Consider the following 215,525-nt stretch of genomic DNA (forward strand, 5'->3'; position numbering starts at 1 on the left):
CGCCTTCCAAGCAGAGTCTGAGTATTCTGAGGGCTCTCCTATCTTTGGGGTTGAGGTCATCGAGGTGGTTAAAAAGCTCCTTGGTGGAAAGGCCCCGGGGATGGATGATGTTCGCCTGGAGTTTCTAAAAGCTCTGGATGTTGTGGGGCTGTCCTGGTTGACACGCCTCTGCAACATCGCATGGACATCGGGGACAATGCATCTTGATTGGCAGACTGGGGTGGTGGTCCCCCTTTTTAAGAAAGGGGACCGGAGGGTGTGTTCCAACTACGGGGGGATCACACTCCTCAGCCTCCCTGGTAAGGTCTATTCGGGGGTGCTGGAGAGGAGGGTTCGTCGTGAAGTCGAATCTCAGATTCAGGAGGAGCAGTGTGGTTTCCGTCCTGGCCGTGGAACAGTGGACCAGCTCTTCACCCTCGGGAGGGTCCTCGAGGGTGCATAGGAGTTTGCCCAACCAGTCTACATGTGTTTTGTGGACCTGGAAAAGGCGTTCGACCGTGTACCTCGGGAAGTCCTGTGGGGGGTGCTTCGGGAGGATGGGGTACCGAATCCCCTGATACGGGCTGTTCGATCCCTGTACGACCGGTGTCAGAGTTTGTTCCGCATTGCCGGCAGTAAATCAGACTCATTTCCGGTGAGGGTTGGACTCCGCCAAGGCTGCTCTTTGTCACCGATTCTGTTCATAACTTTCATGGACAGAATTTCAAGGCGCAGCCAAGGCGTAGAGGGGGTCCGGTTTGGTGGCCTCAGTATTGCATCTCTGCTTTTTGCAGAGCATGTGGTTCTCTTGGCTTCATCAAGCCATGATCTCCAACTCTCGCTGGAGCAGTTCGCAACCAAGTGTGAAGCTGCTGGGATGAGAATCAGCACCTTCAAATCTGAGACCATGGTCCTCAGTCGGAAAAGGGTGGTGTGCCCTCTCCAGGTCGGGGATGAGAATCCTGCCCCAAGTGGAGGAGTTCAAGTATCTTGGGGTCTTGTTCACGAGTGAGGGAAGAATGGAACGGGAGATCGACAGGCGGATCGGTGCAGCGTCTGCAGTGATGCGGACTTTGTATCGGTCCGTTATGGTAAAGAAGGAGCTAAGCCAAAAGGCAAAGCTCTCAATTTACCGGTCAATCTACGTTCCGTTCCGTCACCTATGGTCACGAGCTGTGGGTCGTGACCAAAAGAACGAGATCCTGGATGCAAGCGGCCGAAATGAGTTTCCTCCACAGGGTATCCAGGCTCTCCCTTAGAGATGGGGTGAGAAGCTCAGTCATCTGGGAGGATCTCAGAGTAGAGTCGCTGCTCCTCCACATCGAGAGGAGCCAGATGAGGTGGTTGGGGCATCTGATTCGGATGCCTCTCGGACGCCTCCCTGGTGAGGTATTCAAGGAACATCCCACCGGAAGGAGACCCCAGGGACGACCCAGGACACGGTGGAAAGACTACGTCTCTCGGCTGGCCTGGGAACGCATCGGGATCCCCCCGGAAGAGCTGGATGAAGTGGCTGGGGAGAGGGAAGTCTGGGCGTCCCTGCTAAAGCTACTGCCCCCGCGACCCGACCTTGGATAAGCGGTAGAAAATGGATGGATGGATGGACATCAGATTTGGGTGGGACCACTTTTGTTGGATACCTGGGGTGGTGTACTGTCCCACAGAACTGGACTAGGTGTTGTAATATCTCACAGATTTTTTAAATGAATATTTTAAATCAGTGGTAGTGACAGTGAAATATACCAATTTCACAGGGACTTTTATTTTGAAATTCCACATCAGATTTGGATGGGACCTCTTTTGTTGGAGACCCGGGGTGGTGTTGTGTCCCCCAGTACTGGACTGGTGTTGCGATAGCTCATAGATTTTTTTTTAAACAGATTTTTTTCAGTCAGGGGTAATGACAGCAAAATATGCAGTTTTCAGAGACTTTTATTTTGAAATACAATATCAGATCTTCATCAAACCTCTTTTAGTGGAGTCCTTGGTGGTCTGTCAAACAGATCTGGACTTGTCTTGCAATACCAATGGGGTTTACCTTAGGGTGGCTTTGGCTCAGTAGGTAGAACAGGTTCGAATCCCTGCTACATGACAGCAGTCGCCCATTGGTTCATGAATGTGGTGTGTCAATGTGTGGCTTTGTAAAGCGCTTTGGGTACTATGATAGTGTAGATAAAGCGCTATATAAGTTCAGTCCATTTACCATTTATTTTTCATAAGATATCAAATAAACTACATTTTTTAATGCATCTCAAGATTAAAAAATAATTTTGATGGTTGCATTCCGTAACCGAAGAGAATTGACGTCCGTATTATTAGTTGGCTTTTATTTTGGAGGTGGCTGTCGCCGCTAGTTGGCGATTTATTACCGTAATGCCTAGTATAAACAAAATTAGGGGCGGCTGGTTTGACTGCTACTTTACGAGTGGAGGCTGGCTTGACCGCAATCTTCATCCGTCTCTCTCTGCCATTCCTCCTCCCATTCACCCCACTCCCCCCGTGAAGACCAGATACCCTAGCGCGCTGAAGGAGCCCGGCTTTCTGACGTGTTTACGTGGCGGCCATGTTGGGGAGGTCGACGTTCCCATCAAAGCCAATATATGGACATTGAAATTAAGTCGTAACTTGGTTTTCATGAAGTTTACTATTTTTTTTTTTCTGTGAAAGGTTACTCCCAGTTTCCTTATTGTAAGGAAACTTCCTTATTGTAATTGTACGGAGTGGTACGCAACCGTATGTAGTACTATTTACCGGCATCCTTGTTTTGGGGGATTTTGGGGCAACGTGTTGCCAAGGGATGAATGTTTGGTGGTGGTCGCAGGGGCCGTAGGCGCAGAATGGCAGCCACGCTTCCCTCAAACTGCCCAAAGGCAGCTGTGGCTACAGGTTGCGGGTTCGAATCCAGGCTGTGGCCAACCTGTGTGAAGTTTGCATGTTCTCCCCATGTTTGCGTGGGTTTTCGTTGGGTACTCCACAGTTTCCTACTCCATTCCAAAAACATGCTTTTTTATATTGTTATACTCCTTATACTCATTATAATCCCACAAGGAATATCTAGGGGGTTAAATGGAAAAAATATTTTCACAGACAGTTCAGTTAAACTATTCTTCATGCAATCCTTGATTTCCAACACATAAGCAATAACTGTATGCATAGATTTGTGGTAGTTGATGAAACTGTAACTGTCCCAAAGATCTCAGATTTTGCCTTCAAAAGCCAGCACCTCAAGGCTTTATGACACATTTAGTATTTTCAACAATCACTTAAATGTCACTAACCAGGCCAAATCAGTTTTGTCTCTGTAAAAAAAAGGTTGAACCCCTTGAATGTCATTTTGTTGATGAGAAAACTGTCCTAAATGCTTAGATAACTTGTTTATTTGTCCGTCTTTCAACAACAGCGTTTCCTGCTTATGTTACTGTGAATTTCCTGTGAGCAGATCCCCCACACCCTTTGCAGAAAGCTACATCTAACCGAAAGGTGCTATATACAGTAAATCCAAGCTACATTATGATTATTACATCTATTGCAGCTGAGAATCAATGGTATCAAAATAAGCGCACAAGAGACATAATTATTAGAATAGCACTAGTCAATTTGTCAGCAGTGTACATACAGTGTATATAAAATACAATACAGTTCAAACACCTGCTGACCTTTTCTTCATATTTAATGTTAGACCTAGTCCAATACTGTCATGGGCAGACATGTTCAGAGAGTTGTGCCAATGCAGTTAATTACAGTGGGGAAAAAAGTATTTGGACAGCCAGCGATTGTGCAAGTTCCATCCATCCATCCATTTTCTAACAGTTATCCGAGGTCGGGTCGCTGGGGCAGTAGCTTTTGCAGGGACGCCCAGACTTCCATCTCCCCAGCCACTTCATCCAGCTCTTCCCGGGGGATCCCGAGGCGTTCCCAGGCCAGCCGAAAGACGTAGTCTCTTCAGTGCGTCCAGGGTCGTCCCTGGGACGTGCCCGGAACACCTCATCAGGGAGGCCTCCGGGAGGCATCCTGAATCAGATGCCCCACCCACCTCATCTGGCTCCTCTCAATGTGGAGGAGCAGCAGCTCTATTCTGAGATCCTCCCGGATGCCCGAGCTTCTCACCCTATCTCTAAGATTGTGCAAGTTGTCCCACTTAAAAAGACAAGAGAGGTCTGTAATTTTCATCATGGGTACACTTCAACTGTGTGAGACAGAATGTGAAAGAAAATCAAGGAAATCACATTGTATGATTTTTAAACAATTTATTACTATATTCTTGCGGAAAATAAATATTTGGACAATTAAAAAGTTTAACTCAGTACTTGGTAATGAAACCTTTCCAAAAACAGAGGTCAAACGTTTCCTGCAGTTCTTGACCAGGTTTGGTCACACTGTAGCAGGTACTGTATTTTGGCCTAGCTTCTCATGCAGATCTGTCATGCTACGGGTCTGTCGCTGGCCAACACCGACTTACAACTCCCTCCACAAACTTTCTATTGGGTTGAGGTCTGGAGACTTACAGGCCACTCCAGGACCTTGAAATGCTTCTTCTGGGGGCACTCATTAGTATCACAGGCTGTGTGTTTGGAGTCATTGTCATGCTGTAAGACCCAGCCACATTCCACCTTCAATGCTCTTGCAGAGGGAAGGCAGTTTTTTCCCAAAATATCACTATATATGGCCCCATTCATCCTCTCCTTAATACGGATCAGTTGTCCGGTCCGCTTTATAGAAAAGCAGCCCCTAAGCACGATGTTTCCATCCCGATGCGTCACAGTGGAAAAGGTGTTCCTGGGATGCCACTCATCATTCTTCTTCCTCCAAACACGGTGAGTTGAGTTTATACCAAAAAGTTGTATTTTGGTCTCATCTGACCACATGACATTCTCCCAATCCTACTCTGAATAATCCAGACGGTCACTGGCAAACTTTAGACGGGCCTCAACATGTGCTGGTTTAAGCATGGGGACCTTTCGGGCTCTGCATGATTTTAATCCATGATGACGTAATGTGTTACTAATGGTAGCCTCTGTGATTGTGGTCCCAGCTCTCGTCAGGTCATTGATCAGTTTTCCCCATGTAGTTTTGGTTGGATCACTCACCATTCTCAAGATCATTGCTATCATCTATTTTGTCTCTGGTGTCCTTAGACAGCTCTCTGGTCTTGGCCATGGTGGAGAAGTTGGATTGGATTGGGGCGGCTGTGACGCAGTTGGTGGAGCGGGTTGTCAAGTGACCAAAGGGTTGCCGGTTCGAATCGTGGCTCCGACTGTCTGTATGTCGAAGTGTCTTGGGCAAGACAATGAACCCTAATTTGCTCCCAGTGGGCCTGAACGGGTGAATGTGAAGCTTTGTGAAGCGCTTTGGGGCACTGTGATGGTGTAGCTAAAGCACTATATAAATGCAGTCCATTTACCATTTACCATTTTCTGACTGTTTGAGGGTGTGGACAGGTGTCTTTTATACAGACATGGAGTTCAACTAGGTGCCATGAATACAGGTAAAGTGTGTAGGATAGAAGAGCTTCTTAAAGATGAAATAACAGGTCTGCGAAAGCCAGAATTACAGCTGGTTGATAGGTGTCCAAATATTTATTTTCCGCAGGAATATACAAATAAATTATAAATAAATCATAAAATCATTTCATTTCCTGGATTTTTTTCCCACATTCTGTCTCTCACAATTGAAGTGTGCCTATGATGAAAATTACAGACTTCTCAACTTGAACTTGCACAATTACTGGCTGTCCAAATGCTCCCTCCCCCCTCCCCCACTGTATGTACTGCGAGTGCCAAAGGATGCAATGCAAGATTTAAAAAAAGACTTCCTTCATAAACAACAATCCCCCATGGAGAGCCCGCCCTGCAGTTATCGAGAGTATTTAACTCCTCTTTATCTGCAATCCTCAAGCTCGTCATACTGTATCACTCCATCAGCACCCTGCCCTTTTGCTAGCAATCATTTCCCATCCTGATGTCCGCTGCTCATTCCCTCCCTATTTAACTGCATCGACACACCCTTCAGTAAATTGCTTATTTTTATTAAAAATATATATCCAGACGTTAGAAGCAATTTCCCTGAGATTAAAGGCAGAGAGAGGTTCCGTAACCTAACAATGGCAAATATCCTGGCAGGAATTTATGTTTTAGATAGTCCACCAAAAACACTGAAAGTGAAAAATAACATTGAAGAGATTAAAGGAACTTTATGTAAAATGTAACTTAAACAAGAGCTTCAGTATAATTTATGAATTGAGAAAATCCAAATATTTGGCCCTGACACCTTCCTGATGTGAGGAGAGAGGGTTACATATTGGACCAACCAGGAGCCATTTAAATAATTTTGACATACGGAGTGGGTAGTCAAAAAGCCCAATTTTTCAATTGACTAATAATTGAAATTTGTTTCAGAATGTTCACAGTTTGTAGCTTAAATACATGTTTTTGTTGTTCTTAGCAATTTATTTTAAACATAAAAACAGAAAAGAAAATAAGTACAATATTGGACAAACGTAGGTATATTTGCAAAGAACCACGTGAAAATTGAAAACAGTTTGTTTCTACATATTGGAAAAGGAGCGGAAATAATAGAACCTACATATTTACTGGCACCCCTTAGTCATAAGTTAATTATCTCGTCTCCTTAATATGATGAGCTATACAATAATTTACTGGACATTTTCTAATATCCATCCATCCATTTTCCGTAGCACTTATCCTCACAAGGGTCGCGGCCGTGCTGGACCCTATCCCAGCTATCTTTGGGGGAAAGGTGGGGTACACCCTGAACTGGTCGCCAGCCAATCGCAGTATAATACCAAAAATATTTTACCAACCAGGTAAAATATTTATAAATAACCAGGTAACTGAATAACCTCCTTTATTTAAAAACCACTAAACATTTGAAAAGGTTGACAGAATGTGTATGGGGTTAAGGTTATCTCATCAATGATGACACATGATACTGATATCATCAATGGTGACTCTACAATCTTCTCTGATCAGTGCCTAGACCTGAGCACTATTCCAAGGATAAACCGCTCGTTTGCTTGTCACAGAGGCCACTCATAGCAAGTTCTTGTTCTTTGCCTTTAAGCCTGGACACCCACTTTTTGACTGTGCTATAGCCTATTGCAGCTTCACGAGACATATTTTGCGACCTTTTGAAAATGTTTAGTGGTGGTTCCCCTTCCAAAGCAAGAAATTCAATCACAGCACTCTACTTCTGACGGGCATCCAACAATGACATCGTTTGCAAAATGGCTGACAGGAAGAGGACAGGTTTAAACTTATTGGGGGGTGTGGTGTCTGGGCGGGCAGTTATTAGTAGGTTAAATTAAATTGGGCACATTATTTTTGACTTCCCCTTATAAAATGAGATTAGTTTATGGATAATTGACAGGTGTTCCCAACAAAGAAATGATTACAGTTTGTTAATGATTGAAACACTAATGCGTGCATATACTGTGTGGGAAGGAGTGTTCACAAATGGCCGAAACTAATTTCAACCAAATTTTTAAAATACACCTCTTCTTAAACCATTTAGTAGTGAATGTTTCTCATATATCCATCATCTTACACACTTCAAATAGACAGACAGTAGTAGCAGACAGATCTAATAGTCGTTCAACAATATGCACATGGCTTGAGCAATGTCAGTGTTAAATGTCCGTGTTGACCTTTTCCTGACCTCTAAGCGCTATTCAGAGTCATCAAACATCTGCATCTCTTTATCTCCATCTCTCATTACCTCCACCAACCCCCCCCCCCCCCCCCCCCTCCCCCCCCATGGTCTCTGGGTGTTTGTTGTTAGCTTCCTGTCACAGAGGAAGGGCCTCACCCTGTCGCCTTGCTTGCTATTGGTCCCTTCTCTGATCAACTGTGATTTTGACCCAGTGAGGGGGGTTAGAAGAGGATAGAAAAGGGTTTGGGACGAGAACAGTGGAGAAAGGCAGACGGAGGCTGCACTGAACATTTCTGTGCTATACTACATAAGAGGAAAGAGCTTTGTGTTGCAGAAGGTAAGAAGGCCGCTTGTAACTTTACACAGTTGGAAACCCGCTGCGATTTCTTTCTTTTTGATGCTTAATGTAGACAGGATGAGCTCAAACATACTGCGGTTGTGAAATTGTATCACACCATCTGCTGCAAATGTTGTTTAATGTATGTTTTCCAAACTGTATTCTGTCTAGAATGTGTCACAAACCTGTATTTGTCATATATACTTTCTACTTTTTGCACGTAAATAATGTGTAAACATTATGTCATTTATTTTTGTATGGACATTTTAATGGGTCCCCTTTTTTCTCTTTGCTTTTACAATGGAGTTTAACCACTGATTTACCTCCCATTTGGAATTAATCATCCTATTAAACAGTATAGTATTTGTAACTATATACAGTATATACACACACGCACACACATATACACATAAATAATTGCAATGCCTTACTAGATGTGTGCTAGAAGTCTTGTGATTTCTTGGTGTGGCTACTCCCAATCCTTGTACCAGTGTCTTGATTCCACACAGACGCTGGACGGGTTTGGGGGGAGTTGTTCCAAGTAATAACCGCTGGAAATTCATTCCTCCACCGATGATGATCCTTTTGATTATCTTACATTGTAAGAAACTAGGTACACATATGTTTTGCATGGCCAAACATAATTTTCTACTTTTGATTTTATATGTGATCGCTGGAAGGAGTCGTCAACATAGTATGGTTCAGTTTAAGCAAGTAAACAAAAGAGGAAGGTGAAGACAACAGCGTGTTCCTTTCGCAAGGTGGATGTCTCACTTCTGTCATACATACTGTACCTGTATTGTGGAAAAATGTGAATCAAAATGTGAACAATGCAAAATACAGGAAGCATATTCTGAGATCCAACTGTAATGCAAGTGCATTTTGATGGCAAATGTGAGCAATAAAAATACAACAAATTGTTCTTGTTTTTTTGGGGGGGATCCGAGCCTCTTGGGGCTTAGAGTTAGAGGCAGGGGCGGGGTGGCAAGTGGGAATTTCGGGACAACTCCCGAACCGCCTAAGGCTACCCTTATGTCAACAAGGCCAAGCCGATAGTGCCGGCCGGAGTACCGGTCTATATTATAGCCTGCAGGCTGCAGCGTGTGTTTATGATTCGTGACTTTGTTGGATCCTTGCTGTTGTGCCGTGCGCTGTGCGACCGACAATTGTTGTTAAGCAGCAGACAAGCCCAAAGCGGGTCGTCTCCGCCCACCTAGCCCCAGACCAGACGTGAACCAAAATGTCCCAAACTGACAAATCTTTTCAGTGGAGGAAGGATCCAGCAATACGACTGGCTACAGGTGGGCACAGTGGCAAAATATTAGACCGAGAAAACCATGCATTTGTTATGCAAATGTTTTGGTACAAAACATTGTTCAGTATTTTAGTCCTTATGTATTGTAAGCAACATTGATTCTTGTTGTTGCTCACCACCAGAAAAGGATCAAGTCTCTGTGACCCGACTTTGTGATTGACACTTTAAAGCAATGAAGGGATACTTAGATACAGTATTATTTGATATGTGAACAAATGAGCGGGATTACTCTGATGTAAGAAAACGTAAACCCTCCAATAGGGCGTGCGTGATTGTGTGCGTGCGTGTGTGTGCGCGCGTGTGATTTATGACATTTTCTTACATGGATTGCCTTTGTGTTTTAAGAACAGTATTAGTATTAAAATAATTATCTTAGAAGACAGCGTTGTTTGCTAAAAACAATAATTGTAGACAAATTGTAGACAATTGTACACAAATAATTACCTTGTTATGATAATTATTATTATTAGCAGCAGCAGCATCTGGGTGGAAGGTCACTAGCAGAGGGGTTATTAAGGGACTGGGTGACCCCATGGTGGCAGTGAGGAGGTGGTGCTGGTCTTAGAGAACGAGGAGGAGGAAGAAGATGTGGTGGTCTTATTGGGAGAGAAGGAAGACAATGGAAAAGGAAGCAGCACTAACCAGACCGGTAGAGATGCCGTGTGTAAGGCTGCCGTACTGGGTAGGCAATTGTATTATGCATACAGTGTATACAGCAAAAATTATGAGACCTAAAATCACAGTCACTGCTCATTGGTTAGTATTCTGGGCTTCGTTGCAAGGCAGGGGGAACAACAACAACAAAATAATCGGTCTTCGGTTGTGCACACCAGGGACCTCTCCATCTAAATTCCCGGGCTGAATTTCGGGCCCAGTATGTCCCTGGTTAGGGGTTGCTGGCCTCAGTGCTGGTCCCAAGCCAAGATAAATAGCAGGGTTTGGAGTCAGGAAGGGAATCTGTCTGTAAAAAAAATTAACAAACATCAAAATGCCAAAATTTATAAGCATATGAGCCTTAATCAAATAGAGTGAGAGCATTTGAAGAAGGCTCATCCAAAACAATAACCCCAAATAGAGAAAAGTTGGGAAGGTCAGTTAAAAAAAACAATCGTAGAGCGTTACCACGTTTTTATATAAAAAAATATTTTACAATAATGTCGGTTCAAGGTTCCTGAATCTGGCCATATTTAAGTTAAATGGGTACATTTTCATGTGGCGACCAGTTCAGGGTGTAGTCCGCCTTTCGCCCAAATTCAACTGGGATAGGCTCCAGTGCCCAGCGACCCTAACCAGGATGAGCGGTGTTATAAATGGATGAGTAACATTTTCATTCTTTTGCATTTTATAGTTCTGCGGGTGAGTAAATGTAGAACCCCAATTCCAATGAAGTTGGGACGTTGTGTTAAACAAATAAAAACAGAATACAATAATTTGGAAATCATGTTCAACCTATGCGGCACAGTGGCGACTGGTTAGAGCGTCAGCCTCACAGTTCTGAGGACCTGGGTTCAATCCCCGGCCCCGACTATGTGGAGTTTGCATGTTCTCCCTGTGCCTGCGTGGGTTTTCTCTGGGCACTCCGGTTTCCTCCCACATCCCAAAAACATGCATAAATTGGAGACTCTAAATTGCCCGTAGGTGTGACTGTGAGTGCGAATGGTTGTCTGTTTGTATGTGTCCTGCGATTGGCTGGCAACCAGTTCAGGGTGTACCCCGCCTCCTGCCCGATGACAGCTGAGATAGGCCTCCAGCACGCCCGCGACCCTAGTGAGGATAAGCGGCTCAGAAAATGGATGGATGGATGTTCAACCTATATTGAATTGAATACACGACAAAGAAAACATATTTAATGTTCAAACTGATAGACGTTATTTTTAGCAAATAATCATTAACTTAGAATTTTACGGCTGGAACACGTTCCAAAAAAGCTGGGACAGATGGCAAAAAGGAACACTTCAGAAAACCAATGTCAGTAAATACAGTTTGGCGCTACATCCGTAAGTGCAACTTGAAACTCTACTATGCAAAGCAAAAGCCATTTATCAACAACACCCAGAAACGCTGCCGGCTTCTCTGGAGCCGAGCTAATCTAAGATGGACTGATGCAAAGTGGAAAAGTGTTCTGTGGTCCGACGAGTCCACATTTCAAATTGTTTTCGGAAATTGTGGACGTCGTGTCCTCCGGGCCAAAGAGGAAAATAACCATCCGGACTGTTATGGACGCAAAGTTCAAAAGCCAGCATCTGTGATGGTATGGGGCTGTATTACTGCGAATGGCATGGGTAACTTACACATCTGTGAAGGTACCATTAATGCTGAAAGGTACATACAGGTTTTGGAGAAACATATGCTGCCATCCAAGCAACGTCTTTTTCATGGACGTCCCTGCTTATTTCAGCAAGAAAATGCCAAACCACATTCTGTGTTACAACAGTGTGGCTTCTTAGTAAAAGAGTGCGGGTATTAGATTGGCCTGCCTGCAGTCCAGACCTGCCTCCCATTGAAAATGTGTGGCGCATTATGAAGCGTAAAATACGACAACGGCAACCCCGGACTGTTGAACAGATGAAGCTGTACATCAAGCAAGAACGGAAAAGAATTCCACTTACAAAGCTTCAACAATTAGTGTCCTCAGTTCCCAAAGGTTTATTGAATGTTGTTAAAAGAAAAGGTGATGTAACACAGTGGTAAACATGACCCTGCCCCAGCTTTTTTGGAACGTGTTGCAGCCATAAAATTCTAAGTTAATGATTAAAAACTATAAAGTTTATCAGTTTGAACATTACATATCTCTTCTTTGTAGTTTGTTCAATTAAATATAGGTCGAACATGTTTTGCAAATCATTGTAGTCTGTTTTTATTTATGTTTAACACAATGTCCCAACTTCATTGAAATTGGGGTTGAACAAGTGTGTGTGCGTGTGTTTGTGTGTGTTGAGTGGGTGTTTTGTGTGCGTGTTTGTGTGTATATGTGCATGTATGCTTAGAAAATATGTTCTATTTTGTTCCTTTTTTGTGTACAGCCCTTTTGCACGGCATTACAAATGCATATACAGTGCTATATAAATAAAGTTTTTATTGATTTGATTGAAAACAAACTCAATCAGCACTTCCACGGACTACTTTTATTCACTGGTTGGTGGCCACAACCCAGTCCAGAATCACTGAATGAGATGTTATCCAAGAATTTATCCAAAATATCCTAGAATTTATCCAAAATATCCTAGAATTGGAGGACATTTTTTGTACTGTAAAGTTGTGTCTCTCACATACACGCAACCCTGTTACTAAAACATTTTTAACCATCTTGAGGAAAAGAAAAAGGTGTGCGACGTGACTCAGCAGAAATGACATCATCGAGCTAATTACTCGAAGCCTCGGCCCAAAGGTAGACCCAAGCTAAGCCCTCGATTAAATTTTTTAATATCTTTTTTCTGTTTTCAGTCATAATGGTACGGAAGCATATCACCCAAATCAATGCAACCGTCATAGTCTGTGCCCTGCAGTTCCCCTTTTGGAGCTCGGTTGGCGCTTTGTGCCACAGCCTTCCCTCTCGCTCCTCTCCCTAGCAATCAGAACCACCTTGACCGCGCAACTGTTATCAATCAGCACTCATCACTGCCGGCATATAAACCTGCCAGAGTCAGGAAATCCACCGGAGTATTGACGTAATCTGTGGTGCACAGGCTAACGTTGATGGCTCCTTGTAAGTTACCTTGCCCACTCGCAACCCTACTAACCCCCTTGTGTTCTTCGTCATCTCCAGTGCTCCTTCTGTGTCTCCCTAACCCTAACCCTTTTCTTTTGTTATTATATAGCTATGTTTGTTCTTGAAAACTTAGCATAATAGCAGCTAACATAGCTAGGATGTTCTCTTGAGTAAAAACTCCAACATGAAGATGAATTTTTAACTGTGTTACTTGCAACCCTATTGCTGTAACTGGACTACTACTAAAATTTGATTAATATTGAAAGAAAATGCAACTTTCTTTGTATAATTGCAAAGGATTTATTCTGCAATATTCTTGAAATACATACAGTGTGTTTGAGTATCTGTTATTAGACTTGTGCCCAAAATATATGACATGACATAGGTAGAAAATCTTATAAAAAGTGTACCGTTGATGAACTAGATGAATCAAATTATATGACAGTTTATTCCTGTTCATCTTGAAAGCATTGCAACAAAAGGTCAGTTTAAAAAAAATAAAAAAATAAATGTTGGTGCCTAAATTATCCTCCAGTTGAGTATGTTAGTAAATCCAGAAAAATGATCACCATTTTTTCGTACCCGGAAATAGGGTATGTGAATTTAGCGGAGGTCCACCAAAATCGCATTTTTTTTTTCATGTAATACTTATTTTCAAATTATGTTGTTGGGAAATCCCTTTACCACCTCGTTTTTTCATTTTTCAATTTGTTTGGGATTTTCTGCTGTTCTAACAAAGGGGAAAATGTACCTCGTTTTCGGCATCGAAAATCACACGTTCATAGGAGATGATAGAAAACTATATTGGGGTGATTCACTCTTATTAGGGCCTGAGCAGGTAAACCTGCGAGGTCCCTATTGTTTCTATTGAAATTATTAGTGCCTGATCAAGTAGACCCCGACACCAGCAAAATTGTAATTACAACCTATATCCTAAACTCAACAGAAACTGACCTAGGACCCTTTAAGGTACACTTTTGGACAATTTACAGGTTCACACTTTTGCGACAGATTTCATCCGATTGACTTCTAACTTGGTCAGTACCATTGCAACACCTGCGACATTAAAAGTTATCAAAAGCTTTTTCCCCCCGACATACTATATATGCCAGAGGCGACTCTTCAACCGTAGCTTTTCTGAGGTCGCCGAAAACAGAATATGGTGACAGTTCATCAAAGACCTCTTTGCGCTCCATCGCACCTACGCCTACGGAAATTCCTACACGCGTATATAACTTGCGCTTCAGACAGCACTGGTGTTCAATCTATGGCCCAGGGGTCATTTGCAGCCGGTCCTCCCATTTTGTGCGGCCGGACCTTTTTGCAACATTTGCATGGGTCATGCTTTTCTGAAAGCATTAGTGTCAACCTCTGGCCTGGGGGCTATTTGCAAGTCATCCTCCATTTTTGTGTGAGCCACATTTACTCAATATGGGCCATCAGTTTGCATATGTCCTACAGATTTTGCTACTACCAACCGGGACAATCATCGGAAGTGCTCCGGTCCTGAGCCAATCTTATGTCACATTTCATCGCCACTCACGATTTGTTTAAAAATCATGAACAGTGTTGCGCCATGTTTGTACAGATTTATGATGAATTATGTAATATACAAAGATCTGCTTTCAGATTTTAAAATCTTATAACGTTTTGAACATTTTAAACAATTTTTCAATATTTAAATTTAATTTTGCCATGACACTGCCATGTTGCCACTGAGAACATCTGTATCTGCTTCGTTGTTGGTGTGTGGGAAACCTGGCATTACATGCTGTGCACCAGTGCTGTTTTTCACTTAAGAGTACTTTTCTACAACTACGTTAAAAGTCTCAGACTTGAAGTCTGAGCATTGAAGTCTCAGGATTATCTTTCAGCACCATCTCCACCGAAGTAAAGTGCAGCACCTTTTTTCTCTGAAAGGCACCGAGCAAATGTTCATCATGCATTTAAAGCTCAAATGCATTTAGAGAACTTCTCAAATCAGCAACGGTCTTATCTTTGCCTTGTAGCTCACAGTTCAAATTGTTCAGTTTAAATGCCAAATCCCCTGTCCAGCTGATTGGCAAAGTTCCCAGACAGAGCCGACACTCTTCTAACCGTTGTAGTTGCCCCCAATTGGACAGAGTGGAGATTACAATTCTCGTCTTTAAGGACTTTTTTTTTTCTCTTTCTATTATCATCATTACTTTTTTGAAAACCTCTCTGTGTGAAAATGCCTTCTTTTCTTCATCAAGAAGTGTGTAGCGCTAAATGAAGCTTCCTTTACTCTTTGGGCGTGTTTCACAGGTCGTGAAAAAAGGCTGCTGTTTGCACAAAGCTGCCGTCAAATAAGACTTTTTCAGCTCCTAATTAGCACGGAAGGTAGTGTGGCATGGACTAAAATGTCTCACCACATTGTGCCTCTTTGATGTCGCCACAGTCGCTCCATGAATGAGACACACGCAGTGTTTTTTCACAGTGGTAAAAAAATCATTTCACTGTGAAAGTGATATTGTCGTTCTTTTGTTTGCTATGTTTTTGGTGGGTTAAATCATCTCAATGGCGTTGTGCCTGTTAGCTTCTCTCAACGTACGCTACGGTTTGGTCACGTGCTACAATACTTTAATTGATCATTTGGAGGGCGGCACGGTGGACGACTGGTCAGTGCGTCTACCTCACAATTCTGAGGAGCGGGGTTCAATCCCCGGCCCCGCCTGTGTGGAGTTTGCATGTTCTCCCAGTGCCTGCGTGGGTTTTCTCCGGGCACTCCGGTTTCCTCCCACACCCCAAAAACATGCATGGTAGTTTAATTGACGACTCTAAATTGCCCATAGGTGTGAATGTGAGTGCAAATGGTTGTTTTTTTATATGTACTCTGCGATTGGCTGGCAACCAGTTCAGGGTGTACCCCGCCTCCTGCCCGATGATAGCTGGGATAGGCTCCAGCACGCCCGCAACCCTAGTGAGGAGAAGCGGCTCAGAAAATGGATGGATGGATGATAATTCAGATTTTAACAAATAAATAAATAAATAAATAAATGTTGATTTTTCCATCCCTTTATTCAAAAACATTATTTCAAATTGACAATGCAAAAATGCACAAACATACATTGATTATGATTCTGGTTACTGGTTCGGTCTGTAACATGTCAGAAAATAGGCAAACATTTTGATCGTACTTTTTCAATGTAAAAGCAGATGTTTGCAAATGTGTTCCACCAAAACACCTTCCTATGAGGAAACAGAGTCTATGAACTTCGAGACTGGCTGTCCTATCTCTGAGGTTCAAGTCACTGAGGTAGTTATAAAGCTACTCAGTGGAAGAGCCCCAGGTGTGGATGAGATTCATCCGGAATTCCTTAAGGCTCGGCATGTTGTGTGGCTATCCTGATTCACACGGTTCTAGAACATCGTGTTGACGGGAACAGTTCCTCTTGATTGGCAGACCGAGGTGGTGGTCCCCCCTGTAAGAAGTTCCAACTATAGGAGGATTACACTCATCAGCCTCTTTTTTTTTAAATTGTTAATTATTTGTTTGTTTATGTATTTATTTATTTTTAAACTTGTCCTGTTCAGATGCATGGTCTTTCAGAATGGTGGCTCTGTAAGCGTTTGTGCTGGAACAGTTTTGCTGTGCACCAGGGGAGTTTGAAATACTCCCTCTGCTTATTTAAAAAAAAAAATTTATTATGATGTTTATTGAAAATGCAGGTGGACAGAAAAGCGTTTTAGGGGACAGACAGAGGGATAAAGTAGACAAGGGGACTAAGGGTGAGAACCACAGCAGAACAATAGTGAGACAGTCTAGATATTTGAACACAAGTAACATAACAGTCATTTGTAGATGGGTGGGGGGGAACTTGGTGAAGACATGCAACAACTAACCAAGAGAACAAGATAAGAGAGGACAGAAAAGGGCAGGGCAGGACAGGATGTGGGGAAAATGAGCAAGGCAGTGCATTGACGAGTGGTGCGGTGGGATCGTTTTTTAGTGTCTAAACACCTGTAAGAACCTGTGAGTTGATATGTGAGTATAACCCGTGTTGTGATCCCAGCACAAGTAATTCAAGCCTATATATAATAGTATTTTCCAGTAATCAGAAATCATAAAATTTTATGTAATTGCTCCAAAAAATATTTACAAGTAGTAATGTATCTTTGTTCATCTATTTATGCCAGTGAGGCATAGTGACAGTGAGGCATAGTGACAGACTCCATAAAGATTGGAAATAACTGGATTAGATAGAGACGGTATGGTGTGCGACTGGTTAGCCCATTTGCTTCACAGTTCTGAGGACCGGGGTTCAATCCCCGGCCCCGCCTGTGTGGAGTTTGCATGTTCTCCCCGTGCTTGCGTGGGTTTTCTCCGGGCACTCCGGTTTCCTCCCACATGCCAAAAACATGCATGGTATCTTACTTGACACCTCTAAATTGCCCATCGGTGTGAATGTGAGTGCAAATGGTTGTTTGTTTATATGTGCTCTGCGATTGGCTGGCAACCAGTTTAGGGTGTACCCCGCCTCCTGCCCGATGATAGCTGGGATAGGCTCCAGCACTCCCGCGACCCTATTGAGGAGGCCATAGGGGTCAAGTGCAGTGCGAGCTGGGTGGTGGCCGAAGGCAGGGAACTTGACGATCCGATCCCCGGCTACAGAAACTGGCTCAAGGGACGTGGAATGTCACCTCTTTGGCAGGGAAGGAGCCCGAGCTGATGTGTAAGGTCGAGAAGTTCCGACTAGATCTATTCAGACTCTCCTCCACACACATGCTTGGGCTCTGGTACCAGTCCTCTCGAGAGGGGTTGGACTCTCTTCCACTCTGGAGTTGCCCACGGTGAGAGGCGCCGAGCAGGTGGGGGTATATTTATTGCTCCCCGGCTCGGCGCCTGTACGTTGGGGTTCACCCCGGTGGACGAGAGGGTAGCCTCCCTCCGCCTTCGGGTAGGGGAGACGGGTCCTGACTGTTGTTTGTGCCTACTGCACCAAACAGCACTTCAGAGTACCCACCCTTTTTGGAGTCCTTGGAGGGGGTGCTGGAAAGCGCCCCCGCTGGGGACTCCATCGTTCTGCTGGGTGGACTTCAATGCTCACGTGGGCAATGACAGTGACACCTGGAAGGGCGTGATTGGGAGGAATGCCCGCCCCCACCCCCAATCAAAACCCGAGCGGTGTTCTGTTATTGGACTTCTGTGCTCATCACGGATTGTCCATAACGAACACCATGTTCAAGCATAAGGGTGTCCACACGTGCAGTTGGCACCAGGACACCCAAGGTTGCAGTTCGATGATCGACTTTGTGGTCGTGTCATCGGACTTGCGGCCGCATGTCTTGGACACTCGGGTGAAGAGAGGGGCAGAGCTGTCAACTGATCACCAACTGGTGGTGAGTTGGCCCCGATGGTAGGGAAAGATGCCGGTCCGACGTGACTGGCCCAAACGTATTGTGAGGGTCTGCTGGGAACGTCTTGCAGAATCCCCTGTCAGAAGGAGTTTCAACTCCCACCTCCAACAGAACATTGCTCATGTTCCGGGGGAGGCGAGGGACATCAAGTCCGAGTGGACCATGTTTCGCGCCTCCATTTCTGAGGTGGCCGACCGGAGCTGTGGCCGTAAGGTGGTCGGTGCCTGTCGTGGCGGCAATCCCCGAACCCGTTGGTGGACCCCTGACCCTTCCTCCAGTTCGTCTGAAGGTAACACAGTTATTCTCACAATCGTCGATCGTTTTTCCAAGTGTGTGCATTATGTGCCCCTCCCCAAACTCCCGTCCACCCTGGAAACTGCTAACCTCCTTGTCTTACATGTCTTCAAACTCCATGGTATCCCCATCAACATAGTCTCCGATCAAGGTCCCCAGTTTTCCTCTTAGGTCCGGAAGGAATTATGCAAGGCGGTGGATGCAGCAGTCTGCTTATCCTCGGGGTATCACCCGCAGACCAACGGCCAGACGGAGCGGGCCAACCAAACCCTGGAATCGGCACTCCGCTGTCCGGCCGCCTGCAACCTCTCCTCATGAAGTTCCTTCCTCCCATGGATTGAATACGCTCATAATTCCCTCACCAGCTCCGCTACCGGTATGTCCCGATTCATGGCTTGCTACGGTTTCCAACCTCCACTGTTCGACCTACAGGAGCAGGCGGTGGCAGTCCCCTCCGTACAAGATCACCTCCAGAGAGTCCAGGCGGTTTAGAAGGACGTCCGGGCAGCGCTGAACCGGTCCGCGGCACATAACAAGCAGCTCGCGGACCGTCATCGCTCCCCGACGCCCAAATATAAGGTGGGTCAATCCGTCTGGCTCTCTTCCCACGACCTTCCTCTTCAAACAGAGTCCCGTAAGCTCGCTCCACGCTTCATTGGTCCTTTTCCCATCACCAAAATCATTAATCCCACTTCCGTCCAGTTAAAACTGCCACAGTCCCTAAAGATTCACCCCACATTCCACGTCTCATTGCTCAACCCTGTCTCCACCTGCACCCTGAACCCTCTGGCCGAACCCCCTCCACCCCCCCGGATTATTGACGACCATCCGGCCTTCACGGTGTCGCGCATCCTAGACATAAGGCCTCGGAGGAGGGGGTTCCAGTACCTGGTCGACTGGGAAGGGTACGGGCCAGAGGAGCGGTCTTGGATTTCCCGGAACTTATACTCGATCATACCCTTTTGGACAACTTCTACGCGGCTCAACCGGGGAAGCCTGGCAGGACACCAGGAGGCGTCCATTGAAAGGGGGGGGGGGTACTGTCATATACTGCCCTGCAGTTCCATTATAGTAGCCTGGAGGGCTCTTTGCTTCCTCTCTCTCTCCCCCCTCCCCTCTCTCTTTTCAGCATCTGTCTCCAATCAGCCTCATCACCACCAGTATTTAAGCCTGCCTGTTCCAGGAAATCCTCGCCAAAGTATTGCAGCCTCTCCTAGCGGTACCACAGCCCACCGTACTCAAGTAAGCCACTTAACTCCTTGTTCCCTTGTTAACTCTTGTCTTACTTTTTTCTTTACTTGTTATTGTGATGCACTCGACTATAATACATTCATCTTTGTCATACATATTTTATCTGTACTGCATTGTATTGTAAGTCGTAACTGCATACACTAATGTACACACAACAATGTGTCATTTCTTCTTTCTATTCTTATTCACTTATACAGTCTGACCCTAAATTAATGTATGCCTTTGCTTAGCTAAAGTTAACTTTTTTATGTACCTTTTAGTTGTCATGGAAGGACACTTCCCCCAGGCAGCATACTCCCAACATCAGTCGCAAAATCAGTTGGGCCACCGAAGCTGAGATTCAAGCAGTGGCAGATTGTTTAGGAATAAATATTTTGACATAGAATGACACGTGGCTACAATGTAGTTCCAAATCTACTTACGGAATTTACCTGGACAATTGGCACTGGTAATCATTACGAAACTGTCATTTGTGTACATCAGTCATCAACATGTACACAAACATGTTATGTTAAATCATAACATGTTTGTGTACATGTTATGATTTCTGTAAAGTCAATCATTCGCACTATAAGCCATACAATATTCGCAGCCAACGTACTGTCCAAGCCTCATGTACACCTGTGCAGCCTAAGACAGTGACAACGGCTGCGTGTACTGCCAATTTGACACCTGTTCAAACGTTACCAATTGACTACACAGAACAACTGTACATTGACAACTATGTCACAGACCAACAGTCACATTCCAATAGTACTTGTTTGTCTAAATATTTGATACTGAAACACATATCTGACAACAAGACGAAATGTAAGACATGTTGCACAGGAATAAAGTCCATACAATGCGTGTTCTAAAATATCGCCAAAACAACATTCTTCTGGACAATGTCAACTGCATAAATACTAACACATATCACTGAAACCAGTTATATAGGAACATGGTTAAAGAAAGGAGTAAAAAGCACTATAACCTAAACCCTTTACATAGGGAACTAGTGAGTAGAGACAAATATCGCCTCGACCCATTGCATAGGGAACAATTTAAAGAAATGAGTACTAATAAATATCACCACAATGCATTGCATAGGCAAACCGTTAAAGAAATTAGTAAAACAGCATACTGTGAAAATTATTTGCACAGGCAACAAGTAAAAATCAAAAGTACTCAGAAGTACCATAATAATCCTGAACAAAGTTAAAGCTGCAAACAAATTAAGGATGCAAACATTTACAGACAACTCTCCAAACTTTGGTTTTGTTATGGAGAATTTTCTTGCTAAAGAACAAAACAGCCCTGATTTTGTGTGTAGCGTCTGCCATAGATTGTTGTTTAGACATCAGGTTTCACAGTGTAACAAAGCTAATTATAAGAAGAGTACAACAACAGCTTGCATTCAGCGAGAGGCCAGCTGTTGATTTGTTTTACGTGTAATAAGATTAATAAAGGTCAAATGCCTCCTGAATGCGCACTTAACAATTTGACTGTACAACCCATTCCACCCGAATTGGCTTGTTTGATTGCTTTACATATACCCTTCATGAAAATGGCCAAAACGGAGTACATGGACCAGTGACGTGTGTGTGTTCCTGCTAATATAGTACAAACAAACAATTTGCCTGCTCGTTCTAATATGGAAGGCTCTTTGTTGCGTGTTAAACTGAAGTGTCAGCTAACATATAAAGGCCATTATGAATATCAGTTTGTTGACACTTTGCACATACAACAAGCATTACAATATTTACAACATACAAATGTACACTATAAAGACATAGCTTTTAATAAAGCATCGATAAATGACTTTTGTAGGGAACAAACTCAGGTCGTAGAAAATACTCATCTTGATAGTGCCGAACACCCTACAGATGTTGACGATGGACTTTTGCATGATAGACAGCAACATTGTATGAGCTATGACACTTGTCTCATGGCTGTTGATATTGGCCAAGAAGCCTTAGATCAGTACTTTGGTGGTGTACTTAATGCGGCACCAACAGAAGGGAGTAATCCTGTTAAACTGCTTTCTGATTGTACAAATGAAGCGAAATGCTTCCCAGTGTTGTTTCCACAGGGACATTATACATACCATGACAGTAGACCACATTGCTTGACATTGTCACGTTATTTCAACAATGCTGATGACGATGATGTTCTGACCAATGAACAATCCTTGAAGACGTTATTAGACTTTAATGAAGGGTATCGATTCCTTAAACCTATCAGAGGTACCCCAGCTTCTTGGCAGGGAGTACAACGAGACCTTGTAGCCTGTCTCTGTCAGCTTGGTGTTCTTACCTGGTTTTGCTCTTCTTCCGCTGATCTGTGGTGGCAAAACCTTCTGTGGACTATTTTGAAACATGAAGGTAGAACACAGACTCTTGAAGACTTAGATTGGGCAGACAAGTGTGAGCTGCTGCGTCACAATCCTGTTGCAGCACCCAGATTGTTTGATTATTGTCACCAAAATTTACGTATCACATTTGGCATTGTGTGCGTCGCTGTTACAGAAACATGGCTACCTGCTCCTTCCTCATTGGAAACAGCCAATATTGATGGCTACACTTTTCATAGTTCTCCACGCTGTTCCACATTTTGCCACAAAACCGAAAATGCCTAAACTCCATCAAAGTCTCATTCGTTGTACGTTTCACTGAGAGCTGCAAAAATCGGCTGACACCTGCATCGACCCCAGACGTACAAAAACCTCAAAGACTGGCATACCTTAAACCCAACAGGAAGTGACATGCGACTTCGTAATCGTAAGGTTCGCCCTTTTTCGCAGAGGACAGGACAAAGGAGCATTTAAGCTTGAACGTAAGCTCAAGTCAGGGAATCTGTGTGTGGAGCGCCTGGCTGTGAGTTGTAGTCGATAGCAGCTCCTTGAATGAATGTGCATTCTGTTTCCGCTCGTGGAAAGTATTGTGAAAATGTGTGCAAGAAGGGCAGCAGAGTACGAGGATCAACTTTGGGGAACAAAAGAGGAGAACGAGCCACAACGTCAACAACTGTCTGTTTTCATTTTACAGCCTCTCATCATGCTACGCAGCGCTGGTTGGGTCACTTCTCTCTCGCTTGTTTAGGAAATACTCTCCATTTTGAACAGTGTTACTCAGTTTATTTACGGGCACTGTGTGACGTTAGATTCAACAGTATTCAGTGAAATAACTACTCAAGTACTGAGGAACGTCTTTGCTTTGCTAACTTCAGATTATTATTATTTTTTTTTATCTGAGCATGAACATCAACTACGATAAAAATAACTAAATAAAATACGTGCAAGTTCAGATATCGCTGAGCAATTATCATTTAGTCTAAAACATAAATAAAATATATGTAGAATAATAAATATAATAATAAATAATATATGGTTGCACCTGTTAAATAGCACAAGGCTGGAGGCTCATCAAGCAGATTAGAAATGCAGTGAATATAAAAAGTATACACACCCCTGTTCAAATGCCTGTTTTTTGTGAATTTTGACCAATATAAATCATTTTAAAACTTGTTCCACCATTAATGTGACCGAGAATGTGTACAGCTCTACTGTTTTACTTTTGTATCTATTTGAGAGAGGAGGTGAAAATAAACTGAAAAATATTCTTGCATGTGATTGACTTGGACTTGGGGTTTAAACTTGCTGCCTTCTTGGCCAACTTTGCCCCCCCCCCCCCCCCCCCCCCCCCCCTACATACTATTTGCTCTTCAACCGTCACTTTTCTGAGGTGGCCCAAGGGGTCATTTGCAGCCTCCAATTTTGCAACATTTGCATGGGTCATACTTTTGCACTTGTCCTGCAGCAGTGGGGGCCATTTGGGGGTCATACTCTATTTTTGTGTGGCCCACATTTACTCAATATGGGCCATAACTTTGCATATGTCCTACAGCGTGGTGTCCTACCTACCGCCCGGGGGCAATTTTCGGCCCTTCACGGTGCCAATACCCCAAACTGCAAGTACCCCAACGTGGCCGGGGTGCGAGGGCCCGATTATAGCTCGTGGCAGCTCTAGTTATTCTTGTTTTGTGTCAAGTTTGAAGTCATTCTAACAATCATGATGCTCTCAGTTTGATCATCAAAGTGAAATGTTCCGAAGGATCAAGCTGCCTGCTTCAACTCACATTCCCGTCTCAACTAGGAAGGAACATCCGGTTCTACCAAAGGTTTCGGTCACAAGTTTCTTTTTTCTTGACGTTGTTTTGTGGGCAGAAAATCTTTTCGACATAAAAAGTGGCGTAAAATCCTTAATCCTTATCCGATACTTACAAACCAGGGCTCATTTTATTTGTGAAACGCTCCTCTATCCATTGATAGGTATTGGATATTTTGATATAAAGGTATTTTGAACATTTCTTTTCTACTTTTACGTGTTCAATAGTTTAATCACTGCTTCTCATTTGATCAGTTTTTTTTGTTGTTGTTATTGTTTTTACACAAGTACGATATCTGTTCTCCTGTACTTACTGTATGTACAGTGTGAGTGTACTTTAGGCACCTGTGTGTGTGTGTGTGTGTGTGTGTGTGTGTATATATATATATATATATATATATATATATATATATATATATATATATATATATAAGTGCCATGCCAACGAAATGTCAAGTGAGCCAAGGAGGACATCTAGCGGCACACAGCGGAAACTGCAAGCACTATGCAGCGTGAACCTTTTGGGACGCTCCGCCCATTCGATCAACACTTTAAATGCTTGCTCGTGTGTGGAGGCCGAAGCAAATCTCCGACCCCACTGGAAGACACCGATTCACGAAGGTACAAACGCAAAAACTGTTTCCTTCATGTTTATTGCGCCCATCCCTTTCACAGTAACGTAGACATTTAGCCAAATTCGCATGGACTTTAAAGTTTGACACCCAAGTATCACCCCGGTCGCTTGTACTCAGCACACCTTCTCGCGTGGTGCGATATAGTGCTTTAATCTAAATGAAAGGATGTCGTACACAACGTTGTATTTTAAAATCGTGTATTCGTGGAACCGCCGAGTTCGTTTAACTTCGGGTCGTTCTGAGTTCTATGTTTCGGTGGAACGTGTCAATGAAATGTGTACAGTGTTACGTTTTAAAAAAAAAAAAAAAAATTGAAAAAAAATCACGGTGACGTCATTGTGTTTTTCAATCGCTCCATGATCGAAATGGTGAACTACCGCCAAGCGTTTCACGTCTTCATTCGATTGGGATTTAGTCGATAAATATACAGCGTTTGTCAATTTAAAGCCGAAGGCAAAAATACTTACGCCTGCATGGACAAGCTCAATCAGGTTGGGAAACTCTGTGACACACAAAAGTTTGGGTTGGACAGTAATTATTGTACTCTGTATTCTAGAACAATGTCGTAGTATTACGGAATGATGAGCAATAATAATTAAGAGTGCTTATAGTCATTTACTACTATTATTACTCTACTGCTAAATTCAGTAACGCTGCTGTTTACAACTCTGGAGTTGCGTGAGACAAGTTAGTAACACAGGTACAAATGTAAACAACGAAGGAGGGGGCTGATGCATCCTGGGAATTCCCCCACGAGTCTATTTTGGCCAATTTTGACCAACCTTTCATCATGACAAAGCACATATTTTACTTTTGAAAAATCGTATGGCACACCACCAAATCATCCATTTCATCCATCCATTTTCAACACCGCTTATCCTGGTTAGGGTCGCGGGACGCTGGAGCCTATCCCAGCTGAATTCGGGCGAAAAGCGGGCTACACCCTGAACTGGTCGCCAGTCAGTCGCAGGGCACATATAGACACGGACAACCATTCGCACTCACATTCACACCGTCACTGAGTGGGAACTGAACCCACGCTGCCTGCACCAAAGTCAGGCGAGTGTGCCACTACACCATCAGCGACTACCACCAAATCAAATTGGGATAAATAATATAAAAAGTATAATCATGATGATCTCGTCGCCATTTACTCGTTAATTTTACTGACTCTTGTGTAAAACCTGGGCTTTTTTAATTGAACACAAAGTTAGTTTGCCCTAGAGGAGTGTGACATAATTGCGAACTGTAAACGGGTTGGTGAAACCCTGAACACGTCTGTAACAGTGGATGAGACAGATGCATCATCACATAGTTTTGTGTGCGTCTGTTTGTGTGTGTGTGTATGTGTATATATATTTGTATATATAGAGAGAGAGAGTGAGAGAGAGAGAGAGAGAGAGTGTATGAACGTTTGTGCTAGCTGATGCCAAGCAAATATATGCAAATATATAACAGTTTTACCTGATCAGTCCACAGTTACCGACAAATGGGATCCAAATCCATCCAGCGGGCTTGACCTGATATCCCATTGACATGATTGACAACTTTTCATCGAGGCCTACAGCCTACAGCCCGACACAAAAGATTTCATGAAAGCCTAACAGTCTCTTGACGCCTACAAGTACTGTACGTGTTAATCATTCCGTTGTTGATTGGAAAATGTTCAGATGGCGAGACGTCTCAGTATGTGATGCGTATTTGCATATTTGTTTCAAGCTTTAGGCTCATATAACATTTGTAATTTTTGTACGATAGTAGACCTATTATAAAGATAAACGATTACCAAAGGTAACAAAGCCACAAAAAAACTTGAGCAGTAAGTTGAGCACTCTCAAGTCAAGGTACCACTGTATTCTGTTGTATGAATGGCAACAGGTGAATCCATCCATTTTCTGTACCGCTTATCCTCACTAGGGTTGCGGGCGTGCTGGAGCTGATCCGAGCTATCTTCGGGCGAGAAGCAAAGTACACCTCTGAACTGGTTGCCAGCCAATCGCAGGGCACATAGAAACAAACAAACATTCGCACTCACATTCACACCTATGGGCAATTTAGAGTCTTCAATTAACCTACCACACATGTTTTTGGGATGTGGGAGGAAACAAGAGGACCCGCAGAAAACCCACACAGCCATGGGGGAGAACATGCTGGTGACCGGGATGTGGAGGGTCCGAGAGGATTTTGCACGCTATTGTCTTAGTTCTGGCAGCGTGCAAGTCCTCAAGGGTGGGTAGGGGGGACCGACAATCCTTTCAGCAGTTTTGATTGTCCGTTGCAGTTGGAGTTTGTCCTTTTTTGTAGCAGCACCAAACCAGACTGTGATGGAAGAACACAGGACTGATTCGATGACCGCTGTGTAGAACTGTCTCAGCAGCTCCCGTGGCAGGCCGTGCTTTCTCAGAAGCCACAGGAAGTACATCCTCTGCTGGGCCTTTTTGAGGACGGAGTCGGTGTTGATCGAGAGATTGTAATTCTCAGGAACTTGAAGGTCTCGACGGTTGACACAAGGCAGCTGGACAGCGTGAGGGGCAGCTGTGGCGAAGGATGCCTCCTGAAGTCCACGATCATCTCTACCGTCTTGAGCGTGTTCAGCTCCAGGTTGTGTCGCCCGCACCACAGCTCCAGCCGCTCCACTTCCTGTCGATATGCAGACTCTTCACCGTCCTTGATGAGGCCGATGACAGTGGTGTCATCTGAAAACTTCAGGAGTTTGACAGTCTGGTGCGCTGAGGTGCAGTCGTTCGTGTAGAGAGAGAAGAGCAGCGGAGAGAGGACACAACCTTGGGGCGGCCCTGTGCTGATGCTGCGTGTGGATGAGGTGGCCTCCCCCAGCCTCACCTGCTGTGTCCTGCCTGTCAGGAAGCTGTAAATCCACTGGCAGATGGCAGGTGGGACGCTGAGCTGGAGAAGCTTGGAGGAAAGGAGTTCAGGGATGATGGTGTTGAACGCTGAGCTGAAGTCCACGAACAGGATCCTCTCATAGGTCCCTGCACTGTCGAGGTGTTCTCGGATGAAGTGCAGTCCTATGTTGACTGCATCATCCGCAGACCTGTTTGCTCGGTAGGCAAACTGCACAGCTTGGGGGAGATCGTCGCTTGTAATTTGTCAGCGATTGGAATGCATGCCAGACTGATTTAAGTCGTTAGCGCTAAACTGTTTTTTCAAGTTTGCTGCATAGTTCCTCTTTGTAATGTTAATTTCTTTAGTCAGCAGGTTTCTAGCTCGATTATATAGGGCCATGTCCCCGCTTTGACATGCGTCCTCTTAGCTTGGCAAAGCTGCTTAAGTTTAGCAGTGAACCACGGCTTGTTGTTGTTGAATGTGCGAAATGACTTTGTCGGTACACACACATCTTCACAGAAACTGATATAGGATGTGACAGTGTCCGTATATTCATCCAGGCTGCCAGCTGAATTTTAAAAGACACTCCAGTCCTGTGCAGTCTAAACAGCTTTGAAGTTCCGTCTTTGCTTCATTGGTCCACTTTTTCACTGTTTTCACTGTAGGCTTCGTGCATTTAAGTTCTTGCCTGTATGTCGGTATAAAGTGAATTAAGCAGTGATCAGACGAGCCCAGTGGCGCATGAAGTTTGGCACGGTATGCGTTTTTTAGCGTAGTATAGCAGTGGTCCAAAATGTTATTTTCCCTGGTAGGACAGTCAATGTGCTACTTGTATTTAGGGAGTTCGTGGTTGAGTTTAGCTTTGTTAAAGTCCCCGAGAATAATGAGGGGTGAGTCCGGGTGTTTTTTTTTTTTCAATTTCGTGAACTTGTTCGGCGAGCATTAGCAGTGCGCCGTTCGTGTTAGCTTGAGGCGGAATATAGACGCCAGCGAGAATGAATGATGCAAACTCACGAGGCGAGTAGAATAGCTTACAGTTCAAAAACAGAAACTCCAAATGCGGGCTGCAGTGTGTGCTGAGCTCCGTGACGTTCGTACACCATTTTTCGTTGATATAGATATAGCATATTCCGCCGCCTTGTGTTTTTTTCCCCGATGATTCCATGTCGCGGTCTGCTCGGTGAAGATGGAAGCCGGGAAGCCTGGCATCTCCAACGCCTACAGTGGCAACCGCATGCCCGCTTTGAGTGGAAAGGATGGTGTATTGTCGTAGAGTTTTCAGTTCCCCTTGAAGAATGGTGTATTGCCTGAGAGTTTCAGTTCTAAGTAAGATTAACTCTGGCTTTTGAACGCCACGAGGGAATAAAGCTCTCAGAACGCAACTTTACTGTATTCCAGCATTTTGTTCTGGACAAACAAATATTTTCAGCACTATTCGAAAAACTCTAGCTAAAATTCTAGTGCAAAGATGTTAGATGATCAGAGAGTGCAGGACTCAGTTTCACGCTGGCCCATCCCTGGGTTTCACTTATCAGAGTTTGATAGGCATCAAAGGTTGTACGTGATCTGTTCCAGGACATGGGCTACCTCCATTTTGTTTAGATTTTGAAGCAATTTATTGTAAATCGGAAGTTCTATGCAAATTCAGTTATATTTTCCACTTTTCCCTAAAAAAATCTGGTCAAACTCAGTACAATACAATATCAGGTTCCAGTATGTGTTTTTGTCTTGATTCAAAATACTACCAAACCATTATTTTTATAGTTTTATTTTAATCTTGTCTTTACCTTGTCTTGTGCTTCTCGTTCAAGTATCACAGAAAGAATGTACAGTACATTTTATAATCTCCCTTTCTGTGTTAATTCAGATTGGTGATGTCTATGCCTCGCTCTTCCTCCGTGTCCTCCATCTCTCTGCTTGAGATTAAATCTGAGAGCCGTCTTGTCCTCCAAGCCTTCCTCCATCAAACTCTGTCTGTCCCGTTTGTCGAGCGGATGGGCAGAGTCGGGGGTGCCTACAGGGATCACAACAAGTACAGGTAATGTGCTTGTCACTCAGGGCTACTGATTGTACAAAGTTTGTGTTTTTCATTTGTGTCATCATAAGTGACAAAATAAAAAATGGCCACAGAATGGACGGTAATACAGTATACAAGTGCAGTGGTACCTTGATTTACAAGAGTTTTTCAAGTTGCAATCTGTCATTTGATTGATTTGTAGATTTATGGCTGTAATGGCTACATCAATCAGAGTACAACCCACGAGAAATTTTGAAAATCAGATGATGGGTTCCAGACAATCTTTTTTAGGGAACATTTATGGGTGATATTGCCGATAGAAAATCTGGTCAAAAAACGCCTTACTATCATAAAACAATATTACTTCATTCATTTTCATCATATTTCCTCAACCCTTTTGTTTCGTCTTCTACTCAGGGAACCCCTTCTCCAATTGGCTGACAAGTTTCCGTCAAAAATACCCACCACCAATAAGCTCGGACGGTCCAAAATTCAGAGGGGTTCTCCGAGTTGACGTGTCTAAATTACTGTGACGTTTCAAACAGCGTCACTTGTCTTATAAACTCAACTTAAATTACACAAATGGAACATTATTCGTAAGAAGAGCATTATTGGAAGAATAGGTCATGTACTTGAGATTTTGTTTGTTATTGAGGAATTTAGACTCATCTGAAGTGCTAATTCCCTGTTTTATTTTTGTTTTGTTTTTAGCGAATTCCACAAAGATGGTGGTGACTTGTGATCTTGCTACTCACCGAAACTAATTGGCCATGTGCCTAATATCACTCACTGGGTCATGCCCCCTTTAAAGGAACACAGTTCAGGCATGCAGCTTTTGTTGTAACTGGTTTGTCCCAACGTACAGTAGTTATGCTTTATACGTCAGGTCTTTTCTTCCCATTCTTTTTTTTTACTATATTTTATTATGTTTTGTATACAGTACAGTGTATTATGTTTTCATTTAATAAAAATGTGACATAAGATAACCTTTATGACAGTAGTAGTTTCAGCAGCAAAAGTGGATAGAGGAAAATTAGCATGCAAGGAGGACACAGAATATGTACCTATTGTCTGCATTCAAGCACATTAATATAACATACTGTACATTGCCTTATACACAGGGAAGAGAGGTTCACGCAGTGATTTTCTCATAACGAAGCCATAAATATGAAGGTTAAATTTCCAGATGACAGAAAGGAGAGAAGAAAAAAACAAATAATAATCATAAAAAAAAAATAAAAATAAAACTCAAGTCCGTTAATAAACTATCCAATGTTCCGGTTGTACAGTATGTGATTATTCTCCTATATTGCTGAAAGATTGCTATTTGTTTTGAATAAAATCTAAATTTTGCCAGATTTCCATTGAATTTAAATTTTTTACAAATTATGGTTGTATTTCTGTCATGAACGGAACAGAGGCTAGGACCCAAAAATGCAAGACTCCAAAACAAATGGACAGTTTCCAAAAAGAGAGGTTTAATAGACGGGCATAGGTCGGTGCACGGGCAGGCAATCCAAGAAGGGCAACAGTATCCAAGAACATGAGGCAAAGAGGCAAGGTCGATAATCGGAACAGGGTCAAAGTCTTACTGTGAGTCTGTGACAAGGAATGCTGGAACGTGACGACAAGGTACAACGAACTGGCAACGAGAGGGAATGAGACACAAGGTTAAATACAATAGGTAATTAGGGTGAACGAGGCACAGGTGGTGAAGATGCTCACAGGAGCAGGTGTGTGAGAAACGAGAGAGGAAGACAAAACCTGGCACACACGCACACACACACACACACACACACATGACAATTTCAAGAGAAAAAAATCTATATCTTTGACAATACCGGGTGCAAAATGGCTGCGATAACAAAAATTAAAATGATAAAAAGATATGGGCAGATCATTTCACAGATTATATCGCCTGGTAGACACTTTTTGTCACCACTCTGTGAGTTGGTATTTTCTAAAAATACTCCTCAAACTTTCAGGGATCATTTATTTTCAACAATCTGTTGAAAGTCTTAATAGGTTCTGTAAATATTTGAACAGACACAGTTAGTTTTATTTTTTTTTACAATACATCATATTTCCACAGGACTGCCCCCCATGAATCATAATGTTAGTTTATCTAGTCAAAAATATTATCGTAGCCTGCTAATAATGAACAGATGCATAAACAAACACAAATCGTACATTCCACATTTTTTTCCACTTTTGCTAACAGTTTTGCCCTTGGGGGGAGTTCTATCCTTGAGTGACAAAATATATATGGGCATCAGGTTTTGCACCATGTATAGAAATTATGGAAAGGTTTTATGGGATGTGTGTGCCATCCCAGTCATGCTGTCAATACTGTTTACACTGTTCCTCATTCACAGTGCTACGGCAGAAACGAAAGTAAAAGATGGGTGGGATTCTCAGGCCGAAGATGAAAGCTCAGCAGACGAGAAGAAGATGGGATTTAAGGACTTCCTAAAGCACCTGCCACGGCGAAATACTGCGCGCTCTTCTGTGAAAGATGGGAAAGGTTCTTTAGAAAAGGACAGCAAGCCCAGACCACCAAACCTCAGAGAGCTATCAGAGGTAAGCAAGTAATGCAAAGCCTCCAAACATCAGATGACACGCAAACAGAATGCAGAAAAAAAAAAATCTTATCAGAATCAGAATCATCTTTATTTGCCAAGTATGTCCAAAACACACAAGGAATTTGTCTCCGGTAGTTGGAGCCGCTCTAGTACAACAGACAGTCAATTTACAGAACACTTTGGAGACATAAAGACATTGACAAAAACAATTGTGCAAAAAGATGCAGAGTCCTCTAGCACTTAGAGCAGTTTGAATGACTAATATTGCAATAGTCCGGTGCAATGACCATTGTGCAAAGGGCGCCGAGACTTCAAGGAGTGTATGCGGTTTAAAGTGACGAGTAGTGCGATCATCTGGGACAATGTTTGTTGTGCAAATGTTACAGATACTCCTCAATCAGTGTGCAAATGGAGCAGATGCTACTCTGGCATGAGTGGCCAGTATATGCAAATAGTGCAGCATGGCGAGACAACTACAGTGAGTGCACGAGTAATACATAATTGGCCCCACAGAAATGTGACAACGAACTCAAGTAAAAAAAAATCCAAAATTCCAATTCTTTCGGCTTCTCCCATCTCGGGTTGCCACATTAAGTTGTTTTTCCATTTGTATGGTTCACTTTTTATGCTTGATGCCTTTCCTGAGGCAAGTGTACCATCTGTACTTGGACCCGTACTGGCTCACCCGTCGTCACGTGACCAAACCCGGAAAAGAGATTAGCTGCCGGACTCCCCGTGTATGCTGCAATAACTAGCAGAACTATGGGTTGATGACATGGTTTGAACAAAATTTAACTAAGTTCGGGTTCAAACCATCATGTCAATAGATGAGAGCGTTGTTCGGATGATATCAAACAGCATTGTTTTTAATCGAAATAGAGTTTGTATTTTTTTTAAAAATGATCTTTATGTAATGCAAGAAATATGACAGAAGTTTTTCATACTTCTTTACAACTTATTTTTTAAACTGGTATGATACTGGTAATTATGAGCAAAACTGTATTTTTAGTAATTTTGCAAATCATGGTGGGCTTGTTCACTGAAATTCCCCATTACATGGGATCCTTGGTTATAAAAGGAGTTCCGTTCCTTCACTGGTGACGTAACCTGCATTTGTATTTAAATCGGAACGTTACGCTACGCTTGCGCAGTAGTTGAATCAAACTGAAATTAAATATTTGTGTGATAAACACTTTATAAATATTTAAAACAGACAAATGAACAACAGTAAGTAAAGTGATAACTGAGCATGTCTTCTTGTGCTGTGTGATGACATTCTTATGCTGCTGCGCTAAATAGTTTGTGTGTCGTTCATAACCTCGAAACGTTGTATGTCATACCGTCATAAACTGAGGAACCTCTGTATTATAGATGCTAATATAATTGTTGATGATCAGAAATGTTTTTCACTGTAAATAGCATTGACTATTTAAGAAAATAAAGAAAAACAGCTGTAGCTTGGTGGGTTATCTTCCTCCCCAAAAAAGCATGTTGGTGTCACGATATGTAATCGTATAGTATTGGAATGGACCCAAAAGCAGACTGAGTAGAGGGAGTTGGGGAAGAATGTTTTATTAAGAAGTAGATCCAAGTTAGTATTTCCAATGTGTGAGGGTGGTCCTAAGGAGCAAGGAACTGGTAGGAGGCGGAACCGTGAGCAGGTGGAAGGGCTTGACGGCGTGGTTGAAGCGGGCAGTGAAGCGGGAGACACGGAAGCAGAGAAGAACACGAGAGGATAAGTACAAGTGCGGATGGATGGAGTGAGCTAACGGGATTCGGTTTGTAGAGGGTGGTCACTGGAGGAAAGCCAAACCATCTGACGCACCTTATATACTGGCGTGGGAGAGCGATGAAGATCCGCCAGCCACTTATTTCTTTCGGCAAACGAGCTAGGGCAGCCCAGACGTCCTTCCAAACTTGTTGGACTCTTGCTCCCTCACTGCGGGAACTGCCACCGTGTGCTCCTATTCCTTAAAAAGAGGAGGTTGGAAACCATCGCATGCCATGAAGGGGGAGATACCTGTGGCGGAGCTGGTGAGGGAGTTGAAGTAGTATTCCACCCATGGGAGAAAGGGGCTCCAGGAGGCGGGATTGCGTGCAGCCACACAGCGAAGAGCGGCCTCCAGATTTTGATTGGCCGTTGGATTATGGGTGGTATCCTGAAGACAGACTGGCTGCTGCGCCCACCACTTTACAGAACTACTTCCACACCTGGGAGGAGAACTGAGGACCTCTGTCCGATACGATGTCAATAGGGATGCCATGGAGTCTGAATACGTGGAGGACTAGCAGGTTCGTGATTTCGAAAGCAGAGAGTAATTTGGGAAGGTGTACGTAATGGACATACTTGGAGAAACGATCAATGATAGTAAGAATGATGGTGTTACCTTCAGAGTGGGGTAGGCAGGTAACAATGTCCAAGGCAATATGGGACCAAGGGCGGCTCGGGATGGGTAAGGGGCGCAGCAGAAGCTTTACCTCTGGCACAGACGGAGCAGGCTAGGGTGAACTCTCGGGTGTCTTTTACCAGGCTGGGCCACCAGAAGTGTTGTTGGATAAATTGGATGGTACGGGTGATTCCAGGATGACAGTAAGTTTGGAGTTGTGGGCCCACTGAAGTACTTCGGCGCATACAGATTTGGGCACGAAGAGCCGGTCTGGTCTTGGGATCCGGTTGATTTCTTTGAGCCGTTTTCACCACTTGTTCTATCTCCCACGTGGCAGCCCCAACAAAGCAGCAGGAGGAAGGAAGTATGGGTTCCGGTTCTACCGTTCAGACGGAGAAAGGCGACGGGAAAAGAAGGCACAGGGATGTAATTTTAGCGATTTGGGGTCCTTCTGGCAGAGAGCACCAGTGTCAGAGGCATCAACCTCCACAACAAACTGGAGGGATGGGTCAGGGTGTCGTAGGATGGGGGCACTGGTGAATAGTTCCTTCAGGCGTTCCTTGGGATGCGGCAGGGGTCCACTGGAATGGGGAGCTGTTGGAAGTGAGACTGGTGAGAGGAACGGTCACTTTGCACTTAGCTCTTTACGGGTGGGGGGAATGGGCCAGTCAATAACTGCTTGATTTTTTTGCTGGGTCCGGTTGTAATTGTCCTTTGCTTATGATGTATCCCAGGAAGTGTACAGAGGAGAGGTGGAATTCACATTTCTCAGGTTTCACAAAAAGGCGGTTCTCAAGGAGACGCTGAAGTGTATATGTTGATGGTGTTCTTCGGGAGAGCGAGAGAAGATAAGGATATCGTCTAGATAGACAAAGACGAACCGGGTCAGCATATCACAGAGGACGTCGTTCATGAAGGTTTGAAATACTGCGGGGGCGTTGGTTAACCAGAAGGGCATGACAAGATATTCAAAGTGTCCAAGGGGGGTATTGAAGGCAGTTTTCCATTCGTCCCCCTCTTTAATGCGGATGAGAAGGTAAGTGTTGCGCAGGTCCAACTTGGTAAATATCTGGTGGTGGAATGACTGGAGACGCAGTGCCCGTGGAAGGTGCTATTCTGAGTGCCGTAATCCCTTTTGCTCTAGCTGTTTCTCGGTGACGATTGTCCACCTGGATCACTAAGGAGAATAATTCTTCAAGTGAGGTGGGATCCTACCTGGCTGGAAGATCGTCCTTGTGCTGCAGTCCTTTCAAAAAAATCCCCATTAACGCTGCGTGATCCCACCCGCATTCACCCGCTAGAATCCTAAACTCAATACAATAGGAAGCCACGGAGCTAGAGACCTGAGTGAGGGCTAGGAGGCGCCGATTGGCTTCCTGCCCTTAACGGGGTGGTCAAAGACTTTAAGTTCTGCCAGAAATGATTCAAATGATGCTAGTACTAGTGACGAATTGTGCCACAGTGCGGTAGCCCATTTAGCAGCCCTTCTGCGGTTAATTATGAGAGCAGTTTTGGATTTATCAGTGGGGTAACTTAGCCGTTGAAGATCAAATACTAGTGAGCAGTTTAACAAGTATTGACCACAGGAACCTAGGTCCCCAGAGTAGGGTTTGGGAGGAGGAACGGGAAGTCCTTTGTACGGGAGGCGGGCTTGATCGGAGGCTGCGGACTCAGAAGAAATACTCACGAGAGGGTTGCTGGACAGGAAAGATACTTGTTGTGTGAGGGAGCTTAATGAGTCCATGATTTCGCGGAGAGCCTATCTTGTCTGGGGGGAGAGAGAGAGAGAGAGAGAGAGAGTGAAAGAGAGAGAGGGGAATGCGATGCACAAAGCGCTATTCAAGCTCCAGAAAAGAAACTCCAGCGCACAGATCATGACAGTTGGGTTCTTTGAAGACTAATTTGCCCATTGGTGGGAATGTGAATGATAATATGCCTAATAATTAGGAAGGGTGTGTATTTCACACAGCTTTTGATCCATGGTCAGTCAATAGTCAGTCATGTCCAAGGATATGATGAATTATTTTTTAGGGGCAGATCATTTTGTTGAGGTTTTTGTCGTCGTTTGTCATAGTTAACCGGAGATAAGAAAATACACTTAGATATATCACACCACGTAGGCCAAAACCACTTAACCCTGATTTGATTGATCAGCTCATTATTTCCATGTGGACTTTGACAACAAATTAGATGGAGCTGTCGAGAAAATTATTTATACAGTCAGAAAACCCTAAGCTTCTGTACGAGGGAATAGTTATTTGTTATTTGTTAATTATTTGTTTCACTTCGTAGTCAAAATTGTTTGTCTTCCTTTTACTTTTGTGTGACATTTTGAGCCGGAGACGATAATTAAAGGAGCATTACATTTAATATAATTTGGGAGCATGGATAATGTCATGAAAAAAGTATGATATTTTGATTATGCAATGATAAATGTGCTATTCTCATGAAATGCATGGATCAGCATTCTTACAACCTAAATGTTGACCACAAAAATATTTTCCCGCAGGAAGATATTTTGTCCCCCTCCTCTACATCCGAAGAGGATGACGGTGAAAAGAAACAGACCAAGAGACTGAACAAAAAGAAGATAAAAAAAAGGCTTTCCAAGTTTTTCAAGATAAAGGTAGAGAAGGACAAAGAAAAACAGAAAGAGAAGGAAATACTGAAGGAGAAGGAAAAGGAGAAAGAGGGACCTGGCTCTCAACCTCAGAGGCCTTCCACATTGCTATTCGACAAAACAGCTGAGCTCATACCAATCATTGTTTCCCCAAGTAAGCTCTGTAATTGCAAAAGAGAACTTAACAAACCAGCTTTGCAAACCACAACAAAATAATGAAAAGGTTGGGTGCACTGTAATGTCAGTGCCTTTATAATTTTTGGTATCGATGATCTTTTAATGCAAATGTAGATAGATATAGGTTCAATTTAAGAAGTAACAAAAAAAAGTGCACCAGCCCATTTAAATACTATTAACTACAATGGCAATTTCAACTAAATCTAAAGCTTTGAGCCAGGTTGTCTGTAAAATGACATGTAGCATACTTGTGTCGTTTCCCGGGCATATAGATCACCCTCCGGCATTCTATCAAGAAGTTGCGCAGAAGCTGGAAAAGATTGCCCATAGGTCTACCAGTACAAAGAGGCCGAGTCCCACACTCCCACAAGCTCCCTCAGGTAAGACACTTGTACACACCCATGCATATGAACCCTACAAGGAAATAACCAGCTGATTCCAATCGACTACTCAAGTCATCGAGTATGCAAGTCATCGAGTTAAAACCTGTTCCTCAGGCTTGGTCCACATTATAACACACGAGTATGTAAAGTACTGCATTTGGTCTGGCCAACTTATTAGGTTCATTATTGTTAACTGGTTACCCAGGCCTGTGTTAGGGAAGTCTTAGACCTTTTCACCATGACGTTCGGGTGGCAAAGGCTCAGGCGATCTCCTTACATGTCATTTGACCAAGGCAGAGCAATTGAGAAAACAGGCTAAATGGCGTGAATGATGATTTTTAGCCTTGTTCTTTACCGCCGTAGTTTGAATGTGTGACGTGTCAATAGAAAATAAGGTGTACGTGAGATGAAATTGCCAGGGAGACGTAACGGTGGCCGCAATTTACATTTCAATAAGTACGGTGATTCGAAAATAGACTTGGTGGAAATTCAGACGTTTAACATGATCATTGAGAGATTGGCTAATTAATACACTATTTTGTTGCTCGGATTAATTGCATTGATGTGCTCTTTTGACGGTGAAATGGTTAGCGTGCTAAATTACACAAAGACAACCCAATTCATACCTGTGAGAAAATGTTGTCCAGAAACCCATTAATGGAGGCTCGGTTCTCTGCCTCTCCCTTTAGAAGTGGCTAATCCACCTCCAGGCAGTCTTGCGATCTTCTCTTTACGAGATCCACTTGATGTAACCTCCTCACCCACTGATTCCGATGGATAATATTTCGTTCTTCTGAAGGACATCAAAAATACCTTAACCTTTTGGAGAATATCTGGCCACGCAGCCCTCAAACACAACAAGTCATCGTTTTTAATTCAGGTCAGTGGTAGTCCGGAGTCAGAACGCAACTGCCTATTGTTGAATGTTGTGGAAGTGATCATATTGATGCCTGTGAATATTCTCATTCATCCAGGTCATTTCATTCTCAGGGCATTGAATTGATTGCAATTGGACTGTTCTGGTTGTCTTAGAAGACTTTTCACCTCTCATCCGAGTAGTCGTCATCAGTTCATGCAACGCTGCTAAATTAGGAGCCTAAAACGGTGTGGAAAAACTTAAAAAGTAAATAGTAAATCAAGTTTTTTCAATCTTGTCGGTGAAAAAACACGTCGTCGGTGTGGGACTATTTTGCGGTGTCTCAGACAAACAAGACGTAAGTTATTTGCAGTCTGTGCACAACTGACGTACGTCGTGGGGAACGTCATCTAAATGCTTCAGCACAACTAATTTGATGTACACGAGGCGCATGCCGCGTTCAAGCACAGCAGCGTGTGTGGGGGGGAACACAAAAAAACCAAAAAGTCAAACGACCTGTCCATATAGCTGCGAAAGTGAGACCGTTAGAGTAAGCATGTCAATAACAGTATTTATTAAAGTAATTTAATTGCAATAAAGTAATTTAATTACAGTAAGTTAGCACCCATTATTTCTGTCATGTAATGTTGATTTGACCTAAATTTATATCAGTGGCCAATCCTTGAATGCCCCCTAGAGGTCATTGGTGTTTTAACTTTTGTCTAAAATGCCGGAGAATAATTAGACTGGCAACCAGTTCAGGGTGTACCCCGCCTCCTGCCCGAAGATGGCTGGGATGGGCTCCAGCACTCCCGCAACCCTTGTGAGGATAAGCCGTACAGAAAATGGATGGAAACAGTATACAGTACACAAGTTCATTCATTCATCTTCCGTTCCGCTTCTCCTCACTAGGGTCGCGGGAGTGCTGGAGCCCATCCCAGCCATCTTCGGGCAGGAGGCGGGGCACACCCTGAACTGGTTGCCAGTCTAATTATTCTCTCTGCAAACATGATCAAAAGTCTGGTCTCTGACCAGATGTTTAACTTAAGAAATGATGCATTGCAAAAGTGTTTAAGTGGGCCTTAACAATGAATTTATTGTTGGCGATATCTTTTGCCACTTGTGTCCTTTGTCTCCAGACATAAGGTACCTGTATTCATCAAGTCAAAGTACACATAATTTCAAACTTTAGCCAGGGTATGGATAATTTTGGACTTGCTCTGTACATGACTCTCATTGAACCTAAATTCCTTCCCTTTTTCCTCAAGTTGTGGATGACAAAGAGTTAGTGGTGCAACAGCTTGTTCAAGTGCTGTCTGCCGAGGCAGATTCTATCAACAATAAGGTAGGTAGAAATTGTATTATAATAATGTAATGTGGATTTTGGGAAAGCTGCATTTTCTGTAATTCAGCACCACATAATTCAAAATTCGGTCGATATCGGGACACAATTGATTCTTGCTGATGTGTTTCTCAGTCATGTGACTTGAGTCTCCATCTCTGCTCATCATTCTGATCTACTGGAATTTTCTCAGGATCAATCAATTTTCCCTCCGATCTTGTACAGATCCAGTTGGACCCATTTCTGCGCTCGAGTTTGTCTCGCCTGTCGTATCCGTCCTTTGCCAGGCTTCTCGACACAGTCAGTAGAACTCAGGTATCAGACGTCCCTCTCCACCTGCCGACGGCGAGCCCAACTTTACGCCGCATGGCCGTCTCCATGGAGGTGTCAAGGCGGATAGTGACAGCTACTGGTGTCCATCGCATGCAAGGGTATGCAGAGTGCTACATGGAGACATTTTCCCCCTGGTTAAAGAGTCAAGGAGGATGGGTAAGTCCTTGTTATGTCAATCATAGTATGATATATTCCATTAACAAGCCAGTGAGTATATAATCCTCCACTGTTTGCGACGGATAGTGACCGACCGAGGCTTCCTGCAAATCACCCAAAAAAAAAAACATTGAACTATTTTGAAGAGCCCTGAACTCAGCCCTATGGAACATCTGAAGGAGCTGAAACACGCAGTCTGGAAAAGTCACAATTAGTGTGCCAAAATACCTAGTGACAGGTCCGCCGTCTCATTGACATACAGAAATCATTTGATTGCCCCAAAAGATGGTACAATAAATTATAAAGTTAAAGGTACTATCAGTTAGGTCTTTCATTAGTCCATTTTTTTTAATTTGCAGTACATTTTTATTTATGATTACTTTTTTACAGTTTCAAGTCAGTGACCATTGTGGCTTTTCCTTTCTTTAACTGGGGTAGCTACAATTTTGTCTATGTGTACGGTGTACACATACACTATGTGCCATCCTCAATGGAAATCGGTTGAGTAGTTTTTACGTAATCATGTTAGTATAACGTCTGTGGTTTTGTGGTTTACTTACAATTTATATTCCGTTTCATTCTCAGGAGAATGTGGTCGATATGAAGGATCCTGTGGAATACGACTGAAGATCATTTTGTATTTATTTTTTTACCGTCAGCTGTGCCATGGAGTGTCTTGAAGACATTGTTATGATCAAGGTTATTGCTGTGAACGCGTATTTACTCATACATTGGATTGTTGCTCTGTCAAAGCAAGAATCCGATCAAGTTTGAATGAGACTGTAGATGGTTGAGGATTTATTACATATGCTCCTGCTGACAACTTAGCACACAGACTCGCAAGTTTAAAATTAAACAAACTGTTGGGAAAGTTTTTGGGGTGAGATCAAAGGTTGAGGGAATTTTCTCCTTATGATGCACACAAACTCTTTGGAACTGCATCATTTGGGCATAACACCTTCATCAAGAGCAAAATACTTAATACTACCTCCATTGAGTGTGTGGCTTTTTAAAGAGGATAGTTTCAGTTTTAGGTTCACCCTGTTGTGATTTCTACAAACACTACCAAAATTTTCATTATTTTGTTTTTTGTGTTGCTTAATGGAGGTTAGCAAAAAGGCAAATCCTTGAAATCATGCATTACTGTCCACCAAAGTTTTTGTTGTTTTCTTATTATGTTGAACTAGTCTTGAAAATGTTAAAGATATGTGTAATAAGTTATTCAATGTGTATATGTTTCTCTTCTAGGATACAATTTTATTATTACGTTGTTGCTTTGAATGGTGGTAGAACTTTCAAACTAGTGCAACAAATTCTGTTGTCCATTACAAATGGAAACCTTTTTTTAATGAATATGCTGTTTTTACAGAGTATGTATTTATAATTACAATATTGCAAAGCAGAGGGATAAGAGAAAAAGAAGCAAAATAAAATACACATACAGTATATTTATTTACAGCCTGAAGAAACAACCATCTCTTAGAACATGCAAGGGATAATAATGGAATCAGCATCAGCACTGTTGGAGGGGTACATTAGCGGAAGATTATGATGCAAGGACAGTTTACACATCAGTCCCAAAATATTTGATGGCTTGATGAACTTTTTTTTTTTTTTTTTTTATCAACTTTGTTTTTTGCACTGAATTTTGTTTTTGGAGAGGACAGGTTATGAAACATTTTTTCACTTGATTATATGAAAACACGATCTTGATCTGTAAAAAAAAAATAAAACTGTCCACTGGAAGGTATCATGTTACTGTATAATGCTTTTTGTTGCATTTCAGCTCAGATGGGGAATATCCAGGAGAGCTGATTCAGTGCAGTCAAATATGAATCACACACACACACGAAAAGAGGGAGACGCAAAATATGACACATGAGGCACGGTAACAAATTGAAAACCATCACAAAAATATAAGGCTTCATCAAATCAAACTCGGATAATTGTTTAAACAAAGCAGCCTGGAAACAGTGCAGACATCATTTCATTTCACAAATATGCCACATCTGCAACAAGGCTTATATTATGCAAATCCTTATTGTAATGACACATACAAGTTGGATAAGCAACCTTCAGGAATATAGAGATCCTTTTTTTTTTTTTTAACCTGTTACATGACAAGATAGAACTTGATGAAGAAAGCTGTCACTCAAAATGGTGAGTATTGTAAATATTTCATTGGGAGTAAAAATATTTCTCCTCCAAGCAAAAATATAGTAATTTTAGTTTGCAACAAAATAATTGCGATGTTAACGGCGAAATACACTGCATCAAATACTGAAGTGGTCTATAATACTGGTGGCCTAATCTTACAGAGGAGAAATAGCCGCACCGAAAAGAAATATATATATAATTTTACACAGGGAAAAAATTTTTCACAAGTAAACAAACATTTCCTCACAAAACAAAATGTACCAGTCTTCAGATGAGCAGTTGCTGTTGTCTCTCTCTCGAGACCAAAGTACAGCTGATCCGCGCATTTCCGCCCCCCCCCCCCTTAAAACTCTACACACAACAAAAAAAGTTAACACAAAAAAAGTTTGGGAATTATGTTAAGAATAAAAATAAACAAGAAAAACCTTTGTTCATAATTTATTCCATTTTATAATAAGGCTGGGCCATAAAATGTGGAAAAGCGAAGCACACTTTATACTTCCCAGACGCACTCTGTGTGATATTTTCCCCAAACAATGTGGAAGGTAATACAGGTATACATTTCAGAAGGCGTTCTCCCGAGACCTTTTTTTATGTGTGGAAAATTGCATTTTCTCAAAAATCATGACGTTTTGTCATAAAATTCAAACTTTATTCTCAGTGTAATAATTTTTTTCTTCACTGTAGCCCAGACACTGCGACACACGTAATAAACCTCAGTCAGCTGGCAACAAATGCCCATTCACTGCTGTTAATATGTATTTACAATTATGTTAAAGTAGATTACTCGTGGGGACACCCGGAGCAAAGCAAAAACAAAAACTATTCAAGGAATAATGAGATTGACTATTTTAGTAAAACAGCTAATTAGAAAATTAATGGCACACAATCAGTATAGTATATTTTTTTTGCATTTAAAATTTATCAGTTAAAGAGCTTCTACAAATGATTAAATGGTATCCATCCCTGTTCAAATAGAAAGAAAATAGAGACCAAGCTAAACCATTTCAAAACATTTTCCACCATCAACGTGACTTGGAAACTGTCAAACTCAATTGAGAATTATGAAATATTTTAGTGGGGGAAAGTAAAAATTAACGTAACTGAGATCATGTGGTTGCACAAGTCTGAACACCCTCTTATAAGTGGGGATGTGGCTGTGTTCCAAATTAAGCTATCAAACTCACACTAGAACTCGTTAAATGGGAGTCAGCCTACACCTGCCACCATTCAACGTGCCACTGATTAGATCAATAAAATAAAGCTCAGATGTTCTAGTCGGCTTTTCCTGATAATCTTTTTTGTCACATCTAAAAGCACGAGCCAGAGCCAGCAGAGAGCTTCCACAGCATCAGTCAGGTGAAGGGTACAAAATAATTTCCAAGACATTTAATATATCATTATGGAGCACTGTGAAGTCAGCCATCATCAAGTGGAGAAAATATGGTACAACAGTAACATTACCAAGAACTGGACCTTCCTCCAAAATCGAGGAAAAGACGAGAAGAAAAGTGATCAGGGATGCTGCCGAGAGGCCGACAGCAAAACTGAAGGAGCTGCAAGAATTTCTGGCTGTTTAGTACATGCGAAAATCTTATATTTTCTTCATATGTCTAGGCTATGAGGTAGTGTGGCAAGATGGAAGCCTTATAAAGACAAAAAAAAAAAAAAAAAAAAAGCACACCCTTGCAATGTCCCATATGCATCTGGTCTGATAAAACCAAGGTAGAGCTTTTTGGTCATATTTCCAAGAGGTAACGCTTGGCGCAACCAAAACACACATCACCAAAAGAACACCGTGTCTACAGTGAAGCATGGTGGTGGCAGTATCACGCTTTGGAGCTGTTTTTTTTTTTTTTTTTAAATTATGAATAGTTCCAAATACCAGTCAGTGTTAGCGCAAAACATTCAGGCTTTTCTGCAAGAAAGCAAAACATGTCAGGAAAACCCAAGTAGAACACCTGAACTTGATTTGGGGTTAATCAGAGGCACTAGAAATCAAATTGGCGGCAGGTTTGTGACTTGCAAAAATAGCAAATAGAAATAGAAAATTAAAAAAAATTAATACATCCATGAATAGGTGAATCTAAGAGTAGAATAAGAAGAACCAGTACTGTTACTTTAGGGTAACTGCTGCATAAACCTCATATTGGTTTGGTGGTCTCATAAATGTGTTAAGCACTGTATATACCTCTGATCATGTCTGGGTGGTAAGCATTTTTAAATTTCTTCATATAATCAGCATCTGGCAACATGGTGGAGTTGTTGTTTTACATGTCTGCCTCTCGGTCAAGAGGTCCAATCTTGACTTGGACCCTCATTGTGGCGTGTGGCATGTTTCCCCGTGCTCACATAGGCTTTTTTTCCCCCCCAGGTACTCCTTCCTCCCACATTCTAAAAACATGCAAACGTCCGCTGGGATAGGCTCCACTTCACCTGTGATCCTAATGATGACAATGATACAGAAAATGGATGGCTGAATCTCATGGCTTTGCTAAGCCTCTTGTTAAATAGCTATAAATAATTACAATTGGCATTGGTCTTCAAATTGTATTGATCAGATTTAATGTATCGATTTATGACACGTAGAAAGAGGACATAAGGTGCCCATGAGTTTTTATTTGTTTGTTTTTGCTTCACCTGCTCAGATTGCTTCAATGGCTTTATTATGCCCCCCCCCCCCCCCAAAAAAAAAAAAAAAGTCAAAACAATTTTTAATGTTTGATTAACAATTGAAAGCTTTTTTTAAGATTCGATTTTCCAAAAGGTTCCCGCTGAAGCCACGTGTCAGTTTGGCTGTGTAACTCCAGAATGGCATTTTTAGCAGCGCCCCTGCCTTAATGAGCTTGTCAGCAGGTCCACAGTCAGTCCAAATACTTTTCAGCACACATGATTTGGCAGTACATCAGCATGGAGAACACCAGGGCCAAGATCTGATGGGAGGTAAGAGTAGAGTCATAAAAATGTGAACAAGGATTTGTATAATAATAATATAGAATGACATGTACACAAATGAGCTATATGAAGAAATAACTACCAGCAACAATAGTAAAAGTATTAGCTAATAACATTGATGAGTAACAGCAGTTCCAGGTAATACACTAATACCAGGGTAACACTATATACACTTTCAGCTATTGTTTTGTGAATGATTATGTGAAATTTGATAGAAGGTGCATGTATAAAGTAATGAGTAATGTGTCTTTAATACATATATACAGGTCCAGTGTTTTGAATGAGAGAAATGTTGTCCAAAGTTCACTGATAAGGAAAACCTTGTTGGAGACAACTACCTGCACCACACCGATGCACACGCCAAACACCAGAACTGATGGAATGTTATCCAGAAGCCACTGCCTGGCCTTTTGGTAACAAGGCTGCAGGAAAGACACATGCATGGGATGAGGAGAGAATAGACTTTACATATCTGGAGAGGTAAAAAAAACAAAAAAAAAAAAAAAAAAAAAAAAAAACCTCTTGCTTTCCTTAACATGTTGTATGGTTTTTGTGTTTTTGGAATTGCTGAATGTGTGAATAAAACAATCTGTTATAAGTTGGAAATCAAATTTAAAAAATTATTATTATTTTTAAATAAAATCATTATGCAGTACTGCATTGTAGTTTTGTTGTATATTTACTGTATTTGTGCCATTATGTCTATCATGTCCTCATAAACATTACAATAAGTGTACTCTATGTAGATTTACAATAAAATAATGTCGCTTTTTTTTTTTGTCACTTAATTGTTTGAGTTGCAATTTGTCTGACCTCCTGCGGTTTCCCTACAGTTGTTAATAATGTCACTTGTGTTTACATTATATGGCAAATCTTTTCAGGAAACTGCATGACTGTTAGTACTGGTCAAGACTCATCACTGTGTATGTGGATTTTTTGAGGTCGATAACGATTCCGATATTTGGCAAAATAAAATTCAGATAATTGATTAATAAATTACAAATATATAAGCACTAAAACTTACCAAAAACACGTTACTGTTATTTGTTTGTATGTCATTCGATTTGTCTTATGTTTTATAGCTATAATCCACAACTATTTGTTTAAAAAAAAAAAAAAAAAAAAAAGTTCATTTTCACCCAAGCCACTACGAGAAGAGAGGACACAATGCTGATTAAGCTATTCAGCTCCTCTAACATCTTGCTGTACCTGTCAGAATATTTGTATATTTAGTGAATGCCCCATTAATTTCCTGTGCCGGCCCGGTTGGTGGCGCACTGCAAATGAGGCCACAGAATTGACGCATGTTCTTTAAAGCATACTAAAAATGTTTTAGAATCACATATACAGTACAGTAAGTGGCATAACATGCATTGCCTTCGTCATATTGAAGCGACGGTTCTCTTGTTTTTGTTGTAATGCAGTATTCCAGCTTCGGGCACCAAAACTTACATACCAAAACTTTAATGTACAAAAAAAACAACATTTTTTAAATTAAACAATTGGCCTTTTTCTTTTTTTTTTTTTTTTGCCATTTTTGGAGCAGTAATGTTTATGTCTTAAGTTGTAATGTAAAGGGTGTAATGTAAAGGGTTAATATTGCCCAATTAATTTGGCCGGCCGATTAATCGGTTGGGCCCTAATCATTGTTAACTGTTTAACTGTGTCTCTATTGTTGCACTAAAATTAACTAGAAACAGCTTTCAAATGCCTAAGGGGTTTATTTATCTTCTGGTTAAAAAAATTAATTGACAAACAAATGTATGAGTTATTTGTGTTTTTTAAGCTCAGAAAGAACCTTTACTCATTTACTGAACAGAAAATGAGGAAACAAGCCTGTTAAATTGTGATCTGCTAAAAACAGGAATGCAGCAAACTGATCAAGAAACATTCTTACACTTTCTCTACATTCTCCACACTAAATGTGTAGAATGACATCATTCACTGCTCCACACAAACATAGGACAGGAAATGACATCACTGCACAAAGAAAATTCTAGCTCCATTAGTGTTGCCTCCAAATGACACCGCTGCTGATTTTTGTGGGTTCTTTTTTTCCCCTGGTGGGAATCGTTGAAATGTTGGAGAATGTCATGACAAGCTTCTACAAAACACATCTGGGTGGTATTACAAAACAATGCAAGCCGGTATAGACCTCTTGGGGAATTCATGCGGTTCACAACAATCATGCATGCAATATGTTGTTAATTTGTCCCACATGGGATCCTTTCACAGAAAAAAAAAATCTACATCATGCATACAATGCCCAATAGCATGTCTGCTTGATACATACAGGTGCTGACTATTTTTGCTATGGTTTACATTCACTTCTGTATATATTTATTTGTGTAATGTTTGGCCGATACATAATGAATAATAGTATAATATTTATTATTCATTTAAAGTAGACATACATTCTGCTCAGTCTTATTCCCTGATGTTGTACAGTACATATTTTCGATTCGATTTAGATTTTTTTTATATACAGTATTTTTATTTTTCCAGGATGTTACAATTCACTTTGCTGCTTTAAAGTGAAGAAAGACAAAATTTACTTTTGGATTGTTTGTATACAAATAGTAGGGTCTCTGGTGCGCCTGCCCACAACTTGGTAAATATTTGTTAGTTGCCTATTTCTAAAAATGTGTCTGTGAGAGAGCCGTTCTGAATTTTGTCAGATTGAGATGCAACAGTGCAGCTCATTGACATACCAAAGACCCCACACAAAGTTACTCCACACATGACTTGGCAGCGTGGCTGGGCGAAGATCCACCGTTCTCAAATGATGGCAGGAGTACCACTCGCTGATGACACAGAAGCACTATTATGTCAAAGCCAAAAGAGAAGCAGAACTTCAGTGTTGGCACTGATTAGCAGGGCTGTGCAGAGATTGACCCGTACTGGTGCTTAGGCATTGGCCCTTTTGCCCTGGATGTGAAAAGTGCCCTTTTGCATGGAGCCCTTTTTTATATATATATATATAAATTAATTAATATTTTAAAATATTTATCTTATTTAGCACATCGCCTTTTCATGAAACCTATCCCTAATGAAATCTGGGATTTTGAATTGTCTTGCTGGTTACTGATGTCAAATTGTCATGTTGTCATGTTAGTGACTGGACAACCCGCTCTACCAACTGAGCCACAGCGGCCTCAAAATGTACATGTACAAGTAGTTTTATACACTATATTGCCCTATATAGTCAGCGGCATACAAAAGAATAATTCAAAAACAGGAAAAGCTATACATTTGATTTTGACAATAGGCCCATTGCCAAGTGAAGTTTATTTGTATTAAAGGGCTTCGCAGACCAACAGTTGACAAAGATCGGCGACATCCTGATTTCTGACTTCTTGTTTCATATATTATTAGCCCCCTGTTCACTTTTTACCACAATAGCAACAGTCCAATGGTATGAAAGTATGGAGCCTGACTAACTTGTTGTGGTCCTATTAACATGAACATTCTACCTCCTTTTGTGCTGTTAATGTGCAGTACCCCGTATTTAAGCATCTGGAGCAAATTTAGCTCTAATATGCGAGGATCAGACTTGTCATTTTGAAACCAGATCCCCCCCCATACACCCAATTGTAGATGAACAAGCATGAAACTTACCTCACTCCATCCGTCAGTACATTGGTCAATCCCGACGGAGCAGCAGGACGATGGCAGTGTTCCATTGAGCACTTCATACCAGTCGGTTTTGTTTGTAACGCCGCAACATTTGAACTGGGAGAGGAGTGTGAAAAAACTCAAATACATGACTCATGTGTATTGTATACAGTGGTAGCCTTGAAATTCAAATGCTCTAAAAGTTTTACAACTTGAAGTTCCACACTAATGGCAGTGAAAAATATAGCATTTGAATCATCATCATATTATTATTAGTATATTATTAGTGGTACTCATTAGACTGGGCTGTGTATTTCACTGTCTTATAATTTGAGTGTGTTTTCAAGAGTGTTTTATTGTTTTAAGTGATTGTTGTTAGAATGGTTGACTTGACTTTAATGTTAAAATTTTACCTAAATTATGGCCTGTACAGAATTATAAGTTTGCACTCTGGAATGAATAATTTAAAATATATTTGATCTCAATGGTAAATTTTGTTTTGAAAGATAACTTAGTCATAGCTCAACCAGAATTCTGGTCAAACTTCGAGGTACCACTGAGAAAAACGTTGTTTTGCAAGAATTACTATAACTCATAATATTTCCAACATTAACTTACATGCATGAACCTGCCGACTGTTGAGGCATTTATCAAGTTACACTTTATGATAATGTTCTTACCATAAACTTGTCCAGCATAATCATGAATATGAGCTGTTTAATGTGACGGGGAAGAAAACTCATATTGACTAAATAGACTTCGACAGCAGTGTATCAACATCCATCCATCCATCCATTTTCTGAGCCGCTTCTCCTCACTAGGGTCGCGGCCGTACTGGAGTCTATCCCAGCTGTCATCGGGCAGGAGGCGGGGTACACCCTGAACTGGTTGCCAGCCAATCGCAGGGCACATAGAAACAAACAACCATTCGCACTCACAGTCATGCCTACGGGCAATTTAGAGTCTCCAATTAATGCATGCTTTTTGGGATGCGGAGTGCCCGGAGAAAACCCACGCAGGCACGGGGAGAACATGCAAACTCCACACAGGCGGGGCCAGGGATTGAACCCGGGTCCTGAGAACTGTGAGGCTGACGCTCTAACCAGTCGTCCACCGTGCCGCCGTGTATCAACATATTTCATGATATGTTTAAAATTCAACTTTTATGAGAAAACCTTGTCTTGGTTTTCATCATACCTTATGAATTGTTAACAATGCGCCATCATCAATAATAATAATAATAATCCCAAAAATATTTTCCAAAATGTAAAACAGGAATCCCTCAGGGGTAAATGTTTGGACCATTACTCTTTAACCTGTATAGAAAGGACTTCCAGAAACATACAAAGTGGCTTGTCTCCAAATGTACTGTATGTGTTTGTGTCCTTTTTCTCTTAAATATGTATACCTGGACTTTTAATGTGACTATGTTTCAGATGTGTTGTATATGACCGTTTAAAAGCCCCTCCTTGAGCCATCACCTTATCGTGGTGGAGGGGTTTGCGTATCCCATTGATCCTAGGAGCTAAGTTGTTTGGTGTTTTATGCCCCTGGCACGGTCACCCATGACAAACAGGTCCGTAGGTGAAGGACCAGACAAAGCACGGCTCCAAAAACCCCATGAGATGAGAAAAATTATTGGATTGCATTTCCCTTGCCCGAACGTGGGTCACCGGGGCCCCCTTCTCGAGCCAAGCCTGGAGGTGGGGCTCAAAGGCGAGCGCCTGGTGGCCGGCCCTGCGCCCATGGAGCCCGGCCGGGCACTACCCGAAAAAGTAAAATGGGTCCCCCGTCCCATCCCACCTGTGGGAGGGGCCATAGGGGTCGTGTGCATTGTGAGCTAGGCGGTGACCGAAGGCAGGGACCTTTGCGATCCTATCCCCGGCTACAGAAGCAGGCTCTAGGGACGTGGAACGTCACCTCTCTGGCAGGGAAGGAGCCTGAGCTGGTGTGGGAGGTCGCTCGGCTCCACACACAGCCTGGGCTCTGATACCAGTCCTCTCGAGAGGGGTTGGACTCTCTTCCACTCTGGAGTTGCCCACGGTGAGAGGCGCTGAGCAGGTGTGCGTGTACTTATTGCCCCCCGGCTCCACGCCTGTACATTGGGGTTCAACCCAGTAGACGACAGGGTAGCCTCCCTCCGCCTTCGGGAGGGGGGATGGGTCCTGACGGTTGTTTGTGCCTATGCACCAAACAGCAGTTCAGAGTACCCACCCTTTTTTGAGTCCTTGGAGGGGGTGCTGGAGAGAGGTCCTGCTGGGGACTCCATTGTTGTGTTGGGGGACTTCAATGCTCACGTGGCCAATGAGAGTGAGACCTGGAGGGGCGTGATTGGGAGGAATGGTCAGAACCCAAGTTATTATTCTGTTATTGTACTTCTGTGCTCATCACGGATTGTCCATAATGCACGCCATGTTCAAACATAAGGGTGTCCACACATGCACTTGGCACCAGGACACCCTAGGTTCGATGATGGACTTTGTGGTCATGTCATCAGACTTGGGGCCGCATATCTTGGACACTCGGGTGAAGAGAGGGGCGAAGCTGTCAACGGATCACTACCTGGTGGTGAGTTGGCTCCGATGGTGGGGGAAGATGCCAGTCCGACCTGGCAGGGCCAAACCTATTGTGAGGGTCTGCTGGGAATGTCTGGCAGAATCTGGGGTTCTCTGAGGCGGGCTCTCCTATCTCTGGGTTTGAGGTCACCGAGGTGGTTAAAAAGCTCCTTGGTAGCAAGGCCCCGGGGGTGGATGAGATTTGCCCGGACTTCCTTAAGGCTCTGGATGTTGTGGAGCTGTTCTGGTTGGCACGCCTCTGCAACATCGCGTGGATATTGGGGACAGTGCCTCTGGATTGGCAGACTGGGGTGGTGGTCCCCCTTTTTAAGAAGGGGGACCGGAGGGTGTGTTTCAACTACAGGGAGATCACACTCCACAGCCTTCCTGGTAAGGTCTATTCAGGGGTGCTGGAGAGGAGCGTCTGTCGGGAAGTCGAATCTCAGATTCATGAGCAATGTGGTTTTCGTCCTGACCGTGGAACAGTGGACCAGCTCTACACCCTCGACAGGGTCCTCGAGGCTGCATGGGAGTTTGCCCAACCAGTCTTTATGTGTTTTGTGGACTTGGAGAAGGCGTTTGACCGTGTCCCTCGGGGAGCTCTGTGGTGGGTGCTTTGGGAGTATGGGATGCCGAACCCCTGATACGGGCTGTTCGGTTCCTGTACAACCGGTGACAGAGTTTGGTCCGACTTGCCGGCAGTAAGTCGGACCCGTTTCCAGAGAGGGTTGGAGAAGGCTGCCCTTTGTCACCGATTCTGTTCATAACTTTTACGGACAGAATAGACATAGAGGGGGTCCAGTTTGGTGACCTCAGTATTGCACCTCTGCTTTTTACAGATGATGTGGTTCTGTTGGCTTCATCAAGCCGTGATCTCCAACTCTCACTGGAGTGGTTCGCAGCCGAGTGTGAAGCAGCTGGGATGAGAATCAGCACCTCCAAATCTGAGTCCATGGTCCTCAGTTGAAAAGGGTGGAGTGCCCTCTCCGGGTCGGGGTTGAGATCCTGCCCCAAGTGGAGGAGGAGATTGACAGGTGAATCGGTGCAGCGTCTGCAGTGATGCTGACTTTGTATCGGTCCGTTGTGGTGAAGAAGGAGCTAAGCCGAAAGGCGAAGCTCTCAATTTACCGGTCGATTGACGTTCCTACCCTCATCTATGGTCACGAGCTTTCGGTCGTGACCGAAAGAACAAGATCCCAGATACAAGCGGCCGAAATGAGTTTCCTCCGCAGGGTGGCTCTCCCTTAAAGATACGGTGAGAAGCTCGGTCATCAGGGAGGAGCTCAGAGTAGAGCTGCTGCTCCTCCGCATTAAGAGGAGCCAGATGAGGTGGCTTGGGCATCTGATTTGGAGGCGTCCTGGACGCCTCCCTGGTGAGGTGTTCCGGGCATGTCCCATTGGGAGGAGACCCCAAGGACGACCCAGGACCCACTGGAGTGACTTTGTCTCCCAGCTGGCCTGGGAACACCTCGGCTGGCCTGGGAACACCTCAGGATCCCCCCAGAAGAGCTGGACGAAGTGGTTGGGGAGAGGGAAGTCTGGGCTTCCCTGCTGAGGCTGCTGCCCCCGCGACCCGACCTCGGATAAGCATAGGAAAATAGATTGATGCATGGATATGTTTCAGATGTGTTTTATATGACTGTTTAAAAGCCTCTACAATTGCTGGCGACCAGTCCAGGGTGTACACCACTTCTCGCCCAAAGTCAGATAGGATAGGCACCAGCTCACCCGTGACTCTAGTTGAGATAATCGTTTGAGAAAATGGATGCATGTTTAAAAGCCCTTCTTGACACGGACATTGGAAATTAGCATTAGCTTTAAATGATGTAAAGTTGTACAGTCCAGATTCGTTCCTCAGTTTTAATGTTGTAGCATCTGTGCCCATTCAAATAAACATGGAATGAAATGATATTAGGCAAGGATTATGGAGCAGGACCTAAAGTAAAACAGTTGCTGCTGGTCTCAGATGACAACTTTCCAAGTTCCTTCTTGTAAAATTACTTTATATATTATTGTTCTCTTCTTTTTAATGTGGTCTTAATACTGCTTCATTTGTGTTTGTAGAAGTCTTTTTTTATGCTCACCATTTTTTGGACATTATCCCAAGATTTTTTCAGCCCAGGTTGTGATTCATAATTTGTCATTCCCTCCTTTAATTGACCTTGTGCTTTGGAATCCAGCTGGGAAGAAAAGGGGAAAAGTCTATCAGATCATTCAAATCACAAAAGAGTAGGCAAAAAAACTGTATGCATACTATTTAGGAATATTAACACCAATCCATACGCTAATTCCCTTGAGTATCACCGTATGGATGGAGCATATTCAAGGTGATTCAGAAGGTGGACTACACCCTGCGCTTGTTGACTGTTAATCCCAAACCAAAGCAATCCCAAACCAACTCCACTTAACTACTGCATTATAAATGGCTGTACATATAGACAAAAAATCTTTTTTTTTTTTTTTTATCTGATCAACTTTTCCAAGTAAATTTGGGGGAATTTTTTTATTGTCTATTGAAAATGTTTTAGTCATTAGCTGTATTTGTTTTGCTGAGATTTAAAGACCCTAACACTTCCTTTGTGGAATTTTGGGTGTCTTTAGAAAAATAATCTTTTCACTCATAAAATGCATGTATTCTATTCTATTAATTATAACACCAGCTAAACTCTTCTCTGGTAAGAAGACAGAAAATGGTCATCATCCTCCTGTCTCCTTGTGTCGCTCTGAAACCATAGTATTACAAAACAGATAAAACATGATAAGTTTGGTGGTGCCAGTTGCGTCAAGACAGAAGATAACTGTTCATGTTTCTATAAGTAACTTGACTTGAGAGAAACAGGAACTTCCGAACAGCCACAAATCTGGTTGTATTTGAACTGTCTCCTTACATGTAAGTATTAAATTGCCTCTCATCTTCTCTCAAAGTGTTTGTCCTGTCTCGTCTATTAAGCGATAACATTTCCCCCCCCTGACAGTATTCTTACATGTGCTATCAATTCCTCAAAATCAAATGATGCCCCACAAAATACACATTTCATGTTTATTCAATCATTTGGCACTGCATTTTATTGTTGTAAAATATGTGCACTGTAGACAGAATGTACGTAACATAATAAGTTGGTATATTATGTGGCTGTTTGATAGCGCAGAAGAGAATGTAAGCAATATTTGTGTCCTAAAAATACAACCCCAATTCCAATGAAGTTTGGACGTTGTGTTAAACAAATAAAAGCAGAATACAATGATTTGCAAATCATGTTCAACCTATATTTAATTGAATACACTACAAAGACAAGTTCTTTCATGTTCAAACTGATAAACTTGATTGTTTTTAGCAAATAATCATTAATTTAGAATTTTATGGCTGCAACACATTCCAAAAAAGCTGGGACAGGTGGCAAAAAAGACTGAGAAAGTTGAGGACTGCTCATCAGACACCTGTTTGGAACATCCCACAGGTGAACAGACTAATTGGGAACAGGTGGGTGCCATGATTGGGTGTAAAAGGAGCTTCCCTGAATTGCTCAGTCATTCACAAGCAAAGATGGGCCGAGGTTCACCTTTTTGTGAACAAGAAAATAGTCGAACAGTTTAAGGACAATGTTCCTCAACGTACAATTGCAAGGAATTTAGGGATTTAATCATCTACGGTCCATAATATCATCAAAAGGTTCCGATAATCTGGAGAAATCACTGCATGTAAGCGGCAAGGCCGAAAACCAACATTGAATGCCCGTGACCCTCGATCCATCAGGCGGCACTGCATTCAAAACCGACATCAATGTGTAAAGGATATCACCACATGGGCTCAGGAACACTTCAGAAAACCAATGTCTGTAAATACAATTCAGCGCTACATCCGTAACTGCAACTTGAAACTTTACTCTGCAAAGCTAAAGCCATTTATCAACAACACCCAGAAACGCCGCCGGCTTCTCTGGGCCCGAGCTCGTCTAAGATGGACTGATGCAAAGTGGAAAAGTGTTCTGTGGTCCGACGAGTCCAGATTTCAAATTATTTTTGAAAATTGTGGACGTCGTGTCCTCCGGGCCAAAGAGGAAAAGAACCATCCGGACTGTTATGGACGCAAAGTTCAAAAGCCATCATCTGTGATGGTATGGGGCTGTGTTACTGTCAATGGCATGGGTAACTTACACATCTGTGAAGGCACCATTAACGCTGAAAGGTACATACATACTCAGCCACAGTGATCTTTGGGTTGTTCTTTACCTCTCGCCAAGGCTCTTCTAAAACTTAATTAAATATGAATGAATAAATCAGGCCGGCACGGTGGACGACTGGTTAGAGCGTCAGCCTCACAGTTCTGAGGACCCGGGTTCAATCCCCGGCCCCGCCTGTGTGGAGTTTGCATGTTCTCCCCGTGCCTGCGTGGGTTTTCGCCAGGCACTCCGGTTTCCTCCCACATCCCAAAAACATGCATTAATTGGGGACTCTCAATTCCCCGTAGGTGTGACTGTGAGTGCGAATGGTTGTTTGTTTCTATGTGCCCTGCGATTGGCTGGCAACCAGTTCAGGGTGTACCCCGCCTCCTGCCCGATGACAGCTGGGATTGGCTCCAGCACGCCCGCGACCCTAGTGAGGAGAAGCGGCTCAGAAAATGGATGGATGGATGAATAAATCATCCATCAATTCTCAATACCGCTTTTCCTGTTCAGGGTCACGGGGCGCTGCAGTCTGAACTGGCCGCCAGTCAGACATAGGGCAATTATAGACACAGACAACCATTCGCATTCACATTCACATTCACATCATCACTGAGTGAGAGCTGAACCCACACGACCCGCATCAAAGTCAGGTGAATGTACGACTACGCCATCAGTGACTTGAACAAATCAATACGACCAAACAATTTCCAATCCCGGAGTGAATAGTCATTTCTCATTTGCTCAATAACTGTTTTAATGTTCAACCCCTGCCTTTTAAAAAGAACCCTTTTACTCACTACCAATGCAAAGTGCCAGTTTCTCAGCCTACTGCACTGTGACAGTAAAAACGTGTGGAGGTGGTGAGCTCACCCGATCTCGAAAGATGTGTATAACCAGTGCTAGAGCGACTTCTGTCAGGACAAGGAGCAACAGGATCACAAAGAACTGCACAGAGGGAGAGGGGAGCAGTTTAAACCCTTTTCATGACAATCAATAACATTTCCACACTGACATCTTCATCATAACTTCCAAATAATTTGGGGGAAGAGTACTTATACTGTATATGTGGTCCTACCATGAACAACAGGCAGCGTTGCTCCTTAAGGGCTCCGAGGCAGCCAAGGAAGCCCGTTACCATGGTGATCCCGCCAGCAATAAGCAGCAGATTGGCTGCCGAGAGCGATGGGAAGGATAGAGGAAGAGATGAAAACTCGGACTGTGTGAAGGACAGCCAGACTCCAACGCCAAACAATCCACATCCTCCCAGCTGTTTAGGAGACAGTATCAGCATCAACCAAGCAATGCATGTACAGTATATTGCATTGAAATGTTACTGTATGGGATTCACTCACCCAGAAGATGAGGTTAAAGACAAACATCACATATTTGACGCAGCACAAGCATTTGCGAGACACTGACATCCTGGAATGAAAGTATGAGTCAAAAAGAAGAACCATAATCCTTTAATCGTAAGCACCACTTAATTTGTTACTGGCTAGATGTTCCAAATGACTGGAGAAACAAATGGAATGTTCTATCGCTCTAAATGCGCCGCAGGCCAATACATCGATGGGACGGACAGTGTCTTTTATAGCGTTGTTGTGGCTTTATTGGTTTCTTGCCTGTGAAGATAAGTAACTGTGCGCTGAAACACAGGAAAATGTAACACTTAGAATCATCAAAATACAGCACAGAAAGATTAGAACAAGGGTACTCTTACCTTGTATTTACAATGTATCAGTACATTGACATCACTTAAAAATAAATAAAAATAAATAAAAGCTTATTATAACTGTTAGTACCTCATTAATAATGTTTCAGTTTATATATATATATATATATATATATATATATATATTCATCCATTTTCTGAGCCGCTTCTCCTCACTAGGGTCGTGGGCGTGCTGGAGCATATCCCAGCTATCATCGGGCAGGAGGCGTGGTAGACCCTGAACTGGTTGCCAGCCAATCGCGAAACAACCTTTCGCACTCACATTCACACCTACGGGCAATTTAGAGTTTTCAATTAACGTGCAGGTTTTTGGCATGTGGGAGGAAACCGGAGTGCCCGGAGAAAACCCACCCAGGCACGGGGAGAACAAGCAAACTCAACACAGGCTCCTCAGAACTGTGTGTGTGTGTTTATATATATATATATATATATATATATATATATATATATATATATATATATATATATATATATATATATATCCAGACCATTTCCAAAAAAATTTGAATATCATGGAAAAGTTTATTTATTTCCATAATTCCATTCAAAATGTGAAACTTTCATATATTATAGATTCAGGGCCCACAATTTAAACAATTACAAGTATTTATTTGTTTATTTTTACATCCATTATACTTCCAGCTCAAAAAACCCACGAAATCAGGAATTAAAAAAATTAGATACTGTGAAGAAATCACCATTCTCAGTTTTTGTAGAAATGAGGGTCACATTAAATCAATCAAAATATGGTACTTTCAAAATGATATGTTAATCTTCAATACTTGTTTGGGAATACCTTTTCTTTAATCACTGCCTCGATGTGCCGTAGCATTGAACCAATCAGCATGTGGCATTGCCTGGGATTTCTTCTTTGTTTTTGGGTCTGGTGACCCTTATTTTACTCTTGATAATATCTGTAGCGGACATACACCACACAAACGGAGGTGACACAATGGCTCCCCATGGTTTGATAAACTGAAGCCTGCTGGGAGACTCCCACAACAAGAAATCTGGGTTTACAGTCATCAAAGAGTCCTTTCTTCGTTTGAACTCACAACAGGCCAAAACGGATCGATCGACGATGGGATGCAAATACAGCAACAAACTATTTGCGTAATATTCAAACGTGTGCGCATGGCGCCACCCGCATGCGTCGAGAGGAACAGCAAAGTCGATCCGGGCGGACTCTTATTTGATGTTTAACCAAGGAAAAATGTCTGTTTTGATATTTCACGAACTGCAGAATTATTCCAAAATTATGCCTTGATGTCTGTGTCATTGTGTCTACTTTAGAAACGCAGCTGTGAAATTTTGAGAATTGTTTGTCTTGATTTGACTCCCAGCAGCATGAAATGTGATTTGCATCATGAGCAGTTGATTTGCCAAAACTAAAGTATAAATATTCCATGTGCTTGACCTGTGAGTAAAGAGAGTACCAAACTGAAATAATTTTTATATTAATGTATGATTTTAAACCCATTTTATCAAATTTGTAGACAAGGTTCAGGCTGATGGGTCTGGTCTTCTCCGTCCCTCTTCGACACGCTCCTGGGGTACTTAACCCTGGCACTCGTGTGTTTTCTGGCTCTTTTATTTTTTCCTCTTGTGTTTTTGGCTGGCTTCTTAGCTTCCCAGCCACGGGGCGGCCACGGGCCTTTTGCTGGTGCATCTTTGACACATTTTGTTATTCCACTAGACTTTCCATTGATATGCTTGGACGTAACACTCAATGATGGTCTTCTGGCCAGTTGTCAAATCTGCAGTCTTCCCTATATTGCCATAACGCACACCACGTTTGGAGGAGAAATGGCACTGCATCACCCGAAAAACATCATACCAACAACAGTGAAGTTCGGAGGTGACAACATGATGGTGTGGGGTTGCTTTACAGCAAATGGTACTGATAAACTTCACATAATTGCAGGAAGGATGAATGGGCAAATGTTCAGAGACTATCTTGACAAAAATATGCTGCCATCTAGGAAGAGGTTGAAAATGAAACAAGTGTGGACATTTCAGCAGGGTAATGATCCAAAACATACTGCCAAAGAAACTCTCAACTGGTTTCAAAGAAAAAAAAAAATCAAGCTGCTAGAATGGCCCTGCCAATCACCTGACTTGAATCCAGTCGAAAATCTTTGGAAAGAACTGAAACTCAAGGTCCATAAAAGAAGTCCACGGAACCGTCAAGATTTGAAGACTGCTCGTGTGGAGGAATGGGCCAAAATCCCACCCGAGCAATGCATGCAACTATTTTCTCCACGCAGGAGGCATCTTCAAGCTGTCATTGCAAACAAAGGCACAAAGTATTAAATAAATACCAGTTGCCGTGTTCAAAACTTTTTTTCCCTGTGTCATTTCACAGTATTACACACAACTTGATTTCTGACCTTATGTGGTCTACTTTCTTGGTATGTATGGATTACGTGGGTTGTTTCCAACATCTGGTGAAATTTTCAAATAAATTTACTGAGACAAATGGTGACGTGTTAAATACTTATTTCAGCCGTGTGTGTGTGTGTGTGTCTATGTATATTTTATATGTATATATAAATATATATATATATATATATGTCTTGTTTCCTTTGACCCATGTTAATGTCTTATGCTCGTTAGGTTTTTGTTTCCACCTGTTCTCATCAGCCCTCTACCTTGTGTTGACCAATCAGCTCCCTCCAGTCACTCGTGTCTTGTCCAGGTGTTCCTCATTAGCTCGTCAATTTGTTTGTATTTAGTTCCCTGGTTTCTGTTCGTCCCTGTTGCTGCATTGTCATCAGTTGCAACATATGGTTTCCCTGTTACTTTGAATTAAGATTTTTTGGGGACTTTGTTAATTTACCGTTTGCTCCATGATCCTTGTTTGCATTCTATTGTTTTTTAAATTAAAATACATTTTTTGAGATTCCTGCACTCCCGCCTTGCCTCCCTTTATTTCCCTGCACTTGGACCCTCCATGTTTTGCCTTGCCTCCAACACCACCAACACCTGACCAAGCTCAAAAGTAATAAAAAAATTCATTTAAATACTGTCTGCAGCACAACTCCAAACAAAAGAACATATCTAGAAAAGGAAGGAAAAGGAGTGTCAGGAAACGACAAAGCGTAGAAAATGAATGAATTACAAGAGGTACCCTTTTTCCTCACTTGAGCCCCTGCCCCACAAAATGTCTGTGCACGTCCCTGTTGCACAGTATAGTTTTATCAGTCAGCATGCTCTGGTTGTGTTTCCTTTGTCATTCCTGCTTAGTGTGGAGACATTTCTTGGTTGTCACTAGTTGGTTTGAATAGCCCCAACTTGGCCAACAGCGCTATAACTGTGTGACTTTTGTCCATACATCTGTCTGTGTATGTGAGCCCGAGTGGTCTTCTCTCTGACGAGTGACCTCAAACAAGAAATCAAACTGCTGACAGGAAGGAAGCTCCCTTCCCTCCCCAATAGACCTAATTATACTACTGAAGGCATTTCCCATGGACGCAGGAAACTTGTCACCCACAAAGGAGCGCCCATCAGCTAACTACTAGTAGAGTGTAGTAAACACTGACATTTTGTTTTGTCTATTTGGTTTAACAGCGATTACTGTGTTCACAATCACTCATCACATCCCAATTTACATTTTGAAATGTGTACTCCAGCTTCCTCCCACATCCCCAAAAAACATGCGTGGTAGGTTAATTGAAGACTCTAAATTGCCAGTAGGATTTGAATGTGTGTGTGAATTGTTGTTTGTTTATATGTGCCCTGCGATTGGCTGCCGACCAGTTCAGGGTGGACCCTTCCTCTCGCCCCGAAGATAGCTGGGATAGGCTCCAGCACGCCCGCGACCCTAGTGAGGATAAGTGGTATAGAAAATGGATGGATGGCTTCAGATGAGTGATTATCTGCCACACTGGAACATATACGTTATATGCTGCGTGAACAATTACCTTCTAAACTGTCAAGGTATGTCAATAGCACTTCCAATCGTATTCATGCGTTTCATATGTTTTAGTAGTGGTAAGATGTCAATTTAGACCATGAATTGCAATATATTATATTGGAAGTCTTATTTTTCTTTTCTTTTTGTAAAGTGTATTTAAAACCCTTACTTTTTCCTTCAGATGCCCGAGAAAGTTGTTGCAGGTCTGACAAGGTAAATAGCGACTAAATATCCATCCATCCATTTTCAACACAGCTTATCCTGGTTAGGGTTGCGAGGCACTGGAGCCTATCCCAGCTGACTTCGGGCGAAAGGCGGACTACACTCTGAACTGGTCGCCAGTCAGTCGCAGGACACATATACACATGGACAACCGTTCGCACTCACATTCACACCGTCATTGAGTGGGAACTGAACCCACGCTGCCTGCACCAAAGTCAGACGAGTGTACCACTGCACCATCGGTGACCTACTAAATATCATTTAATTAAAAAAAAAATTGAGTGCTTTTAATTCAGGTTTTAGCATTCAGCATTGATCACTGAAGTAGATTTGAAAAACAGTATCCGGTAAATGGGCTTGTTTTCGTAAAGTGTTTGTGCAATTTCTATCTTTTTAAGATAAAAAGATAAAAAAATTTGTGCCTAATTTAGTTGATATTTGACCAGTTTATAACTGCGCAAACAACTTTGGGTGCCATCATAGTTCATCTTAATTCATATTTGTATCACAGACGTAGGGGAAACTGATCACATAACAAAGTTTGTTATGCAGATTATGAACATATATGCAAAGATGTAGTATGGCATATACAGTACAGGCAAGATCAATGCCATGTAACTGAAATGGTTGGGAATTCAAAATAAATCACAGTATATCCACGAAAAATTGCCACATTCCAAGATTTTTCTTCCTTTACTAACTTTTTCAAAACTTTTAATCACTTAATCATTTGATTTTCAAAAATGATGCTACTATAATTACTTTTTTTGGTAATTGTTTAATACTAATTTAAATCCCAAGGCAGAGCCACTGCTATTATTGCTATTATTATGGTTATATCTTCATAACACTAATGTTTTACAGGGAGGTGTTTGGGGGTTCGTACCCTTATCAAGGGCTAAATAAATCTTAATGTTCTTATTCTGGACCATAGTAACACCTCTGCTTGTGCTTTCCAAAGGGTGTCAGTGCAATGTACTTTATTTAAAATTTGGATGTTTTTGTCATGTTATTAGATATATATTGATTGTGAGCTGCTATATTGTGGTTTATACACTACAATGATTATAGAGGTTTGGAGGTGTTTGGAGGTGATGTATTGGAAGATAAAGGTAAGTGTGTTTCTTCCTTTAGTAATAATGGCCATCATCCTTAAATATGGAATATCTCTTTTTTAATACCACACATAGTTATACATGGGCAACGTTTTCGTACATTATTTTTGGGACGTGATGGTGTTATTAAGAGGTGGATTAGGTCACTGAAGGCCGAGTATTGTATATGTTGCCCCACCTGCCCCCCTTTGACGTTATTGTAAACAAAACTAACATGTATATTAGTGATGCTCGGATAGATGGCTGGCCACACTTTCCCCAAGGATATTGAGGAATTTTTGGATTAAGTATTTGATGAATGTTCCTCCCCTCTGCGATTCAAAATGATTTATTGCACCGCAGGAGGGAGAGCTGGTGCAGATATTCATCATTGAGTGGTTGGAGGGGTCTCAGGACTGATGTTTTACTGTAATACATTGTAAGACAATTTAACAAAACAGAAATTGATGAAAATGTCTTAACGTACTTACATACATGCAACATGCGTTGATTGCATCATTTAAAAGGCACCCTTTATCAATTTACATGAGAGTTTATGTAACTTATGTGACCATAGTTTTGGTGCACATGGAATTTGTTGTATTTTAATTGATAATTTTCCAAAGAAACATACATATGAATTGCAGTTTGTCTTTGTTAGGTAGGCAGTGCAATTATTTTCTCTGTTGGTTTAGAAAATGATAATACTTTGACAGCCACATGTATCTAAGGAGATCTTCAAATAAAAGGGAATCATTAGAGAGTCTCATTTTATTTGGAATGATGAAATCAATCTGTGCAAATACTATTTTTCCATTACAAAAGATTTTACCTGAGCATGCGTTTCAGTTCTGTCTAATGTTGTTGCTGGTAGGTTCCGTTTTGTATTCCCAAACTTGTTAATCCCTTCGTTTTCCTCTTCCTGTCCAGGTCCTCTTCAGGAGGAGAATCCCTGAAGCAGAACGTTTCGATAAGCTTTCTTTGCTGTTCTCTACTATGATCTTCTTCCACTGTGGTCGCCTCCTTCCCCCAATTAGTTTGTCGTCTTTCCTGATTCCCAACCTTTTGACTTCACATATTTTTCCATCTGGGAAGCTTTAACCTAGTTTCAAAAGTTTCCAGATGTCTGACTCTGGTCCGTCCCTCTCTATGCCCCTCCCTATTCTTTCCATGTAGCCCCCCCTTCAACCCACTACCTCCACATTCAGACTGCCCCATTGTTGCTAGGTTTTCTCTTTGTTCCAAAACTTTGTAGAGATCACTCAGAGAAGGCTTTTACCTGTATTAATACAGCTGCAATTGAAACTAAATTACATTCTATTTGTAATATGTACAAACTTTTAATAGATGGCCACTTGTACAGTAGTAACAGTTGTGTTGATCTATTTAGATCAGGGGTGTCCAAACATTTTGCAAAGATGGCCAGATTTGGTCAGATGAAAATGTATGGGGGCCGACCATTCGGCCTGACATTCCTCGAAGCATTACCATTGTAAACTAACATGTAAATATGTAACTATATCACTTTGCTGTCTGCAGCTAGGTCGATATTGCAAATGAGAATCTGTTTTCAATTGCATTATCAGGATAGCTAAAGGTTATAATAATAATACATTAAATACAAATGAACTATTTTATAAAAGTTGACATACATTTTTTAGAAACATCTATTTATTGATTTTGTTTTAACAAATCACATCCCAATGCATTTTGACAAAGAATAGTATAGTGACTATACTATTCTGTCATCTGATTTGACTATACTATACTCAAATCAGATGAGAGAAATTTGATAAACCTCTGGTTTGATCATCACAAAAAAAAACAATTCACTGAGACTCGTAGCTCGCCTTTGTAGAATTTTCATTTGCGTCACGGGCTCTTGTGAAAAAGCGCAGCTGTGCTATCAAAACAGCTTCCAGTGGCCTCAGTTTTTCGGCGCGTTCGTTCACCGTTAGCTTGTCATAGTTAGCATGTTTCGTCTGGTAGTGCCTCTTAATATTAAATTCTTTGAAAACAGCTACAGTCTCTTGGCAAATTAGGCAGACACAGTTGTTTCGTATGTCAGTGAAAAAAATCCACTTGTCCTGGACATGGCAGCACTCGTCAACTTTCCTCTTTTTAGTTTCAGTTGCCATTTTAGAAATGGGCTTAAAACATACCCCAGGGGTAAAAGTTCACAGAGGGATCACCCGACGAGAGTGCGGCCACAGGTCTACTGCCACTCTCTGGTGAAATATAAAATGGCTTTTTTTTTGTATGTGTGTATTGTTTACTGTGGTAAACTGTGCTGGCGGGCCATGTATTATTGATTTTATGGTGCTTCGGGCCGGAGGAAATTTGGACTCGGGCCGAATTTGGCCCGCGGGCCGGACTTTGGGCATGCCTGATTTAGATTGTCTTTTTTTTTTTTGTATGTTGGGCATTGCAAACAACTGTATATTTGTTTGTAAATTTGCAATGGGCTCTGAACAGTTTTGAGTACGTGAATATTTTCACATACAATCTACTTTACATAGTGCCCCATGAGGAAAAAAAATGCTATCATTTATTTATGGGAAATATTGTACTGTATTTACATTAAATCAGATTATAGGTCATTCAGAAATTGATCAATTAGATTAGTACATGAACAAGATTAAGATTATAGTGGACAACTGCAAACCAATACAGTAAGCATCCAGACACATCATATTATAGAAATATGACAACAAATCAATAATCTATCAATATCATTTGCCATCAAAAGAGTAGCAATATACTTGTCATATACTGCCCTGCAGTTCCATTATTGGAGCCTGGATGGCTCAATTTGATATGTGGGACACTCCTTTATCCATTGATATTGTCTATTTCGATATAAACGTATTTATGCCGGTGTGCCGTCGATACATGCTCTAAACTTTTGGTAAACCTTGGTTTGTGCATGCAAATAAATGTTGATAACGGCGACCAAGGGAGGCAAGGTGCCATTGCAAGATGCAATTCTATTAGTGTCAAGGTGCTATGTTTGAAGGTTCTCGCCGATATGTCACACAACACGGAAGATATCCCCCCAAAAAATCAAACAAGCTAGACTTTTCATTTTGGCATCGTAGTGCTTCTCTGACGCCAAATCATTGATGGTGGATTATATCTCATTATAACAAATTTGTTGTTCCCAACACACTGTGTTGGGCTCGATCTGGAAAGTCAGCCGCGATGGCAAATCGAGCCAATAACAGGGCTGAAATCTAGTCTGAGCCAGGGATAAATTCAGATAGGATGGCTGCAGAGAGACTTTACAGAAAAGAACTATACCTGTCATATAAACAAGAAGAAGATATCCAGCATCACATGAAGTGCAGACTCTTTAAATTTTAGTGAACATTTTACCAATTTGAACAGGAATGAGGAATTTTAAAGTTCATTTACCTTTTTATATCCAAACTTTAGAATCACTGAGCTTCAGAAATTAATCAAGCATGACATTCAACCACAAAAAATGATTTTTTTCTGTTCTGTTAACATAAGTAAATAACTATAATTTGACATCTGTATCGATAAAAAATAATGTGCTTTCATTCAATCCTCAAACCCAGCCAGTTGGCGTACATGTTGGCCACGTATCGTTCATTTATAGTTGATTTGTGTTGTATTGAATTCTCCATCATGTAATCAAGTTGTCAGACAGTGAACAAATGTTTGCTTATGTCTGTAGAGTTGAGGGTGTACCCCGCCTCCTGCCCGTTGACAGCTGGGATAGGCTCCAGCACGCCCGTGACCCTAGTGAGGAGAAGCGGCTCAGAAAATGGATGGATGGATGGATAATGAAATGTTTGCATGTTTTTACATCAAGTGCATTACTAACAGCTGATTAAATAATCATTTAGTTCATGTGTTTGTCTTGTTGCCTCTCCTCTGGAGAACCATTTTAAGGATGATCAGAAGAAATGGACAGCACCCGAGTTAAATATATGAGTGTCCAAGCAAAGGGTCTGAATACTTATGGATGTGTGATATTTGAGTTTTTCCTTTTTAATAAATCAGCAAAAATGTCAGCAATTACCTTTTTTTCTGTCAATATGGGGTGCTGTGTGTACATTAATGAGGAAAAACATTAACTTAAATGATTTTAGCAAATGGCTGCAATATAACAAAGAGTGAAATATTTAAGGGGGTCTGAATACTTTTCGTACCCACTGTATTCAAGTCACCGGTGGTTATTCATTCATTGATTCATTTTCTGTACCGTTTATCCTCACTAGGGTCACGGACGTGCTGGAGCCCACCCCAGCTATCTTTGGGCGAGAGGCGGGTTACAACCTGAACTGGTCGCCAGCCAATCGCAGGGCACATATAAACAAACAACCATTCGCACTCACATTCACATCTACGGGAATTTAGAGCCGTCAATTAACCTACCATGCGCGTTTTTGGGATGTGGGAGGAAACCGGAGTACCCGGAGAAAACCCACGTAGGCATGGGGAGAACATGCAAACTCCACACAGGCGAGGGCGGATTTGAACCTGGGTCCTCAGAACTGTGAGGCGGATGTCGCTAACCAATCGTCCACCATTCCACCTCACCGGCAGTTATCACCAGCTAATTCTGTATTTAATAAGGGTACCCTCTCATGTCTGTTGCCATACCGGCCAAGAGCAGTGACAATGCACGGATTGCTGCAATTACACACCATTCACTTCCGCACAGAGATAAGTGTGCCCCATTTAAAAGGAATCAGAGGAGCCACTTTGATTGGACAGGATTGAAGTTGGCTGGGATCACACCCACAACAGTGCAAAACTTACAATCAACTTTGATGAGCAAAATCCATAGCAATCTACACAAATTAATGCATTTAATAATCAGCATCTCTGGTGAGGATGATCCCTCACACTATCATGGTTCACTTTTGCAGATAGGTCAGTGTAGTGCAGCTATACTCACCAGGACATCTCTGGCACAGTTAGCTTTATTGGCTATATGATTTTAACATGGTAGCAATGACTCACAGAAGCTCAGTTGGGCTCTTTTTCTTAACAGAAAAATATATCTTCAAGGGTAATTGCCATTCATGCATCTAGCACGTTACCAAATTGCCTGAAGATACGAAGAACATGACCAGAAAGTCAGTGTTTAAAACACAAGCCACCGTCAGAGTTTTATGAAATAAATTCACAAATACCAACCTGAGCCCGACGAATAGCTAATGGACACACTCATCACAATATCGGCAGGAATAAATGCAAGTAAAGAGCAACATTTAGCTTGATTTTCTATAACTACAGTACAGTAGTTAAAAACATCACTGCAATGAATTCTGGGCACCCATAATGCTCTTAGCTGACTACATTGCCAGGACCGGCAGTGTGAGCAACGGTGCCAATATTTAAGGCAGGAAATTGCCTGTTCACATCATGTTCACATAGGCTCATCACGTCGCTGAAGCAGAGCACAAAGATATTTGCTGGTGTAGAGTGTGTGGATGGTGACCTCAAGTGGATGAGTAAAATAACTAAACCTCAATAAAGTATCACATATTGGCATTGGGTTGCAAATATAAAACTTCTGAATTTATATAATGTAATAAATACTTGTCCGCTAGTTCCCTGGAATGTAAAACGAGGGTTCACTCTATTTTATTTACATTCTTTATGTTTTTGTCATGTTGTGATCAATATTGATTGAACTGCTTAAGATGATGTAGGTGGCACAGTGTTCATGCTGTTATATTGTATTTTGTTGTTGTTTTGTGTTGTATAGTATTGATGGTTTTTAAAATTACGTCATGATAGTGGTGGCATTAAAAGGTGGATTAAGTCAGGTAAATCTCTACTGAAGACCCAGGTAGTCATGCACGGCACACCAGTACGTCCACCTAATGTTGTGGCCAGAGAGTTTACTGTGTATCTCAAGTTGGAATACAGTAGAGTAGCTTTATACTGCTGACCACATATGTTCCTTTACTGCAGTTAGGACAGTACTGTACCATTATCCTCGCAGAGCACAAACAGAAGCTCAGCGGCACAGTGCTTCACATCTGTGACAACATGGGTCATCAGGCGGACCAGCTGCCCTCTCAGTGTGGGATCCTGTTCTGGACAGATGGATAGCAACAGCCGTCAGGGGAGGTAAGATTTGGGGTCGGTTGAAAGAAAGCATTGTCAGCACTGTCCACGGGATGTCTAAAGACATGGAGTCACAGACAAGGGTAAATTTCCAAGATTTTGTGACCATGTGTCACAAAATTCTAAGAGGACCCCTTTCAGGAATACCTATCTGCTCTATTTATTATCAAATTAATGTTGGTTAAAAAAAGAAAAGCAAAGAAAATGTACCTGTTGTCGCAAATAGTGACGTGTCTCCCTATGCACCCGAGAGCTCTCAGTCAGCAGATTAAGTACAGGAATTCGTTTCTCCTTCAGCTTCTCACTTTGAGTGACATGAGATCAGAGATTCTTACGATCTAGACCAGGGGTGTCAAACTCTTTTTTGTCTCGGGCCGCATTGTAGTTATGATTTCCCTCAGAGGGCCGTTGAAACATTGAAACATATAAATGTTTAATCATCACCAAAACATATTATTACCATTACACAACAAATTGAGGGATAACTAGTTTTGAAATCAGAAGACAAGGATAATAGTTTGTTCAAGTATTGTTTAAGTTCCTGTAGAAGAAGGGTTTGGTAACAGAAAAATGCAATATCTCAACATTATTGTTTATTATTATGACAATTTGGAATTTGAGTACAGATTTTAGCAAAAATCACGGAAGTTGACGACCATGATTTGCTTTCGCGGGCCACATAAAATTATGTGGCGGGCCGCATCTGACCCCCAGGCCTTGAGTTTGACACCTATAGTCTAGATGAAACAGCTTTGAAGTTAGAAATTGTAAGTCTTCCTTCTGTCTACATCTGTCCATCTTACTGTATAACTGTCTATACACACACAGTTAAGTCAAAACTCATGGATAACCTGACCATATTTTAAATTGAAGTGGATTTTTATTTTGTGAGATAAAGTTAGAGAAGCCTGGAGGTGGGGCTCGAAGGCGAGTGCCTGGTGGCTGGGCCTGCACCCATGGGGCCCGGCCGAGCACAGCCCGAAAGGGTAACGTGGGTCCCCCTTCCCATGGGCTCACCACCTGTGGGAGGGGCCATAGGGGTGCAGTGCAAGCTGGGCGGTTGGCGAAGGCAGGGACCTTGGCGATCTGCTCCCCGGCTACAGAAGTTGGCTCTAGGGACGTGAAATGCCACCTCTATGGCAGGAAGGAGAAGGGTTGGTGTGTGAGGTCGAGGTCGCCTCCACACACAGCTTGGACTCTGGTACCAGTCCTCTCGAGAGGGGTTGGATTCTCTTCCACTCGGGAGTTGACCACGGTGAGAGGCGCCGAGCTGGTGTGGGTAAACTTATGGCCGCCCGGCACGGCGCATGTACGTTGGGGTTTACCCCGGTGGATGAGAGGGTAGCCTCCCTCCGCCTTCGGGTGGGGGGTGGGTCCTGACTGTTGTTTGCGCCTATGCACCAAAGAGCAGTTCAGCGTACCCACCCTTTTTGAAGTCGTTGGAGGGCGTTCTGGAGATCGCTCCCACTTGGGGACTCCATCGTTCTGCTGGGGGATTTCAAAGCTCACATGGGCAATGACAGTGAGACCTGGAGGGGCGTGATTGGGAGGAACGGGCCCCCCCCCCCCCCCCCGTTCGGAACCCGAGCGGTGCTCTGTTATTGGACTTCTATGCTCATCACGGAGTGTCCATAATGAACATGTTCAAGCATAAGGGTGTCCATACGTGTAGGATCCTGTTCGTGGACTTCAGCTCAGCATTCAACACCATCATCCCTGAACTCCTTTCCTCCAAGCTTCTCCAGCTCAGCGTCTCACCAGCCATCTGCCAGTGGATTTACAGCTTCCTGACGGGCAGGACACAGCAGGTGAGGCTGGGGGAGGCCACCTCATCCACACGCAGCAACAGCACTGGGGCGCCCCAAGGTTGTGTCCTCTCTCCGCTGCTCTTCTCTCTCTACACGAACGACTGCACCTCAACGCACCCGGCTGTCAAACTCCTGAAGTTTGCAGATGACACCACTGTCATCGGCCTCATCAAGGACAGTGACGAGTCTGCATATTGACAGGAAGTGGAGCGGCTGGAGCTCTGGTGCGGCCAACACAACCTGGAGCTGAACACACTCAAGACTGTAGAGATGATTGTGGACTTCAGGAGGCATCCTTCGCCACAGCTGCCCCTCACGCTGTCCAGCTGCCTTGTGTCAACCGTCGAGACCTTCAAATTCCTGGGAATTACAGTCTCTCAGGACCTGTAGTGGGCGATCAACATCTACTCAGTCCTCAAAAAGGCCCCTGCGGCTTCTGAGAAAGCCACAGGAGCTGCAGAGGCAGTTCTACACAGCGGTCATCGAATCAATCCTGTATTCTTCCATCACAGTCTGGTTTGGTGCTGCTACAAAAAAGGACAAACTCCGACTGCAACGGACAATCAAAACTGCTGAAAGGATTGTCGGTACCCCCCTACCCACCCTTGAGGATTTGCACGCTGCCAGAACTTAGACAAGAGCCTGCAAAATCCTCTCGGACCCTCCACATCCCGGTCACCAGCTCTTCCAGCTCCTCCCCTCAGGTAGGCGCTACCGATCAATGCAAACTAGAACTAGCATACATTCCAACAGCTTCTTCCCTCTTGAAGCTTCTTCTTAAACACCTAACCTACAATTCCATTGTTGGCAATTTTTTTTTTGTCTTGGGTTTGTTGTCACATTTCTGTGGGGCCAATTATACATTACGCGTGCACTCACTGTATTAGTCTCGCCACGCTGCACTATTTGCATATCTGTTGTTGACCAATACTGGGCACTCACGCCAGAGTAGAATCTGCTCCATTTGTACACTGATTGAGGAGTATCTGCAACATTTGCACAATCAACATTGTCCCAAATTATCGCACTACTCGTCACTTTAAACCGCATACACTCCTTGAAGTCTCGGTACCCTTTGGACAATGGTCATTGCACCGGACTATTGCAATATTAGTCATTCGAACTGCTCTAAGTGCGAGAGGACTCTGCATCTTTTTGCACAATTGTCAAAAGAAAAAGAAAAAATGTACCGCCATTACCAGATAACTAGCAACCCTTTATTGCTCAGTGACTGTTTTTTTGTGTCAATGTCTTTATGTCTCAAAAGTGTTCTCTGTTAATTGACTCTCTGTTGTCGTACTTGAGCGGCTCCAACTACCGGAGACAAATACCTTGTGTGTTTTTTGGATATACTTGGCAAATAAAGATGATTCTGATTCTGATTCTGATTGAAGTCTCGGCGCCCTTTGCACAATGGTCATTGCACCGGACTGTTGTAATATTAGTCATTCGAACTGCTCTAAGTGCTAGAGGACTCTGCATCTTTTGCAGTTGTCAAAAAAAAATATTTTTTTTTATTTACCGGATAACTAGCAACCCTTTATTGCTCAGTGACATGTTTTTCTCAATGTCTTTATGTCTCAAAAGTGAGAGATATTGTGTCTATGTTTTTATTTATTTTACCAGAAAGGTTAAACAAGAAAATATTTTCTTTCAGGGTGTCCTGGTCAAGATGGTTGAAAATGTTTAGATGTAATGACAGTTGACTAGGCGGCACGGTGAACGACTGGTTAGTACATGTGCCTCACAGTTCTGAGGACTGGGGATCTCCCCGTGCCTAGTTTTGTCTGGGCACTCCGGTTTCCTCCCATATCCCAAAAACATGCATGGTAGGTTGATTGAAGACTCTAAATTGCCCCGAGGTGTGAATGTGTGCGCGAATGGTTGTTTGTTTATATGTGCCCTGCGATTGGCTAGTGACCAGTTCAGGGTGTCCCCGCCTCTCACCCGAAGATGGCTGGGATAGGCTCCAGCACGCCCACGACCCTTGTGAGGATAAAGCGGTATGAAAAATGGATGGATGGACTGTTGACTATAGCCTATTGACTATTGCAGTCATCTGGTGGATTGCTTGCCCCACTTGGCCCCAATGCAAGCAGAGTGTAATAGCAAAACATGAGAAAATATTTCTCTAGCTACACATATGCCCTGAAAAAATATGATTTTTTACATTTTGACATCATTGTTAAGGCGGCTCACATCTTGCGAGAGCTCCACACTAACCGTTTAAGAAATTTGAAATTAGAGAAAGAAGAAATTAGTTGTCATGTTTGGTGTTGCATGTTTAATGACCTCCTATATTAGTTTCTCATCTCAGTGCACTGGCTCTCTCCTGTGCCCTGGGGTGTAGAATCACTGTGACTGTGTCTTTGACTGTGTTTTCTATCTGAGCCATCTGCAGCTATTTCCTAATTCCTGCTGCTGTAGACATGCCTGTAAGCGGATGCCAGACTTTGAATATCAGTATAAACATCTTGAAGCATGGACAATCAGTGTTCATGTTCCTACTGGCTCTCTGTCCAACCCCAATTCCAATGAAGTTGGGACATTGTGTAACACATAAATAAAAACAGATTACAATGATTTTCAAATCATGTTCAACCTATATTTAATTGAGTACACTACAAAGGCAAGATATTTAATGTTCAAACTGATCAACTTTATTGTTTTTAGCAAATAATCATTAACTTGGAATTTTATGGCTGCAACACGTTCCAAAAAAGCTGGGACAGGGTCATGTTTACCACTGTGTTACAACACCTTTTCTTTTAACAACATTCAATAAACGTTTGGGAACTGAGGACACTAATTGTTGAAGCTTTGAAGGTGGAATTCTTTCCCATTCTTGCTTGATTTACAACTTCAGCTGTTCAACAGTCCGGGGTCTCCGTTGTCGTATTTTTTACGCTTCATAATGCGCCACACATTTTCAATGGGAGACAGGTCTGGACTGCAGGCAGGCCGGTCTAGTACCCGCACTCTTTTACTACGAAGCCACGCTGTTGTAACACGTGCAGAATGTTGTTTGGCATTGTCTTGCTGAAATAAGCATGAAAAAGACGTTGCTTGGATGGCAGCGTATGTTTCTCCAAAACTTGTATGTACCGTTCAGCATTAATGGTGCCTTCACATATGTGTAAGTTACCCATGTCATTGGCACTAACATAGCCCCGTACCATCACAGATGCTGGCTTTTGAACTTTGCGTCCATAACAGTCCGGATGGTTCTTTTCTTCTTTGGCCTGGAGGACACAAGGTCCACAATTTCCCAAAACAATTTGAAATGTGGACTCGTCGGACCACTGAACACTTTTCCACTTTGCGTCACTCCATCTAAGATGAGCTCGGGCCCAGAGAAGCCAGCGGAGTTTCTGGGTGTCGTTGATAAATGGCTTTTGCTTTGCATAGTAGAGTTTCAAGTTGCACTTACGGATGTAGCACCAAACTCTATTTACTGACATTGGATTTCTGAAGTGTTTCTGAGCCCATGTGGTGATATGCTTTACACATTGTTTTTTTTTATGCAGTGCCACCTGAGGGATCGAAGGTCACGGGCATTCAATGTTGGTTTTCGGCCTTGCCGCTTACATGCAGTGATTTCTCCAGATTCTCTGAACATTTTGATGATATTGCCAGCTCACGAAAGTAGTAAACAGCTAACTTTCCCTTAAGTCTCCCAGTTGTGTTCAAAACATGCAAATCAAGTTTGCATGTTCTCCCTGTGCCTGCGTGGGTTTTCTCCGAGTACTCCAGTTTCCTCTCACATCCCAAATACATGCAGGGTACGTTAATTGGAGACTCTAAATTGCCCGTTGGTATGCATGTGAGTGTGAACAGTTGTTTGTTTTTATATGTCCTGCGATCGGCTGGTGACCAGTTCAGGGTGTAACCCGCCTCTCGGCCGGAGATAGGTGGGATAGACTCCTGCACTCCCGCGACCCTATCGAGGATAAGCGGAACGGAAGATGAATGAACAAACAAATAGAGTGGTGATTTGAGATAGGAGTTTAATTCATTCAGTGACATCCTCGTCACAAAAAATACTCGTATCTCAAATCAGCTTTCCTCATTGAAATGAACGGAAATGCCATTTATACATCTCAGCTTCCCACACCCAAAAAAAAAAATTTCAAAACATATTTTTGTAATGTGTCATGTGTTGTACTCTATAATTGCACCTTACAAAAACATGAGCTGTAAGGTCTTATATAGACACGTGTGTGGCTTTTCTAATCAATTCCAATCAGTATAATCAAACACAGCTGGACTCCAATAAAGGTGTAGAACGATCTCAAGGAATCTCAGAAGCAATGGACTGGACTTAAATATATGAGTGTCACAGCAAAGGGTCTGAATACTTATGGCTGTGGGATATTTCAGTTTTTCTTTTTTCATAAATCTGCAAAAATTTCAACAATTCCGCTGTTTTCTGTCAATATGGGGTGCTGTGTGTACATTAATGGGGGTGTGGGGGGTGAACTTAAATGATTTTAGCAAATGGCTGCAATATAACAAAGACTGAAAAGTTTTAGGGGGTCTGAATACTTTCCCTACCTACTGTGTATATATACATATATATATATATATATATATATATATATATATATATATATATATATATGTCTGTGTATGTGTGTATATATATGTCTACTTGTGTTACTCCACTGTTTGTGTTCAAACATCCATCCATCCATTTTCTACCGCTTATCCGGGTCGGGTCGCGGGGGCAGTAGCTTTAGCAGGGACGCCCAGACTTCCCTCTCCCCAGCCACTTCATCCAGGTCTTCCGGGGGGATCCCGAGGCGTTCCCAGGCCAGCCGAAGGACGTAGTCTCTCCAGCGTGTCCTGGGTCGTCCCCGGGGTCTCCTCCCGGTGGACGTGCCCGGAACACCTCACCAAGGAGGCGTCCGGGAGGCATCCGAATCAGATGCCCCAGCCACCTCATCTGGCTCCTCTCAATGCGGAGGAGCAGCGGCTCCACTCTGAAATCCTCCCGGATGACCGAGCTTCTCACCCTATCTCTAAGGCAGAGCCCGGACACCCTGCGGAGGAAACTCATTTCGGCCGCTTGTATCCGGGATCTCGTTCTTTCGGTCACGACCCACAGCTCATGACCATAGGTGAGGGTAGGAACGAAGATCGACCGGTAAATTGAGAGCTTCGCCTTTCGGCTTAGCTCCTTCTTTACCACAACGGACCGATACAAAGTCCGCATCACTGCAGACGCTGCACCCGATCCGCCTGTCGATCTCCTGTTCCATTCTTCCCTCACTCGTGAACAAGACCCCAAGATACTTGAACTCCTCCACTTGGGGCAGGATCTCATCCCCGACCTGGAGAGGGCATGCCACCCTTTTCCGACTGAGGACCACGGTCTCAGATTTGGAGGTGCTGGTTCTCATCCCAGCCGCTTCACACTCGGCTGAGAACTGCTCCAGTGAGAGTTGGAGCTCATGGCTTGATGAAGCCAACAGAACCACATCATCAGCAAAAAGCAGAGATTCAATACTGAGGCCACCAAACCGGACCCCCTCTACGCCTTGGCTGCGCCTAGAAATTCTGTCCATAAAAGTTATGAACAGAATTGGCAACAAAGGGCAGCCTTGTCGGAGTCCAACCCTCACCGGGAACGAGTCCGACTTACTGCCGGATATGCGGACCAAACTGTGACTCCGGTCGTACAGGGACCGAACAGCCCGCATCAGGGGGTTCGGTACCCCATACTCCTGAAGCACCCTCCACAGGACTCCCCGAGGGACACGGTCGAACGAATTCTCCAAGTCCACAAAACACATGTAGCGAACTCCCATGCACCCTCGAGGATCCTGTCGAGGGTGTAGAGCTGGTCCACTGTTCCACGGCCAGGACGAAAACCACACTGCTGCTCCTGAATCTGAGATTCGACTTCCCGACGGACCCTCCTCTCCAGCACCCCTGAATAGACCTTACCAGGGAGGCTAAGCAGTGTGATCCCCCTGTAGTTGGAACACACCCTCCGGTCCCCCTTCTTAAAAAGGGGGACCACCACCCCAGTTTGCCAATCCAGAGGCACTGTCCCCGATGTCCATGCGATGTTGCAAGAGGCGTGTCAACCAGGACAGCCCCACAACATCCAGACTCACAACGTCCCGATTCGAGGTCAGCAGCGCCCCATCCCCACTATACACCCACTTGGTGGTGCACTGCTTTCCTCTCCTGAGACGTCGGATGGTGGACCAGAATTTCCTCGAAGCCGTCCGGAAGTCTTTCTCCATGGCCTCACCGAACTCCTCCCATAGCAGAGTTTTTGCTTCAGCGACCACCAGAGCTGCATTCTGCTTGGCCAGCCGGTACCCATCAGCTGCCTCAGGAGTCCCACAGGCCAAAAAGGCCCAATAGGACTCCTTCCTCAGCTTGACAGCATCCCTCACCGTTGATGTCCACCAACGGGTTCGGGGATTGCCGCCACGAAAGGCACCGACCACCTTACGGCCACAGCTCTGGTCGGCCGCCTCAGCAATGGAGGCGTGGAACATGGTCCACTCGGACTCGATGTCCCCAGCCTCCCCCGGAACATGAACAAAGTTCTGTCGGCGGTGGGAGTTGAAACTCCTTCTGACAGGGGATTCTGCCAGACGTTCCCAGCAGACCCTCATAATACGTTTGGGCCTGCCGCGTCGGACCGGCATCTTCCCCCACCATCGGAGCCAACTCAACACCAGGTGGTGATCAGTTGACAGCTCCGCCCCTCTCTTCACCCGAGTGTCCAAGACATGTGGCCGCAAGTCCGATGGCACGACCACAAAGTCGATCATCGAACTGCGACCTAGGGTGTCCTGGTGCCAAGTGCACGTGTGGACACCCTTATGCTTGAACATGGTGTTCGTTATGGACAATCCATGACGAGCACATAAGTCCAATAACAGAACACCACTCGGGTTCTGATCGGGGGGGCCGTTCCTCCCAATCACGCCCTTCCAGGTCTCACTGTCGTTGCCCACGTGAGCATTGAAGTCCCCCAACAGAACAATGGAGTCCCCAGCGGGAGCGCTCTCCAGCACCCCTTCCAAGGACTCCAAAAAGGGTGGGTACTCTGAACTGCTGTTTGGTGCATAGGCACAAACAACAGTCAGGACCCGTCCCCCCACCCGGAGGCGAAGGGAGGCTACCCTTTCGTCCACCGGGGTGAACCCCAATGTAAAGGGGCCGAGCCGGGGGGCAATAAGTATACCCACACCTGCTCGGCGCCTCTCACCGTGGGCAACTCCAGAGTGGAAGAGAGTCCAACCCCTCTCGAGAGGACTGGTAATAGAGCCCAAGCTGTGTGTGGAGGCGAGTCCGACTATATCTAGTCGGAACGTCTCGACCTCACACACCAGCTCGGGCTCCTTCCCTGCCAGAGAGATGACATTCCACGTCCCTAGAGCCAGGTTCTGTAGCCGGGGATCGGATCGCCAAGGTCCCCGCCTTCGGCCACCGCCCAGCTCACACTGCACCCGACCCCTATGGCCCCTCCCACAGGTGGTGAGCCCATGGGAAGGGGGACCCACGTTACCCTTTCGGGCTGTGCCCGGCCGGGTCCCATGGGTGCAGGCCCGGCCACCAGGCGCTTGCCTTCGAGCCCCACCACCAGGCCTGGCTCCAGTGGGGGGCCCCGGTGACCCGCGTCCGGGCAAGGGAAAACAAAGTCCATTGTTTGTCGTCATCATTAGGGGTCTTTGAGCCATGCTTTGTCTAGTCCCTCACCTAGGACCTGTTTGTCATGGGTGACCCTGCCAGGGGACATAAAGCCCCAGACAACTTAGCTCCTAGGATCACTGGGACATTGATTATTTGCATTACCTAAACAGACTTTCCTAAGATAAAGCTATGTGGTTTGGTTAAATACACAATGTGTAATTCTCTTAGTTCTTCTCTTTAGTTTGACAGTTAACTTCAACTGCGAGTGGCAATAAACAGCTTGAAGCACCCTTTTAAAGAATAGTTTACTATCTGCCAAACTGCTGCTTGTTCTAACGCGAGTGGAGTTGAGTTCACTGCAACAATACAGTGCTCGTATATCAAATTTTTGCACGCAAGTCAAAGTAAAAAAAAAACTTTGTGGCTCATAACTTAAAAACTTCGTGGCTCATACTTCATAACTTCGTGGCTCATAACTTCAAAAACTGAAGTTAGGGGACTCGTACTGTATCTCAAAGCATCACTGTCCTATATTTTTCTCCTGTAAGATGACATACAGTGAGGTACAGAGAAAATTAACCATCATCACGTCATCCGAACTGTTTTATTTACTTTTTTCAAATACAGGAATTTCATGTACAGAAGAGGAACTTGTAAGTGGAGAATGGAGAAGCTGTACACTATTTACACATCATAACAACAAATATGCTCTGCAAGAATATCCTCCGAGAGGTCAAATGATGGCAAATATCAATCAACAACAGACAGATAAAAAGGACACACATTAAACACGGACATTTAGGAATTTGGATCTTTTCATGTCACACTTCCTTTAAGAAAGTTTTTTTTATTATTATTATTGTTTTTAAAGGAATAAAATCTTCTTTGTGGTTGTCTTTTGAAGAAAAAAAAACACAAAATAATACAGTTTATTTCAAATGCATTACCCGTGAATCTCAACCGCTTTCAAACTGAGGCAGGTAGAAACAAGGAGACTATTACATAGTCACTTTTAAACCTAGTTTCACCTGTGTAGGTCTGAGAGGAGCAAACACTGCAGGTGGGCCATTTTTTGTATACCCCTTTAAAACATATTCAAAAAATTATTTACAGCCATTAATCCCTTTAGGATGATAATTCTTTAAAAATGTCATAGTATAAATTATACAAACCATAGTTATCAATACCAACTACTTATTGACACAGTGTGTGTTTGTCTGTGTGTGCACATACTGAGTAGGCCTTCATGATTTTTTTGTGGTGAGAGAGACCAAATGATCTTTGCTCCCCTAACATCCTTCACATTCACATCAAAATTTTCAACTTGTCAAATCTTCCTCAAACAAAATGGATTCCTTCTTCAAACCATAGTGAGATTCCTCAGGAAGCCTCCATCTTGTCCTCGATGCACATATTGTAAATTCACTGGTCGGACTGGGTTTCCTTGTTCAGGCTTTGCCACTGAGGCTGAGCAGCTCCATGAAGGAATTAAAGAGGCTCTCCAGCCAGCTTTGGTTGGCCATGCACTGCTGCACCACCTCCTCCTGGCCGGGATCATCTGCTGCCTGCTCGATGCTGTCTGTCTGCACACAACACATGTTGTTTTCAAACTACTGTGGTATCTATCTATCTATCTATATACATTTAAACATACACTGAACAATAATATACATGCGATGCTTGTTTTTTCTCCATTTTCCAAGAACTGAACTCCAAGACTTTCTGCATAAACAAAAGGCCTATTTTTCGCAAATATCATTCCCAAATCTGTCTAAATCTGTGTTACTAAACACACTACTGAACTTTGCCAAAATAATACATCCACCTCTCAGGTGTGGCATAAGATAAGGATTAGACAGGATGGATATTGCACAGGTGTGCCAAATTCTCCGAAATACCTTTGGAGATGGCTTATGATAGAGAAACAAACATTAAATTTACGGACAACTGATCTTGTGGATATTCCTGCAGTCGATAATTCAATTGGACACTCCCAAAACTCTCAAAATATGTGGTATTGTGCAAATAGTTAAAATTTGGCGAGTAATTGAACCCCCCCCAAAAAAAGGTTGGTAATTGCCTGCAGATTGTTCAAGAGGGCATCAAAGTACTAATTTTGTCAAAATGAAACTCCTCAACTCAATTCAACCTAGTTCCTTGGCCCAAGTTGGCGGCAAAGTACTGCTTTTGTCGAAATAAGGATCCTTCATTCACCTCAACATAGTTCATTGCACAAAAATGCCACGCAATGGTGCCAAATTAATACTTTCATTGGTTTGGTACGGTTGCCTGGAAATGCAAAATGATATAATAAATTGTAAAACACTTTTAGATTTCAGAAAACACATTAACAAAAGCAGAAACACTTTTACATTTCAGAAAACAAATGAACAAAAACTGAAACATTTTTACATTTCAGAAAACACATTAACAAAAGCAGAAACACTTTTACAAAGACGAAACAAATTACAATTGAGACAACGCGGAAAGGGAACGTCCAACATTTGTAGGAATCCAGCGCATTTTCCTGGAAGGACATGCCCTGCTCCAATATTACTGGCTCCAGGACACGTGCCACTGCACAATGATTGGCTGCTGTATCCCTGTAGAACATACTTTACTCGTTCCAGACGGTAAAAGCAGTATGTGACTTATTGAGTGTGACGGCGTTAATATAAATGCTATTAAACCTAAAGCCTGTCGAACACTGTGCAACGTGGTCAAACCCCCGCACATTGAGCTGTTGTTCACATGGACGGCCTGAACAGCCAGCCTGTATAGGCGTTTGATGCTGTATATACAATATATTGTACTTGATCACATTTCTTAGACCTTAAAAAGATAGATGAAGAGTTAAGGAAGAAGTAGGTTGTTGAATAGAGACGATGCTGGTGAGAATTAAAGATAAAGTGTGTATATTTGAAAGGAAGCTCCCAGCTCCATTCATTTGAACGTACATTCTGGTCACAAACTTTGCTTTTTCGTGCACAGGCACATTATACATTATGTATATAGGTTAGTATTGATGGAAAACAACATTTGATGCTTTACATACTATTTATGTCTTGAGCTCGCAAACGCAGAAATGTATTTTCACCAGTAGAGGAAAGCTTCTGTGCATTTGATTGAATGTAAGATGGGACGTTAAAACGCCGTGCAACGGAGATTATAATTTTTAATCGGCACCATAATCCTATAATATAATATAATATAATATAATATAATATAATATAATATAATATAATATAATATAATATAATATAATATAATATAATATAATATATCCATCCATCCATCCATTTTCTGAGCCGCTGTTCCTCACTAGGGTCGTGGGAGTGCTGGAGCCTATCCCAGCTGTCATCGGGCAGGAGGCGGAGTACACCCTGAACTGGTTGCCAGCCAATCGCAGGGCACATAGACACAAACAACCATTCGCACTCACAGTCATGCCTACGGGCAATTTAGAGTCTCCAATTAATGCATGTTTTTGGGATGTGGGAGGAAACCGGAGTGCCCGGAGAAAACCCACGCAGGCACTGGGGAGAACATGCAAACTCCACACAGGCGGGGACGGGGATTGAACCCTGCACCTCAGAACTGTGAGGCTGACGCTCGAACCAGTCTTCCACCGTGCCTAATATAATATAATATAATATAATATAACATAATATAATATAATATACCCCTCCTTGAGCCGTCACCTTGTCGTGGTGGACGGGTTTGTGTGTCCCAGTGATCCTAGGAGCTAAATTGTCTGGGGCTTTATGCCCCGGGCAGGGTCACCCATGACAAAGAGGTCCTAGGTGAGGGACCAGACAAAGCACGGCTCAAAGACCCCTAATGATGATGACAAACAATGGACTTCGTTTTCCCTTGCCCAGACGCGGGTCACCGGGGCCCCCCACTGGAGCCAGGCCTGGTGGTGGGGCTCGAAGGCAAGCGCCTGGTGGCCGGGCTTGCACCCATGGGGCCCGGCCGGGCACAGCCCGAAAGGGTAACGTGGGCCCCCCTTCCCATGGGCTCACCACCTGTGGGAGGGGCCATAGGGGTTGGGTGCAGTGTGAGCTGGGTGGTGGCCGAAGGCGGGGACCTTGGCGATCCGATCCCCGGCTACAGAAGCTGGCTCTAGGGACGTGGAATGTCACCTCTCTGGCAGGGAAGGAACAAAACAGGGAAGGAACCAAACAGCAGTTCAGAGTACCCACCCTTTTTGGAGTCATTGGAGGAGGTGCTGGAGAGCGCTCCCACTGGGGACTCCAGTGTTCTGTTGGGTGACTTCAATGCTCACGTGGGCAATGACAGTGAGACCTGGAAGGGCGTGATTGGGAGGAACGGCCCCCCCGATCAGAACCCGAGCGGTGTTCTGTTATTGGACTTCTGTGCTCGTCATGGACGGGCTCTCCTATCTCTGGGTTTGAGGTCACCGAGGTAGTTAAAAAGCTCCTCGGTGGCAGGGAGATTCGCCCGGAGTTCCTAAAGGCTCTGGATATTGTGGGGCTGTCCTGGTTGACACGCCTCTGCAACATTGCGTAGGACATCGGGGACAGTGTCTCTGGATTGGCAGACTGGGGTGGTGGTCCCCCTTTTTAAGAAGGGGGACCGGAGGGTGTGTTCCAACTATAGGGGGATCACACTGCTCAGCCTCCCTGGTAAGGTCTATTCAGGGGTGCTGGAGAGGAGGGTCTGTTGGGAAGTCGAATCTCAGATTCAGCAGGAGCAGTGTGGTTTTCGTCCTGGCCGTGGAACAGTGGACCAGCTCTACACCCTCGGCAGGGTCCTCGAGGGTGCATGGGAGTTCGCCCAACCAGACTACATGTGTTTTGTGGACTTGGAGAAGGCGTTCGACCGTGTCCCTCGGGGAGTCCTGTGGAGGGTGCTTCGGGAGTATGGGGTACCGAACCCCCTGATATGGGCTGTTCGGTCCCTGTACGACCGGAGTCAGAGTTTGGTCCGCATATCCGGCAGTAAGTCGAACTCGTTCCCGGTGAGGGTTGGACTCCGCCAAGGCTGCCCTTTGTCGCCGATTCTGTTCATAACTTTTATAGACAGAATTTCTAGGTGCAGCCAAGGCATAGAGTGGGTCCGGTTTGGTGGCCTCAGTATTGCATCTCTGCTTTTTGCTGATGATGTGGTTCTGTTGGCTTCATCAAGCCGTGAGCTACAACTCTCACTGGAGCAGTTTGCAGCCGAGTGTGAAGCGACTGGAATGAGAATCAGTACCTCCAAATCTGAGACCATGGTCCCGAGTCAGAAAAGGGTGGCATGCCCTCTCCAGGTCGGGGATGAGATCCTGCCCCAAGTGGAGGAGCTCAAGTATCTTGGGGTCTTGTTCACGAGTGAGGGAAGAATGGAACGGGAGATCGACAGGCGGATTGGTACAGCGTCTGCAGTGATGCAGACTTTGTATCGGTCCGTTGTGGTAAAGAAGGAACTAAATCGAAAGACGAAGCTCTCAATTTACCGGTCGATCTTCGTTCCTACCCTCACCTACGGTCATGAGCTGTGGGTCGTGACCGAAAGATCCCGGATACAAGCAGCCGAAATGAGTTTCCTCCGCAGGGTGTCCGGGCTCTCCCTTAGAGAGAGGGTGAGAAGCTCGGTCATCCGGGAGGATCTCAAAGTAGAGGCCGCTAGTCCTCCGCATGCTGAGGAGCCAGATGAGGTGGCTGGGGCATCTAGATTCGGATGCCTCCCTGGACGCCTCCCTGGTGAGGTGTTCCGGGCACGTCCCACTGGGAGGAGATCCGGGGACGACCCAGGACACGCTGGAGAGACTACGTCCTTCGGCTGGCCTGGGAACGCCTCGGGATCCCCCTGGAAGAGCTGGATGAAGTGGCTGGGGAGAGGGAAGTCTGGGCGTCCCTGCTAAAGCTACTGCTCCCGCGACCCGACCCGGATAAGCGGTAGAAAATGGATGGAAAATGGATGGATGGATGGATGAATAATACAATATAATATAATATAATATAATATAATATAATATTTGGGATGGACATCTTGTTACATGTGCGTAGCCTACCCTTCCTGCGATGCACGAGCCAATCATGTTGAACCGGGGCAGGTCTTGCCGAGAAAGGGCGTGGGATTTCTAAGAATGTCTGTGAAATGGGACGTTCCCTTTCCGGGTCGTCTTTTGTCATTAGTTTCATCTTTTGTAAAAGTGTTTCTGCTTTTGTTAATGTGTTTTCTGAAATGTATAAGTGCTTTGGCTTTTGTTAATTTGTTATCTGAAATGTAAAAGTGTTTCACAATTGTTATTGTTTTGCACTTCCAGGCCACCGTACTTGGGCATAAGCGCAAAACAACAAACACTTGAGGTTTTAATCAACTAACCCAGAATAAATTCTGGGGGGAAAAAATGCGGCTCAGGTTTTAGGCAAAATGCCGACCAGTCCCATTAAAACGCCCACTTGAACAATCAAATCACTTTCAAGAATGGTATCCAAAACTCTTATAAAGATAACATTGTTTAGATTTTATTGTTGCACTACAGTTCTACACCACTGCAAACTACAATCAGAACAATATGCATGTTGTTAGATGAATACCTATCTAACAGTGTTGATTAGATGAAGGCCAAACTTTTGACACAACTTTTGTATGGGATCTTATTATGCTAAGCATTTTTAATACATATAGTATTACTTAAATGTGAAACTTTCACTATACAGTATAGTGATTCCCTAATTTCCTCCAACAAGATTGACAGGATATCCGTTTCAGTTTAAACTTGCGAAAAATAGGACGCGATTGGATCAGAATCAACTAAAAAGATTAATCTATTTGAGCACAAAGCAGTAGTCTTACCTCCTTCTTGCAATGCAGGAAGGTGTGATACTTATAGTGGTGAAGGGAATGATACAGACTGTAGATACGGCATGTTTCAATAGAGAGCTTCAGATCCTGCAAAGGAATTTGAAAGAGATCGATTTTTTTAAGGGAATTTTTTCACCATAAAAAAAATAAATCAATAAATAAAATGAAAAATGGTTATCATGTAAAAAAAAATATTATGTATTGTTCTTACAATTAGCTTGGAATGCTTTAATGAAATAGCTCATAAACCTTCCTTGAACCTTAACCTCTTAAAGACACTAAAAACATATTCTAAAGTCAACACCGGTACTGTATTTGACACTTGTCATTGTTACCAAGAATTCTAAGTACTCTCACTTGACTACAATTTGTGGCTACTCTACCCACCTCTTAATGTTAATGCACTGAGAATATAATGTATATGTAGGAATCTTCTAAATCTCTTCCATATTATATATGTTTACCTTGGCTTGTGAGGGACAATTTGAATGACTAGCAGATTTGACCATATGTTTTACAATGCATATACTGTATCTGTGACATAAAGAAAGTCATTCTCAGTGTATTAATATTACTAGAAATCTGCTGGTGGACCAACCTCAAGCCTTCACGGAGCCAACAAGAAAAAGGTTTTTTAACAGCAGTAGTATTTACTTGTTGCTTAGGAATACTCCTCTTGCCGCGGTTGAGAGTTTTGCGGTTGTAACCCTCGCCACCAAGTCGAACTTTGACAGTTCCAGATTCCAGCGGGTCTGCTGTCATTTTAGGGAATATATGAAGAGCCTCCTAGCAAGAAAGAGAGGAACATAAAGCAGGAAAAAAGTGTAACTTCTCCTTCACCATCTCTTGCTGTTTCTTATTGTATTATTTACCTGGTGCTGAGCACTCATAGTGACTCTCCTCAACAACCTTTTCTTCTGCTCATTAAGCAGACTGTCAATCTTCCTCATGGGCGGCAGGTATAACTCATCTAAGTAATAAAAAGAATTCATTTATATTTTAAAATTACATTTCAGCAATTGTCTTATTCGCTCATTGATTGCACTATTAGACCATTGCGCTGGTAGTCCTGATCTACTCCTCATTGCTTTCCCTTGCAAAGTCCACAGTCATAATTGTACCTATGATATTCACTGTTTATCCTTTTGAAATGATTATTCCACTTGCATTGCACAACATTTTTAAGCAATGATGTTGCCGAGTGTTTGATAACTTATCCATCCATCCATCCATCCATTCTCTACACCACTTATCCTATTTAGGGTCACGGGGCGCTGGAGCCTATCCAAGCTTACTTCGGGCAAAAGGCGGACTACACCCGAACTGGTCGCCAGTCAGTCGCAGATAACCATTCAGACTCACATTCACACCGTCACTGAATGGGAACTGAACCCACGCTGCCTACATCAAAGTCAGGCGAATGTACCACCACACCCTCAGTGACTCGTTTGATGATTTATCACCTGTAAATATGATTATATATCCTACAGTTATGAGCATGCAGAATCCCTTAGAGGAGGGGACAAATTGTCTTATTTTATGTCATTATTGATCCTTGGGGTATTTTGGTTAAAACATTTATGCAATAAGACACCTGGAAAGCATTTTAAATTGTGAAAAAAAGTATACTATATGTGACTGTTGTAATCAAGCACTGTGCATGGCGTAACACTGCAAGGAGGTGGGTTAGACCTGGTGTTGGTATATTCGTGGACCAGTGTACATCAGCGCATGTAAAGGTGGGAAGTCTGCGCTGGTGTGGGTGTGCTCACAGCGACTTCAATCTTGCTCAATCAAAGCGGCTCCTTTCATTCCCTTTAAATACAGCGCAATTGTTTCGCAGTCTCGTCTCTATATGCAGAAGAGGAGGTAGCGATCCCTGCATGACTGGGAATACAGAATCGCATTAGACCACCTGCGCGAAAGCATAGAAATGGTCCTAGTGTGCGTAAGATGAGACGGAATTCCTAACACGAAATTCGCACTCTGCCAAATTGCCACCTTGCGCTTGCACAAATATTAAGATGTGCCAGTTTTTACGCTCTACAGCAGCTACGCTGTGTACAAAAATAGAGTCTGTAATGTTTTCTGAGCAATCATTCCAGTAAGCTGAATGACCTTAATAAGTCCTAAAGGCAACAAACGGAGTCACTGATGGTGTAGTGGTACACTCGCCTGACTTTGGTGCGGGCAGCGTGGGTTCAGTTCCCACTCAGTGACAGTGTGAATGTGAGTACGAACGGTTGTCCGTGTCTGTATGTGCCCTGCGACTGACTGGCGACCAGTTCAGGGTGTAGTCTACCTTTCAGCCGAAGTCAGCTGGGATAGGCTCCAGCGCCCCATGACCCTAACCAGGATAAGCGGTGTTGAAAATGGATGGATGGAGGCATAATAGTTTTGCTCAGTTGCATGATAAGTCGCTTTCTCTGAAGCCTTTTGCTGCATTGGTCAATGAGAGTTCTCACCATCTGTGTCCTCCAGGGCTTGGATCATGTCAGGGTCGAGCGCTGTGCTGACCAACATCTCCACATAGCTCCTAAACATCTCTCTCATGGCCCGGCTATTCATTCCAACCCGCAATGGTCCTGAAAACAAAAAGAACTTACACTGAAGCTCAGACGTGATGACGTTGGATGTTTGGCCAATGAATTGCTGACCTTCATCTTCACTGGGGAGTGAGGAATCAGATTCAGAAGAGGAGGATGGCAACTCCTTCATCCACTGCTTCCTCTTTTTTGGAGGAGGCTCTGTCTTGTCCATTGTCATCTTGCCTCTGGAGTGACGCACCACCTTCTTCTCAACTCCTCTTTTTTCCTCCTTCACACATTGCCCTGTTCCTCTTCTGACCTCAAGGACATCTCTTGCTCCTGTATCTTTCCCCGACTCCTTTTGTTTCTCCTTGTGTCTGCCCCTTTCTGTGACTCCTGTTTCTGGACCCAGTCTCTCTTTCTCTTTAACCCTATCCTTCCCCAGCTTCTCGTTTTCCTTGCGTTCACTCTCCTGCTGCTCCCTTTCTTTGCACACCCTGTCCTGTTCCTCCCTCTCTTTTAGTTCCCTACACCTCTTCTCTCTCTCTTTTTGTTCTCTCTCAGATTCTCTCATCTCCTTGTTTCTTCTTTCACTCTCCGATTTGAGGAGCACTGTCTTTTCTTTAATTTTCCTCTCTCTCTGGTCCATATCCCATCTCTCATTTTTCTCTTCTTTTTCTGCATTCTCCTTTTCTTTCCTGTCCCTTGCTCTCTGCTCCCTCTCATGTTCCTCTTCTTTTTTATCTCTCTCCACCTTTTCCTTCCGCTCTCTTTCTTTTTGCTCCTTTTCCGCTTTTTCTCTTTGCTCCCTCTCCTTCTTCTCCTTCAGCTCCTTCTCTTTCGGTCGCTCCTTGTCCCTGTCATCTCTCTCCAGGCGAGGTGGAGTTTGATTGTGAAGGGTGGGTAGTTGTTTTGGTAGCGACTGGCGCCTATCAGGAACACATTGAACAAGCCAGCTGAGAGCAGCCCACAGTATTTGTACATAGTACTTAGTGCATTTGATTCTATCAATCTCTCTCTGTATTATTAATTAAGGGCAATATTTTCCTGTTCATGCCTACGTCGTTTTTACGTGGCTGTCTTGTGCACCTTCAAGCTACGTGCATTCCCCCGTCATGACTTGTGGCCCACCCATTGTGCCTAACCGGCTCAAGTGTCCACAGCCACCAAAGAGGCACAACTCACTGAAAACTGAGGCTGGCTGTAAATCATGGAGCTTGGAGTTTTTCTGAGACTAGTGAATGCCATTGAAATCCATTTGGAAAATATAGCACATTTTAAATCTGAAATTAACCTCCGCAATGATTATGTCGTCATCAGTGAGACATGCACACCGCTGACATGTGCATTGCGTCTGACACGCTGCTTTTTGAAGGAGCATGTGTTTTTTTATTCTGTATGAAATAAAAGTAATTTAGCGGCACGGTGAACGACTGGTTAGAACATCTGCCTCCCAGTTCCGAGGACCTGGGTTCAAAATCTGGCCTTCCCTGTGTGGAGTTTGCATGTTCTCGCCATGCCTGCGTGGGTTTCCCCCAGGTACTCCGGTTTCCTCCCATATCCCAAAAAACATGCATGGTAGGTTAATTGAAAACTCTAAATTTCCCATAGGTGTGAATGTGAGTGTGAATGGTTGTTTGTTTTTATATGCCCTGCAATTGGCTGGCAACCAGTTCAGGGTGTACACCACCTCTCCAGCACGCCCGCGACCCGAGTGAGGAAAATGGATGGATGTTAAAGTACCGTAATTTCTCGTGTATAATGCACATTTCCCCCCCCAAAAAATAGTCAAAGGTCAATGGTGCGCATTATACATAGGTATGGGGGCAATTGGAAAAAACTTTCACATTTTATAAATGTATGCCGACATCTAGTGGTTAGGAAAAAGCTGTACACTTTCATTCAAAAATGCCACCGCCACCTAGTGGTTATAAATAAGGTGTAGCCTACACTTTCATTCCAATATGACAGGGTTATGTATGACTGCATATATGTACAGTTGTGCTCATAAATTTACATACCCTGGCAGAATTTGAAATATTTAAATGTATAATTTAAATATGACTGATGAATGAACAACAACCATCATTAATTATATTTTTTTGGTTATGTTTTGTTTAATGATAAGGCTTTTTCTGAAATGCCTAACTGTTTAATTTGAATCCCATTAAAATAAAATTAAATGTGTTTCGCCTGGTCCTTCATGTTTTCTTTAAAGAATTGTACCCATTTTACAAATTCTGCCTGGGTAATCAAATATATGCACACAACTGTGTGCTTTCTCATTTACTAAATAAAAGTAGGGCTGTGAATTTCAAAATAAGAGCAAATAAATAAAAAAAAAAAGGAGGAAAAGTGTTCAAACAAAGTGCTTAACCTCAGAATATTTTTTGGAAAAAACCCTAAGAAAATACAGATAATACTGTTTTGATCATATGGGTAGAAACAAAATCATGCATTGTAAAAATGCATTATACATAGGTAGAAGGGTTTTCCAGAATTTTGAGGTCAACTTTGGGGGTGCGTATTATACATGGCTGTGCATGAGACACGAGAAATTACAGTAATTTAATCTAAATAAGGTGCTTATGACTGACTTGAAAAGCGGGTGTACCTGTCGTTCTATAGTTTAGCGGTTCCGACCCCCAGTTAAGAGCCACGGACAGCGGGTGAGTCACTTCAACATATTTTACGATGACATAGATAAAATAAAATGTGATAATTAAATTATTCAAATGCTAATTTACATATTCCGCCATTATGATGACTGTAGTTGTAATAAGCGTCGGTTTAAAAACAAAAAACAAAAACAAAGACGTGACAGAATGTTGGAAGCGAAAAAGCTCCTCACAGGTAAAAGAGCTCGCTGAGGCAGATATTTTTAGCCAATTGATATGATATAAAATATCAATATTCGGGTGTTGGCATAATGTTGTAGAGATACATTACGGCCGTTGGCCATCTTTTGATCATAGGTGAGCATATGTGGGTCAGTTGTGTCCAACACCATAAGCATGAGACAGCTGTTGCCTGTCGGTGTAGTTAACTTCATCAAAATGTGCAATATAATGTTTCACCACAAGACTTTCCACAGCCTCTTAAAGTGCGGAAGAAGACAAGTGGTTAAGACCAGGAGTGAATGCACACACCATGCACCCCTGGCCAGATTTGACCTAGAGCAGCCACCTATTGGGTTGCTCCACCCAGAGTGTTTACCTGGATACGAGGGTGTGTCAATGATAGATTTGAGTTGACGGGAGATTGCGCGCAGCTGCGCGACTTTTCTGACTTACACACAATATGGCCCTAAGTGATTTTTAATTCAATCACAACACCAATTCTGTTTCTACTGTATTTAGGAAACTGAAATTTCACAATGTAAAAATATATGAGACAATGGTTCCATATTTGGCCTTTAATACATAAACAAATTTTCAAGTATGGTGAAAATCTTTGATATGATACTATCACATGTACAAACATTGATTCAGGTGAAAAGATGGTGGAAATCCCACTGTTTTTAGAACAAAGAAAAGTACCTGAAGAGTACCGTGTTCTCAAATATTTATTTATTTATTTCACTTAAACCTTGATTTATCCAGGTAAGGCAATTGAAAACAGACTTTCATTTGCAATGCTGACTTGGCAGCAGAAAAGAGAGTAAAAAAGTATATAAAAAAATTGCATCATATAATAGTTTTAAAGCATTTTTATTATTTTTTTTATACTATACGGTATAAATAAAATAACTAACCACCTGACTTACCTCAGAGTCAGACCAGTTCTGTGCCATGGCTTTCTGGAACACACTCTGACATAATCCTTCTTGTTGACATTCTCTAGGAACTTCACATACAAACGCTGGTATCGCATTTTAGCATCTCCAAAATAACCCAGATACTGGGGAAGAGACATTCACAATAAGAACAAACATTCAGTAAATTTTGTGTATATAAACAAGGGAATGATGAGAGATGTTGTCATATGGCACATATGCCATGACAGCAACCCGAATAGACACTTAAAGGGTCAGGTAATATTGAAAGAATTCAATATTTTGTAACGGAAAACAATTTGCAGTCTGGTACGCACAAGTTCGTATCTCATGAGCATGGGTTAGTATTGCATGCTCACGAAATACTAAGATAATTTTTTTTCTTTCAAGTCCTTTTAAGGGCGCTGGACAAGCCAACATGATTCAGTATGAATTAGGACTGGGCAAAAACTCTGCAAAGCCAACTTAAAAAATAGGTCAACGCAAAACTTTCTGCCTCGAAGCTCTGCCAGGACCTTTTTTTTTTTTATTTTTTTTTTTTTTTTCCGGAACCCTGTTTACGCTGCTGGAACCCATGTTTCGCACTGACATTTATTGCAGACGGACGCGGTGTCGGGACCCTGCAAACATTGTCAAAAAACGACAGATGGTAGCGTCCGTAAGTGATTTTTAAGACACTGTTAGATGTGTAATGTACATGTAACATGATGTATGAGTGAGCTGAATGGTAGCTAGCATTTTTGGTATGGTAATCACTACCGCTGGTGCTAATCACGATTGCTAACTGTTGAACATTTAGCATTTTGCTAAATATTTATATTCTGTACACCAAATTTATCCCATACACTTAGTACCAACATATGTAGTTTAAGGATCGAAGTCCATCCCTCATAAATGAGAATAAAATGCATGTTAGTAGTAGTAAATATATATATATATATATATATATTTTTTTTTTTTTTTTTTTTTTTTATATATAAATAGTGGGGGGATTTTTTTATTATTATTTGATCCATAGTCAGTCGGCGAATCGATTATAGAAAGATTTGATGGTAAGGGCTTGAGTATGTATTTCCACCCCAGACCCTCAGGAGAAACAAAGTCCAAGGGAAAACTCACATTACTGGTTGCACAGAACTGCCTTTGACCATCTTTAATCTCGGGGCTGAATTTCTGGAGCAAGGCTTTCTGCACTCTCCAGATTGGTGGCGGCTCCCGACCTGTCTGCAAAGCCATCTAATGATACAAACAAATGATGTGAGATATTTATGGCTTTTCCATCCATACTTCTATGAGCTGTGGAGGAACTTACCTTGAGTGTCCTTATGTCTTCGGTTCGGATAACAAACTCATCGCGTTCACGGAAGATTCCCTCGCCTCCACTCTCACTGTCTTCCTCTTCGCTCTCCCCTGCAATTGCAGCATCAGCCTGTTTCTTGGCCAGGTGCAGGGCGGTGAGTCTCTGGGATGCTGGGGCCTCCTCTGGAGTGGGAGGGGACGGAGGCGGGGAGGAAGAGGCTGATGGTGAAGAAGATGACAGGGAGGAGGGGGAAACCTGCCCGGCTTCGGGTTCCTGGTCCTGGTCAGAGCATGACGGAGGAGGTGTGGTGGATGGTGGGGGTATGGAGTGGCTCTGGGGAAGGTTGGAAAGGGGGGGTGAGGGGATGGCTGGAGGTGAGGTGGAGGGGGGTGGGGAGGTGCCTGCAGTTGGAGCTGCTTGGTAGGAGGCCTGCTGCTGTTTGCAGGGAGGATAAGGGGGATCCACCTCTTCCTCCCGCTGGATCGACTGTAGGGAGTTTACAGAGACAGAATGACACACAGGAGGGAGCGGCGAGGGTGAAGAGTAGGTGGGTGGTGAAGGGGAAACGGAGGGTGATGCAGACAGCGGAGCTGGAGCGAGCACAGGGCTTGATGGGGAATCTGGAACAAAGGGAGGGGGAGGAAATCAGCTTCACCTTCAGCTCGTGAATGCTAAATGAAAGTCATTGCGCTGGTTTGGTAGGTTTTAGTTTGATGGGTTAGACTACAGTTTGATATAAAGTACAGGAAATATTTTTCAATATCTCAGCTTTGCTTATGGTTTTCAGTTTGGCATCGGTATTCACCAAAAGATAAAAAGAAATGATCTTAGTCATAAATTGACTTTAATCTGTATTTTTACTGCTTGATACACTGACTTATGGCAAGTTAACTTAAATCAATGAGTAAATGCTATGATGTAGAAGTCTAATAGCTATAAGGAGGAAATGTTTAATCAAGATCAAGATTGCTTGTGTATTCAATGTAGCCTATGTAGGCACAACAATAAAGGTGTTTGATGACAGACTGACAGAAATAAGAATCTTGTTACATTGGATTTAAAATGGATGCCAAAAACATATTTGGCGTCTGAGCTCTATTCAATTTGATTTGATAATATATGATTTTTAGGCAACCCAGAAAATATATCCATCCATCCATTTTCCACACCGCTTAACCTTCACCGGGCATGCTGGAACTTATCCTTGATATCTGCGGCGAGATCATTCACACTCACATTCACACCTATGGGAAATTTAAAGACAACAACCTACTATGCATGTTTTTGGGATGTGAGAGGAAACAGGATTACCCAGAGAAAACCCATGCAAACTCCAGACTAAATCTAGATGTGTGAAACAACTCAGGACAGAGCACCTTGTTTTAAGCCACCCAATTCTCAAGTGAGCAAAAGTATTAGAACATGACTGATGGGTGTGTTTTTTTTCTCAGGTGTTATCTTTTAGATTGATTGCTGAAACATTAGATCATGCTTGTTTTTGGCTTTGGGTTTCACCTATGAAAACTGCATTTGCTGTTAAGCAAACATGAAGACCAGAGAGCTGTCTATGGGAGAAAAGCAACCCATTTTGAAGCTGATAGAAGAATAAAAATCCATCAGAGCTATTGCACAAATATTGGGCATTGCCAATATAACAATTTGGAATGTCCTAAAAAAAGAAAGAAAGCATTGGTGTGTACTGAGCAGCAGACATTAAACAGGTCGGCCAAGTGTACCAACAGCATTTGATGACAGAAACATTGTGAGAGCTGTGAAGAAACACCCAAAGACAACCATCAGTGACATGACTGCCAATCTCCACAGGGCAGGGGTGAAGGTATCACAGTCCACGGTTCGAAGAAGACTTAGAAGACATATACAGGCCATAGTGCAAGATGCAAACCACTCATCAGCAAAAAGAATTGGAAGGCCAGATTGGATTTTGCAAAGAAGTACAGAGATGAGCCACAAAACCTTTGGAGCAAAGTTTTATGTACTGATGAGACCAAGATTAACCTCTACCAGCATGATGGAAAGGCCAAAGTATGGAGAAAGAAAGGATCTGCTTCTGAACCAAAATACAGAAGCCCCTCTGTGAAGTTTGGTGGAGGTAATGTCATGGCTTGGGCTTTCATGGCTGCTTCGGGAACGGGCACACTAGTCTTTATTGATGATCTAACTTGTGATGGTAGCAGCAGAATGAATTCTGAAGTCTACAAAACCATTTTGTCTGGACATTTACAGAAAAACGCATCCAAACTACTCAGGAGAAGGGTTATCATGTAAAAAGACAATGACCGAAAACACACTGCCAACACAGCAAAGGACTTCATCAGGGGGAAAAAGTGGAAGGTCTTAGACTGGCCAAGTCAATCACCGGACCTTAACCCAATAGAGCAGGGGTGTCAAACTCAAAATTCACAGTGGGCCAAAATAAAAAATTGGGACGTCGTGGGCCAAACTCGATATTTAATGAAAAATCACTGCGATGTGCATGTTTGCCTTCTCTCCAGAAATGTAGCGTTAAAGTTTATCATATGACAAGAAACTTAAATTTTCCTTAAACACTTAATCAGGAATAAGAAAAACTTTGAGAAATCAAATTTGCGATAAAAGACATCAGTGGTATTTGTTTGTTGTTTTGTATTTAAATAGATAACGTGAATTATTCTGTGTCTCCATCTTCTATTTATCTATCTCCAACTACCTTTCTTTTTTATGTAAATCTGTTTCCAAAGGCCAACAACAAAACAACCCAAAAAAATAAGAATGTCCTTCAATAAAAATCCAAACTTCAAACTATTAACAGTCCCTGCCGAGGAGTTGATAAACATTAATTCAATTATGTTATATACTTTGTTTCAGCCACGTTGCTGCGCACACGATAAACAGGTCTGTCTTTTACTTTAGGGAACAAACAATCTGCCTCCCACCTGTCTTGAAAGTTAACCGTTTTCCATCTTTCGTTTGGCCACTTTTGGGAAGGAGAAGTGTAAATTTGCTCGAGGAGACTAGTGGCATAGTTGCTAACGACTGCAACAAAAAGGGAAGGTGCACTCGCCGGTGTAGACTGATGGGCCAACACAAGAGCAAAGCATTCTGGGATTTGTAATATTAGTGGCGCATGTGCTATATACGGGCGGGCCAGCTCTAATACACATTTGATATGGTCTTGCGGGCCAAATATATTTACATCATGGGCCAAATTTGGCCCCCGGCCCTGAGTTTGACATATGTGCAATAGAGCATGCATTTTAGCTCCTGAAGAGGAGACTGAATGAAGAACCCCCCAGAAACACACAATAACTGAAAGAGGCTGCAGTAAAGGCCTGGAAAAGCATTTCAAATGAAGAATACATCAGTCTGGGAAAGTCAATGGGTCGCAGGCTTGATGCAGTTATTGCAAGTAAGGGTTATGCGACCAAATAGTCAATGTTATTCACTTTAGGTTAATTTAATCATCTCTGTTCCAATACTTTTGCTCACTTGCAAAGTGGGTGGCTTCAAACAAAAGGCGCTCTGTCCTGAGTTGTTTAACACTTCTACATGTCAATACCATGAAATAAAAGCTGGAATTCAGAACTCGTCGCTAGCCAATCGCAGGCCACATGTAAACAAACAAACATTCGCACTGACATTCACACCATAAAAAAGCAAAATAAAATTTCACAATCTTTTTGCAGACAAAAATAATGGTTAACTGTTGTCATACTGTATGTGTCCTCCTTTCTTTCTTATTGTGCCAATACTGTGTAAATAAGTTATTCCATCCATCCATCCATCCATTTTCTGAGCCGCTTCTCCTCACTAGGGTCGCAGGGGAGCTGGAGCCTATGCCAGCTGTCATCGGGCAGGAGGCGGGGTACACCCTGAACTGGTTGCCAGCCAATCGCAGGGCACATAGGAACAAACAACCATTCACACTCACAGTCATGCCTACGGGCAATTTAGAGTCTCCAATTCATGCATGTTTTTGGGATGTGGGAGGAAACCGGAGTGCCCGGAGAAAACCCACGCAGGCACGGGGAGAACATGGAAACTCCACACAGGCGGGGCCGGGGATTGAACCCGGGTCCTCAGAACTGTGAGGCTGACGCTCTAACCAGTCGGCCACGTGTCGCCATAAGTTACTCCATTGAACGCAATTTACAACTCCCTTTGTGCAACAGCATAGAGACATGGTCAATACCAACTGATTTGGCACATGATCTTAATGGTCTACTTGTGAGGGTTGTCCTCATCAGTGATGAAAGTTTTTGGCAAAGCTGACAGAGCGTCACATGACCTAGTTTCAGAACACTCCTGAATGTTACACCACCTGCTAAGCCAAAATGCTTTGAGACCAGATGTCCAGGTCATATTTGAACAAATTAGAACCAATTACCCTCTAAATAGAAGTAGACCCACTCCAAACGCAGTTCGACAAAAGTCAGTCCAAAATCACATAAGGGTTGACATTTTAGGGCAAAACAATTGTAAAAAAGGCAAGGCGATTCTATTACCTTCAGCTTTGGAAACCTCCGACCTCTGTCTTTCAGACATTCTATCCTCTTTCTTCACCTCCAGCTCGTCCAGCGCTCTCTGCTGTGAATCATGCGGATCTCTCTTCATTTCTTCCTCAGGCGCAGTTTCCCCTTCTCCTCCTTCTTCCTCCTCTTTGTGTTCTCCTCTTGACTCACTTTGGCTCTGCTCTTCCTGTTCTCCGTTGGTCTGTGAGGAGACAAAGTTGTTCTCATCTGGAGCATGAAGCTGATTGTACGTGAGCGTCCCAACTTTGCCATTAGCCATCGTGGTAGAGGGCACGAGGGGAGGCATTGCAGGAGGCAAGGGGCTGAGTGGTGGCTCTTGTGGGGTTGGTGGAGAGAGACTCGATGGTACGTTGACCATAGCAGAGGCCATCGCAACAGCCAGAGAGTGTGGAGTGTCATAGAGGGCAGAGATAGCAGATGAGATGCTTTTCTGCAAGTCCTGGTTTTTACTGACCGAATCTTCCTCATCAGAGGAGAAGGACGGCAGCGCCTCCAGGTTCCCTTTCAGTTCGTCATCGAGAGGTTTACAAGGACTTGGGCAGCTACTGAGAGTCCCCTCGCCTTCCCTCTCCTGGCTGAATGTCCCCGGAAGCTGCTGTGGCTGAGTTGGGGATAGCGGCGGTGTAGGGGTGATGGGTCTGATCCCACCTTTCAGAGAGGAACAGGTGTCCATGGCTTCCTGCTCACTACCGTCATCTACCAGTTCAAGGCCTGATTGTTTTTTGCCTGTCTTCAGGAAGTCCAGAAAAGAGGACATGAAGCCTGGTTTGAAGTCAAATGCTTTCTCATCAACCTGTAGAAGAGTAGAGTTTAAATTACTGAAGGAGACAGATTAATGTTTCTTTGATGACTATACTTGTACTATGCTATACTATACAGCACAGTACAGTACAATGCTGTCTTGGGCTTCCATTAGAGTTGGTGTTTTATCAATACTCTAATGATCAAACCTGTATATATCTAGAATGTCACTCGGAACAGCCCAGGCCAATGCCATGCTAAACTGCTAAGAAAAGTGTAAAAATAAAATGTAGTGTTGTACGAGGGGCAGTCAAAAAGTAATGAGCCCGATTTTATTTAACCAACTAATAATTGAAAAATGTTTCAGAAATGTACAGTTTGTCCATTTATCCATCCATCCATTTTCTTTACCACTTTTTACTCACAAGGGTCGCGGGCGTGCTGGAGCCTATCCCAGCTATCTTCGGACAAGAGGCGGGGTACACCCTGGACTGGTCGCCAGCCAATCGCAGTGCAGTCCATTTACCATTTATCATTTCGGTTAAGCCTGAACATTTCCTGTCAGCCATTTTGGAAACGACACAATTTGTTGAAAGCCCATCAGAAGGACAGAGTTTAATATTTTCAAAAGGTTGACAAAATGTCTGTGGTGTTAGGATTATGTCATTAATGATGACACATGATTGTGATGTCATCAATGGTGACGCTCCAATCTTTTCCGATCAGTGCCTTGACCCTAGCACTAGTCCCAGGTTAAACTGCTGAAGGTGGTCTGCTGCTCCTTTGCTTGTCGCGGAGGTCACTCACAGCAGGCTCTTGTTCTTCGCCTTCGATCCTGGACCGCCACTTTTGGACTGTGCTGCAGCCTATTGCAGCTTCCCCATACTAATTTTGCAACCTTTTTAAAATGTTTCCAAAGCAAGAAATTCAAACACAGTTCTCTGCTCCTGATAGGCATTCAACAATGACCTCATTTCCAAAATGGCTGACAGAAAGAGGACAGAATTTAAAAAATAATTATTATATAAACCTTGAAACGCTGCACTTTAACTACAAACTGTTATAATTTCTGGGGGGGGGGGGGGGGAAATCATGTATTAGTAGGTATAATTAAATTGGGATCATTACTTTTTTACTGCCCCTTATATTTGTTTTTGTTTGACCATCTGTGTGTTGGATAGCAGGCTTCTTCCTAGTTCATGAAGATGTTAAACAGACAGGTGGTGCTGTTATGATTTGGTGGGTGGATGGTTATATTGATGCCATAATGAATAAAATGGTGAAAACAAATTCCTGTATTCTCACATTTCAGTGGCCCATGTGTCATCTCTCTACAGTTTTATGGAAATCCTACTATTTACCATTTTATTCTGTTAAATGATGACTGTGAAAAAGGTTATTAAAACAGTTGGCATAGGATGTTTGCATACTACTGTAAATATTCAGACATCGTTCTTATTGCATAGAAAGCAGAAAAATCAATGAGCAAAAGAAGTGGCTCGAGCATATTCAGCAATTATCCTCTCTCAACATAGACTGACAGCAATTATCAGCATATTAACAATGCACATGCACAGTGCCACCTCCACCTCTGTACATCTTTTTTTCCAGTTGTTTTTTTTTCTTCTCTATACTGCACCTGCCATTCAAAGGTGGGGGAGGGGGGGGGGGATGCAGTCTTGTATTCACCCCCAAATAACACAAGACCTACCTTTGGATGCAGCAGTAACATATATAACAGTGGAGCATGCTCTTAGATGCTTAGGAATGTTTATTTGTCAAAAATGGTCATAGAGTAATTGATCAAAATCATGCGGGGGGGAAAACGCAGTATTAGTACCCCACCCGTTCTTGTTACTGACTGAACACATAACTCCTCATCACTGTCACACCACTGTTTAAGAAATTTGAAAAAAAATTTGAAATAACATTTTAAGGTGTGCCGATTTTTTAATTTAAATCCAAATGAAATCTATGAGTAGGCAGAACATTCACTTGGTTGCCATATTGGTAGTAAGGCTTAAAAGACAGCAGGTGGCAGCAAGGATCCTGCACTTAGAAATACAGTAACCATGGCAACGGCTGCCCTGGTAACAGTGCTTTCTCTCCTCTCTTTTGTCAGTCAGAGAGAACTGGCTGTCAGTCAGCACAAACCTTCCTTTTTCCCCCCAATCCTATGACCAAAAACCAGCATGGAATGTTATATATTTATATATATTGTTTCTTCATTATAAACTCATTTACGGCACGAGGTGAAAACAGCTACCTGAAATGTGGAGATAGGATGATGTTGATAAGCTTTACACATAAAGGTCCAAGACTTTTTTCTTTTTTTTTTTTGTGCAATACAACTTACAGAACTGGAGAGTTTCTGCATAGGGCTCCAGCCTTCAGGGTTCAACGGCTCTTCTATTTCTTTCTTCCATGTAATCTGTGTTGAAATCAGAAAAATAATAACAGTTTTAGAATCCCTTGAGCAAACGTTTGGTGCCATTCTTTGGGAAAATGATGAACGAAAGATATTTCTCCATATTGTACATAGTGTGCATGATCAGATTCACAATATTGATACACACCCTTTATGTTGAAGATGAGAAGTCTGCTCTGCAAGGACAAGCACCCTGGTTCAAATGTGATGTATTTACTGTGAGAATTTAATTACTTGGCTCAAAAAAGGCATAGGGGTTGGTAAGGATGTGCTATATTGTCCTAAAATTGCAGGGCTACTGATGTGAACTCCCACCCCCAACCCCCCAGCACCACAGGCAAAATCAGCAGTATAACCATGGTTACCAAGTCGCCAAAATGAGAACATATCGGCAAATACAGTCACAGAACTGTAAAGGGATTTGCTTAGGAAACAGATAGTGTTGGGTTTTTTTTTTCAGCCAAAATATACTGTAAATCACACATTTAATGTTCAAACTATAAAAGAGCTGCATCCATGTTTAAAGTGCATATCATACCAAATTATTTGTCCAGGACATAATTGTAAGACACATTTAATCAGCATGAGTTTATTTCTATATTTTATTTTCAAGTCTTCATTTTCAATTGGAAAAAAAAAAAAATCACTATTCAGTCACAGATTTCTTCTCCACCCATACCCCATTTATTTGTCATTTTGCCACTCCCCTGTGAAAAAGCCGCTTCACTCGCCCTCAAGCTGTTGTGAATAATTTGACAGAGGAGATGAGAAACTCTCAGCTTTGGTCACACATTGCACAGAGCCAATCCATTCAAATCTGCATTGTAAAATTGGTATTGTAGTCATTCATATCATCTTTTCAAACATGTGGGACTGAAATAACTGCAAACTTCAATTGGATTCTTTTGAAAAACAAAAGTCAAGTCCAAGGGTTACTAGAGAGGAAAGGACTTTAAATCAGTTAAACTAATGAGGGGACTGCTTCAATCTATAAACTACTGAGTTTACCCAATATTGAGATACTCAATATTGCAATGTATACAATGTTATAAATTTAGTTTGAAGTAGATACCTCTCCAGAATACTCATGATGCATCTTGTCCTGTGTCTGGTTTAGCTCATTTCTGTTGATGTCCATGTTGGTACTGGGTCCAGGACTGGGGCCCAGTGATGGTGCTGACACCAGTGATCCATCAGACAGAGCTGGATCCGTGCTGGACAGTGAATCAGTCCGAAGCAATGATTCTGATGGGGGCATGGCAGAAACCGGTAGTGTGACCTGAAAGATGGATCGACACCAACAGATCTTTACAAGTAAGCTATGTAATCTGGAACATAAAATAGGCTTTGTCTTATTTGACAATTCAATATCATAATGCCTAACCACAATGTACTTTTGGGAAAATAGTTATGTGCTGGACATAATACCTGTATATGCACCATTTAGCTATTGTTCAGAGAAAAATTAAAGTCGACTAAAAATCCAAATATTACTAATAATCCAATAAATGTATCATCATCAACCCTGATTTAACATTACAGTACTCATGGTGGAGGGACTTAATAATAATAATAATAACTTCAATACATACAATAACTTCCATTTTTATAGCGTACTTTGTCTAGTTCACAGTACCTTGATGGGGCTGCCCGAATCTTGTTGCAGATGTTGGGCTGGTATCTGCATGTGTCGTTGGTAATCATGTTGCTGTTGTTGGTGATGCATTTGGCGGTGAGAGGAGGGCACATGATGATGCAAGAGATGTCCTTGTTCCTGTTGTGATATGTGGTGTTGGTCTAACCGTTGTCTGTGGTGTTCATGTGGATGCTGTTGGAGATGCTGCGGTTGGCTGACGTGTTGCTGTTGCTGCTGCTGCTGCTGCTGCTGCTGATATGGGAGGTTGTGTGCTTTGTTTACATCTTGATGAATCTCCATGAGCCCTTCCTCTCTCTTACCTCGACCTCTACCCCTGCCGCGACCCCTTCTACTTTCCCCAGCTGCTGATCCCATCAGGCCTCGGCAGTAAGAAGGCTCTGGAAGAGGACGTATCCGTGGTCTACCTCGAGGGCGAGGAGGGCCTTCACGTTTTGGTTTTGTTGGTTTCCTCCCTCTTTTCTTTGGCCCATCCTGGGGGAGGAGTGGTTGAGAATGTCCAAGGGAAGAATAGCAGAAGTCCATGTCACCCATCAGTGGACTGAGCCCACTAACTCCTGATGCCACACTGGACTTTCGACAGCTAGAAACCAAGTCAGGGATTAGGTCAGGAAGGCGTCGACTGTTTAGACGTATATCAGCTGGACCATCAGCTTTTTCTTCATCATCTTCAAATTCATATTCTTGTGCATAATTTTTCTTTGTTAGAGGTTGTGGCTCACGTCGCTGTTTAAGCAAGTGAAATGAGCTGGTCTTCAGCAGTTTTTTGGGTCGAGATGAACAAAAGATTGCTGAGGTCATACCAGTACTACTTGAACCTCCACCAACTCCCACAGATCCTGTCATTTTGTTGACCGAGTCTTGAGGAGCAGGATTCAATCCCATAGCAGGGGTCTGGGATTGTATGAGGCCAAGTTGATCAGTATTCACAGTTGAGGGCAGATCATGTGTCTTCATAGAATCAATATCTAAATTCAGATTTGCATTTCCTGATGCAGAGAAACTGTGGCAATATTGTTCATAACCTTGATCTCCATGATGACTAACCAGACCATAACGTTGTCCAGCACCACCACTTTTTAGGACGTCCATGCTTTCTTGCCTACGACCTTGGGTAATGTTCTCTTGGGCAGCCTGTCCAGTGGCAGAATCCCTGACACAACTAGACTTATAATTTGCTGAACAAAATATGTCATCCATTCCTGGAAAGAAAGACCGGTCTTCATCATTTAAGAGAGAGTCTGAAAAGCAAATAGATGTTAAAGATGTAAAGTGCTCCTGTTGCTGATTTTGATGCAGTCTTGTTTTTCCACCTGGGCTAACAGTGTCAAACTGATGTGGCTTAAGTCTATCTAGCTGGGTGTGTGACAGATGCTTTTCTGTCTCTCTTGGTTGGGACTGTTGCAGTTGTTGGGGGGTTCCTATATTTCCTGCCATCATTTCCTGTGACTGTGGATGAGCTAAATGGGAGTGGGAAAGTTGATGGTGACTGTGTGCTCGCTGTTGGTGGTGGGCATGGCTCTGTGATTGGTTGACGTGGTGCAAGTGAGAGGTGGTTGGTAAACCCATATCTGGTTCAGAAAGAAAGCCATGAAGCTCTGGGGCTGTTCGTTGGGGATGGTGGTGGGATGACAGATTGTGCTGTTGTCTATGTCTTTCTCCAACAACACAATCACCTTCTGTAATATTAGCACCAATCCTGATGCCATGTCTATCGAGCGCTCCTCCACTATCTCTTCTCCTTGGCTGTGAAAGAGGTTGGTCCAACATATCTAGAGTGGACACTGAATTCTGGCTTATTTGGCTTTGATCTCTTGGTGCTCCAAGGCTATAGTGTGTATCCAAACTCTGATTCTGTAACTGGAGTTCCAGCTGCGAGGACTGACTCTGTGTATGGGAATCCACCCCTGTCAGCCCTGCTCCTCTAGATGACCCCATGATACCTTGCTGGCTCAAAGGATGTTGCTGTGGTGCTTGCTGGGCGTCCATTTTAGTCCGAGACATGACAGAATGCAGCATCTGAGTTTGCTGAGGACAGTCTGGTGGCGAATTTAACATCTGGTGCGAAACCTGGTTTTGTCTTGCCTGCTGCACATCTGTTGTATTGCACAAGTAGGAACTATCTGTTCTATCTGAAGACTTTTTTAGCTCCATGTGAGGATGCTGTGGATGAGGATTATTTTGCTGGGAATGATGGGAGGGCTGTGTGTGCTGAGAGAGTTGGGATTGGTGACATTGTTGTTGAGAATGGGGTGACAGGTGTGCGATATGGTGGGAATGTTGAGAATGTGGGTGCTGCGTGTAGGGGTCCCCTCTTCCATAATGACCCACAGAAACCAGGGAGTCGTGTTCTGATTGATGTGAGTGGTTAGTATGTGAAAGAGAGTCTGCGACCCCTCCTACACCTTCACTAGTGGATTTCGACATTGACAACTCAGTCTTAGTCTGCTGTTGCTTCTTCTGTGATATTTCTAATTGACTATTCAACCCACTTGTTACTTCACTAATAGATGTTTCAGGGTCTGAACTGCTAGTAGTGCTATTTGTACGAATTACACTGTGAAGGTGGTAACGCTCCTCTGAGATCTTGTTCATGTCATAAGTCACTCCTTTGGCTTCTTTATCTTCCGTTAGTGGGAGCTGTTGTGGTATCTGCAGAGAAGGTTGATGATGCTGGTCAGAATGAGAAGTTGAACTTTGTGTACGTAGTAATTGCTGGATGAGGAAATCATCATCTTCTTCCTCCTCTTGAGAATGCTCAATCCCAAGCGTTTTGGTCTGTGTTTTTGGTTTGGGTGGAGTTGAGTGGTAGGACGGTTGGCGTGTTTCAGTGAAACCTTGTGATGATGCTATAAATGTGGGTGAGAGCATGGAGGTATTATGATATTTGCTGGCCCCTGAGCCTCCAGGTGATTGTGCGGGTCGCACAGAAGCAGGAGAGTGCAACCCAGAGTGGACGGCAGTAGAACTGATAGAAGGTGAGGGACTAGACTCATTCAAGTGGTATGAACTGCTGCCTCCACTGCCAACACTGGCAACCGCACTTCCTGAACCTGCTGATCCAAGTGCGGTATCAAGTGTGGCAACTCCTGATGACCCACTTCCCGTTGATCCTGCAGTATTCCCATACCCTAAAGAAGGACTCTCTGCTCTTCTCTGAGAAGCTGAACTAAAGTTTGAGTCCTCAAATACAATTTCTGCTGAGAATGAGCGTCCACCTGAGCCTAAATCAGTGAAAGCCTTCCCTCCATTCCCCCTCGATCCAGAGTTAATGTCGCGTGTATTAGGGGAACTAAAGCCACCACAAGACTGAGTCATGTGAGTTGATGCTGGCTGGTGAGGAGAGTATGACTGGGCTTGTTGCTGGGGAGGGGTCAGCCCTGGTAGGCTTGTGCTAGATTTAGCTCCAGGTGGAGAACCATATGTAGAGAGGCATGGTTTAGTCGTTGACTGGGCTGATGACACCACTGGTAAAGGAGGTGGTACTGGTGCTGACTGAGGTGGGGGCTGCTGACGAGAGGGAGCTGACAAGGTTCCAGTGTTGGCCTTTGGGTTTGAAGATGATGAAGAAGAGTTTGACGAGGCTGATGGTGGCGTGTGTGAGGTTCGAGAAGATGATGATGCTGAGTTTGATGAAGAGTAGCTACAAGTAGAGCTCTTGGTTTCTTTAGTACCAGATGAGGAGGAGGCCGAGCTGGAGGAAGAAGAAGTGTAGGGTGTTTGTATATTAGGTCGATATGTCTGTGACTCTGACTGTGGTATAGGTTTGGGATCTGAGGGTGGACTCTGCTCTCCCAAGGGACTACAGGACACACCAGCATGACGGTGTTGGCTTGGTATTTGCTGGTAGCCCACGGACCCACCGCAATTGATATATTGTTGTAGTGAAAGTGTTGTGGAATTGACTGGGGACGAACGTTGGTAATGCTTAATAACGGTATCCTGCCTGGGAATTGCCCTCTCCTGTGGAGGAAGTGGCTGAGGAGGGGTTGTGGGTATCAGGGCTGGTGTGGTGGAGAACATGGAGGCATTATAGAGCTGAGAGGACTGGTTGTGGAGTTGGGAGGACAGCAGGTTAAACTGAGGAGGGGGCAGGTGGCAACTGGAGGAGGTGGGCGGGGCATGGTTTTGAGGAGGTGGTGGTAGCTCCTGGGAGCTACGGTAGGCGCTACTTTGGGAAGAGAGCAGCCGATCAAATCCCAAGCTAGACTGGGAAGGCGTTTTAATGTGCAGCAAGGGATCATGGGGGGACAACAAACCATTGGAAGTTGGGCTGAAGGTGGGTGTGTCCTGGAGGGATAGTGAAGGAGTGAAGGAGTGTCCGGAGAAGGAGCCAGGATGCTGGTATGCAGAAAGGGCTGAGGAGGAAGGGAAGGAGCTGGAACCCGGAAGAGCTCCTGAAATGAAGAGCTCTGTTGGGGCCGGTGTGTGCATTGCTACAGGACACAAATCAACATTACATGGATAGTGTCAATCAATAAAAGTCACAGTTCTGATTCAACACAATAGTAAAGACATTTGAACTCTAATAATTTTATATTTTCCAAAACAAAACTATTTGTCTTGAAACTACTCTTTTGAAATCAAATGATCATTTACAGTACATTTCAATATTTTACTTGTTTTTTTGCGTTACACTAGGATTACCCGAACATGCTGACACTTACCAGACTGCCAAGAGGGAGGACGAAACTGTGTGAGGAGGGAAGAAGCAGAGGGTGGGGGCTGTGGACCACGGGAATCCAAAGCTGAAATCAGATTCATGACGGATGGATCAGGACCCGAGGGGCCTGAGTGGTGGAGACTGGCATCAAACAGCCCTGACAGGCCTGGCAACAAACCACATTCATGATGTTTTACATGAGAATTTGAAAAAGAGAAAGAACCTTGTTAAAATTCACAACAAAGTCTGTTCCTTTTCTTTCTTATTTCTACATTCCTCGAAAAGGGTTCATTGGTACGAGTACATTTTTTGGGCTGTTTTTTATTATTGGATGCGGTGTCTGACGGCACAGCAATGCTACTCAAGTCAACCGTATCGTTGAAATGTTGTTCAATAAAGATAGTTTAAAAAAGAACAAAGCATTTCAACTCGAGGCACAACGCCACAATGGTAAACGGCAATTTTGACGCTCCCTTGCGTTTTGAACGGCATGAACAAGGCATTCAAAATGCAGTGTAAAAAGGCTTTTACGGATAAGGCACGCACACACGAGCGCACGCGCGGTGTGGGTCGAGTCCTCCGTCAAACTGCCTCACCGAACCCCTGGGTTTCGATCGAACCCAGGTTAAGAACCACCGGATTAGTGTTCACGTTTGATTGGCACAACGTCCGCCCTATACGGAAGTCAAAGATAGAGTCTAAAAAAAGACGCACACGCATGAATGGATAAATAAAAATAGCAAACGGCACGTCGATCATTGTAACGGAGTAAAAGTATTGATCCTTCTTCACATAAATACTCAAGTAAAAGTACGGTGCATTTAAAGTACTCTGACAAGTACAGTCGATCGAAAATGTTACTTGAGTAAATATGACGGAGTAAATGTAACGCGTTACTACCCACCTCTGGATACTGGTTATAAAGAACCCCAAGTAAAATGTTCATGTTAGTCCATTCTGCGGGCTGCTAAAAAAATGGATGTTCATAATTTGGAAACCCGTTATTTAAACAATGCAAACTTTTTTGACCCAGCCCCCTAAAAGAATCAGAATCGAGAATCGTTTGGACCCGTAATAGAAATGAGGAACCGGAATCGCTCAAATTCAAACGATGCCCAACCCTAGTTGTGACACGCGTTGCTTTTCTTGGTGTGTGGTGTCCGGTCTTTGACGTGTACCAGCCTTTGTCCCAGGGTGTAACCAGGTTTGAAGTGTACCGGAATCTTGTGTTGTTTGAAAGTCCCACTTTACACATGGTATTGCATACCCATACAAACAACTGGATGGCTACTCTAAATGTGAACTTTATTCCTAATTTTTCTTTCAACTGCTAAAGTCTGCACTAAATATTTCAATATCGAGTGTTACAGGAACTCTATGTGCATCTCCTGTCATAAAGAGACCACCCAGCATCAGGGCTTTAATGAGGAGTCTTTGAATTTCAGTGAGCTCTCAATGGTTTACAACTTTGAACAGAAAGTAGAAATTTCAAACTGAATTTACATTTTTACTGCCAAATTTAAGCCAGCTCATTGGGTTTCAAGTCAGAAAATTATCATGTATTACATTTACCCACTAAAATATTTTTTTAATGTTCAAGAACGCAACATAAATACTGTCTCTATACATGGATATCTTAATCGATTAATTTTTTGTAAAACAGTAACTTTGAAACCATGGATAAAAACAATAATTCTAAGCAATAAAAACATAATTTCAATTAAAGCTATTACATACTGCTCGATTAACCACTAGGGAAACAGGAATGATTTTGTCAATGACTAATTATGTTAATTTAGGGCAGTACTATTTGCAGTGTAACCATTGAACTATGAATCTAAACAGTGTCTTTAATATTATAACTCATTAAAAGAATTTAAAGAAATGAGACAAATCTAGAGCTGCGGATTTGTTGAATGGATCCAGATTGCCAAAAGACATAAGGACAAAACACAAATGGGGTATAAGGTTAATTAACAGAAATATATGAATAAGTACAGAACAAGTAAATAGAATGTAAATCAAAAGAAAGTAAAAAATAAAGACACAAAACATTTAGGGCTCTATTTTTGTGGATGGCATAAATCTGGCATGGCGAGTGGCGTAAATCTGCGCGGAGGCGTGTTAGACCAAGTGTTGCTGATTTGTAGACAAGCTCAAGGGCTGTGTTTAAAAAAAAAAGGAGTTTTGCGCCATGAACACAATCGAATTCAAACCTGACCAATCGAAGCGACTACTCTCATTCCCTATAAATGTCGTGCGCGAGTAGCGCTCTGAAACTCTTGGATATGCTGAAAGACGATATGGATATTCTCGAATCCGGGAGGTCGAAGCGCGCAAAGTTCATACGGAACTGCAAACAGACCTCCACGGGTGTATTATGTAAAGGAGATCACAAACAGCTGTGCCATGAATTGGGCACTTGAAGACCGCCCCCCACCCCCGATCGTTCATGTTCCCCCTGTGCCATCCAGTGGGATGATTTACAATGTATACAAATTATGATAATAACAATAAAATGCTGATGGTTTGGCACGGTGGACGACTGGTTAGAGCGTCTGCCTCACAGTTCTGAGGACCGGAGTTTGCATGTTCTCCCCGTGCCTGCATGGGTTTTCTCCGGGCACTCCGGTTTCCTCCCACATCCCAAAAACATGCATGGTAGGTTAATTGAAGACTCTAAATTGCCCGTAGGTGTGAATGTGAGTGCTAATGGTTGTTTGTTTATGTGTGCCCTGCGATTGGCTGGCAACCAGTTCAGGGAGTACCCCGCCTCCTGCCTGATAAAAGCTGGGACAGGCTCCAGCACGCCCGCGAGCCTTGTGAGGATAAAGCAGCTCAGAAAATCGATGGATGGTGATGCTGATGTTCAAAGAATTTATTTCGACAATGATTCAGAGGGTTTGATGCCCACTGTTCACATACAACCCCAATTCCAATGAAGTTGGGACGTTGTGTTAAACATAAATAGAAACAGAATACATCCGTCCATCCATTCATTTTCAATACCGCTTATAGGGTCACGGGGCGCTGGAGCCTATCCCAGCTGACTTCAGCCGAAAGGCGGACTACACCCTAAACTGGTCGCCAGACAGTCGCAGGGCACATGTAGACACAGACAACCATTCGCACTCACAGTCACACCGTCACTGAGTGGGAACTGAACCCACGCTTTTTGCAGCCAAGTCAGGCGAGCGTACCACTACACCATCAGTGACCTGAAACAGAATACAATTATTTGCAAATCATGTTCAACCTGTATTTAATTGAATACACTACAAAGACAAGATATTTAATGTTCAAACTGATCAACTTTATTGTTTTTAGCAAATAATCATTAACTTAGAATTTTATGGCTGCAACACGTTCCAAAAAAGCTGGGACAGGTGGCAAAAAATAAAGTTGAGGAAAGCTCATCAAACGCCTGTTTGGAACATCCCCACAGGTGAACAGGCTAATTGGGAACAGGTGGGTGCCATGATTAGGTATAAAAAGAGCTTCCCTGAATTGCTCAGTCATTCTCAAGCAAAGATGAGGCGAACAAGTGCGTGAGAAAATAGTCAAACAGTATAAGGACAATGTTCCCCAACGTACAATTGCAAGGAATTTAGGGATTTCATGATCTACGCTCCATAATATCATCAACAGCTTCAGAGAATCTGGAGAAATCACTGCATGCAAGTGGCAAGGCCGAAAACCAACATTGAATGCCCGTGACCTTCGATCCCTCAGCCGGCACTGCATCAAAAACTGACATCAATGTGTAAAGGATATCACCACATGGGCTCAGGAACACTTCAGAAAATCAATGTCAGTAAATACAGTTCGGCGCTACATCCGTAAGTGCAACTTAAAACTCTACTATGCAAAGCAAAAGCCATTTCTCAACAACACCCAGAAATGCCGTCGGCTTCTCTGGGCCCGAACTCATCTAAGACGGACTGATGCAAAGTGGAAAAGTGTTCTGTGGCCCGACGACTCCACATTTCAAATTGTTTTTGGAAATTGTGGACGTCGTGTCCTCCGGGCCAATGAGGAAAAGAACTATCCGGACTGTTATGGACGCAAAGTTCAAAAGCCAGCAACTGTGATGGTATGGGGCTGTGTTAGTGCCAATGGCATGGGTAACTTACACATATGTCAAGGAACCATTAATGCCGAAAGGCACATACAGGTTTTGGAGAAACATATGCTGCCATCCAAGCAATGTCTTTTTCTTGGATGCCCCTGCTTATTTCAGCAAGACAATGCCAAACCACATTCTGCACGTGTTACAACAGCGTGGCTTCGTAGTAAAAGAGTGCGCGTACTAGACTGGCCTGCCTGCAGTCCAGACCTGTCTTCCATTGAAAATGTGTAGCGCATTATGAAGCGTAAATTAGTGTCCTCAGTTCCCAAACGTTTGTTGAATGTTGTTAAAAGAAAAGGTGATGTAACACAGTGGTAAACATGACCCTGTCCCATCTTTTTTGGAACGTGTTGCAGCCATAAAATTCCAAGTTAATGATTTGCTAAAAGCAATCATGTTTATGAGTTTGAACATTAAATATCTTGTCTTTGTAGTGTATTCAATTAAATTTAGGTTGAACATGATTTGCAAATCATTGTATTCTGTTTTTATTTATGTTTAACACAACGTCCCATCTTCATTGGAATTGGGGTTGTATATAATTTTGGTGTGTTGTATTTATGTATGGATTACATCCGCCACACATCCTCGGAGCTCAGAATATGTCTGGTTGTGCCCTGATCATATTCATCAAAATCACTTTAGACCAGCGGTTTACCTACTGCGCCGGACTTAGACTTGGTCTCAACAAGTGTAAGTTTAGACATACTTTCTGCCACCAAAGTGTCACTGCGCAGGGAGCATGACAAGGGACACACCCTTGTTGCGCAGGTACGCACAACTTTGTGCAGACTGGTCTGCCAAATTGCCAAATGCGCAGTGAGCCTTGCGCTTGCATAAAAATTCCTTGTGTGTTTTTGACATACTTGGCAAATAAAGAGGATTCTGATTCTAATTAGGATTGTGATCAAGATACGGCGATTTGTGTGCGGTCTACGAAGATAGAGCCCTTAATCTGTTAATCACCATAGACCATTATCTATCAAACAGATTGTTCATCTTTATAAATCTTAACATTGTCAAAAAAAACTGTTTAATTTAAATGCGAGCCATTTCCTTACCTAGTGTACGTCCACCCCAGGCCCCACCCTGTCTGGAGCCTCCTGGGTGGTGGTTGGTTGCATAGCCCTGGAGTGGGTGAGGGCTACCATAGGCTTGCCGGTGGAGCAGCTCTGAGTCAGTGTGGGATGACCTCGCACTCCCGTACATGAGGCTGAAGACACATGATAATAATAAAAGTTATTTCATAAACCACCCAGAGTGCACAGTCTTTGATTTTGAGCAGTTTCAGAAAACAAAACAATTAAAAACAAGCATGTCAATCAATTTAAAATTGTCTATCAGGTAACAAGTTCTGGTCCAAAATGTATGCACAGGACCGGCAATAAAATGATGATGTACAGTATGTCAAACCAATGCTCCTTTACACTAAGCAGTTAAATCACTTCTAGCTCTAAGACACGACTAAACATTCTTTGACCTCAATAAAACAACAAAACATGTTTTTGTTTTTTTTTGGTCCAAAGTTTTGATTTTGAAGTATACATACCAGACACCATGAAATTTGACATTGGAAATAAATTAAATATCACACATACAGTACAATTACAGTTCAATGATAGCTAGATGATAATCAGGTGTATCTTTGGTTCATTTGTTGTATAGTTGGTATAATAGACACACTTAAAAGTCATTCCTGAGCTTCCCGCTATGACTTTTTCCCTCCCAGCCAATGGAGAGGGAAGGGTTTATGATTAACAGCCGTATAATGAGATGTGCTTTCTTGGATGAAATAATTCATAGATGCCTGGACATTTCTGCAGGAAGTCAGCCACAGATGGATCCGGAATGCAAAAGTTACTTTCTCAGGTGTATTGCAACAAAGGGCGTAAAGTGTGATGCTGATGACCTTGAGGGTAAATGAAGACAAAGTCGGCTTGTACCGTGAACCGGAATTCTATTGAGATTTGTGGGAAATACATGTATTGTATTTGGCCTTCTTGTGTGTAATAATGCCATGGATAATTTGCCTTGGAAAATGCCAGATACAATACTGATTGCATTCTGCTCATTAATTGGGAGAGTAAATTATAATAAAGTAGTTCAATATAGCCTTTGCTGTGTTGCGCTAATGCTACTGTCTAGTTATCGTAAAATTGGTCTTAACAACAACTGGACACGAGATTAGCAGAATCGGATTTGATCCAATACAATTGATGTATCAGTAATTATGCCTTTAAAAGATAATGATGCTTAGTTTTGATAGGTGTCTGATAAGTGCAGTATTAATTAAATACCATGGTTAGATATGTGGGTGCAGGTTTTAGTCCTCCACTCGTACTACTACTACTACTACTACAATATACTGAGCTGTTCCACACTCTCACTCTAATGCCCGCCCGAAACTGTGCGATGCAGTGGACCTCGATTGGACCGGACCGTTAAAAAATAAAATAACAATTGGACATCCCCACATTGAACAATTGGATATATAGACTCCCTGAAGAACTAGCCTGTATAGGGTTTTGATGCTGTACATACAGTTTATTGTACTTTATCACATTTATTAAACCATAAAAATCATTGTTTTTACGCTTTCATCAAAACACCCGCTTGATTAAAAACAAGTTACAAGTAGTTAAAAACAAGATCTTCGCCAAATAAACACTCTGGTCCGAAGCCGCTATATTTACAGGTATGTGTGTAAACGATGATGTCACAGCATCATAGATTCATATATTCGGATTCATGGTTAACATGACGTAACCTTATTTCTGATCGGTATGGAAAAAGAACGCCTCGGGATCCCCCCGGAAGAGCTGGATGAAGTGTCTGGGGAGAGGGAAGTCTGGGGTTACCTGCTAAAGCTACTGCCCCCGTGGCCTGACCTCAGATCAGCGGAAGAAAATGGTTTGATGCATGGATGGAACATATTTTACATGATAAAAATAATCCCCATGGCACACCAAGCAAACAAAAATGTCACAAAGAGATAATACATAGGTTAATTACCTACTTAATGTACCTTCTTCCATTTAGTGAAAGAGCATTTAATTGTTCTGCCTCTCACTATACATCGTTGGCATATATAGTTGAAGATACATTATTTGTAGTAAGTAAAACATTTTTCGGATTGGATAGTTATTAATTCCTCATGGCACTTAATGCCACTGGTTGGGATTCACTGACCTAATCATTATAATTGCATAATGAATCATTGTTATTCATTTATTGTTGTTGTTATTTTAGCAAATAATCATTATTTTATGGCTGCAACACGTTCCAAAAATGCTGGGACAGGGTCATGTTCACATCACTTTTTCTTTTAACAACATTCAATAAACGTTTGGGAACTGAGGACACTAATTGTTGAAGCTTTGTATGTGGAATTCTTTCCCATTCTTGCTTGATGTACAGCTTCAGATGTTCAACAGTCTGGGGTCTCCATTGTTGTACTTTACATTTTATAATGCGCCACACATTTTCAATGGGAGGCAGGTCTGGACTGCAGGCAGCCCAGTCTAGTACCTGCACTCTTTTATAACGAAGCCACGCTATTGTAACACATGCAGAATGTGGTTTGGCATTGTCTTGGTGAAATAAGCAGGGGCGTCCATGAAAAAGATGTTGCTTGTATGGCAGCATATGTTTCTCCAAAACCTGTATGTACCTTTCAGCATTAATGGTGCCTTCACAGATGTGTAAGTTACCCATGCCATTGGCACTAACACAGCCCCATACCATCACAGATGCTGGCTTTTGAACTTTGCGTCCATAACAGTCCAGATGGTTCTTTTCCTCTTTGGCCCGGAGGACACGACGTCCACAATTCCCAAAAACAATTCTAAATGTGGACTCGTTGGACCACAAAACACTTTTCCACTTTGCATCAGTCCATCTTATATGAGCTCGGGCCCAGAGAAGCCTGTGGTGTTTCTGGGTTTTGTTGATAAATGACTTTTGCTGAGCATAGTAGAGTTTCAAGTTGCACCTACGGATGTAGCGCCGAACTGTAGTTACTGACATTGGTTTTCTGAAGTGTTCCTGAGCCCATGTGGTGATATCCTTTACACATTGATGTCGGTTTTTGATGCAGTGCCGCCTGAGGGATCGAAGGTCACGGGCATTCAATGTTGGTTTTCGGCCTTGCCGCTTACATGCAGTGATTTCTCCAGATTCTCTGAACCTTTTGATGGTATTATGGACCGTAGATGATGAAATCCCTAAATTCCTTGCAATTGTACGTTGAGGAACATTGTCCTTAAACTGTTCGAATATTTTCTCACGCACTTGTTCACAAAGAGGTGAACGTTGCCCCATCTTTGCTTGTGAATGACTGAGCAATTCAGGGAAGCTCCCTTTATACCCAATCATGGCACCCGGGTGCTTTGACGGGTGTTTTGATGAGCATTCCTAAACTTTCTCAGTCTTTTGTGCCACCTGTCCCAGCTTTTTTGGAACATGTTGCAGCCATAAAATTCTAAGTTAATGATTATTTGCTAAAAACAATCATGTTTATCAGTTTTAACATTAAATAGCTCGTATTTGTCGTGTATTCAATTAAATATAGGTCGAACATGATTTGCAAATCATTGTATTCTGTTTTTATTTATGTTTAACACAACGTCCCAACTTCATTGGAATTGGGGTTGTATATAATTTTGGTGTGTTGAGATAGTTCTTATAATAAAAATAATGCTGATAAACCTGTATCTTTTCCTTTTTTTGCAACAAAGGCAGGGAAATTATATTTCATGATTTTATTATTATTGTTATTATTGCAATGAGAACTCACCTTGTCAGCTTAACCTGTGCATCATACACATGTATACCCAGTGTTAGGGAATAACAAATTACAAGATAATGAAATTTAATTACAAAATTTATGTAATTGTCATTGGGTAAATTACTAGAAGAAAATGTGTAATTAAATTGCAGTTGCTGTTGGAAATTACAATTTTAGTTATATTTGAAAAACTGCTGCAAAAGCCCAGATTTATCAATCACAAGCTAACGCTTGTGATTGCCGTTCTCTGGTCATGTCCCATTCTGCTGTCGTCTCTACAAGCTCTTAGTTGATTTGAGAGGTTTGCTTAGGTCAGACTCACATTGTAAAGTTTAACTTTTGAACACAAAAGAATATTTTGGGGACTTCTTTTATGGACCATTAATGCCATCACTTATCCAAGTTGTCATATGAAGCTAAATCTAAATTGTCTAAATGTTGCATATTTGTCATTAGGTCAACATGGTATCATGCTTTCCTCATGCCTTTGACAGTGTTGGGAAGATGACTTTGGAAATATATTTGGTTAAAATTACAAGTTACCCTGTTGAAAATGTAACAGTGGCCTATTTCAATTACTTTCTCAAAGTAATACAGTATAAATATTACACTTGATTACATTGTGATTAATGTTCTTCATTTTGAATGAATGCGTCAACAGGACCCTTGGGTGTTTCCTCTAAAAATTGGAATAAACCATAGATCATGTTTTGAAATTTAACCACATATTTGTTATTTACACAAATAATAAACTGATTACAAAACATGATGAACTCATAATCAACATAATGAAATTTGTTTGTTGCATTATATGTGTACGGCATGTGGAAAACCACCATAGCATACCATGTAGACCTAATGACAAATGTGCTCAATTTAGACTATCGCTTCATATGACAACCCCGATAAGTGAATGTTGCATAAAAAAGTCAAAAATTATAAAGATGAAACTGTTCAAAATCCACTGCAATTTGATGTGTTCAAAAGCGTCACTTATGAGTCTAACCTTTTCAAAATCTCACACAAACGATTAGATTGCACCACAAGGTGGCACTTGGAGGTCATATTTGGAATAATATTTCATGTTTGCGACACATGACCAAAGAGAGCCAATCACAACTGCCGGCTTTAGAAGGAGGAAGTAATTAAAAAATAAATAATAATAATCCATCCATTTTCTGAGCCGCTTCTCCTCACTAGGGTCGCGGGCGTGCTGGAGCCTATCCCAGCCATCAACGGACAGGAGGCGGGGTACACCCTGAACTGGTTGCCAGCCAATCGCAGGGCACAAAGAAACAAACAACCATTTGCACTCACATTCACACCTACAGGCAATTTAGAGTTGTCAATTAACCTACCATGCATGTTTTTGGGATGTGGGAGGAAACCGGAGTGCCCGGAGAAAACCCACGCAGGCACGGGGAGAACATGCAAACTCCACACAGACGGGGCCGGGGAATGAACCACGGTCCTCAGAATTGTGAGGAAAACGCTCTAACCAGTCACCTACTGTGCTGCCATATTTATTTATATACTCATTTCAATTCTTGTTATCATCTTATTATTAGTGTAAAGAACAAATATGTGGCTAATTCCAAAATAATGATTGATGGGTTTCTTCCACTCTCTGTGAGGTCCTGTTGATGCATTCATTCAGAACTAAGATTTAAATGTAAAGGTTGAGGTTTAGAGGTGCTGAGCTCTTGGCCGAGCAAGATAAATCATCCATCCATCCATCCATCCATTTCTACCGCTTATCCGAGGTCGGGTCGCGGGGGCAGTAGCTTTAGCACGGATGCCCAGACTTCCCTCTCCCCAGTCCACTTCATCCAGCTCTTCCGGGGCGTTCCCAGGCCAGCCGAAGGATGTAGTCTCTGCAGCGTGTCCTGGGTCGTCCCTGTGGTCTCCTCCCGGTGGGACGTGGAACACCTCACCAGGGAGGCATCCAGGAACCATCCGAATCAGACGCCCCAGCCACCTCATCTGCCTCCTCTTGATGTGGAGGAGCAGTGGCTCTACTCTGAGATCCTCCCGGATGATCGAGATTCTCACCCTATCTCGAAGGGAAAGCCCGGACACCCTGCGGAGGAAACTCATTTCGGCCGCTTGTATCCGGGATCTTGTTCTTTCAGTCACGACCCACAGCTCGTGACCATAGGTGAGGGTAGGATCGTAGATCGACCGGTAAATCGAGAGCTTCGCCTTTCGGCTTCGCTCCTTCTTTACCACAACGGATCGATACAAAGTCCGCATCACTGCAGACGCTGCACCGAGCCGCCTGTCAATCTCCCGTTCCATTCTTCCCTCACTCATGAACAAGACCCCAAGATACTTGAACTCCTCCACTTGGCGCAGGATCTCATCCCTGACCTGGAGAGGGCACGCCACCCTTTTCCAACTGAGGACCATGGTCTCAGATTTGGAGGTGCTGATTCTTATCCCAGCCGCTTCACACTCGGCTGCGAACTGCTCCAGTGAGAGTTGGAGGTCACGGCTTGATGAAGCCAACAAGAACCACATCATCTGCAAAAAGCAGACATGCAATACTGAGGCCACCAAACCGGACCCCCTCTACGCCTCGGCTGCGCCGAGAAATTCTGTCCATAAAAGTTATGAACGGAATCGGTGACAAAGGGCAGCCTTGGAGGAGTCCAACCCTCACCGGAAACGAGTCCGACTTACTGCCGGATATGCGGACTAAACTCTGACGCCGGTTGTTTAGGGACCGAACAGCCTGTATCAGGGGGTTCGAAGTATGGGGTACCGAAGTATGGTCCCCCTTAAAAAGGGGGACCACCACCCCAGTCTGCCAATCCAGAGGCACTGTCCCCGATGTCCACGCGATGTTGCAGAGGCGTGTTAACCAGGACAGCCCTAAACATCCAGAGCCTTGAGGAACTCTGGGCGAATCTCATCCACCCCCGGGGCCCTGCCACCAAGGAGCTTTTTAACCACCTCGGTGACCTCAACCCCAGAGATAGGAGAGCCTTCAGAGAACCCAGACTCTGCTCCCTCATGGGAAGGCGTGTCTGTGGAATTGAGGAGGTCTTCGAAGTATTCTCCCCACCGGCTCACAATGTCTCGAGTAGAGGTCAGCAGCGCCCCATCCCCACTATACACAGTGTTGATGGTGCACTGCTTCTCCCTCCTGAGACGCCGGATGGTGGACCAGAATATCCTCGAAGCCATTCGGAAGTCTTTCTCCATGGCTTCACCAAACTCCTCCCATGCCCGAGTTTTTGCTTCAGCGACCACCAAAGCTGCATTCCGCTTGGCCAGCAGTACCCATCAGTTGTCTCAGGAGTCCCACAGGCCAAAAAGGCCCGATAGGACTCCTTCTTCCGCTTGATGGCATCCCTCGCTGTTGGTCTCCACCAACGGGTTCGGGGATTGCCGCCACTACAGGCACCAACCACCTTACGGCCACATCTCCGGTTGGCCGCCTCAGCAATGGAGGCGCGGAACATGGTCCACTCGGACTCGATGTCACCCGCCTCGCGTTATGAGCGAAGTTCTGTCGGAGGTGGGAGTTCAAACTCCTTCTGACAGGGGATTCCGCCAGACGTTCCCAGCAGACCCTCACAATACGTTTCGGCACGCCACGTCAGACCGGCATGTTCCCCCACCATCGGAGCCAACTCACCATGAGGTGGTGATCAGTTGACAGCTGCGCCCCTCTCTTCAGCCGAGTGTCCAAGACATGCGGCCGCAAGTCCGATGACACGACCACAAAGTCGATCATCGAACTGCGACCGAGGGTGTCCTGGTGCCAAGTGCACATGTGGACACCCTTATGCTTGAACATGGTGTTCGTTATGGACAAGCCGTGATGAGCACAGACATCCAATAACAGAACACCGCTCGGGTTCTGATCGGGGGGGGGGGGGGCGTTCCTCCCAATCACACCCCTCCAGGTCCTTCGAGCCCCACCTCCAGGCCTGGCTCCAGTGGGGGGCCCCGGTGACCCGCGTCCGGGCAAGGGAAACCTGAGTCCATTTTTTGTCATCATCATAAGGGGTCTTTGAGCTGTGCTTTGTCTGGTCCCTCACCTAGGACCTGTTTGCCATGGGTGACCCGACCAGGGGCGTGAAGCCCCAGACAACTTAGCTCCTAGGATCATTGAGACACACAAACCCCTCCACCACAATAAGGTGACGGCTCAAGCAGGATAAATAGCAAGATAAATAGATTAATTCAATTGTTTTTTACATTTTAATGCTTTTTCAACAAAAGAGAAGCACAACACTTTTTGGGGAAAGTCTGTGGCAAAACCATTAAATCTGATAAAGGTTATTATATGTAAGATGTTATAATAAGAATGGATTTGATTTATAAAACCAACGTATTGTAACCCTAATTTCTGGGTGAAGACAACTCATTTTGTTACAGCAGCACCTCTACATACCCATTCAGAATATGCATTTTTCTGGAGTAAACCTAGCCCCCTTTTGTGAGTACTAAAAATACCCAAAATTGTAAATTGCTACATTTTTATCCATCCATCCCTCCATAATCTGAGCCGCTTCACCTCAGGGTCGCGGCCGTGCTGGAGCCTGTCCCAGCTATCATCGGGCAGGACCCGAACTGGTTGCCAGCCAATCGCAGGGCACATACAAACAAACAACCGTTCTCACTCACAGTCACACCTACGGGCAATTTAGAGTAGTCAATTAACCTCCCATGCATGTTTTTGGGATGTGGGGAGAAAACCCGCACAGGCACGGGGAGAACATGCAAACTCCACAAAGGCGGGGCCGGGGATTGAACCCCAGTCCTCAGAACTGTGAGGCAGAAGCTCTAACCAGTCGTCCACCGTGCCGCCCTATATTTTTATGTCAAAAATATTACGTTTTAACCACGCACTCTCCGCTTTTCTAGTTTGTTTAAAATTAAATAATAATAAAAAAAATGATTTCTCAAATTTTAGGTGTTTGATCACCCCCAAAAATGCGCCAGAAACGCCGATGGGTTATTCGTTACATTTCTTAGTCATTAAAATAGTAACCCGATTCTATTTTCAACTTGTAATTGGAACCTCCATTTCCAAAGGCATCTTCCCAACACCGTTCATCCCTGCAGCATTTCTCCACAGAAAAGCTGACCAAAGAATGTGATGGAGGACCGACGTGGTTGTCAAGGCGACCACTAACGTGAAGGATCGAAGCTACAAGGGAGCTAGCCGACTTGAGCGAGGCGCCAGGCCGCGCTTTATTCCAACACACGGGCCTGCATTGGCGTGCAAAGAAAATCGACTGGATGAATCATTTATTGGCTGTAGAAGTGTGCGCGAGTTTGGTGGTGGGAGGCGACAGTTGTTCAATGTCGAGGAGTGTAAATGGCAAACGGCAGCGTTTCGCTTCTGCGCTAGATAATTAGCCGGGTCGCTAACGGGAAATGCTGGAGGAGGGGGGGGGGGGGGGGGGGGGGGGGGGGGGGGACTGTCGGCGTGCTGCGCTGCGTGGTGGTGCACTCAAGACACTTCTCCATCGTGTGTGCACACAACACGCGACGCAACGAGACGTGGACGACAAACTTGCCGAAGCCACGTCACGTCTAATAAGATGACGTTTAATCCGGCCGGCGGTCACGTGACATTATTGTATTTACTCATCGGGAGAATGTCAGGTGGGATGTTTTGTTCTGTCATTTTCAAACGGCACGGCGCACCGGTTTTTCTTGAATGATGATTTGGATTCCCGTGCGAGCCGCGTGCACTTGTCTGCTGCACGGACGTTCGGTGCAAATAGTTGGGAGCCGCCAAGTGTGCCTGCGAGTCTCCTGTCACGCAAAATTGGTGTCGTCTCGAAGGCGGACAAAGCTGCAGTGGCGACGGGGGGGGCAACAATGCAGAACCCCCCCCCCCCCGAGTGTGTATGTGCTCGCTCCGGACGTCATCTGTCATTTGCCCGCACATGCACTTACTTCCACATTTCAATAAATGAACATTGATCCGAACTGTGTCACTATTAACCTTCCATCGCATTCCTTGCATTTTAGAGACGCACCCCCCCCCCCCCCCCCCCCCACCTCCCCCCGCGACTGAGTACCTGAGTCTGCCTGGCTCAATGCAGAGGTCCGCCGAACAAGCCCCCCCCCCCTCTCTCTCTCTCTCTCTCTCTCTCTCACTCTCTCTCTCTCTCTCTCTCGCTCTGTCTTACCTCGCTTTGGCCGATCTGTCGTAACTCCATCCCGTCCCAGAGCCGAGATCTCCAAAGCCAGCTGCGGGATAATTCCTCTCCATGAAAAAGAAAAAGAGGGGACTGCCTGGATGAAGATGGGCAGCAGATAGTGCGGGTGGGGTGGGGGGTGGGGGGGGGGGGGCAGGGAAAGTGGGGAGAGAGAGAGAGAGAGAGAGAGAGAAAGAAGGGAGGAATGTCCTCTCTTCTTCCTTCTCTCTGTGCTCGCTTCTGTTTATTTCTCTGCCTGACGAGCCTGTAGACTGGGAGGAATGGAGGGAGGAGGAGAAGGAGCGAGTGGAGGAGGAGGAGGAGGAGGAGGAGGAGGAGGAGGAGGGGATCACAGCAGCCAGGAGCACCTCCTCCCCATATATTTCACTGTCTATTGTCTCCAGCGCACAGCTCCGCGTATGTTCCTCACAACCCCACTCCACACCAAAGCTATTTTGGCCTCTTTTTCTTCACAAGACGCCATTTTTAAGACGATTCTTCTTTCGCCCCCCCCCCTCTCTCTCTCTCTCTCTCCCTTCAGTCCTCCTCTCTCACGCACACAATTTGTCACGCACGGCAGCGCTCTTAGTATTGTGAGGGCCTTTGGAGAAGAAATTGGCAGTGGTGAACTAGCCCCGGTTTTTTTTTTTTTTTTTTTTTTTTTAATGGTCACTCGTCTGCGTTTTAATGACAAACACATGCTGGAACGTGTAAAAGAATGGCGCGTTGACATCTTCGTACTTGCCTGTGCTAACGAGCCACGCAAGTTGGCGACATTGCATTTGCGCCCTTATTGCCTTTCGAATATATGCATCATAGTGTGTTTATTGTCACTCAGGCACGTCAGAAACAATTGAAAAGTCTAAAAGGTTTAATGTGTATAAAAAAAAAAAAAAAAAAAAAAAAAAAAAAAAAGCTTAATGTTGCTTATCAGGCATGTGCACATACACCCTAAGCGGTGCTCAAGCACCTGCCCTTTTGCCCTGGACAAAAACGTAGCCTTTTTGCTGCATCTCCATTTTTGTCTTCAATCATCCGTTTTCTTAACCGCTTATCCTCACTATGGTCTCTGGCTTCAGGCAAGGATGCGGAGAACACGCTGAGCTGGTCGCCAGCCAATCGGAGGGCACGCATCGACAAATTGTACGAATTATACAAATGCTTCCGAATTGCCCCCCCAGGAATCCCCCTCCTCCATCCAAAAACCTGTCATTTGAACAGGGTTGTGTTGACTTTTTATATCCACTGTAGCATCCCTTCCACTTCCTTTGTTTTTTGTCGCGTGTGTTTTATTGACGGATTGTGCAATAAAGGACAAGAAATCACAATTAACATTTTCATTAAAGAATACTAAATTTACAACACTCATAGCTAATAAATAAACACCATAAAACACCCATTAATACGTCGTAAGTTAAATACATACGACAGTTTTTTTCTTAATTGAATAATTTTGGTAATGGGTGCCCTTTTTTGGCTTGACCCCCCCCCCCCCCTCCCCCCACACCGCTCCCAAAAATAAAAATATCTGTGCACATGCCTGTTGCTCTCAAAATATGAAAACAATCGCCCACAATATTTGGGATTTTATGGACGTTAAGCATTTTCCTCTCCACAGGCTCTCACTATAGGGAAAAAGCTTAATGTTGTTATATAAGAAAAATGCCTGGTGTCCATAGAATCCATAATATTGCGCTATCGTTCTCATATTTTCATAGGTGGAATTTTAGTGGCGATTGATGGCAGTTTTCTGACATTAAGCAAACTTAAGCTTTCTTACGCTTGCATAAAGTGTTTTAGACTGTCCACAAAGTGGACGTACAGATCAATCATGAAGAAAAAGGAAAAAAAAAAAAAAAAAAAAAAAAACCCTCACCTGCATCCAGTTAAGAGCATCACATCTGTACTATGTACATCATCATCCTGTCAAAAGTGTCCGTTCTGAATTTGGCTCTCAATTCCCGCCCCCTAAATACGTTATACAACAAGCAGTGCTGAAACTTCACTCAAAGCATCATCGAGCGCCAGCATCAACCACATTGAAGCAGCTCGGGCTGGCTGGCTGGCTGGCTGGCTCAGTGCTCAGTGCTCACTCGTTGTCTCCTGGGTCTGCAGGCTCAGATGGCGCCCCCCTGTGGTCAAAGAGGAGACAAGTCTTTGTGAGAGCTCTGGTAGTCAGTGCTTGCATGATCCTGTTTATGCCGGTAACCATCCCAAGCAGAAAATAATAATACATAATATTTATGAGCATTTGTTTTTTTTTTTGTGCAAGAAATTCGATTGGATGGGTTTATCTCTTTATAAATACGACACCTTCTGAAATGTAATTTATGAATGCACAAATAATTAGCTTATAGATGGTAATAGTATATATCATATACAAAAATAGTATTTTTACATCATCAGTAATGTACATCTGATATTTATTATATTGTTGTCAATATTATAGACTGTAAAACTGCCACTAGCACACTACTGTTTATTGTATTGACAGAATTACGGCATGTACTACTACTGCACATATTCAAATAGTGATTTGAAAACCTAAAATAAATGATATTTGCAGTAATCCTTATTTTCTTATTACAGTCATGCTCATATTTTATATATCATGGCAGAATTTGTGAAATATTTTTGGAAAAATATGACTGATGATGAATGGGGGACCAACTTGTTTAGTTTTTTTTTTTTTTTTCATGATTTTACCCACAATGCAATAGTTTCCCATGCTCCTGGACAGTAGCGGTGAGCGCGCCTGGCTGCAGATGTCCAGTATGGATGACATATTAGTGTCCTCTAACATTGACCGTGAACACTCATTCGAAATGTCTATGCAGCTGACTTAACAACATGGCTAGCCAATTAGCCTGAATTGATGTTGATGTTGCAGGATGACACTGCCAACAGAAAATAGTGATTTGGTCAGCAAGCTGTCTGTTCTGCTCCCGCCAGATGTTGGCTGAGGATGCAGTTTGACTGTCTGCCAACTGAATACAGGCTGAAGATGTCATCGATTGATGTTGTACAGGTGTACGAGTGGACATTGCTATGAAACGAATACGCAAACAGTGCTGTTGACAAAAGCCACTTTCTCATGCTGACAACGGGGTTCCCCCCCCCCCCCCAAAAAAAAAAAAAAGGCTGCACGGTGCGGGTGGTGGAGGAATACTTGTTGAATTGCATAAAGAATCTACGTATGATTTCCATGCTGTGAAATGTCTCCCAAGAATTTTTTTTCCCCAGAGCAACCATCAATCAATTGCATTGTTACAAATTTTGAAGATACACAAGAGCTTATCTGTCAAAGCCAAAATATGTATGTAGTAGTTAGGATAATAATAATACATGGGTTTGTATTCGTGATTAAAATGTCTGTTGCATTTGAAAAAAATATATAGATATATATATTATTATTAAAAATCTGTTGACAAATTGAATTGTGTAAATTGTACATTGACCATGTATTGTTTGAAAGCGTTGACTTACCCTGAATAAGGTGGCGGCGGGGCATCGTGCATCCCACTTCGGTTTAGAGCTTCGTTGTAGCTGGGCAGACCAGGGGCAGTTGCCAGAGGGACCATCTCTGGGGCTGGACGGCCATCTTGCAACATTCTCACAGGGGACAAGACACAGAAAATGATACAGAAATCATTCACAGAACGATTCAACAGAACAGTTTAGTCATTGTAAAACAGTTTGACAAGTATGTCTGTGACAAAGAGACTATTAAAACTTGTTTTAACATTGTAATATTGCATTTATGGTGTCCAAGCCACAAATAGCTTTCTGTTTTTAATTACATTTTTTTTTTTTTTTTTTTTTTAACAAGAGTAAGACATTAATTTGGAGAGACGTTGGTTCCTGCAATTGTAAAGGGAACCAGTGGTGTGCGAAGGGGTGTTGCTGCCTGGGCCACACGACACTGGTGATGCCCCTCGCATTAAAACCTTTGTCAATGGGGGCGGCTAATGGAAAATGTTCCTGATTCAAATCCATTCATTGATTTGTGGGGGATACCCAGGGCCACCGTCCCCTCCTCTCCCCTCGTTGCACACCGCCGAAGAGAATTTTTATTTTATTTTTTTTTAAAGTTTGCATTTTCCTTCAAATATCAGTGTTGATATTTGATTATTGTTTGTTTTATTTTGGACTTTGTAACTTATTTTTTTTAAAAAAGTGCCGTATAAATACTGACTATTATTATTCATTCAGTCATCTTTCGTAAACTTATCCATTATATTTAAGACAATAATAATAGTTGGATTGTGAAATCAAGTGGAAATTCAGCTCCTCTCACAATCCTTATTGTTTTGTTTTTGGAGTAAGTTTCATAATGGGTGTCTTTTTGTTTTTATCAGCTCTCTGTCTTTTTTTTTTCCCGCTGTGTGGGGCAGCAGAACCCTGTATCCCAAGTTGCCATGGCGACAGCACAGTACATGTGAGCGATATAGGATAATTTTACATTGGGCTTGGGGGAATTCTGCCTAGCAACAAGTGGCACTCAAATATTGGATGATGAGGAAAGAACAATCCGTGCAAGCCTGCAGGTTAAAATTGGTTCCCCGCCATTTTTTTTTTTTTTGTTCCATATAAAACACAATTGTGTTCAGGCTGTGAACTTACTGCACGGGTCTCCTTCCCCCCTTGTTCTTGGCCTTGTAGAAGTAGATACCCAACACGGTGGCAATCACAGCACACACTAGTATTGCCAGGATCCCTGCCACCAGCCCCGACACGTCCACTCTGGGTGCATACCCTTCAAAGACATGACAGCAACATGACAACTGCTGCTCAGCATGTACGGTGCATCTTAAACGTATGCGATTGGTAGGATAATACAGTATTGGATTTGAGATGTAAAATCTGCTTGAATAGCAGTGTCAAATGAATGTACAAACATACACAGTGAATGATAACTTTTACAATAAATTCAAAGTATTACCGTGGCTTTCAACATAGTCAGTCCAAAATACTTCCTGAACATGGAAATAAAAGAAAAGTGAATCAAAGACCAATAGGTGACACATATGAACAAATACTTGGTTACAAACGGATTTTTCAGGAAGACATTTATAACAGACAGGCGATTCTAGTATCAGACGTTTGGGGGGTGCTGGGATTCATTTTAGGATGCTTCAGCACCCCAAAGATCGGCTAGAAACGCCAGTAAGCTGCACCTTGGCTTTAAGATTATCACGTGTGCATGACACAACAATTAACTTCTCTCCAACCAATTGAATCAGCGGATAACGGTACAGTCCGGTCGCCTGAATAGTTTCCTATAGCTAGAAAAAAAAAAAAAAAACAGAAGCTAACTCCTACCGAACAACATAAACAGTGACTAACGTTTAAATGCAGCAAAAATGAGGACAGGTAATGATAATATTGTGTCGGTATTGAGTGGTTGAAGTTCAGAAATGTGCCACATATCCTGGTTTAAACCGGGCACTTAGGAGGTGGTAGGGATTGGGTGGAGCAAACCATTTTGGAGGGAATGGGGTGGAGGGTCGCTGTATTTTTGTTATTAAAATATTACGACCAAGTCCTGTGTGTGTGACGAGGTTGACCCTCTCGATGAACAATTTTCCAATCAGAAACCTGTCGGCCCAACACAGCATCAACACACCTTCGCATGCCACTGTTTCTACTTGAGCACGGAAAGTGAATACTTTTGCCACCTGTGAACTTACACGCAGATAACCTTAACCACCACATATGTGTTACTAGCTCCAGAATTGTACAGCAGTATTACATAATACGGTTGTATTACCGTCTGAGTGTTATCCTCAAATACTTCCCTGGCCTCTTCATAAGTGCATATCTCCTCCCAACATTCCCTTTCAAGGTTGTCAGGCACCACTACTTCAAAGTCCCAGCTGTTATAAAGCAACGAGCGGGACAGGAAGGCATTGGCTGACTGTTCATCCACTAACAGCGGACTCCCTGCAAGACACAAACAGAGTGGGGAGAAATTGTGGTCACTTTGACGAAGTTGGAGTAGGGAGAGGAGTAATTCACTTAAATGTACAGTATATGCAGCTACAGAAAAAACACATGAATTTTATTTGTATTGTACTTTACAAGGCGGGACGGTGGATAACAGCCTCACGGTTCTGAGAATCCAGGGTTCGATTCCCGGCCCCGCATGTGTTGAGTTTGCATGTTCTCCGGGTACTCTGGTTTCCTCCCACATCCCCAAAACATGCATAGTAGGTTGATTGGAGACTCTAAAATTGCCCGTAGGTGTGAATGTGAGTGCGAATGGTTTTTTTGTTTATATGTGCCCTGCGATTGGCTGGCGTCCAGTTCAGGGTGTACCCCGCCTCTCCCACGAAGATAGCTGGGATAGGCTCCAGCACGCCCCCGCGACCCTTGTGAGGTTAAAGCGGTGCAGAAAATGGATGGAGTGATGTACTTTACAAACAAATATCTCCAAATGCTACAGAGAACCAAAATACAATTTTTAAACCAGCATTAGCTGTATCCAAATGCCTTAATTGTTGTATGTAGGCACCTGCAGTGGAGAATTGTGCAGCTATTTCATCCTGAGCGCTTTTTCTAATACAGTAATGTTCGCAATGTGATGCTTAGTACAGTACGACAAATCAATAAAAAATACTTTTCTGAGCATGCCAGTCCATCATGTTTGTAAAGCTAATGGCAGCCTGTGCTCATGAGGTTACACAGTATATGCGTTCGTACTGATATTGCCAATACAGTAAACACTATACATCCATCTTCTACCGCTTATCCGAGGTCGGGTCGCGGGGGCAGTAGCTTCAGCAGGGACGCCCAGACTTCCCTTTCCCCAGCCACTTCATCCATCTCTTCCGGGGGGATCCCGAGGCGTTCCCAGGCCAGCCGAAGGATGTAGTCTCTCCAGCGTGTCCTGGGTCGTCCCCGGGGTCTCCTCCTGGTGGGACGTGCCCGGAACACCTCACCAGGGAGGCGTCCGGGAGGCATCCGAATCAGATGCCCCAGCCACCTCATCTGGCTCCTCTCGATGTGAAGGAGTAACGGCTCTACTCTGAGATCCTCCCGGATGACCGAGCTTCTCACCCTATCTCTCAGGGAGAGCCCGGAAACCCTGCGGAGGAAACTCATTTCGGCCGCTTGTATCCGGGATCTCGTTCTTTCTGTCACGACCCACAGCTCGTGACCATAGGTGAGGGTGGGAACGTAGATCGACCGGTAAATCGAGAGCTTCGCCTTTCGGCTTAGCTCCTTCTTTACCACAACGGATCGATACAAAGTCCGCATCACTGCAGACGCTGCACCGATCCGCCTGTCGATCTCCCGTTCCATTCTTCCCTAACTCGTGAACAAGACCCCAAGATACTTGAACTCCTCCACTTGGGGCAGGATCTCATCCCCGACCTGGAGAGGACACGCCACCCTTTTCCGACTGAGGACCCTGGTCTCAGATTCGGAGGTGCTGATTCTCATCCCAGCCGCTTCACACTCGGCTGCAAACTGCTCCAATGAGAGTTGGAGGTCACGGCTTGATGAAGCCAACAGAACCACATCATCTGCAAAAAGCAGAGATGCAATACTGAGGCCACCAAACCAGACCCCCTCTACGCCTCGGCTGCGCCAAGAAATTCTGTCCATGAATCGGTGACAAAGGGCAGCCTTGCCGGAGTCCAATCCTCACCGGAAACGAGTCCGACTTACTGCCGGATATGCGGACCAAACTCTGATTCCAGTCGTACAGGGACCGGACAGCCCGTATCAGGGGGTTCGGTACCCCATACTCCGAAGCACCCCACAGGACACGGTCGAACGCCTTCTCAAAGTCCACAAAACACATGTAGACTGGTTGGGCGAACTCCCATGCACCCTCGAGGACCCTGCCAAGGGTGTAGAGCTGGTCCACTGTTCCATGGCCAGGACGAAAACCACACTGCTCCTCCTCAATCAGTGATTCAACTTCCCGATGGACCCTCCTCTCCAGCACCCCTGAATAGACCTTACCAGGGAGGCTTAGGAGTGTGATCCCCCTGTAGTTGGAACACGCCCTTTGGTCCCCCTTCTTAAAAAGGGGGACCACCACCCCAGTCTGCCAATCCAGAGGCACTGTCCCCAATGTCCACGCGATGTTGCAGAGGCGTGTCAACCAGGACAGTCGATGATCGACTTTGTGGACACGACCACAAAGTCGATCATCGAACTGCGACCTAGTGTGTCCTGGTGCCAAGTGCACATGTGGACACCCTTATGCTTGAACATGGTGTTCGTTATGGACAATCCGTGACGAGCAGAGAAGTCCAATAACAAAACACCGCTCGGGTTCTGATCGGGGGGGCCGTTCCTCCCAATCACGCCCTTCCAGGTCTCACTGTCATTACCCACGTGAGCGTTGAAGTCCCCCAGCTGAACGATGGAGTCCCCAGTGGGAGCGCTCTCCAGCAACCCCCTCCAAGGACTCCAAAAAGGGTGGGTACTCTGAACTGCTGTTTGGTGCATAGGCACAAACAACAGTCAGGACCCGTCACCCCACCCGAAGGCGGAGGGAGGCTACCCTCTCGTCGACCGGGGTGAACCCCAACGTACAGGCGCCGAGCCGGGGAGCAATAAGTATACCCACACCTGCTCGGCGCCTCTCACCGTGGGCAACTCCAGAGTGGAAGAGAGTCCAACCCCTCTCGAGAGGACTGGTACCAGATCCCAAGCTGTGCGTGGAGGCAAGTCCGACTATATCTAGTCGGAACTTCTCGACCTCACACACCAGCTCGGGCTCCTTCCCTGCCAGAGAGGTGACAATCCACGTCCCTAGAGTCAGCTTCTGTAGCCGGGTATCGGATCGCCAAGGTCCCCGCCTTCGGCTACCGCCCAGCGCGCATTGCACCCGACCCCTATGGCCCCTCCCACAGGTGGTGAGCCCATGGGAAGGGGGACCCACGTTACCCTTTCGGGCTGTGCCCGGCCGGGCCCCATGGGTGCAGACCCGGCCACTAGGCGTTCTCCTTCGAGCCCCAACTCCAGGCCTGGCTCCAGAGGGGGGCCCCGGTGACCCGCGTCAGGGCAAGGGAAACCTGAGTCCATAATTTATTTTCTTCATACAGAGTCTTTGAGCCGTGCTTTGTCTGGTCTCTCACCTAGGACCTGTTTGCCATGGGTGACCCTGTCAGGGGCATAAAGCCCCAGACAACATAGCTCCTCGGATCATTGGGACACACAAACCCCTCCACCACGATAAGGTGACGGCTCAAGGAGGGGTAAACACTATACAGTATAATAAATATAATAAAGTGAATAAATGTAAAGAACTCAAAGGTTGTTCAATTGATTTCTTCACGCTTGTATATTTGTATAAATCACAATCTTTTTGTTGCTTGAAACCAGTTCACCAACATTAGACGTTCGTGCCTTGTCCTTGCTTATAGGATATATACTACAAAAGACCGATACTGCCCTTTTTTCATCCTTTATCTGTAATCAGCAGATCTCATACATGTGCTACTTGTTACTCAGTCATGCTTAATAGAAAACAATCCTTCTCTTGCAATCCTTTTTATACCTGTATTCGCATAGTACGTGAGAAGAGGTGTGGTTTACCTGAAGTGTGTCGGTAGGTGAGAGAGCAGCAAGCCAACTGCAGAAAGACCAGCACAGGAATCCAGATGATTGAGGCTGCCATTGAAACAAAAACTACATGGAACCTGACAAGGAAATGCCTCCATGAAACTCAGTCCAACATGTCTGACACTATACCACCGCCTCGTCACGCTGACCTGGTTACCTGGCTGCAGGTGTCTTCCAAAGATGTCCTGGCAGTGCGTGTTCCTTCACTCTTCAGGAACACATGGGATTTCCCAGCCAAGTGTCTCAAAGGAGTTTCAGTTTGAAAGCTCAAAACACACAAGTGTCACACAAAAAGGTATGTCTTCCCAAAGAAAGCTTACATCACAAAACCTGTTGGACAACATACCAGCCAGAGGGAGGGACCTCTTCAAACCTGCCTGTCCCTGTTACTACACAAGCACACGCAGTAGGTAGGTGGAAGTAGGTGACCGCAGTGGAAATCTTTTATTCATTTTGTGCTTTAGGAAGTACTGTAAGTGGCAAACGTACCCATACTCTGTACTTAAGTAGAAGTAAGAACGCACAGAATCTGAAATGTACTTAAAGACCCGACAAAGTCAATTCCGAAATGTGCTTCGACATACATAATACATTCAGAAATTTGGTATCAGTCACATGCATTTGAGAGTGAACCTTGAGGTGAAAAACCTTGATTTTTCTCAATTTTGGAGCCTCTTTTTATATAGATGGCAATTTTTTTTTTTAATCATTCAAATTTGGCAGGGTTTATTTATTTTTATTTTACAGGGACTTTAAGTACAAAAGTTAAAATACACTTTTATTGTCAGTTATATACATTACCTGTTTTGATAACTACAAACAAGGGGGGCGGGGGGACAAAAATAGTGTCTCCTCTTTAAGTAGTGCTCATACTGAGAGGAATTTCGCATTGGCTCAGGCTTTTATGCCAGCAAAGCAATTGTCCCCGAGATTTGCTAACATTGTGGACAACAACAACAAAAAAATGCTATATGAGCGAATGATAACACCATAAATAAATAAATAAATAAATTCTCTTAAATAAGGCCACGAATGGGGAATATCTTGCTCCTCCGAATCTGTTGCCTTTTTTGTTAATGTTCCTTGGTGTAAGGAGTAGGAAATACAGATATCTGTTTTCAAATGTAGAGAGTAAAAGTAAAAAGTCATCATAAAAATACTCAAGAACAGATAACTCAAAATCTACTGAAGTACAGTTGTGAAGTATTTGTACAGTTACTTCCCACTTCATATTGAATGAAATGATTCATTCAATATGAATCATTTGTCTTAACTCTTTCCTCAATAGCTATATAAAGTGCCTTTGGTGTCCTTATGAGAATCATTCAGTCATCTTGAAACTCTTAGCAGAATAATGAAACTTGGGTCTTATTTGAAGTGGCTAAACGTTTGCACATATCCCATTACCATGTGTTCTCTTCATTTTTAAAAGTATTTATTGTTTTCATTGGATGCACTGCTCGGGTAACTACAGCGTTTGTAAGAAGTGGTTAAATTATTTTTTTGTTGGTATTTTTACAATTTTATTGTGTAAAAGTTATAGTATTTGATAAACAAGTAATTATTACAATGTATATTCTATTTTTCAATCATCATATTGAACATTTTGCATGAGTCACTGGAATTGCTGTCCCCCCCCCCCGTCATGATGGGTTGACACCAAACCTCAAGGAACCTTCTGTTTTGAGTACAGTAACATTCCGACCGCTTATTTTGTCTTTCTTCAATAGAGGCTAAATAGTTGCAGAATAAATATTGACACTTACGCAGTTCGATGTTGTCAAATGTCAAGGTTCACACGGCCACTCTGTCATAGTATCAATAAATAAAACTTTTCAGAAATTCCTTATATTTAACAGTACACAGTTAACTTGCAACCTGAATTATGTTGCTAAGGTGCACCATAACATTAGCCAATAATGTCCAAAATAGTTGGATGATATGATACTTTAAGTACCTAAACCCACGGGCAATTTACACTACAAAATAATGTTTAGTACTCATCGACGCACTCTGCACAGTGCTTACAGCTGATGTTTTTCTGTTTACACTGCAGCATCTAAGCACTTTTTTCAATTACCCAGTATTTGACTGATTTCTTTTAAATTCGAAAATAAACACAATTGTCTTCATGCATAATTGTTAGTGAGTGAGTTATTAATGTTGACACAACACAATGGTTTGGTGAATGCTTTAATGAGGTACAAAAAAAAAGGGATTTGTCTTGTCAAAATAAAACACTTCAATTGCAGTTTGTAATATAAGTGTAAATAATTCATTTTAATAATATGACATGGCTATACACCGCAGAAAGCATTACAAATGAAATGACATGTAAAAAAGGATTATTTGATAAAGTAAAATACCCAAATTTATTCTTGTAATATCTCTAAATGTCTGTGCTGTCATCAAGTTCTTAGCTTTAATTGTGTCCTCAAGACCTTTTCTATATTTTAATAATCACACAAATAAAAGCCACAAATTTAGGTCAAAGCACACATTTCCACAACTGCAGGGCCTGTGTGCAACTACTTTGCACCTGGATGTGCATTCCTAACAAATAAAAGTTGGCATTTTCATGTATGATAAGTGTGGACAAGTGGTTGGTTGAATTGCTCTGACTCAAAAGTACTTTCGATTTTGAGTTCAAATGGTATGGAACGTGTAAAGACTTCACAAATACTCGGGTTGAAACATCTGTTGCGGTCAGATTGTCATTCAGCTAAAATGTATGGCACTGTCAAAATAATATTGGTCATTTTCATATAATTTGATCAATAGCAAGAAAGACATGGCCCACTGAATTTCCTTTTTTTTCCTCTTTAAAGCCATTAATTTAACTGATTTAACAGTATTTGAATTTTTGGCAGTTGTTATCCATCAACAGGTCATCCAGTAATTGTTTCTAAGGAAGAAAATTATTCTAAAATACTATTTTTCCGAACTTTTAACGCCAAAATGTCTTTACTGTTAGGCGTCTCATATGAGGTTTCATGATTTGCAACATAGTTTTCTGAATATGCTAATGATGCTAATTTTTGAATACAGAGGGTTTTTCTCCTATTGCTTAATGTGCATTTGCCATGAAAACTATGACAAAAGCATCATAGTGTCTTCACGGTTCCTTTTTTGTTTTTTGGGTTCTTTTACAAACAGTCCTTCTTTGTCACTCTGCTGTCTTTAGCGTTAATGCCACTGGAGAGAGTCTCATTATGTTGTTGCGATATACCAGAGAGATCTTTGAGCTGAAGTGCCAGGATGAGACGCCCATTCTCCATTCACACAGTAGCAGACAGCAAAATAAAAGGTGTTATTTCCGAGACATAAATGAACATGTATGAGTTTATGAAAGTGTTGGAACTATTCCATTATTACAATGGTCTATAATTGGTTTAATGAGTAGTTAGGATCACTTCTGCATTAGTATCCACAGAGTTCGAATGGCAACATAAATTGTGCTAACTCACACGATTTTTATGTAGCTGTTGTCTTTACCATTATGCACTTTTGTCTTTACTGTTATCAAATACGTGTGTATTTCAGTGGGCCACCACCACTTGTTCCGTCTATCAGGACTGCCTTTACTATGAATGCTTAAAATTTTAAATCAGTAACATTTTGAAAATAGGACTCCAAGCATGGCTGTTTCAGCATGGGAGACATTTATTCCCTATAAAATGTCACAGACAAATTCAAATTTATTTATTTTATTTTATTTTATATTAACGTGTTATTGATCGAATTAGATACAACACATTTGCCTTGTAAACAACTCAATGGAGTTCTGGGGACAATTCAGTTTGAAAAATGAAATGGCTTTAGTGCGTCAGCATTTATAATAGGAAAGACACTGCCCAAGAGGAAGATGCAGACACCAGTCAGTGGCACAGTAAAGTGGACAAGGACTAAGAGGTAAATATTAACAAGGGGTTACGTTTCATAACAAAAAGCACGAGTGTGGTACAGCTGCATACAGTAGCCTAGTCCTCCGTTTTCCTTGGTTGCTTCATTCAGCATAGGAGCGATAACAATACCAAGTCCCTCCATTGTGCCTTTAGAAAGGAGAGCACGTGATAAGATACGAAACCTTCCGTTTATTCATAATATAAAGCATAAGCACGAATAAACTATGATGAGCGGTCTACTTGTTCGGTCAAGATGTTCATGTGAACCATTTACAAATATTTATGGAATTGAATGAAGGTTTGAATAAGGTATAAACTGCATGCCCAAAATACATTTTTTACCACACTTCTCAAAACAACAAATCCTGAAAATGTGACCAACCCAAAAGCTGGTTGCCCATCACCCAGATATTGAAATGCATGAATGCAGAATATGAGTTTGGTAGTTCTGCAATGTGTGGTTGAGTGCACCCCCCTGCATCAACCCTTGATACTAATACTGTCAAGAATTTATTTTGAAATGGTCGGAAGCTCCGTTTACAGTGTTTGAGGCAGTCACACTGGCTGCAATTTTTGGCACCCCAAATGAAAAAAATGGCACCAAAAAAAAACAAAAAAAAACATGAACGGAATCTAATGCGGCATTGACGTTTGCTCACTTTTCAATTCCAATGCTTTGGCGTTGCTGTGCTCTGCTACCCCCTGCAGGGCGCCTTGGAACATGACCGCACATGTCTCGTGATTGGGTGTGCCACACTCACCATTTCCATGACTGTACCTGTATGTGGATTGACTTACTTTACTTTATACTAACTCACCATTATGGCAGGAGTTAGAGTACCGATTACGGTAATGTCTCTGCTGACATTAGTACCCGAATACCACAACAGCAACAACATATTTATAGCCCACCATAATGTGTGGATATTTCTATTTATGGACTGTAACTATACACAGTCACATCATTATTATCCCATGTCACCAACAGAACTACTTCTGCTGCTGTTGAAAGCTCTTCCTTTCGACTAAAATACACTATACTGATTTACAAGTTGCTTTTGGTAAAAGTGCAAATGAAACCATTCGGTAGTAAAATGAGGCACCTTAATCCTGTCTCTCCCTCGCTCTAACCCACTGTCTCACACAAATGCTCACACTTCTTTTTGGACAAGCTGGAGAGGCTTTGGTGTCCATAGTAACGGTGCTTAGAGGAGGACGCAGGGGCAGCCACCGCTCTTCTGTTTCCCAGCGTGATGAGCTGGAGGGGGAGGACACTCCATCTCCTGAAACCTTCTGAAGAGGGAAGAAGAAATTTTAGCATTGTCTGGTTTTCCTTTTTTAACGGAAATAACCAACAATTTAGCCCATGTGCGTATGTATACAAAGGAAACAAGACGAGAAAGAAATACCTGACAATTCGCACTAGCTCCATGAAGGCTTCATCCACATTGTAGCGGTTCTTAGCAGAAGCCTCCATGTAGTGGATCCGGTTTTCTCTGGCAAATGCCTGAGCATCCTCCCTAGAGATCTAAGCCAAAACAAAGATATACAGTGGAAAATATGCCTCTGTATTGACGCAAAACTGAGGTTGAACCACAAGCAAGCCATCATTTAAAGCAGGGGTGTCAAACATACGGCCCACGGGCCAGAACCAGCCCATCAAAATTTCAGTCAAAAGCTTCACTGCAAAAGAGATTGGTTTATTGGAACCTTTTTTTTTTTTTTCCCATGCACTGCCACAACTTACATTTCTATGTATACATTTACAAAGGATGCATTATTGAATGGTGCACGCTCACTGATTCATAATACTGTTGAAATAATGTTTTTTTTTTTTCTTTTTTTCTATGGAAAACCCAACTCTAGCGTTGTACAAAACTTCAAAGGATTGCTTTCATGGAGATGAACCGAGGAAACGTGTCCTTCACACAACTACAATATTGCTGCTGTGTTGGTTAGCTGCACCTTATTAGCAATAACATTTTGTTGGCCTTCCTTGGCCTCACAACTTTACCTTTTTGTGAAAATCGGTTAACTTGATTTTTTTTCCTAACCTTCATTGTCAGCAGTAACGACAAACATTGTTAAAAGTCATACTTTTCTGGGCACATATAAACAAACAACCATTCACACCTAAGGGCAATTTAGAGTCTTCAATCAACCTACCACGCATGTTTTGGGGATGTGGGAGGAAACCGGAGTACCCGGAGAAAACCCACGCAGGCACAGGGAGAACATGCAAACTTCACACAGGCAAGGCCGGGAGTTGAACCCCAGTCTTCATAACTGTGAGGCAGACGTGCTAACCAGTCACCCACTGTGCCGCCCCCTTCGGTGTAATAACAACCACAATAAGTTTAAAGCCGACATTTATAAATTACCTAAAAATACCTTTGAACCTATGCCTCTGCACTCGGGCTCTAACAATTTTTTTATCGAAACCGAAAATCACAGTTCTCAAATTCACTATCCTGTGTCGTCACAAAAATGGTAGAACCAGGACACGCTTTTACAATTGTGTGCCGCCACGCCACATATGGCCGAGCTGTGAGCCTGTATTCCTAATTCATCTTTATTTCCACCTGTCATTACATACAATGACCATTAAGGAGCGCAAGTGAACGACAATGTGTCAATGGTCCCGACGCGACACACTTTCACTGATACTATTAGGGAATAATTAAAACTAATAAGAACACAGCATTCTTATAACACCGCTTGCATGCTGGGAATTTCTCAGACACTCCAATTAATATTTTTTTGTTTTTTAAGTTAATGTAATAAAACGTACGACTAGATTGAAGATATATTTCCGCATTAAGCCTTTTCCAGCACGGGTCACGGGACTACTTTTTCCGGTAAATGAGCAAGCCTGTGGCTATTGGCTAGCTGGGCGACTATTGCTAGTTCAACTGCAGGAGGAGAGCAGAAAACAAGAAGAAAACAAGGTAAAGTAATGGGTGGACCAATCTCCACATTTTAGTTTGGTTCTGAGTATTTGTTAAACAGTATCTATTATGTGAGAGAAAAGTTTCTTTGTTTTTAAATATTTGGGGTTTTAATTTCTGATTTACGTCACAGACCGGAAGTCTGTAACTTCAGAGACTTTTTTTTTTTTTACAATTATGTATAAATAAGTATACTAAATAAACTGTCCATCTTTTGTTATCATAATCTCTTATTCTTGTTAGCCCCCCCCACACCCCAGAAAATCGAATCGTGTATAGAATTGTGGGCTAGAAATCGTGATTCATATCAAATCGTGATCTTGGTGTATCATTACAGCCCTACTCTGCACGTCAAGCTAAACAGTACCAAAAAGATGCACAAGGGTGTTACTGTTACCACTCTTTGCTGCTCCAGATCTGCCTTGTTTCCGACCAGCAGCATGGGGAAATCATCACGATCCTTCACTCTAAGAATCTGGGTGTGAAACTTCTGGACCTCATGGTAGCTGATAGGACATAAATACATTCAATAGAATAGAAAATAAGTACATTACAATATCAATCCATCCATTTTCTGGACCGCTTATCCTCACTAGGGTCCCGGGGATGCTGGTGCCTGTCTCAGCTAACTCTGGGCAAGTGGCGGGGTACACCCTGAACTGGACGCAAACCAATTGCAGGGCACATAGAGACAAACAATGATTCACACTCGCATTCACACCTAGGGGCAATTTAGAGTCTTCAATTAACCTACCATGCATGCTTTTGGAATGTGCGAGGAAACCGGCGTACCCGGAGAAAATCCACACAGGCACGTGGAGAACATGCAAACTCCACACAGGTGAGGCCAAAATTTAACCCGGGTCCTAAGAACTGTGACTAAGCAGTCGACCACCCAAGATTACAATAGATTATTTGTCGACATGGGGTTTGGCCACCCTGCCGGACAGCCAGGGCCCCCCCCCCCCAAATGCTCAGGGCCTTGGGACAGTTGTTGTCCCCCCCATAACAAATGTTATTTTTGTGCTCAGGCCAAAGCAATAAAGTATGGCTTTGGCACAATCTTATGGCATCTTCATGTCAAAGAACTTTGTTGATGTGAATTGAGGCGTTACCAATAGGATGTCATAAAACATTTCAGGGGGTTTTGCTAGTAGCAGCATAATCCCTATCTCACATCTTTTGTAAATTCAGCTAACCTTTCAGTATACACGTTTGTAGTCCTCAGTTAACTGTGTGCATTTGAGACTACCCCAAGGAACTAAAAAGACCACACTGCTTCGTTGGACTGACCATGTGTACAAAGTTTTTGACTATGCAGGAGCTAATGAACCAGTCACGACAGCATACAACAGATAGATTCTTAACATAGATGAGTCTTTATCAGCTATTGGTCTGTTTGCATAGCGTTCAGGCTATGTTTATGTTGATGAAGAAGGAAGAGGCTCTGCATCAGATCAACCAAACACCTGATCGACCAAGCGGGCCCCCCGCCAGTGAGCAACCTCACTGCCTCCTCACAAAGGGCACCACCATTATCAGATTCAGGCCTTGAGTCAGTGCAAATGCCCCCTCAACTCAAGACTCAGCTTTAAGAAGGAAAAAACATTGCCCCTAGTTGTGAAGCAGAGAAGCTGCAACAACTGGAAGAGAATACTGCCCCTAGTGGCAAAAAAAGGCAACTGTCAGAATCAGTTCAGGACTTCATTCCAAAACTGTTACATTTCCCTAAAATAGTCTCTGATCCACAACTTCCTTTTCACATGTAGATATGCTGTATGTAGTATGAACCCAAGTTTAGGTGACATTAGCGAACTTCAAGTAACAACCAGAATATAACAGCCCCTTCCTCTATAACCCTTAACATTCCAAAATGAATGTTTCTCTGTTGAGTGACCAGTAAGAACTGAGGACTTGACCATTAATCAACAAATTAGCTGGACACAAAGGAATACCATTTTAGGGAAATTAAACCCTTTATGGCTCGAGAGATGAAAAACTGGTTCCCTCTGGTACTTCCTTGCTGAATTGTGATAATGAATGGTCAACCAAATACGATAATCACACTTCAAGTAGTAAGGATACTTTTGAATAAAGAGTCTGCTAAAAACTGGTGCCGTTTTGTGTCATAACTGCATTAGCCGCTCCTGACAAGAAACATGCTTGCATTTTAGAAATATTGGCGCATTTAAAACCAACTATGGATTTTGGGAGTATTATCTCTCACATGAAGACAATCTGGTACAGACAGTAACTGTATCACATTGCCAACATTGAAAATATGCAAAACGCAACATTTCTCAGGGTGAAATCAATTACAACAACAACAAAAACACTTACCTCCCCCGGTCGTTGAGTGCAAACACCAGCAAGAAGCCTTCTCCTGAGCGCATGTACTGCTCCCTCATTGCCCCAAACTCCTCCTGACCTGCTGTATCCAAGACTTACAAAAACATAAATGGACCATTAAATAGGAATACACATCAATAGGTGCATTTCATTTTTGTATTTTGCCTGCAAGTGTTCTTCCCTCATGCATAAAGACAGTAGATGGAACTGAATGCACAATGGTAACACATTAGCAAAGGCAATTTGTTAAAACTTAATACTTCATAATCTTTTGTATCTCCCAACTGTTAAAATAAAATTCAATGCCTAATGAAACCAAAATACCATATATACTTCGTCACAAATACAAAGGACCTGCTCTTCCCAAATCACAAATATTTGTTGAGTGCAAACATTGTAAGACTACAATTAAACATACAAGTATAACTGAACAATCAGCAATGCATGGTCGTAGATAAACAAACCCTATTTCAGTTGACTTGACCCTGGACTGGTTGCCAGTCAATCACAGCACAATTGTGAATGGTAAATTGAGCAGGAATTGAAAACATACTACTAATAATAATACTTTTAATATGAAACCAGAGCACCTGGAGAAAACACAAGCAGAACATGCAAACTCCACACAGGAAGGTCGGCGCCCAGATTCCAATCCACAAACTGTGAAGCGGATGTGCTAACCACTCATTCACTGTGCTGCCCCAGGCTGAACCACACAAAATTTAATATTTAGGTTTGAATATAAGCTCAGTTATTCAAATTTAACTCCACTACATGAGAGGAAACTGGAGTTAGGGAAGTAGGGGTTACAGCCATCAACTGGTCAGTCCATTTGTGTGTCATATGTTGGTCCCACCCTTCACACCAGAATTTAAACTGCAAATCTTATCCAGGGATTACACCATGCCTGTAGTCATTTCTCTACCCTAAAGAGTTTTAACACAAGTGCAGTAACTCACCCGTCAAGTGCAAGTCCTAACAAGGGAAGATCCAGAGAGCAAACATACTGCCTTTGTCATATCATGTCACATTGCAACACACCCTCTGCTTATAAACAAACTTTTTTTCCACACATCCTTCAGAACTGTGACAAACATGGATTGGATAAATCATGTCCGGTGTGGCTTATTCTTACTGTCCAGCCGGGTATCCTTTCCATCCACAGTGCAGATCTTCGTGTAGGAGTCTTCAATGGTCGGGTCGTAGTCTGACACAAAGTAGGACTGGAAGACACAATCATTGTTAACTTTGAGCTACTGATGCACATTCACACATACACAAAATGAAATGTATCAACTAAATCTGGCAGACATGTTGGGAGAGTACACACAAACTCTCCACACCGAGGTGACACAGGTTCCAAAACTAGGTGACAGAGCAAAGCACCTCACCACCAAAACAACCCGATGCAAATACTGTATTTAAAAGCAGTGTTCACGAAACACTAAATCTTCGAAGTAAAAAGAAAAATTTCTAAATACATTCCTTACTAACACAAATGTGTATATTCACATAACATCCCACCAAATTATTTGTGCCTGATACACTCATCTATCTGCTACGACTCATGTTATATTAATTAATTACGTTGTCTGGGTAAATGCATCTGCATTTTTTTTGTAACAACCACGACTGAAGAATTGTTTAATTTTTCCGAAAGTTGGCTACAAGCCTCTTTGTGGAATCATATCATGATCAAATGTGATTGCACATGCAAGCTGGATCACATTTAAATGCTCATTATTATATAATTTAATTAGATACTTTATACATCTTAATATAGTTTAACTTGTAGAATAAGTGACCTAATGAGTAGTCATTTGAATTGCAGTGCCTAGTGTTTTGCGTAACAAAACAAAAGCTTCCCATTTCCAACAATTTCATGTATAAAATCTCAATAATTGTTTGAAGCGGTAGAAAATGGATGGATGTATGGATTATTTGAACAATAAAGGGGTGGGTGGGCATTAGTGGAAAAGCATTGAAGGGGTGCAGGTTGTACTCAGCAGACAGGCCCTTCTGAGTCAGCCTTTGCGATTCCATTTCCCTAACACAAGGGGTCCCAAAGGGCTCAGGTCTTGATCCCCTTTTCTTCTCCCTCTATGTACTTTTACTTGGCTGTCAAAGGACACCAGAAACAAAATTGTAGACATGCACCAGTCTTGGAAGACTGAATCTGCAATATGTAAGCAGCTCGCTGTGAAGAAATGAACTATTAGAAAATGGAAGACATACAAGACCACGAATAATCTCCCTCGATTTGGGGCTCCACACAAGATCGCATCCCGTGGCGTCAAAATGATCACAAGAACGATGAGCAAAAATCCCTGAACCACACGGGGGGGACCTAGTGAATGACCTGCAGAGAGCTGGCACCAAAGTAACAAAGGCTACCATCAGTAACACACTACGCCGCCAGGGACTCAAATCCTGCAGTGCCAGACGTGTGCCCCTGCTTAAGCCAGTAAATGTCCAGGCCCGTCTGAAGTGTGAAAGAGAGCATTTGGATGATCAAGAAGAGGACTGGGAGAATGTCATATGGTCAGATGAAACCAAAATATAACTTTTTGATCATGTTTGGAGGAGAAAGAATGCTGAGTTGCATCCAAAGAACACCATACCTACTGTGAAGCATGGGGGTGGAACATCAGGCTTTGGGGCTGTTTTTCTGCAAAGGGACCAGGACGACTGATCCGTGTAAAGGAAAGAATGAATGGAGCCATGTATCGTGGGGTTTTGAGTGAAAAACTCCTTCCATCAGCAAGGGCATTGATGATGAAACGTGGCTGGGTCTTTCAGCATGGCAATGATCCCAAATACACCGCCCCGGGCAATGAATGAATGAATGGCTTCGTAAGAAGCATTTCAATGTCCTGGAGTGGCCTGGCCAGTGTTCAGATCTCAACCCCATAGAAAATCTTTGGAGGGAGTTGAAAGTCTATGTTGCCCAGCGACAGCCCCAAAACATCACTGTTCTAGAGGAGATCTGCATGGAGGAAGGGGCCAATATACCAGCAACAGTGTGTGAAAACCTTGTGAAGACTTACAGAAAACGTTTGACCTCTGTTATTGCCAACAAAGGGTATATAACAAAGTATTGAGATGAACTTTTGTGATTGACCAAATACTTATTTTCCACCATAATTTGCTAATAAATTATTTACAAATTAAGATGTTCTGCATTTTTTTTTCTTATTTTGTCTGTCATAGGTGAGGTATACCTATGATGAAAATTAAAATCCTCTCTCATCTTTTTAAGCGGGAGAACTTGCGCAATTGGTGGTTGAGTAAATACTTTTTTACCCTATTGTAAAGGTGTGGCTGGCTCTGAACTTTTTAAGTTGCAATGAGAATAAGAAAGAGGTGACGAATTTTTGTGACTGCGCTGAGAACGCCATGGTAGAGCTGTGTTCCTTGGCCAGTCTGACCAAGCCCAACATTTCGAACATTGGGTCGTCAAGGTGGATGCTGACCTGAAATTTGAAAACCAGATCAGGGGAGTTGTGAAGTCGAGCTTTTATACTTTTAGCCAGCATGCCAAAATCAAGCAAATTCTTTGAAGGCATCTCTTTGAAAAAGTAGTCCATACTTTTGACACCACCCGGCTGGACTACAGTAATGTACTGTAGTGTAACTATGTGGGGATTAGCACTACTTCCAGTAGTTGCCTGCAGCTGCACATCTTTTAACTCACACACATAAATTGCAGGACATTTACCCCGTTTTTGCCTCACTGCCATGGCTGCCAGTGCATTTCATGATTATTATTATTATTTTTTTTTTTAAATCAGGTTTATTTGCTTTTAAATTGTTCAATGCTCGTGGCCCGCCCTACTGCTCTCTGAGCTTCTTCACCCTTTCGAAAACCACTTTCTCTCTTAGGCCAGTTGGTCAGCTGCTCCTGACTGTGCCATAAACCAGGCTGAAGCCCAGGGCAGTGAGTCTTAAAGGTTAAAATGATTGAATGAACTACCTCAGCACATCCAACCAATAGCCTCCTTTTTACCAGTTTTCAAATCTCTTCTCATTGGCCTTTGACACCTTGTGAGATGTTGACTGATTTGTTCATTTATTACTTTTGTTTTTATTCCTAACGATTTTATTTCTTATTTTAAGACTACTTTTTGTCTTTTAATTACTTACCTTTATGTTTTATGTAAACCTCTTTGGCGTTATTTGTTTTGTACAATACGTTGATGCACTGTGCTAGCTTTTAGATCGTACAACAAAGTTTGATTTGATGAGTTGCATTAAAGTGGGACCTCAATCTTTTAGGATTATTCTTAAATTTAATGTGAAAAAAAAATGCATATTTTAGCTGGAAACCTACTTTACTTCTTTTTTTTTTTTTTTTTTTTTTTTTTTTTTTTAGATCAACAGCACAAACATGTTTCAAACAACTATACTATTTTTTGTACAGTACTGTACAATAAGAGAAAATATTGTATTGTGCCATCAACAAAATCAGTGGAAACGTCAATTTGGAGAAAACGTTCTTGTTTGGGGAGCAAACAACACCCCCATAACCAATTATTTCCCACCCCCATCCACCATAAATGACACCCCACATCTACGCGATGCTTTAATTAGACAGCAGCGTGTATATACTTAGATACAGAGTCATGCGTGCTCTTATAGGGATACTGTAAACGTCCTACCTGAATGAACTGGATGGTAAGGGCGCTCTTGCCCACTCCTCCACCGCCCACCACCACCAGTTTGAATCTTTCCTCGTCTCCGCTCATCGCCGTTTTTTTTAATAACTTCTCCCGACCAACAATTGAGGGGGGGGGGGGGGGGGGAGACACAAACAAACAAACAAAAAAAACTCGTGTCAACCGCTTAGCAGCAAAGTTCAAAAAGCAAGATCAAAGTTCAAATAAAATCCGAGTACGACAGAATCACAGCAACTTCAAACTACACTTGCTAAAATGATCCTCATTTTTACGAGGTTTTAAATGCACCACCTCCTGAAAACGGGGGAGGGGGGGGGGTGTAAAATCCCTGGAATTTGTATCCAGCAAAGAGACAAATAAAAGTTGGCGGCGCCGTTTCCGTCAAGTTTCACTCTTCGAAGGCAGTTGTGTCGTCGCTTCCCTGCGTTCTTTGGTTAAAACTTGGCCTCGCTGCGGCTCGTCAGGGCGGAACTGCTTCCTCTTTTCCTGGTGAAAGTCAAGCTAACACACAGTAGCTACGACGCTATCGACTCCAGTAATTAGCCTCTCGTGCTAGTCTAACATTTAGAGCTAACGGAGACGAGCCCTGGACACCGTTTCCTTTCCGCAATTCAAATTCTTCCCCGAACAAATTCCACTTTAATGTGTCGCATACCTTATATGGGCATTGGGAGTAACCCTGACGTCACCTTTACGAGCACGCCCAGGGAGGTAAATGGAGCGCGCGCTCGCGAATCGAAAAGACCAACATCAACTGTTGTGTTTCTGCGACTACATATTCGTTCGGTTACGCTGGATTCAGAACATGCACAACACGGCAGTTTATATTAACATATTCGTCAGCTTCATCATATGACTTAATGATATACAGAGAGCACTACTGTGGGTTGGGAAATCTGTTCCCTCGGGCAAGAACACACCTCTTCAGAAAGTTCTTATCCTGCAGTCATCTGCAGCCACATAACCCAACCCTAACCCTACCCCGATGTCATGCAGTCATTTACATAAACGCAGCTGCCACAATATTACAGTAGGTGCACATCCACAATCTAGTAACTTCCAAATACAAAATATGGTACTTATTCACAAACATAAATGCTTACTTTTGATTGGCAGTGCAGAGATGTAAATGTAGCAATGTTCATTATAGTTGCATGTGTAGTTTGCAGTGGTGTAGAAACCATACATTAAAAAAAAAAAAAAAAAAACATTTAGTTTCTAAAATCTTACCTCGCTTGTAACTTTTTTTAAAAAGTACCTAATAAAGTAAATTGGGAAAAAACTAACATTATGATGCAGTGCAATTCCTTTCGATGCAGCTCTTGTATGGGTTCTTTAATATTTGTTTTTTTAATCAATCACAGTTCAGTTGAACATAGTAATGTATGAAAATAAAGATATAATAAAATATATATATATATATATATCCTTTATGACAGTGGTTCTCAATTTTCTTACACCAAGATCGTATCCCCGCCCATGAGCAAATAGTCGTTCTGTCCCTGGGCAAGACATTTAACCCCAAATTGCCCATGAATGGTGGCGGTTGGTTTGGGTTGGATGCTTGGTGGCGGTCAGAGGGCCGTAGACGCAGAATGGCAGCCACGCCTCAGTCAGACTGCCCCAGGGCAGCTTTGGCTACACAAGTAGCTAACCACCACCAGGTTGTGACTTGTGGAATGAATGACTAATGTGTGAAATTGTAGTGTCTTTGAGTATCATGAAAAGCGCTATATAGGTGTAATGCATATTATTATCATTAGATTAGAGAAAAACACGCACAACAAATATTTATTAGGACCCTGTCAGGATTAGGCCTTACTAGATTGTCTGAAATAATTTGCCCATGCGCCACACTTGCAGGCTGGTGCATCCACACAAGCCTCAAAAACAGTGTAAAAGTATCGTTTATGATATAAGAAGAGCAAGACCCAAATTAAATCATATCTTTAAGAGCAGAGAATTAGCTTGCTTAAAACTGGCCTTTATATCCAAATGTATGTTTTTCAATAAAGCAACAAATTTTAACATCCCTTACCCTCTGTTTTGCATATTTCTCCCAACCGGCCAGGCTGCTATTTCGTCTGTAGTCTGGAATGTAAGTATGAATGGTTGTTTATATGTACCCTGCAATTAGCTGGCAACCCTAAGAGGACAAGCACAGTAGATAAAGGATAGGTTAAAATGATCAACGGAAGTACACAACACTCTCTGTATAATGAGGCTCTTGAAAGAGATGTGGTTGAAAATCAAACTTTAATCATCAGTAAATACTGTACAATTCAGGCCAAAGAAACTAATGAAAAATATCGCCATCTTGCAAACGACAAGACGACGCGGTCAAATTAAGCAGATAAGTGGGGATTCATTCTCTCATCCCGGCAATAAATAAACGAGGGGTACCTGCAGACCGCTTGTGAGTACTATGTACATCACCTGTGGTGTCATTCCTTTGGAGAAACATGCACAAAACACAACACACACCAAAAAAATGGTCCCACTCAGCACCTGTATGGCAAAGCAGGCTGTCCCATCTTGACAGGGTGAGCAAAGACCCCCCCCAACAGCACTCTCTCCCCCCAGTCCAGCAGTTTGTTGAGTGTGCAGCTGAGCGGCGACAGCAGGCCCTGCTCCTTCACCTCAGAGGGGTTGTGTTTTTCATGTGAAGGACTCTGCTCCTTGTGCGTCTCCCCCGCATGTCTAAACGGCGGCTTTGCCTCCGATTTTTCTGCCGTCTCCCTCTTGTGGACACCTCTGGACAAATCGGTGCTCTTCGCTTGCTTGTTGTTGGGTGTCGTCGAGGGAGGGCAGATCCCCAAGGGGGTCAAAGAGAGACTGAGGCTTTTGCGTCTCTCTGAGAGAGAAGCGGAAACTGCTAGGAGTTGGAGTTGTGAGGGCTTTGGTGGTGGTTTAAATGATACACCAAGGCTTGGATTTGGTTTCTGGATTTCCTGCTGATTATTAATATGTGTCCAAGGTTTTCCTGACAAGGAAATCTGCTGGTTCCCATTTGCGTCTGGATTCGAATGTCTTTGCTGGTAGAAATTCTCTCTGTGTGTTTGCATCTCTTCTGCTAAGCTGTCGCTGGTGACGTTGGTCTGATTATCCATGTTGGGAATTGTGGGAGTGCGATTGTTACTGCTGTTGATGGATGGCAGGCCGTTGTCCAGCTGCTGGCTTTCCAAGCGGTCACCTGAGGCCTTCTGACGCAGGGTGCCCTGGAAGTGCTGCAACTGACCCAGGAAGTTGAAATTTGGGGAAATGGAGGGTCGGCGCTCTTTCACAAACCTGACAAGCAAGCGGACAGGGTTTAGGTTTAGACAGTCACATTTGATCATGACACAGAAACACATTGATAACGAGGAAAATAATTCAACACAGCATGGGCATTTCCAGGTTGAACTGATTCAAGTCCAAATAAGTACAAATAAAATACACATGGAGCTACTGTAACTAAATAGAAAACACACAGCAACCAAAACAAAACCTCTTAGCCTCATAATTTTGTGCTTGATGGTGGTAATAAAAGCTTTAAGTAGTTTAAACATAATACATTAAACATAATACCTTCAAATTATATAATACATAATACATACAAAAAAATTATAATAATACATCAGATTAGGCTGTAGGTGGCCCCTGAACTATACTACCTAATTCACATAAAATGCACTAAGAAATTAGATGATTAAATACATACACGCACTTAGAATCATCAAGCCTGAGTGTAAAATTCTCTTAATGTACTTACTGTACTGTACTGTACTAATGTATTTAATGTACTCTTAATGTACAGACTGCAATGACTGTGGAAAAAACAGTTGACAACCGGTTGAACGCACACCCCCACCCCGCCGCACACTGTATCAAAATCAACTATAATAAATTATCATTTTGAATCAATAATTAACAGACTTTAATATAACACATTTGACAATACCAAAAACTATTGGCTTCGGTTAGTGGTAGCTGTAAAAACAACACTTAAACGTTTGTACTCTATTGTATTTGGCATGTATTGACTGTATTATTGTACAAGTATTTTGAAACACTTGTTCAGCATCTTGTGCCAAATTATTATTATTATATTTGTTTACTGTTGATTAATAAAGTTTAACTCCCTTTACTGCTATATAAGTGCCACAGGACACAAGCGCAAACTTTAATCACACTAACACAGGAGTGTCAAACTCACTGTAGTTCAGGGGCCACCTACAGTCTAATTTAACCCTAAAATCGAACAATACTTATGATTAAAAAAAAAAAAAAAAAAATTCCCTTTGTTTTAATGCAAAACAAATTAATTACAATAGGAAAATCTCCCCCCCCCCTATTCTACAAACCTACAACCTCAGATTTCTAGACAAAATTTTGCATCACTTTTGCATCAGCATCATGTCTATTTTCCAAGTATGTCAAAAACGCACAAGGAATTTGTCTCCGGTAGTTGGAGCCGCTCTAGTACGACAAGACAGAAAATACTTTCAAGACATGAAAACATAAAAACACACTCCGGAGAGTCACAGAGCAATGAAAGGTTACCAGTAATGTGGTAATGCCGATACATTTATATTTATTTTTTTGACAATTGTGTAAATGATGCAGTCCTGTAGCAATTTAGAGCAGTTTGAAATGACTAAAAGAGCAATAGTCTGGTACAGTGACCATTGTGAAAATCGAGACGTCAAGAAATTTAAGCAGTTTAAAGTGACTAATAGTGCTATAATCTGGACAGTGTCAATTGTGCAAATGGTGCAGATACTTCTCAAGCACGAGTGGCCAGTGTTGGTCAACAACAGATATGGAAATAGCGCAGAGTGGCAGGACTACTACAGTGAGTGCAAGAATAATGTATAATTGAAATATGACAGATGTGACATCCACATGTGTGCATAATAACTGATCACAGTAATTGTATATTAAGGCACAAAGCTTTAAGTCACAGGTATTTGGAACAGAAAAATATAGTATCACATTTTAAAATGAAATCAATTCATGAAGAGCTAGGAATTATTTCCATTCCATTTTCTCTGTGAGCAGAATAATTCTCAAAATTAACCTCAGTCCCCACCACCACAATGTCTTATGTATTTTTTCCACTTTCAAATTCATCCTGCGGGCTGTATTGTACTCCCTAGTGGGCCGGTTTTGGCCCATGGGCCATATGTTTGACACCTCTGCACTACCACATGATGGTGTATATAAAGATAGATATTGTATGTGTGATATTTATGCAGCTCAACCTGTAGGCGTGATCCAGATCCATTCCGGAGCTATACATGATGTAGGCAACAGCCAGGGCCGGAGAGCGAGAGATTCCAGCTGCACAGTGAACCAGCACAGATGCACCAGAAGACATCGCCGAGTCTGCGTAAATAATGGATATACAGTAAGGAACTGTCATTTGTGCCGGAATGATGTCGAATGCCGTCCAAGTGGTAAATCCTGACCGATGAAGCGTAGAGCCTGAGGGATCCAGGGAAGCAGGTCATCCCACAGGGAGTCATCAATAGGGATGCGGAGGTACCTAGAGCAGGGCAGGAAGGTGGGTCGGGGGCTGCAACGGCTCACACTCAGCACATAGGAGATACCCAAAGAGGCAAGTCGGTCCTGTCAACACAATTACACAAATAATCTGTAAAATTGTACTCGTCTTTTTCTCAAAGCGAAAGGCAATCTTTTGAATGATGGAAGTTCAAATGTATTGCATGCCGCATTGCCTTATTACCCGTGTCACATCGCTCTCTGCTCCCAGGTAGAGCCTTGGCAGGATGATGGACAGAGGAGGACGGTCTGTCTCTCCCTCCCTAGACCAAACCATATCTGCAGGACAATAAACACCACATTCATGGATTGACTTAGGTGCAGAATATTGTTTGCGGCTATTTCAAATTCCAAAATATGCATTTCAGATTAAACAACATTATTTTTTTTTTTAAATAGTTAAATCTAAGCATTTTTAACATTTTTGTTTGGTTGCATTTGAAAGCAGCTGGGTGCCTCTCCTTTCACAGGTTGCCGATTAATTTAATGGGTTGTTATTTCCATACTGTCGAAAGTGCTACATAAAACAGCTGCACATGAAAAATATTCCTGCTGCAATAACACTTTCACATTTTCTTAAAGGGGTTGCATTTGGGAATTTTTACAAGAGGATAAAGGGTTTTGTTTTTCAAAACACTGTAACACAGAGGAGAACTTGCAATAAAATGGTTTTAAATAGGAAATCAATAATGCAATTACTCACTGTAATTTTCACTGCGTCTTTTCCTCGGTTACAGCTGGTCTCAGTGGCGGGGCTGCAGATTCTGTCAATCCACGCAAGCGACGTCCTGTTTTCTCTCCCTTCTCGCAGAGACTGATTCTGAACGATGAGCTCATCCTTCTCGCCAACAATAACCCTCGAGCGGTGATGTCATTTTCAGCCAATCGGCTCTGCGCTGGACATCCACACGCGCAGACGCACAAGAGTGATAGAATCCCCCACCCCAACAGGGATGCCTGTCGGGTGTAAAGTGGGCGGAGCGTGGCAGACTGTCAGTGCTGTCTCATCACCACCACTCCGACATCTATATGCAAACGAGGACGGCCAGCTGCATTTTTCACCACTCGGCCCATTCTATCCGAATCAGATGACCACGGAAGTTGCACACATAGCTCATTGCATTGAACATATTGTTGTGCCGCTCAGCAACTGAGCACATGCACTGCAGCATGCTCGCTGCGTGATGTCACATTACCTGTCGTATTGTTTGTTGCTGAAACACACGTGAAGGTAATGTCACATGAGCTAATAAAAAAATCAGAACGGCAGACAGAAATTGGAAGAACATACACGAATCTAATTTTCTTTTCTTCAGTGTTTCAAGTAACTGGCATAAATTTGTTTGTCTCTTTTCTGCACATTTCCAACAATATTTGTCAACCCAAATTGTTAAATCCAAATACTAAATGTTACATGACAACTAAATGGTAAATATAGTCTATTGAAATATAAATGCTAAATATAAATGCCAAATATGTCTACATCTTAAATGTAAACTCAAATATTAATGTTAAATGTAAATATATATCTAAATGTTAATATATATCAAAATCTTATTTAAATTTAAATAATTTCATAATTTCAATGTTAACTATATGAAATGTCAAATTTAGATCTAAATATTAAATATATATTCAAATATGTTAAATGTATATGTGAAATATATCTAAATGTTAGATATATATCTAAATCGTAAATATAAGTCAAAATATGTTAAATATAAATGTTTCAGGTGGAACTAAATAATTAGCTGCAAATCCAAATTGCAGACAAACCGGAAGTCCCAAATAAATAAAAAAACAACAACAAAAAAACACTAAAAACCTCAAAGTACTTGTCAAAAAAAGGTTTCTCAAACGTTGTTATTTCAGGTAGTTATTATCACTGTGATCTATGTCCAAGAGACCATTTCCCCAGATGACATGCTTTTCATATGTTGACAGGAACAATACTCTGGCCTCAAGCTTTTATTTTGGTACTTATCCATATTTATTGGTATTGAGGGTGGGGACCATTGGTCTGACCTTTGCAGATTGAAAGCGAATTGGCAATGGGGCGTTGTTGAGACGGTGGTGAATGAGTATCCCGATCTAAAGTTAATCATCGATAGGATGGGCTGAGGGGTGCCCCGTTTTTCGCTCTGCAAAACAATACAAAAAAAAAAAAAAAAAAAAAAAAAAAAGTTATCTGTGCAGCCCAGTGGTTGGGGACCACTGCTCAAGACCTTTGTAAAAATATGTAATAAACATATACGATGAATAGAAACAATCTCTCAGACAGTGTCAAAACAAAAACTGAATTATCATTGTAAAGTCAGAAGTTTTGATACAGCGTAGCTCTCCTTAATTAAAATGTGCAACTCAAAATTGATACAGGTTTATAAACGTTCTGTCAGAACATCTCTAAATGTGTTTTATTTGGGCTTATAAATTAAGTGAGTATATCGTGGTTTGCACGTCTTCCTCAAAGTCAAGGAGGTCCGGGGTTCAAATCTCTGCTGTGGCTCTCCTGGCTGTTCTCTCTCTTCCCTACATTCCGAAAACATATGTTAGCTTCATTGAAAACTCTGAATTGCCCATAGGTTTGAATGGTTGTTTGCCTATACAGCGGCTGAAATAAGTATTGAACATGTCACCATTCTTCCTCACTACATATATTTCCAAAGGTGGTATTGGCATGGAAATTGCACCAGATGTTGGGAACAACCCAAATAATCAATACATACAAAGAAAGTCAGCTCAGAAATTATGTGTAATAATGTGAAATGACAGAGGGGAAAAAACTATTGAACATGCCAACTGGTATTTACAGTGGGTACGAAAAGTATTAAGACCCCCTTATATTGCAGCCATTTGCTAAAATCATTTAAGTTCTCCCCCCCACACCCCCCCCCCCCCCCCCACCTCTTCTTCTTAATGTACACACAGCGCCTCATATTGACGGAAAAAAAACGAATTGTTGACATTTTTGCAGATTTATTAAAAAAAAAAAAAAAAAAACTAAACTAAATATCACACAGCCATGAGTATTCGGACCCTTTGCTCAGTGTTTAGTAGAAGCACCCTTTCGAGCTAATACAGCAATGAGTCTTTCTGGGAGTGATGCAACAAGTTTTTCACACCTGGATTTGGGGATCCGCTGCCATTCCTCCTTGTAGATCCTCTCTAGTTCTGTCAGGTTGGATGGTGAACATTGGCGGACAGCCATTTACAGCTCTCCCCAGAGATGCGAAATTGGGTTTAAGTCAGGGCTCTGGTTGGGCCATTCAAGAACATTCGTTAATTCGTTATTTTAGCTTGGTGCTAAGAGTCATTGTCTTGTTGGAAGGTAAACCTTCGGCCCAGTCTGAGGTCCTGAGCGCTCTGAAGAAGGTTTCCGTCCAGGATATCACTGTACTTGGCTGCATTCATCTTTCCTTCGTTTGCAACCGGTCGTCCTGTCCGTGCAGCTGAAAAACATCCACAGCATGAAGCTGCCACCACCATGGTTCACTGTTGGGACTGTATTGGACAGGTGATGAGCAGAGCCTGGTTTTCTCCACACATACCACTTAGAATTAAGGCCAAAAAGTTCTATCTTGGGCCAACAATTTCTATCTTGGACTCATCAGACCAGAGAATCTTATTTTTCACCATCTTGGAGTCCTTCAGGTATTTTTATAGCAAACTCCATGTGGGCTTTCACGTGTCTTGCACTGAGGAGAGGCTTCCATCGGGCCGCTCTGCCATGAAGCCCCGACTGATGGAGGGCTGCAATGATGGTCGACTTACTAGAACTTTCTCCCATCTCCCAACTGCATCTCTGGAGCTCAGCCACTGTCTCTCACCAAGCCTCTTCTCCCCCGATTGCTCTGTTTGGCCAGACGGCCAGCTTTAGGAGGGGCTCTGGTCGTCCCAAACGTCTTCCATTTAAGGATTATGGAGGCCTCTGTCTGGTTAGAGCGTCTGCCTCACAGTTCTGAGGACCGGGGTTCAATCCCCGGCCCCGCCTGTGTGGAGTTTGCATGTTCTCCCCATGCCCGCGTGGGTTTTCTCCGGGCACTCCGATTTCCTCTCACATCCCCAAAACATGCATACTAGGTTAATTGACAACTCTAAATTGCCCGTAGGTGTGAATGTGAGTGCGAATGGTTGTTTGTTTCTATGTGCCCTGGGATTGGCTGGCAACCAGTTCAGGGTGTACCCCGCCTCCTGCCCGATGACAGCTGGGATAGGCTCCAGCACGCCCACGACCCTAGAGAGGAGAAGCGGCTCAGAAAATGGATGGATGGATGAACATATCTGTGCCTTGCCACAATTCTGTTTCTGAGCCTTTCAGGCAGTTCCATTGACCTCATGATTCTCATTTGCTCTGAGATGCACTCTGAGCTGTAAGGTCTTATCAAGACAGCTGTGTGGCTTTCCTAATCAAGTTCAATCCATATAATCTAACACAGCTGGACTCCAATGAATGTGTAGAGCCATCTCAAGGATGATCAGAAGAAATGGACAGCACCCGAGTTAAATATATGAGTGTCACAGCAAAGGGTCTGAATACTTATGGCTGTGTGATATTTCAGTTTTTCTTTTTTTTTTTTTTTTTTTCTGTCAAGATGAGGTGCTGTGTGTACATTAATAAAAATTAACACCTCGACAGTGCAGGGACCTACGCGAGGATCCTGTTCGTGGACTTCAGCTCAGCGTTCAACACCATCATCCCTGAACTCCTTTCATCCAAGCTTCTCCAGCTCAGCGTCTCACCTGCCATCTGCCAGTGGATTTACAGCTTTCTGACGGGCAGGACACAGCAGGTCAGGCTGGGGGAGGCCACCTCATCCACACGCAGCATCAGCACTGGGGCGCCCCAAGGTTGTGTCCTCTCTCCGCTGCTCTTCTCTCTCTACACGAACGACTGCACCTCAGCGAACCCGACTGTCAAGCTCCTGAAGTTTGCAGATGACACCACTGTCATCGGCCTCATCAAGGACGGTGACGAGTCTGCATATCGACAGGAAGCGGAGCGGCTGGAGCTGTGGTGCGGACGACACAACCTGGAGCTGAACACGCTCAAGACGGTAGAGATGATCGTGGACTTCAGGAGGCATCCTTCGCCACAGCTGCCCCTCACGTTGTCCAGCTGCCTTGTGTCAACCGTCGAGACCTTCAAGTTCCTGGGAATTACAATCTCTCAGGACCTGAAGTGGGCGACCAACATCAACTCCGTCCTCAAAAAGGCCCAGCAGAGGATGTACTTCCTGCGGCTTCTGAGAAAGCACGGCCTGCCACCGGAGCTGCTGAGACAGTTCTACACAGCGGTCATCGAATCAGTCCTGTGTTCTTCCATCACAGTCTGGTTTGGTGCTGCTACAAAAAAGGACAAACTCCGACTGCAACGGACAATCAAAACTGCTGAAAGGATTGTCGGTACCCCCCTACCCACCATTGAGGACTTGCACGCTGCCAGAACTAAGACAAGGGCGTGCAAAATCCTCTCGGACCGTCTGCACCCCTGTCACCAGCTCTTCCAGCTCCTTCCCTCAGGTAGGCGCTACCGATCAACGCAAACTAGAACTAGTAGACATTCCAACAGCTTCTTCCCTCTTGCGATCAACTTCTTAAACACCTAACCTATAATTCCATTACAACAAGCTGGCAATTTTTTGACTTGAGTTCGTTGTCACATTTCTGTGGGGCCAATTATGTATTACTTGTGCACTCACTGTAGTTGTCTCGCCATGCTGCACTATTTGCATATACTGGCCACTCATGCCAGAGTAGCATCTGCTCCATTTGCACACTGATTGAGGAGTATCTGTAACATTTGCACAACCGACATTGTCCCAGATGATCGCACTACTCGTCACTTTAAACCGCATACACTCCTTGAAGTCTCAGCGCCCTTTGCACAATGGTCATTGCACCGGACTATTGCAATATTAGTCGTTCGAACTGCTCTAAGTGCTAGAGGACTCTGCATCTTTTTGCACAATTGTTTTTTGTCAATGTCTTTATGTCCCCAAAGTGTTCTGTAAATTGACTGTTTGTTGTACTAGGGCGGCTCCAACTACCGGAGACAAATTCTTCGTGTGTTTTGGACATACTTGGCAAATAAAGATGATTCTGATTCTGATTTAATACTTTGTAAAAAAAAAAAAAAAAAAAAAAAAAAAAAAAAAAAAAAAACCTTTGTTTGCAATGATACGTTCAAGACTCCTCCTGTCAGGAGAAACTAGTCGCAAGCATTGCTCTGGTTTGATTTTGGCCTTTTCCCCTCCACAAGAAGTCTTCAAATCTTGAAGGTTCTCTAAGCTTCTTTTATGGACCTTGAGTTTCAGTTCTTTCCATAGATTTTCAATTGGATTCAAGTCAGGTGATTGGCTGAGCCATTCTAGCAACTTCACTTTTATTCTTTGAAACCAATTGAGAGAGCTCTCTTTTTTGAAGGGGCAGGAGCATGCTGTGACAACGCGGGATTTCCGAAGACAAAAAACATGGCGGCGCCCCTTGCAGAGACTTGGAAAAGCGGCTATTACAAGACAACATTTCTCTTTTCAGACGTCCATTTCCTTTTTCAACGGCAGATGGACGCTTCGTTCTTCTCGCCAGCTTCGCTAGCAGCGGTAACTGAGCCACTTGCGATTCACGCAGCTCAGTCAACGCCAACACGTCTGTCATGGATGATCTGAGCCCCCGCGTTGAGCAGCCGCTGAAGGGAAGCCGATTCTTCCACTTCACCTGAGGATATACTTGATTCGACAGAGACACAGACGAGTGTCCTCCTCTCAATCGACAAGAAATTGTCAATTACACTTGACTTGCTTCACAAAGAGATCGCTGAACTCAGAAAGAGCTTGGAGTTCACAACAACAACAGGTCAGGGAGCTAAGATTACACAATACCGCGCTTCGATCAAACATGATGTCAATGTCAGCGGAACTACAAACTCTTAGACTGGAATATAAACTCATGAAAGAAACTACGCTGGACATTCAATCACGAAGCATGCGCGACAATCTCATTTTCTCCGGCATTCCAGAAAATGCTCCGGAAGACCCCGAGGCGCAGATGAAAAAGTTCACGATGTCCCCGCGCAAGATACAGTCGACAAGACTACCTTTCACCATGTTCATCGATTACGAGGCCTTCGTCCAGGAAACCGACCACATCCCATTATTGCAAAGTTTGAACACTTTCAGCAAAAAGTGTTTGTGAAATCAAAAGGTCCTGAGCCCAGAGGGACCCAGTTCCCCAAGGATATCAACGAGAGGTGTAAAATCTTGTACCCGTTGATGAAGAATCACCGTGAGAAAGGCAAACGAGCATGGTTAGTTGTCGACAAGCTTTAAGTCGACGGCCAACTGTTTCGTGATGCCAACGTCACGCCCTGGCTCTTCTAGATAAGTACTTATTTTGATCTGTTGTCGTTATGAATTGTCAAAAGTGTATTGGTTTGTGTCGTTCATTCCATTTTTGCTGAGAGAAGAGGGAAAAAAAAACGGAATTACGCATGCCGCCAGCATGAATTCTCACTCGCTCTCTGCTTTCCTGCTCTGCTTGTTTCCACACACACGGAACACACAAGTCGCTCAAAACTCTTCTTGTGCACTACAAACAACCACCACACCCTATATTATCCCCTTGTCACTGTTTGTTTTCTATGTTCAGTGTTTCTTTGTTACCCTTCTATGTACCCTGTCTTTGCTGTATTTAAATATAGGACCTCTATCACCCTCTCTAAATAACATTTGTCAACACAATACCAAAAAAATCTGCTGAAAACTGTCAAAAAGCAACAAAGTATACGTAAGTATAAGTATCAACGTATACGCTCCTAATAAAGATGATCCAGCCTTTTTTCACATGCTCTTTTCACACTTGTTAAGTTTGTCAGGGTGGCACGGTGGTCCGATTGGTTAGAGCGTCTGCCTCACAGTTCTGAGGACCGGGGTTCAATCCCCGGCCCCGCCTGTGTGGAGTTTGCATGTTCTCCCCGTGCCTGTGTGGGTTTTCTCCGGGCACTCCGGTTTCCTCCCACACCCCAAAAACATGCATGGTAGGTTAATTGACGGCTCTAAATTGCCAAAATTAAATTAAGGTGTGAACGTGAGTGCGGATGGTTGCTTGTTTGTATGTGCCCCGCGATTGGCTGGCAACCAGTTCAGGGTATACCCCGCGCCTCCTGCCCGATGATAGCTGGGATAGGCTCCAGCACTCCTGAGACCCTTGTGAAGATAGGCAGCTCAGACAATGGATGGATGGGTCTTGCGCGGCGAGCATGCATACAGGTAATGGCGGCGGAGTGCATTACTCACAGTTTTCCTGGTGACAACACTACCTGCTAATTCCAGGTCTTTTTGAAGCTCTCCACACGTCCTTGGCTCTGGAACAACTCCTCTGATTACTCTTTGCACTCTGTCAGAAACCTTGAGAGGAGCACCTGATCGAGTCAAATTTATGGTGATATGATGGGCCTTCCACATGTATTTTCACCCCAACCGTGCTCACTGGAACATTCAGAAGCTTTGATACGCGCGAGTAACCAATGCCATCGTTATGTTTTGCAACAATTACTTTGCGATGGTCTTGAGATAGCTCTTTGCTCTTACTAATCATGAAATGTGTCTTGACTCACACCTTGGCAATAAGACCTTTTTGTAGGCCATCAATTAGGACTGAACCAGCTGAGATTCATTTGCATTGCGAAGGGGGTGGATTGCTGTTGAATTGATTTCCATGCCTTTTTGCACCTCCCTTCATGTGTTCAATACTTTTTCCCCGTGTCATTTCACATTATTAGACACCTTAATTTCTGATGTTATTTGTTCTACTTTCTTTGTATGTATGGATTACTTGGGTTGTTCCCAACATCTGGTGAAAATTTCACGTCAATAGCACCTTTGGAAATATAGTGAGAAAAATGGTGACCTGTTAAATACTTATTTCAGCCGCTGTATGTGTTTTGCGATTGGCAGGCGACCAGTTCATGGTGTACTGCCCAAAGTCACCTAAGATTGGCTCCAGCTAATTCGTGTCCCTAATGAAGACAAGTGGTCTATAAAATGGATTAAAGTATGATAACTCAAGTATTGGGACATATGGCCATAAAATAGTTAAATTATGATTTATTCACTCTTTTGGGAATACTTTTTAGATTTTAGGTCGGATTTCTTTTTTTTTTTTTAAAGCACATTACATATTAATAAACCAGTTTTAAAGCACAGACATCTCTCTACTGACGTTGAGATTAGAACACACAAATAATGACTTATGTTATTGCTGCTATCTTGAACCAGTTCTTGGGATTTAAAAATTGTGGCATTTTATTACAGAATCACTCAAATGAACATTTTACTCCATAAATACAGGCTTTTGTGCATCTGAATGTCTGACCACTGCTAAACTATTGTTTCTAGTTCTTTGACATTGTTCTATTCTGTTGCCTAGGACGCAATGATGTCATGCTGTAAGCGTGCAACAGTGAACACAGGAAGCGAGCGTCATGTCCAATATATGGCATAGTTTTACTTCACATTTTTCATTACAGAGTAAATCTTAATTCTAACACAGGTATTGGAATTTTTTTTAACATCAATAAATGAGGCTGCATTAGCTAGTGGATACTGCATAGACACGCACACACAAACATACACTCACAGAATGACAAAAAAAATGACTAAGCTTTCCACTACAATATTTTGTGATTGCTGTGCAGCCACAGATTGTAATTTGATGTCTCTGAAAAGTTAAGTATTTCTTTTTATTACCTGCTTCCAGACTCACTCAAGTTCTCACATAAACAGAGTTCCCTGTAGTTATTATAATGGACTACTTTAATACTCTTCCACTACATCACTATTGCTGCTGTGTGCAAGAGGAAGCCCAAGAAAGAAGATCAAATCTGTGGATGTGTGAAAAGAAATATTTGGAGGTTGATGGATTTATGATGCAAACTGTTGAAAAGATGTTATTCTGTATGAACATTGGAGAAACAGATCAAGCCTATATCAACGTACTGAGCATCATTAGGACCATTTTATCTGATGGGTAAAGACTAAGTTTAAATATATTATCCTTAGAAGTGCTCAATTTATTTAAAATTACAGGAGGCCTTTCTCAAAAAGACAATTTGGCATCTCTTCAAAAACAATGTAGGTTGCACAGTAGAGCAGCTCACGTTTCACCTGGACATCCCTCAAGGTAGTGGGTAAGAGAAGTCCTGTTTCAACTGAAAATATCGACCCTGTGTCAGTCACCTTACTTCCCATTTACTGCCATTTGTCTAGATGGGCATCCTGGCCTAGATAATCTTAGCCACACGCTAGATGGGAATGTCTATGAAAGCAATAAAGTAACACTGCGGCAAATTTACAGACATCAACGAATAAACCATCACGGTCATTGAAATGTAGGGCTACTGATTACAGAACCCCAGGAGAGCAATCAGGTTGTTCACACTAGGGGGCTCATGCTGGAGGGTCTCACAGAGGATCCCAAAAGCCTGAAGTGCATTTTGACTGGCCTTTGATCATGGGGAATGCTTGAAATTAGCTGAACCTTCACCCGACGAGGGCCACAAGGAACTACTTGTGTGTGGGTGTGTGCATGTGAATGTGTGTGATGAAAACTATCTCCAATTTGTCTTTAAGAAAAACTTAACCAAATGCACACACACACACACCCACACCTGCACACACACTGTACATATAGCATCAGAAATACAGAGCAGGCAGGATAAAGCAGAATAGGACCGCAGCACACAGTGGGACACGCACACACGCACAGTCCTGGCTGCACACACCAGCTACACAGGTAAACACCATAAAGAAAAAAACGATAATGTAGCATTATGTTAATAACCAAATTGTAGATGAACTTGAATTAGAGTAATGACAATAATATGGTCGCTGCTGCAGTGCTAACAGTGACTGCTTTTCCCTTATATTGGTTACACCTTTTTTCGTAATTAAAGAACCTTTGTTGACAAGAGGAGGAATTGAAGCGTGGCAGGAGTGGGGAGGGCTCGCTGGTGGGGGTGGTCTTGATAAAGTTCTGGAACTCTGGCTATTCTAGAACTGTTGGGCCAGCAACTCGCAGAGACGCCTTGACACAGAGTCCTTGCTGCAGCGCAGAGTCAGTCGGTACATCTGCGCACACACACGTACACAAAGACATTGTACTGTATGTACTCAACTGTAAATGCATGGTAGGAGATGACAATGTCTTCCAAATGTATGCATGTAAAAGTTGTTTAACAAAACAAGCATCTTTCATTATTAAGTACAAAATAAAAAAAATAAAAACTTCAGTACACGTTGAGAACTCTGACTGTGATCCTAATAAACCTGTGGCATGCTTTGCGTATTATAATCGCTGAGGTGGTGGACAAAGGGATGACAGTAAATCCAATGTACAATGGAGGAAAAAGTCTGTGAACCGTTTGGAATTTCTTAAATTTCTGTATAAATGTGGTCTGATCTTCATTTAAATCACAAGGATAAACTCTCTGCTTAAACTAATACCACAGAAACAATAGTATATTTTCATATTTTTTATTGAAAATAAGCATTTTGTTGTTAATTTGTTTCTGTGTTTTGGATCCTTGTCCTGTTGCAACACCCATCCTCTTTTAAGCGTCAACTGTTGGATAGAGGGCTTCAAGTTCTTCTCCTTCCACCAATGCTTCACAGTTGGAATAAAGTTTTGATATTGGTGTGCTGTGTGTTCCTCCCAAACAATTCCACTTTGGTTTCATCTGTTTACAGCATATTTTGCAAGTAGTGCTGTGGAACATCCAAGTGCTCTTTAGCAAACTTCAAACGTGCAGCAAGACAGCAACAGCTTCCTCGGTGTTCTCCCATGAACCTCATTCTTGTTTCATGTTTTATGTATGGTAGATTTGTCAGAGATTTTGGCATGTGCCAGTTATTTCTGTCTCCAGCTGTCATTGTAGGGTTCTTTTTTTTTTTTTGTTTTACCTCATTGAGCATTCTGTGCTCTTCTGTAGACATCTTTTTAGGATGGCCACTCCTTGGAAGAGAAGCAACAGTGCTGAACTTTCTCCATTTATAGACAATTTGTCTAACGGTGGACTGATGAACATCAACACTTCACGAGATACTTTTCTAACCTTTTCTAGCTTGGTATAAGTTTATAGATAAAGTCCTGACCTCAACCCAATTGAGAAGCTGTGGCCTGACCTCGAGAGCTATTCACACTAGACATCCCAGGAATCTTGCAGAACTGCAACAGTTTTGTAAAGAGGAATGGTCCAAAAAGTCATCCTGATCGTTGTACACGTCTGATCTGCAACTACAGGAAACATTTGGTTGAGGTTATTGCTGCCAAAGAAGTTCAACCAGTTATTAAATCAAAGGGTTCGCTTACTTTTTCCTCCGTCCTGTGAATGTTTATGCTTTATACAAAAATGAAAACATAATTGTTTGTGTGTTATTACTTTTAGCAGACTTCTGGCTGCACGATTATGGCAAAAATAATCACGATTATTTTGATCAATATTGTAATCATGATTATTACTCATTATTCCTCGTTAGGGAAAAATCTTAATTATTGCACTAATTTTCAACAAACTATGTAGCACTTTTCAGTGCAAAATTAATCTTTCAATAAGAATAAATGTTAGATAATTAAAATAAATGTACCCAAAAAGATTCTACTTTATCAAGGGCTAACTGAATAAATATGCTTTTACAAAGTGCAATCAGGAATTGCAACTTAATAGAAGCAAATACAGTTAAAGCAAAAAATGCAACAACATTTGTTTGTAAGCATAAGAGGGTAACACGGGAGTGGATGTTGACTCCCGCTCCCCCCCACTCCCAGAGGTTGATTCAACTCCCAATCCTAAGTGAAAAATACCACTCACTCTCAATTCAAAGTGTTAAAAAAAAAAAAAAAAAAAAAAAAATCCCACCAAATACCATTTATAAAAAAAAAAAAAAAAAAAAAAAAAAAAAAAAAGTTTTTGAAAAAAATCCAACTCCCACAGATATTGATCCCAATTTAGAGCCAAAATTATACCGAATCCCACTTCCATTCGCCACCCCACCCCCCCAACACCTTTGTTTTTTTTTAAACTCCCTGTCAACCCGCTCCGTTTCTCATTCTCTGTATAAAATATGTTTGCCTTCGTCACGGCAATAAACACATTAAATTACCCGAATTATAAAGAAAGGTTTATTAACAAAAAACATATTAGTCCCTTCGTTAAGCAATGTTTATCTTGATGCTGAGGGGAAATGTTCAAATTTCGATTTGATTAAAAACAAAATAACTATCATGGTTTCACTCGTCGTGGTTTCCACTCACGTAGACTCCCGCCATCATGGTTTCCACTCCCGTCCATTCCCGGTGACGTTTTCATAGTTCCCGGTCCTGCTGACCTTCACCCCTGCTCCTGTCCAATGCCGTGACTGATGGTGAAATTTACTCCCACCCCGCGGCAATCCTGGCCAGCCGATAAGTAGAAATCAAGGCAGCCACTACAATGATTGTTAATAGTGTCGTACCGTGACACGCTGCATCTCCGCGAACGTGCTGAGAGGGCCAACCTCAAAATAAAAGCTTCATATAAATTACTATATTGGGCATCAATGCCATTTTAATTTTGAAGTTGGCCACGGAGCGCGGTGCCTTTAATTCCCTTAATGAAGCCTTAACCATACGTCCACCCCCGAGTGGGTTGCTGTCTAAGTTGCGGGCACTGCTACAAATGAAGCACTTTTCATTTGCGTGCGCACGTGCGTATGCCTGGATCAAAGGAGGGTCTGCCCCAAATTCAAAACATTTTATTGTTTGAATTTCTATTCTTATTGTTCGGTTTGAATTTATCTCCTCCTATTGGTTGAGGGCCTTCAGGTCCACTAAAAGCTCATCAGTTTGGTGAGCTCACTTTCACACCAGCAGCCATACCTGAAACTGCATTCAGCCTTATTTTCAAAAAAGACATTTTGCAGCAATAGAGCACATGACCAACCTGCAAAGCCGCAGGTCAGTCACTGGTTAAAGTATATCTGTCATATGTTGTTATGACTGATTGACTTAAGGCTCTTATTACCTCATAAAATTTTCCGCTTTACATATTGTACACACACACACAGGGCAAATTTAGAGTTATGGTCATAACTACAGCTTTTATCGTCCATAGAAGGCACCAAAAATAAATTAAAAAATTAAAAAATCTAACTGTGGGTAAGTCTGATGCCACTGAACATTTTGAGGGATTGAAAGTAAAAAAATATTCATATGACTTAGTTAGAACACTGAGAGCCTGAACCATGTTTTGGCTAAAATAACTCCCATTTTATTTTATTTTTTTAAACTGCCATTGTTCTAAAAATGATCATGCATACAAACCTATGTTGTTATGACTCATTGACTTATTCAAGGCTCTAATTACCTCAAAAGTTTTCCACTGATTTATTTTTTTATATGTTCAGCATATTCAGAGTTATGGTCATAATACTGCTTTTATTGCCCATAGAGGCCATTAAAAAAATAAAAATAAATTAAAAGTATTTACAAATGGATAGGTCTGATGCCATTGAACATTTTGAGGGGTTGAAAGTAAAAAAAATATATATTTACATGACTTACTTATAACATATTTAAAAGCCTGAACCATGTTTTGTCTCAAAATGACTCCTACGTATGTATTGTTATAGTGATGTACGAGGGTTAACAAGGGGATGTTGTACCTGTGCCTGGGCATTGGGCTCCAGTCTTAGCAGACAGCCAACTTGCTGTCCCTTGGTCTGGATCACTCCAGCAGACACGTAGTTCTCTGGGTTTGGATCGACATTGTCCAGCAGGGCCGCTCCTAGTCCCAGTAGCTACAAGCAAGCGTAACACCACAAACATATAAAATGTGTGTGTCTGCTGAAAAACTACTGCTATCAAGAGTCATCGTAAAAGTAATGTGGTGCAGTTTTCACAAAAATTGTCCCAAAAACATATGACACACCGTACATATACATGGCTAGTGTGGAGACTAAACAACTATAAAGAGGAGGCACAAAGAGTGACACACCTTAGCCTTCAGTACTTCTGTGTCCATGCTGTGGTTGGCCTTGAATATCTTTTGCGCTTCTTGCTGAGGCCTGAGGGCAGTTCACACAAAAGCTTTACTAGTAAACCTAAATAAAGAGACAAAATACTAACTGACCCCAAACTTACTGGCTAAGTTGTTTCCAACGTTGAAAGAAATCATTTGAGGACATTTCAGTTGGCTGGAAGAATTTGTTGATGGTGACGGGCAGCTTGAGGGAGAGGTTTTGCAGAGCTCCTCCATATCTGTAACACACAAATTAAATACACTGACATTGCTGGTCCAACACAATATTCCATTGTGCTTTCAAAAAGTTGATGTGCTCACTGAAAAACCTTAACTGGCTCGATTATGTTTAAATGTTATCAGCACAGATGACAATGATCGGTTTGTGATGTAAGCTGGAGGCCATCATTTTATCCCTACGTAAGACAATGTAAAATCTTCACTGATCTACGATCACACAATTGTGGTTGATTGGATAGTTTCTTCCAGCAATGAAACTTTTCAAGTAGTAAAATGTGTGACTGATAGTGTCCCAATAAAATGATCACCTCACAAGTTGTACAATTTGGAGAACCAACCAAACTAAATATTGATCTGTACCTTCAAGGCTAGTAATAACCTCGCCCCGCCATATCTTGCTGACCTTCAGGTTGCCGTATCCTCCCACTCTCTCTGATCCTTGTCCTCGCTCGAACTCGCTGTCCCTTTTCCCTATCTGTCCACCATGGGGGACCGCGCCTTCAGCTGCTCGCCTCGACCCTCCCCCTCCCTCCCCCTATTTGGACCTCACTACCACCTGATCTCCGAACACAGACCAACCCTCTTCAAATCCAAACTCGAGACACGTTTCCGGACTGCCTATTTATTTCCCATTACTCATTTGCCATTTTAATGGATGCTTTATGCTGTTATTTTTAATTGCTTGATTTCTTTTAATTATGTTTGTACGGTGATCTTGAGTGGCTTGAAATGCACCTCTAAAAAAAAAAAAAAAAAAATAATGAGGAGGATGATGGTGATCATTATTATTATTATTATTATTAGGGCCCGAGCAGCGAATGCTGAAAGGTACCTATTTTAATCGTAATTATTATTATTATCTAAAATCTTTTTGGAAAAATATGGCCCAAAGTTTGAACACCTTTTGAAGATAGAACCGTCGTCATACCTAAAATCATCTTTTCACGACAGCCCTCAGTGCACATTATTTTGGCGGTAAGGCAAAAAGAGAAAGACTCAGTGTCCAAGTATTTTTATCCAGCGCCAGTGGTCATGTTCTCATTTTGGCAGGTTTGTACTTCCTCTTTTTATCCATTGCTGCCAGGGACTCTCAGCCAGCATATTGAGCAGATTTTTAATTTTTTTTTTTTAAATTCAAATTGTCAAGTACTTACAGACCCCCGAAAGGGACATGGAAAAAAAACAAAAAACAGAAACTTGTCTACTTGTGAGCGGTAGCTTATTTACCTTCAGCGGTAGCTTCCTGCAAGCAGTAGCTTATTTACTTACTTACTATTAATTTACAACCGAACCAGATTACAAGACTTCCAAACGTTTTTTTTTTTTTTTTTTTAAATCCATCTCAGACGTAACATAATGGTGACGACTTGCAAATAAAGCAGCAATGTCCTTGTAATAAAGTCCCAGGTGAAAATATAACCAAACTAACTCCTGCACTGTCATTTTCCCACAGAAATGCAAACTGAAATGTATATGGTTCTTTTATACTTGCAAACATGCAAAAAAAAATGTTTGAATGAGAAACACTCTCATTCTCCCAAGAAAATTTCAAAAACATTTTCTCTTTAGAGGCTCAGTAAGTACTGGTGTCATACATTTGAAGTTAGTCATTTTTTAAAATGTTTGACAAGTAGGAAGCACTCATTGAAAAAGGGTGCCACATGAGCTTTCCGCACTACCTAACTGCTAGCCGCAGACTGTTGATGCCATATGCTTGTCACTGCTGTTCAAAAAGTAAATTTATCGTTGATTCCACTGTATACTTGTGTGACAGATGTGAAAAAAATAAGGTGTGAAAATAAAAACAAAAAATAAACAAAAATTAAAAAACAACTTACTAAGAGATGAAAAACAATCGATTAATCAAATACAGGTACTGTATAACAGTCCACAGAATTTGAAGTGCAATAGGTGCAGTGCATAATACTGCTTCTAAGGTTACATTAGATGCATTAAAGTACAGTAAAATAATTCATGAGTCACATGCTGGAGTATGGCCTTTTTAAAAATGTGCGTATATGTTTAACTTACAAAAAAAAATTTGTTTTTATTTGCATGTTCTTCCCTTGTTGCTAAATTGCAAACTTCTGAAGTGGACTTTCAGATTTGTGACTGTGAGATAGAAAGTACGTAAGCTTGCGTTTACCTCCTGTATCTCCAGTGAAAGGGGATCCAGTCTGCTTTTTTTTTTGCATCCATGATTATTGGGACAAATCTTTTCAAGTTTTCTTGCTGTTGTTGAAGTAGTGCTGTGAAAATGACCTGTTGTTGCAGTAGTTCAATCACCTGCTGTGTCAGCAAGACAAACTTGTCCACTTTCACATCTGCCTTTCGTGGCAATAAACAACAGCATTTTCAGACTCGGCAGTTGTCTGGTTCACCGAGTTGTTCCCAAAAGATGGATAACTGATGTGCAGGTTCCGTGAAAGCGCTAGGTAGTGGGTACCCATCTTAGCCGTTTACATTAACAACACGTAGCAACAAAAACAGCTTGGAGGTAAAATTAGCTTTGCGGCAAAAGTTGCGCTTGGTCTGATGAGAGGTCAATAGAACGGTGCTGGGGGGGGCACAACAGGGCTCTGTAGTACAACTAATTTGGTCGCATATGCACCCTAATTTCTGAATGATGCGGCAAAAAAAAAAAAAAAAAAAAATTGTAATAAAAATAAAAACTGCACTTGTACGTCTGGCCATTTGAAGAAGAAGAAAACAAATCTGACTTGAAAGCAGAACCATGTAACCTATCGTGGTCTCTAAACCAATCATAGATATTGAAGGGCTGGAACTCTCCTTCTGCTTGCCCGTCTGCATGTGTGTGTGTGTCTGTGTGCGCACGTGTGCTTTTGAAATGCGGGCGCTAGCATACAAGCTAAACTACCGTAATTTCTTGTGTATAATGCGCACCCATGTGTAATACGCACCCCCAAAATTTACCTCAAAATTCTGGAAAACCCTTCTTCCTATGTATAATGCATTTTTTACAATGCATGATTTTGCTTCTACCCATATGATCAAAACGAAGTATATTTGTATTTTGTTGGGTTTTTTTTTTTTTCCCCCCAAAGAATTATTCTGAAGTTCAGCACTTGGTTTGAACACATATCCTTTTTTTAATTTACTTGCTTTTATTTTGAAATTTACAGCCCTCCTTTTATTTAGTAAATTAGAAAACACACAGTTGTGCTCATATGTTTGATTACCCAGCAGAGTTTGTAAGATGGCTACAATTCTTTATTAGAAAACATGAAGGACCATTTATTTTAAATGGGATTAAAATCAAACGGTGAAGCATTTCAGAAAAGCATTATCATTAAACATAACATAACATAAATTAATGATGGTTGTTGTTCAGTCATCAGTTATATTTAAAAAATAAATAAATAAATAAATTCTGCCAGGGTATGTAAACTTATCAGCACAAATGTACATATATGCAGTCATACGTACCAGTCATATTGGAATGTAAGTGTAGGCTACACCTTTTTTATAACCACGAGGTGGCGGTGGCATTTTGGAATGAAAGTGTACAGCTTTACACTAGATGACGGCATACATTTATAAAATGTGAAAGTTTTTTCCATTTGCCCCTATACCCACTATTGACTTTTGCCAATTATTTATTTTTTGGGGGGGGGTGCGCATTATACACAATAATTTTTGGTACGTTTTCTGACGGCGACCTGAACAATTACAGAGTTGAGCGTCATAAATGGAATTAGCTCCAAAGCCTAACGCCACCGCGACGATGTGGGAACATTTTGGATTAAAGCCAGGTGAACGTGGCCATCGCACTAACACGAACAAGATGGTATGTCAAATGTGTATGGAGTCACAACAAAGACAACAACTTCTTTCTTCAGCAGCAAAAACAAAAACTGCGGGACATTTCCCATCATCTTGAAATTACGGAACTCTTCACCCAAACAATGCAAATACAAACGTGACAGCGTATATGGCACATGTATGCTCACATTATACACAGTATAGCGTCACTAACTAATCTAAGAGATGTAGTCATTGAACATGCGTTTAAAGAAAGGCTACAGCCTTTTAAAAAGTAGTACAAATCTTGAATCAAACCAGGTTGCTTTGATATACTTGTGTCGCTCTTAATGATGCTACTTTGCACTTTTTCGTAACCAACTGGAAACTCGATTGGCAGTATATTTATTGCCTGTTAAGGCATTGATGACTTTTTATACCTCAGTGCCAAATGTCGAATATCTGTTTAAGTGCAATTTTTATGAACAGAGGTTGAGTCTGTTTTATTTAGATTTTTTCATACAAGATATTTTATTTATTGTTCTACATTACAATGTCAATGTTGAATATTCTTAGAATTAGAATTAAAAGTGAATTGTTCTTAAAAAGGATGTGCATGAATTATTATTCTCTAATGTATCGGTGGCATAAAAAAACGATACTACAGTGTGTCGTGATAGTTTTTGGGAAACTATATCGTCCTAAAAAATTTGCTATCGTGCCAGGCTAAACAGAATATATTGAGCGAGAGCAAGAGCAATGGACAACACAAAAACAGTATAAAAAATAGAGCAACAATTGTAATCTGCAATACAGCGAGACCGCGAAACAAGAACCATAATATAATTGAGGATTACTGTATTTGTATTCCATGATGATAAATTTCAGGGACTCATTTCTCCCGGGTTGGGACTCATTGTTTCCATGAGGCGAATCCCGAGACTCACATGGTCTCAAGTGTTTAGTATAATAACCTTGGTGACCAAATGTATTACTCCTAACGTTGAGAGTTAAAAGGTGTTTTATTGTTTTTAACTTCATCACATCTGTTTATACCTGTATGGCAATTAATATTTAACTGTTACTTAAAACTGTATATTAAGTAAAGATTTTACGATGGCATCCCAATATAATTGATATCAAAGGGAAATGCTTTGAAAGACTACCAAATCGCAGGTCGCTTCTTTATTGGAAAGTATTGTGGTCATACATCGGAGTACCACTTTAGTGTTCTGACATTAAGTTATTCAGAATTCCAATTCTTATTTGACTTTCAGCTCACCTGAACTTGATGTTGAGTAGTGGCGCATCGGAAAAGTCCGTCAGACACTCGATGTTGAGGACCTGCTGGATCTGGGCTCCTCCCTCTACCAGTGCTTCCACTGGTTTGGTTTGAACATTAAGCTGTGGTTTGCTGTCAAGGACCATTAAACAGATGCGACACAGCTTCAAACACCTAACTGGAAGCTAGACTAGATTTTTTATTTGTAAGGGAGATAAAAAAAATAACAATAAAAAAAACCCTCTGCACTTAGAAAACTTAAAATGTTTTCATCTAAACACAATATGATGCTGGCATTATATAACATATTTCAACCAAGACATATTGGTTAGCAATGGCAGAATCTCATGCTGGTCCAAATGTATCCTGTCAAAAGCTATTTATTGACAGTCAAGAGAAATTAAAGGATATGAGACTGGAGCTCTCCGGGACAGCTGACTGTGGTGGTGAAGCTGGCAAATTGCACTGACGTCTTGTTGCCATAGAACAAGTACATTCTCCCTATGAGAAAGACACAATTTGTTGATTAACAGACAGCAGGCTAAGTCAAGAAACCAAGTCACCTCCCTTTGATTGCCATGTATAATCAGCACATTAAAGGCGAGGCTTTGCAACATTTTGTCATAGTCGTTAAAACTGTCAGTATGTCAAGACAAGAGCACATGAATAAAATGAGCCGTGAAAAAAGTTGCGATTTGAGAGAAAAGGTGCGATTGTCTGTGTCAATCATGTAACACATTCGCGGTCACACTCATAGCGAGCACAACCTGGGGCCGCCGACCTCAGGCTTCAGAAGCTTTGCTGAATTTTGGCAGAATATCAAACTCTGGAAAATAAATGAATGCATACAGACCCTTTCCAAAAAAATTTGAATATCATGGAAACATTTAATTATTTACATAATTCCATTCAAAAAGTTAAAACTTTCATAGATTATACAACCACAATTCCAATGAAGTTGGGACGTTGTGTTAAACAAAAACAGAATACAATGATTTGCAAATCACGTTCAACCTATATTTAATCGAACACAGTACAAAGACAATATATTTAATGTTCAAACTGATAAACTATTGTTTTTAGCAAATAATCATTAACTGAGAATTTTATGGCTGCAACACATTCCAAAAAGGCTGAGACAGGTGGCAAAAAAGACTGAGAAAGTTGAGGAATGCTCATCAAACACCTGATTGGAACATCCCACAGGTGAACAGGCTACTTGGGAACAGGTGGGTTCCATGATTGGGTATAAAAGGAGCTTCCCTGAATTGCTCAGTCATTCACAAGCAAAGATGGGGCGAGGTTCACCTCTTTGTGAACAAGTACGTGAGAAAATAGTCTAACAGTTTAAGGACAATGTTCCTCAACGTACAATTGCAAGGAATTTAGGGATTGCATCATCTACGGTCCATAATATAAATGTTGAAAGGTACATACAGGTTTTGGAGAAACATATGCTGCCATCCAAGCAACGTCTTTTTCATGGACACCCCTGCTTATTTCAGCAAGACAATGGCAAACCACATTCTGCACGTGTTACAGCAGCATGGCTTCGTAGTAAAAGAGTCCAGACCTGTTTCCCATTGAAAATGTGTGGCGCAATATGAAACGTAAAATATGAAAACGGAGACCGGAAACGGACTGTTGAACAGCTGAAGCTGTACATCAAGCAAGAATGGAAACGAATTCCACCTACAAAGCTTCAACAATTAGTGTCCTCAGTTCCCAAACGTTTATTGAATGTTGTTAAAAGAAAAGGTGATGTAACACAGTGGTAAACATGACCCTGTCCCAGCTTTTTTGGAACGTGTTGCAGCCATAAAATTTTCAGTTAATGATTATTTGCTAAAAACAAAGTTGATCAGTTTAAACATTAAATATCTTGTCTTTGTAGTGTATTCAATTAAGTATAGGTTGAACATGATTTCCAAATCATTGTATTCTGTTTTTATTTTCTTCATTGGAATTGGGGTTGTAGATTCAGGGCCCACAATTTAAACAATTTCAAGTATTTGTTTATTTTTTACATAATTTGGGGTGCCTGCTCATCAAACCGATGAAATCAGGAATTTAAAAAGAAAAATAGAATACTGTGAAGAAATAAGCTCAAATTCTGCAGACCATAAATGTTTAAAACTGAGTGTCACACACTAATCATCCATCCATCCACTTTCTGAGCCGCTTCTCCTAACTAGGGTCGCGGGCGTGCTGGAGTCTATCCCAGCTATCATCGAGCAGGAGGCGGTGTACACCCTGAACTGGTTGACAGCCAATCGCAGGTCACATACAAACAAACAACCATTCACACTCTCATTCACACCTACGGGCAAGTTAGAGTCTCCAATTAATGCATGTTTTTGGGATGTGTGAGGAAACCGGAGTGCCTGGAGAAAACCCCCGTAAGCATAGGGAGAACATGCAAACTCCACACAGACGGAGCCGGGGATTGAACCCCGGTCCTCAGAACTGTGAGGCTGACGCTCTAAATAGTCGTCCACCGTGCCGCCCACACTAATCGTAAAACACTAAACTCAAAGCACCTGTATGGGTTTCCCCAGGTGTTATTAAATTAGTTCGGTTTGGTTCAATTGTCTCAGTTGGGCTCAATATGGGGAAGACTGCAGACTTGACAACTGGCCAGAAGACCATCATTGATACCCTCCATAGGATGGGTAAGCCACAAAGGTTCATAGCTAAGGAGGCTGGCTGTGTCCAAGCATATCAATGGAAAGTCGAGTGGACGTATAAAATTTGGCAGGAGATGATGCTCCAGCAAAAGATGGCTGTGGGCTTCAGCGGATTATCAAACAGAAGATTCAAAAAGAGTGGAATGAGGCGGGAGTCAGAGATGAAAAAACTACCACATACAGACGCATCCGGGAGATGGGCTACAACTGTTGGGTGGCTCGGGTCAAACCGCTTCTGAGCCAACGTAGGAAGTGTCTCAACTGGGCTAAGGAGACGAAGGACTGGAGGCCAGCGGTCCAAGGTCCCCTTTTTACGATGAAAGTAAAGTGTACCTTCAATTCAGGAATCAAGGTACAAGGGTTTGGGGGAAGACGGGTGAAGAACAGAACCCAAGCTGCTTGAGGTCCAGTGTGTAATATCCACAGTCAGTCATGATTTGGAGTGCAATGTCCAGTGCAGGTGTTGGTAAACTCTGTTTTCTTAAATTCAAGGTTACCGCAACAGTTTACCAGAATGTTTTAGAGGATTTCATTATTCCTTCTGCTGAGGATCTGTATGGAGATGCAGATTTCATCTTCCAGCAGGACCTGGCCACTGCCCATGCCGCCAGAAGCAACAAACTTGGTTTGATGCCCATGCCATCACAGTGCTTGACTGGCCAGCCAACTTGCCAGATCTAAACTCCATTGAGAATCGATGGGGTATTATCAAGAGGAAAATGAGGGGCACAAGACCCAAAAACAAAGAAGAAATCTGGGCAACTCCCAGGCAATGCCACAGGGCTGATTGCCTCAATGCCACGGCACATCGAGGCAGTGATTAAAGCAAAGGGGTTCCCAACCAAGTATTGAAGATTAACATCGTTTTGAAAGTACCATATTTTGATTGAATTAATGTGACACTAATTTCTCTTTTTTTTCTACAAAAACTGAGAAGTAAATGGTGATTTCTTCACAGTATTCTAACTTTTTGAATTATATGAGCTGAAGCCCAAATTATGTAAAAATAAACATAAATAATTGAAATTGTTTAAATTGCGGGCCCTGAATCTATAATCTATGAAAGTTTTACTTTTTGGATGGAATTATGGAAATAAATTTGGAAAGGGTCTGTATACCTCATTTGCCAACAACTGGGCATAACACTAGCAAGCAGAAGCAGAGTAAAGGGACCAGAGACTGTTGAGAGAATTCAGAAGTGACGCAGAATTAGCAACATTTCTACTCAACAGGAAAAGTTTCAGCTCTTTTTGATTTTTGATCAATTACACATTCCAAAAAATATAACTTCTACTGATAACATTTACTGTAATAGAAACACTCAATTACGAATAAGTCATGCTACCAACGTTGCAGCAATGACTAATGTTGGCTTGTTTATATAGCTAATTATAGCATAGTATGTTGACGCTGGATATGCGCTCTGTGTGACTATCACGACTAAACACTTTCATAATCGCATGCCAGTCATCTTGGAGAATCGCGATGGTGCATGTTAGTGAGGGGTGTGGTGTTGGTCAGAGACTCTTGGGCGGGGGAGGGATTAGTGCAGCACTGTATTAGCCTAAGAGTGTTACATACTGAAGAGAACCAGACCGCACCTTGGCTATGACTAATCGTCTATAAAACCTCTCCAGCAGCTCCATTACTCACCAAGATTTTGACGATATTCTGACTTGATGCCAATCTGTAGGAGTTGATTCTCAAACAAAACACCATTGTTCTTGCACACAAACCTGTTGAATGAAAACAGCTTTAAATTACCCTCCAATTTCCAGAACAGACAAAAAAAAGAAGCAAGCGGCAAAACAAAAACAACAAGATGCAGGGTGGAAGTGCAACATTACCACCAGGTGTAGAGCAACCAGAATCAACTTTATTACCCAAGTATGTTAAAAGACAAGGACTTTTTCTCTCTTCCTATATATTTAGGACATAAAAAAACAGCATGGCGTATGGAGAGTCATTGAGCAACGGAAGTGTACCACTAGGTGTTGTGGTGGCAACTGTGCAAATGATGCAGAGTCCTCAAGCAATTTAGAGCAATTTAAAGTGACTAATAGCCCAATGATCTGGTATAGTGACTATTGTGCAAATGGTGCAGAGAGTTGCCAAACACATAGGTGGCCAGTAGTAACCAAGAACAGTAGGCAAACAGTATCCAAACAGTGCAGTATGATAAAACTGAATGCACGAATAATGTAGAAGTGTCCCAAAATAGATGGACAAAATTAGCAGCTTGTTACAATGGAATTGTAAGTCAACTGTTTAAGAGGTGCTGGTTTTCGTTTGCATAGTTCAATAGCGCCTACCTGATAGAAGGAGCTAGAATAGGTGGTGACCAAGATGTGTGTGTGTGGTGGTGGTGGTGGGGGGGGGATTTTCATGAGCATGTCTTTGTTTTGGCAGCGTCTAAGTCCAAGAGTGGGTAGGTGGGTACCAATAATTTTTTTGGGCAGCTTTGACTGTCCGTTGCAGTCTTGATTTTGTCCTTTGTGGCAGCATCAAACCACACTGTGATGGATGAACACAGAACCGATTCAATGAATGCTGTGTAGAACTGCCTCAACAGCTCCTGTGGCAGGCCGTGCTTCCTCAGAAACCGGAGGAAGTACATCCTCTGTGGGCCTTTCTGAGGATTGAGTTGATGTTGGTCTCCCACTTCAAGTCCTCAAAGAGATTGTAATTCCCAGGTCTTAACGGTTGACAAACGGCAGTTGGACAGCGTGAGAGGCAGCTATGGCGAAAGATGTTTCCTGAAGTCCACGATCATCTCTACCGTCTTAGGCGTGTTCAGCTCCAGGTTGTGTTGGCCGCACCAAAGCTCAACGCAGAGGTGTCACTATCTTTGATGAGACCGATGACTGTTGTGTCATCTGTAAACTTCAGAAGTTTGACAGCCAGGTGCGTTGAGGTGCAGCCACTCGTGTAGGGAGAGAAGAGCAGCGGAGCGAGGACACATCCTTGGGGCGCCCCAGTGCTGATAATTTGTGTGGATGAGGTGGTGTGTCCCCCAGCCTCACCTGCTGTGTCCTCCCCATCAGGAAGCTGTAGATACATTGGGAGATGGCAGGCACGCTGAACCGGAGGAGATCGGAGGATAGGAGTTCAGGGATGATTGTGTTGAATGCAGAACTGAAAACGATCTGAAAACGATCCTCGCGTAGGTCCCTGTGCTGTCGACGTGTTCCAGGATGAAGTGCAGTCCCGTGTTGACTGAGTCAACCATAGAACCATTTGCTCGATAGGCAAACTGCAGGGATGCCTATGATGCTCGAGGTGATCCAGCACGAGGCGTTCAAAGGACTTCATGACCACAGATGTCAGGGCGACCGGTGAGTATGAATGAAGCACTCACGCAGCGAGTGGAATGACTTACTGAAAAAGCAGTGACTCCAACATTACAGTAATAGGTTGCCAACTCGCAGCGAAAGCCCCCTTCAAAGTAAAAGCTTACCAATAATAAGGACGTCAATGCTCTTCTGTTAAGGAATACAACCAGCAAGGTTCATCTGAATCTTGAGATGCATTAAATGTAGTTTATTAGTTTTCGGATACTTTTATTTTGAAATACAATATCAGCTCTTCATCAAACCTCTTTTAGTGGAGTCCTTCGTGGTTTGTCACACATATCTGGACTTGTCTTGCAATACCAATGGGATTATGTTGGGGTGGCTTTGGTTTAGTAGATAGAACAGGTTCGAATCCCTGCTACGACGGTCTGCATGTCGAAGTGTCCTTGGGCAAGACACTGAACCCTAATTTCCTCCCAGTGGGCCTGGCAGCGCCTCGCATGGCAGCAGTCGCCCATTGGTTTATGAATGTGTGTGTGAATGTGAGGCTTTGTAAAGCGCTTTGGGCAGTGTGATGATGTAGATGAAGTGCTATATAAGTACAGTCCATTTACCATGTATTTTTCCAAAGATATCAAATAAACAATTTTTTAATGCATCTCAAGATTCAAATTAACTTTGCTGGTTGCATTCCTTAACCGAAGAGCACTGACGTCTGTATTATTGGGAAGCTTTTATTTTGAAGGTGGCATTCGCTGCGAGTTGGCAACCTATTACTGTAATGCCTACTATGAACAAAATTAGGGACGGCTGGCTTGACTGCTACTTTACGAGTGGAGGCTGGCTTGACCGCAGTCGAAAACTGCAACTACGAAGAGACACGTTTACGAAGCACAATTTAAGCTGCAAGCTATCAGTTACGCGGAGGAACATGGGAATCGAGCAGCCGCGAGAGAATTCAAGATCAACGAATCCATGGTTCGCATGTGGAGGAAGCAGGAAAATGAGCTTCGCCAAGTCAAGAAGACGAAGCTGAGTTTTCGCGGAAACAAGGCGAGGTGGCCCGAGTTGGAAGACCAACTAGATAGAGCAATGGATTAATGAACTCCAACCACTGGACATCGGTGTAAACAGGTCGTTCAAAGTGAAGTTGCGATGGGCGTGGGAGCGAGGGATGACAGATGGCGAACACAGCTTTACTAAGACTAGGAGGCAGAGCTGGGTGAGTTACGCCACAATTTGTGAATGGATTGTGGATGCTTGGGCTAACGTGTCTGCTTGCACTGTTGTTCGAGCTTTTGTAAAATCCGGCATCATTTCTGAGTAGCCGCACGGCAACGAGACTGACTCAGACAATGACGAGAGGGAACCTGCCGTTTTTGATGGAGACCTTGGCCAGCTGTTCATTTTGGATACAGAACATGAGGACTTTGATGTATTTGTGGATGAGGATTGATCAAAAAATAATGAGAGTACATTGTTAAATATTTCAATAAAGTACAACCGAACTCAGTTTTGTTCCCGCTGCCTTTTTAAAAACATTGCTTTAGCGTGCTACCATATGTTTTACCATGCCTGCGCCCAATAATACGGTGTGCCTTATGGTCGTGAAAAACGGTAAATAATAAAATGATTGTTAAAACTATTAATCGTGTTTGTAGAAGTGGAGAATTGTGAGCCAACTTCATGCTTTTTAACAAAAACAGTTATACTTAAGTGTAAAAATAACATAACCTTTGTATGTAAAACTTTGGGAGGAAAAAAAATAAAATAAAAATTTAACTATTCACCATGAACTCTGACAACGCAAGGCCACAGAGACATGGAAAGGCAGAATTACTACATGAGGTCAGTCTCTAACAACACTCTCTTTGTTTGTTCTTTTAGTACTGATTGAATTGATTATCTTATTGTCGTTTGTACTCTATTGTTAGGTGCAGCCAAAACAGTCATTTTGCAATGGTATCAAAGTATAACATTGCGAGGTTACGAACGGCGTGCAATAGACTAGTTTCCACAGATGTGTAAGAATATGTCACCATGCGGCACAACAAGGCATGCTAAATTACCAGCATATTGTGTGTTTATCATTTAACTGTCTTATAATCTAAGGTGTGGAAGTGTTTTTGTCCAAACATTTAGTGTTTTATTATGTCACATAGGTTAGTGATAGACTGCGGCACGTTTAGAATTGCTTACAAATTCAGGGGTTACGTGGCTGTCATATCTGCAAAATGATCACAAGAACGGTGAGCAAAAATTGAGGATCGTACCACTTTTGTTGCTAGGCTACCGCGACATTGTAATACGGTCTATTTCCAGTTCAAACATAATCATATTTTCTAGCTTTACCATCACTGGTACCCTTCTGTGGTGTCATCACAAAATGAAATACCTTGAGTTAATCCATTAAATGCTCAATTAACTAAAGTCACAAGTGTGAGAGTGGGGCAAAAAAGTATTGAATCAGCCACAAATTGTGCAAGTTCTCCCACCTAAAAATATGACAGAGGCCTGTAATTTTCATCATAGGTGTACCTCACCTATGAGAGACAAAATGAGGAAAAAACAAATATCCAGAAAATCACATCTGATTTTTAAAGAATGTATTAGCAAATTATGGTCCAAATAAGTATTTGTTCACCAACAAACAAGCAAGATTTCTGGTTCTCACAGATCTGTAACTTCTTTAAGAGGCTCCTCCGTCCTCGACTCATTACCTGTATTAATGGCAGCTGTTTGAACTCGTTATCAGTATAAAAGACACCTGTCCACAACCTCAAACAGTCATACTCCAAAGTCCACTATGGCAAAGACCAAAGAGCTGCACCAGGCTGGAAAGACTGAACTGCAACAGGTAAGCAGCTTGCTGCGAAGACATCAACTTTGGGAGCAATTATTAGAAAATGGAAGATGTACAAGGCCACTGATAATCTCCCTCCATCTGGGGCTCCACGCATGAGCTCACCCCGTGGGGTCAAAATGATCACAAGAACGGTGAGCAAAAATCGGGGGGACCTAGTGAATGACCTACAGAGAGCTAGGACCAAAGTAACAAAGGCTACCATCAGTAACACACTACGCCGTCAGGGACTCAAATCCTGCAGTACCAGACCCCTGCTTAAGCCAGTATATGTCCACGCCCGTCTGAAGTTTGCACGAGACCATTTGGATAATCCAGAAGAGGATTGGGAGAATGTCATATAGTCAGATGAAACCAAAATCGAATTTTTTGGTAAAAACTCAACTTGTGTTTGGAGTAGAAAGAATGCTGAGTTGCATCCAAAGAACACCATACCTACTGTGAAGCATGGGGGTGGAAACATCATGCTTTGGGGCTGTTTTTCTGTAAAGGGACCCGGACGACTGATCCGTGTAAATGAAAGAATGAATGGGACCATGTATCGTGAGATTTAGAGTGAAAACCTCCTTCCATCAGCAAAAGCTTTGAAGATGAAACATGGCTTTGTCTTTCAGCATGACAATGATCCCAAACACACCACCCGGGCAACGAAGGAGTGGCTTCGTAAGAAGCATTTCAAGGTCCTGGAGTGGCTTAGCCAGTCTCCAGAGCTCAACCCCTTAGAAAATTGTGGGAGGGAGTTGAAAGTCTGTATTGCCCAGCAACAGCCCCAAATCATCACTGCTCTCGAGATCTGCATGGAGGAATGGGCCAAAATACCAGCAAGTGTGTGAAGACCTTGTGAAGACTTACAGAAAACGTTTGACATCTGTCATTTCCAACAAAAAGTATATCACAAAGTATTGAGATGAACTTTTGTTATTGACCAAATACTTATTTTCCACCATAATTTGCAAATACATTCTTTAAAAATCCGAAGAGATTTTCTGATTTTTTTTTCTCTCTCATTTTGTCTCTCATAGGTGAGGTGTACCTATGATGAAAATTACAGGCCTCTCTTTTTTTTTTTAAGTGGGAGAATTTGCACAGTTGGTGGCTGACTAAATACTTTTTTGTCCCACTGTTAGTTGACGGTGGGACCATTCTGTGCAACTTTAGAACCGTATTTTGCTAAACTGTGTGAATGTGAGTGCGAACGGTTGTTTGCGTATATGTGGCCTGCGATTGGCTGGCGTCCAGTTCAGGAGGTACCCCACCTCTCGCCCGAACATAGCTAGGATAGGCTCCAGCACCCCCGCGGTCCTGTTGAAGATAAACGGTACAGCAAATGGATGGATGGATGGATGGATGGATGGATGTATGATTGATGAGGATCCACTGCAGGGTCAGAAATATTAGGTATTGCATCGGCAAATGCGATGTAAAATGAGGTCTTTGGCAAAGTATTTATGGTGCACGCAATATATACACACACACACACACACACACACACACAACGGCTGAAATAAGTATTTAACGTCACCATTTTTCTCACTTAATATATTTCCAAAGGTGCTATTGACATGAAAATTTCACCAGATGTTGGAAACAACCCAAGTAATCCACACATACAAAGAAGAAATAAGAAATTAAGATACGTGTAATAATGTGAAATGACACAGGGAAAATGTATTTAAAACGGCAACTGTTATTTAATACTTTGTACAAAATCCTTTTTTTTTGCAATGACAGGTTAAAGAACCCTCTTGTATGGAGAAACAAGTCGCGTGCATTAGCTCTGGTGTGAGTTTGGCAGATTCCTCCACACAAGCAGTCTTCAAATCTTGACTGTTCCGTGGGCTTCTTTAGTGAACCTTGAGTTTCAGTTCTTTCCATGGATTCAAGTCACGTGATTGGCTAGGACATTCTAGCAGCTTTTTTTCTTCTTCTTTGAAACCAATTTAGAGTTTCCTTGGCAGAATGTTTTGGATCATTATCCTGATGAAATGTCTACCCTCGTTTCATTTTTATCATCCTCGTAGATGGCAGCAGATTTTTTTCAAGAATGTCTTGTCCTTTCTTCAATAATGTGAAGTTTACCAGTACCCTTTGCTGATAAGCAGCCCCACACCATCATGTTCCCATTTCCAAACTTCAGTTGGTATGGTGTTTTTAGGGTGATGTGCAGTCCCATTTCTCCTCCAAACGTGGTGTGCATTATTGCATCCAACGAGTTCAATTTTGCTCTCATCAGACCAGACGATATTCTCCCAGTACTTAACTGGCTTGTCTAAATTTTGTTCTGCAAACATTCATCAAGCTTTGACATGCTTTCCCTTCCCTCTGAGGGAAATCATAACAATGCGGCCCGAGACAAAAATGAATTTGATACCCCTGTTCTAGGCCATCAATTAGGAACTGAACTAGCTGATAGTCATTTGCACTGACAAGGAGCTGGCTTGCTGTTTGATTATTGATAGATTTTAGGTGTGGTCTTGGCTTTGCATGCCTTTTTGCACCTCCCTTCATGTGTTAAATACATCTTTCACTGTGTCATTTCACATTATTACACACAACTTAATTTCTGATCTTAATTTTTCTACTTTCTTTGTATGTATGGATTACTTCTTGTTCCCAACATCTGGTATAAATTTCATGTCAATAGCACCTTGGGAAATATAATTAGTGAGAAAAATGGTGATGTGTTAAATACTTATTTCTGCCGCTCTGAGTGTGTGTGTGTGTGTGTGTGTTTTAAATTTCTATTAGACGAGGCCACTCCAAAGTCTTCATTTGTTTTTCTTCACTTATTCAGAGGTGGAATTGCTGGTGTGTTTTGGATCACTGTCTTGCTCGTTCGTGTTAGCTTGATGTCACAAACAGATGGCCAGACATTCTCCTTCAGGATTATTTGATAGACGGCAGAATTCATGGTGCCATTTATCACAGCAAGTCTTCCAGGTCCCAGGGTCACACAACCACCACCACATTTTACTGTTGGTTTTGATGTTCTTTTACTGAAATCCGGTGTTACTTTTACAGCAGATTTAATGAGAGAGACACCTTCCAAAAAGTTCAACTTTTGTCTCGTCAGACCACAGAGTATATTCCCAAATGTCCTGGGGATCATCAAGATGTCTTCTGGTTGTGGCAGAATAATGTTCTTTTTGCTCAGCAGTGGTTTTCGCCTTGAAAATCTGCCATGCAGGCCATTTTTGCCGAATCTTTTTCTTAAGGTGGAGTCATGTACACTGATCTTAACTGAGGCAAGTAAAGCCTGCAGTTCTTTGGATGTTGTTGTGGGGTCTTTTGTGATCTCTTGGATGAGTTGTTGCTGCGCTTTTGGGGTCATTTTGGTCGGCCGGCTACTCCTAGGAAGCGTTACCACTGTTCTATGTTTTCGCCATTTGTGGATAATGGTTCTCATGTGGTTCACTGGTGTCCCAAGGCTTTAAAATTTTGATTTTTTTAGTCTCCCTTAATAATAACCATTTTAAAATTGCATTTTGCGTTTACTTGTGTTGTCTTTGACTAATAGTTTAATTTGTTTGGTGATGGGAAACTATTAAGTGCGGGGGAAAAAAAGGAAATCAGGAATGGGGCAAAGACTTTTTCATACCACTGTGTATGATACTATATCTATGAGTGCGGTAGGCAACTGTCCTTTTTCCCAACGTCTCACTCCCTCCTAGTTTATTTTTAGCCTTGTCACATGTCTTGTGGCGCACTACTGTAACTATCTGACGGACAAAGATTTTTTCAATCTTGTCGGTTAAAATCACGTCATCGGTGAGGGACTATTTTGCGGTGTCTCACACAAACAACGCGTAAGTTATTTGCAGTTTGTGCACAACTGAAGTACGTCGTGGGGAAGGAACATCATCTAAATGCTTGAACATAAATTTGATCGGGCAACTGAAGAATGTACACAAGGAGGAGCATGTCGCGGTCAAGCAATGCAGTGTGGAAAGAAAAAAAAGAAAAAGGAAAACCCAAAAGGACGCAAACTCTGGACAACACCCGTCCATATACCCGGGACAGTGAGAAAGTTAGAGTAAGCATGTCATAACAGTGTTTACTAAAGTAATTTAATTGCAATAAAGTAACTTAATTACAGTAAGATAGCACCCATTATTTCTGTCATGTTGTAATGTTGATCTGACCTAAACTTGTCAGTGGCCAATCCTTGAATGCCCCCTAGAGGTCATTGATGTTTTAAATTTTGTCTAAAATGCTAGAGAATAATTACCCTAGTGAGGATAACCGGTACAGAAAATGGATGGATGGATACAGTACTCAAGTATATGCAATAAATGAACAAGTCATAAAGTACACAAGTATATACAAAAAATGAACAAGTCATGTAAATGGACACATTGCTCCATCTTGTGAACGGTTATCTTTTTTTTTTATTTTATTTATTTTTTTATATAAACTTGCTGATCGGCCCCAAAAATCCTGACCGTGTAAAGCCTAGGACTAACTTACTGTAATTCAATTACTTTATTCTAATTAAATTACGTATTATAAGTATGTTAACATACCAAGCAATCCTTGAATGAACGTCTTCTCCCGAGCACCAGTGAAAACCACCACCACACGTTTTCCCCCATTTTGTTCTATTTTAACAGACAATACACAGCGCGATCCATTGTTGTTGCCGTGGCAACGAGTGTATCCGGTCGCGTTTGATTTGACAAGACGCAGTGATTGTAAATGACATCAAAAGACAGGCGACAAGGCTAAAAATAAACTACCTTTTGGATTCAAATAAATACTGTATATGACAGGGACGCGGAGTAAATGTCTTTTGCCGAGCCGATCAATGGCGTAATTGGGAAATTATGACAAAGCCAATCATAGTATGCTATTTATCGGCCGATACCAATCAATCAAGCCAACCAAGTCTACTCTATATATGGAGTAAAGTGTTTTAAAATTTAGGGAAGAAAAGCATAAAATTAGTGATTTACTACTAAGAGGAACATATATTCAAATGATTGACCATAACAGCATTTCAAAAAAATGGCTACACAAATCTCAGCAACTGCTAGAGGAAAATAATTTTGGATAGCAACACAGTGCCATGAAAAAGTATTGGCCCCCTTCTAAAATAATTATATTTATGCATAGTTTCCCCACTTTAATGTTTAAGATGATCAAACAAATACAACCCAAGTGAATTTAAAATGCTGTTTTAAAATTATTTCATTCATTAAGGAAAAAAGTATTATATAAACTAACTATAAAAGCAATCAGTTAAATCATGAATTAATTGTGGCTAATGACAATTTTTGGTTAATTTTCACTGATCACACCCAAACCTGATTACCTCCAGGCCTGTTCAATCAAGAAATCACTTCTGTCTAGACAAAAATCAAATCAGACAAAAGAGCTAAAAAAGCTGAGAAAAAAAAGACATGATCCATATAAAATTCCATAACAATCAAGAAATAAAGTAATTGACCAGTGTGGAATGGGTCATAAAAGCCATTTCTAAAACTTTAGGATTCCAGCAAACAACAGGGAGAGCCATTATCCTCACATGGAGAAAACATGGAACAGTGGTGAACCTTTCCAGGAGTGGCCAGGCTACAACGATTACCCCAAGAGAAAAGCAATGACTCATCCAGGAGCCCACAAAGGATCTCAGGAAATAATCTAAAGAACTGCAGGCCTCCCTTGCCTCAGTTAAGGGCAGTGTTCATGACGCAAGAATAAGGAGGAAACTGGGCAAAAATGGCATCCATGGCAGAGTTCCAAGGCAAAAACCACTGCTGACCAAAAAACTGCTGACTTACTTTTGAGAAAAGAAATCATCATCACTTCAAGCTGAAGTGCACTTAGGTTCTGCAGCAGGATAACTATCCAAAACACACCAGCATGTCAACTTGCTGGTGTGCTAAATGAAGGCTTTGGAGTGGCCTAGTCAAAGTCCAGACTTTAATCTGATTCAAATGCAGTGGCATGACCTTAAAAAGGCTGCTCATGTTCAAAATCACTAAAGTTTTGCTGAATTCAACCAATTCTGCAAGGAAGAGTGGTCCAAAATATCACCACAGAGATCTGAAATACTTAATGCCGGTTATGGGTGGCTGTGGCTCAGTTGGTAGAGCGGGTCGTCCAGCGACCGAAGGTTCAAATCCTGGCTCTGACAGTCTGTATGTCGAAGTGTCCTTGGGCAAGACACTGAACCCTAATTTGCTCCCAGTGGGCCTGGCAGTGGCTTGCACGGCAGCAGCCGCCCATTGGTGTATGAATGTGTGTCAATGGGTGAATGTGAGGCTTTGTAAAGTGCTTTGGGCACTGTGATGGTGTAGATAAAGCGCTATATACGTCCAGTCCATTTCACATTTAGAGAAAACGCTTGATTTCTGTTGGTGCTAAGGATGGCCCAACTAGTTATTAGGTTTAGGGTGCCATTACCTTTTCGCACAGGGCCAGGTAAATGAAATGTTTTCTTTCCTTAATAAATAAAATCACCATTTAAAAACAGTATTTCAAGCTAACTTGGGTTGTATTTGATATTTACATTTGTTTGATTATCTTAAAGTGGGAAAACTATGCAAAAATATACAAATTTGAGGATGGGGTCAATCATTTTTCACGGCACTGTAAATGCTACAGTTATATATATATATATATTTTTTTTAATTTTGTTTATATTTATTTATTTTTTTCGGACCTTTCACTATATAACAAACTACTTTTTAGTTAGTATATTATTGATTTGAGAACCACTTCATAGACAACAATAATAATAATTCTAGTATAAAAACGTATGCTTCTTTGACAAGACTGCAAAGCTTCCTGCGGTGATCATGCAGAGCTGGGCAAACACAAGACAACAAAGCTGTATACACAGAAAGACCTTACTTGTTAAGGAGTTCATCAGCCTCAGACAGAGGGGGAGCAGGATCCTCAGAGGGAGGAGCAGAGCTGAAAGATCACAAGATAGTGCAAGGATGTAGACACAGCCCACAGTAGAGTGATGTAGGTTAAAGGTCAGAGGACAAAGATCTTGAAATTTTTCTTGATCACTAGAACCCCTTTACAAACCACATCTGCCGTTTCAAAGTGATTATATAGCATATAGACAGCAGTTAAATCGATAAATAGGATTCCGAATGCGCCTTCTGCTTTTTGCATCAAGTCCCTTCCAGTCTGCGACTATCCGGCGCTGTGACGTAACACTAGCCAAACAGCCTGTTCATTCGGCGTTGTGTGCTATTGTTCCATGCTGTGGTTCCCGTCCTTGTATATTTGTTGTCGTATGATTTAGAGATTTTTACGATGGTTTATTGTGTGGCATTTGGTTGTACAAATTGCTCAGGCCGTGGCAAGTTTCTTTGGCTTTCCAAGTGAAAAAGGAATACCTGACCAGTGGATGGGGAAAGTCAATCGACAGGGGAAGAAATGTGGTCAGCTATGGGTGCCTAGTAAGCATTCCAAACTCTGTGCTGATCACTTCTTGGAACCGGCGTGTTTTGAGAAAGACTTAACAGAAAGCATTGGATACACAGGTGTAGTTAGGCAGAGGCTGAAACCAGCTGCAGTGTCAACTATTATTCCTACGGGCATCAGGACCTCAACCGCCAGCAAGAGAACTAAATCTCACAGCCGACATGGTGCAGCAGCAAAGCGGCGCAGACATGAGGTGAGGTTTTCCTTCTTTACATACCTACGACTATTATGGTTAGTATGCACTGCGCAGTAGGAAAAAAAGACCCATGCAGTACTTTTCAGTACTGTCATCTGTACTCTTGCCTATATTAGAAGCCAACAGACACGGCAAAGACTTTCTGTGCGGCATGTTATAAAGCTACTCGAGCGAGGGGCACAATATACAGGAATACTGCATACTATGTAAAAGCTTGTGCCGTGTCAGTGAAACATGAATATATAATACGTATAGTCATGCTAAAAAATATTGGCACCCCTGGGGTGTCATTATTTCTAGCCATGTTTGTATAAAAAGACATGCCTTTTTTCCCTCAACTGTCTGACCCCATGAGCATGCCTGTTATATTTTAGTCATGTCTATGTTTCTATCGACACGTGAGGATGCTGGAGCAAGTAAATTATGGATTGAATCCTCCTCGTATTCCAACACATTGCTCGCCATTGCGTATAGAGGGTAGGATGCTGTGTTTGGCAATTGCAACGTCACTACCGGTAGCCTTTGCGGTGGATAGAGCAACTACATCCCGGTGTCACGAATTTCGGGTATGTTCGAGGAGTGCTGAATATGTGTAATAAAAACCTTATTTTTAGCTAAACTATAGTTGACGACTTGCTGGAAATGAAGTGTATGTATTACATAACATAAACAATGCAAGTAAGAATTTTAACTGACCCCATAACATCTTTGTCCTCTGACCTTTAAAAGAAAAAGGCATCCACTCAACACATGCGCACAGGCAATGTGATGAAGATTTGTTAAGAATATAAGAAAAATGAGAGAGATAAAATGAAGAGATGGTTAGTAACAGCATCCAACTACAGTTTGTACAAAAACAATATAAACACCAGCAGTATGTATTTGGACATTTTCTGTTGCTTTGGTTGACAAATCATAATAAATGTATATAGCATGGACTAAACTAAACAGCAGTACAATTTAATCTTAGACTTGACTAGTCTATAATTTGTATATCAACATGCAACAAAGAAAACACCCTAAAAATATGCATACAATATTAAATCAGCACGTGAACATTTTGAAGATTACGAAAATTAATCTCTTTCCAAATACATTCAGACTGCAACTCTACCACAGGCACAGTGCACATGATTCAAGCACTACAGTACATAGGCTACAGATATGCAGTAGCTTGATGCCGAAAACTTGATTGGTATGCAAAATACATCTGTGGGTGTCTGTGATTTATTTTGTGCAATGTTAGTGCACATTTATAGAACCATAGTTCTTGTGTAAAGTGTAAGTATTTAACAATTGTATTAGACCGCTACACAATACAAGGTTGATGCCACAATGGCCCTAAATTAACAGCCTTGGCAATTACTATAACTACATTTTATGATCCAGGAATGTTAATGTCTGTTGCTTTTTAACTGAAATTACATTTCGATATATTTATCGTATCTGTGAATTTTTAAATGTAATGTTTACATAACCTATTTACTTGCATTCTTTGGTTGAATTTTGTGATGGATTGGATTAATTTCTAATTTTTCAGAAAAGTCCAGTGAGCCAGCTCAATTTTGGGTATAAAAAGGTGAATTCAGTTTTAAATGTTCTGTTTGAAAGTTTCCTCAGTAACTGTTAACATTTTTTAACTTTAAACTTTGAGAGCTAACTGAAACTGACAAGGTTCGCATTATACACCGTCTCTGACACAGGTGTTGTCGAATACATTTCTTAAGCTCTGTATGTGCTCCAAATCAAATCACAAATCAAATCACTAAATCATGTTTCCTTGCTGACTTTTCTTTGACACAGCTATAATGTTTGTCCTGCTGTCTCTTTCAATGTTAAGTACAGTAAAAGTAATACTTTTCATGTCAAAGAAGGTCAATATAAAAACATTCAACAAAGTGCCAGTGTCAATTGTGGCGATAATGTCTGACATACTCATGTCTAATAAAATATAAACTGGTCTGGTAGATAAATCAAATTACAGATAGACAAATTCAGGCTCTTTGATGTCGATTTAAGTTGAACGGCTCAGCAAGCTACCCATTCACAAAAGCATACCGTAATTTCTCATGTATAATGCGCACCCCCAAAGTTTACCTGAACATTCTGGAAAACCCTTCTGCCCATGTATAATGCATGATTTTGCTTCTACCCATATGATCAAAACATGAATTATTATATGTATTTTGTTTTTTGGTTTTCAAATAATTATTCTGAAGTTAAGCACTTTATTTGAATATGTAATACTCTCTCTTTTTATTTAATTGCTCTTATTTTTTTAAATTTACAGCCCTACTTTTATTTAGTAAATAAGAAAACACAGTTGTGTTCATATGTTTGATTACCCAGGCAGAATTTGTAATTTGTAAGATGGGTACAATTCTTTAAAAAAAAATAACAAGGGCCAGGCGAAACAATTGTATTTTAATGGGATTCAAATTAAATGGTCAAGCATTTCAGAAAAGCATTATCATTAAACAAAAAAAACAAAGAAACTAATGATGGTTGTTGTTCAGTCATCAGTCATATTAAAAATATATATATATTATATATATACAGGAAGTCCTCGATTTACAAACGAGTTCCGTTCCTACGCTGGCGACGAGATTTTCCGCGCATGTTGGATTTCACCGTTAAAGTCAAAATTTACGGCGAAATACTTCTGTTACAGGTATTGTCCCACGTGATTGTGACAGCAAGCTCAGTGTGTGTGTGGGCGTGTGCGTCGATGTGCGAGTGTGTACAAGTGTAGTGACGGCGACCAGGGAAGAGTAGCGATTAAAGGAGGACCTGTTGACGTTGAATGTGCAGAGGAGCTAATAAAGCCATTAAAGCAGCAAATCGGTGCTTCGTGCCTTTATTGTTGCCGCCACACAGCTCAAAAGGGAGTTAACCCCTGCGTCTCCCGACCACGGTCAGGTGACCGTAGCAGGAAAGGTTAACACTTCGGATAAAGAAATTAAATACATTAAAATAAAAAACTAAGATGCTGTACTTACCATTACTGCTGAGAGTGTGAAAAAAGGAAGGTGAAAAAGGCAAAGATACTCCCGTCGCACAAAGACAGACAAGCACGATGCACGAGCTAAGCAGAAACACCATGGTGCTGGGGACAAAATGGCGGACGAGGCACGGGCGTCGTAAAGTCGAAACGTCGTAGGTCGAGTGGGTCGTAACTCGAGGATGTCGTGTATATATATTTCATCAATTCTGCCAGGGTATGTAAACTTATGAGCACAACTGTACATATATGCAGTCATACGTACACGTCATATTGGAATCAAAGTGTAGGCTACAGCTTTTTCATAACCACTATGTGGCTGTGGCATATTAGAATGAAAGTGGATACCTTTTTCATAACCTCTATGTGGCAGTGGGGGTTTGGAATGAAAGTGTACAGCTTTTTCGTAGCCTCTAGATGGCGGCATACATTTATAAAATGTGAGTTTTTTTCCCCATTTTCCCCTATAACTATGTATAATGCGCACTATTGACTTTTGACCATTTTTGGGGGAAACAAAGGTGCATTATACATGAGAAATTATGGTATATCAAAAATACTACAGTATATTGTATCAATGCCATTATGACGGTATGAATGTGTCATAATTGTGGTTTTCTAGCTAAGTCTGTAGTTTACTACAGGGCCCTTACTCCGAGTCACCAGAACCCTCCACCATTAGGGAGTCAGAGGTCTCGGTGGGCTGTTCCAGATCTCTGTCAATGTCCAATCACGGTATAGAACAGAGGACAGACATACATTCAAACCACAACACACACAATCACACGCCAACAGACACACACACAGAAAAATGGAGAGAAGAAAAAGAGAGAAAGATGAAAGACAGTCACATACACAGGAAGTTAAAGAACAGACCAAGTAAAGCAAACCTGCCAACCAGGGAGAAGAATTGACTAACTTTCACTAACACGCTCTGACAAAAGGTATTTTGGATTGTTGTGGACCACAGGATCCTGTATACATCCAGGAACAACTGATTTATGGGTTTCACATAAATAAGACTAGCTTCAAAGTGCTCAAAGGGTTTTTAAACTGTCACCTCATTAACTCGCTGACGACATGCATCAAAACTAACTGGATTTTAAGTATCTTGCTCAAGGATACTCTGACAGGGTAGCAGGGGAACAGGCGCTTGAACCCATGACATTGATAGACGAATGGTCTACCACCTCAACCAAGCTGCATTGCATGTAGATCACAGTCATTATATGCTTACAACACTCAGCACTGATAGGATGTTAGTGCCAGTATGTGCTCGATAAAAATAAAGAAAATACAGAGAGCAAAACTGAAGTTTCATCTAATCTGAAATACTACTGCTGAATCTCCAATATAAATGTTCTCCAAATGATCACCTTGCTTCCACTATGTGAAAATGTGACAACCTCACTGACCAATTTAAACTGCTAACAAATCAGTTGTAAGATTCATTATTCTCTTTACATTTTGAGGAACTGGGAGCTTCTGTCTGTTCCTGATCCCTGTACGAAGATAATGTTCCTGTAGTAGTCCTCGCATTACAGCAACAGACGCTGCACCGATCCGCCTGTCGATCTCCTGTTCCATTCTTCCCTCATTCGTGAAGAAGACCCCAAGATACTTGAACTCCTCCACTTGGGGCAGGATCTCATCCCTGACCTGGAGAGGGCATGCCACCCTTTTCCGACTGAGGACCATGGTCTCAGATTTGGAGGTGCTGATTCTCATCCCAGCCGCTTCACACTCGGCTGCGAACTGCTCCAGTGAGAGTTGGAGATTATGGCTTGATGAAGCCAACAGAACCACATAATCTGCAAAAAAGCAGAGATGCAATACTGAGTCCACCAAACCGGACCCCCTCTATGCCTCACCTGCGCCTAGAAATTCTGTCCATAAAAGTTCGGAATCGGTGGCAAAGGGCAGCCCTGGCGGAGTCCAACCTTCATCGGAAACGGGTCCGACTTAGTGCCGGCAATGTGGAACCAACTCTGACACCGGTCGTACAGGGACCAAACAGCCCGTATCAGGGGGTTCGGTACCCCTTATTCCCAAACCACCCCCCACTGGACTCCACGAGGGACACGGTCAAACGTCTTCTCCAAATCCACAAAACACATATAGACTGGTTGGGCGAACTCCCATGCACCCTCGAGGACCCTGCCGAGGGTGTAGAACTGGTTCACTGTTCCACCGCCAGGACGAAAACCACACTGCTCCTCCTGAATCTGAGATTCGACTTCCCGATGGACCCTCCTCTCCAGCACCCCTGAATAGACCTGAGCAGGGAGGCTGAGGAGTGTGATCCCCCTGTAGTTGGAACACACCCCAGACTGCCAAACCAGAGCCACTGTCCCCGATGTCAATGCGATGTTGCAGAGGCTCGTCAACCAGGACAGCCCCACAACATCCAGAGCCTTTAGGAACTCCGGGGCGAATCTCAATCTCGGTGACCTCAACCCCAGAGATAGGAGAGCCCGCCTCAGAGACCCCAGTCTCTGCTTCCTCATGGGAAGGAGTGTCGGTGGCATTGAGGAGGTCTTCGAAGTATTCTTCCCACCGACTCACACCGTCGCAAGTCGAGGTCAGCAGCGCCCCATCCCCACGATATACAGTGTTGATGGTGCATTGCTTCCCCCTCCTGAGACGCCAGATGGTGGACCAGAATTTCCTCGAAGCCGTCCGGAAGTCTTTTTCCATGGCCTCACCGAACCCCTCCCATGCCCGAGTTTTTGTTTCAGCGACCACCAAAGGTGCATTTCTGTTTAGCAAGCCGGTACCTATCAGCTGCCAGTCACACAGGCCAAAAAATCCCAATAGGACTCCTTGAGTTTGACGGCATCCCTCACCGTTGGTGTCCACCAACGACAGGCACCGACCACCTTACGGCCACGGCTCAGGTCGGCCGTCTCAGCAATGGAGGCACGGAACATGGTCCACTCGCACTCAATGTCCCCCGCCTCCCCTGGAAAATGAGCAAAGCTCGGATTCTGCCAGACGTTCCCAGGAGACCCTCATAATACGTTTGGGCCTTCCAGGTCGGACCGGCATCTTCCCCCACCATTGGAGCCAACTCACCACCAGGTGGTAATCAGTTGACAGCTCCGTCCATCTCTTCACCCGACTGTCCAAGACATGCAGCTGCAAGTCCGATGACATGACCACAAAGTCGATCATCGAACTGTGACCTAGGGAGTCCTAGTGTCAGGTGCACGTGTGGACACCCTGATGCTTCAACATGGTGTTCGTTATGGACAATCCGCGATGAGCACATAAGTCCAAGAACAGAACACCGCTCGGGTTCTGATCGGGGGAGGGGGGGCGTTTCTCGCAATCACGCCCTTCCAGGTCTCACTGTCATTGCCCACATCAGCATTGAAGTCACCCAGCAGAACGATGGAGTCCCCAGCGGGAGCGCTCTCCAGCACCCCCTCTAAGGACTCCAAAAAGGGTGGGTATTCTGAACTGCTGTTTGGTGCATAGGCACAAACAACAGTCAGGACCCGCTCTCCCACCCGAAGGCGGAGGGAGGCTACCCTCTCGTCCATCGGGGTGAACTCCAATGTGCTTCTCGACCTCGCACACCAGCTCGGGCTCCTTCCCTGCCAGACAGGTGACATTCCACGTCCCTAGAGCCAGCTTCTGTAGCCAGGGATCGGATCGCCAAGGTCCATGTCTTCGGCTTCCGCCCAGTTCACACTGCACCCGACCCCTATGGCCCCTCCCACAGGTGGTGAGCCCATGGGAAGGGGGACCCACGTTACCCTTTCGGGCTGTGCCCGGCCAGGCCCCATGGGTGCAGGCCCGGCCACCAGGCGCTCGCCTTCGAGCCCCAGCTCCTGGCCTGGCGTAAAGCCCCAGACAACTTAGTTCCTATGATCATTGGGACACACAAACCCCTCCACCACGATAAGGTGACAGCTCAAGGAGTGACTGCTGTTCTACACAGCAGTCATCAAATCAGTCCTGTGTTCATCCATCACAGTCCGGTTTGGTGCTGCCACAAAAAAGGACAAACACGGACTGCAACAGACAATCAGGGCTGCCGGAAAAATCTTTGGTACCCCCCTACCCACTCAATGACTTGCACGCTGCCAGAACTATGACAAGAGCATGCAAAATCCTCTTGGACCCTCCACATCCTGGTCACCACCTCTTCCTGCTCCTCCCCTCAGGTAGACACTATCGATCAATGCAAACTAAAACCAGGAGACATTCCAACAGCTTCTTCCCTCTAGCCATTAAATTGCTCGAGGCCATGTGACTCTTCGTATTGTGTTTTTGTCTCAAAAGTATGTTTTCTCAAAATGTCTATCTATTGTCGTACTAGAGAGGCTCCAACTACTAGAGACAAATTCCTTGTATGTTTTTGACATGGCAAATAAAGAAGATTCTGATTCCGGTACATCATGCTGCATACGGTTGTATATAAGTTGGACTGGGAGTAACCATTCACAGGTAAAAACTATTCTTTTTGCTTTTCCCCAAAAACATTTTTATGGATTGATAGCACACGCTGTGGCATTGACAAAAAGGTAAACCATGAACAGTTGAGAAATGAGCATGTTACGACTTCATTTCAATGTCCATGCATTGCCTTTGAGGGGATCGTCGACCTCCCCAACATGGCCACCATGAAGTCATGTCGTCAGTTAGCCGGGCTGCGAAAGAGCGCTGGCATATCCATTCTTCATATCTCTGCGAGTCCTCAGGAACTACTGTGGGAATACACCGTGCGTGCTAAGATATGTTGTGCGGCACCAGCTAGCTACGAGCTGCGGCTGGATAGCTATCACGGCTCAACACTGTCCTTACACCATGCAGAGCCGCTCCTATAAGTCACTTATCCTCGCCTCCACAGTGAGGAATAGAACTAGAACTTTTTGGCCTTAATTCTAAGCGGTATGTGTGGAGAAAACCAGGCACTGCTCATCACCTGTCCAATATTCTAAGTGCTAGAGGACTGCATCTTTTTGCACAATTGTCAGAAAAAATAATAATAATAATGTACCGGTATTACCAGATAACTAGCAACCCTTTACTGCTCAGTGACTTTTTTTTTTTGTCAATGTCTTTCTGAGTTGATTTAAATCTTATGGAGTTAACGTAATTTTACATACTTACAAAAGTGTTCTCTGTCAATTGACTGTCCCTTGTTGTACTTGAGCGGCTCCAACAACCGTAGACAAATTCCTTGTGTGTTTTTGGGACATACTTGGCAAAATAAAGATGATTCTGATTCTGGCCGACTGGTTTGAGTGTCAGCCTCACAGTTCAGAGGACCGGGGTTAAATCCCCGGCCCCGCCTGTGTGGAATTTGCCTGTTCTCCCCGTGCCTGCGTGGGTTTTCTCCGGGCACTCCGGTTTCCTCCCACATCCCAAAAACATGCATGAATTGGAGACTCTAAATTGCCCGTAGGTGTGAATGTGAGTGCGAATGGTTGTTTGTTTGTATGTGCCCTGCGATTGGCTGCCAACCAGTTCAGGGTGTACCCCGCCTCCTGCCCGATGATAGCTGGGATAGGCTCCAGCACGCCCGCGACCCTCGTGAGGAGAAGCGGCTTAGAGAATGGATGGATGGATATTCTATACTGCTCCGGTTTCCTCCCACATCCCAAAAACATGCATGGTAGGTTAACTAAAGAGTCTAAATTGTCCATAGGTCTGCGAATGGTTGTTTATATGTGCCCTGCGAGTGGTTGGCGACCAGTAGAGGGTGTACCCCGCCTCCTGCCAGCAGTTAGCTAGGATAGGCTCCAGCATACCCGTGACCCTAGTGAGGATAAGCGGTGTGGAAAATGGATGGATATTCCATACTTTTGAATACTTGCGTAGCAACCCTGTTTTAACATTTGATTGTGATGAGGGAAGACTGCAACAGCTCTAAAATTTCAAAACCCACTTTCATCCAGGTTGGCAGGTCCATAAGACAAATATAAAGAGTATAACAACAGTGTCTCAACCAACAGACAATACACAACATGTTGAAAAGCAGTCTTAACGCAGACATACAACAAACACCAAAACCAATCACATTGACAACAGTCTATCATTTCGTTGGTCCAAAACTTTTCTTTCCTTGCCTAGTATGTGAGCTGCAGTTTTAATGTGCCTTTTAAACTCCTTCAGCAACAAGGTTACAACTGTCTTTATTAAATTTACATTTAAAACCTGATGTAACCACGACACCTCGTTTTTAATCGCAACATCATAGCTAGAATTCTGCCGAATAACAATTCTAAGCCAGTCAGAAATTTTGAGTGGGCAGAGAAAATTAGGTTCTATCTAAGGTTCTAATTAGTGTTCTATCTTTGGTCAGAAAATAACAGGAAAATAAAATACACCAATACAAAGTCATCTATCATACGTAACCTTGTTACTTCAGGACATGTCAACACACAGGGAGGAAATAGCAGACTAGAGAAGATTTATCTTTTCACGTTGAAATTTGCTCCGCAATGTTATTAAAAAAAATAAAGCAATTAAGGGGCTCTGAAGCAGCTCCAACTGGACTTCGGCTAACAGGGACAAATTGATTCGACATCTGCTCTTTCGGATGACCTTTACCTTAGGAAGCCTTCGTCATTCACTGCAGCAGAGGGTGCAGCGGGCCCTGCTTCAGAGAACACATCCACCAACAGGCTGCCAGCACTAGTTGGAGCGGCGCCAACAGGAGGTCCAGATCGAATCCCAAGGAGGTCTGCTGATGGTGATGGGGTGGACTGGCAGAAAAAAATACACATGCATGAGAACCAATATGATTAAACTTATTGTTTGACTCCTAATGCACAAACGCTGGCTGAACAGCAGAGTCCACTGTACTTACAGCATTGGAGGTAGCCATGGCTGATGTGTCTGGGCCCCGTTCACTGCCTCCATTCAGCTCCCCGCCCTCCCGTTTGCTGTCCTCCAGATCCGTCACTGAAACTGCACCAGGCCCCTTCTTCTTCTTCAGCTTAGCCAAGATTGAAGACTCCCTCTCAGGGAAAGGAGGCATCTCCTCCAGAACTGTGGCCTAAGAAAACAAAAACAAAATTCCTACTATGTCGAACTGAACGATAGAGCACTGTAGATACAATAGTCAGTGGACCGATACAAGCACAACAGAATTAAACAAGACAGCTACTACTTTGGGGATACAAGTATAATTTGTAACCGTGTTCACTGCTATAATGTCAGAAAAGAGTCTCTTCAGTGGCAAGGCCCTGGGGGTATACTGTAGAAGATTTGCACAGAACATCTGAAAGCTCTGGATGTTATGGGATGATTAACATCTTTTGACATGGAAGTCATACCTCTGTATTGAGAGACTGGGGTGGTGGTCCCCCTTTTAAGAAGGGAAAGGGTGCATGTATTCTAACTGAAGGGGGTCACAGCCCTCAGCCTCTGTGGGGAAATCTATTCCTGAGTACTGGATGGTCTGGCCATTAATTGAACCTCAGATACAGGAGAAACAAAGCAGTACTCGTCCTGGTTGTGGAATACTGGACCAAGTCAATACCTAGCATGGGAGTTTACCCAAACACTTAACATATACTTTGCAGATTTGAAAAAAGTATGAGTATCATAATTTCTCGTGTATAATGCGCATTCCCCCCCCCCCAAACAATTTTAAGTCAATCGGGCGCATTATACATAGGTATAGGAGAAAATTTCTAAAAAAGCTTTCACATTTTATAAATGTATGCCGCCATCCAGAGTTTATAAAAAAGCTGTACACTTTCATTCCAATGTCACCACCACCTAGGTTATGAAAAAGGTGTAAACATTAATTCTAATATGCCACCGCCACCTAGAGGTTCTGAAGGTGTAGCCTACACTTTCATTCCAATATGACAGGGGTACTTTATGACAGCATACATGTACAGTTGGGCTCATAAGCCTACATACCCTGGCAGAAATTATTATTTTTTTGTATAAATATGACTGATGACTGAACAAAAACCATCAATTTCTATGATTATGTTTTGTTTAATGTTAATGCTTTCTGAAATGCTTGACAGTTTAATTTGAATCCCATTAAAATAAAATGTGTTTCTCCTGGCCTTTTATGTTTTCTTTAGAGAATTGTACCCATCTTACAAATTCTGCCTGCGTAATCAAACATGAGCACAACTGTGTGTTTTCTCATTTACTAAATAAATGTAGGGCTGTGAATTTCAAAGATCAAGTAAATAAAGTATTACGTGTTCAAAGAAAGTGCTTAAGTTCAGAATATTGTTTTGAAAAAACTATACAGATAATACTTCATGTTTTGATCATATGGGTAGAAGCAAAATCATGCATTGTAAAAATGCATTATACATGGGTAGAAGGGTTTTCCAGAATTTTGAGGTCAACTTTGGGGGTGCGTACTATCCATGGGTTGCTCCACGAATATGGGGTAATTATCATTAACTTTATGGGCAGAATTCTTTCTGCAGGAAGGCTGTAGAGGGAGCACAGTTTGGTGACCAGAGAATCTGCTATTTGCAGATGTGGTCTTGATGACAATCTAATTGTGACTGTCAGCGTTTACTCGGGTGGTCGCAGGTGAAAGGAATCCAGCCAATATGAGAATCAACGCCTCAAAATCTAAGGCCATGGATCCGAAAATGGTGGAGCAGGCGAACTGGGTTGGGAGTGAATCCCTAATAGTGATGCACCGAAATTAAAATTCTTGACCGAAACTGAAAAACCCAAGGGCGAAAACCAAAACACTGAAGGGAATTATCAAACTTTATTTGTAAGTGCTTTTCATACAAAAATAATTACATTACATTAATTAAAATTTACAAATAAATCCATCCATCCATCCATTTTCTGTACCGCTTATCCTCACTAGGGTCGCGGGCATGCTGGAGCCTATGCCAGCTATCTTCATGCGAGAGGCGGGGTACACCTTAAACTGATCGCCAGCCAATTGCAGGGCACATATAAACAAACAACCACTCGCACTCCAATTCACACCTACGGGCAATTTCGAGTCTTCAATCAACCTACCATGCATGTTTTTGGGATGTGGGAGGAAACCAGAGTACTCTGAGAAAATGCACGCAGGCATGGGGAGAACATGCAAACTCCACACAGGTGGGGCCTGTTAACCGTGGGACAGTTATTGCAGTATATTATGTTAAAAAAAATCTGCATACTGTTCAATTTCACAATCATTACTCTATAATCGGAATAAATAAATAATGGATTCAATATTTATAATATATTGTTTGAATAAATGGCGTTATTATAAATGGCAAGTTATTATCTGAGATGGTGAATGGGATTTCATATGTATTGCTTAGAGAGTGGAGGCACGGTGATCGACTGATAAGAGCATCTGCCTCACAGTTTTGAGGACCGGGGTTCAATCCCCGGCCCCGCCTGTGTGGAGTTTGCATGTTCTCCCCGCACCTGCGTGGGTCTTCTCCGGGCACTCCGGTTTCCACCCACATCCCAAAAACATGCATGGTAGGTTGATAGAATACTCTAAATTGCCTGTAAGTGTGAATGTGTGTGCAAATGGTTGTTTGTTTGTTTGTATGTGCCCTGCGATTGGCTGGTAACCGGTTCAGGGTGTACCCTGCCTCCTGCCCGATGATAGCTGGGATAAACTACAGCACTCCCGCGACCCTCGTGAGGAGAAGCGGCTAAGAAAATGGATGGCTGGATGATTTATTAAGTATTTACTGCATCAACGTGGCGGCTTCTCTTGCGTGCGATTTTTGTATTTCCTGTATATTCTACTGAAATGATGCAAATTTCCCCATTGTAGGACTAATAAATGTTATATTTTAAAGATGTATTATATTAAAGGTCCCATATTTTGGCTATTTAAAACTCCATAGAGTGACTCTCTAACATGGACTTCGTGTAAAACTGTCAATTTCATTAAAAAAAAAAAATAAATAAACACCTTGGTTTTGTCATACTAGTGTCGAGAAAAGGCCCCTCTCACAGCTATTTCTGTTTGACCCCGTTTTGTATCCGGTTTGCCCATATTTGGCTAAGACCTCCCCCTTTCCTCTGATTGTTTGCCTTCGTGTAGCAGACCCACTTGTAAGAGAACACACGTTTGTTATCTTGACAGCGCTGGCTCTGGAGTGGAAAGGGAAGGCAGAGATCTTCTGGAGTGAAGTACATAAGCTCGAGAAATTTGAATGACCTGATTTCAGGCCTCTCGGAAGAAAAACGACGAACTCAGGAATGCATGGACAATTTTAAATCATATTTCATGTTTACTGAGGCACCGTAGAGCCAATATTACATGCCAAATTATAGAAAAAGTTGGTTTGGTAAAATATGGAACCTTTAATGTACTTTTAAATTATAGGTTAATTTTCTCAAGTGACGTAGCAACGGTGACATCCTTTCCGATTTCCCGTCTCTTTGTTTATGTACAGTCTTCTCCAAAAGTACTGGAACGGCAAGGTCACTTCCTTTGTTTTTGTTGTATACTGAAGCCATTTAGGTTTCAGATTAAAAGATGAAAAATCCGAAGTTCAGAATTCCAGCTTTTATTTCATGGTATTGTAGTGACTCTGACCCAGTTGCCAAAACGTCCCCACAACTTGATTAAGCTGCACTCTTCCAAGCTGTCCTACTTTGAGACCGCCACTAAGAGGAGGCCTGGCGTATGTCAAGCGGACCCTAAATTAACTAGCAGGTCCCCTCGAAATCTTGGTTTCCAGTCATCAAAGAGTCCTTTCTTCGTTTGAACTGACACCAACCAAAAGATTGGGGATCCTCTCTGCGAGAAGACCAATCTGAGACAGATCGACAACGGAACGCAAATACAATGAACAATTTGCTTAATATTCAAACATGCATGCAAGGCACCACCCACTGGCGTTTGAAAGTACTGCAACCCATGGACTTCCATTCAGGGTTTTTTTAAATTGAAGATTTAAAAAAAAAAGTCTGTTTTGATATTGCACAAACTCTGCAGAAATATTTAAAATGTATGCCTTGATGTCTGTGTCAGTGTGTCAACTTTACAGGTGCAGCAGTGAGACTGAGAACTGTTTGTCTTGATTTGAAGCCCAAACAACATGAAATGTGATTGAACCATAAGCAGTTGATTTCCCAAGACTAAAGTTTAAACAATCATTCTATATGCTTGCTCTAAGAGTAAGAGTACAAAGTTGGGAGTATTTTAATATTTTTTACATTTTATATATTATGATTTTTTATGATTTTATGGCTAAATTGCAGACTGAAATTCAAGTTGATGGGTGTGGTCTTCGCCAACCTTCTTCGTCCCTTAGACACGCCCCCTGGGTATTTAACCCTCGAATGTCGCCTCTCTCATCCTCTTTCGTGTCTGGCTCTCATTTTTTTTCCTCGTGCTGGCCGCCCGTCACCGTACGGCGCCGCAACCAAGCTGGGAGCGTTTCGATCGACAAAACCGGCCATGCAGCTTTGATCCTTTTTTTTTCTAGCCATGATCGGTCGGCCGAGCCTCAGCAAGCAACTACCGGCATCCCGTACCGGTCACCCACACAGCTGGAGCAAGAGCTGGGCTCATCACAAGGTCAACCGGCAGGTAGGTTACGAGCGCACCCCAAGGGGACAACAATTTTTCTTCTTCTGCCTCTTTTGTTTTTGTTTTATTTTTCCGCATTGTTTTTTTCTTTTTCCACAAAACCTGCTTCGTTTTCCTCCTGAGATCTCTGGAGAAAGACCATCCCCACCGACCAACTGATCTACGGTCGTGAGTACAGCACAACAAACGTTGCTAGAATGTACAATATTAGTGCCGAACAATTTTGGGGAAATTACTAGCTTCACACAAAAATCCCAACTTTGCTCTCTCTCTCATTCGGACTGAACGCATTAAACGCTTAAGTTTTCAACTTTAGTCTAGCAACACACACTGTGTTCTATTTGCCTTTTCGTACGCCTATTTTTCTCTCTTTCACCATTACTAGTGTTATTTTATTTCTGTAGTTAGACCCTTTTGTATGTTTCCCTGTAGATCCCTTGTAGATGTCATTAAATATTAAATAAAAATCCACTTCTTGTGTTTTGAGTTTAATAAGGAAACCTCTGTCATCTAGGACTAGTATGTCATCAAATGTAGCAACCTTTAGCTTATGAGACTGAGAAAAGGTTGTCGTCGCTTTTTCCCCCAAATTTTATACTTTTAAAAAGTGACGTGGTGCCCGCTACGAGACAAAATAGCTTGATTTATAACATTAAGCATCAAAATCATGCTAAACCAAAGCAACGCAGGTGTCGCGCCTTTGACGAATTTATTTCTTAAATAAATTAAATTTTATCCAAACGCCAATATACGCTACAGAATTTACATCGAGATGTGTTAAACAACTCAGGACAGAGCATCTTTTGTTTGAAGCCACCCGATTTTCAAATGAGCAAAAGTACTAGAACATGTGACTGATGGGTGTTTGTAGTTGCTCAGAGGTTGCCTTTTAGATTGATTGCTTAAACATTAGATGGTGCTTTTTTTTGGCTTTCAGCTGTGAAAACTGCATTAACTGTTAAGCAAACATGAAAACCAGAGAGCTGTCTATGGGAGAAAAGCAACCCATTTTGAAGCTGAGAGAAGAGGGAAAATCGATTGAGCTATTGCAAAAACATTGGGCATAGCCAATACAACAATTTGAAATGTCCTGTAAAATAAAGAAACTACTGGTGAACTGAGCAACAGGTCGGCCGAGGGTATCAACAGATGATGACATTGTGAGAGCTGTGAAGAAACACCCAAAGACAAATGGGAGTGACATCACTGCCAACCTCCACAGGGCAGGGGTGAAGGTATCACAATCCCCTGTTCGAAGAAGACTTCGAGAGAAGAATTATACAGGCCATACCACAAGATGCAAAGCACTCATCAGCAAAACAAATTCGAAGGTGAAATTTGATTTTGCAAAAAAGTAGATAAATGAGGCACAAAAGTTTTGGAACAAAGTTATACGGCCTGATGAGACCAAGATCAACCTCTACCAAAGTGATGGAAAGGCCAAAGTGTGGAGAAAGAAAGGATCTGCTTATGGTCCAAAACACACAAGCTCATCTGTGAAGCATGGTGGGAGTAATGTCATGGCTTGGGCTTACATGGTTGCTTCTGGAACGGGCTCACTTTATTGATAAAGTAACTCACGATAGTGGCAGCAGAATGAATTCTTAAGTCTACAGTCCCCTTCAAAAGTATTGAAACGGCAATGTCAGTGCATTTGTTTTTGTTGTATACTACCGAAGACATTTGGGTTTCAGATCAAAAGATGAATATGAGACAAAACTTCTGAATTCCAACTTTTATTTCATGGCATTTACATCTAGATGTGTTAAACTACTCGGGACAGTGCACCATTTGTTTGGACCCACCTACTTTTCAAGTGAGCAAAAGTATTGGAACAAGTGACTGATGGGCATTTCTAGTTGCTAAGGTGTTGCCTTTTAAATTGATTGCTTAAACATTAGATATTGCTAGTTTTTGGCTTTGGGGTGGCCGCACGGTGGACGACTGGTTAGAGCGTCAGCCTCACAGTTCTGAGGACCCGGGTTCAATCCCCGGCCCCACCTGTGTGGAGTTTGCATGTTCTCCCCGTGCCTGCGTGGGTTTTCTCCGGGCACTCCGGTTTCCTCCCACATCCCAAAAACATGCATTAATTGGAGACTCTAAATTGCCCGTAGGCATGACTGTGAGTGCAAATGGTTGTTTGTTTCTATTTACCCTGCGATTGGCTGGCAACCAGTTCAGGGTGTACCCCGCCTCCTGCCCGATGACAGCTGGGATAGGCTCCAGCACGCCCGCGACCCTAGTGAGGAGAAGCGGCTCAGAAAATGGATGGATGGATGGATGGCTTTGGGGTTTCACCTGTGAAAACTGCATGTGCTGTTAAGCAAACATGAAGACCAGAGAGCTGTCTATGGGAGAAATGCAAACAATTTTGAAGCTGAGAGAAGAGGGACAATTGATCAGAGCTATTGTATAAACATTGGGCATAGCCAATACAACAATTTGGAATGTCCTGAAAAAGAAAAACTACTGGTGTACTGTGCAACAAACATCGAACAGGTCGGACAAGGGTATCAACAGCAGTTGATGACAGACATTGTGAGATCTGTGAACACCCAACCAAACAACAGTCAGGGACATCACTGCCAACCTCTACAGGGCAGGGGTGAAGGTATCACAATCCACTGTTCAAAGAAGACTTCGAGAAGAAATATACAGGCCATACCATAAGATGCAAACCACTCATCAGCAAAACAAATTGGAAGGCGAAATTGGATTTTGCCAAGTAGCACAGAGATGAGGGACATCACTGCCAACCTCTACAGGGCAGGGGTGAAGGTATCACAATCCACTGTTCAAAGAAGACTTCGAGAAGAAATATACAGGCCATACCATAAGATGCAAACCACTCATCAGCAAAACAAATTGGAAGGCGAAATTGGATTTTGCCAAGTAGCACAGAGATGAGCCACAAAAGTTTTGGAACAAAGTTTCATGGACTGATAAGACCAAGATTAACCTCTACCAAAGTGATGGAAAGGCCAAAGTATGGAGAAAGAAAGGATCTGCTTATGATCCAAAGCACACAAGCTCATCTGTGAAGCATGGTGGAAGTAATGCCATGGCTTTAGGTTGCATGGCTGCTTCTGGAACAGACTCGCTAGTATTTATTGATGAAATTGACATTATTGATGATGTAACTCATGATGATAGCAGCAGAATGAATTCTGAACTCGACATAACCGTTTTGTCTGGCAATTTACAGAAAAAAACATCCAAACTAATCACGCAACAAGACAATGACGCAAAACACACTTCCAACACAACAAAGGACTTCATCAGGGGGTAAAAGTGGAAGATCTCAGACTGGCCAAGTCAATCACCGGACCTTAACCCAATTGAGCATGCATTTTACCTCCTGAAGAGGTGACTAAAGAGAGAAACCCCCAGAAACAAACAAGAACTGAAACAGGTTGCAAGAAAGGCCTGGAAAAGCATTTCAAATGAAGAATTCAACAGTCTGGTGAAGTCAATGGGTTGCAGGCTTGATGCAGTTATTGCAAGTAATAGTTATCCCACCAAATATTTAATGTCATTCACTTTAAGTTAATTTATTGCTGTCTGTTCCAATACTTTTGCTCACTTTAAAAGCAGGTGGCTTCAAACAAAATGTGTTCTGTCCTGAGCTGTTTAACACATATCGATGTAAAGACCATGAAATAAAAGCTGGAATTATGAACATTCGTCTCATATTCATCTTTTGATCTGAAACCCAAATGTCAGTATACAACAAAAACAAAGGAATTGACCTTGCCACTCCAATACTTTCGGAGGGGACTGTAGCTGTCTAGCATTACTGTACATCACAGTATTTTTGTCTATAAACATGTACAGATTTGCCTGCTCTTCAAAATTGGCTAATCTCCGCTATTCCAGCCAGACAAATATGACAAATGTACGGTAGCATACAATTTATTTTGCAACTTCATGTGATAGCTTAGATATTACCATGGTGCTCCGTCTGTCTTGTCTTATCCTCAGTCCGTTATAACGATACTTTTCTAAAAGTGTAATTTATTCATTGTCAGGGAGGCGTTGATTAGTGACTTATGCTGTGCTGACAATGGAGGCAAGGCGCACGTTCGCCTCTGTGGCTTGGCATCCTATTTAGCTGCATTAGCTGTAGTTCCTAGGTAGCTGGGGCAGCGGTAAATTGCATGCAACAGGCATTCAACCCCTGAACAGCGAAATAAAGCGAGGTTGAGCGACAAGAGACTTTCCATCTGGGCTAATAGCCACGAGCATGACGACGGAAAAGCTACACGGTTCCCATGATTCATCACGACATGCAAATTTCAAGTAGTACAGTAATAAAAACATTCATCTTTGTTATTAATGTGTGTTTATGTTACTAGTAGTTTGTTGAATGTATGTTATTTAACATTCATGCTTATTTCACATTTATGGTTGCTTTATGGCACTATGTCATTATCGAACCATGTGTATAGGGTGTGTGTCATAAAGTGACCTACTGGTCAATGCAATTAGATAGTCAAAGCTCTACAGGGCATTGTTTAGTTAATAGTAAATCATTATTTACTCTGATGTGTACGCACTCGTACACGGGGCGTCAGTGATCAACATGTGACATGAGACATTTTTTTTCGGTAGTCTCATTTTGGTGAAAAAAGTATTTTGGTCCGAAACTAGAAATGCACTTGAGGGCTATTTTCGGCCAAAACTTCAGTGCATCACAAATCCCTACCTCAGGTGAAATTGAAGTATCTTTGACCATGGAAGACTCGAACATGTGTCTGTCATGGTAGTGTTGATGCAAAAGGCTTTATGTTCTCACCTTAAATATAGACATGAGTTTCGGGTGGTGACCGAAAGGATAAGGTTTCAGAAACACAAGAAAGATTGTGCAACGTGGTTTTGAAGAGGATCAGATAATTAAAGATGTATTAGCAATGTTAAGTATACATAATAAAATGTCTGGCAGCTAATGATTGACCATTTGGAAAACAATGCCAGACATTTAGCATAATGAATCTTTTTTAACCCAAAACTGTAGCTCAACTAATTCCGAAAGTCAATCAAATAAAACAATTACAAAATTACCAAGACATCAGTGCTGGCAATAGAAGAGAGCTTCAAATACTCCACAGCACGCTGCTGTAGCTCTACATCAGAGTTGCGAATCTGGCTGTCACAGCGAAGAACCTCCTGAATCGTGGTCTTGGTCTCTGGGAACAAGTTGATGAACTTGATGTAGGCTGACAGTAGCAGGGCACGAGTCGGCACAGAGCATAGATGGAACTTGGAGTGAAGAAGGTTGAACTGGACTAGCGGGCTGAATAACAGAACACAAGTTACTTTTTGTCCTGTCAACTGAATACTTTGCTGCCTAAAAAAAGTCACATACCTAGAACGGGGGTCACCTGCAATGAGGTTACCAAACTCTCCAAGAATGTACCCTCCAACCTTCACCATGTTCTCATGACAGGCAGGGGCTTGCAACGCCTGGAAGAAACAGTAACTTCATTTTCTGTCTTTTTTTTTTCCTTCACAATGTTTATCGAAGTAGTAGTACCTCAAAGACTGTCTTGGCAGCATATCCTTGCACATCATCACGGTTGATGACGATCTGGATGACACGGTACCATACTTCTTCACTGACATAATCGCCAGCTATGCGGATGAGGTTGAGAATGGTGTCGACGTACCAAGAGTAATCGACAGCATACTTCTCGGCCAGGATAGCCACTTTGAGCACCTGAATGACAACACACAGCTCAGTCATTAGATTAGATTGTTTTGAGAAAATGTCTGAATCAAATACCGGTAAGATTTTGTTGTAGACATGCACAAATTAGATTTGAGTCACTCCATGCATTAGAAACTATTAAATTGTTGTCCAGGATTGATAGACTTAAATACATGGTGTTTTCAAATTAAAAAAAAAAAAAAAAAAAACATTAAATCTGATGCATCACCAACTGAAATTTGCATAGACACTAATTTTAAAAAAAATTCTTATAAATTATTCTTATTTTGTCAGTTTCACACACCATCTCCTCTCTGATGGAGTAGTCAGCTGTCTCAAGGTAGCTGAGCATCTCAGCTACAATTTGCTTGGCATTGCTGCGATCACACATGGCATACAGCAGATCTGCTGCTCTCTGTCGAACACTAACATCCCGCTCAGTCTGCAGAAAGACCAAGAAAAACAATTGATGACAAAATGGAAGATGGAAAAAGGGTGGAGAAACATTTATCAGTATGAGTGAACTTCCTAATACTGTTAGTTATAGTGTGTTATTTTTAAGGCCTATTGTGCATTGTTGGAAACTGAAAAAGTGTGTATACCGATTAAGTGTGTGAGCCATCACCTTGAGCGCATTTATCACAGTCTCAATGTGTGTTTTGACTGCTTCATGAGAAAACTCTGAGCTAGCCAGAGTACACATGCTTTCCAGAGCCAGGTACCGCAGGTTAGTCTCTCGGTGCTGCAGGAATTGACCCAGCTGGTTACAGGCTCGCACTAGCAGATTTGGCTCACTGTGGAACACAATATATGATAGGAATATTTCAGCAATATAGTTTCAAAACTTGTGCCATCAAGTGGAGGCTCTGATTGCTCACCTGTCATAGTGGATGATAAGGGAGATAGCCTCGAAGAGGATAGCATTCTTGGCATTAGAGTGCTGTACTTTCTTTGACTTAGGTGGCTCCTGTGCCTTGTTGAGTATGGTTTCCAGACACTCCACCAGACGGCCCTTCACAGCACCATCTTCAGGTGGAGGATAGCACTGCAGCAGGCGCAGCAATTTACAAGAGAGCCATGGTGCTGGGACAAAGTAGTAGGTGTAATCTTGCAGGTCGGTGGAAGCTGATGACACAATCTGAAGGACCGTAAGACAAAAACTGTCAGAAGCTTTTTTCATCTGGAAAAGTTAGAAATACATCACAAGACACAGTATATGTGCCAATGGCAAAAGAACAGTACTGTTCTGTATTGCCAGTGAAGTTACATTATAATGCTCAGACTGTTTTCAAACACATCATTAAATTATCCATCTATTTTATATACCACTTGTCCTCAGTAGGGTCGCGAATGAGCTGGCATGCTAATTCCACACGGGAAGGCCCAAACTGAAATTTGAACCAGACGTTCGTCTGTGAGGCAGACGTTAATCACTTTTCCCCAAATTTGAAACACATTTGAACAAAAATGTAACTGCATAAACCAAAAGTTGTCCAACATATTTGCTTATTTGACTGAAAATTGGCCTTTTTTTTGTGCAGTGGTGCCGTGACTTATGAGATCAATTAATTCTGTGAGATTTTTCAATTGTAAAATATGTTCTTTGGCTCCATAAAGGTTGGAAATCACTGCTCTCGTCAGATCGTGTATTCTAATCAGTCAGGTCAAACCAGCATTACACGACAGAAATAATGGGTGCTAACTTACTATAATTAAATTACGTTATATTTAATTAAATTACTTCACCCACACAGAAACTGTAGAGCATGATTCGACAGAATGGCGGCATGTTAATGTACAACCGTTCGTGGTACCACAAGTTTGCTAGGCTACATAACGTTTTGTTGCCTGCTTGCGAGCAGTATCGTATTCAAAGTACGGGAACATACCTCCAGCAAGCCTTAAACGAACGTCCTGTCCTGAGCACCAGTGACCACCAACACACGTTTTCCCCCATTTTGTCCTTATAATACAAAGTCGGCACGCTCCATGCTTGTTGTCGTTGCCATGGTAACGAGTGTATCCGGTCGCATGTGAGTTGACAAGGTAAAGCCCAATGATCGTAAAAAACGGGAGGCGGTGATTTTATTGCAGTAGTCTGACAGTGAAATCGTGAAAGAGCAAATTTGTCTTGTAGTCTGACATTACGTTTTACGTGTTTTCTGTTCCCCACTGCCCACGTTTTGTTTTTTTAAATAACTATACCTGTAGCCTCGCTACGGCAAGGAATTGTCGTCAATGTAAGTCATTTTAAACTTAAAAAATTAATAAATATATAAATTAATAAATAAAAATATGTATGAGACAAACTCGTCAGTCATAAGTCAAAAGTTGCCAGTTCAATAGATAGTTTTCAAATAATCAAACTGGACTTGTCATTTGTTGGACTATTATTTTGGAATAGTACAACCCCAATTCCAATGAAGGTGGGACGTTGTGTTAAACAAATAAAAACAGAATACAATGATATTTAATGTTCAAACTGATAAACTATTGTTTTTAGCAAATAATCATTAACTTAGAATTTTATGGCTGCAACACGTTCCAAAAAAGATGGGACAGGGACATGTTTACCACTGTGTTACATCACCTTCTCTTTTCATTCAATAAACTGTTGGGAACTGAGGACACTAATTGTTGAAGCTTTGTAGATGGAATTCTTTCCCATTCTTGCTTGATGTACAGCTTCAGCTGTTCAACAGTCCGGGGTCTCCGTTGTCGTATTTTATGCTTCATAATGCGCCACACATTTTCAATGGGAGACAGGTCTGGACTGCAGGCAGGCCAGTCTAGTACCCGCACTCTTTTACTACGAAGCCACGCTGTTGTAACACATGCAGAATGTGGTTTGGCATGGTCATGCTGAAATAAGCAGGGGGGTCCATGAAAAAGACATTGCTTGGATCGCAGCATATGTTTCTCGAAAACCTGTATGTACCTTTCAGCATTAATGGTGCCTTCACAGATGTGGAACACACCACACACCATCACAGATGATGGCTTTTTAACTTTGCGTCCATAACAGTCTGGATGGTTCTTTTCCTCTTTGGCCCGGATGTTTGGCACAACATCCACAATTTCCAAAAACAATTTGAAATGTGGACTCGTCAGACCACAGAACACTTTTCCACTTTGCATCAATCCATCTTCGAGGAGCTCAGGCGCAGCGAAGCTGGCAGCGTTTCTGGGTGTTGTTGATAAATGGCTTTTGCTTTGCATCGTAGAGTTTCAAGTTGCACTTACGGATGTAGCGCCGAACTGTATTTACTGACATTGGTTTTCTGAAGTGTTCCTGAGCCCGTGTGGTGTTATCCTTTACACATTGACGTCGGTTTTTGATGCAGTGCCGCCTGAGGGATCGAAGGTCACGGGCAATCAATGTTGGTTTTCGGCCTTGCCGCTTACATGCAGTGATTTCTCCAGATTCTCTTAATATTTTGATGATATTATGGACCGTAGATGATGAAATCCCTAAATTGCTTGCAATTGTACGTTGAGGAACATTGTCCTTAAACTGTGCGACTATTTTCTCACGCACTTGTTCACAAAGAGGTGAACCTCGCCCCATCTTTGCTTGTGAATGACTGAGCAATTCAGGGAAGCTCCTTTTATACCCAATCATGGCACCCACCTGTTACCAATTAGCCTGTTCACCTGTGGGATGTTCCAAACAGGTGTTTGATGAGCATTCCTCAACTTCGTAAAGGAGTAACGAATTGAATTGATTCATTATTTGCTTGTTTCCGTCCTCACGAATAGCGAGTGGGGCTATAGACCCAGAGGCAGAGCCTTAGCAATAACATAAAATGAAAAGTAAATAAGTTTTTGTATCATGATTAATTCATTGTGCAGCTCCTCCACCAGGGGACAATTTTAATATCATGGAAAGGTTTATTTATTTCCATAATGCCATTCAAAAAGTTACATTTTCATACACTGAACAAAAATATAAACGCAACACTTTCGTTTTTGCTTGCATTTTTCGTGAACTGGACTCCAAGCTCTATCACATTTTCTACATACACAAAAGGCCATTTCTCTCAAATATTGTTCACAAATCTGTCTAAATCTGTGTTAATGAGCATTTCTCCTTTGTGGAGATAATCCATTCCACCTCACAGGTGTGGCATATCAAGATGTTGATTAGAGAGCATGATTATAGCACAGGTGTGCCATAGGCTGGCCACAATAAAAGGCTACTCTGAAATGTGCAGTTTTATGACACAGCACAATGCCACAGATGTCGCAAGTTCTGAGGGAGCGTGAAATTGGCAGGGTGACTGCAGGAATATCCACCAGAGCTGTTGCCCGTGAATTGAATGTTCATTTCTCTACCATAAGCCATCTCCAAAGGAGTTTCAGACAATTTGGCAGTACATCGAACCGGCCTCACAACCACAGACCACGCGTAACCACACCAGCCCAGGACCTCCACGTCCAGCATGTTCACCTCCAATATCGTCTGAGACCAGCCACCCGGACAGCTGCTGCAACAATCGGTTTGCATAACCAAAGAATTTCTGCACAAACTGTCATAAACCTTCTCAGGGACACTCATCTGACTGCTCGTAGTCTTCGTCGGGGTCTCGACCTGACTGCAGTTTGTTGTCGTAACCGACTTGAGTAGGCAAATGCTCACATTCGATGGAGTCTGGCACGTTGGAGAGGTGTTCTCGTCACTGATGAATCTCAGTTTTTACTGTTCAGGGCAGCGTCGTGTGGGTGAGCGGTTTGCTGATGTCAACGTTGTGGATCGAGAGGCCCTTGGTAGCGGTGGGGTAATGGTATGAGCAGGCGTATTTTATGGGCAACGACCACAGGTCAATTTTATTGATGGCATTTTGAATGCACAGAGATACCGTGATGAGATCCTGAGGCCCATTGTTGTGCCATTCATCCACGACCATCACCTCATGCTGCAGCATGATAATGTACGGCATGTTGCAAGGATCTGTACACAATTCCTGAGAGCTGAAAACATCCCAGTTCTTGCATGGCCAGCATACGCCCCAGACATGTCACCCATTGAGCATGTTTGGGATTCTCTGGATCGGCGTATTCGACAGTGTGTTCCAGTTCCTGCCAATATCCAGCAACTTCGCACAGCCATTGAAGAGGAGTAGACCAATATTCCACAAGCCACAATCAACAACCTGATCAACTCTATGCAAAGGAGATGTGTTGCACTGCGTGAGATGAATGGTGGTCACAACAGATACTGACACCGCAGACCCTCACAATAACACACAACTGCACATTTCAGAGTGGCCTTTTATTGTGGCCAGCCTAAGGCACACCTGTGCAATAATCATGCTGTCTAAGCAGCATCTTGATATGCCACACCTGTGAGGTGGGATGGAGTATCTTGACAAAGGAGAAATGCTCACTAACACAGATTTAGACAGATTTGTAAACAATATTTGAGGGAAATGGCTTTTTGTGTATGTAGAAAAAGTTTTAGATCTTTGTGTCCAGCTCACGAAAAATGGGAGCAAAAAACGAAAGTGTTGCGTTTATATTTTTGTTCAGTGTAGATTATTGATTCAGGGCCCACAATTTCAAGTAGCGCTACTCGTTTACATTTAGATGAACAAAAACAACAGCTTTCATGTATTTTAGTATTTGTCTGGCACTGTCTGCCCAAACGTGGATATTTCAGCTCACTTATAACTCTTGACTTAATTCTTCTGGTCATTTAACTAATGTACTGTAGGTATGTTATCTGCATGTGTGCACCACACTGCCCCTAAGAGGCCAAGGCTCACACATCAAGAACAGCACAATCAACAAAGCACACGCAGAACAGGCACAGTACAGACCCTTTTGAAAAAAATTTATATCATGGAAAAGTTTATTTATTTCCATAGTTCCATTCAAAAAGTTAAACTGTCATCGATTATAGATTCAGGTCCCAGAATGTAAACCATTTCAAGTATCCGTTTGTTTACTTTTTCCATAATTCGGCTTCCAGCTCATAAAACCCACGAAATCAGGAATTCAAAAAATGTAAATACCTTGAAGAAATCATTTACTTCTGTTTTTGTAGGGGAACAAAAATAAATGAAGGTCCCATTAAATCAATCAAAATACAGTACTTTCAAAACGATATGTTAATCAATACTTGGTTGGGAATCCCTTTGCTTTAATCAGTGCCTCGATGCGCCGTCGCAATGCCTGGGAGTTATGGAAGACCAGATTTCCTTGATGCTTGCTGTCAGTTCTTTGCTTTTTGGTCTGGTGCCCCTCATTTTCCTCTTAATACCCCATCAACTCAATGGGGTTTAGATCCGGCGAATTGGCTGGCCAGTCAAGCACTGTGATGGCATGGGCATCAAACCACGTTTTGGTGCTTCTGGCGGTATGGGCAAGGGCCAGGTCCTGCTGGAAGATGAAATCTGCATCTCCATACAGATCCTCAACAGAAGGAATCATGAAGTCCTCTAAAACATTCTGGTAGACTGTTGCGGTGACCTTGGATTAAAGAAAGCAGAGTTTACCAACACCTGCATTGGACATTGCACCACAAATCATGACTGATTGTGGATATTTCACACTGGACCTCAAGCAGGTTGGGGTCTGTTCTTCACCCATCTGCCTCCAAACCCTTGGACATTGATTCCCGTATGAAAGGCACACTTTATTTTCATTGGAAAAGAGGACCTTGGACCACTGGACAACAGTCCAGTACTTCTCCTTGGCCCAGTTGAGACGTGTCCTACGTTAGCTCAGGGTCAGAAGTGGCTCGACACGAGGAACCAGACAGTTGTGGCCCATCTCCCGGATGCGTCAAAATGTGGTGTTTTTTTAAGCTGTGACTCCCACTTCACTCCACTCTTTCTGGATCTCTGCTAGGTTTTTGAATCTTTTCTGTTTGATAAGCCGCTGAAGCCCACGGTCATGTCTTTTGCTGGTGCATATTCTCCTGCCACATTTTGTCCTTCCACTCAAGTTTCCATTGATATGCTAGGACACAGCACTGTGAACAGGCAGCCTCCTTAGCTCTGAACCTATGTGGCTTACCCATCCTATGGAGGGTATCAAATATGGTCTTCTGGCCAGTTGTCAAGTCTGCAGTCTTCCCCATATTGAACCCAACTGAGACAATTGAACCAAGTTGAAGCAATTTCATGACACCTGGAGAAACCTGTGCAGGTGCTTTGAGTTTAGTAGATGATTAGTGTGTGACACGAAGTTCAAAACATTTATGGTCTGCCAAATGTGGGCTGATTTCTTCACAGTATTCTATTTTTTTTTATTCCTGATTTTGTGGGTTTTATGAGCCGGATGTCCAAATTATGTAAAAATAAACAAATAAATACTTGAGATTGTTTAAATTGCGAGCCCTGAATCTATAATCTATGAAAGTTTAACTTTTTGAATGGAATTATTGAAATAACTGAACTTTTCCATGATATTCACATTTTTTGGAAAGGGTCTACTACATACGGCTGAAACAAAGAAGACTGTTATAACTGCTGACTAAACAGCTGTCATTTTTCGCATAGGATAAAGAATATATGCCTGCGAATATTGTGTTATTGTCTGTCAATGTGTTGCTGCACCGT

At 42.5% G+C, this 215,525-nt stretch overlaps 8 protein-coding genes and 1 long non-coding RNA gene across 19 annotated transcripts in view; 3 read left to right on the forward strand and 6 right to left on the reverse strand.

The window, feature by feature from the left end:
• The first annotated feature begins 7,895 nt into the window (after positions 1–7,895).
• LOC133415191 (uncharacterized) lies at positions 7,896–8,902 on the forward strand. Its single transcript, XR_009770097.1, has 2 exons — positions 7,896–7,984; positions 8,665–8,902. It is a non-coding gene; the product is annotated as an uncharacterized LOC133415191 (long non-coding RNA).
• A 9,882-nt stretch (positions 8,903–18,784) lies between these two features.
• LOC133415071 (uncharacterized) lies at positions 18,785–20,385 on the forward strand. Its single transcript, XM_061700883.1, has 4 exons — positions 18,785–18,802; positions 18,853–18,960; positions 19,174–19,923; positions 20,193–20,385. The coding sequence occupies exons 1-4, from the start codon at positions 18,785–18,787 to the stop codon at positions 20,313–20,315; spliced, it is 999 nt and encodes a 332-aa protein (XP_061556867.1). The 3' UTR covers positions 20,316–20,385.
• Positions 20,386–24,612: 4,227 nt separating this feature from the next.
• bcl2l12 (BCL2 like 12) lies at positions 24,613–42,159 on the forward strand. 3 transcript variants are annotated; one of them, XM_061699865.1, is made up of 9 exons: positions 24,613–24,698; positions 26,185–26,341; positions 29,424–29,594; positions 31,949–32,153; positions 37,052–37,316; positions 37,612–37,719; positions 39,847–39,923; positions 40,146–40,409; positions 40,995–42,159. In XM_061699865.1, the coding sequence occupies exons 3-9, from the start codon at positions 29,431–29,433 to the stop codon at positions 41,034–41,036; spliced, it is 1,125 nt and encodes a 374-aa protein (XP_061555849.1). In that variant the 5' UTR covers positions 24,613–24,698; positions 26,185–26,341; positions 29,424–29,430; the 3' UTR covers positions 41,037–42,159. The 3 variants fall into 3 exon arrangements, with proteins under 3 accessions (XP_061555849.1, XP_061555850.1, XP_061555848.1); XM_061699866.1 differs by lacking the exon at positions 26,185–26,341; XM_061699864.1 differs by lacking the exons at positions 24,613–24,698; positions 26,185–26,341 and adding an exon at positions 27,591–27,775.
• Positions 42,160–45,252: 3,093 nt separating this feature from the next.
• Positions 45,253–63,935, reverse strand: tspan4b (tetraspanin 4b). 2 transcript variants are annotated; one of them, XM_061699867.1, is made up of 8 exons: positions 63,654–63,935; positions 57,210–57,279; positions 56,933–57,124; positions 56,728–56,802; positions 53,776–53,871; positions 49,140–49,253; positions 45,860–45,943; positions 45,253–45,499 (listed from the first exon to the last, which is right to left on the reverse strand). In XM_061699867.1, the coding sequence occupies exons 1-8, from the start codon at positions 63,659–63,661 to the stop codon at positions 45,431–45,433; spliced, it is 708 nt and encodes a 235-aa protein (XP_061555851.1). In that variant the 5' UTR covers positions 63,662–63,935; the 3' UTR covers positions 45,253–45,430. The 2 variants fall into 2 exon arrangements, with proteins under 2 accessions (XP_061555851.1, XP_061555852.1); XM_061699868.1 differs by lacking the exons at positions 45,253–45,499; positions 45,860–45,943 and adding an exon at positions 47,981–48,342.
• A 15,063-nt stretch (positions 63,936–78,998) lies between these two features.
• Positions 78,999–122,432, reverse strand: prr12b (proline rich 12b). Of its 3 annotated transcripts, XM_061701081.1 has the most exons (17): positions 121,907–122,432; positions 112,024–112,175; positions 106,838–106,999; positions 102,153–106,606; positions 101,589–101,795; positions 100,445–100,519; positions 97,802–98,140; positions 97,321–97,528; positions 92,831–93,438; positions 92,638–92,754; positions 91,510–91,643; positions 87,873–88,672; positions 87,681–87,800; positions 86,088–86,185; positions 85,870–86,001; positions 85,207–85,302; positions 78,999–79,982 (listed from the first exon to the last, which is right to left on the reverse strand). In XM_061701081.1, the coding sequence occupies exons 1-17, from the start codon at positions 121,987–121,989 to the stop codon at positions 79,848–79,850; spliced, it is 7,920 nt and encodes a 2,639-aa protein (XP_061557065.1). In that variant the 5' UTR covers positions 121,990–122,432; the 3' UTR covers positions 78,999–79,847. The 3 variants fall into 3 exon arrangements, with proteins under 3 accessions (XP_061557065.1, XP_061557063.1, XP_061557066.1); XM_061701079.1 differs by having other exon boundaries at positions 97,321–98,140; XM_061701082.1 differs by lacking the exons at positions 78,999–79,982; positions 85,207–85,302; positions 85,870–86,001; ... (1 more) ...; positions 87,681–87,800; positions 91,510–91,643 and having other exon boundaries at positions 88,524–88,672; positions 97,321–98,140.
• A 396-nt stretch (positions 122,433–122,828) lies between these two features.
• prrg2 (proline rich Gla (G-carboxyglutamic acid) 2) lies at positions 122,829–136,175 on the reverse strand. Its single transcript, XM_061700891.1, has 8 exons — positions 136,167–136,175; positions 131,658–131,685; positions 131,474–131,548; positions 127,686–127,858; positions 126,858–126,891; positions 126,539–126,671; positions 125,402–125,527; positions 122,829–124,047 (listed from the first exon to the last, which is right to left on the reverse strand). The coding sequence occupies exons 1-8, from the start codon at positions 136,173–136,175 to the stop codon at positions 124,005–124,007; spliced, it is 621 nt and encodes a 206-aa protein (XP_061556875.1). The 3' UTR covers positions 122,829–124,004.
• rras (RAS related) lies at positions 135,146–146,153 on the reverse strand. The gene is made up of 7 exons (XM_061701097.1): positions 146,034–146,153; positions 145,361–145,465; positions 141,838–141,925; positions 140,694–140,796; positions 138,751–138,859; positions 136,815–136,933; positions 135,146–136,698 (listed from the first exon to the last, which is right to left on the reverse strand). The coding sequence occupies exons 2-7, from the start codon at positions 145,445–145,447 to the stop codon at positions 136,611–136,613; spliced, it is 594 nt and encodes a 197-aa protein (XP_061557081.1). The 5' UTR covers positions 145,448–145,465; positions 146,034–146,153; the 3' UTR covers positions 135,146–136,610.
• A 1,472-nt stretch (positions 146,154–147,625) lies between these two features.
• On the reverse strand, positions 147,626–151,793 carry si:ch211-195b15.8 (dual specificity protein phosphatase 8). The gene is made up of 5 exons (XM_061700999.1): positions 151,626–151,793; positions 151,107–151,201; positions 150,829–150,988; positions 150,622–150,745; positions 147,626–148,666 (listed from the first exon to the last, which is right to left on the reverse strand). The coding sequence occupies exons 2-5, from the start codon at positions 151,197–151,199 to the stop codon at positions 147,880–147,882; spliced, it is 1,164 nt and encodes a 387-aa protein (XP_061556983.1). The 5' UTR covers positions 151,200–151,201; positions 151,626–151,793; the 3' UTR covers positions 147,626–147,879.
• Positions 151,794–160,398: 8,605 nt separating this feature from the next.
• ap2a1 (adaptor related protein complex 2 subunit alpha 1) overlaps positions 160,399–215,525 on the reverse strand; it is a 75,461-nt gene continuing 20,334 nt past the window's right edge. Inside the window, exons 6-24 of one of the 6 annotated variants that reach the window (XR_009770099.1) lie at positions 208,839–209,098; positions 208,586–208,754; positions 208,265–208,402; positions 207,787–207,969; positions 207,619–207,716; positions 207,315–207,546; positions 197,562–197,750; positions 197,303–197,457; positions 191,392–191,454; positions 188,434–188,457; positions 186,954–187,016; positions 175,596–175,678; positions 171,670–171,756; positions 171,256–171,382; positions 166,094–166,210; positions 165,948–166,017; positions 165,616–165,750; positions 163,099–163,210; positions 161,960–162,045 (exon numbers count right to left, since the gene is read on the reverse strand). Coding sequence is in view for 4 of the 6 variants with exons in the window: in XM_061701092.1 (XP_061557076.1) it covers positions 161,968–162,045; positions 165,616–165,750; positions 165,948–166,017; positions 166,094–166,210; positions 171,256–171,382; positions 171,670–171,756; positions 175,596–175,678; positions 186,954–187,016; positions 188,434–188,457; positions 191,392–191,454; positions 197,303–197,457; positions 197,562–197,750; positions 207,315–207,546; positions 207,619–207,716; positions 207,787–207,969; positions 208,265–208,402; positions 208,586–208,754; positions 208,839–209,098 (2,271 nt within the window). In the remaining 2 variants the exon portion in view is untranslated. Of the gene's footprint in view, positions 162,046–163,068; positions 163,211–165,615; positions 165,751–165,947; positions 166,018–166,093; positions 166,211–171,255; positions 171,383–171,669; positions 171,757–175,595; positions 175,679–186,953; positions 187,017–188,433; positions 188,458–191,391; positions 191,455–197,302; positions 197,458–197,561; positions 197,751–207,314; positions 207,547–207,618; positions 207,717–207,786; positions 207,970–208,264; positions 208,403–208,585; positions 208,755–208,838; positions 209,099–215,525 lie in introns of all 6 variants that reach the window. The other 5 variants (XR_009770100.1, XM_061701092.1, XM_061701093.1 and 2 more) reach the window with 5 other exon arrangements.

This window comes from Phycodurus eques, chromosome 16 (assembly GCF_024500275.1).
Source record: "Phycodurus eques isolate BA_2022a chromosome 16, UOR_Pequ_1.1, whole genome shotgun sequence".
Classification (NCBI taxonomy): Eukaryota; Metazoa; Chordata; class Actinopteri; order Syngnathiformes; family Syngnathidae; genus Phycodurus; species Phycodurus eques.

Bases quoted from the DNA above. Each gene is read 5' to 3' on its own strand.
- si:ch211-195b15.8 (XM_061700999.1), bottom strand. From the start codon at position 151,199: ATGGTTTGGTCTAGGGAGGGAGAGACAGACCGTCCTCCTCTGTCCATC. The intron at 150,989-151,106 runs GTAATAAGGCAA...TTGTGTTGACAG, and splicing joins CAGAGAGCGATGTGACACGG to GACCGACTTGCCTCTTTGGG. The intron at 148,667-150,621 runs GTTGAGCTGCAT...CTTGCTTGTCAG, and splicing joins GATCTGGATCACGCCTACAG to GTTTGTGAAAGAGCGCCGAC.
- prr12b (XM_061701079.1), bottom strand. From the start codon at position 121,989: ATGGAGAGGAATTATCCCGCAGCTGGCTTTGGAGATCTCGGCTCTGGG. The intron at 106,607-106,837 runs GTAAGTGTCAGC...TGTGTCCTGTAG, and splicing joins TCCTCCCTCTTGGCAGTCTG to CAATGCACACACCGGCCCCA. The intron at 86,002-86,087 runs GTAAATAATACA...CTTTCTTGCTAG, and splicing joins CTATGAGTGCTCAGCACCAG to GAGGCTCTTCATATATTCCC.
- bcl2l12 (XM_061699864.1), top strand. From the start codon at position 27,726: ATGAAGTGCAGTCCTATGTTGACTGCATCATCCGCAGACCTGTTTGCT. The intron at 27,776-29,423 runs GTAGGCAAACTG...GTGTTAATTCAG, and splicing joins TCCGCAGACCTGTTTGCTCG to ATTGGTGATGTCTATGCCTC. The intron at 40,410-40,994 runs GTAAGTCCTTGT...TTTCATTCTCAG, and splicing joins TAAAGAGTCAAGGAGGATGG to GAGAATGTGGTCGATATGAA.
- LOC133415071 (XM_061700883.1), top strand. The intron at 18,961-19,173 runs GCACTCCGCTGT...CAGGCGGTTTAG, and splicing joins CCAACCAAACCCTGGAATCG to AAGGACGTCCGGGCAGCGCT. The intron at 19,924-20,192 runs GTAAGCCACTTA...TGTACCTTTTAG, and splicing joins CCACAGCCCACCGTACTCAA to TTGTCATGGAAGGACACTTC.
- rras (XM_061701097.1), bottom strand. From the start codon at position 145,447: ATGAGCGGAGACGAGGAAAGATTCAAACTGGTGGTGGTGGGCGGTGGA. The intron at 136,934-138,750 runs GTAACAGTAACA...GTTTTGGCTTAG, and splicing joins ATCTGGAGCAGCAAAGAGTG to ATCTCTAGGGAGGATGCTCA. The intron at 136,699-136,814 runs GTATTTCTTTCT...TTCCCTCTTCAG, and splicing joins GAGCTAGTGCGAATTGTCAG to AAGGTTTCAGGAGATGGAGT.
- prrg2 (XM_061700891.1), bottom strand. The intron at 127,859-131,473 runs GTAAACCACACC...TGTGTCTTGCAG, and splicing joins CACCTACCGACACACTTCAG to GGAGTCCGCTGTTAGTGGAT. The intron at 125,528-126,538 runs GTAAGTTCACAG...GTCCCCTGTGAG, and splicing joins GGGGGAAGGAGACCCGTGCA to AATGTTGCAAGATGGCCGTC.
- tspan4b (XM_061699867.1), bottom strand. The intron at 56,803-56,932 runs GTAGGACCACAT...CCCTCTGTGCAG, and splicing joins AACGCTGCCTGTTGTTCATG to TTCTTTGTGATCCTGTTGCT. The intron at 53,872-56,727 runs GTGAGCTCACCA...TTTTCTTCCCAG, and splicing joins TACACATCTTTCGAGATCGG to CTGGATTCCAAAGCACAAGG.